Source organism: Nothobranchius furzeri, chromosome 12, assembly GCF_043380555.1.
Source record: "Nothobranchius furzeri strain GRZ-AD chromosome 12, NfurGRZ-RIMD1, whole genome shotgun sequence".
Classification (NCBI taxonomy): domain Eukaryota; kingdom Metazoa; phylum Chordata; class Actinopteri; order Cyprinodontiformes; family Nothobranchiidae; genus Nothobranchius; species Nothobranchius furzeri.
The window spans coordinates 7,258,583-7,546,443 of NC_091752.1; the positions used below are offsets into that span (position 1 = coordinate 7,258,583).

The following is a 287,861-nucleotide window of genomic DNA, read 5'->3' on the forward strand; positions in this document are numbered from 1 at the left end:
GAAACAAACCGTGGTCAAAGCATTTGTATCCCTCAATGCCGTTAGTGATAGTATTAGCAGGACACTGGCCGCAGGTGAACTGGCCAGACTGGGAGTTGCACTGCACCCCTCGAAAACAGGGTTTACCCAGACATGCATCTGCTGAGTTCTCACAAAACCTCCCGCTGTATTTGTTTGAGCACAAACACCCAACAACCTGCGAGTCAGACGCAAAGAGCAAAGCTCAGATGTCGTTCTTCATCGATCGAGAATCCTGAAGGGAACGCTGAAGAATGAGCAGAAATTAAAAAGCACAAGAACCTGAAACTTTCCCTGCAGGTAGCTTCCAGCAGTGCTGTCGTAGAGGCAGGTTCCTCCGTTCAGGCAGCCGCAGACCTGCAGGGTGGGGGTGAACAAGGAGCTCGTGGACGAGCCAGTGGCCTTGATGGTCAGCTGGACCGGCTGAACGCTGTTGGGCGTCCATTTTAAAATTCCACTGACTGAACAAGGAAGCAGGAGGAAGAATACACAACAAGTAGTCAGTGTGTGTGTGTGTGTGTGTGTGTGTGTGTGTGTGTGTGTGTGTGTGTGTGTGTGTGTGTGTGTGTGTGTGTGTGTGTGTGTGTGTGTGTGTGTGTGTGTGTGTGTCTCACCACTCCCAACAGTCGCCCCTGGAGGAGCGGGAGACAGCAGTGAGTAGGTGATGACGTCACCGTTCGGGTCCTGAGCAACGACCTGAACGCTCACGGAGTTGTTGACCTTAATCTGGATGGTTTTGGGCTCCGTAACAACAGGAGGATCGTTGCCTGCAGCGCCACAGAAGGAAACGTCAGAACGAATATTAGTCAGCGGTCGATAATTTTACGCAAAGTTCTGTGAAAATAAAAATAAAAACGTTTACCGTAAATCTGAGCCAGGGTCTGGAACTGTGCCTCAGCATCCAGAGTTTGCTGGCCCAGGTCTGCGATCCCAGATGCTAGAGAGTCATACACACACTGCACACTGTCTTTACAGGCCTTCATCTGCTCCGCCACCACAGCAGGGCTAAACCTCTCCAATGTGGCCTTGGTGGTGGTCAGAGCCTGTGGAGCCTTTGGAGGCGATGACAACAGCAGGCTTTCGGGCACTGGGACTGACCCTGTCAGTCCACACAGATATCAGACACAGGTAGAGACGATACATCAGAAAAAATGGATAATCTACTAAAACAGACAAAAAACAGACAAGTAGCAAATTCAATTGATGAGCCTAAATGTCTGAAGAAAATTCAATCTAACATTTTGCGCTAATGGGGTGATTGGATCCAAAAGAGCTAAGGTAACTCCATCACGGCAAACCGTAGTAAACTACCCAACAGGAGGAGGAGCTAGGACTCTAGGTAGCTCAGATCCACTGTGCTTTTCCATCTAATCTGTATAAAATACCATCTAATGATGCTCTAATTCAAGTTCAGGTGTGTGTTAGCGCCACTCACAGGATAGGCCAAAGTCCTGCAGCTTCTCCTCCGTGGGGGGGTTGAGGTCCTGCGAGGGGAAGACCCTGCCGTCTGACAGGAGGAAATCATCAATGCGGTTGGAGCTCCAGAAGCCCATGAGGCCCACGGTACGATTGTAGAAGTTCTGAGAGACCTCCACCATGGCGCCCATCTGACAGTAGTCCACGTTTAGCCACGTGACCACATGGAGACCGCTGGCATAGACGGCCGCACAGCGACTTACTGAGATGCAGCGTACAACAAAGTTCTTCTCGCTCGTGTACACGACACCTGAATCAGTCACAGAACAGATGATTTTTGTTTATAAAAGATCCTAAACTCCCGTTCTGACCTGAATGTTTCCTCAAGCTCCCATCGTTAAGCAACTTTTGGTATCAAAGTTCAAGACAAAGGATAAAAAGGGTTCGTAAATGTGTGTGATTACCAATTTTCACTGGGACTTCAACATCATCCACAAACATCCGAAGAGCACCGTTTGTGTCAGAAGAACACCTCCATTCAATCTGAAAACGGAACGTGGAAATTAGAGATTAAAGTTTGTGTCATCTGAGATGATTGAATCTGGTGCTGCAGGAACGAAGCTCAGACTCTCCGTCCCCGTCGAGAGTCCTGCACGGTGTGTTAAACACATAAAAATCTTTCAGCGTGATTGGGATCACATTCCTGAAGCGCCACTGTTTGCTCAGCTCACACTCATCCCGACCTTGCCAGTGCCTTGGTGGAAGGCAGCCATGCGCACCACCACCGGGACGTCGATGACCTCTTTTGATGCCGTCAGCAGCTTTCCCAGCAGCCCTTGTAGGGTGAAGATATTCGAGCCGCTGGCAGAGGACAGACGCAACAACACGAACTCTCCCAGAGCCTGAAATGAGTACTTGGTTCCATCGAAGGTGATGAAATGTAAGCTCCCGTACACCATCGCTGCAATCATACCACACAGATCGTGAAGCTGAAGCAATAAGTGGCGTTTTTCTAATTCTTGTTCACAGGGATTCCTCACCAGTTCCCTGAACTCCCTTCCTGGAAAGCAGAGGAGCAACGGTGCTGCTGAAGCCACCTGAACTAGAATCCTGACAGTTATCCTTTGGTCTCTTCTGGTGGTAAAGCCAACACAGAGGAGACTCAACACAGCACCACTGAAATGGAAGAAGGTCCTCGTCTGTAGAGAGAGGTTTGGTGAATTACTGTCACTGTGAAACGCATTTTTATGGTAGGACAAAACGAAGCATGAGCTGTCTTTACCGATGTGTTTCTGTACGCTGATTGCATCAAAGTAGCGCCCGGGGATCCCAGCCAGCAGAGCGCCTTCTGTTTCGTATGCACACGTCTTCCCTGCTCCGTATTTGTTGGACAGGATGGACTTAAAGATGTATACTTTAGCTCCTCCCCACTGTTGATCCCTCAACTTCTGGACTGTTGGACCTGGATCCGTTGTGTCCTGAATGAAGGACAGGTCCTCCACAGCCTGGTTGAGGGTGCATGGGCAGGAAGACACGCCCACCATCCACTCAAGCGGCGAAGGCTCCTTCATCCACCACGCCCGGCACCCACTACCTGGATCTGTGCTGGAATGCCCTTGTCCGGTCAAATTGTACACCAGCTGGCCCAAATTTCCCAGAGTTCCTTTCGCTCCCTGAGGCCTGTACCTGCCACCTGGTCCAAAGAGGTTGTCTGGAGGGACGGGGGTCTCCTTGACTGAGAACGTTCCATCTGTGTACCCGATGAGAGCATCGTGATATTGCCTCAAGCCAGGACCCCAGTTCATCTCCCCATATCTCAGGAGGGCAAAGGAGCGTACCCCGTCGGTCGTCAGGATACACTGGAACGTGTTTGTCTACGGAAGTATCAAATAAAGTTTATAAAGCCAATTGCATACAAAGTTGAACAAAGTGCAAAACAATAAACCACAACAGAATAAAAGAAGTTAAACCAAGAAACACATTTCAGCCATTCTGACGTGTGTTTTTAGGGGAAAATGTGTCGACAACAGCCTGTTTGTAGAAGTAAAGCCGTATGAGACAAGACTGAGGAGCTAACAGCTAGTCTGAATGCAGAAGGGATCTAAGTGGGTTACTTAAAAATAAAAAATAAAACTAAACAATAGAAAATTGGAACCAAACCTCCGACAAGTTAGCTTTCTGGTAGGAGACAGGCATCACGTTTTCCCAGGTGATCTTGAGGATCCAAGATGGAGAAAAAGCTGGTCGTTTCTGCAGACCCTCAAACTTGGTCACTTCTTCTGCTGTACGATTAAAGACTACCTGGGAGTAAACATCTGAAACATTCCGTTTGTGGTATTCCTAAAAGACCAAAGCAATAACTCACGTCAATTCTAATATTTCCTTTTTGAATTTAAAGTTTGTACAGTTATTTGAGCACAAAGACGCATTTTTCCAAAGTTGCTTTGGCGGCACACATCTGGTTCGGGCAAAACAAACCTTGTAGTACAGCTTCCCGTTTCCTTGGGTAAGGTCCGCGTCATCCCAGAACACAGCCAACAACGGAACCTTCAAGTCGTCAGGAAAGCCGCTGGCAGGAGGAGACGGGAGCAGGAGTTGTTGATTCTCAGCCAGAGACTGAAACTGGACGAGGCCGTTGTCTGAAAACTAAGAAAAGAAACAGAAAACCTAATTCATCATGGATTTTATATGAAGGTGAATATTATTAAGCACTTCCCTCCACATACAGGTGAAGCTGGAAAAATGAGAATCTGGTGCAAAAGTTCATTTATGTCAGTAATCCAGCCTAAAATGTGAAACTAATCTGAGACAGACTTGTTCCACTGATGTCTGTGATGATTATGACTTGCAGCTGATGAAAACCCCACATTTTACATTTTAGACAACTGGAATAATGTGAAAAGATTCCTTCTAGACTGTCCGAGTCTAATCAGCTAATGAATCCTAAACACCAGGGGTCTAATTTATCAAACATTGCGTAGAATACTTACTAAAACCGTACTTAAGCTCAGCAAAAAAATGTACTTACGCCAAGCCAAGGTGTGTGATCTATCAAACATGGAGTACGCACAGCTGCACGCAATCTCCACATCATAACTCAGGGACTATCTAGACAGGTTCTCAGTTGCTTTTTATTCACATCCCGCCCTCACCACACCCACTTACTGCCATAAATAGTCAAAGCAAAGTGCCTAATTCATCATGCATATACATAAGCCGGCTGTTGCAGCGCTCCGCCAGTGACATGGCGACCGTAGATCAAGGCAGATCAAGGAGGCGCTATTTCACAAGCAGAAGCTGAGGTACTTGTGGGTGAGGTGGAGAAATGAAAGGAAGTGCTTTTGCAAAACAAATAAGAGAAAATCCACGGAGTGGCACAGCGTTGCTGAAGCCGTCAATGCTGAGTTCTTCAGAGAGATCTGTGGTGGATTTAAAAAAAATGATCCAATCAGGATTCAATCCCCAGACTCCCAGGTGAAAGTCACGCTAACCAGTCAGCCAAACAGATATCTCCCTGTTCATCTAACCAGGGCACATGATCAATCGGATCACAGTGACAGGACACACACACTGTCACAGACGCATGACATTCTGTCTCAATCTGTCCCCCTGCTGATATTCTGCATTCCGTATTCTGCACTTCAGGCTGCATGTGTGTGTGTGTGTGTGTGTGTGTGTGTGTGTGTGTGTGTGTGTGTGCGTGCGTGCGTGGGTGCGTGCGTGTGTGCGTGTGGGGGATCTTGTTCTGTGTGAAAACGAAGCGGTACAAGTGATAATGCTGCAGGATTTCATAATTGTATCTTCTCAGCAGCAGCACTGCAGGTGCTCTCCATGTCCAACATGTGTGTAAGCCAGGTCCTTAGTCAACTTAAAGTTGCTCACATTTTTCCACTAACTTTTCTTTCATAAATCCCAAAGTTTGCGTGGAAAGTTGCTTACGCAGTTTTTCGACCCCGTGTTGTGTGTAAGCAAGCTTGATAAATGAGGCCCCTGAGCCTTTAGATCAGGTGTGCCTGATCCTGGTCCTCATATCTTCTTCCTCTTCTTCTTTAGTTTAAATGGCAGGTGGCATCCAACTTAAGGTGCATTTCTGCCACCTACTGTGTAGGAGTGTGAGTCAGAGTAAGGAATACTAAAAAATAAATAAAATAAACTATATTCTTTTAACTAAACTACTTTTCCTAAGGAATTTCAACACTAAGTTATAAATTCTGTTATCCCCATTCAACAAAGTCATTAAACTCAATCCTCCATATCCTCTAACTTTTAATTTCTTTAAACATTTTTCTATACACCACATGTTTACTACAGTAACATAAAACATGCTCTACCGTTTCCCCATCTTTTCCACATTCACATAAACCTGTAGGATGTTTCCCTATCAAATGAAGAGTTCTATTTAAACCTGTGTGTCCCATCTTTAACCTCGATATTATTGTTTGTTCCCTATTATTAAGTTCCATCATTTTCATCATATCCACCTTTCCCTGTATATTAAATAAATGCCTTTCCTTTTCTCCCCTCACCCACATTTCCTGCCATTCATTCATCATCTGTTTCCTGATCATCGCCTGCACTTCTCTGACACTACATGGAATTTCTACCCATGTGTTTAATTGTGTTGCTTGTTTTGCATAAAAATCAGCCATTTTGATCCTCGTATTTCCTATCCAGCTTGTTTTATATCTCACCTTGTGGATTCAGTGGCTGAATCACCTGTTCAACAGCTCCTCAGAACACTGCTAATCACCACTGATTCAAATCAGGTGAGTTGAAACAGGGAAACTTCGACATGCTGCATAGGGGATCTCGAGGACCAGGGTTGGGCACACCTGCTTTAGATGGTTTCTCAGCATGAGCTGGATTCCTGACACAAATGGATATTTTCCAGTTACACCTGTAGACCAATCAGCCATAACATTATGACCTCTGGTAGGTTGTTTGGCTTGGAGAATCTGCATTTTGCGGTCCACCTTAACATTTTGCAAACCAATCCCAACCTATCAAGGTGTAGGAGTTGGTAAATTAAAAAATGGTAAATGGTCTATTTTTGTATAGCGCCTTCTTGGGGTTCTAAGACCCCCGAAAGCGCTTCACAACACAATCAGTAATCCGCTCAATCACACGCAGGTGGGGACGAGCTACGATGTAGCCACAGCTGCCCTGGGGTTCACTGACAGAGGTGAGGCCTGCAAAAAACTGGCACCACTGGTCCCTCCAACCACCACCAGCAGGCAAACCAGGTTAAGTGTCTTGCCCAAGGACACAACAGCAGCATCATCTGGTTGGAGCCGGGATTGAACCTGGAGCCTTTCGATGACTGGACAACCCGCTCTACCTCCCGAGCTACTGCTGACTACAGTGGACATAATGTTGTGCAGAAAAGGTCTTTTAAAAGCTTTTAAAACTTTTAGAACTGAAGCATTTGTATTCAAATGGGCGACGGTGACACAGAAGTTAAGTGCTTGCCTCATAATTGGAAGGGTGCAGGTTCGAGCCCCGCTCAGTCTGTCGATGTCATTGTGTCCTTGAGCAAGACACTGAAGCCCCCTTACCTGCTGGTGGTGGTCGGAGGGACCGGTGGCACCAGTGCTCGGCAGCCTCGCCTCTGTCAGTGCGCCCCAGGGGCAGCTGTGGCTACATCGCAGCTCATCACCACCAGCATGTGAATGTGTGAATGGGTGAATGACTGATTGTGTCGTAAAGCGCCTTGAGGGGAGGGGGGGGGGGGTTCCAGGACTCTTGAAGGTGCATTTACCATTCAAAAAGCTAACATTCTTCATATTTACGACAATTTCAGTATAATCAGAATCGAGCAGCCATTTGATCCTCGACAGTTCATTATATTTAATTTGTTGTGAAAACTCACAAAGACCCGGTCGTAAGTTTTCCCCATGAAGGGGAACCCCATTGGTGGTTTGATGTAGGGAGAGTTTCCATCTTGCGTGTCTATTTTGACTTCTGAATCTCCGACATCTCCTCCATAAGGATACAGAGTTCCCTCTGCACAGGAAGCAAGAAGTTAGTCAACCATTATCATTCATTTTGGGTGTAGTCCTGTTCTGGTTGGTTGGGGTGGGGTTACCAGTCCATTGCAGAGACACTTGAGACAAACATTTTGGTCAGACAATGATTTTATGATAGTGTGTGATGATGGACGGGTCTGACGAGCCAACACATAACCCAGGAGCACAACCAGAGAAAAGGAAAAGCAGGATGGGTGGACTGATGAGACAAATTTAAATGTGGAGATTTTATCTGAGAAATGAAGCAGAGGAAGGGAAGCATTGCCAGGTAGATTCAAATTGTCCTACCTAGGGATGCACCGATACCGATACTGGTATCGGTTCTGTTGAAAGCAGAGAAGCAAATGAAACCTGTGGTCAAACCTGTTTCTTCTAAATCTTAAGTGTTATGTTTGTTCATGAGCGGCACCGGATGGTAGCTTTAGGATGCTAAAGCAACGGCACGATTCGGCCAAGCACTTAGCAAAATAGCTAAATATAGCATTCATGGTTATAAAAAGGCATCAGCATATCTTTCAGGTAACAAAAATCATTTAAAATGTGAGTGGTTTATGAAATAAAATACACAAAGCTAGTAGGGCTTGTATCAACTAGTCGACTAGTCGACTTCACTGCTCTGTAGTGACTTGTTATGCCTTTCATGGACTAGTCGCTGTCACGTGATAATGACCGACAAGATGCAGTCCTCGGAAAAGACAGCAGGTGACGAGCTCCTGCGTGTTGGGAGGTGACGCGCTGTGCCAGAGCGTTGGTATTTGACGCCCGCCATAAAATGGACATTTAACCAAATTGTGACCTTTTCCCTCTTGCAGTTTAACCTTCCCCTCACCCCCATCCTAACCTTAACCAGCTTGCGCATGCAAAGCTCTGACCGCTGACGCGCTCCAGACATCTGCGTCCTGAGCACGGCCACAGTAACATTATCAAATTAGGTGTCGCCGCCTCAAAAACAAATTTTACACGCGGTCGTTCATGTCGGCTCATTTCCTTTTATGTTTACTGTCTTTTATTTGTGCCTGATGCGTTTCGCTGCTGTGGAGCGGGGCGCATCACCTGTTTTGTCCTCCGGTGACGCACCTCACTGATGCGGTCAGCGCGCACTCTGCTGTTTTAGCGGTCGGTAGATCTTTTAGAACTGCAGTTCAAAGGTAACTCATAAGGTGAATATATATGAACCCAGGTAGCAGTTTTTCTTTAGGATTGAGAGGAGATGCAGGAAGATAATAAACAGAAACAGGACAGAAAAATAGTCAAATAAAAAGAAGTTAGTTTTTGTACCTGCTGGTTGCAACAAACAGACACCACTGAAGGTAATCAGAAGTGAGGAACAGAGGCTGCAGGCGCATCAGTGAGTTTGCGGCCGCTGCGCAGGGGGAGGAGGGAGAGGGCTGAAGCAGGAGGAGGGGGGAGAGGGCTGAAGCGGGGGAGGGGAGAGAGGGCTGAAGCAGGGGGAGGGGAGAGAGGGCTGAAGTGGGGGAGGGGAGAGAGGGCTGAAGCGGGGGAGGGGGAGGGCTGAAGCAGGATGCAGAAACTACGTTGTTAAAAGAGACGTGTTTAACTAAGAAAATGTGGGTGCAATTTTAATTGTCAAAAACTCCAGCGAACCGACCCGCTTCACGTGTATGACATCATCAACGACTAGTCAAAATCGACTCGATTTTCATTACTTGACTGTCGACTTTAAAAAAATTAAGTCATGCAGCCCCTAAAAGGTACAGATGTGTTATTGCCTAAAATGGAGGAATTAATGGATTCATAGCTGACCCTTTTGAGTTAAGATTCTGCAAACGGAGCTTTTTTCTGGACAGGAGCAGGCGTAGCTCCCCGGTAGGTTAGTGCAGATTTCTTGTTTAGGACAGGCTGTGAGTGACAAACACTCATTCAAGTCCACGCATCCTCCACTCCCACGTCCATTATCTTTAGTAGTGTTCCAGCCAAGGTTACAGGAGCATTTGAAACTTCCTACACTGTTTATGCAAGTTGCAGCAGAGTGGCATTGCCCTGGTGCCTGCAGGCATTCATTAACATCCACACACAGTGGCCCGAAACCTATGAAGCCTGGCATACACACACACAGAAATGACCCAGGAGTGTTGTAACACTGAGCGGGCGATGGGCATGGATGCATTAGGGCACACTCATCCACGTCTGTGCACCAGGAGCCATTTCCTGTGAAGCCTATGGGGCAGTGGCATGAGAAAGAACCAGGCGTGTTCCAGCACCGTGCCGAAGAGTGGCATGGTGATTTCTCACATTCATTGTTGTCAACACATGCCTTCTTCTCCTCGTGGTACCCCAGTGGACAAGAGCAATTGTATGCACCTGGAAGGTTTGTGCATACCTGGTCAGAGCGACAGGTGGTGTTATACTTGCATTCGTCAATATCCTGACAGCTGGAGTTAGACGAATCGTATCCAGGAGAGCACAGACAGAAGTAGGACCCCACTGTGTTGTTGCATAATGAGTGTTCTGGGCAGGGGAACCCATTCGACTCATGACACTCATCCACATCCTGGCACTCTGTGCCATTCAGGACAAAGCCTTTATCGCAGGGGCACCAATAAGATCCAGGGATGTTGACACATGTGGAATTAGGCTGGCACACGGAGACGTTGTAGGAGCCTGAGCATTCGTCAACATCCACACACTTGGTGCCATTGCTCCAGAATCCTCGGTCACAGTCACAATAATAAGAACCCGGAGCGTTCATGCACGTCCCATTGGTGCAAATGTCCCCCAGCTCCTTTTGACTGCATTCATCAATGTCTCTACACAAGTTACTGGTGTAGTAAAACCCCACGTCACAAAGACACCTGTAGCTTCCAATGCTGTTCACACATCTGCTATGTTTGGGGCAGGTGGAGTTATCGAGACATTCGTTTATGTCCACACAGTACGTGCTGTTGCCTTTATAGCCTTCCCAGCACTCACAGGTGGCAGATCCAAATGTGTTAAGGCAGCTGGAATGATTTGGACACCAAATAAGGCCGAGGGAGCACTCGTCGATGTCCAGACACTGGGAGTTGTTGCCTGAGAAACCTGGGTTGCAGCTACAATTGTAGCTCCCCTGCAGATTGATGCAGGTGCTGTTGTCAGGGCAGGTGAAATTCCCCGTCTTACATTCATCTATGTCCTGACAGGAAGTCCCGTTGCTTTGAAAACCTGCCCAACAAGAGCAGATGTAAGAGCCGTTGGTGTTTAAGCAGTTGGAAAAGTCGGGGCACGCTTGATCTTCTGATTGATGACATTCATCGACATCCTGGCATTCAGTGCCACTTCCTTTGTAACCCTTTGCACACTGACAGTAGAAAGAGCCTTGGTATGGGTGGCATTTGGCATGCACGTTGCAGCTACTGCTAGCATTTAGGCATGTGCCTTCACTCACGCATGTCCCGTGATTATAAACACGCTCCAAAGTACAAGAACATGAGTAGGAACCAGGGATGTTGCGGCATGTCATGTTGCTGCTACAAGTTGTGGGTACCTTACATTCATCCACATCATCACAAACAAAGCCGTCACCCTGGAAACCATCGTTGCATCGGCAGAGGTAGGAACCGATTGTGTTGAGGCATGCAGCTTGGGTGCTGCAGTTGTGGGGCAGGGTTGAGTTCTGCTCACACTCGTTCACATCCTGACACTGAAATCCGTTACCCTTCATGCCAAGCGGGCAGACACAGGAGAAAGATCCTGGAATGTTTTTGCAAATGGCAACTGGATGGCATCCTCCATTTTGGATCTGGCACTCATCAAAGTCTATAATTTATCCAAAATGGGACAGTGTCAGGGAAGCAGCTCCAATAAGTGCTAAAAGAAAGTTCACAAGAGCATCCACGTATAGAAGAAAAGGCATCTGTTATAATAAATGTAAACTATGAGGAACAAATACTCACCAGAGCAGTTTTTCCCGTCTCCTAAGAAACCACTGAGACAGAAGCAGGAATAGTTGCCTATTGTGTTGTTGCAACGAGCAAAATCGCTGCACTCATCCTGCCCGGTCTCACATTCATTTACATCTGGAAAAATAGAAAATTGGTGGGAGAAGAGAAATGTTAAGGATGATAATGAAGTCAGACAACAGAGGAATAGATCACCATAGCTATGACTATTTCCAATTTGTTCAATGGAAATTTCCAAAATCACCTTTAAGCTGAAAAGTGAGATAAAATAAATGGATTGGCTTTTTGTCCTCGGGCAAAAAATCCTGAACCGGTATGAATTTTAAAGGGGATATATTATGCAAAACTCAGGTTTCAATCAATGTTTGGTATTAGATATTATGGGCCTAAGACAAGCTGTTTTGAAAAGACCAAATTTGTGATGTCACAAATGGGGAAAGTAGAATATAACCTCCTCTTGCGTGCAAGAGAGAGCTGGTCCTGGAAAAACAGCGGCTCTACTACAAGCCCTTCCCAGTTATCAGAGCTACTCAGCTAATTGACCCTTTGCACGTGACGTCACGCCACTCATGAGACCGCCCCCTTCGCCATGATGGACGGCAAAAAGACTGTTTACACCCGTAGAAACTCCAGTGAAGGGAGTCAAAACAAGCCAGTTTGTAGCCTTTTATCGCTTTTATTTAGGTGATTTGACAGTAAAATGGTTTTAGCTTGCTGCGTGGTCGGCTGCACTAACAGACAAGGACGTAAACTCAACTCGTTTTTTCTTTTTAATAACTTTGATGGAGACTGAGGACGGAGATGAACTGCAGCGATCAATCAAGCGGGCTAGCAGGCCTCAGATTTGCAGCGATCATGTTTTTACCGGGTAAGATTAACGTTCATTTATTTCATGAGTAAGACAGGGACAGGGATAAATGTGATGTGTTTATACTAGTTATTGATAATCCTGATGGATGGATGGTATTTCACCACGGAGACTGCCCTCCGTCCACTGTATGTAAAGCGAGATAATTATTTACAATATTAAAGCTCCGATGTGTAATTATGTGTGTTAAAACGACGTTATTTATTTATAAGAGCGTCGGCGTTCAGAGATCTTCTCATTCCGGTGTGAGAGCAGCAGTTGAACCCGGTAACACCACCAGCAACAGAAGCTGGTAGGGATCCAGACTTTTTAAAAATCAGCTTTGGTGTAAAGCGAAACGCTGTTTATAACAATGTTATAAATCCAGAGGGGTGAATTTAGGCAAAGTCAGCAACATGTTTACATCGGTGAACAGCTGCAGAGAGAACGTAAGATAACATTGGTAAGCTAGTTAGCATACCGCTCTCTATGAGCCCCGCTAGATGCGCTACTTCTTCTGATAACTGAACTGGGCATGAACTAGTTGAAGGAATGCTGGAGGAGTTTTGTTTTTGTTTTGATCGCAAAAACAATTTCAGGCTCTACTTTTCCCATTGTCTAGTACTTGTGTCGCTCACTGTTTACATGCTTTTGTCGTCCACCATGGTGGACCCTCGTGATTAGGTGGCATCAGTGCAAAGGGTCAATAGCAGCCTGAGCGGGGGATGGGTGGGCGTGGCCAGCTCCAGCTTGTTTTCTGAAAGTAACCCCCAAATTCCACTACCTCCGCTCCGCTCCGACACAAACGCCGGAGCAAAATCGGTCCCGTTCTAGTCAATCAGAGCAATTCCACTACTGCGGCCGTGCTCCGGCAGTGCGGCGCCGTGCGCCGCCCTCTGTTCCGGCATCCGGCAAAAATAGAATCGATCCTATTTTCGCCGGACGCCGAAGCACCTCCGCAGTGAATGGACAGAAATCACAACTGCCCAACAGGAAAAGGAGCAAGCACAACTTCCGTTTTTCACAATAAATCGATAAACAAAAGGCGTTTTTTGTTTCATATGCACAGGTTTAACAACTTTTAACAACTATCAATGGTGGCTGAAGTTTAAATGCACAAAAGTAAGCCATAAATACAGTTTCCACTATCAAAGTAGTCACACTTTGTTGATCCAAACACTGCTGATCTCTCAACACAAATGATGGGCAGATTAAACAGTTCATGCCGATGCTTCTCCCACACAACGGGTGTTTGGATCTAACTTCCGCGTTTATTGCTCGGACTGTATCGCAAGATCTCGAAAATCCTGCGCATGCTTGTTTGCCCACCTCAGGTCTCTGCACCGGAGCGGAGCCGTTGTAGAGTGGATACCAAGAAAAATTGAGTTCGGAAGCGAGCGGCTGCGGAAGGCAGGGGCGGACCGGAGCGGAGCGGAGGTAGTGGAATTTCGGGGTTACCGAGCCTTGAAACGGCTCATTCTGGAAGGTCCTGAAACTATCAAGAATAAAACTGTTGAAATTGCTTCATGTGAGAGAGATTTAGCGCAGAAAACTTCATAAACTTGTTTTATATCGACCATAGAACTAATATAACTTAAGAAAAAAGTCGTGATATGTCTCCTTTAAGGCAAAATGGTTTCAAAAGCCCAGTTTATCAATAACAACGTCACAGCCTTTAAGGCCTCATGCTGTGTTCTGCCTCTTTTCACATCAGTATTACAGTAAACTAATAAAATTACCTGAACCAGGGGTGTGCAACCTCTACATATGAATTCCATCTTCACTTTTGAATTTAGGACTTTTTAAAAATAAAATGTTTTTATTACTGATTATGTTGCACTGGGACATTTTTTAGGATTTTTATAACTATAGTATTGTTCCTAATGTAGTAATGAACAGAATCCAAACTATTTTTAATATCTTTCTATTGCTTGAATCCCATACAGACTTTCCATGGGAAAACTGCTTTCCTTCTTTGTTTTTGATGGGTTCTTCTTGGTTAAAGTTAAAAAGGAGCCCTCTTCAGATAGGCTGAAGAAGTACATGTGACTCCAGAACCAAAGGTTGTCCAACCCTGCCTGGAGCAACTTCACATTGTTCAAATTTAGTCATTAGAAAATTAATTTTACCGACACACAACGTCCCATTCAGACTGTAGCCTTGTTTGCAGACACAAGAATAGGATCCCGGGACGTTCACACACTTGGTTTCACTCTGAGGACAAATATTTTCTATCTGGCATTCGTCTATGTCTGAACATGTAAGTCCATCACCGACGAAGCCAAAATCACAAACACACTGATATCCAGAGGGTGAAAGGTGACACAGGCCCTTGCTGTCACAGGGAGGATTGCACAGTGAGGCGGGTGGCACACAGGTATCATTGGAGGCTACTGTCCCATTCAAACACGAGCAAACAAAAGATCCAGGTGAGTTGACACACTGCGAGTAGGACGGGCAGGCGGTGTTGGAGAGGGAGCATTCGTCCACATCCTGACACGAGAAGCCGTTACCGCTGAAACCTCGCTGACAAGAGCAGGAGAAACTCCCAACAGAGTTGAAGCAGATGGCCCGTGCGTCGCATATCCTCTCTGCACACTCGTTAACATCCGCACACTGGGAACCGTTTCCTATGAAGCCGCTCTTGCAGGAACAGGTGAATGACCCAATAGTGTTAAGGCAGGTGGCATTGATGTGGCATGGTTTATCTTTGCACTCGTCCATATCAACGCAGGGCATGTTGCTGGCGGGGCGGTAATACCCGCCCAGGCAGGGGCATTCAAAGGACCCATCGATGTTCTTGCACTCTTCGTTTATTCCACATGGATTGCTGAGAGTCACACACTCATTTATGTCTCGACATATTGTCTGGTTAATCAGGTTAAACCCTGACGGGCATTTGCAACTGAAGGAGCCCTGATTGTTGACGCATGTCGCCTTGTTCTTGCAGCCTCCGTTGTCCACCAGGCACTCGTTCACGTCAGAGCACAGAACAAATCCGTTCCCAGAGTAACCCACGTTACAGGTGCAGTTGTAAGAGCCAGGGAGGTTAACGCAACGGGCACTGGAGTGGCATTTCTGAGTCAGAGAGCACTCATCCACGTCCTCACAGGTGAGTCCGTCTCCGCTGTAGCCCGTCCAGCACTTGCAAGAGAAGGAACCGGGTGAATTTGTGCAGTAGGAATTGGGACTGCAGCGGCTCGCAGCACATTCATCGATGTCGCTGCATTTGGAGTTGTTGAAGGTGAAGCCGCTGCCACAGTTGCAGAAATATGACCCTCCAGTGTTGACACAAGTAGAGGGAGGTGGACAAATGTTAGCGTCTGCACACTCATTAATGTCGGTACACTTTTTCCCATCTCCTGAGAAGCCCTCCAGGCAAACACACTCATAGCTGCCCAGCCTATTGATGCAGAGAGCATACGGGCTGCACTTTTTGTCAGTGATGCATTCGTCTATGTCTACACATGTTAACCCGGTTCCTATGAACCCACTTTTACAGGAGCACTGGTATGACCCAATGGTGTTTTTACAGTCTGCATATGGGCTGCATATATTGGTTGCACATTCATCAATGTCTGCACAGCTCTGCCCATTGCTTTGATAGCCGTTGTTGCACGTGCAGTAGTAGGAACCGGGCAGATTTACACAGCCTTTATAACCTAATGAGGAAGAGCACAAGCCAGGATTCTCTGAACATTCGTCTATGTCCAAACACAGGTAGTTTCCATTTCCTTTATAGCCAGTGTTACAAGTACACACGTAAGAGCCGGGTTTGTTGGTGCAGGTGGCATTCCAGTGGCAGATCAGCTGGTTTGTGCACTCATTATTATCAGTGCAGCTGAAACCATTGCCAAGAAACCCCGAGTTACACTGACACGTTCGCCCACCATCCGTGTTGGTGCAGAGGGCGTTGGGGTGGCAGCCACCGTTTGCCGTTAAACACTCATTGATATCCTGGCAGGTTTTGCCATCTCCGGTGTACCCAGTGAGACAATCGCAGGTGTAGCTTCCCTCGGCGTTTGTGCACTTGGCTTTTGAGTTGCAGTCGTTCAGGGGACTCAGACACTCGTCAACGTCGGTGCACAGCAAGCCATCGCCCTGGAAGCCCGACCGGCACGCACAGGTGTACGAGTTTCTGACCTTTATGCAGTCTGCCTGAGCATGGCATTTAAAACCTGCATCCAAGCAGTTCGACTGGTCCACTCCAGCTAAAAACAAAAACAAATAAAAAACAGAGAGATTGAGAAACACCAGTGCTATTCACTGATTTGTTGAGTATTTTAGTGTGAATAAGCTGTGGTCTTATTGGCTGTTAAAAACTAGTTTTACTGGAAGTAAAGTACCTGCACAGCAGAATCCCACCAATGCTGCTGGACAGAAAAACCAGAAGGGGAAAAACCTGCAAGAGCAACGAGAGGAAGACGACATCATCATTTAAGGTGGTTTGGTGTGGAAACCATGTTTTAATGATTATTTCTGGTTCTAACGGGTCACTCTGAGTGTTTCATGCAGGCTGAACATGAAAATAGTCTCCTACACCTATCTCCTGCATTAGCTTCTGATAGAAAACAGACGGTGAAACTCTAGGATTAGAAAACCCTGACAGATCTACGTCACACTGTCACTTAACATCCATGGACTCACCCATCTTGACTCACGACGGGGAAGGCTGTTGCTGGTTTAGCGTCCAGGAAACAGCAGAGAACGTCTCGGCTAGTAGACATTAAATGTTAGCATTAGCAACTCCACCACACAGCAGAACTCCTCCAGGCTTGTGTTATTAGTGGAGATAAAAAATCAACGTTGCAGAGCAGACAGAGTCAGTGATAGAGTCGTGTTGCTGTTAGCCAATCAGAGGAGAAATGTCCACACATCAGGAAGTAAGACTCCAGATCCTGTCGATCTTCTCTCCTCCTGCTTACCTGTACTTCCTGATTCAGGTCAATCTGAGCTTTTTCCTCCCTGATTATGACTTACAAGGCCCTCGTTCCTAGAAGAAACGGCTGCAGATGTATTGATTTAAGTGTTCCACACCATCACAATGGTGTAAAAGCTTCCCCCTTGTGTTGAGAAAAATGCCAACATGTTCTAAAATGTTGTGCAACCAAAAAGTTCAAAATTTTTTACAAAAGCATCACATTTACCAAATCTCCATTTCAAACTTTTGCTTATTTTTCACTATTTCGTGTCACCAACACAGTCGTGGTTTAGTGACATTCTGGCTTTAAAGAGACACGTGCACGTTTCTGAGACACATTTTGTGATTTCTGTTAGCTTAAAGAAACAAGCTGGATAAAAAAAAAGTCACAAGTACACAAATAATCCTGAGTGTGTGTGTATGTGTGGGGGGGGGGGGGGTTGTAGCACCAGGCTTGAAATGTCATTCAGCACTGTTCTGTTTCCACCTAAATGCAGGATCGCACCTTTTGTCTTTAGCCCACTTTGTCTCAACAGTGTTTGGTTCCCTTTTGTTGTTGGTGGCGTGAAAAAGAAAAAGCTGCTGTAGCAAAACTTTCCTGCCTCTGGATTCATTTTAGACGAAGTCGATCCTGAATCACAAACCGGAGATTTATGGCGGTTTGATTTAGGTTCATGTTTTATAATAAATAAGGTCATTTAACTTCTGGATTACAGATTTGGACATTCATTAAAACAGATTTAAATAATAATAATAATAATCATAATAATAATAATAAAAATAGATATTTAAATTAATACACTTGGCCCAATCACAGGATAATAGTAAAATCTCAATATTTTTATTCATATCCTATAAGATATACAACTTTAATATGACACTAAACAGTGTTTAATTAGTTTGTTTACACCATCTAAATGTAATAAGATAAAGGGGCTAAAACATTGTCTCCTGAGCCGTTTAGCTGCCAGTGAAAGGACTGGATAATTTTTGTTTTGTAATTATTGTAATAAGTGATTATTTTTAATCAATTACCTAATTTTATTTTAATGTAAAAATGGGTGAAATCCTTTTTCAAACTGTTTTATCTCATAAAACGTTTGAACAAATGAGTGTTTACTACGTTATGAGTGTAACTGTAGAAGCAGCTCCACATATAAGAGCTAAACTTATGATCCACATGTGAAGGAAAAAACACGTTTTCTGTCTTTGTCTCAAATAAAATGATTTTTTGTTGCAGATGAACGAAACATTAAACCTTTTCAGGGAAACACAAGTTTAATGTATTATTATAATTATAAACTGTATTAATGAACTTCGTAAACATGACAAGAATTTGTCCTCCGATGACTAAAGAAAAAAGAAAAAAAACAACCAATAAAAAAGAGGAACAGAGATTTTGACTCACTTCAAATTTCTCCTGGTTGTAGTCGTGTTTGTTTTTGCCATGTTGGACAGGACCAAGCGTTGGTTTCTCATGATTTCTGTCCGAGCTCTAGGTGTCTTCCTTCATGTATTCTTCTTCTTCTTCAGGATTCCTCCACCCATCCCACCTGAGACAATGCCCCACTCTACTGTACCACGCTCTGCCCTGACATCTTAAACCCCTGGGAAGGGGAACACCCAAATTCCCCGGTTGTGTGTCGCCTCAAACACAATAAATGTTCCAGGCCTTAAGGACATCATCTGTCCTCTTTACTGTATGTCAACAAAAAACAGCCAAACAACTTTCGTTCCTTTGTTTCTCTGTGGAGAGAGGCATTTTCTAATAAGACTGGACCTGTTTCGTTCTTCTGTATCGTTAACAGATGCCGGTAATAATCTGGATTAATAACTGGCATCCCAGAATAAAAGGATATTATGGTCTAAAAAAAACTCTGTGAGGATTGAGGACCAGCTATGAAAAAGATGCTCATTGGATTCTGGAAACACCATCTTTCCTCCACACATAAGGTAACCATGGACTTGTTGCTGAGAGTTCGGGGGGGTTGGGCTGGTGACTATCTCCAGAGGTCAATGGGCAATCAGGCGGGTTACACTCCACGCAATTTGAAACAAAGTTGTAGGTGTATTTTTTTTTCTTGTGTGTGTGTGTGTGGGGGGGGGCACATGGGGATCTCGCACAGGGCGCCATTTAGGCTAGCTCCGCCTCTGGGTACACCCTGGACAGAAAGCCAGTCCATCGCAGGACAACACAGAGACACACAGGACAAAAAAATCATGCATACACACACACTCACAACTAAAGCCTGGTTCATGCTTCTCCGTCAGCTCCACAAGGGACAGACACGCACGGATTGACGGAAGCGTTTTGCTCTCATACTTCTCCGTCTCCTGGAGAGTGTTGCAAAGCAATTGTCCGGCAGGACAACATAGGGCGTAGCGCTGTTCTGTGGTATCCTGTCATGTATCCGGTCCAAGATAGTGTGTTTATATTGTGTTTATAGTGTAAATAAGAGACTTTTTAACACGGACATATTTGTCTCTCCTTCTCCTCCACCTCATCATGCGCTCCCCGCCTCTAAACCCACGTTTCCTGTTATTTCCGTCCACAAATAAAACGCTTGCTGCGCATCTTTTCACTCCTCCAGTCACGGGGAATTAAACGTTCATATTTTAGAGTTTTTTCGTGAGGTATTCTTCAAGCTACTCCGTTTCTGCTGCTAGTTATTCTCGGCTCTCTTTATTTTTTTGAGGGCGCAATGGTGGCGGTGTAGACGACAGCGGTGCCCTGACCAATCACAAGCTTGCGTTGTCCGTCTCGACTGACGGATGTTTAGAAAAGAGAGCTCGACTCCGTCCGTCCTTGCGGAGCTCTCCGGCAGGCACGCAAGGACGTTATGGCGTTGCGTGTCTCCGCACTGACGCAGACGGAGAAGCATGAATCAGACTTAAGGACAATTTAGACAGACTAATGACCCTAACAGTCATGTTTTTGGACTGTGGGAAGGAAGCTGGAGTGCCCGGAGAGAACCCACGCATGCACAGGGAGAACATGCAAACTCCATGCAGAAAGATCCCAGGTCGGGAAGCGAACCCAGGACCTTCTCGTTGCAAGGCAACAGCTCTAACCACTGCACCACTGCGCAGCCCCATACCATACCACACAATATCATACCATACCCTAACATACCATACCACACCACACCACACCACACCCTATCATATCATACCACACCATACCATACCCTATCATACTATACCATACCATACCATACCCTATCATACCATACCCTATCATACCATACCATACCATACCATGCCATACGCTATCATACCATACCCTATCATATCATACCATACCATACCATACCATACCATACCCTATCATACTATACCATACCATACCATACCATACCATACCATACCATACCCTATCATACCATACCCTATCATATCATACCATACCATACCATACCATACCATACCATGCCATACGCTATCATACCATACCCTATCATATCATACCATACCATAACCATACCATACCATACCATACCATACCAAACCATACCATACCATACCCTATCATACTATACCATACCATACCATACCATACCATACCCTATCATACCATACCCTATCATATCATACCATACCATACCATACCATACCCTATCATATCATACCACACCATACCATACCCTATCATACTATACCATACCATACCAAACCATACCATACCATACCATATCATACCATATCAAACCCTATCACAGTGGTTCCCAAACTTATTTAGCCGCGCACCCTCTTCTATGTCCCGACCATGTCGATGCACCCCCCAGCCCCCACATCAGGACATGGGTGTATATATATATATATATATATATATATATATATATATATATATATATATATATATATGAACGATTTTCTTAAAGTAGGAACGTTTAACCAGAGCTCTCTCCTTTCTTCTGCTCTGCGTAAACCTGATCTGGTCACCTACTTGTGCGTAATCAAATGCCTATAGGGGAAAAGATGGAAAAGCTATAGCCATGAGGTTCACTTTTGCCTCAGACCGACTTATTGCTGTTTTATGGTGTGGCTGAATCTGCGATCCGCTGCCACGCAGACTGGAATAACAAATGTTGCAGTAACATGAGTTGCGGTTAGGTTCATGAGGAGTCACTGACTGGAGCGGACTCGAATTTCATACGTTATCCCAAAATAGAAGCTAATATCTTTATTTGACCTTGAATGAAAAATGTTGTTTTAAAACCTCTTAAAAGTTTTTTTATCACGGAGGAGACAGCGCTCATTTCTGCCTTCAGTCTGACGGCACAGCGCAGCGTGCGCTTGTTGAATCAGTATGTGTGTGTGTGTGTCAGTGTCTGTGCGGCACAGCTCCATGAGCCGCTCAAGTCACCACGTCTTGTTATTGGTGCTATTTAAACCCATGTTGTAAAATTACTTCTGCCAAGCCCAGATGTGCTCACATGTGCACCCGTGAGCCGTGGTTCCGCTGGAATGCGTCTGACCTCTGACAGACGCACTCTGAACTTCAGATCTTCAGCGCGCTGTCAATAGCCTGACACGTTTAGAATGCTGTCCCACAGTGAGTGTGCTAATATAATAATATAATAATGCTAAAATGCTCAGATGGGAATCATTTCTTGATTTATTTAGTTACATCCACAATGTTCTGTGTGTGAGGTTTACAATGTCAGAACATCTGCATGATACAGGGTGTTAATTACATTCTGCCAAAATAACTCACCAACTTCAGATTTCTCCAACACCGATAAAAATGATCAAATACTGAACATATCTTGCTATTAACAGCGTGCGCAGGTCAGAGTGCTGAAGCTCGGAGCGCATTATAATTATGAAGCTAGGGCACATGCGGAGGACACACACACACACACAAGCAAAATATACTTGTTTTCAATTGCATTTAATGGGCCCACTTACTTTTTCTTAGGCCCACCCACAAATGAGTTTCTGGCTACGCTAATGGTGACATATGACAGACTTCTCTGAGCTCCACAGCCATGACACTTTTCACCTTGCGCACCCCCTAGTGGCAGTTCGCGCACCCTTAGGGGTGCGCGCAACACACTTAGGGAATCCCTGCCCTAACATATCATACCACACCATACCATACCCTATCATACCATATCATACCCTATCATATCATATCATACCACACCATACCATACCCGATCATACCATACCATACCATACAACACCACACCACACCACACCATACCATACCATACCATACCATACCATACCATACCCTATCATACCATATCATACCCTATCATATCATACCACACCATACCATACCCTAATCATATCATACCACACCATACCATACCCGATCATATCATACCACACCATACCATACCCTATTTATTTATTTATTTATTTATTTATTTATTTATTTATTTATTGAGAACCTCATTAGCTCACACCATAGTGTGGAGCTATTTTTCCTGAGGTCTCTTTCAATTTCATTACAAATATTTTACAAAACACCCCCATCCCCATCCCCACACACACACACACCCAGCAACAACAAACTCCAGGAGCTCATTATAATCATACCACCTCAATTGCTATAATAATATACCAATAAGTTACCACACACTTCAGAGTTCATGAAAAATCTAAATAGGTGAAAACGGAGAGTTTACACAGAGCAATAAATAACTATATTCAAGAATCAAAAATCATATCGCATCACATCCATAACAAACAAAAATTATAGAAGCTGTCATATCAGTCACATTTACAATTCACTGTGAAAAATTTACTGTTGTGTAAACAAAAAAAGCTTTAACATCTTTTGAAAACATCTTCTGTTGTTCTCTAATAACAAAAATCTCGGTATGGCATTCCATGCAACCATGGCTCTGTAATAAACTGCTCTTTGCCTTTGATTAGTTCTGCAGCGCGGTAGTGTGCACCTTATGTCACTTGTCTGTCTCGTCGTGTAATCATGATTGTCTGAAAAAAATGATAATTTGTCATAAATTATTTTAGGTATTTTTGTAGTTGTTATATTTCTTATAAATGTGATCAGTGAATATTTTAATCTACATTTCACTGTTAACCAGGCCAACCTATCGTGCATCATACTTACATTTGTTCTATAGTTACAACCCAGAACAATTTGTGCAGCTTTATTTCATACCATACCATACCATACCATACCACACCACACCACACCACACCACACCATACCATACCTTATCATACCATACCATACCCTATCATACCACACCATACCATATCAAACCACACCACACCACAATACACCATACCATACCATACCATACCCTATCATACCATATCATACCCTATCATATCATACCACACCATACCATGCCCGATCATACCATACCATACCATACCATACCCTATCATACCATACCACACCACACCACGCCATACCCTATCATAACATACCATACCATGCTAACTTAAATAGCACATCTAAAAACTGCATGACAGCTGACCACAGTTCCTCACAAAGGAACAAGGATGCTCCATAGTTACAGGACAGACAATATCTGACAAACTGTATAAACGCGTCTCTATTCATGCAGTATACATGTGTATTCAATAATTTGGCACTTTGGTGCATCATAGTAAAAATGTAAATATTCTGCCTAAAACTGTCAGTGTTGCACCCTCTTCTGGTAAAAACTCTGCACTGCATTTGATTTAAAATCTGCCATTGCTATTGGCTAAGAGATACACTATGACGTTAACTGGTACATTATGATGTCACAATGTTGTTGTGAGCCTGTGTGTGTATCTCTTAGCGGCTCCGCCCTCTCGGTCTACCAGGCAACAGCATTTGTTGCATTTTTCAAACAGGAAGTGGGAGTGGAGTTAGACTCTGGTAGGGGGTGACTTGGGCCATTTCTCAATACTCAAGGACACTAGTACCTTCTTGTGTACTAGACAAGTATATTCTTGGCAACGACACTAGAAAGTCTGTTCTACTGAGTACGGGAGGACGAGGACGGCATTTGGAACAGAACTGTACTCTGTTGTGTTCCTGCCAACAAGCGCTGCTTCTTGTTAGTTAAAAAAAGACCTGACACAAAATAAAAGTCTTGTTTGTTCCTTAAAAAACAAAATAATAACAAAAACGTATTATTTGTATTATGTTTGGTCCACTTTTGATCAAAACTAATAAAATACTACCATTTTTCGCTCTTAAATTAATTTAAAAAAAGTTTATTTTTCATCAGACCAGAGCTACAGTGCTTTTATTTTGATAGTGGGTTAGTTAATTAGCATTTTGAAGGATGTGATGAGTAAAACCCAAACACATACAGCAAAATTTACAGTTTACACACAAGTGTTTACAATAACGGATAACCTAATATTATTTATTTATTTATTAACTTATATTTCAAGAGGATAAACCACTTGAGATGAACCATCTCGTTTCCCAGTGGGTCCTCTATACAAATCAAAACAAATAGTAACCAAGATAGCAAACAGTATTTCAATGCCACACACTGAAACCACAATACTAATAATAATAAAAATAATAAATACATTAAAAAATTATATTAATCGTCGCCGTCATCGTCGCCGTCTTCCTCCGCTTATCCGGGTCCGGGTCGCGGGGGCAGCATCCCAACTAAGGAGCTCCAGACCATCCTCTCCTCGGCCTTCTCCACCAGCTCCTCCAGCAGGACCCCAAGAAGTTCCCGGACCAGATTGGAGACATAACCTCTCCAACGTGTCCTGGGTCGACCCGGGGGCCTCCTGCCGGCAGGACATGCCCGAAACACCTCCCCGGGGAGGCGTCCAGGAGGCATCCTGACCAGATGCCCAAACCACCTCAAATGACTCCTTTCGATCCTGGAGGAGCAGCGGTTCTACTCTGAGTCCCTCACGAATGTCAGAGCTCCTCACCCTATCTCTAAGGCTGAGCCCAGCCACCCTACGGAGGAAACTCATTTCGGCCGCTTGTATCCGCGATCTCGTTCTTTCGGTCATTACCCAAAGCTCATGACCATAGGTGAGGATTGGGACGTAGATCGACCGGTAAATCGAGAGCCTGGCTTTCTGGCTCAGCTCCCTCTTCACCACACCAGATCGCTAGCGTCCGTATCACTGCAAATGCTGAACCAATCCGCCTGTTGATCTCCCGATCCCTCCTACCCTCACTCGTGAACAAGACCCCTAGATACTTAAACTCCTCCACTTGAGGTAGGACCTCTCCCCCGACCCGGAGTTGGCAAGCCACCTTTTTCCGGTCGAGAACCATGGTCTCAGTGTCACGGTTTGCCTCTGCAGTAACCCATTTGCAGGAATAAAGATCTTTATCCAGAGTTCAAAAAAAGATTTAATAAACAAAACTTCCTCCACTGACTGTGGGAACCAAAAACCAAAACCAAACTCAATCCATACAAGTACAACTCAGCAAAGACAACTCCACACTGATGACTGACAGCAGTGGCCTGAAATAGGGTGAGGGCAATCAAGATGATGTGGTTCAGCTGCAGCACTCCAGGAGGTTCACAGGGAAGGGGAGGATTCCTGAGAGGAGCTGCAGCTGACCTGAACAAAAACAACAGAGAAAAAGTTAAACACAAACACAAAAAGGGGCGAATCATAACATAACCCCCCTCACAAAGTCCGGCTCCAAGACGGACGTCTCGGCTGGGTGGGGTGTTCCCGGTGAAACTGATCGATCAGATCACGGCTGAGGATGTGGCGTTCTGGGACCCATTGCCTGTCCGCCGGGCCGTAACCCACCCAGTCCACGAGGTATTGGACGCCCCTGCCCACTCTCCTCGAGGCCAAGAGCTTATTCACGCTGTAGACAGGACCGCCATCCACAATGCGGGGAGCTGGAGGGACCGCAGGTGGCGTCTGCAGGGGACAGAGTTTCTCAGGCTTCAGCTTGCTCACATGGAACACAGGGTGGACTCTCAGTGCCCGAGGGAGCTCCAACCTGACGGCTACTGGGTTGATGACCTTGGTGATGGGGAAGGGTCCGATGAATCGGGGCCGCATCTTCCTGGCACCCCCCTTCAGTGGCAGATCAGCCGAAGAGAACCAAACCCTGTCACCCACCTTGTACTCCGGAGCAGCAGACCTCCGGCGGTTAGCCACGGAGGTGAACCGTTCCTGGTTCCGAACCAGTCGGGAACGGTACTCAGTCCATGTACGACGGCAGCGCCTCACGAATGCTGCAGGACCGGAGGTGGAAGCCGACCTCTCCTGATGGGGGAAGAGAGGCGGTTGGTACCCGTAGGCAGCCTGGAAGGGGGAGAAGCCAGTAGAATTAACCAGGGTGTTGTGCGAATACTCAGCCCAGGGGAGTTTAGAGGACCAAGTCTGGGGGTTCTTCAGGCACATAGCACGCAGGGTGGTCTCCAGATCCTGGTTAAAGCGCTCTACTTGACCATTTGTCTGAGGGTGGAAACCAGAGCTCAGACTGACCGTTATTCCAAGGAGTCTGCAGAACTCCTTCCAAAAAGCTGCAACAAACTGGGGTCCTCGATCCGAGGTGATGTTCTCCGGAAGTCCGTGCAGCCGAAAAACATGCCGCACCACCACCTCCGCCAGTTGCTGAGCCGATGGCAATCTCTGCAGGGGTATAGCATGCACCATCTTTGAGAACCTGTCCACTACAGTCAGGATCACAGTCTTACCCTTAGAGTTGGGTAGTCCAGTGATGAAGTCCATTGCAATGTGGGACCAAGGTCTGGAGGGAACAGGTAGAGGTTGCAGGAGTCCAGCCGGAGGAGTTCTGGGTGACTTGACGCTGGCACACACTGGGCAAGAGGAGACAAAAGCTCGAACGTCAGACGACACCGTAGGCCACCAGAACCGCTGCGCTACCAGGAAGGCAGTCCTGGTTACCCCAGGATGGCAGGCCAGGCGTGATGAATGCCCCCATTTCAACACCGCCGGGCGAAAACCTGGGGGAACAAACAAACAGTGCGGGGGGCATCCAGACGGAATGGTAGTGGGGTCTCGGACTGCAGCATTGATCCTGCGCTCCAAGGACCAACGAGAGACCCCAAGGACCAAGTTGGGCGGCACGATGAACGTGGACACTGACTCCAAAGCCTCACCCTCCTGCTGGTACTGGCGGGACAGGGCATCAGGTTTAATGTTCTTACTGCCCGGACGGAAGGAGAGGTTGAAGTTAAACCTGTCAAAAAACAGAGCCCACCGTGCTTGGCGGGGGTTAAGGCGCTTGGCAGTCCGTACATACTCCAAGTTCTTATGGTCGGTCCACACCAAAAACGGCTGCTCAGCACCCTCCAACCAGTGGCGCCATTCTTCGAGTGCTAGCTTAACAGCTAGCAACTCTCTGTTCCCTATGTCGTAATTTCTCTCTGCAGGAGTGAGCTTGCAGGAGAAATACGCGCAGGGATGTACTTTATTATCAGACGCTCTCTGTGACAGCACAGCACCCACCCCTGACTCAGACGCATCAACCTCCACAATGAATTGCTTGGAGGTGTCAGGCTGGGTCAGGATAGGGGCCGCAGAGAACCGTCTTTTGAGCTCGGCAAAGGCCATGTCGGCAGCAGTGTCCCAGACAAAACGTACCTTAGCCGAGGTGAGTCTGTGGAGGGGTGCAGCCACGCCACTGAAACCTCTGATGAAGCGCCTGTAGAAGTTGGCGAACCCCAGGAAGCATTGAAGCTGCTTCCGACCAGTAGGTGTAGGCCACTCGAGAACCGCTTTGACCTTGTCACAGTCCATCTGTACCTCTCCAGGCGTGATCACATGCCCCAAGAACTTAGTCTTGGTGGTTTGAAACTCACACTTTTCAGCCTTACAGAAGAGCTGGTTCTCAAGTAGGCGCTGCAGAACGGCCCTGACGTGCTGCACATGTGTTTTACGGTCTGGGGAGAAAATTAAAATGTTATCCAGATAGACGTACACAAATCTGTTAATCATGTCCTTCAACACATCATTAATAAAACACTGAAACACAGCTGGTGCGTTTGTCAGTCCAAAAGGCATCACCAGGTATTCAAAATGGCCGCACGGGGTGTTGAAGGCAGTTTTACACTCATCCCCCTCCCGTATGCGCACCAGATGATAAGCGTTCCGTAGATCCAGCTTAGTGAACACCCGAGCCCTTCTAATCTGGTCAAAGGCAGACTGCAAGAGAGGCAGGGGGTAAGTGTTACGAACCGTGACGCTATTCAGACCCCTGTAGTCAATACACGGCCGTAAACCCCCATCCTTCTTGCCCACAAAGAAAAACCCTGCCCCCGCAGGTGATGAGGATGGCCGAATAATGCCTGCCTGTAAGCCCTCCTGAATGTATTCCTCCATGGCTGTTGTCTCAGGGATGGACAGAGGATAGAGACGGCCTTTAGGAGGTTGAGCACCAGGAAGGAGGTCCACAGCACAGTCGTAAGGACGGTGAGGCGGCAGGTTATTAGCATGAACCTTACTGAACACCGCAGCCAAGTCTGTATATTTGGGGGGAACATTACTGATGTCAGGTGGTTCCAAGGGAGGCTGGCTAGAAACAGGGCGAACAGGAGCAGCAGACAAACAGTTCAATAAACAAAAAGGACTCCACGTCAACACGCGGCCAGAAACCCAGTCAATATGGGGACAGTGTTTGCTTAGCCAGGGGTAACCCAGGATCACAGGAGGCACTAAAGAGTCAACCACAAAAAAACACATCCGCTCTGTGTGGTTCCCAGAGACCGTCACAGTGACAGGAACAGTGCGTGCAGTCACCTTGTGGATAAGGGAACCATTTACAGCATGGATGGACAATGCAGGAAACACCTCCTCAACTGGAATCAAAAGTTCGCTTACCACTGCCTGGGACATCAGATCCCCATCAGAGCCAGAGTCAATAAGGGTGTCATATTCACCGTGTCTCGTCCCATATGTCAACCGCACACTGGTGGGCGGTCGTGAGGGCAAAGAAAAGAATGACACCCGACCCGCTAGCTGCATGGGCTCCGAGGGCGGGGCGTCACTGCCCAGGTGAGAAACACTCACAGAAATCGGGTGAGGACGAGGTGAAGAAGTCAGTGGGCGGAGTTCATCATGAAGGCGCTCCATCCTCCGCCGATCGATGCGTACAGCCAGATCGATAAGATCCTCCAGCTCCTCAGGAACCTCCCTCGCGGCTAGCTCATCCTTGAGCTCGCTAGAGAGCACCTGAAGGAAGACGTCGACCAGTGCATCATCAGGCCTGCGGGAGCTTGCCGCCAGCGTCCGGAACTGTACTGCATAGGACGCCACACTGTCATCTCCTTGTTTGAGCCGGAGCAGCTCAGAAGCAGCCGCTCGGTGCGGTGTTGAGGGATCAAACACCACGAGGAGTTGAGTGGAAAAGGCCCGGAAGGAACGAACCACCTCCGCTCCACGATCCCACTCAGCCAGCCTCCACCTCTTGGCTCTGCCCGTCAGGAAACTCAAGGCAAAAGCCACCTTGCTCTGCTCCGAGGGGAATTCGCTTGGATTAAAGTCAAAATGGAGCCGGCAGGAGGTGAGGAATGGTCGACAATCCTCTGCGGTAACCAGAAAAAGTTTCAGGACGACCCAAACGAACCTGTCGAGGGGGAGCAGGCGCTTGCTCCAGTCTGGCTACACGTCCATGCAACTGCTGCAACCCTGACATGCAGCTGCGGAGCTCCTGGGTCAGAACAGGAAGGCTGGCTTCTCCTGCAGCACTCTCACCAGAGGCAGGTAAGGAAGGGTCTTGTCTCTGGGTTCTTCCTGCTGGGTCAGACATCTTGGTGGAGTTGTAATGTCACGGTTTGCCTCTGCAGTAACCCATTTGCAGGAATAAAGATCCTTTATCCAGAGTTCAAAAAAGATTTAATAAACAAAACTTCCTCCACTGACTGTGGGAACCAAAAACCAAAACCAAACTCAATCCATACAAGTACAACTCAGCAAAGACAACTCCACACTGATGACTGGCAGCAGTGGCCTGAAATAGGGTGAGGGCAATCAAGATGATGTGGTTCAGCTGCAGCACTCCAGGAGGTTCACAGGGAAGGGGAGGATTCCTGAGAGGAGCTGCAGCTGACCTGAACAAAAACAACAGAGAAAAAGTTAAACACAAACACAAAAAGGGGCGAATCATAACACTCAGATTTGGAGGTGCTGATCCTCATCCCAGCCGCTTCACACTCGGCCGCGAACCTACCCAGCAAGAGCTGAAGGTCAGAGCTGGATGAAGCTAGGACCACATCATCCGCAAAAAGCAGAGACGAGATTCTTCTGCCACCAAACTCAACACACTCCACACCACGTCTGCGCCTAGAAATTCTGTCCATAAAGGTAATGAACAGAACCAGTGACAAAGGGCAGCCCTGGCGGAGTCCAACCCTCACCGGGAACAGGTCAGACATACTACCGGCTATGCGGACCAAACTCACGTTCCTCTAGTAAAGGGACTGAATGGCCCTTAACAGAAAGCCACCCACCCCATAATCCTGGTGCGTCCCCCACAGGGTGTCCCTGGGGACACGGTCATAAGCCTTCTCCAAATCCACAAAACACATGTGGATTGGTTGGGCAAACTCCCATGCACCCTCCATCACCCTTGCAAGGGTATAGAGCTGGTCCACAGTTCCACGGCCAGGAAGAAAACCACATTGCTCCTCCTCAATCTGAGATTCAACTATGGATTGGACCCTCCTCTCCAGTACCTTGGAGTAGACCTTTCCAGGGAGGCTGAGGAGTGTGATCCCCCTATAGTTGGAACACACCCTCAGGTCACCCTTCTTAAAGATGGGGACCACCACCCCGGTCTGCCACTCCACAGGAACTGCAATGTTGCAGAGACGTGTCAACCATGACACCCCTACAACATCCATAGCCTTGAGATACCCAGGACGAACCTCGTCCACGCCCGGGGCTCCGCCGCTGTGTAGTTGTTTGACTACCTCAGCAACTTCTGCCCCCGAGATTGGAAAGTCCATCTCCAGGTCTCCCGGTTCTGGTTCCTCCTCGGAATGTGCATAGGTGGGATTGAGGAGCTCCTCAAAGTATTCCTTCCACCGTCCGACTATAGCCTCAGTTGACTTCAGCAGCTCCCCATCCCCACTGTAAACAGTGTGAGCGAGTTGCTGCCTTCCTCTCCTGAGGCGCCGGACAGTTTGCCAGAACCTCTTTGGAGCCGATCGATAGTCTTTCTCCATGGCCTCACCAAACTCCTCCCACGCCCGAGATTTTGCCTCGGCAACTGCCACTGCTGCACCCCGCTTGGCTATCCGGTACCTGTCTGCTGCCTCCGGAGACCCACACACCAGCCACGCCCTGTAGGCTTCCTTCTTCAGCCTGACGGCTCCCCGAACCTCTGGTGTCCACCAGCAGGTACGGGGGTTGCCACCACGACTGGCACCGGCCACTTTGCGACCACAGCTAGCAACAGCCACCTAAACAATCGCAGAGTGGAACAAGGCCCACTCGGAGTCAATGTCCCCCACTGCTCTCGGGATGCGGTCAAAACTCTGCTGCAGGTGGGAGTTGAAGACTGTCTTAACAGGTTCTTCTGCCAGGCGTTCCCAACAGACCCTCACTATGCATTTAGGTCTGCCAGATCTACGCGACATCTTCCCCTGCCATCTGATCCAACTCACCACCAGGTGGTGATCAGTTGACAGCTCCGCTCCTCTCTTCACTCGGGTGTCCAAAACATACGGCCGCAGGTCAGATGATACGACTACAAATTCTATCATCTAGCATTTCATTAATCTCCGAGAACAAAGCAAGGAACCTTGGTGTTATCTTTGACCAGGACATGTCATTCAAATCCCAGGTTTCACAAGTTTGTTGGATTTCCTTTTTCCACCTTCGGAATATTGCTAAGATTAGAAGCATACTTTCCAGGAGTGATGCTGAAAAACTAGTTCGTGCATTTATTACATCAAGACTGGATTACTGTAATTCATTACTCTCAGGAAGTCCAGAGAATGTAGTTAAAAGTCTTCAGCTTGTCCAAAATGCTGCAGTTACCCCGGCTTTCCAGGGGAGCCGTCAGCAGCACGTTACTGCAGCAGCATGTCATAGCTGCTCATAGGAACCGCTGTGGTCAACAGAACCTTTTCCACTAGAGCCGTCGGCAGCCATCAGCAGCGCGAGTCGGCCGCGTCTCAGGAGCAGCATGTCGCGGCCTTTACGCGCCGGTTCTATTTTCTACGCGCGACGCCTCTGAAACGGGTCAAGTTCGACATTTTTGGGGAAGGAAAGACAGGAAATCGAACGCGGAAATGGGGAGAAGCTCTCGAGATTTTCAGAATAAAGAACGTACTGCCTTCCGGTTGCTTTACTTTTAAAAACAGTTACTAACTGTGCGTCCCCGTGAGAAGTTATCACACAGCTAGTGGTCTCCTTTGTTTTTCAGGTCCGTATTGGCGATTATAAAACGGACAGAACATAAAACACAAACCATGTTGTAGTTTTCTCCTGCTTGTTGTTGTGTTAACTGACGAAGTCACTCGTGTGACTTCGTGCTCGGTTGGTGACAGCTGCTCCCCTGCTGATTCGCGTCTCGTGGGAAGGGCCAAGCAGCAGCTTACGCGAGCAAGACGTGCTGCTGCAGTAACGTGCTGCTGACGGCTCCCGTGGAAACCCGGGGTTAGAGTTCTGATGAGAATTAAAAAGAGAGATCATATCTCTCCTGTCTTAGCTTCCCTACATTGGCTACCTGTTAAATTCAGAATAGATTTTAAGATCCTTCTTCTCACATATAAAGCTCTTACTAATCAAGGTCCATCATACATCAGTAATCTGATTGTTCCATATGTTCCTAACCGAGCACGTCGCTCTCAGACTGCAGGTCTACTGGTGGTTCCAAGAATATCTAAACTTAGGATGGGAGACAGATCTTTTAGTTATCAGGCTCCTCTCCTGTGGAACCAGCTCCCAGCTTTAGTCCGTGAGGCAGACACTTTGTCTACTTTTAAGAATAGGCTTAAAACATTTTTATTTGATAGGGCCTATGGTTAAAATCTGATGTTAGCCTAAATCTGGACAAGTGGGGGAGTACAGGGAGGTGGAGTGTACAGTCGGTAAAGACGGCTCTCCCTTGCCCTGCCTCCAAAATGCCTACATCTAAATAGGATAGATTATCCAGAGCTATCTCTGTAGTTATGCTGCTATAGGCTTAGACTGCTGGAGGATACACTGACCACTTTTCACACTCTACTGCTTTCTTCTACAGTCTGCTCTTTAACTGTACTATTTTGTGCAATTTCAGCTGTTAACTTTATTTTCTCTGTAAGTGTTTTTCTCCCCAGAAGAAGCTACAATGACGTTCTGCTGAGCTGTGGTGGCCTCATGGAGGGAGCCATCGACTAGCACACTGCTGCTAACCACTAAAACATTCTCCCTCTCCTGATAATAACTTTATGCTTTCCTTGACGTTGGATGTGCTACTACTAGTTTACCCGTTTAATTATAGATCCACTAGGATAAATTCAATAAAGTTTATCTTTCACCAAACACAATATTTACTAAGACATCACAATATAACTATAGACACATTACTTGTCTTTGTGTGTGTGCGTGCGTGCGTGCGTGCGTGCGTGCGTGCGTGCGTGCGTGTGTGTGTGTGTGTGTGTGTGTGTGTGTGTGTGTGTGTGTGTGTGTGTGTGTGTGTGTGTGTGTGTGTGTGTGTGTGTCTGCCTGCCTGCTCTGTCTTCTCGATCCCCAGTGAGTCGTGGAGGATGGCTGCTTATACTGAGCCAGGATTCTCTGGAGGTTTCTTCCTGTTAAAAGGGAGTTTTCCTCTCCACTGTCGCTGCAAGGCTTGCTTAGTATGAGGATTGCTGTATAGCAGGGGTGTCAAACTCAAACTCACAAGGGGCCGAAATGAAACTCTGGGATGGAGTCGAGGGCCAAACTTAATATTTTTTTGAAAAAGTGACGGCAAATTTGCACGTTTTCTTTATCAACATGTATGCAATTTTGAACCTTTAAATTTGGAAACAAACATATTTCTGCATTAACACTGAATGTGGAATAACCAAATTACACACGAGCAAGTCCGTTTTAAATAAAAGGCATCAGTGGTATTCATTACTTGTGGTATAATCAGCATTTTTAAAATCTATTCAGGATTTATGTTTTCTTGTTTATTCGTTTTTCTTATTTTTTATTCTCCTTTTTTCTTCTGTAATACGTGTCATCGCTGCTGTGACAGCTTTCCCCACTGAGGAACAATAAAGGGATTTTCTATTCTATTCATCTATCTGCAGCCTTTCCACTTCCTGTTTACTGTAGGTTAAATCTTTGCTCACGGGCCAACAACAACATAAAATATCATTTTATCTTAAATGAAAATGCAACATCTCACCTGTTAACTTTCATGTTTTGGAGCAGAAAGAGAGCAGAAAACCAACATATTTAAAGCTCAGTTTGCTCCACTGGTTTACTGTGATGCTCACCTGTTCCAGCCAGATACCTGCATCATGGGGTTGATCTGAGCTGAGGAGGAGACTCCTGTTGTTTTGTTCATCTTCATCATAATAATGACAACATTACATGACAACAGGTGCTCACATAGGTTTGTGCTGATGAACATGTCTGAGCAGCTTGACCACGTTGTTGTGTGTCGGGGGGGAAACACGCCAGCAGCCAGAGTCATGCTGGTTTGAGCGTGTCGCTGCTCGCTGGAGTTATATCAGCTCTGTCTGGAAGTTAGTTAGAAAACTTTCTCTTTAAGTCGTGAACACATTACTGAGCGGCTAGAATCTCCGTTTCTGGGCTTCAACGTCAGAAAACAGCTGAGTGAACTCGGCGCTGAGTGAGAGGAGTGTAGTTTGTCCGAGACAGCGGAGCTGCTGACACCCAACTACCCCTGAATGCCTCGGCGCTGAAAAAACACAAAGGAGGGGGCGCGTCTGCTCCGCGCTGGCTCCGCAAAGCATCATGGGAGTTGTAGTCTTTGCGGTAAAATTGGCCAGCGGGCCAGTTTTAATATATTTTTGATATTTATCTCGCGGGCCACATAAAAATGCTCCGCGGGCCGCATCTGGCCCGCGGGCCTTGACTCTGACATATGTGCTGTATAGTCACTGACACTAGTCAGTGACTTGATGCAATTTGCTGGGTTCCTTATATAGGAAACATTATTTCTGATTTGCTTAATGAACTGTGAATTGGAATGTTTATTATGTGAAGTGCCTTGAGACGACTCTTGTCGTGATTTAGCGCTATATAAATAAACTTGAATTGAATTGAATCACAAAGACAACCTGTCACACACTCACACCTATGGACAAATCAGATCTCCAGTCAACCAAACCGGAGCTTCTTCTGTCTGGGAGAAAACCATCGACATATATGCTGGACAATTTGTGTCCATAGGCTCCAATTATATGTTTTTGTGCCAAAATGGGAGGTGGCCACCACCGCCATTTTGACCGTGTCACAGGTTCCGTCAAGCCCAGACAATTCCATAAAAGGGAATGGTGGAGCTGAGGGTGGAGCTGTAAGGCTGGGATCAAATGATGACACCCTTCGAACAGCGATGTAGCTGCAAGCTAACGCAGATGTGGGAGCTAAGCTAATGGAGGTAGCTACCTAGCTACAGCCGGAGTTAACTGTGCACAACACCGGAGCTTCTGAGTCAGAGATACGCCGCGCTGACCCCTGGGGAGAACCGGGTGGAACACAGAGGTCTCCCGAGAGCTCCACAAACCGGCAGCCGCGCAGCAGACAAGCGCCGCTGCGATCTGATGCGCAGAGCTGCCGCTGAGGGGAGGAGACCATACCGATAGTCAGAACCCAGCTCCACCAACATGTTATATTTCAACCCATTTTCAAAAATGCAGCGTTATGTTAAAACAGGTTTTACCCTATTGCATTTAAATTTCATGGTTAAACAGTACATGTTAAAATCTAAGCTCAGCTAGATCTAAAATGCATAAATTAAATTTTACTTACCGAAAAAAAATGAAGTGGAGACTTCTTGGACGCTCTATTAGTGCAATTAATGCCACAACAAGTCATTTTGTCCAACAATTGCACAAATAATATCCAAAAGGAACGCACAAATGCTACAACTAATGGTCTAAGTTGAGAGACTGAAAATGGCGGAACAGTTTTCAGGCGAGGCCGAGGCTCAGGCTGAGGCCTTTCCCTGGAGCTAGCTCTGCGGTCACGTGGGTCTGATGCTCATTAATTATTCAGAATTTTAGGCTTTTAATACACTTAAACAGAAGAGTGAGAAAAAATTCACCCCCCTCAGAGATGTCGTGAGTGTAAACTGGATCTATTAAACCTAAAACATGTTTTTTGGAACCAGGCTGTAAACATGTTTGTTTCTGCTGTGAAATTGGTATTTTTAACATGGGAGTCAATGAGGATTTGCTCGCTACTGACACCAGCCCCTAGTGGATGAGGGTGGAACTGCAATTTTTGTCACTTTGTTGGCTTCATTCCAGACCCGAATTATGGGGGCTTGGAGAAAACCCACACACAAATGGGGGAAGATGCTAACTCCATGCAGAAAGGCTGCAGCTGGGATTTAAACCTGCAACCATCTTGCTAGAAGAAAACAGCACAACCAGCTGGACCACCATGCAGTCCATCTTGCATTTTCAGCTAACTACAAGTTAAAAAAGAGATAAAGAGCAGTAAAGATTCTGTCTGAGTCTGGTTGCACAATAATCTGTTTTACTGGTCTAAACAAGCCACACGGCCTCGTGCAATAGAGTTTATGAATGAAGATAAGACTGAGATCCTCATCTGTGCCCCAGACAAGCTGGTTCACAAAGTCAGAGACTCTCTTGGTCAGCTTGCTTCCCACACCAAACCCTCTGTCAGGAATCTTGGTGTGACCTTTGACCCAGCTCTCACGCTGGATTCTCATGTCAGTTCTCTTGTTCACTCTTCCTTCTTCCATCTCATTCTGTCCCGCTCTGAACTTGAGACAGTTCTCCACACCTTCATCTCCTCACGCTTAGACTACTATAACTCTCTTTTCACGTGTCTGAGCAGAGCCTCCCTGAACCGTCTACAGGTGGTTCAGAACGCCTGTGCTCGGCTTCTGACCAAGTCCTCCAAACACACCCACATCACCCCGCTTCTCCTCCAGCTTCACTGGCTAACAGTCAGCTTCAGGGTTCATTTCTAGATCCTGGTTCTGGTCTATAGGGCCTTACATGGACAAGCACCATCTTACATTGGTGATCTTCTTAGTCCCTACACCCCCAGCAGGTCCCTGAGGTCCAGTGATCAAAGCCTACTGGTTGTGCAGCACCAGGCTAAAGGTCAAAGGTGACAGATCATTTGCTGCTGTGGCCCCCAGACTCTGGAGCTCTCTCCCACTGAGCCTGAGATCAGTGGACTCAGTGGTCTCCTTTATAAAGCAGCTGAAAACTCACCTGTTCAAAGTTGTTTTTGTGTGACCTTCTTCACCACTCTCTCTCTTTGTACTGTTCTCCCCACCTATTCCACCTTCCTCAGGATCCACTGATTTCCCTCTTTCCTACTCACTCTCTCTCTTTCTTAACATTTTTAATCACAATTGTCTGTTTTTTGCTCATTTTAAATATATTTTTAACCATTTTCTAAATTATTTTTTATATTTTTACATTTTTTGTTTTTGTGAAGCGCCTCGTGATTTTTATCTTGAGAGGCGCCATAGAAATGATACTTTCTTCTTCTTCTTCTTCTTCTAAATAACATATGAAACTTTGTTGGGGCTCACAATGGCCCAGGAGCCAAACTCAACCCCTGGATGAAGCCCTACATTGGCAAGGCTGGCTTGCCTAGCCTAGAACGCTGTCTGTGAGAGGTACAGGATCCCCGTGAAGTCTTCCCGAAGAAGAGTTTAATCTGCAGAAATGGTTGGATTTTATCATCAGGAGCTCTCAAAAACTGAGCCAGAACATGATCATGATTTCAATGACTGCTTGGTAAACCCCCACCAGCACCTCCGCCAGTACCTCTTCAAACTGGTTTCATTCTAACGTTAAAACCACTCAATGGAGAGGTCAGAATGGTGAGAACAACCAAAATGCTAACCGCTAACCGAATGGTTATAAAGTCAAGTCAGCGAGTGTCAAGACTAGACGAGGAATTTGTCACCATCCCAGCTGCCTTGTCCGTCTGAGGTGTGTGTGTGTGTGTGTGTGTGTGTGTGTGTGTGTGTGTGTGTGTGTGTGTGTGTGTGTGTGTGTGTGTGTGTGTGTGTGTGTGTGTGTGTGTGTGTGTGTGTGTGTGTGGTGGGTGTCTCACCCATTGCCGCTGAAGTGAGACGTCAGCTCTCTGCTACTCTAAACACACATCTGAACACACATTCCTTTGTTTTGTGGAAAATCTGAACTACAATAATAGCAACTATATAATTATGGGTTACATTGAATTCTGTACTTATGTAACAGTAACAAATAAACTCCACCAGGGGGCAGCAGACATGTACAGGACTGGATAAGGCAGGTTTCTGATGAAGGTACTAATCTTGATGCTCTATCTGGAGGCTTTAAGGTCAGAAGTGGTTTGATGGGAATTTAGTCTCCAAGGAATTTATGGAAAAATAACTAGATATCAGCTAAATCACATTTTAAAATTCCAATTTTAGATTTAACTTGAATCTTTCCTGCCCGCTCTGCTCGCTGGAGTATTTTAACTTCTGCTTTGAATCTGCCGAGTTTCTAACAAAGTTAAAGTAAAATCCCTGATTTGATGAGTCAGCTCTGACTCACAAACTCAGAGACGTTTCTCAGCCTTGAGTTTCTGCCTTGTGTGGAATCTGCTGGCGGTGACGATGGTATTTCATCACCAAGAGTGAAACTAAAGCGGCACAAACAAACACACACGAGGCATCATTTCAGTTTTCCAATAAAAACGGTTTTCTATCTGTTGCTGAAATGTCCAAGAGAAATGCTTCTGATAAGCGGATAATACCAAGTACTGAAAAGGGTTTGAACTTTTACTTACTCTGTGTTATTGTATGTTCACCCAAACCCAGCCGATGAAATTTAAATGTACACGACTAAAATGTAACCTTCTCAGGCTCAAAATAAGTTTTGATAAAAGGACGAACTAAGTCCTTCAGGGGAACTTCTAAGTTAAAAAATGCTCATGAAGTACGTGTGTGGAGTAACCAGGTAGGTAGATTTTAACGTTGCTAATCTGCAACGCCTGCCTCCAGAGGGTTTAAAAAATCTATGAAACATTTATAGCTCATTTGTTTTGTGAAGACATAAACGTGCAAAGGACTTTAGTTTGAAAATTCAGAAAGGTGCATCAAAAGTTTTAAGGGATTTTTGAAGTTCATTTTAATAAAAGGGTCATAATCAAGATCTTACCGGTGTCCCAGGTGTCTCTCATGAAGAATGATCTTTCTACTTCATCCAGTGATACTGAGCTAAACGCTAGCCCCATCGCCACCAGGGCCAAAGTGTCACCTTAAATCAGACCCACATTGTTTTATACATCTTGACATATCTAGCTGTTTCACAGCTGAGGGTTATTGGTAGAAATATAAAGTCATTCCCACTGGATTTGACCGGTTAGCAACCACAGAGCTCCATACAAACAACCAAGTAATGTTAAAGTAGTGTTTGATCTACTTTCATCACAATTATGACTTAGCTTGTTTAATCAATACATTAGCAGCAGTCTCTAGTAGGAACGTTCTTGGAGGGAAAAAATATAGCTGTACACCATTTCTTGGATCTAAACGTTGCCCACATCACAGCTGAGCTTCACACGACAGGTTTTGGAGTCTTATTTCCTGACATGTGGACATCTCTCCTCTGATTGGCTAACAGCAACACGACTCTACCACTGTCTGCTCTACAACACTGAATTATCTCCACAAATAACACAAGCCTAGAGGAGTTCTGCTGTGGTGGAGTTGCTAACGCTAACAGTTAGCTTCTACTAGCAGAGACGTTCTCTGCTGTTTCCTGGACGCTAAACCAACAACAGCCTTCCCCGTCGTGAGTCAAGATGGGTGAGTCCACGAACCTTAAGTGACGGTGTGACATAGATCTGTCAGCTTTTCTAATCCTAGAGTTTCACCGTCTGTTTTCTATCAGAAGCTACTGCAGGAGAGGAGACTATTTTCATGTTCAGCCTGTATGAAACACTCAGAGTGACCCGTTAGAATCATTAAAACATTAAAAGTGGGGTTTCAGTGGATTTATAGATGTAGGTTAATATTTTAGATCAGACTTATGTTATTTAAAAATGCATGCAGGACACGTACATGTGGCCCAGACCTTTTGCTGCAGCTGTAAACCTAATTTTACATAATTAAGAACACGAAAGTAAACAAAATACAGCTATTCACAATACTAGCTACCTTGTTTTACGTGTTGGAGTGGCGTATGCGGAACACCGTTCTTCACTGTCTGAAGGAGAGGATTTGGATTTTCTGTAATGATTTATGACAAAACGGAAGACTGAACCCAGTTCAAATTTACATAGATGGTAAAGTGTAGTTACACTCAATTTCTGGCCAGTACCTTGAAAAAACTGACATAAACATGAGCTGATGAGAAGTTTGGGACATTAGAGCACTTATTCTGATGTAGATGTAAACTCCCTTTCTCCAAACTGAGGCTGTTCAAGAAGCTTTTTAATTTGACTGATATTTTCATTAATTCTATAATAAAACACATGAGAACCGCTCACTAATTTCCCTTTAAGTGACATGAAAGTGAGTTTATTCTTTAGCGTTAGTCTGTTTGTTTACCCAGGATGTTTTGGTCATCAGTTTCTGATTGAGTCAGAAGATCTGAGAGAAAAAGCCTTCAGATGAAATCAGCGCCAGGCCGAAACAGGAAGAATGTCACCAAACACCGGAAGAAAGGTGCGTCTCTCCATATATGTCAACGTTTATGTAAATGAGTGACGTCAGACATCGGTGTTATAAATTAACCTCGGTGAGAGCGGTTTCAGTCACACAACAACCCGCAGGAGGATCACAAGCTGCGTTTTTACTGGAATCAGACGTCCTTTGTTGTTTGTGCGCGTGCTCGTTAAGTTTCTGTCCGAACAGGTTCGCCCGGACACACCTGCGACAGGTAGAAGAAGGAAGTAGCGTCGACGGCGCTCCCCACTCAGCTCGTGACCTTCGTGAACAACAGAAGGACAGAAAAGAGCTTTTAGAAGAGGAACGACTTCTGTTGGAGTTCATTATTTGTGTCTTCATCATGAAACTGTGGATTTTCCTCCTGGTGGCCGGATGTGCCACCCTGGTGACCGCTCAGTGTAAGTTATCACCTTGTTTTAATCAAGAGCTCGGACTCTTGACCTGCTTTAGCAGAGGAAATATGAAGAATTTCCATTTGAAATCTAATTAAATCTTTTAGAATATTCTTTAGTTGAATTTTTGGGTTTTATTTAGTGTAATTTATTTAAAATGTTCCTTTAGAAGCTGCTGGGAGAGAAAAACTTCCGGGTTGTTGGTGTGGGGGTTGGGAGGGTTTGCTTTGCTCTTAGGGACTTGAGGGAAACCAACGCCCAGGTGTTAAATAAACCTCCTCAGCTCTAACCTCTACCTGTTCAGGTGTTTAAATACAGTATTGCTACTCTTTACATGTTTTATGTGGCTTGTTAACTTTAGTTAGAGGGGGGGGGGGGGGGATTCATCATAATCAGATTGCAGATAATTAACTTTTTACATAAAAGCTTTAAATCGAGCTACAAACTAATTTTTTGTCCTTATTGTTTTTGTTCAGGTCCTCTGTGCACCACTATGAAATGGGGCAGATGTGAGCAGAATGACCAATCCCAGTGCGGCTGTTTCCTACTAGTTGATGATGGACGACCACAACCGATCGACTGCTCTACATGTAAGTAGAGTGTTTGATTTAATTCTCCATCTTTTGGTCATGTAGCTGATGAACTTGGCACGTTTTTTATATTTTCCTCCCATCAGTGGTGCCCAAATGCTTCCTGATGAAGGCAGAGATGTACAGAGCCCGGAAAGGCCAGTCCACCCGCAGCATCGGAGGAAAACCCGTTGAGACGGCCTTCTTGGACAATGATGGCATCTACGATCCAGAGTGTGAGGCAGACGGCAGATTCAGAGCAAGGCAGTGCAACAATACCGAAGAGTGTTGGTGCGTCAACAGCGCTGGTGTCCGCCGATCTGACAAGGGGGATAAGAACATGAACTGTAGTCAGCTGGTGGAGACCTAGTGAGTAAATCTACAGTTTGGTCTGAACGTAGGATGAACGCTCGGTGTGTCTGTATGATTATAAAACATCTTTTTCCACAGCTGGATCCGTTTTCAGCTGACCCACAAAGAGGTGTCCGGACAAATAAACGACAAAAGTTTGAAGAAGTAAGTATATTTACTAGAAAACCACCATGTGGTGTCTTTTTTTATTTATTTTGTAAAGTCTCATCTGGTTTTCTTTCCTGCAGCTCTCTTGGTGCAGAGATGAAAAGTCGTTACGGTCTTGACCCAAGTTTGATTGATAATCTCCAGGTGAGTTTTGCCCACGATGGGACGTCTGTGCCTGGATCAGTAAAGGAAACGTTATGAAAGCACACCTTTACGATGCTGATGAGTTTGGTTTTTTGCAGTACGACCCAGACGCACGCATGATTGTGATGGATGTGAAGAAACCCAAGGGGGATCGAGCGATCGACTTGGGTCGTATGGCGTACTACATGGAGAAAGACGTACGCTGCTGTCTTTGTTCCTCCTGGTATGTTATGAATGCAAAGGCTAAATGAGTCTAATGATTTCCTCCTTGCAGGTGAAAATCCTCCCCCTGTTCTATAACGACTCCAAAAAGTTCATCACTAGTGTGGATGGGCAGAGCCTGGGGATGGAGAACATCCTGGTGTACTACGTGGATGAGGTCGCTCCGACCTTTACCATGAAGAACCTTTCGGGTGGGATCATCGCGGTCATCGTGGTCGTGGTGTTGCTTGTGGTTGTGGGTCTGCTGCTCCTGGTGAGTGCTCCTTTTGGATTTGAGTAACATTCCGTCCTAAATAAAATAACCTACTGTTAATTTGTGGTGTTTGTAGTTCTTGTACAGACGACAACAGAAGAAAAAGTACAAGAAGACGCCGGTAAGTTGAACTTCCTCTCCTGTTCTGTCTGGCTGTGAAATAATTTCCACTAATAAATTTATTTTGTTTTCTTTCCAAATCCAGCAAAGGGAGCTGGACAACATGTAAAGCGTTTGGTTTACGGAGTCGTCTACAGAGTGTGCCTCGTTATTTTACAAGCGTGCGGAATGAAGACAGAAATCTGTGGGTTTTTTAGCTAGTCCCCCCCCCCCCCTCCTTTATTTTTTTTTAAATAAACACTGCGTAGCATCTTTATTGAATTACTCTGTATGTCAGGTCTCAGATTCATTGTAAATGCCATGATGAGTTTTAAACATGTTGGTAGGAAATTCTGTGTCATTGTACAGTTTTGTTTGAATTGTTTAAATAAACACTTTTAAAATACTTGCAGTGACTTCCGTGTTGTAATGTTATGTTTGTGACCTAGTTATGGTTCAGTCTGGTCTCTAACGGTCATTTCACGTTTCTGTAGAATAACCGACAGCTGTGAGAAATGACAGAAGCTACTGTTTTTGATGCAGATTTTTACTGAAGGTTTTAGATGTAAACTGGGACTTGGACACATCTAAAAATGTCCTGCTAACAAGTAAATGCTGACAAGAGGCCGTTAATTTGTCACGATAGAAGCTGTTGGGTCTCGGCACACCCTTGTCTTCTCCTTCCAGCTCTCGTCTCCATGGCAACAATAACCGGTTTCTAGCTAGTTCAGGCAGGTCAGGTTTCGTATATCTCCTCCCTTCCCCCTCTCGTGTGAAAAGCCTGCAGGAATGTAGGTGAACACCTCTCTGGTTGCAGGTATGGGCACGTCAGTTTAGTTTGCACCAATCAAGAAGGTTCGTGGCTGAAGTAGGAAGAGAACAGGTGAATTTAGGGTGGATTTTCCTAGAACTGGTTGCGCCATCGTTACTCAGACACAGCTTTATTGTGTTTTATATCAGTAGAGAAAGCGGAAGCTTCTGTGAGAAGAGGCAGAGTGCTTCACTGTCATAAATGATCAAAACACCAGTCGTGTATGGAATCTAATCACATGACTAGTCTTTCACTCTACAGCGAAGGTCTGAAGGATTTGTGTGATTAAAGTTTTACTGTCCTGTTTATTCAGTAACCAGAAGTACACAGAACCCAAACCGACCTGTAGCACAACCAACTCAACAAACCCACCAATGGTCCTATTCATTGCCAATCATCAGATTTTGTTAGCAAACCATGATCTCGTCAACCACTGGGAACATTCTGAAACTTTAAGGAAGTAATTGTTGGATGTTTGATTACATTTTGCAGTTGGCCTGATTAAAGATAGCCGCCACAGCTGACTCATCTTAGAGATCACAAGTATGACTATAAATCAGTTTTAATAAAAATCAGCATATGAGGTGATGGTGGCTGAGATTCTCGATGCTGTGTCCCCCTGTGTCCCCTGAAGAGGACATCAGCTTCTTAGAATGTTTGAACTTAAATCTGCTTATAAAACATTTGGAACTGTTGGAATTAACTTACCTGGTGAGCCATCCTACTGTATAAATGAACACTTGTATACTCTGGCAACAACTCGTAGGAAAGTTCAGTCATGGGGTGGGCTCTAAAGTTGTCTTTCAAACCGTCTCCACATGCTATTGGACAACTTCTTCTTCAAACAACATACTCACTGCTACGGCTGTCGGTCAACAGGGCAGTACTCTAAGAAATTTCTGTCTTCACTCATAGAAAAGCCAAGTCTAAATACTCCAAAGTTGATGCCAACGCCGTTTTTAACGAGCCGTCACCATCTTAGTTTATTTGCTCAAAGTAACATCCCACTCGTCAAACCCAAAGGGCGCTGTGATCGGTAAGACACAAGACTGCTCGGTTTGCTTCCAGTGGAGCATCGCTAGACCAACCTGCAAAGCAAAATCATTTGGCTTCTGCTACGGTCTGTCTAGGCTAGGAAAGTAACCATTTTTCTGTCAGCAAATACAGATGAGACTGAAACTTTGAGAAAGTAATTGTTGGATGTTCATCCTCAACTGATTTCATTAAGACCTGATTCAAGATGGCCGCCACAGCAAGTCAAGGATAGCAAACACAATAGCTGCCAATTTTAAACATTGCATTTATACTCATTTTAGTATTTTATGGTTGAGGAAAGCAGAGGAGTTACAGGTGAAACCTGAAAAACTAGAACATGGTGCAAAAGTTAATTTATGTCAGTAACTCAACTTAAAGGTGGAACTAAAATATGAGACAGACTCATTCCAGGCAAAGCCAGATGTTTCAGCCTTTATTTGTTATAAATGTGATGATTATGGCTTACAGCTCATGAAAGCCCCACATTCTCTCAGAATATTGTGAAAAGGTAGCATTTTCTAGATTCAGAGAGTCTGATGAATCCAGAACACCTGCAGGGGGCTCCTGGGTTTCTCAGTCTGAGTTAGCTTGCTGACATAAATTAACTTTTACACCATATTCCATTTTTTTGAGTGTAATCATTATGTTCTTGCTCTGTACCCGAAGGATCTGTCGTTGTCGTGACCAGGCTTGCCTGCTGTTGGTTTGAAGTGAACCAGCGGCGCCTGGTGTGTTTGGCAGACCCACTTCTTTCAGTACTGTGGCTACTCATTGCCAGTGTGTGTGGATGAATTACATTTATAAAGCGCTTTGGGGGGTCTAGGACTCTAGAAAGTAAGGATGATCTCCCTTATCTGTCCAGAAAACAGAACACGTGTGAGGGTTTTCCTGAAACCACCAGGGACCTAAATATCACATGGGGTGGCTGTTGTTGACATCTTATGACTTTTATTGTTAAAGGTGTAATTCTTAAGAATGACATCTTGTGGTCAAACGTGATTATTGCGGTCTATTTTCATAAACAAAGGGTGACAATATTAAAGTAAAACAAAAAGATGCTGTGGCTTCTTACGAGAAGTAACTTCTGGGTCGCTCCTGTTTACTGGCTTCGGTTCTGTAAACAACTCTGGAGCTTTGTGTCTGCTGGTGTCAAATTACAAATGCTGGTGCTGCTGCATTAGCTCGCTGTAGATTTAGCAACTTCAAAAACTTTGTAAATAACAACTTTGTCCCACTTTCACTTTTTTTTTTCAAAAGAATAAACACAGACACACACCTGGCTGAGAAGGAAGACTGTGTCAGTATAACCTTCCTTCCAGCATGACTGAGACTGTGTTGTGATTATTTCACTGTAAAGTTGTTACAACGAACTCTTACATGATTCCTAGCACTGGTGCTGTTTGTTACCAGTGCTAGGAATCCCTTGCTGGACCACCAGTCCCAGTACCAGTGAGCACCAGGGGCAGTGTTGTAAAACCGTTGTTGAAGGGGAGTTTGTTGCTCCCATGCTTGAATCAAGGACAGGACAACATTGCCACTAGCTCCTACATCTGGCAGACCTGGGGGTTTCACGGCTCTCTGTGGAGATTTACCAACACACCATCTGAACCAGTCATGAGGAGAATCTCGTAAACCCGTTTTCTTTATTTTTTTTTGGTAGGTATGTCCTTAGTCTATGCCTTCCCTTGAATGGGACCATTTGTTCATCAATGGCCAGCTTCTCAGCCTTTGGATAAGAGGTCAGCTTAGAGGATAGCTCAGAAACCAGTGGTTGGACCTTGTTCAGTAGATATTAATTTTCCTCTTCTCTTTCTTGAAGTACAGGCATTTTAGCTTTTTTCCATAGTCTGAACATGCAAATAATAAAAAGTATCAAAATATTTTTTTTTACATTTTCATCCATCCATCCATTGTCTGTACCCGCTTATCCATGCAGGGTCGCTGGGGTCTAGTGCCTACCTCCAGCAGTCTCTGGGCCAACATGCAGGGTACACCTGGGCATATTGCCGGTCCATCGCAGCCTTAACCCTCTCACTGTCTTTAGGGGTGACCCCACGAGGAAAGCTGACCATTGAGCAGGATTGATGGTTTATCCCTTGAGGTCCATGTGGCAGGGGTGAGGTGGTGCTCACTCCTCACCTCTGCCACATGGATCCATGGGATAAACCATCAACCCTGCTCAAGGGTCAGCTTTCCTCGTGGGGTCACCCATAAAGACAGTGGGAGGGTTAAATATCCTGCACATGAATATATTTGGACATGATAAAAGTTGCATTCAGTTTACCAATAGGTGGCAGTGGGAGTCATGCAACTCTGCTTCAAGCAAAGGACTTCTACTTGCCAAGACAAAAGGTCACATGCCCTCTTTTTAATTAAACTAAATTCAAGTTTATTTATATAGCGTCAAATCACGACAAGCGTTGTCTCAAGGCTCTTCACACAGTAAACATTCCAATACAGGTCTGGGGTCTCATTTATCAAGCTCGCTTACGCACAACACGGGGTCGGAAAACTGCGTAGGCAACTTTCCACGCAAACTTTGGGATTTATGAAAGAAAACGTAGCGGAAAAATGTGCACAACTTTAAGTTGACTAAGGACCTGGCTTACACACATGTTGGACATGGAGAGCACCTGCAGCGCTGCTGCTGAGAAGATACAATTATGAAATCCTGCAGTATTATCACTTGTACCGCTTCGTTTTCTCACAGAACAAGACCCCCCACATGCACACACACACGCGCGCCCGCACACACATACACGCACGCGCGCGCGCGCTCACACACACACACACACACACACACACACACACACACACACACACACACACAGCCTGAAGCGCAGAATATCAGCAGGGGGGTCAGATTGAGACGGAATGTCATGCGTCTGTGACAGTGTGTGTATCCTGTCACTGTGACCCGACTGATCATGCACCCGGGCTAGTTGTACAGGGGAGATCTCTGTTTGGGTGACTGGATGGCGTGACTTTCACCTGGGAGTCTGGGGATCGAATCCCGATTGGACCATTTTGTTATATCCGCCACAGATCTCTCTGAAGAATTCACAACATTGACGGCTTCAGCAACGCTGTGCCACTCCGTGGATTTTCTCTTATTTGTTTTGCAAAAGCACTTCCTTTCATTTCTCCACCTCACCCACAAGTACCTCAACTTCTGCTTGTGAAATAGCGCCTCCTTGATCTGCAGTCATGATCGAAATGCTGCAACAGCCGGCTTATGTATATGCATGAGATCCACAAGGCACTTTGCATTGACTATTTATGGCAGTAAGTGGGCGTGGTGAGGGCGAGATGTGACTAAAATGCAGCTGAGAACCTTTCTAGATAGTTTCCGATTTATGAAGCGGAGATTGCGTGCAGCTGTGTGTACTCCATGTTTGATAGATCACAAACCTACTTGGCTTAAGTACATTTTTTTGCTGAGCTTAAGTACGGTTTTAGTAAGGATTCTACCAATGTTTGATAAATGAAACCCCTGGTCATTAAGCCAATCAGTAAAAGTTTCCTGTGTGAGAAACCCAGCAGGTTGCATCGAGTCAATGACTAGTGTCAGAGTCTTTACAGCAATCCTCATACTAAGCAAGCATTCAGCGACAGTGAAGAGGAAAACTCCCTTTTAACAGGAAGAAACCTCCAGAGGATCCTGGCTCAGTATAAGCAGCCATCCTCCACGACTCACTGGGGATGGAGAAGACAGAGCAGACACACACACACACACACACACACACACACACACACACACACACACACACACACACACACACACACACACACACACACACACACACACACACACACACACACACAATTCTAAGTAGTAATTGTATGGTTACATTGTGATGTCTTAGTAAATATTCTATTTGGCGAGAGATAAACTTTATTGTATTTATCCTAGTGAATCTATAATAAAACGGGTAAACTAGTAGTAGCACATTCAATGTCAAGGAAAGTAAAATGTTATTATCAGGAGAGGGAGAATGTTTAAGTGGTTAGCAGCAGTGTGTTAGACGATGGCCCCCTTCATGAGGGCACCACAGCTCAGCAGAACATCATTGTAGCTTCTTCTGGGGAGAAAAACACAGAGGAAAAATAAAGTTAACAGCTGAAATAGCAAGAAATAATACAGTTAAACAGATTGTAGAAGAAAGTAGTAGAGTGTGGAAAGTGGTCAGTTTGTCCTCCAGCAGTCTAAGCCTATAGCAGCATAACTACAGAGATAACTCTGGATAGCCTAGCCTTTTTAGATGGAGGCATGTTGGAGGCAGGGCAAGGGAGAGTCGTCTTTACCGACTGTACACTCCACCTCCCTCTACTCCCCCACTTGTCCAGATCGAGGCTAACATCAGATTTTAAGCATAGGCCCTATCAAATAAAAATGTTTTAAGCCTAGTCTTAAAAGTAGACAAGGTGTCTGCCTCACGGACTAAAGCTGGGAGTTGGTTCCACAAGAGAGGAGCCTGATAACTAAAAGATCTGTCTCCCATCCTATTTTTAGATATTCTGCGAACCACCAGTAAACCTGCAGTCTGAGAGCAAAGTGCTCGGTTAAGAATGTACGAAACAATCAGATCACTGATATATGATAGGGCTTGATTGTTAAGAGCTTTATATGTGAGAAGGAGGATCTTTTTAACTACATTCTGTGGACTTCCCGAGAGTAATGAATTACAGTAATCCAGTCTTGATTTAATAAATGCATGAACTAGTTTTTCAGCATCAGTCCTGGAAAGGATGCTTCTAATCTTAGCAATACTCCAAAGGTGGAAAAAGGAAATCCTACAAACCTGTTTAACGTCGGATTTGAATGACATGTCCTGGTCAAAGATAACACCAAGGCTCCTTCCAGGTGGACCTCAAGGGATAAACCATCAACCCTGCTCAACGGTCAACTTTCCTGGCAGGGTCACCCAATAGGACAGTGGGAGGGATAAATAAAATATTTAGAAATACTTCCACTGACTTAAGTATTTATTTAAGGGGGAAGGTTTGGCTTGGATTTGCTCTTTGTGGCTCAGTTATGTTTCAGTCTCGTCTCAGCTAACCTTTAAATGCTCCTGTAGAGGCTGCACAGACAGCTGTGAGAAACGGCTGAAGCTTTATCATGTGGACATGCTGCTGACTTGAGTCTGATTTCTACAGAACAGATAACAGCTTTAACATCTGACTGTTGTGTTGATGATGTAACCAGGTGCAGACATGAGGAGACAAGGGTTTGGTTGGAAAAACGGTTTAATCAAGAACTTGATTTAGACAGGAAACAATATGATCTGATATCAAACCATTTTTTTACCTCCCTAACCTTCGCTACATCTGGCTGATTCTGGTTCAGCTTCTTTATGCTGCCAGTGATGCCCGAAGCAATTTTCCAATGCAAATGAACAGAGATAAGCAAACTGAACTGAAACCTCACAGCTCCTGTTTCTCTTTCCTCCTAAACACCAAATATGTCACACAAGCGTAACTTCCTGTTGGTTTATTAAGGCGACATGAAGGCAGGCAGAAGTTTCAACACTACTGTATACTGTTAAATATACTTTACAGGGCTCTCACACCATTGCCATAATCCGATTCAAGCACTTCCCATGGGACATATTCCTGCACTGTGTATGATTTACATTATAATGAGGCTAAATCTAAAATTAAATTATTTCACCGATACTTTATTTGTATTTCCTCGTATTTAATTCAAATTTTACATCAGGATTAGCATAAAATGACCATGAAATGATTAGGACTTTTATTCTAGTGCACATAAATGCTACTAACTTTACTTTATTTTCTTGTAAAGGTAACCGTCAGCGACTCGATGCAACCTGCTGGGTTCCTCACACAGGAAACTTTTACTGATGGGCTTAAGGGGGTCTCATTTATCAAACATTGGTAGAATCCTTACTAAAACCGTAGTTAAGCTCAGCAAAAAAAAAAAAAGTATGTACGCCAAGTAGGTTTGTGATCTATCAAACATGGAGTACACACAGCTGCACGCAATCTCCGCTTCATAAATCAGAGACTAACGGGAATGTTTCTCAGCTGCACTTTAGTCACATCCCGCCCTCACCACGCCCACTTACTGCCATAAATAGTCAACGCAAAGTGCCTTGTGGCTCTCATGCATATACATAAGCCAGCTGTTGCAGCGCTCCTTCAATGACATGGCGACAGCAGATCAAGGAAGCGCAATTTCACACAAGCAGAAATTGAGGTACTTGTGGGTGAGGTGGAGAAGTGAAAGGAAGTGCTTTTTGGAGGTCACAGCAGTGGCATAACAAATAAGAGAAAATCATCAGAGTGGCACAGCGTTGCTGAAGCCGTCAATGCTGTGAGTTCATCAGGGAGATCTGTGGCGGATTTAAAAAAAGAAATGTTCCAATTGGATTCGATCCCCAGACTCCCAGGTGAAAGTTATGCATGCTAACCGGTCACCCAAACAGAAATCTCCCCTGTCCAAGTAGCCAGGGTGCATGATCAATCGGGTCACAGTGACAGGACACACACTGTCACAGATGCATGACATTCTGTCTCAGTCTGTCCCCCTGCTGATATTCAGCATTCTGCGCTTCAGGCTGTGTGTGTGTGTGTGTGTGTGTGTGCGTGTGTGTGTGTGTGTGTGCGTGCGTGCGTGTGGGGGGTCTTGTTCTGTGTGAAAACGAAGCAGTACAAGTGATAATGCTGCAGGATTTCATAAATGTTTCTTCTCAGCAGCAGCACTGCAGGTGCTCTCCATGTCCAACATGTGTGTAAGCCAGGTCCTTAGTCAACTTAAAGCTGCGCACATTTTTCCGCTACGTTTTCTTTCATACAGTAAATCCCAAAGTCTGCTTGGACCCCGTTTTGTGCGTAAGCAAGCTTGACAAATGAGGCCCCTGAATGTTTACTGTGAGAAGGTTCTTGAGATGACTCGTCGTGATTTGGTGCTATATAAGTAAACTTGACTGTACTACGGCCGATATAGGTTACAGTAACAAAACCTTGTAAAAATAAATGCATTTTCAATGACGTCAAGCACCTGTAAGAACCCTACTGAAGTGCTCGGCTCCTCGGGAACTTTACGGCTGCTTTAGAAAAAAGGTGAGGAATGTTCAGGTGGAGTCTGTCTTTAGGAACCTGCCGGTAAATCGTTTGTTAATCTAATTAATGGAGACTCATATTTGCGTGTCGTCACAGCCGTGTGGGAGCTTTGCTGGGATGTTCCAGAGGAGGAGATTTGCTCCGCAGGTCTTTGCTTTTCAGGCTGATGGGCTGCGCCACCATCAGAGCCGGGGCGGAGAGATGGTGGGCGATGGCCTTTTGCTGATGAGCGCTGTTGATGTAACTGGAGATGAGGAGGGTGATCTCCCTTATCTGTTCAGAAAACAGAACACACGCATGAGGGTTTTCCTGAAACCGTCAGGGACCTAAATATCACATGGGATGGTTGTTTTACATGGGACATATTATGACTTTTATCCTTAAAGGTGCAATTTGTATAAATGGTCAAATGTGATTACTGCAGTTCATTTTTATAAAACAAAAGATGCTGTGGCTCCTAAGGAGTACAAGCTTCTGGGTCGCTCCTGTTTACTGCTTTTGGTTCTCTAAACAACTCTGGAGCTTTTTGTCTGCGGGTGTCGAATTACAAATGCCGGCGCTGCTGCGTTAGCTCGCTATACACCCGGCAACCTGACTAGCTCGGGTTTTAAGACAAATGCGAGAGAACCACTGTATTAATTTTGTTTTGTTTTTTTCATCTCCATATATGTTTATAGTTATGTTAGAATGTTGTTGAGGCATGAAAAAACATTTAAGCTCATTTGTTTTCCAGATTGTAGCTTTAATCGACACAATATTCGATAGAAACTTCAAATACTAAAATATTTGACAGCTGCAGCCCCACACGCATGCCCGTGCTGATTGTACTTGCACTTTTAATGGAAGCTGGTTTTCCTTGTCTGCATGGACAAATAGAGTATAAATAAGGTCTTTCACACACACACACACACACACACACACACACACACACACACACACACACACACACACACACACACACACACACACACACACACACACACACACACACACGTACGTTAGGTTGTGAAAATGACATGATGGCGAAAAACGTCAGGAGCCTGAATCTTAAATTCTGCCGTCGTCGCACTTTGGACAACAATTTGGTCATGAGCAGACAAAGACATTTCTCCTTTCCTCTGTTTTTAGGTGTTTCGTTATTTTCTACAGACCTTTATGATATGTTTGTAATAACCCATTTAAAGGGATACTAAGCAGTTTTGCTTACTTTTGGCACCCCCTAGTGTCCATTTATAGAAGCGAATCTATCTCCTCCCTGTGCGATCATCTTTCTAACACCTTAATCTAACTACAGAAATGTCTCCCAACATTCCTAAATGTCTAGAGGAGTGACTCATCACTAAATTAAACAAATCAGCTGTTTTCATGATCTAAAACTTGCAGGAAGCGTTCTGAAGCCAGGCAGCAGTGTCAGGCACGTAAATCCCAGCATCCCGGATCAGAAGCTGTGATGACTCAAGTGCGATAGTCTGGCCACAGAGGACGATAGGGGCTGGGTGACAGGGGCTATACTGACACAGTCTTCCTTGGTGGTGTTTTTCTCTGTGATCGCTACGTTTCCTGGAGACCTGAGGATGTCCTAAGTTGACATCACACGCACATCACTCACTTTGGGAGCGTCCATTGCAAACAGAAGCTTCTCTGTGGGTCTGTCCTTGCTGGGGTCTGTGCCGCTGCAGTGACGCACCACCAGCATGAAGTCTTTCTTGCAGCCTCCAAAGGTCATCAGGTTCTTATAGGAGTAGGACAGCAGCAGCTTCTGATAAAGACACACAGCATCCGAGTTACCAGCTGAAATGCTTTAATTTCCACAAGCTGAAGACCCGTTAGAGCAGCGCGGCTTACGATGCTGTTGTGGTCCAGAACGCTGATCCCGTTTTCGTGCACAGCCAGCCACACACTGGCATTCGGCTCTAGGGAAGAAGTGACGCACTAAAGACAAGAATAAAATATACATTATACTAACATGGCTGCTGGAATCCCATCAAACACAAACAACAGGATGTAAAAGTATTAAAACAATAAAGAAAAACTTCTCTTCACTTTTTTAAATGATCTTAAGGAATTTAAGGAAACCAGATATTTAGCTACTGTAAGGATCATTCCTGCTGATGACATCACTCAGAAACAGGAAGTAGTCCTCTAACCAGATGACCCTTTGCACCTACGTCACCTAATCGCGTGGATCCGCCATACTGGACGGCAACAGCATGGAAACAGTGAGCGACACAAGTACAAAGGGAAAAGTAGAGCCTGAAATTGTTTTTGCAATCTTTAGCATTCCCTCTACTAGTTCGAGCTCATGTTCAGTTATCAGAAGTAGCGCACCTAGATGGGGCTCACAGACAGCGGTATTTACAAAAGTTAAGTGTTATTAACACCGGGAAAGGGTGGCTTGCCAACTCCGGGTCGGGAGAGAGGTCCTACCTCAAGTGGAGGAGTTTAAATATCTCGGGGTCTTGTTCACGAGTGAGGGTAGGAAGGATCGGGAGATCGACAGGCGGATTGGTTCGGCATCTGCAGTGATGCGGACGCTGAGCTGATCTGTCGTGGTGAAGAGGGAGCTGAGCTGAGCCAGAAAGCCAGGGTCTCGATTTACCGGTCGATCTACGTCCCAATCCTCACCTATGGTCATGAGCTTTGGGTAATGACCGAAAGAACGAGATCGCGGATACAAGCGGCCGAAATGAGTTTCCTCCGTAGGGTGGCCGGGCTCAGCCTTAGAGATAGGGTGAGGAGCTCGGACATTCGGGAGGGACTCGGAGTAGAACCGCTGCTCCTCCGGATCGAAAGGAGCCAGTTGAGGTGGTCTGGGCATCTGGTCAGGATGCCTCCTGGACGCCTTCCCGGGGAGGTGTTTCGGGCATGCCCTGCCAGCAGGAGGCCCCCAGGTCGACCCAGGACACGTTGGAGAGGTTACATCTCCAATCTGGTCCGGGAACGCCTTGGGGTCCTGCCGGAGGAGCTGGTGGAGGTGGCCGGGGAGAGGACGGTCTGGAGCTCCCTAGTTGGGATGCTGGCCCCGCGAACCGGACCGGATAAGCGGAGGAAGACGACGACAAAGTGTTATTAACTAGCTTACGAACGTTAGCTTAAGTTCTCCCTGCAGCCATTTATCGATGTAAATAAGTTGCAGACTTTGCCTACATTCTCCCAAATGGATTCATAACATTATGTTATGAACAGCGTTTCACTTTACACCGAAGCGGATTTAAAAAATGTCCGGATCCCTACTAGTTTTTGTGGCTGGTGGTGTCACCGCATGTGCAGCTGCTGCTCTCACACTGGGATGAGAAGATCTCAGAACGGCAACGCTCATATGAATAAATAACATAATTTTAATACACGTAATCATACATTGGAGTAGTAATACTGTAAATAATTATCTCGCATTGCACTACAGTGGACGGTACCACTGTCTCCGGTACCGTGCATCCTCAGTGGTGAAATATCCATCCATCCAACAGAACGCATCACATTTGCCCTTTTTCTTCCTCGTGAAATAAATAAACGTTAATCGTACCCGGTAAAATCACGTTCGCTGTAAACCTGAGGGCTGCTAGTCCATTTGATTGATCGCTGCAGTTCATCTCCGTCCTCAGTCTCGATCAACGTTATTTGAAAAAACAAAACGAGGTGACTTTACATCCTTGTCTGTTGGTGCAGCAAGTTGTTACCATTGAAATCAATTAAATAAAAGCGATAAAAGGCTACAGACGGCCTTGCTTTGACTAGCTTCACCGGAGTTTCAACATGTGTAATCGGTCTTTTTGCCATCCATCATGGCGAACGGGGCGGTCCCGTGAGTGGCGTGACGTCACGTGCAAAGGGTCAGTTGTGTTAGGGTTGCATTTCTGGTAACAAATATTGTTGTAACACTAAACTATCTGTTAACTGCTATGGTTCGGCATCAGGGGTCTCATTTATCAAACATTGGTAGAATCCTTACTAAAACCGTACTTAATCTCAGCAAAAAAATGTACTTAAGCCAAGCAGGTTTGTGATCTATCAAACATGGAGTACGCACAGCTGCACGCAATCTCCGCTTCATAAATCAGAGTCTTTATCTAGAATGTTTCTCAGCTGCATTTTAGTCACATCCCGCCCTCACCACGCCCACTTACTGCCATAAATAGTCAATGCAAAGTGCCTTGTGGATCTCATGCATATACATAAGTCGGATGTTGCAGCGCTCCTTCAATGACGATCAAGACAGATCAAGGAAGCGCAATTTCACACAAGCAGAAATTGAGGTACCTGTGGGTGAGGTGGAGAAATGAAAGGAAGTGCTTTTGCAAAACAAATAAGAGAAAATCCACAGCGTTGCTGAAGCCGTCAATGTTGTGTTCTTCAGAGAGATCTGTGGCGGATATAAAAAAAATGGTCCAATCGGGATTCGATCCCCAGACTTTCAGGTGAAAGTCACGCTAACCAGTCAGCCAAACAGAGATCTCCCTTGTCGAAGTAGCCAGGGTGCATGATCAATCGGGTCACAGTGACAGGACACACACCGTCACAGACGCATGACATTCTGTCTCAATCTGCCCCCCTGCTGATATTCTGCATTCCGTATTCTGCACTTCAGGCTGTGTGTGTGTGTGTGTGTGTGTGTGTGTGTGTGTGTGTGTGTGTGTGTGTGTGTGTGTGCGAGTGGGGGGTCTTGTTCTATGTGAACACAAAGCAGTACAAGTGATAATGCTGCAGGATTTCATAATTGTATCTTCTCAGCAGCAGCGCTGCAGGTGCTCTCCATGTCCAACATGTGTGTAAGCCAGGTCCTTAGTCAACTTAAAGTTGCTCACATTTTTCCGCTACGTTTTCTTTCATAAATCCCAAAGTTTGCGTGGAAAGTTGCTTACGCAGTTTTCCGACCCCGTTTTGTGCGTAAGCAAGCTTGATGAATGAGGCCCCAGGTCTTTAGTTTATGCTGCGGGCTGCAAGGTGGAACAGTTGATATCACTACTGCCTTGTAGCTAAGTTGCAGGTTTGAATCCCGGTTTCTGCGAGGAGTTTGCATGTTCTCCTTGTGCATATCTGGGTTCTCTCCGGGTTCTCCGCTTTCTTTCCAGACTGAGATCCAAGGACATCGGAATGGTCGGTAATACCGAAAACAACAGTGTATCGTGTCCAGATTCCAATTTGGGTCCGGATTTGATCAGGAGAGAACCATGGGTACCAGATCTGGTTTTAAAACCATCATAATGGTATAAGTGGACTCGTGCAGGACTCTGCTCTAAAATGTCCCTCGCTGTGAGAGTGTGTCCCTGTCAGAGGAGCCTTTTCGCGGGGCCCAATATTTCCAGGGTGCACCCCTGATCCCTGGGACGGACCGGATACCTGTCCAGAGGCGTGCCCTGCCTCTCGCCCGATGACTGCTGTGGACAGACACCAGCTCCCCGCTGCCTCACTGAGCATAAAGTAGCTTAGAAAATAAATAAGTTATTGAGTTTATGCAGTTTGTCTGATTTACTTTGCTGCTGCACGCATACAGTAGTGTAGTAAATCAACAAGACCCTAAGACAGCCACGATAACTTTAAAACGGATGATTAAATGTGGAAAACAAAAGAAAACTCAGTTTATGCTGAAGGTTTTTCTAAAATCCCAGACCCTGTTTGGTGTTTATCTGGGTGTGAACAGTTGTGACGCACCACTCACCACGGCCTGAAACAGTTTAGCACCAAAGAAGGGCCACTTCCTGGCAACGGTCAGGTAGATCCTGACGCACTCTGATGAACTCCGACCTCTGAGGGAGGACCACCGCGCAGACAGATGCTGCAGCAGCTGTCTGAGAAAGAGAAACAACACATCTGTCACAGTGCTCTCTCACTCACACTCACACACACACACACACACACACACACACACACACACACACACACACACACACACACACACACACACACACACACACACACACACACACCGTGTGTATAACAACAGGAGTTAAGGAGATCACGGAGAAAAGCCGAAGGAGAATATTATAATATTGATATTTTATAATTATTATGTTATACATTATTACAACCCTCATTGTTCTAGATGAATAAAAATATAAACAAAATAATTTCTTATTTCCATTTTTAATTTCCAGACCAAGTAAGAGTTTGTATTACATTAAAAGCCCAAAATTAGATACAGTAACAAAAGCGAAGACACGTGATTGGACCTGCAACAACAACAACAACAACCTTCTGCCGGAGGACGGGACGTAAGGAAGTCAAGGCATTGCAAAACAAACCAAACAGGTTTGCTGGAGCCATTCAGAAAGAGAAAATGTCTGCACAGCGAAGCACAAAGAGTTTGTTTTACCTGAGCTGCTCCTCAGAAACAGTCCGTCTGTAATGTTTAGGGTAGAATCTGTCCAGCACTTGTTTCAGCGTTTGATAGGATTTGCTTTGGCTTGATCCAGAAGCAGAAAAAGGACGACCAAAATCTCCAAACTCCACCTGCAAACAAGAATAAACATTCCTAGAAAAGGGAAAAACACCTTACGTGGCTTTTATTTAAAGCAGGTGTGCTACAAGCTTTAAGGGGTTTATTATTGGAAACTGTTCTTCGATCCTCTTTTTAACATATGAAACATTGTTTGGGCAAAATGGCCCAAGAGTCCTAATAAATGACCAAACACAACCCCAAGATAAAGACCTATAATGGAAAGGAAGGTTTGCCCCGCCCACTCATCTGGGACAAGAATATTAAATGAGCTGCATACTGATTGGCCAGCTTCCTCTGATGGATAAGACTCGTCCTGAAGCTAGAAACTCTGCGTACAGCAGCCCAGAAGGAAGAGCGGGATGTTCAGCTATCAGAAGGTCGCAGGTTCAATCCCGGCTCCAACCAGAGAATGCTGCTGTTGCTGTTGTGTCATTGGGCAAGACACTCAATCTGCCTTGGTGGTCGGAGGGACCGGTGGCGCCACTTTTTGGCAGCCTCGCGTCTATCAGAGCGCCCCCGGGCACCTGTGGCTACATCGTAGCTCATCCCCACCAGCGTGTGAATGGGTGAATGACTGTGTTGTGAAGGGCTTTGGGTGGTTGTAGAACCCTAGGAAGGTGCTATACAAATACAGGCCATTGACCACATACCATTTACAGCTGTGTTCAGTATCCAGATTACTCACTATGGAAGTAATGGATCAATCTGGCATTCATTCATAGTCTGATTATTCCCAGTACACCCTCCAGGGTGTACACCATGTACACATGTAACGTTCCAACGCCACTGGTGTGCTCCCACATTTTTCCTTGTTGTCTTCTTGACCAGCAAAGACGATTGCCGTTGCTCAGGCTAGCAATAGCAGTTGCTCAGGCTAGCGTTAGAAGTAGCTCGGGCTAGCAGTAGCACAGGCTAGTGTTGGCAGTAGCTCAGGCTAGCATTAGAAGTAGCTCGGGCTGGCAGTAGCACAGGCTAGTGTTGGCAGTAGCTCAAGCTAGCATTAGCAGTTGCTGAGGCTAGTGTTAGCAACAGCTTGAGATAGCATTAGAAGTAGCTTGGGCTAGCATAAGCATTAACGTAGGCTGGCTTTAACAGTAGCTTGGGATAGCATTAGCAGTAGCCCAGGCTAATGTTTTTCTTCAGTTTGCATTACCACGACCAACGCTTATATATCGCTGATGTTGATGTGGGTTGAGACATGCAAATGTAAGAAGGCATGTCTACGGCTACGTTCACACTGCAGGCCTTGATGTTCAATTCCATTGTGTGTGTGTGTGTGTGTGTGTGTGTGTGTGTGTGTGTGTGGCTGTTCACATTATGACTGAAGTGAAACTTCAAGCCGTTTTGGGCTGGAAACAGTTTTAAAAACTGTAAAACTATTTTAGTCCTTATTCCCGCCATCTTCCTGAATCATTATTCACTGAAAATGTTTCAGCATTAAATTAATTTACAGGAAACCCCCCCACCCTCACGGAGACCCAGCACCCCCATCCTCATGGAGGCCGAGACGGGTGGGACGCTTCGCTCCAGCAGCTCCTCCCACTCCCGTTCTCATGCTCTTCTGTAATTCCTAAACTTGCAGGATGTCTTGAATCCTTCTGTCAGCACTTCTCAGGAACACCAACACACTCTCCTCCACTGACTTAGTGACATAGAAGGCGGATTTAATGCGACATGAGAGTTCAGACTGCAGTCACATTCAAAAACATCAGATATGTATCAGAATCAGTACCACATATGAAAGTGACATGGGTCGGATTAGGAAAAAATCGGATCTGTGCTGTTCAGACTGTCATAAAAAAAATCAGATATGGGTCACATGTGGGGAAAAACTGGACTTGTTGCGCTGCCTGCAGTGTGAACCTAGCCTAAGCTTATGACATGTTAAAACAGGTTTTCTCAGATCAAACTATTTCCCAACAGCCTTTCCAATATTAGTAATTTAGATAGGAAAGCAAGTCAGAGGTGACACTGATTTTTTTGGTACATTTGATCTCCCAAGCTGCTGACAACAACAACAACAAGGAAAATGTGGTTTTGAGTTCTAGAACCCCTTTAAAGAAAACTCGTGTTATCCAGATGAAAAGGGACCTGTGCCAGCAGGGCGGCCATTTCTACAGCCAGTTCTTTGTTAACAGGAAAGTGTCCGGCGATGATGGCTTCGTTGGTCTGATACGCCAGCAGCAGCCTCTCCCGCTCTGACTCTCCTCTTATTTGATCAGAGAAGTACAGCCTGGAGATGGAAAAGCAAAGTGCAGCGATGATAAAACAGAAACAGGGAATGCAGATCAGCTGCTGCCATCCGAGATTTTTAAACGAGCTTCACATTAGAGTTCAGAAACAGTGGAGTTATGGTTGTGTTCCGGTACAAGCTGTCAGCTACCAACACGTACAACAGAAGAAAATATAAACATTTAATCCTTCTTGTTTCCCTGTTTATACGTATTCTTTCTAAAAAGAAAAACACACTCTCACCTGTTCTTGTAGGTGAGTCGGATGGTTCTGGTGTTTTCAGACTTCCCAGAGTGCAGCTCTTTCGAGGCCTGCTCCCATTTGGAGATGATGTCACAAACCTGCTGACGATACGAGACCGCTCAGCGTCTGCAGCCTTCCAAAAGTCACTCATGGAAATAAAAAACACCTTGATGTTTCCTAGCAAACAGTGCTCCAGGTGTCGCCCCGTGGGGTCGTCGGTGTACAGGCTGAAGCCAGAGAGGCCCGTTTTCCTCATCCCGGAGTCCTGGTTCAGGCGACTCTGGAACTCATCCACTGTTGTTGAAGCATCAAAGCTCACCACCTTCAACAGAAGGTCAAAGGTGAAAAGGTAGGGAGAAACTAAATCAGAGTCTCAGTCTGAAAGCAAACAAGGAAAATAGTTTAGAAGCAAACTAGGAAGTAATAAAACACTTTATTTACACTCACCTAAAGGATTATTAGGAACACCACACTAATACGGTGTTTGACCCCCTTTTGCCTGCAGAACTGCCTTAATTCTACGTGGCGTTGATTCAACAAGGTGCTGAAAGCATTCTTTAGAAATGTCAGCCATATTGATAGGACAGCATCTTGCAGCTGATGGAGATGTGTGGGACGCACATCCAGGGCACGAGGCTCCCGTTCCACCACGTCCCAAAGATGCTCTATCGGGTTGAGATCTGGTGACTGTGGGGGTTGTTGTAGTACAGTGAACTCATCGTCATGTTCAAGAAACCAGTTTGAGATGATTGGAGCTTTATCACATGGTGCTGGAAGTAGCCATCAGAGGATGGGTGCATGGTGGTCGTGAAGGGATGGACATGGTCAGGAACAATGCTCCGGTAGCCCGTGGCATTTAAACCATGCCCAGTTGGCACTAAGGGGCCTAACGTGTGCCAGGAAAACATCCCCCACACCATTACACCACCACCACCACCACCAGCCTGCACAGTGGTAACAAGGCACGATGGATCCATGTTCTCATTCTGTTTACACCAAATTCTGACTCGACCATCTGAATGTCTCAACAGAAATGGAGACTCATCAGACCAGGCTGAATTTCTCCAGTCTTCAACTGTCCAGTTTTGGTGAGCTCATGCAAATTGTAGCCTCTTTTTCCTGTTTGTAGTGGAGAAGAGTGGTACCCGGTGGGGTCTTCTGCTGTTGTAGCCCATCCGCCTCAAGGTTGTGCGTGTTAGCTTCACAAATGCTTTGCTGCGTTCCTCGGTTGTAACGAGTGGGCATTTCAGTCAAAGCTGCTCTTCTATCAGCTTGAATCAGTCGGCCCGTTCTCCTCTGACCTCTAGCATCAACAAGGCATTTTCGCCCACAGGACTGCCGCTACTGGAGGTTTCTCCCTTTTCACACCATTCTTTGTAAACCCTAGAAATGGTTGTGGGTGAAAATCCCAGTAACTGAGCAGATTTTGAATTACTCAGACCGACCCGTCACCAACAACCATGCCACGCTCAGAATGGCTTTCTCTCCCATTCTGAGCTTCAGTTTGGAGTTCAGGAGATGGTCTTGACCAGGACCACAACCCCTAAATGCACTGAAGCAACTACCATGTGATTGGTTGATTAGATAATTGCATTAAGTAGAAGTTGAACAGGTGTTCCTAATAATCCTTTAGGTGAGTGTATGTGGTTGAGAATGAGTATGAGCCACAACTCAAAAACACCCAGACTAACATCAAAAACATTTTGAGATCAATCTTTTAAATGTTTCTTGCTTCAGGTGTTCTGAATTTATTCAGGAAATTCCAGCTTCATATATTTACTCATCTTTGCTCGGGACTGCTTTCCTGACTCCTGGTCCTGAATTTTGACCAACCTGATTAAGTGTGAAAACACGAGCTGTCGGGTTACAAGCTGATGTTTCACGCAAGCCTCAGAACACCAGGAGGAAGTGTGTTGCATTAACTGAATTGAGGTTTTCCTTCTCAAATCTTTTTCTGCTTTTCCTCAAAACTCTCTGTTCTCTTCGCACTCTGAAATGGATTCTTCATAAAACACGTCCACCTCTGGAGGTTTGAGCTCCTTCCCTCTCCTCTCCAGGATTTTTCCCTTTGCTCTTAGATTGAAACCAGTTGATCCTGCCAAAAGTCCCCCAGCCAACAGAAAACCAGATACAATGCTGACTAATGAGCTTGTCACAGTCTTGTTTTGGGTGCGCTTGTTTTATTTACATACTCACCTGGCACGCCCAATGGAAGAAAATACATGGGTGTGTGGCATAGGTGGCTTAACAGAGGAATTAACCCAATAGCATACCTTAAAGGGCGAAGTCCATACGAAAAAGAGCCATGGTTACGAACTGTAACCTCAGATTCTACGAGCATAGGCGCAGCCCTTTAAGGCGGCGGGCCTCACAGGTTCTCCACCAGCCCTTAGAGTCCTCAATCCCTTTTATACCGACTAGAGCCCACCCACTAAGCCGGCATGCACTTAAAGCTCTTCAGTGATTGGTGGATTAACAGAGGAAGTTACCAATATATGATGTCTATGGGGTGTGTGGGGTGCTAAACGTTTGCCAGTGGGAGTCTTAATAAAACGAGCGTACCCAGAGAAGACTGACAAGCTCATTGGTCAGCATCATATCTGGTTTCCTATTGGCTGTGGTGCTTTTGGCAGGGTGAGAATAGGGGTAATTAAATATCTGATAAAGTTTTTTTCCTATTTTCAGGTAGGAGAATCTGTGGATTCATGTTTCCCAATCCTCATTAGAAGAACTTCTCCTTCATGTTTAGTGTTTTGGAGATTTTCTACCACAGAAAAGCCCTGAAGGTGTCTGAAACGTGCCTCTCAGCATCAGAGGAACATGCAGGTTTCTGCAGAAGTCCCTCAGCTCTAGGGTTCATCTTTGTCCTAAGCGCCCCCTTGTGGTCAAACATCAAATAGCTTGAGAGGCCTCTGTCTTTCCAAAATGCATTTAAGGAGTATTAACTTTAATTTTGAGGAAGTTTCTGTAACACTAATCCAAGGATTGGCATTTTCAATCAAATTCTTCATCACTCATCCATTTTGGAATAATTCCGCTTCCCGGGGGCACAAGCGTAGGGTCTGGTGTGTCGTGGTGTTGCACCTCTGACGTGCAGATACCGACAACTCTAGAAACAGCATTTGTATTAGTTCCACAAAAAAGAAGAAGGATTCTTGGTAGAAGGTTAATTTTATTTTTGAGTTTAGAGTTTAATCATTAAATTTGTGTTGGGAAATTTGACCATTTTAGTAAATAAATCCAGAGTGACAGAAAACACCTTCAGCCTTCACCAGAGCCAGAGAGCACCTACACCCCACACACTCCACGTGAGACGTGTCATCACAAGCTTTTATATTATATTTACATTTCATCTGATTCCAATGAGAGTTTTTAAAAACACTTTAATCCTTTCATCTTTATTTCTGGAAACCATGAAAACAGAGAAGTGTGGAGCCGTTACACAAACGCACTTCCCCCATTGGTTCTGTTTTCCATGTTTTCAGTTTGTTTATACAACTCGTCGCTGACGGGAATCTCTGTCTCACCTGGGCGTGACACCAGTGATGACATCATGGGTAAAGCCTCTAGTGAAGGAATAGTTCAGACCTTTTTATCTCCGGCTCTCTTAGGAGCAGTTGGTGTTTCATCACCGTGTCCTTCTAGGTGACAGCTAATAGTAAATGGAATTTTGTTTTTGTTGTTGTTGTTGTATGAAGAACCTGTCCACCTGCATGGTGATGAGACATAAACAAGAGGCGGACCGTCTGAGCGGTTCCCCCAAATGTGTGATTTTAGACTCAAACATGGGAAAGAGACATCTTAGATGTGCTCCACGCAGCTTTCAGGTGTAAAAGCGCTTTGCAACAGGAGTTTGATGCTAAACAGCAGAACTGGACTGGATCGGGTTTTATTCTCGTCACCTGATACGTGTTGTTGAGAAAGTGAACCGGGACGCTGAAGGGCAGAGAGTGGTGGTAGGGATTCCTCAGAAGGATGGACAGGATCTCCATACGGGACGGCCTGGCCTGCCTCTCCCCCTTCTGCTGGGTCCGCTCCAGCGAGCGCCGACAGTAGACCACGTACTTCCCAACCTCGGTCCTGGGAATAACACGGACGAGAGCCCACAGCAGGATTATTGTGGGGAAAAGTCAAATTAGCCAGTTCGGTTTTTATTTCTCTTAAAATAAATGACTAAAAATAACAAAATAAATGAAATAAACATTTTTGAAAAGGATATTTACGTTTGAGCCTCTGTGGTGGAGGTCAAGGTGGAGTGGCTGTGTATCAAAAAATCCTAATTGCATTCTTATTGTCTTCTATATTATTACTTTAACATTAATAAGCTCATAGTTAATAATACCTCAAATAATTTATTATTATTATAACTGTAATACCATTAGCATAAAGAATAATCATACAAAATATTACTATTTATATATTTTATTTATAACATTTTTGACAAAATGTCAAAGCAAATTCCTTATATAATATTATTGTGCTTCTACTTGTTAAAAGTTATTCAATATCATTATTCTTACAGTAGCCTATATTATATTATATTATATTATATTATTTTACAGTAATATGATATTATATCATATTATTATAATATGATATGATATGATATTATAACATATTATACCAGTAATATAGTATAATATCATATCATATATCATATCATATTATAATAATATAATTTAATATGATATGATATATCATATTATATTATATTATAATAATATAATATGATATATCACATCATATTATAATAAAATAATTTCATATGATATCATATGATATCATATCATATTATAATAACGTATATCATATCATATCATGTTATATTATAATAATATAATTTGATCCCACTACACGTTTGTACCTGTATAAAGCAATAATTTATCAGCATATAGTATTATATAGTTGATACAATTCAGATCATCTTCAAAACATCATCCCATGCCCAGGGACATATCTAAGCATTTTGGGGGCCAAGGCAAAGTAGACCCCTGCCAGGTATTTTAGGTTGAAGTGCTATCTGTTCATATATTAGACTTTTTATATTTGCAATAAAGTCCAAAAGTGAAGAATTTATGTTATTTATTTGTTCAAGCTACCTCACAGAAGTGATCTGTTGTTAAAAATTTAAATAAAAAGGTAATTAAATAAAAAATTAGGAACATTCTGGAACCGTTTCTTCCTTTTCTTAATTTTATTTCTTATGTATTGAAAGTATCGGATCAGAACTCGGTATCGGCAGATTCTCAAAATCTAATGGCTCGGACTCAGGGGCAAAACCACCTGATCCAGACATTCCTAATATCATATTATATTATATTATATTATATTATATTATATTATATTATATTATATTATATTATATTATATTATATTATATTATATTATAATATATATCATATCATTTCATAATATATTAGCTTATATCATATATCATATCATATTATATTATCTTATATCATATATCATATTATATTATATTATACTATATCATATCATATTATATTATCTTATATCATATCATATATCATATTATATTATATTATAATATATCATATCATATTATATTTGTCACGATGGTCGACTGGGTACGGGAGTTGAGCTTGGTAAGAATGTTTGATGTCTGGATTATTAGGTAGAGAACTCTGATCATGGGTTTCAATGAAACGATGACTGAGTGAAGAGCTGGTGCGGCGTCTTCCATATATAGGCTTGGGTGTGACTGGGAGAATGCCGGGAGTTCCCGCGAGGAGCATGCTGGGAAATGTGGTCCCAGATGGAGGCCGGTTAGCTGGGAGAGGCCGGTTCGGGGGCTTGGGCTCTGACAGGACCCCCCGGTCCAGGGACGGCTCTAGAAGTCCCAGGGCGACCTCGGCGGTCCCAGAAGTCAGAGACAAGGGCAGGGTCCAAGATGGTTGACAAGATACTGTCAGCCCCGTCCCCTGCGGTGAGCGTCCAGGATGCGCCAGACGGTGTAGATGGGCTCACTGTCGAGGAAGCGGGCAGGCGGAGGCGCCGGAGGCGGAAGGAGGGAAGATTCCACGTAGGGCTTGAGCCGGGAGATATGGAAGGTGGGATGGATGCAGAGACTCGCAGGCAGCCGCAGCCGGTACGTGACCGGGTTGATGACCATTTGCATGGGGTAAGGCCCAAGGAACCGGGGAGCGAGCTTCCTGGACCCGGCACGGACACGGAGGTCTGCCGTGGACACCCAGACTTTATCCCCTGGAGCATAGGAGGGACCAGGATGGTGTCGGCGGAGATGTTGGTGAGAGTAATGGGCGTTAGCTCGGGTTATGGAGGCCCGCGCCTTTATCCAGGCGTTCCTGCAGCGCCTCACCAGGGATTGAGCAGCCGGCACCGCAACTTCGGGTTCCTGGTGGGCAAAGACCGGGGGCTGGTAGCCATAACAGACTTCGAACGGGGACATCAGAGTGGCAGAGGAGGTGTGGAGATTGTGGGATAACTCAGCCCAGAGGAGGTACTTAGGCCACTGCGAGGGTTGGGCCGAGACAAAGCAGCAGAGGTACCGACCCAGTTGTTGGTTTGCCCGCTCCGTTTGGCCGTTGGTCTGCGGGTGATAGCCCGAAGATAGGCTGACTGATGCTCCCAACAGATGACAAAAAGCCCTCCAGAACCGGGCTGTGAACTGGGGACCACGGTCCGAGACCACGTCGACAGGAAACCCATGGAGACGCACCACATTCTCCAGAAACAACTCAGCTGTGCGTCGGGCCGAGGGGAGGCCCGGAAGGGCGATGAAGTGAACAGCCTTAGAAAACCGGTCAGTGACCGTCATGATGGTATTAAGGTCGTTGACCGGTGTGAGTCCTGTGACGAAGTCCAACCCCACATGGGACCAGGGGCGGCTGGGTACCGGAAGAGGTCTGAGGGTACCAACCGAGGCCTGGTTGGATGTCTTGGATCGGGCGCAGACGTCACAGGCGCTCGTATAGTCCTTCACATCCCTCTCCATACATGGCCACCAGAGAGCTCGTTTGAGGAACCTAAGAGTTCGTGAGAAGCCTGCGTGGCCAGACAGGCGGGATGAGTGGGCCCAGGACAATGCCTCACTGCGACAGGCCGTGGGGATGTAGAGCCAACCTGCGGGGGTCTCTGGAGGCGCGGGATCGTCCCGAAGGGCATTTTGGATAGCCTCCTCTAGTGGCCACCTCAGGTGGGCCAAGAAACGGTGCTCGGGGAGGATAGGTGCCGGCTCGGACGTGGGCGTTGGATGTGTGAACTGGCGGGAAAGGGCGTTCGCCTTCTGGTTCTTTGTCCCTGGGCGGTAGGCGAGATGGAATTCATAGGGCTCGAAGAAGAGGGCCCAGCGGGCCTGGCGAGGATTGAGCTGCTTGGCTGATCTGATACAGCAACTCTTTGATGACTTGATTATTATTATTATTCTGAGCTACTACAGCAATCAATTTCCCTCTGGGATTAATAAAGTATTTTTGAATTGAATTGAATTGAATTGAATGTGAGTCAGGTTCTGGTGGTCCGTCCAGATGGTGAATGGCTGAGTGGTGCCCAGAAGCCACTGCCTCCATTCCTCCAATGCCCACTTTATGGCCAGCAGCTCGCGATCCCCTACGCCGTACTTCTGCTGGGTGGTGGAAAACTTCCTGGAGAAGTAGGCGCAGGGATGAAGCCTGTCGTCGGGCCCGGCTTGGGACAAGATGGCACCGGCGCCGACATCCGAGGCGTCGACCTTGACCACAAAGGGGACTGCATGATCCGGATGGCGGAGGATAGGAGCCGACGTGAAACGGGCGACTAGGTATTGGAAGGCCCGAACGGCGTCTGGAGTCAGCCAGAACGGTTGGCCGGGAGGGCTTGGTCGGGTGAGAGAAGTGAGAGGTGCCACAATGGTGCTAAAGTCCTTAATAAAATGGCGGTAAAAGTTGCAGAAACCCAGAAAACTCTGCAGTTGTTTCAGGCTTGTTGGGAGGGGCCAGTCTCTCACCGCCTGGACTTTCTGAGGGTCCATGGTTAGTCCTTTATCCGAAATCATGTAGCCCAGGAATGATACGGACCGCTGGTGGAAGGAGCACTTCTCGCGCTTACAGAACAGGTTATTGTCCAGGAGCCGGGTTAGAACAGCGCGAACATGGTGGAGGTGTTCGGCCTCGGACTTGGAGTAGATCAGGATGTCGTTCAGGTAGGCAAACACCCACTGTCCCAACATGTCGTGGAGGACATCGTTTATGAGGCGTTGAAAAACTGCGGGGCTATTGCACAGCCCGAAGGGCATGACTTGGTACTCCCAATGACTGGTGGGTGTGATGAATGCGGTCTTCCACTCATCTCCAGCTATAATACGGACCAGATTATAGGCGCTCCGGAGGTCCAGTTTGGTGAAGATCCGCGCCTGGGAGATGGCGTCCAGAGCAGACGTGAGGAGCGGCAGAGGATGACGGTCTTTGACTGTGATTTTGTTCAGACCTCAGTAATCGATACAGGGGCGGAGATCACCCTCCTTTTTCCTTACAAAGAAGAAGCCTGCGGCACCCGGGGAGGAGGAAGGTCGGATGAAACCCTGCTGGAGGGCCTGGTCGATATAATCCTCCATGGCTCTGGACTCGGCGGGAGAGAGAGAAAAAACGCGCTCCCGGGGTGGACTGGTTCCTGGTTGCAGCTTGATTTCCATGTCGTACAGGCGGTGAGGCGGCAGCGTGGTGGCGCACCGCTTATCGAACACCGCAGCCAGGTCCCGATAGGGCAGTGGCAGATTGGGCAGTGTTGGGCCGGGGTCACCGTCCGGGCGGTCTGGCATGGATGGAGGAGGAGAGAGGTGGGCCTGGCACTGGGTCCCCCATTCCAAAAGGCGGCCCTGGGACCATGAAATCCGGGGGTTGTGGAGCCAGGGAAATCCCAGGATTAGAGGAGAGGAGGGAGCACATATGATCAGGAACTGGAGGGTCTCTCGGTGGCCTTGGACGATCATCTGGAGTGGCTGGGTTCGGTTTTGGACCGGATAGGGTTGGAGGGGCCTGCCGTCCACCGAGGTCACTGGCACAACTCTCTCCAAGGGGGTCATGGGGATCCGTAGGCGCTTAGCCAGATCCATGTCCATAAAATTGTCAGCGGCCCCCGAGTCCACCAGCGCGTGCATCTGAAGTGAGGTCTCACCATGAAGGAGGGTGACATGAAGAAGGAGTCGATTTAAAGGGGCAGGGGTTGAAGGTGACCCAGGCTGAGCGACCCCGATACTCAGTGGGTTCCTTTGTTTCCCAAGCGTAATGGACAGTTCAGAAGTCTGTGGTGGGAGGAGCCACAATAGGCACAGAGACCCTCGCGCCACCGTCGCTGTCTCTCCTCTGGAGGAAGGTGGCCTAATTGCATGGGCTCATCAGCAGAAGCGGGTCCGGGAGCAGGCATGGGGGAACGAGGAAGAGGTCCAGGTGCCCTGGATGGGCGAGTGAAGGGCTTGGGCCGAACCAGAACCCGCTGATCCATGCGCAACGCCAGATCCACCACTTCATCCAGGGTCTGGGGCAGTTCCTTTCCCTCCATCTCGTCACGGATGTAGGTCGCCAGTCCCTCCAAGAAGAAGGCTCGGAGGGCAGAGTCATCCCACCGCAGCTTGGCGGAGATGGTGCGGAACTCCGACGCATAAGCGCACATCGTGCGCTCCCGCTGGCGGAGCTTTAGGAGTTGTGCTTCTGCTCCCACTTCGCTGCTGGGTGGAACAAAAGTCTTTCGGAGGGCGGACACAAAAGCAGCATAGTCATTGCAAGCCGGTGACTTGGAATTATAAAGCGCAGCGGCCCACTCAGCCGCGCGTCCGGAGAGCAGGGAGGTGAGATGCGCCACCCGAGAGCGCGCAGTGGGGAAGCGTCCTGGCTGGCACTCAAACTGCATGTCGAGGGTGGCGAGCAGACCGTCTGGGCTCCCCGTCTCTCCATTCCACCTCTCCGGGAGACTGAAGTGCGGCCTCTCTGTTGGTGGAGCAAGGGCTTCCTGCTGGAGAGCATGGAGGGCTGTGGATAAGTGCAGGATGAGATCGGTCTGGGAGGTTTATTTGGTGTTGAGCCGATCGATCAGGGTGTGGAGCTGAATGAGTTCAATCTCCATTTGCTCCATCTTTCTTTTTATACGATCAAACTCTGCTGGATCTACGGACTCAGTCATCCTGTCACGATGGTCAACTGGGTACGGGAGTTGAGCTTGGTAAGAATGTTTGATGTCTGGATTATTAGGTAGAGAACTCTGATCATGGGTTTCAATTGTAGGAGCTAAAAGCAGTGTTTTGTGTACGTGCATGTTGACATGTTGCTCATCAATGCCAGCCGGTTATCAGGCAGCCCAGCTGCTGAGTACATGCTCCAAAAACATGTTGATCTGCCCAGCTTATGTAAGTTTCAACTACTTTTGACCATATTAGGATGTGGAAGTAACACCCCATCATTTCTCAGAATCAAAAGGGAGGTGGGGGTTGAATAGTATAACTGATGCTGCGTGGTGTAGGAGAGTGGGCTTTTGCAGAAGGATCTCCAGCCGAGGTGGTTAGATCGAAGCTGGACGCTGTCCCCTGTGAAGTGTTGGTGATGTATGGATGAGTTGTGTAAATAAATGCCCCCCGCTGAGTTTGGACAAAACCTGTCTCTTTCTTGTTTTTGATAAGGAAAAAGAACCACATTTGGCGACCACGAAGCGGGAAGTAGAGGTGTGCTCTTCGGATCGTTTCGCAGCCCACGGAATAAACTTCTGGGCCCTAGGTAAGAACAGTTTTTGTTCAATTTTGGAGTTATTCCGTGGACTGAGAACTGGTCTGAGAGAAAAAACATGCCCTTCTCATAAATTAGAAGTTATAATAACAAGAAGAGGCATTTGTCCAGAGCAGCGGTGAAATTATTCACACATGTGTGAAGTCAGCTGAGTCATTTTGATGACGGACAAAGTTTAAAGTGACAAATTAAAAGCTGGGACAGCGAGAATTGGAATAGAATTTGACAGCTGATAAAAAAAAAAGTCCAGGGAGGACAAGTAATAGGTCGACAATTGAGATCCAGTATGCCCCGGTGAGGCCGGGATAAGATTGGGATCTGAGAAAAAGCGCTGAAGTTGTGACAGATAAGCTTGCCAGTAATTCGGTTGAATCCTCGGGGATTGGTAAATTTCATGAGTTTTTGGCAAAGATATGTTTGACGTCAGAGTTTGCAGCAAAGTGGCTGTAAACAACTCTAGAGCTCAGAAATTGTTTGTTTGTGTGAGTGTGTTTGTGAGAGAAGTTTTGTGGGTGGGACAGGCGTGTGAGATAAGCGTGTGTGTGTGGAGGAGATAAGAGTGTGTGCGAGTTGAGAAGTGGGTGCGTGAGTTGAGAAGGTGTGTCAGGCGCCAGAGAATTAGAGGAAAAAAAGAAAAACAAAGGAGTAATACAGATCAATATTGTTCACTGCAGTGCCAAATTTTGATGTTTAATGTTATACAAATTTCAAAGTCTGTGATCTTGTTCTGATTAGTCTTTAAACAGAAAACCAGAAGTTAAAATAATTAGTTTAGAGTGACATATATATAAATAAAAATATATGCTGAAGTGCACAAGCATGATAACTATTTTTACCAGCTGGGTAATGTGAAATATGAGAAATATAGATTATGATTAATAAATAAATAATAATGTTTATGCGTGTTGAGTGTGTGGCATAAAATGATGCTTCGGTGTCAAATTGCTTTGAAGTGTGTTTTTCTTATCTCTATGCAAGTGTGAAAGCTTTGCTGTGTGTGGTTGTTTTACTCGTGAAAGGTCAAATACTCTGATCTTGTTTGGGCTGTTGCTTGGATGAACTGGAGAGAAGCTGATTCTTCTTCTGCTGATTCGGTCTCTCTTGTGGTTGACTTTTTCCTGTGTTGTGATGTTATAAAGCTGTATGAGAGTTGCTAAAATCTGAAGGCTGAATGCTCTTGGGTGTCGTCAGCGTGTTCGTTTCTCCGTAGACACCCTGAGCTGTCAGACCCAAGTTTAGACTGAGCAGAGGGGCCAGTCCAGAAGCGCAAAGCTCCACCTACAAGCTGTCCTCTCCATACACACGCACAGACACAGAAGTACAGAGGCGATCCCGCCTCTGACTCCACCTCTGTGTGTGGATAGGTTGGTGAGCCAGAGGGCGTAGAGAAACCCCACCCTGTGGGCTGAGTTTTGCTCACACACAAGCTTGAGATTCAGCATAAGGCTATTTTTAGCCTGCCACTGCACAGCTGCTGAGGAAAAAAAAAAAAAAGAAAAAAGGGAAAATAATACATATTGAATCCAGATTTAAAAGGTTCACCTATAAAAACTTTCAGGCATTAAGTTTTTCTTTCAACAATAACTAAAGCTTTTTGAACTAACTTTACTTTAGTGTTACATCAGAAGAGATTTGATTTTAAGGCATTTACAATAAGAAGATAAATTGTTCAACATTTGTGTAAACAGAGCAACAACAGATTACTCAAGACCACAGCATCATATGTCACCAGTATCTGTTTCAACTTTCAATTCTTGTGTTATTTTCAGGAGATTATAAATAAACAAACTAGTCAACTAATCAAAGGAATAATAGTGTCACTGAAACTTCAAAATGTCTGTCACGCCAGCAGGAATTTTGGCAGCGAAGAATCCGGCTTTAGCAAAAGAGATAAAGCACATGTCAGAGAAGTGGTCAAAACGGACGAGAAAACTATGCAATCCGTGGCCATCTGAAGGCACTTTTGACGTAGTGGCGTGTGATAATTTGGAATTGAGAATTCAGGATCATAAAGCAGATGGGTCCAAGAAAAGACAGCAGAAAAGAGAAAAAGAAATTCAGATCCTGGACTTATTCAGGAATGAAGGAAAGATTTACAGACAGAACTTTAAACATGCCATTCTTAAAATGAAAGACAAATTGGACAAACCCCAGAAGGAAGTGAAGGCCCCAGCAGAAGAGGGCCTGTATCCCCTTTTGGGAACCGTTACAATTACGGGAGATTTTGATTTGCGCGACACATTCGACAAAGGTCCTAAGGGTTTAGATGTTGACAATGCAATTTTAAAATTAACAACATCACAGCAATCAGATGAAGCACCTGGCAAAGAAAAGCATGCAAAAGGAAGTGAGGAAAGAGAATTCGAACAAACAACTCCACCTCGTGGAACGCATCCAAAATATTGCAGTACAGAACGTCGAGCGGTAAGGGAAGAAGGACGAAGGGAGATTGATTGTTTTGCAGAACATAAGGATTTTTTGAAAAGGCAACCGAAGGCTAACTCATACTGGATTGACCTTGAGAACAAGGATGAGGATGTACATGATGAGCTAAACGATGTTGACCAAATTATACAGGACATATCTGAAGGCCTGCGGAAATCCTTAAATCACATCACAGGCACACATTCAGATGAGGTTAGTGAGAACACCACTAGCACAAGCAAGGAGAAAAATTTCAAGCCTTTTTACAAACCAGGCATTCACTCACCAGAGCGTGGTGACCCAAATACAGGTCTGACTCAGGAGAAGGAAAAACCAGGTCCTAGCAGTGAAAGCCGTGAGCTGAGACCCAGACATGACTTAAAACCACCTATTCGATACACTAATGATGGTCAGTACCCAATTTTAATTAAGGGCACAAGAGCTAATTATATTCCCTGGCAGAGCCTCGACCTCACTGGTTTGGTTTCGCGGCTGCCCGAGATACAAAATGGCGCTGGAAAGTGGATTGGGGCCTTCGAACAGGAGACAACTGGGCTAATGCTTGCCCTTGGAGATCTCAAAGCTATTTTGGCTCGAGTTGTTGGGACATCAGCTATGGGAACATTGCTAGCATCCAATGGAGTCCAATGGATGCTGGACCCAATGGCTGACGGCACGGAGTTTAACACATACAGAAATGCACTCTGGAACATACTAAGAGCAGCATATCCCAACAGGATTGACCCCAAAGCTTTGAAAGGTGAGCCACTTTCAGAGACTGAGAGTCCTGCGTCATTTGTTGACAGGCAGCTCAGACGGTGGAAGCTGGAGACGGAGGAGGGTCCTGAGGGGACGCCGATAATGACTTCTCTGTTCCGAACATCCCTGATTTCTGCTCTCCCGACTCCTGTGCGAGACAAACTGGAGGATGTTGTGGGACTGGACTCAATGCCACATGTGCAGTTCAGAGACCATGTAGTCCACGCAGTGGACCGCTATCGGAAAGACAGTAACAAAATGATTGAGCAAGAAAAGTGCGCTCAGAGAAAACTCACGCAGTTGCACATAAATGATCTCCAGCACAAGGCGAAGACCCAGGCGGCAGTGGAGAAAAGTGACAGCAAGAGTGACAGTCAAACTCAAGCATTGCAGACAGCTGTGGCCCCGCCTCAAACTCCATCTCAACCGGTTATCAATGTCTACCCAAACCAGTGTGGTAGACAGCAGCCCGGACCACAGAGACGATTTCCAAATCGTTTCCCCAATCGCTACCCAACCCGACAAGGCTGGGTGCAGCAGAACCGACCCCCACTTCCAGGTTCATGTTGGGGGTGTGGCCAGATGGGTCACCTGTATCGAGACTGTCCGAATCCAATTCCAAACCCTGAATGGTCTGGGCGTGGTCGTGGAACACGACCAAACCGGGGAAGAGGAGGTCCAGTTAATCCATGGGCAGCACAACAAGGATTCTAGGGATGCCCGGAGGGCCCTGGGGGGGAGGAGCAACTACCAATTTTAATAGCTAACGCCAATAAAGAACCAGTGATCAATGTTAAAATAGAAGGCAAATCGGTCCCAATGTTAGTAGATACTGGGGCAACCTACTCATGCATAAAATCAAATTATGCAACTCATCTCCCCATGTCTGAGAAAAGCGTAAAGACAACAGGGTTCTCGGGAACAAAACAAATAAACCCCTTAACAGCTCCAGTAAGACTAGCAGTTGATGACAGTGAAATCGTAATTCCAATTCTGATTTCAGACCAAACTCCAGTTAATCTACTAGGAAGAGATGCATTGTGTAAACTAAAAACAAAAATCTGGTGCACACCAGAAGGAATTTATGTAGATAGCTCTGGAATAAACTTTCAAATGACTGCTCAGACAGAATACGCTAAGGTCTACTGGCTTGGTGACATTAACAAGCCAGTCTCAGAGATGTTTCAACAGTGGGAAAAATTTATTGAAGCTCAAATTCCAGAAGCTACTGCACCGTTCAGTGACTATCACTGCACAATGACTTATGATCCATCATGCAGTAGAATCTTTGAAGAAAAATGGGACAAAGAAACAAAAGACTTGCACGTTAGGCTAGTGTCACAATACATCGTGATAGGACAGCAAGGTGCAGCTGTGAATGTGGAAGAAAACCCATTTATTGAAAAATGGCACACTGTGCCAGAATCAGCACCACACATTACCTTAATGGTAAACAAAGGCTTTGGGTCAAGAGATCTTGGACCAATGATGTTAACAGCAACTAAAACAGAGTGGCAGAAAACAGATAACCCGCTAATCTATACTACAAAAAATGCAGAAATGATTAAAATTCTCTGCGGCGGCACCATGATGTCAAAACCACAGGTTGTAACAGTCGCAAACAAAAAACACATGCAAGGTGTAGCAGAATCAGAAACAGTTCAAAACAAGTTGAAAGCCAACATGCTAAAACAAGTTCCAGACCAGCTATGGTCTAAACATGACACGGATGTTGGACTGGTAACATCGGCAACTCCAGTTCAAGTGGAATTGAAGCCAAAGGCAAGACTGCCTTATCGACCCCAATACCCACTAAAGCCAGAAGCAGAAGAGGGTATAAATGCAACTATTGAAGGTCTAATTCAAGCAGGAGTACTAAAAGAAACCTATAGCACATGTAACACTCCAATTCTGCCAGTGCTAAAAGCAGACAAGCTCAAGTACCGACTGGTACATGATTTAAGAGCTGTAAATGAAGTGATCACTGACTTTGACGCAGACGTGCCAAACCCAAGCACATTACTGAGTAACATTGATGAGGAAGCTAAATACTTCACGGTAATTGATCTGTGTTCAGCATTTTTTAGCATCCCATTGGCCAAAGAATCACAATATCTTTTTGCTTTCACGTTTCGTGGGAGACAGCTCACGTACAGAAGGCTACCACAAGGGCTAAAACACAGTCCACACATCTTTAATCAGATTTTGAAACAGAGCCTCGAAGGCATCGAGGTGAACAGCACTGTGATTCAGTATGTTGATGACCTACTGATTTGCGCACGAACAATCGATGATTGTCATCGTGACTCCATTAAAGTCCTACAGAAGTTAGCTCGGGGAGGACACAAAGCCTCTCTAACAAAGCTTCAGTACTGCCAACCACAGGTAGAGTACCTAGGGAGAGTAATCTCCCATGGGACTGTCGCCATCTCACCAGAACACGTGGAAGGTGTGAGCAAAGCTCCACAACCACAAACTGTCGGACAAATGATGACATTTCTGGGAATGACTGGTTTTAACTCCGAGTGGATTGAAAACTATGCTGAAAAAACCGCACCACTTAGGGCACTGATTAAAGATGCTGGAAGTGAGTCTTTAAAATCGACTCTAAAATGGACAAATGAAGTTAAGATAGCTTTTGAAACCATCAAACAAGACATGCAAACTGCGCCAAGTTTAGCAACACCGGACTACACAAAACCATTTTTGCTGTACGTCGCAAACAGACATGACATGTATGCCTCTGCAGTGTTAATGCAGGACACATGCAGTGGACGTCGGAAACAACCTATTGCGTACTACAGTGCAAAACTTGACAATGTGGCACAGGGATGGCCCCCTTGTTATCAAGGATTGGCTGCTTTGCATTATGCTTATGAGAAAGCCTCAGTGATAACAATGGGATGTCCTGTCACCATCTACACACATCACAAAATATCTGAACTAATCAACCGAGGGAAGTTTGTGTTAAACCAAGCAAGATGCCTGCAGTATATGCCACTACTGACATATCCTGACGTTGTCATAAAGCGGTGTACCACGACAAACCCTGCTAACAGTGTTCCCTTTGAGTTCGAAGGAGAACCACATTGCTGCATAGCTGAGGTATCTAGATACACTAAGCTAAGGCCTGATTTGGAATCTACCCCTTTCGACCAATCTGATGTCACCTATTTTGTTGATGGTTCATGTTTTAGAGACTACTTAGGAAACCATGCAGCGTTTGCTGTTGTGGAAAAAGTAGATGACAGATTTGAAACAGTAAAAGCTGAAAAGTGTAACCAACCCTGTTCTGCGCAGCTAGCGGAACTCAAAGCCCTGACCGAAGCTTGCAAGTTGGCAAGTGGCCAGGTAGCAACTATTTACACTGACTCTGCATACGCCCATGGTGTTTGTCACCTGTTTGGAAGTGTGTGGAGACAAAGAGGTTTTAAGAAGACGGATGGTACACCCATCCTTCATGGAAAGTAGATCAACGAGCTGATCTCAGCAATGATGCTTCCATCGAAACTGGCCATTGTAAAGTGCCCTGCGCACCGCAAGGGTAACTGTGATGTCATCAGAGGCAACAATGCAGCAGATGAGGCGGCAAAATCTGCCTCCAGGTGTGAAGAAGCCATTTTGGCACCTGTAATATCATTAGAGCCTGCAATAACACCAGAAGACATCATTCTGATTCAGGAAAAGGCAGAGAAAAGCGAGCAGCAGTGTTGGAGAAGAAGAGGTGCAACAATGGACTCAAGCGGCTTGTGGAGGTCTCATGAGGGCTTGATCGTTGCACCTGTCTCCTTGCTGACGATGCTAATCTCGGAAAGCCACGGTCCTGATCATTGTGGTCGTGCAGAGGTGCTGAAAAGACTTAACAAACAAGGTTACTGGTCACCATACCTAAAAGCCATGGTTGAGGAAGTAATAGATCAGTGTGACATTTGTGCTGAGAACAATGTAAAAAAGGGCATCACAGTCCCAGCGGGACACATTCCAGTGCCCGAAGGTCCTTTCAAACATTTGGTCATTGACTATGTTGACATGATTAAGTCTGTGCATGGGAAACGGTACATGCTGGTGATCATTGACAGATTCAGTCGGTGGATCGAAGCTGTTCCCTCTAAAGATCTAGGTTCAGAAACAGTGGTAAAGTTTCTAGTCAGAGAAGTGATTCCTCGCTTTGGTATCCCGTCGGAAATAAGCTCGGACAATGGTCCTGCTTTTGTTGAAAAAGTCCTTAAAGGTGTGTTGCAACAACTAAGGATAAAGCAACGATTAGGATCAGTTTATCACCCCCAGAGCCAAGGGATGGTCGAGCGAGCGAATCTGACGTTGAAGTCTAAAATCTGCAAAATCTGTGCTTGTACTAACCTTAACTGGGTTGATGCATTGCCGCTTGCCTTAATGAGCTATCGCATGCAAACTAACAGAAGCACGCATCTTTCACCTCATGAGGTCCTAACAGGCAGGCCAATGCCAGCTCCTCAGCTTAGAGGACCCCACAAGGGGCCTTCGCTGGAACAGCTAGAGCTTGAATTCAAAAGCTATATCAAGCAACTAACCAGCATCCATAAAGCCATCTATTTGCAGGAAAAGAGAAAGGAGCTCGTCTCTAGCGCAGGCGCAGACAGGCCGGTAGTTCCTGGAGACCAGGTGTACATCAAAGTTTTCAGGAGGAAGTGGCACGAACCGCGACGAGAGGGTCCCTACAAAGTGGTTCGAGCAACGCCAACAGCAGTCCAGGTCGAAGGAGGATCGACGTGGCATCATCTGACGCACTGCATGAAAGTCAAAGACAAAACTCAGGGCAGTATTGTGCCTAACGTAACAAACCGGCATGATGGCCGGAGGAGAGAAGGGCGTGCTAAGCCTGATGACAGTTCTGTTTTGGATAACACTAGGGGGTCTGATGATGGTGCTGGAGGAGGTGAAGATGGAGACGATGGCCGAGGAGCAACTCGTCGACCCATCACAAGAGCATACGCCAGACGACTTGGCCAACGACGAGGCAGCATACCATGATCAAGTTAAGTACAATTCAGCAGGCCGGATGCAACATAGGTCGGCATCCCTGCCTGCATTCGACGTAGCAATTGTTAAAACTGGTGATATAACCACAGTTCCAAGTAATGTTTTAACTACTAGCGCTACTGCTACTGTGATCCCTGATGTTTTGACTACCACAGAAATTGAAAGATTTAAAGATAGAGCTGAAGGAGAATGCAGGCAGGGAAAGCTGGTCCTTAGACTCCTTAGCCCTCAAATTGGGTCAGTGGGGAGCTATTTTGGTAAAAGCAGGAATTGGTGCAATAGTAGTACTAATTCTGATTTCTCTATTGGCATGTTGCATCCTACCTGTTGTGAGGAGACTGTGGGAGCGAACTCTGGCTGCCCAAATGAACCTTGCTGCGTCGTCTCAATATGTGCAAATGGAAATGGCCGCAATGGACTCAGCACGACACCCAATGTGCCTGAAGAATGGGACGGCTGATGGGACAACGGCGGAGTAATCTTTGCGTCTCATCATAGATGTTGCTGTTGTGGTTACATGCACTCGACTAAGGAATCGGCCTCAAAGCCCTCTTCCAGCAGCAAGACCCCTGCAGCAGTCATCAATAAAACTGAACTTGACTCTTATGTTTTCTTCACTCCATTTCTTTTTCAGTTCTGCAGCTGGGACTCTGACTCCGTTCTCTATTTCAGTTGAGCAGTTGTGTTGTTACGTTGAGTATATTCATTACACCTCCTGTTGTGTTTAACTTTTATAGGTTTAGTCACAGCGACATCATCTAGTCGTTCATTAGTATCCACGTCAATCATTTATTTCACATGAGTTTGTATTTTTGATTGCATATTCACGTACAGTTACTGGTTGCAATATTGCTAAGGGTAATTAATGCTCGATCATGCTTATGATTTTGTTCTCTGTTGGAAGGTTTCATCAGTTTGTTTTCTCTTACGTGCGTTCTTTTGTTAATTCACTGTTACCTAATGTCTGCCATATACTTAGGCTAGGCTTGCATGCTCACTCTGTGCTTTATGTGACCGTCCTGTTTTGGGGCCAGGAGGTCAAGGGGGAATTTTTCCTGTTAAGAACAGCGGACAGGTTTTCGCCCCCTTACAGTTTGCGCATGCATTTTGATGTGACTGAGCTGGTTAAAGACGTCACATTCCATATTGTGTTTTGAAGCTGATACTTACTTTGTGTACTCATCCAAGTGTTGGTTTGCAGTTACTTCGTCGTTACATATATGCCTATATAGTTTGGTTGAAGTTTGTAGTGTATTTGTCATTTTGCCATTCGACACCCATTTACTGGTTTATGTTAACGTTCACTTATGTGTTAAGTTATATGTTATGTAGCCAGCTTATTAATGGGGGTGGACACCCCCATGGGGGGGATCTGTAGGAGCTAAAAGCAGTGTTTTGTGTACGTGCATGTTGACATGTTGCTCATCAATGCCAGCCGGTTATCAGGCAGCCCAGCTGCTGAGTACATGCTCCAAAAACATGTTGATCTGCCCAGCTTATGTAAGTTTCAACTACTTTTGACCATATTAGGATGTGGAAGTAACACCCCATCATTTCTCAGAATCAAAAGGGAGGTGGGGGTTGAATAGTATAACTGATGCTGCGTGGTGTAGGAGAGTGGGCTTTTGCAGAAGGATCTCCAGCCGAGGTGGTTAGATCGAAGCTGGACGCTGTCCCCTGTGAAGTGTTGGTGATGTATGGATGAGTTGTGTAAATAAATGCCCCCCGCTGAGTTTGGACAAAACCTGTCTCTTTCTTGTTTTTGATAAGGAAAAAGAACCACACAATGAAACGATGACTGAGTGAAGAGCCGGTGCGGCGTCTTCCATATATAGGCTTGGGTGTGACTGGGAGAATGCCGGGAGTTCCCGCGAGGAGCATGCTGGGAAATGTGGTCCCAGATGGAGGCCGGTTAGCTGGGAGAGGCCGGTCCGGGGGGCTTGGGAACTTCTGACAATATTATCTTATATCATATCATATCATATCATATTATATTATATTGTATTATATTATATTATCATGTCATATCATATTTTCTTATATCATACCATATATTATATTATATCATATCATATTATATTATTATCTTATATCATATCATATCATATTATATCATATTATATTATATTATATTATATTATGTTATATCATATTATATCATATTATATTATATTATGTTATATCATATTATATTATATTATGTTATATCACATTATATCATATTATATCATATTATATTATATTATGTTATATTATATTATATTATATCATATTATATCATATTATATTATATTATGTTATATCACATCATATCATATTATATCATATTATATTATATTATATTATATTATATTATATTATATTATATTATACTTTTCTATATTATATTATAATCTTTGGTGCCACAAATGAATAAAAATACACCCTAACATCTTTAATCTTGCAGCCTCCATTGTTAGAGCATTTTTATTATCTGAAGCCTTTGTGATTGTTGTGTTTTCACACGCTGTGATGGTGTTTGGGCCTCTGACGTCTTCCCACCTGGAGTCTCCGTGTCGTTTCAGGTGAACCTGAAGCAGCCAGAAGAACAGATGCTGAGGCAGAAACAGGCCAACACACAAGGCCAGAAACTGCCAGCCCTGAAGAACAACGTGCAAAAAAAAAAAAAAAAATCAATTAATAAATTACTGAATTCTTCCCACATTAAGGCTCAAATGAATCCAAGGAAATAACTTTTATATTTTAATAAAAACAGAGCGAGTCCGATCATGAAGGACGATTTGCAATGAACTTTTTGTTTGTGTTTTTGAGGAAAACATGTAGAGCAGCAGGATTACTGACTTGCACCCACTGCTGGTGTTACGAAGAAGTGAAGTGGAAACAAATTTTCTTTATGGATATTTAAAAACTCACTTTTCTGTTTCCAGCCTAAAGATGCAGTCACGTGAACTAAAATAATCTAAAATGTGATTTTTCCTTTCAGTAATGATCAGAATTTAGACGGAAAACTCTGCTGGTCTAATGCAAGTTGTGATGAAAGGCTCTCAAGACTCAAGACTCAAGACAACTTTATTAGTCCCCGAGGGGCAATTCGAGACAGCATTGTGAAGCAACCGGCACTAAAATCTCTAAATTCTAAAAACACATCCAAATTACACATTTGTAAAACCCATACTTTCGCCGTGTGGTGAAAGTACATACCTGCAGGGGTCCGGGCTGAAGGAAGGGGTGCCTCATGCGGGTCTGCTTGATGAGCTGACAGAATAATTCATTCTGAAGCTCGGGGTGGGCCAAACACACCTGCAGGGCGCTCTGAGCCAGAGAGACGTGGTAGTCGATGGCTGGAGCGTCGATCGCCACGTTGATAAACAGCTGACAAGTCTGAGGGCAAAGACACATGATCCAGTGGCTCTGTCACTTTAACATTCTGGTTTTTGAACTAAACGGTGTTAATATGCGAGACCTTGAAGAGTTTTAATGCCTCTGTCTGCAGCGCCGGTGAAGGCAGAGTGGTGAGAGGGGACGACAGAGCCTTCTTACTGAAACACAGCAGAGGATGTCTCCAAATCTGGGAATCTGAAAGACAAACGAGTTTCAAAAATCGCCGTTTAAAATGTTAAACCCCAACTTCAGAACAACACTCGGCCTCCTTTCAGCTGATAAACACATTACAGTCACGTAGCGTTAACTTGGGTTTTCCAAGTAAGAGTCAGACTTCTGATGTAAACAACGTCTAAACGTGTGTAACTTCATATTTAAGTAACTTATGACTAATTAAATGCAGAAGACAAAGGAAAATAGTTAAAAATGCTGACTTGGATCGCCATCCTGTTGGAAGAGTTTTCCCACCAGTTGTTCGAACTCGGTGCCGACGTTTCCCACCGCGGTCCCCGCTGCCACAGACAGATGGTACCGCCACGAGTCCTGAAGAGTCACACGTTCTATTAACATCATCAGTGATGCACAAAGTGATGTTTCAGACTGGGACTGACCATTTCATGGCGAGATTCCAGGAGTAGGTAGACTGGAGTTTGCTCCTGCGGCTGGATGGCGATGATGAATGAAGCTAGGTCTAAGCTCCGCCCACATGCTTTCAGGTCATCATCTAGCTCTCTTGACTTGTCCACCTCCTCCACCTGGGCCTCCCACAGCTTAATCTGACCCAGAGGGAACTGGAAGGAGAGGCAGACACGCTGCTCACAAAAACAACAACCAACCAAAACGGTTCACCTCAGATCTGAAAATGTGCTCACTGTCAGTCAAAACACACCTTTTCCTCTTGGCTGCGGAAGAAGTACAACGTTTTACCAATCAGAGCACACCAAACCCGCTTGGAGTGGCCATGTTTCACCTGCAACACCAATTTCAGCAGAAACACCAGTTCCAATTAAATAGCAGCAGAATATAGAGCCCAATCAGGAAGTGGTGCTGACCTTGACGAGAAGTCCCTTCATGTCAGGACGAATATCGGACTGCGTGAAGAGAGGACAGGCGGCCTTCACCCTCTGGACACTCTGCAGCATGCGCAGCCACTCCTCCAGCAGGTTAGGAGAGTCAGCCTTCAGGTGGTAAACGTGTTTCCCCGTCACGATCTAAAATCAGGGGGTGAAGGAAAAAAACAAACGAAAAGATTAATAAATGTGTTTCTTGGTCAGTCGTTGTTTCAGTAAATCTGCAGAGGTCTCTAGTCGGAATAAACGCTTGTGAGTCGTTTTCTGTGGAAAAAGCTCTGGCGCTCTTGTGGCAGGATGGAAGACTGGATGGAGGGTGGAAAATGACTGGAATTTGAGTCTTACTCATTAATATTCATGATATGAAAACGTTTCGCCTCTGATTGGCTAACAACAACATGACTCTTCCGCTGCCTTCATTCGCTCGTCTGTTGTACGTTTTATCTCCACAAATAACACAAGCCTGAACGTGTTCTGTCATGTTGTGGAGATGCTAATGCTAACGGTTAGCTTCTAATTGCTAAAACATGCTCTGCTCTCCCTTTCCTGTGGGCGGTCCAAAGCCGAGGTGGGCGGGGCCAATAATACGAGGTTCCCCTGTGATGGAGAAGACTCTAGGTGTTTCTCAATGCCAAGGAACCTACCCTTGATGCCTTGGCCCGGCCCGGCCGCCTAGGAAACACGTCATCGGGAGCCGCCAAGGCGTGTTCCAATGTTCATGTTCTACCGAGGCGTGTGTTCTCCGTTTGTTAGCCGTTTAGCTAGCTGAGCGAGGATACACGGCAGGTGTCTTGTAGCCTAGCCTTGGTCAAAAATTACCCACAATGCACCACTGTATTTTCAAAAGGATGGCGGATCAGAAGCCGGCAGCTACTTCGGGGACAATTTTCAAGTTTAAAAGTAAGTCAACTAATTTAAAATGTTTTTTTTTTTTAGATCCAAAGAAGTTATCTGTGGTTGGTTAGTTGCTTAGTAGTTGCAGCTTCGGTGGCTAGCGGGTAGTAACTCGCTAATACATTTAATATAATGAATATATACACAATTTAAAAGTAAAAGGCTCGTTATATATTTATACTTATACGTATAAAATATAACATTATCTCCCGTGTCACGTGACATTACATGACTGCCGTGGAAGCCGCGGTCACGTGATGCAAGTCTGTTCCATTTAACCGTTTTCTTTGATCAAGGAAGGACCGTGTTCTCGTAAGTAAGCCGTCTGGCATTGAAAAACACCGTCTTTCATCTTCTAACTCAATCGTTTTCCTTTCTGAAGCTAAAGCAGGTGACGGGTTGGAGGGTGACTGATCGTATTTCAACAGGAACAAGTATTACACTCAGAAGTAGAAAAAAGTACTACAATGTTCTGCTTAGCTAAAAGTACAAATACTTTCATGAAATTTTGGCAAGCACAATTAAAATGACCTGCCTAAAATGTTACTCTGAGTGTTCGTCAGTCTTTCCCTAGTCCTTCATTGCATCCGCTCTGTCGGAATACCGCCTTGGGTGTTGCTAGGACTAACCTCCTCACCACGCAGCGTGAGTACATCCACGTTTTAGTCATTCTGTATATCGAAGCGCAACATGTTTTTATTTATTAGGCCTATAACTATATTTGTATTCGCTAACAAATATGATGGAACATGCAAGTAAAACACTTTAAAGCATACATTCTTATTAAAAGTAAAATTGCAGACTTTAAAACAACTTTAAAAAGTGTAAATGCATAAAAAACTACTCAGTTACAGTAACACAAGTAAATGTAATTCATTACTTTCCAGCTCTGATTACACGGTGTCTCGGTGAACGACACCTTTAGATTGTGTCAAAGTTTTGGGGAAAGAAACAAAAGCACCTGGAGAAGCTGTTTCCCGTCTCCGCGGGTGATGCTGCTGGTGGCGTTGACTTTGATCTGACCCTGAGGTTTTCTGATGACGTCACTCTGTGAGGAAAAGACAGAGCTTTAGAGCTTCACTCGCCCGTGAGACATCACAAAGTCTTATTAGGAATTCACTTTTCCAGAGCCTCTGTAGTTCGTATTAACTCTTTTTATCTTTGTTTGCTGATCTGAAACTTTCGAATCGGCACAAAAACTTTTTCACATCACTTAACATCAAAACTCTGTAATAAGGAGGCAGCAACAGAGAGCCGTACAGGTGACTTGTAGTAGAGCAGCTCTCCATCTTTGAGGATGAACCAACGTCTCTTCCAGGTTTTGACCATTTTAAGCAGATATCCCGACTTCTCCATCGGCTCCTGGTTAAAACACAGAGTTCAGTTGAAACCAGTTTTATCCACAAAATAAAGTAACGCCTTAAATAAAAACTGGGTTGAACTGACGTGCAGCACTACTTACTGAATCTTTGACCTTATAAAAGGTACGTGCAGAAATGTGACTCACGCTGCTGCTGTTGTTGCTGGCTGAGATGCAGGTTTTAGGCAGCTTCTGCTCAGGCTCAGAGAGCTCTGTATCAGTGGAGTAGGCATCGGGCGGGATGGCATAGTCGCTTTCTGAGGTCATCGAAGCCACGGACACAGCTTCAGGGGAAGGAGAGAGGGTAAGAGATGGGAGGTGGACCCTGGACACACCAGGACCGTGTAAGACAGTCAACTAATGAACAGATGCACTCAGTAAGTAGAACAGAGAAATCCCACACGTGCCCAGGGAGAGCAGGCAGACCTCTATGCAGGAAAGTCCCAGTCAGCAATTCAGACCAAGATCTTCTTGATGCAAGGGAACAATGACATCCACCTGCACCTCCACGTGGCCTTTAATCAGCATTTCTACCCAAAACCTTCTGACTGTACAGTGGAGACCGTCTTCTAACAACATCTCTAAAGCTGATTGGTAAACGCTAGACAGATCAAATCTCCAGGCCGGTCCGCTTTGGGGACTTGCTGGTGGAGGAGGATGCTGGAGAGAGGATAGGTTTCCCTCTTAGACATAGAACGCGCTTAGTCTCATGTGTAGTTGTTGCCATGTGGCCGCACACCACACGCTCTAGGACCAAAACTGGTTTATCTGTGATTTTCTATCACCAGTGTTGGGAGTAACGCGGTACAAAAGTAATTAATTACTGTAATGCATTGTTTTTTGCTGTAATGTGGTAATGTAAGGCATTACAGGGAAAGATAATGGTAATATTTACTCGGTACAATTGTCAGTAACGCGGTAATTACAACGCATTTTTAAACCCAGAATCAAGATGCGGGTTTCCTAAAAATTCTAATTGCGGGAAGCCTGAAAAAAGATCCAGTATCCACATATATGACGTCATTTATGGACTCAGCTTTGCGGGCATTCTATGAGCAGAGAGGACGCAGCGGTAACGGCTCAAATACTCCAGATTCACAAAATCGCTCCACCAAAACAAAGTAATTTGTTTGTGATCATTTATATCAGCCCATATTCTCTGGTGCTTCATGTACTTTTCAGCTGAGTTCATAATCTAGGCCCCGGTGATTTCAACTCATTGCTGGAGCGCAGCACATATTAAGCTATTTTTTGTGTTCGGTAGATCCTTTTGGCTGATTAGTTACAAAGTAGGAAATCTAGGGAACAGTTTTTCTGGAAGACGGAGAAAACATGCGGCATGCAGGAAGGTTAGAGAGAGAAAAGGCCGGAAATTATTCAAATAAAATCAAGAAAAAAAGAAAAAAGTAGGCAGATTTATCCCCAATACACATTTTTACCAGTGAAAAGCAATAATATATAAGCATTTAATATTTATACATGTGATAGAATCAGATCACCCCAGAAATCAGTCCCACATCCAGGGCCGTATCAAGGCATTTGGGGACCAGGGCAAATATGGGCTTGGAGCCCCCACCACCCCACTCCCTGCTCAGATGGCCCTATAAGATGGCAGCGTGCTGAGAGTACAGATTGTTGTTGCTTTTATTTAATAAACAATCATTTTAAAGCACTGTTATTATATCTGACTGTTTTTAACAGCAATCCTAGCTCAGACACCACATCACCTTCCACATATATGTCATGAGCTCACTGAGCGTCACATTACCAGATTCATACTGAAGTTGCTTTGGTGAAAGTAACTTAGAGTAATGCAAAAGTAGTGTAATGCCTTACATTTTAGTAATATTGGTAATGTAATGAATTACTTTTAAATGAGGGTAACAAGTCATGAATAATGCATTACAGTTTTGACGTAACTTGCCCGACACTGTCTATCACCACATAAGGGCCTTCATGTTTAGAACTGATCCTCCGTTACTGGTGACCAAACCTCAGATACGTGGAAGGAATAAATGAATGGAAACTCCCCAGATGAGACCAAACCTGCCATGTCAACCCTCTCTTTGGTGGTCAGCTACCTCTTTTAAGAGACTGCAAGCTGCCTGGGCTGCTGTCCATCTTGGAGCTGGAGGAAGAGGGGGAACTGCAGAGAGAGCCCTCCTCCTCTCCGGAGCTGGAGGACTCGTCGGAGCTGGATGATTCATCTGAGAACGAACTTCTGCTCAACAGAGTTGCTTTCTGTCAACACACACACACAATCACACAGTCACGGTGCGAGCAGGAGGGCTGAACCCAAGATGTAGAATACCCAAAACGACTCGAGGCAGGAGTGGTTTAAGAAAAATAAATTCCTTTTATTAAAGGAGGTTAGGTAAAAATCCAAAGAAGCAAAACCAATCTAATCTCGAAAAACACTGACAAAAAAACAAAACAGAAGCTCACTCATGAGCACGAACCTGGGGAAACTCGAGAGGGACAAAACAACGCTGACACATACAATGGACCGACAAACTCTGAGACACAGACGGGGTTATGACCACGGGGCTGGGTGATTAGGAGACGAGGAGCAGGTGCATGGACAAAATTTGTACTTTAGAAGTGGGGGGGGGACACAGGGGGGATGGGGGGGATCTTTACAGTATGCTCTAATGGGAAACAGGCTTCAACACAAACGGTTGTTTTCCACATGGTCCTAGAGCTCAACCAGTGTCGATTTAATATAGTGCAATATTGTTTTTGGATGGTAGAAAGTGCAGGGGTCAAAACTTGACTTTGGAAAAAGTGGGGGGGGACATGTCGTCCCCCCCCAAAAAAAATTACGTCCATGAGCAGGTGCGTGGGGAATTGGGCACGGGTGAAACTACTGAACAGAGGGAAGAAGCAGAAATAAGCAGGGGGGAAAACCATATCTATATCCTGTAAACCAAAGCTACTAAAATAAACCAAAACTAAACTGAAATGCTGTAGAACAGAGGGAAATCTAAAACTAAGTAAATTAATGATCTAGGTGGGGAAGGGAAACACACACACACACACACACACACTAAATGAGACGAAAGAACTGAACTTATAAACCTATAAACTACAGTGGAGAGGCTAGGAGAACATGAGGGGAACCTGGAGGGAGCTGGGGACAAAAGGGACACAGAACATGACACACACATACCTTTACAGATCAAACGTGTTCAGACGTCCAGACTCAAGCTCCTTGTATAGAGAGAAAAGGTTACTTACCCCCTTCGCTGTGGTGTACACCGGTGTGGTCATGTTTTCGTAGATGAGTGATGTGTACATTACGAAGGCCGGATAGGAGGCCTGCAAAAGGGGGTCTGAAGAAATGATCTAAGTTCATTATTAAATTCAAAAACACAGTCAAACTAATTTCCTGGTTGTGTCGTTACTCTTGTTGGCGGGGTCTGATCCTGACGTGTCCGAGAGTCTGATTCCTGATTTAGCAACAGCATAGATACGACTTTCCTGTTAAGAAAATGATGAGTTTACTCTGGCAGTAAGAGCGGAGGAGAAGAGAAAGAGGAGGTGAATACATCTAAAGGCTCGTGTGAGGAGTCTTGTGGCTAGGAGTTAGATTAACAAACAAATAAATAAATAATGTCTGACCTGATCAAATCTGAACAACATGCTGATCTGTTACCTTGAAGTAACACTAAACCGATTTTAAACCGCCACCTTATCGTGGTGGAGGAGTTTGAGTGCCCTAATGATCCTAGGAGCTATGTTGTCTGGGGCACTTAGTGCCCCTGGTAGGGTCTCCCATGACAAATTGGTCTTAGGTGAAGGGTGAGACAAAGAACGGTTCGAAGGATCTTTCATGGCGGTTAAAACGAAGAGTCGGAGTACCCGGCCCGGAGGGTTACCGGGGTCCCACACTGGAGCCAGGCCTGGGGTTGGGGCCCGTGAGCGAGCGCCTGGTGGCCGGGCTTTCGCCCATGGGGCCCGGCCGGGCCCAGCCCGAACCGGATACATGGGCTCGTCCAACTGTGGACCCACCACCCGCAGGAGGAACATGAAGGGTCCGGTGCAATGCGAATCGGGTGGCAGACCAAGGCGGGAGCCTTGGCGGTCCAATCCCCGGACAAGAAAACTAGTTTTTGGGACATGGAACGTCACCTCGCTGGCGGGGAAGGAGCCGGAGCTTGTGGCAGAGGTTGAGCGGTACCGGCTAGATATAGTCGGACTCACCTCGACACATTGCATTGGCTCTGGAACCCGGGACCTGGAGAGGGGTTGGACACTCTACTTTGCTGGAGTTGCTCCGGGTGAGAGGCGGAGGGCTGGGGTTGGCTTTTTGTTAGCCCCGAGACTCTCTGCCTGTGTGTTGGGGTTTACCCCGGGGGACAAGAGGGTAGCTTCCTTGCGCCTTCGGGTCGGGGAACGGGTCCTGACTGTTGTTTGTGCTTATGGGCCAAATATCAGTTCAGAGTACCCACCCTTTTTGGAGTCCCTGGGACGAGTGCTAGATAGTGCTCCATCAGGGGACTCCATTGTCCTGCTGGGGGACTTCAATGCTCACGTGGGCAATGACAGCTTGACCTGGAGGGGTGTGATTGGGAGGAACGGCCCACCTAATCTGAACTCGAGCGGTGTTTTGTTATTGGACTTCTGTGCAAGCCGCAGTTTGGCCATAACGAACACCATGTTCGAACATAAGGATGCCCACCGGTACACTTGGTACCAGGGCAGCCTAGGTCACAGGTCGATGATAGATTTTGTAGTCGTATCATCTGACCTGCGGCCGTATGTTTTGGACACCCGAGTGAAGAGAGGGGCGGAGCTGTCAACTGATCACCACCTGGTGGTGAGTTGGATCAGATGGCAAGGGAACATGCCGCGTAGACCTGGCAGACCCAAACGCATAGTGAGGGTCTGCTGGGAACGCCTGGCAGAAGAACCTGTCAAGACGGTCTTCAACTCCCACCTCCGGCAGAGCTTTGACCACGTCCCGAGAGCAGTGGGGGACATTGAGTCCGAGTGGGCCTTGTTCCACTCTGCGATTGTCGAGGCGGCTGTTGCTAGCTGTGGTCGTAAGATGGCCGGTGCCAGTCGTGGTGGCAACCCCCGTACCTGCTGGTGGACACCAGAGGTTCGGGGAGCCGTCAGGCTGAAGAAGGAGGCCTACAGGGCGTGGCTGGTCTGTGGGTCTCCGGAGGCAGCAGACAGGTACCGGATAGCCAAGCGGGGTGCAGCAGTGGCAGTTGCCGAGGCAAAATCTCGGGCGTGGGAGGAGTTTGGTGAGGCCATGGAGAAAGACTATCGATCGGCTCCAAAGAGGTTCTGGCAAACTGTCCGGCGCCTCAGGAGAGGAAGGCAGCAACTCGCTCACACTGTTTACAGTGGGGATGGGGAGCTGCTGACGTCAACTGAGGCTATAGTCGGACGGTGGAAGGAATACTTTGAGGAGCTCCTCAATCCCACCAATGCGCAATCCGAGGAGGAACCAGAGCTGGGAGGCCTGGGGATGGACTGTCCGATCTCGGGGGCAGAAGTTGCTGAGGTAGTCAAACAACTACACAGCGGCGGAGCCCCGGGGGCGGATGAGGTTCGTCCTGGGTATCTCAAGGCTATGGATGTTGTAGGGCTGTCATGGTTGACACGTCTCTACAACATTGCGTGGTCATCGGGGGCAGTTCCTAGGGAGTGGCAGACCGGGGTGGTGGTCCCCATCTTTAAGAAGGGTGACCTGAGGGTGTGTTCCAACTATAGGGGGATCACACTCCTCAGCCTCCCTGGAAAGGTCTACGCCAAGGTACTGGAGAGGAGGGTCCGATCGATAGTTGAATCTCAGATAGAGGAGGAGCAATGTGGTTTTCGTCCTGGCCGTGGAACTGTGGACCAGCTCTATACCCTTGCAAGGGTGATGGAGGGGGCATGGGAGTTTGCCCAACCAATCCACATGTGCTTTGTGGATTTGGAGAAGGCTTATGACCGTGTCCCCAGGGGCACCCTGTGGGGGACGCTCCAGGAGTATGGGGTGGGTGGCTTTCTGTTAAGGGCCATTCAGTCCCTTTACCAGAGGAGCGTGAGTTTGGTCCGCATAGCCGGTAGTAAGTCGGACCTGTTCCCAGTGAGGGTTGGACTCCGCCAGGGCTGCCCTTTGTCACCGGTTCTGTTCATCACTTTTATGGACAGAATTTCTAGACGCAGCCGTGGTGTGGAGTGTGTCGAGTTTGGTGGCAGGAGAATCTCGTCTCTGCTTTTTGCGGATGATGTGGTCCTCCTAGCTTCATCCAGCTCTGACCTTCAGCTCTTGCTGGGTAGGTTCGCGGCCGAATGTGAAGCGGCTGGGATGAGGATCAGCACCTCCAAATCTGAGACCATGGTTCTCGACCGGAAAAGGGTGGCTTGCCTCCTCCGGGTCGGGGGAGAGGTCCTACCTCAAGTGGAGGAGTTTAAGTATCTTGGGGTCTTGTTCACGAGTGAGGGTAGGAGGGATCGGGAGATCGACAGGCGGATTGGTTCGGCGTCTGCAGTGATGCGGACGCTGAGCCGATCTGTCGTGGGGAAGAGGGAGCTGAGCCAGAAAGCCAGGCTCTCGATTTACCGGTCGATCTACGTCCCAATCCTCACCTATGGTCATGAGCTTTGGGTAATGACCGAAAGAACGAGATCGCGGATACAAGCGGCCGAAATGAGTTTCCTCCGTAGGGTGGCCGGGCTCAGCCTTAGAGATAGGGTGAGGAGCTCGGACATTCGGGAGGGACTCGGAGTAGAACCGCTGCTCCTCCGGATCGAAAGGAGCCAGTTGAGGTGGTTTGGGCATCTGGTCAGGATGCCTCCTGGACGCCTCCCCGGGGAGGTGTTTCGGGCATGTCCTGCCGGCAGAAGGCCCCCGGGTCGACCCAGGACACGTTGGAGAGGTTACATCTCCAATCTGGTCCGGGAACGCCTTGGGGTCCTGCCGGAGGAGCTGGTGGACAAGGCCGGGGAGAGGACGGCCTGGAGCTCCCTAATTGGGATGCTGCCCCCGCGACCCGGACCCAGATAAGCGGAGGAAGACGAAGACGAAGACGAAGACGATTTTAAACGTTAAGCCATGCTTAAAGAGCAAGTCACCCCCTACCAGAGTATTACTCCACTCCCACTTCCTGGTTGAAAAATGCAACAAATGCGGTTGCCTAGCAGGCTGAGACGGTGGAGCCGCTAACACACACACACACACACACACACACACACACACACACACACACACACACACACACACACACACACACACACACACACACACACACACACACACACACACACACACACACACACACACACACACACACACACACACTCACAACGACATTGTGACATCATATGGTTCCAGCTAACGTTCTAGGGTACCTCTTATGGGCCATTCCCATCTGTACCGGGTCGGCCCGGGCCGGGTAGCGTAGGTTGTTTACAAATCTGGGTGGTCTGGTATTTTTCCGGGCCAACCAAGGCTCATTCTCAGCCCTCTTCTCGAGGGGGTCTGCTTCAGGCCGACCAGGGCCAACACACCCACTGCTGACAGCAAATTCACACCTTCCATTAGAGCAAGCCTCTGATTGGTGGGTAGAATCAGCCCACATGGGCTTAAGACAAGGATGTGTGGAATCAACCGGGCCAGGCTGGGGCCGACTGGGGCTACCCGGCCTGGGCCGACCCGGTGCAGATGGGAATGGCCCATTAGCCAATAGCGATGGCAGATTTAAATTCAAATGCAGTGCGGAGTTTTTACCTGACAACAGCACAACACTGGCAGTTTTAGGCAGAAAATTCTAATTTGAACTAAAATGCACTAAAGTGCAAAACTACTGACTACACGTGTCTGCAGCACGATTAGACACACATTTATACAGTTTATCAGAAAAATAAAGTTGATTTGGGGGTTGACTTGCTCTTTAAACATTGATCTCAGTGATAGTTGAGCTCAACAAATGGCCTGTATTTGTATAGCACCATCTTAGAGTTCTACAACCCCCCAAGGTGCTTTACAACACAATCAGTCATTCACCCACTGGTGGGGATGAGCTACGATGTAGCCACAGCTGCCCTGGGGCGCACTGACAGATGCGAGGCTTGCCAAATACTGGCGCCACCGGTCTTCTGCCCTTCTGTCAGTGTCTTGCCCAAGGACACAACAGCAGAAATCTCTGGTCAGAGCTGGGATTTAACCCGCAACCTTCCGATGACAACCCGCTCCACCTGCTGAGCTACTGCTGTACCCCGTAATTTACATAAAATAATCCCTGACTTTTAGCAGATTATGGTGATGCCTAGTGACAGTAGCCATATGATTTACATGCTTGGATGGGTTTGTGAGGCGAGTCTTACCCAGGAGGGGAGTCTACGCAGAGGGGGAGTCGGAGGCTTGATGCCAGCTGCTGAGGCCTCTGGGTCTGACCTCTCTGAGCTCATTTCTGTCTCGGGTTCAGACGATGTCTCAGCAGATATGGTGAGCGGTGTATGTGAGCTGGAGGGGTTTTGGGTCAGTGTGTCGCTGTTCAGCTCTACGCCTTCCTTCAGCTGCTGATCGAACTCGGTTTCCTGTGTCTGGAGGGGGCGGAGCATGCTGAGGGCGTTACGTGTCTGGCCGTGTGCTGCCTCGCTGCTAACTGATGGCTGGCTCAGGTGTTTCTTGGACATACTCAGTAATCCAAACCCCACTGGTACTCTCAGGCGGGGCTGTTTTGGCGAGGCGGGGTCGTCCCTCGGGTCCTGAGGCGTGTTGGGTCGTTTTGGGGTGAGAGTCAGCGGGAGGACGAAGCTGGAGGAGGTGGGTTCGCTGGTGGAAGATGAGGAGTCTAGTCTTTGAGTCTGGAATCTTTTGTTGAGCTCATCTGAGGTGCAGGTGTCCAGCCCAGCCTTTGGGTCCTCCTCGTCCTCGCTCAGACACTCTGCTGGAGCTCCGTCTGATGAGTCAAGCAGGCTGAAGCCGGGCCGCTCTGCCTGCTGCATGTCATCATCAAACAGAGAGCTGCTGTCATCAGAAGCAGTCAGGAAGGTCTCGCTGCTGAGCCGGCTGAACCTGCATGCTCCCCCTTTGCCCTCACACACACTGTCCGCCTCTGAAGCAGTGCTGAAGGGTAAAGATGACTCAGGTCCACACAAACCCTCAGAACGGTTCTCCCGTGGAGAACACGCTGGTCCACTTGGGTCTGGTCTGTTAATATCACCATTTGTCTCCAAGGGTCCTGTTTGCTTCTCTGTCAGGACAAATATCAACGCGTCACAGAAACACAGGCTCACTCTGGTATTATCCCTCACCAGGACTATGAGGAGACTCACCTGTTGTGTTGCAGGGTGTTTCTGTGTCTTCCTGTGCACTGAGGGTCTTCTGGGATGGTGCAGGCCCCGTAAGGACCTGTGGGTTTATGCCCCTCACCTGGAAGCAGCCGAATGTCAGGCTGCTGAGGCGCTGCCCCTCACCTGGCTTTCCCAGGGCTCCCTGACCTCCGCTCATCGTCTGCTCAAAGGCTGCACACAGACACACGTGTGAGGCGTGTGATTTGATTTTAAAAAGTTCCACCTGATCAGATGTAAAAGGAAAACTTCTCACCCTGCACTTGCTTCTGCAGCTCCAGGACCTGAGCCTTTTGTTGCTGGTTGGCTTCTCTTAAAGCTGCGTTCTCCACCTCAAACTGAAGCAACAATTTAGGATCATCTATAAAGTAAAACCGTATTCCTTCACCTTATCTTCCAGCTTCCACACGTCCTCCATCTCTACCTCTGACAACCTCAGCATCACCCACTCCTTGATCTTTGCGGCTTTCTCCTCCACAAATTTGGCATCTTGAAGTCGACTCTGTTTCTGTAGAAAGGAAAGCAAACTGGTTTCTGATTGTTTATGACCCAAAGCTCAAAAAAGATCATAAAAGGCGAAAAGCAAAGTTGTTCTGTAGGTTGAACAAAACCACATCCACCATACCTGCTCCTCCAGCTGCTGCTCCAGCTGGACCATCATGTCCTCTTTTTTCTGCACTAAGACCTGCAGCTCCTGGCACCGCTTAAACAAATTAATCTCAGAGTCTCCAAGCTGACCGTCTGGTGTTTTGAACTTTTCCTCCATCCACTGCAGCTAAGCACACGAAAACACACACACACACACACACACACACACGTCTGTGCACGCTGATGGCTTGAATGGCAGATCTTTGGTTTCAGGTCTTTACCTGCTCCTGGGTGGCGAAGGCTCGCTTTTCTGCATCAGCCACCTGAGTCTCCAGCAGCTGAATCTGTAAAACATTAAAGCATCAATGAACGTCCGCTACCGTGGCCTTTTTTATAAAATTCTACGAGGTCATGCATAAACACATTTGCAACATTTGACAAAAACTCTACATCTTGGTTAAAAACTCTGGCATGAGCCGTATTGATGAGACGGTTTATATTTATGAAAGCTTACAAAGCAGCTCATCACTCTTAACTCTTAGCTCGTCATAATACAAAAAGAATCCATGCAAAAAATAGATCCCAGTCAAATTTATGCGCTAACCTCATGTAATTTTGCTAAATTCATTTTTATGATATTTGTATTTATTTGCTTCCATGAGCTGTTTGGAAAAGTCCCTGTTTGTGATGTCACGATAAGGAAAAGAATCATAGCACGGCCCCACCCCCACCTGTAGACGCTTAGGAAGGCTTCCACTCTGGACATGGAGGAGCAGCTCTACTCTGAGCCCCTCCCAAATATCCAAGTGCCTCAATTCATAGCAGCCAATCAGGGGTGGGTGGGGGTGGCCAGAAACAGCTTGTCTGGGGACGGATGACTAAAAAGCATTGATTTTCCTCTGTGTGTGAAATGTGCTACAGAAATTAAGCTTCCCTTTATTGACGTCCCCTTTAAAACCAAAACCTGTATTCTCTAAGTTCAGCTGTACGAAAACACAAACATCAACAGGTTTTCATCAATTTTCATGTTTCCTTATTTTTCAACCCAGAAAAATGTCTTTAAACGCATTAAAGACCAAGTTCACTTGTTATTCCTATACATCTGCAGTGATCTCTGGTATAGATGAACACCTTGTTCTTCGATCTCTGTAGGAAAAACGTTCTGGCGCTCCTGTTTCAGGCACTAGAACTGAGCCAGAGGAGAGGGGAGCAGAAGACGGAAGGATTTGGAGTTTTATTTCCTGATATCTGGACATCTCCAGCAGCCTTTTTTTCTACGATGAGAATGGAGAAGGGGGCTCCCACCTGTCCCGAGGGGACATTCGCAGTGGGATATGCACTCGATTCTTGGGAGGTCTGGCGAATCGTGTGCCTTTCTCAGTTGTCCATCGAGGACGTGGAAGATTTGTGGACGTTCGGCCTGATGATCACTGGATTTCTTCTGATTGGAGTGGGAGGATATCTCGTTTTCTGGAAATTTGGGAAGACGGGAGCGATTGGAGTGCGACCCGCGCCCATGGAATGTGCCGCTCGTGCGGTGACCTCACAGACTGGGACGTTACTCGAGGTGAACGGTAAGCTGGATAATGTCCTCGCGGCGTTGCCTGTATTAGTACGCAAGATGGATGTCATCTCGGAGAGGGTCACTGGACGGTGTGGGTATGTTTAGAACGCATAAATTGGCTTCACTGGTGGACATGAATGACCACTTATAGACTCCAAGGCAGAGAGGAAAATTATCTCTGCCTGCCCCAAACAAAGCCATGTTTATCCCTTATCTGACGCCAAGACAGCCTCTCAAGGCTGCTCAACACTCCCCCACGAAAGGAGAAATGCTGACAGATGCTGTGTCCCGACCTCCCCCCCCCCCCCCCGGGCTTCAGATTGTGACTTCTGCTGAGGTCAACGACCTGCGGGAAACTCAATGTGCTCTCTGTTCCTTATCTCTCCCTCCCACCTGTTGGTCTGCAGCTGGTTGATGCGCCGTACCTGCAGCTCCCATTGGAGGATTCAGGATCCCGCCCATTCCCGCCTCCCCATCGGACTCTGATGTTGTATTTGTGCTTCTATGTTGAGGAGTTTTTTTTGTATAATAGAGTTACTCCCCGCTGGGTCTAACTCTGCTATGCCTTTTTTTTTTTACCTTACCCCCAATTATCCTCATGTAACACCCTTTTCATCTATCTATTAAGGTAGCGCGACTCATGTTGCGAATGACCGCAGTCACCAATTCTTGTCATGTGTCTTACCCATGTATGTCTGATCTCTGAATTGTGTGCACTGAAACTCAATTTTGTTTCTCTGTATGTCCTGCACATGTGGTAGAAATGACAATAAAAACGACTTTGACTTTGATCTCTCCTCTGATTGGCTAACAGCAACACGGCTCTACCACTGACTCTGTTTGCTCTACAATGTTGAAGTTTTATCTCCACAAACAACACAAGCCTGGAGGAGTTCTGCAGTGTGGTGGAGTTGCTAATGCTAATGTTTAGCTTTTAGTAGTCGAAACACTCTCTGCTGTTTCCTGGACACAAAATTAACAGCAGAGCCTTTCTCGTTGTGAGTGAGTGAGTCCATGAATGTTAATTTTCAGCGCGACATAGATCTGAGCGGCTTTTCTAGTCCGAGCGTTTCATCGTCTGTTTTCTATCAGCGGCTAAAGCAAGTGTGGAAGACCATTTTCACATTCAGCCTGTATGTTAAACTCAGAGTGACGATCATATTTAAGAAAAACAAATAAAACAGGTTCTCAGTGAACTTGCTCTTTAAAGACAGATTCTCAGAAATACGACACAGCCAGCTTCGCTACATCACACACTCAAGGCCGTCTGTCTGGTCTTTATTTAGATGTCCCTGCTGCACCAAAAACGACAAACCACACGTGCCTCACTTAGCGACGCGTTTAGCATCCAGCACAGAACACCCTGTTAATTACAGGCCGAGTGGCTGCAGCTGGAGCAACCGCTAGCAATCTCTCTGCCGTACCACACATGTATAAAAAGCAGCTATACAAAGCGAATGCTGTGTGTGTGTGTGTGTGTGTGTGTGTGTGTGTGTGTGTGTGTGTGTGTGTGTGTGTGTGTGTGTGTGTGTGTGTGTGTGTGTGTGTGTGTGTGTGTGTGTGTGTGTGCGCGTTCCTCTTCTCACACTCATATGATCAGTCTGGATTGTCGGTGAGGGCTGAATGCTGACTGGGATGTACCTGCCCTCTGTGTTCACACACAGCAGATGTCTCAGCACCTCTCGGACAAAACATCTCTGTCCTCTTTACCTCTGCAGCTCTGAAGTCAATTCCCTGTTTAAAATCCAGCTCGGCTTCCATTTCTGGAATTCCATAACCGTGGCCAACCTCTTCCTGAACTCCTTTCCCTCCCTCCCCATCATCCCATCCACAGGCTGAGCAGCCGGCTCACAAAGGCCGTCTCTGTAGGCAGCTCAAACACACAGGTACCCCCCCCCCCACACACACACACACACACACGTCTGTGAAAAACATCACAACCACATAACCATCATATTAATGTGTTCATTCTGATCTAGAGAGACAAACACTTATTTCAAAAGAAGACCAACGTAGCATCAGACGTTTCCTTTTCCCTCCCCTGGCCATTTCGGTTTTTGAACAAAGTTGCTTTGTTTTTGTTCTCTAATGGGCGCCGCCTCTTCCTCTACCCTAAAACCACATTTCTAAGAGTGTCAGTATTGAAGCAATTTGCTGAATTTACCAAAAATGTGCTGCTACTTTGTTTACTTTGAGTTTTGCCTTGGTTTCAGCCCACAGCCTGAAATAAGTTAGCTTAGCTAGTAGAAGTGGTTCAGGTGAGAGTTCAGAGAAGAACGGTCAGACTGGTTCCTGCCCAGGTCAGCAGAACCTCACCAGCTACACCACATGGACTCCAGCAGCTAAAGACCACACCAGGTGTTTCTCCGGTCAGCTAAGAACATCAAACTGAGGCTACGATTCACACAGGACCACCAGAACAGTCTGGAAAACCTTTCCAGGTCTGATGAGTCTGGATTTCAGTCGGGTCAGAATTGGGTGTCACCAACATGAAAGCATGGATCCATCCTGCTGCTGGTGGTGTTCTGGTCCCACTCTGGACCCCTCAGCACCACCTGAGCCCGGATTAAACACCACAGCCTTCCTGAGTCTTGTTGCTGGCCATGTCCATCTCTTCATGACCACATGGACCCATCTTCTGATGCTACTTCTAGCAGGACAAAGCTCCAAGTCACAACACTCAGATCATCTCTAACTGGTTTCTAAGCATCCGTTACCATAGTGACAGACAGAAAAGAAGTGAGCCAGCTTTTTTGAAACATCCTGAAGTTACATCACTAAGATACTAATCCTTCAGGCTTCTGGTTCTGATCCCAGATCGCTGCGACCATGAGTTTAAAATACGGTTTCAGTGAGTCGAGATTATGAATATTCTTTCATTTTGACTATTTTTATCCCAATTTGGTGTTACCACCCTACGTAATGTACATCTAGTAGAATCTTTACCTGTACTAAATACACAAAATAAATGAGAAAACAATATTTTGTGTCTTATTCATTTGATCATGTAAATAAAATAAACACTTTGACCCATGAGCCACAAAACCCCACCAGAGCCAGATGTTCCTCCAAATCTCAGAAAGGGCTTCTCCACATGAGACTATTATTATTTTGCCTCGCCTGGAGCTGGGTCAATCCCATCATGCACTGCGTGGTGGAGCCCTGTGGTCAGACTGCTGTTTACATTAGAGCTCTAATCAGCATCCCTGGAGAGCAGCTTCAGATCTGGGCCATGAGCGGGCCCAGCTGCTAGAGAAGGGACGCTCTGTAGCCACCGGTCACAGAACCGCTCTATCTCTGGATCTGGTTACTTCCTGCAACTATCCTTAGTCTGCTGACCTGGAACAAGAACTACTTTGTTTTTTACAGTGACACCTCAAAGCTAAATCATCGTAGAGACTCATGATCAGCTCATATCCCTATCGCGTGAATTCCTCAGATCGATGATAAGAGGAGACCCAAACGGCAACATGAACACGGATCCTGGACACTTTTCAAAGAGAGCTGAAGGATTTTTCCACCACTGCATCTGATTATGCATCAGCAGCATGTGTCAAAAAGCATGAATATTGGGCTAAACGTACTAGAAAAATATGTCTCACAGCTGTTTTGCTTCTACTCTTTATTAACTAAAAATGTTCAGAAGAAGAAACAGAATTTTTTTTTTAATTATTAGCAGTTTTTTTTAAACAGACATTTTTAAGACCGTGTAGGTTTATCTCAAAACATCCATCCATCATCCTCTTCCGCTTATCCGGAGTCGGGTCGTGGGGCAGCAGCCTAACCAGAGAGGCCCAGGCTTCCCTACTCCCCAGCCACTTGGGCCAGCTCCTCCAGGGAGTCCGTGTTCCCCGAATCTCCCTTTAGGTCTCCTCCTGGTTGGACGTGCCCAGAAAACCTCACCAGGGAGGCGTCCAGAAGGCATCCTAATCAGATGTCCCAGCCACCTCAACCGGCTCCTCTCGGTGTTGAGGAGCAGCGGGTCTACTCCGAGCCCCTCCCGAATGACCGAGCTTCTCACCCTATCTCTAAGGGAGAGCCCAGAAGCTGCGGAGAAATCTTATTTCAGATGCTTGTATTCGCGGTCTCGTTCTTTTCATAAAAGTTATGAACAGAATCGGTGACAAAGTGTCATGATCCGCCCCGGCCTCCCTGACTGTGTCTCTCCTGCCCTGATTAGCCTTATTGTTCTCACCTGTCCCTGATTACTCTGCCCATGTGTTCCTGATTCCCTTGTGTATTTATACCTCCCTCCTTGTTGTTGTCTTTGTCGGTTCATTGTCGCTTGTGCATGTTCGTTCGTCCTGTTGCTCCCGTCCTACCAATTAAACATCTTTTTATTTTTTACATCCGTCTGCCTGCTCTTCTGCCTCCTGGAACCCACCACCACACATGGTCTGCCACCTCCACCCGCAGAACATGACACAAAGGGCAGCTTGGCGGAGTCCAACTCTCACCGGAAACGAGTGCTACTCAAAACAATTATAGCTCAAATATTTTCTTGTGCTTCAGTTTGAAACACAACCTTGAGAAAAAACACTCAAGAACTCGAGCTGTTTTCAAGGACTTCAAGCACCTGCACAACTCTGAACTTCAGTTAATAAACAAGAACACTTCCATATTGAGAAACACCAACTGCAGTGGTCAGAACAAGAGAAAACGAAGCTTACTTTCAAACAGTGAAGACTTGTGACGTGCATGCTTGTGTAATCTTCACTGTGTGTTGGGTTAAAACAGGATAGTGCGGCCCATACGGCTGGTGTTATTTTCGAGTTTGCTCAGTATAAACTCAACCATAAACCTCAGCTTCAGCTGCTATGTGTTCCTCAAAGAGCATCATAATGAACAACATCTGTGCGCCAACAGAACGCCTCTAAAAGAACCAACATCAAAAAAGGGCAAAGACAAGGAAATCAGGCCAGCGGCAGCAGACACAACATATAAACCAAAGCCCGGATTCAACCATGTACTCAACGGGAGTCCCTACTGGTTGGTTCCAGGGCGTGAAAAATCGGAAATGTCAAGCAGTAACACTAAAACGCTTGTTTTTAAAACTAATTATTGTTAAATGTTAGTGTAGCAAATATATAAAAATCAAAATGTATTTTATTATGCAATTGTATAACAAAAGCAGCAATAAAGCTATGAAACATGTATAGATCCCCACCAGGGGGCAGTAGACATACATCAGACTGGATATGGCAGGTTTCTGATGAAGGTACTCATCCTGATGCTCCATTAGATGCTTTAAGGCAGACTGAAAAAAAACAACCTCTTTTTGGAATATCAGTGTTTGCGAAAACACGCCAGACATTATCGACGTGTTTTAATGATGTCCGATGAAAAAAAACTTTTGAAAATCATCTGACAAAATGACCAACGTGCATCTTCTGTTCACTTGCCAAAATAAAACTAACTTCACACACAAAGTTTCCCATGCATAATAAACCAGGGTATCTGCAGGTTTAGGGGAGCCAAATTTAAGACTTTTTAAGACCTTTTTTAAGGCCACTTTGACCAAATTTAAGCTATTTCTAAAATTTAATTTAAGCTATAATTTCCAGCTATTGCCTGGAACCAGTGCTAACCACGTTACGAACGTGGGATTAGCCATCCAGTTACCATTAAACTTGCACTTCCCCATGGCGCAAGCTCCCACTAGCTTGACCAGCTAATGTGCTCATCTAAAGACAGCCCCCTTTCACAACCAACCAACTGAATGTGTACGGTTCCGCTTACGCCAACATCATACACAAAAAAACGCTGAACACCAACTAGGAATTCATGAAAATTTTATAGAAATAAAAGAATCTTGTTTAGTGGGCCCTTGGAAATTTAAGACCTTTGGAAACTGTATTTAAGGATTATTTGTCATTTTTAAGGATTTTTAAGGCCTTAAATTTGGAAACGCCAATTTAAGACTTTTTAAGACTTTTTAAGGACCAGCGGATACCCTGTAAACGTAAACATTCTAATACCTCTATTTTCTGCATTAGCCACCAAAAGAAACCCGACATCGAATCAGTCAGATTAAAATGCCACTCGGATCTACGTCACACTGTAAATTAGCATTTATGGACTCACCCATCTTGGCTTGTGACGGTGTAAGCTGTTGTTGGTTTAGCATCCAGGAGAAAGCAGAGCACTTCAGCTAACCATTAGCGTTAGCATCTCCACCACAAGGAGAAATTCATTCAGGCTTGTGTTATATGTGGGATAAAACAACAACGTTGCTTTTTTCAACCAAAGAAAGAAGAGCAAACTGAGGCAGTGGTCAAAAATTTCCCAGAACACAGTGCTGTATTTTCAAAAGGATGGCAGATCAGGAGCCAGCAGCTACTTTGGGGGCAAATTCCTAGTTTAAATTTAAGTCAACTAATTGCAGCTATCAGGCTGATATAGAAAAAAGCAGTTAGCTATGGTTGGTTAGTTGCTTAGTGGTTGCAGCTTTGGTGGCTAGCAGGTAGTAACTTGCTTACATGTTTAATTTAACCATTTTATACACAATTTAAAAATATTGAAACTTATACGTATGAAATATAACATTGCCTCACGGGGGTCACATGATGTCATGCGACACTTACTAGCATCACCTCCATTGGGTTGGAAGTGTTCTCTTTTAGGTAGCCTTGATTTTCCCGCGAGCAACCAGATGTCTTTTCAGCTCTCTTCCCGAGGCCATCTGCCTGGAGCCGAACAGGGCCGACACACCCACTGCCGGCTGATTGGCCGGCTCAAAATCCCACGTATCATTAGGGGGAGCCTCATACTGGCGAATAGAATCAGCCCGCGGGGGCTTTCAGCATGCACGTTCCATTATCATTCTGGATGCTGTGGAGTTAATGAGCCTGGGACAGAAGCCGTTTTTCTCTGTCCGTCACTGCTGTGAGGAGGCACACACACACACACACACACAGCGTACACCACGTTGTACTGCACTGACAACGGGGCAGCAGTAGCTCAACAGGTAGAGCGGGACACCTAACCCACCTGCTGGTGGTGGTCAGAGGGACCGGTGGCGCCAGTGCTCGGCAGCTTCGCCTCTGTCAGTGCGCCCCAGGGCAGCTGTGGCTACATCGTAGCTCATCACCATCAGTGTGCGAATGTGTGTGTGAATGGATGAAAGATACACTGTAGTGTAAAGTGCTTTGGAGTCCTTAGTCTGAGAGGCGCTATACAAGTGCGGGTCATTTATCATTTACGTCACCCTGCAGCTCTACAGAAATCAGCTGTGGCTGATTCTAAATAAATGTGGAGCATATTTGTTACCTGAAGACGGAGACAGAGTTACGGTTTTGGGCTGAAATATTAAATTTAGAGTAAGTTGCTCTAAACTGGAGAGGGCGCTCGCTGCAGAACTACAAAGATGGAGCTGCACCAGAGTCAGCCCCGCCCATTCACGCAAACTCAGCCTAGCCTACTGACTCCTTCTGTTTTTGTTTTTTAACTTTATCGCAAATTAACCTGACCCACATGAATTACGGCTGTTACTAGTTTACGATTGTTAATGCTATGTTCTATGCTCCAATTAAACAAGATAAATATAACCTGCTACATGACAAAGCCTGAATATGTCCCGAAATGAAAAGGTTTCTTTTAGCAAATGTCTGCCCACAGCCGCTCCAACAAAACCTGCGTACAACAACAGCATTTAAGGTTTATTGTTATGTGGGTTCTGGTAGCCCAGTGGCAAGCTTGTCCAATTTAGATTTTGCTTTCCCCTCAGCTGATGCTGGTTCGACTCTCAGTGGGGTCGGCAGCAATCTATTTAGCCAGCTGAAACATTTCATTTGTTTACATTTTAGTTGTAATGTTTATTTTCAGCAAAATATTTATGTCTCTAAAAGTTCTTTGAATTTGGTCGTTCCTAAACAGCATTTTAGTTGAAACTCTGCTCACAAATGGACTCACACTGGCTAAATAAACAAATAAATAAATAAAAAAAAACACACACATTAGTCATTATATTGCAAACGGTATACCAATAAATTGTTGTAAACATCGTACTGGCAAGTGTAGCTAGAAAAGAAGAAAAAGGGTTATAAACTACCTTTTAACTGCCTCTACTGAGAGGCAAACCTGCGCAAAACTGCATGTCAACCTGACTCCACAACCACTTCACCACTACATCTGATAAGAAGATAGTGGCGTTAGATGTAATTGTGCCATCCAGTGTGTTTTTGTAGATGGGATGTATGGTTTTTCCGGCGGTGTCTCACTAGAAGTCATTTCAGAAATAATTTGTCAGAAAATTCACAGAATATCCAGATTTGAGAACCAAGACCAGACCCGCTTCGGGGGAGGAGACTAAATGGAAGCCGAGATGGGAGGAAAATGCATGAATGAGGCCAAAAATGGCTTTGGCGTGTTTCTTAGGAGGAAATGATAATATAACATGATTAAAAGTTTCAAAAGTTAGATTTTTAATTGTATGGAACCTTTACAAAAACTGTTCAATTAACTTCTCAACTCCGTCCTCAATCTTGCATTTTAGATGATATTAGATAGAACACCCTCTTTGGTTCCAGAATGCTATCAAGTCTGACACCTGGAAGGAAGTGGACTGACTCTGATGGAATGGGCGGGGCTGACTCTGGTGCAGCTCCGCCTTTGTGGTTCTGCAGCGAGCACCACTTGCTAAACTGCCACACTGATGATTACAGCCAGGCTGGGGAGCCAATGCTAGTGTGTAAGTGGCTTTAGTTTAGCTCAGTCGCAGTAACATCCCACCCACCTGGCTCATACAGCGCTGTCATTGGCCCACCAAACAGATAGACCTCTGTGATTGGACCGGTACCAAACTAGGTTCCAGTGGAGCATGGCTAGTCCGATCATTTTGCTTCGGCAAATTGACGGTCTAGATTGTAGGCTAGCCTGGTCGATCTCAGATTTGTGCTCATAGATCACATGACGTAAATGTGACGTGAAGTGTGACGGCCATTGCACTGACCTTTGTCGGAACGTTGCTGCTTTGGTCTGTTCAAATTTAAGATCTCTGACGTTATTTTGATTTGAGGTGTTATTAATTAGGGCGGCAAAAATCGTGCTTTTATTTTTCTCAGTCGGCCCTGGACACATGTACAGACATCAGCCAACCTTGTCTGCGGTGAGTTCTCTTATCTTGACGATCTGGACTCTGAACTTCATGAGCAGTGACTCCAGAACCAAACACTTCTCCCTCCAGTCCTCCTGGCCCATCATGTCCTCCTGTCCTGCCATGATGCCTGAAACAATAAAAACACACAAACAGCCGTGGATGAAGGAGAGCGAGACAATATAGACACAGCCATCGGCTGTTTGCTTCATCTTTATTTGCAGCTTCACAAGAAAATTTAACTTCACTTCTAACTGACCAAGAATGTCGCCTTTTCTCAGACTCATTATACAAATTTATTAAATACTTATTAAAGTATTTCATCTTTTGCTTGTTTTGACCTGGTTTGTTGAATATCTTTTGACATTCTAAAGTTTATTTCTGTGTAAAAACTATTTACCCATCAGCTCCCTGGATGACCTCGGGTGACGTCCGAAGGACTGATAAGCTAAAGGCTAGTCTTGACCCTTTAATGCCTGAAACATTAGTCAGACAATTTTCAAAGGTTTGATTATATATTTGATTGCATATTATGTGTATGTATGTGTGTGTGTGTGTGGGGGGGGGGGGGGGTTAAGAACCCCTGTATTAATAGAAACAAATGGTGGTTTTCGAACTTTTTCCACAGCCGTTTCTCTTTTTTCTCTCCAACAAATGAGGATCTAAATAAGTTTTAGTTTTGGGACTGAGAGGAAAAACTTCATGATGTGTAAAAATTAACTAATTCCATAAACGGCAAAAGGATTATGGAAATTAGACCGACTGACCTAGCAGTTAGCTCATCAGTCCTATAGGACAAAGCTCTATTTCGCCAAACTGAGGCCCTCCAGGGATTGTTCTAGGACAGGTAAGTTACTTACTATTTGTGACTTTTACTCAAACTCATTTCAAATCCCTCCCTAACTTTGACTGGAATCACTAATGTTTAATAATTTAAAGCCGACCAAGGTTCAAGATGCAGATCAGATCTTCTGGCTTTTTATAAAAAAAGAACATTTCTTGAATTCATGAAGCCTGATTGTGTTTAGTGATGATCAAATTAAAACAAAAACACAAAGTCTAAAAACAGTTTGTTTTCGTCCAGAGAGCACCTGACATTTTCCAGGTTTGGGTCTATCCGAGTAGAGGGCGTATCCATCGCTTGGCCTTACAGAAAGCCCGTCTATTGGCCCAAAACATGCCGACGCCCTCCTTCGGACACGCTTTCGTCATATTTTCCAGAGTGACTTTAGAAAACAGGCGAATGAGGGTCTGTGATGGAGGAAAAGCAGAACAGGAAAGTCTGCCCTTCTCTCCTCTAACCTCATTACCATCCTCACTGGGAGCATGTATGGAAGGAAGCCTAAGCTGCTCTTCAGAGGCAATAACAGTGATTTTTCCTAAAACTAACTCATAACAGGACACAGGCAGGCGGAAAAGGCACAAAAACACTTCCTACCACAACAGTCAAGCACGAATGAAGTCCTTTTAATAATATGATTAATTAGTAATTAGCTAATTTATGATTTTTTTTAGTCTCCTGAAACAGTTTATTTAATAGCGGAAGAGGTTGATGTATGTGCATGGTATGTAAGAGTTGTGTCATTAAAACTGATAATTTCTGATCATATATTTTTATGCTAATATCGGCCGATAATATCAGACATCCCTACTTCATATATGTAGGCAGCATGTAAGAATTCTACAGTAAAATAATCATAAAACAGTCGAATGGTTTTATCCTGTTGAAAGGAGGGTTTAGTTGAGGCAGATTTCCTTCTCAGCTGGCTGCAGGGTTGTCAGTTTTTCTCTTTCCAAAAAACTAAAGAGGGATGTAGTTATTGTTTACAATCAGTGGGCCCAGGAGGTTGCCGAATCCACAGCAAGCTAACGCCGGGGACACACCGGCCGCCGAATCACCGTGAAGCGCCGGGAGGCGAAGCGCTCACGAAATTCGACCGCTGCTCGCTGCGCCTCAGTTCAGACCAGACGCTTGTTTCTCCGCTCCGGTTGAGGCGCACCTCGTAGTTTTTCTTTTAACCACTTGGTGTCCTCCATTTCCTCTCTGCCTTTTCTCTACTCTTTTCATCTACACCCCCCTCCCCCTTGCTGTTTGTGTGTGTGTTTGTACGTGTGTGTATGAACCTATGGTGTGAACCAGCTGTTAATAGCTGGCCTATGACTTTCTGCCTTTCTGTCCTGTTTGCGCCGGTTGAAAGACACCCAAAACCACACCCCCTTCACGTGGTCACACACACACACAAGATCGCTCTGTGTGTGTGTGTGTGTGTGTGTGTGTGTGTGTGTGTGTGTGTGTGTGTGTGTGTGTGTGTGTGTGTGTGTGTGTGTGTGTGTGTGTGTGTGGTTTTTATGCAGTGTCTGTTTATGAACACATTTGACTATCGCGGAATTGTATTTTGAAATGCTTTATTTTGTTAAATTTACCGGCCTGCCTCTTATGTCTAGGTTTGACTTCCTGCCAGAATTGACGCGGTTCACCCGCGGCTTGCGAAAAAAATAGAGCAGACGCCGAAACGATCGCTGCACGGCGCGGGCTGGAGCGCCGGCGCACGGCACTTTGCGGCACTTCGGCGGCCCATATGGTCTATAGAATAGGATTACAAGGGCGCTGAATGAAGGCAGTCCCCATTTTGCGGTGCTTCGGCGGCCGGTGTGTCCCCCGGGTAACGCTGCAGATGTGACATTTGTAATTCGACACCAGCAGGCAAAAAGCTCCAGAGTTGTTTAAAGAATTAAAGCCAGCAAACAGGAGCGACCCAGAAGTTATTTCTTGTACCCCTAAGAAGCCACGGAATCTTTTTGTTTTACTCTAACATCGGGTGATATCGGCTAGAGGCTAACGTTGAGCTAACAATGCTAACGGTGAATTATAATAGTTGACTCAAAAAATATCTTAAGCTACTTTTTCAATATTACAGTGAAATGTGGTGTTTTACTGCCTTTGATGAGGTGTGACCAAGTCACTACTTTGTAAGTCACAAGTCTTTCCAGTCAAGTCTCGAGTTATGTCATAGTCAAAGACAACCAAGTCCAAGTCCAGTCCAAAATCAATTATCTGGAAATCCAAGGTAAGTCCTTAACTTTGAAATTTCAAGTCATAATCAAGTCATCTGTCCAACTTCAATTTAATGATAATGAATAAATTCAAGAAATAAAGCTTCTTAAAGCTTCATTTATTTGCTCCAACAAGCAAAAAGTGCAACTGAAACTGATTATATATATATATATATATATATATATATATATATAAGAGCTGCTGCAGTTAGCAGAACAAGATCCAACCCAGAACAAAGAAAGATTTATGATTTTTCTCCATGTCGTGTCACTTGTGCTAAAATATCAAATATGCTCAAGTCATCATCAAGTCAACAGATGCAAGTCGATTCAGGTCGCAAGTCATTGGTGTTCACGTCCGAGCCAAGTCGTGAGTCTTTACAGATTTGATCAAGTCAGAAGTCATTAATGACTTGAGTCCAAGTCACGTGACCCGAGTCCACACCTCTGTTGATGAGGTGTACAGCTAAAAGAGGGAAATCTTCCAGTCAAAACTTGTGATTACTGCCAGACTATCTGAGTGGTGAGAAAGTTATCAAGGATTTAAATACTATACAAAAAGCAAAACATTATGGGCTCATTAGAGGTATTTATGGATGATGTAATTGGTGCATCTGTGGTCATCAATGCAGTTTATCTTCTGTTTCTCCAAACTTAGGTTGTTCATAGAGCTTTTTACAACAGAATAGTTAACTTTTCCTAAACCTTCCGAAGCCTTCAGCTTCAGAGAACAGTGGGTATTTCAAAAGATCTGAACTGATATTAAAAAGGTTTTTTAATGTTTTATGTGTATAAAAGATCATTTTAAACCAACATCCTCAGCAGTAAAATTCATTATTGCTGAAAAAGACACGGGTCTGAATGTTTCTGTTGTTTTCTGTAAAACTGCTGGTTTTCAATTCACAAAATCAGATTTATTTATTGAGCTCTTTCCTGGTGTCTAAAATTAACAATTAAAACACACTAGAAACAACATAAAAACAAATACCCAGCAGCACACTGATAACTTCTCATTTGACCCAAATTTGTAAAACTTTCCCAGCTCTCTTGGCTAAATGGAAAACATCCCCCAAATACCCACTTACCTCCTTTATTACTGATGTAAAAGTATTTTCAGTGTCCTCACGCCATGTTTGGTCCCGCGTTAGTGTTTCTGTTTTCATTTATGGGTAGAATTTCAGAATTCATCATCTAAACATCGGTTCTTGATCCCTGAGGCAAAAGTTGGATGAGACGGTTGGATTTTAGCGGAAACGCGTCTTTTTGCAGCTTTCTGTGGGCGTTGCTCTCGCTTCGGCAAGCCTAGGATCACCACTGCTTAACCAATACAACACCGAGCCGGAGTTCACGCTTTATCCTGGTGTTGTGTCGACGTTAGAACACCCGTTAGAATCTGTGCCCGCAGCGTCGGGAGCGCGCACGGGAAGGGGGGTCGGGGCTCATTGAACTTTAGCGTTTACTTTCAGCTCACAGAGCAAAAACATGTAATAGTGGCCTGTGACAAACCTGAGAAAATGTGTTAGCAAACTATTCATCACAGTTTAGTCATTTAGTGTAATTTAGCAAAGGTCTGTTTGAGACAGACAGACAGACAGACAGACAGACAGACAGACAGACAGATAGATAGATAGATAGATAGATAGATAGATAGATAGACAGACAGACAGACAGACAGACAGACAGACAGACAGATAGATAGATAGATAGATAGATAGATAGACAGACAGACAGACAGACAGACAGACAGACAGACAGACAGACAGACAGATAGATAGATAGATAGATAGATAGATAGATAGATAGATAGATAGGAAATTGTCCTATAAAACAGTCTACAGCACCCTCTGCTGGGTGGAAGTGGTGTCATCTGGGTCTTCACATTTGTTCCTTCGAAATCAAAATGAACATGCCAAAAATTACAATTTTACTTGCAAATAAAGAGTCATCTACACTTTGATAAACGATAAAAAACTATTTAAGTAAGGTAACCTGCTTGAGTTTGTTTTCAGGTAAAGTGCAAAGGAAATAAAGCAGTAGTAGTAACGGAAACGTCTTAATGTGAAAACATACCGGAAGTGAATCTATTTTCTTCCTCGTGTTTTGCTTTTGCTCGCGAGCCGCTGCAAACCAGGAGCACAAGAGCTAAACGGCACCTCATGCCGAACTAAAGTAACTACATTAAATTGTTTTTCGTGATGTAGAACATTTATCACTCTTTAGGGGTTTGTTCTTTTCGTTGCGTCGTTTTGTTATGCTAGTTCCTTCATGTCCTCTTTTCATTTTATTTTAGACGCGGAATAGTTTTGAAACTGCTTTTTAGCTAACGTGTACGACTTTAATTTGAGTCAGATTATCGCAACAAAATATGCTCGAATGTTTTCGTTTGTTTCTGATTTTTTTATGCGCGATATTCTCAGTTAAAACCTCTAGGTGTGTCTGGCCGCATGCTCTTCGAAGAAAGTGATTCAGTTATTTAAACTAGTCAGAATACAGATGAAAAGTCCATATTTACCAGACTTTTTCTGTTATTACAGAATGCTGTTTATGTGTCTGTCCGCAGATCTGGGCCATCATGGTGGTGAAGAAGAAGACTGTTAAAGTGGAAGCTGTATCTCTTAATAAGGAGAAACTAGACAAGCTTTTAGGTTAGGGATTTTAACCAACAACCGTGTTAAGTCTTGCTGCCTGTGCCGTTCCTCATTCTGACATGTGTTTAATCATCCCAGCATCCCTCACGCTCTGTGAATCAGAAGATGGGGTTGGTCTGCTTGCCCAGACCCTGCAGTCTTGTCTGGAGCAGACCGACTCAGTGCAGCAGATCCAGCTGATTAAAAAGGTTTGGATTACCTGTGCAGCCAGGAGCCCTCACTGCTTGTATTTTAGGCATCCGTGTTCACGGTATGTGTTCTGATTGTGTTCACCAGGCTGCATCCCAGTTGGAGAAGTTAAATGAAGGTAAACCTGGTGGTGTTTTAGATGCTTGTCTGAACACGCTGGTTCTGATGTTCTCCTCGCCTCAAGCCAAGAACCCCCTACGACGAGCCATCACAAGGTACAATCACATCCAAAACAACATTTACTGCAGTTTCTTTGTGAGATAACATTCTTGTGTGTTTCTGACGTCAGCGCCTTGGGTTCTGTACCTGGCTGGCTTCGTGAGCGAACTGTGAACGAGTTCTCCACTTGTTTGTCTGACTGCTTTAGCAGCTCATCTTCAGATCAGTTTCCACATGTCGTGGACACGATCGCCGCCTGCCTGGATGGCTTTCCACTTGGTAAATGTTTTCCATTTTAGCCTTCAGCTTCAGAGGGCAGATATGTCTTTATTTGTTTATTAAATCAGGCAAATGTCTGTTTTTTCCTCCAGGCGAAAGATGCATTAACAATCTACTTCCTGAAGGTTAGTGACCTTCTCTAACTCGCTTTAGGGGATGACTCATTTTATCTGAGTTTTTTTGTTTTCCCTCAGCTTCATCAAAAACCTCCTCTCCCTGTTATAGTGTTGCAGTTCTTCTCCAGGGTACTGAATGAGTACCTCAACCAGAACAGGTATGTTGTCATGTTTCTTCAGAGATATTTGAATTTGGTGGGAGAAGAACGGGATGTGATTAAACTGAAATCCTTTAGGCCACCACACAGCACACTGTATGTAACCTCCTCTGGCTGCTAAAATGTAAAAGGTGTTTTTGGGTGTCAGCTGCAGCTCACACTTTTTGAAGTTCACACCTTTTCTCGCCCCCTGCTGGGCTTCTAGTGCTCTTGCAGGCCGACACATTGCCCAGGCGCAGTTGATGCAGGCTTGCCTGGCTGCTGTGAAGACCTCCATGCTGGTGCTTCAGAGATCTCAGGACAGGCTGAGTGGAGCTCAGCAAAGTCACGACCAGCTGGAGGACACTCTGGGCAGCCTTCTGAGCTGCTACGTCCACATCCTCACTGATGGTAGGAGGATTATCCATCCTGACTGCTTAACGAAAATCAGCAATTTAAAGAGCAAGTCAACCCCTACCAGAGTCTAACTCCACTCTCACTTCCTGTTTGAAAAATGCAACAAATGCTGTTGCCTGGCAGACCGAGAGGGTGGAGCTGCTAACAAATACACACACACACAGGCTCACAACAGCATTGTGACATCATAATGTACCAGTTTACATCATAGCATACCTCTTAGCCAATAGCGGTGGCAGATTTAAATTAAAATGCAGTGCAGAGTTTTTACCTGACAACGGCACAGCACTGCCAGTTTTAGGCAGAATATTTAAATTTTAACTAAGATGCACTGAAGTGCCAAATTATTGACTACACGTGTCTGCAGCACGATTAGACACTCGTTTATATAGTTTATCAGCAACAAAAAGTTTATTTGGGGGTGACTTGCTCTTTAAACAACCTGGTTCTGTGTGAAAAACAGATTTTCCTGAACTTTAGCGAGCTCCATAAATGCTGTCCACCGCGTTCTCTCTTCCGCTCATTTCTCACCGTCTCTCCTCGCCTTTTACAGTTCTTAAACATCGATGTTGAAACACAATAACGCTTCATTTTGCACATAAACAACAATGTGTTTTGTTTGTTTGTTTGTTTTAGAAAATGGTGAGTCAGAACATTTAAAGATTCTTCAAAAGCACTTTGTGTTGTGCAGAACTGCAGCATTCTTGTTAAATTTGTGAAAGTTAAATGTGCAATATGTAAGGATGAAGTAAGAGTGACATCTTGTGGTCAAATGGGGGTGCTGCAGCACATTTCTATTAACGAAAAATTACTTTCTCACTCTCATCCTGTGAGTTTCATGGCTGTTGCCAGTTATGGATCAGCACCAGAAGATTCTAGATGATGAGTCTAGATGAGTCATACACAGCTGATAAGTAGATAAATACATTAGGCTTGTTCGAGTTGAGCAGCTCCTCGCCTGGAAACCAGACGACAGCAGGGGGAGTGGCTGAAAGCTGGCGTTTAACGGATTTCCCTACATGTGTAGCTCGCGGGTAACGACGGATGAAGATACCGCGTTAGCGTTCATACTTGTTTAATCATTTATTTTAATTCTGGTGCCTGTTAGCAACCGAAATACATCCTCACGTGCTTGTGGATATCATACATTGTATATGGAGATATGACTAAAATAACAAGTAAAGGTTATCAGCTACAGGTTTAGTGTCCTTTAAAGGAAACGTGACAAAAGAACACAAATCACATTTCTCTTCATGGCCTATATAGTTGTCATCATCAACGTAACATGATTTACAGAATACATACGACCAACTAACATTTCGCATTCTACCACCGGATGTTTGGCTCAGAATGTGAACCAATCAGATCTTAGATCAGGTGAGAGCCAGGCGTTTCCGTCATCCCCTAGGTTTTGCAGCCGGTGGAGAGCAACTGAAGCGCCTTGCTCTTAAATCTGCAGCTGCCTTGATCTCACAAGGTTATCGTTGCCTACGTATGCATGACGTCAGAGCAAGTCGGCGTGAAGTCGGACACAAATCTAACCGGCATGCACTGCGCGTCGACAACGGTGATCTAATCTGCGCAGAACTGGCTCATCTTGAACATGGCCATTGTCATATCTGGTGTTAGCTGCATTTGGGCGTTTTATGGTTGGAAGCATTTACTACATTTATGGTAGTATGCCTCTGGCATTGGAGGAAGTGTGGTTGGTTGTTCGCTTGCTGTTATGGTTTGTTTATTTGGCCGTGCGTACGTTTGTTAACGACAGATATTTTACACGTTACACACACAGAACATCGCAGAGGTAAAAGAAACAAGAAAAGATCTTTATCAGCGCATCTGAACATTATCTCTCACTTTCTCCGCCTCTCGCTGCTGACAGTGTCTTGAGTAAGCGGCGCTCTGAGAAGCAGCTGGGAGAACATCTGTGACGCACTCAACATCATGCACAAGATCGCAATACAGAGTGTGAAGCAGCTGGGATGAGAATCAGCTCCTCTAAATCTGAGACCATGGACTTGAGTCAGAAAAGGGTAGAACGCCTTCTCTGGGTCAGGGATGAGATCCTGCCCCAAGTGGAGGAGTTTAAGTATCTCGGGGTCTTGTTCACCAGTGGGGGAAAACTGGAGCGTGAGATCGGCAGGCGGATTGGTGCTGCATCTGCAGTGATGCAGGCGTTGTACCAATCTGTCGTGGTGAAGAGAGAGCTGAGTCAGAAGGCAAAGCTCTCGATTTACCGGTCGATCTACGTTCCTACCCTCACCTATGGTCATGAGCTTTGGGCAGTGACCGAAAGAACGAGATCGCGGATACAAGCGGCCAAAATGAGTTTTCTCCGAAGAGTGTATAGGCTCTCCCTTAGAGATAGGGTGAGAAGCTCGGTCATCCAGGAGGGTCTCAGAGTAGACCCGCTGCTCCTCCATATCGAGAGGAGCCAGTTGAGGTGGCTCGGGCATCTGGTCAGGATGCCTCCTGGACGCCTCCCTGGTGAGGTTTTCCGGGCACGTCCAACCAGTAGGAGACCTAAAGGTAGACCCAGGACACGGTGAAGGGACTATGTCTCTCACCTGGCCAGGGAACGCCTTGGGATTCCCCCGGAAGAGCTGGCCCAAGTGGCTGGGGAGAGGGAAGTCTGGGCCTCTTGGGCTTAGGCTTCTCCCCCTGCTACCCGACTCTGAATAAGCGGTTGAACATGGATGGATGGTAGACGTCTGGGTATTTCATTTGGAGAATTGTTTCCTGATTTTAAAACTTTGGCTTGAGTAGCGCTCGTTATTCAGCTCCTGCTTCGAGTGTGTCAGCGGAGCGCGGATTCCTCCAGAACATTTTAACATCTACGAGTCTGTCTGAGACAAAAGTCCAGAACCTCATGACCTCTTCAGCAAACTCCAGAGAGACATTTTATTGCGCACAAGCTGCAGGTGACAAGCTCAGGTTTACGCAGAGCAGAAGGAACGCACGTTCAGGCTGCAGCAGGTGAAGCGCTTCTAACTGAAGTGACATTGTTTCATTGCATTGTTTACGTGGGGTCACTCTGTTCAGCTTGTTTAGACTAAATGTTGATTAAGAGTGAATGTAAATTTAATGATTATTGTTTTAACAGTGGAAGTGACTAGGGATGTAAGAAAATATCGATATGGCAATATATCGTGATGTTTTTTCCAGCAATATTATATCGATATTCAAAAGCCGTGTATCGGAAATATCGATATGGCAATATATCGTGATATTTTTTCCTGCGATTATTACATCGATATTCAATAGCCTTGTATCTAATCTTTGAAAGAATATACATGCAAACATTTGTGTATTTTCTTTTCGTTTTGTGCAATTCAATCGCCACCCGCTAGTTGGCAGCAGTGTGCAATGGGTTTTGTTTCCACCATTGAAATGTAAATCCCTCCATTATGGTTCAGATACCTCATGTTAAACATGTTACGTATCAGTTTGGACTGTTCATTGAACATTCTTACAATAAATTCAGTAAAAAAATTGCTTGTAACGTCTGACTGAATGTATTGCAATATATCGTGATATATATCATATCGCCAGAATTTCAACAATGCACATCCCTGGAAGTGACAGTGATAAATGGATCATGTGACCTCTGGCTGCGAGCAAATGCACTGTTCTCAGATCGAGTCCAAATGCTGCCTTTGTTCAGAAAACATTCTGCTTAAATGAAATACCGCAGCAGTGGGCACCGCAGGGAAACGGAGACGATGCTTCTTTTTACAGTTTAACCGTGTTTAATACGAGCCGTTTATACGTCACTCTACCAAACCACAGCTACTAAATTAAACAAGAAAAATCAAACGTAGGCCCTGCACTTCTGTAAAATAAATCCGTGTTTGTACCGTGTTCACAAATCAGACCGTGCATCATCAAAGAGTCACGCGCACAAATACATCGCCCACCGTCATTTATTGGACTGACGATGGGAATCCTGCAAGTCACCCGACCCTAATTCACCCCCGGTGCTGCCGGCGCGTTAGCTCCATCAGCTAAATCATCATTTGGAGACTATATTCTGTTTTTATTTAAGTCGTCTTTGATGTTAAAATGTTTTTGAACAGAAACATTTAAGCAATTTCAAAAAACTAAAGTAGAGCAAATAAAAAACTTTGTCACAACAAGCAGCAACAAACCAAATCCTCTGTTGGTCTCTCCACTCGTAGAGGAGTTCATCCAGTCCGTTCAGAGCACAACAGGCATGGCGGTGGTGTTGCTGGCCAGGTCCGTCATGGACCCTGGTGACCAGGTGGCTTCTGTGGTGAGTTCTGGGTCAAGATTCCAGTCTTACTGTCTTTAAGGTTGAAGGTAATAAAACCGTTGTGTTAGCCAGTCGCCTGCTGTCAGTAACAACTTTAGTTTTGTTGCTCCAACGTGTTTTTGACTGTTTGCGCTGTTCCCTGGTGTCTCGTGTGTTTCTAGGTGTCCAGTTTGCTGCGCAGCTCCATGCTGGGTTTGGATTCAGCTCCTCTGTGGCTCCAGCAGAAATGTCAGGTTCTGTGTTCCAGAGGCCGCTCTCCGTGTGTCTCTCTGTACTTGTGTCACGGCGCTCTGGCTATGCTGAGTTGGAAGGGTGCCCTCCCAGGGCCGCAGTGGGAACGGCTGCTATTGCTGGTCCCAGAGACGCTGCTGGACTTGGATGTCAGGTAGGTTTGGCTTTGTTGTCTCTTAACATGTTAAAACATCCATCTTTAATCCTTCCTGAAGATGTTTTCGTGTCTTCTGTAGTGTGAAGGAGTCCAGTACAGCGATGGTGGTGGCTCGAGTTTTGACCCTGTGGAGTGGTGCTGCTCTGGACTGTCTCAAGGGAGACACTCGTCTTCTTCCCCCCAGCCTCCAGACGTCCCTCAGCCTGGGCTCTGAGCTGCAGCGACGCCTGCTGGAGCACATTTACTCCCACTGGGAACATCCCCTAGACGGTGTTCGCCATCAGACTCGCTTCCTGTTCCGCAACCTCCTCCTCCTCCATCAGCGCAGCAACCCTAGCGTTCCCGACCCGGCCAAGGATCCTCACATCATAGAGCTTACCGCCAGTCTGCTGGGACTAGAGTGGCACATGAGGGGCAAGTACGGCTCTTTGGGCTGCCTGGTGGAGCTCTACGGGGCGGAGCACCTGCTCCACATGCAGCCCCAGCTGCCTTTGAGTCTCCTGAGCTTGATGGACGACCAGACCCTGGCTCCTTACGCCAGCGACCTGCTGGAGAAGCTGTTCATCAGCCACAAGGCGCAGCTTGAGAGCTCCTCGGTAAAGACGGAGGACTGGATGGAGCGTTGGCACCAAACATGGGTATCCCCGCTGCTGCACACGCTTTGCCTCACAAGACCAGACCAGACGACTTACATACTGGACTACTTCCTGCCCAAGCTGCTTCGCTGCAACCCCTCAAGTCTGGCACAGATGGTGGAGGCCCTCCAGAGTGCACCACCCTGCAGAGCAGGTTAACTACGTGCCGTTAACTCGGTCTATAAAGTCTAGAACGATGTGAAACTGCTTTTTCCAACCCTACCAGGTCCTTCAGGCAGCCGAGGGGCCGAGGGAGCCTTGATGACGTGCCTACGAGCAGCGAGATCCCAAGGAGTTCTAGCATCCTCAGATCTGTGGGGCGGACTGGTGCCGATCTCCCTCATACAGCGAGCTCTTCTCCACAAGCACGATCAGGTGGTTTTCCCAGTTTCTTTTACTTTGGATGTTTTTTCTCTGTGCCTTCACGTCTCTGCGTCGTCTCCAGGTCAGGATTGATGGCCTGGGTTTAGTGTGTGAGAACCATCGCAGCACGGAGGTTGTGACCTCACTGGAAATGGACCTAATCCATCACTTTCTCCCACCAAACCTGAGCAGTCAGTCCCCGGGAATCAGAGAGCAGACAGTCAGCCTGTTGAAGAAGGTGATTTCTGCTCAGCGAGTCAGCAGATCTGACAGGAAGCACAGCGGTAATGACTTCTATTGCTCTGCTTCAGTTACTCTGCAGAGTGAGAGACAGCACTCAGCTGCTGCAGAAGAGGGGCCTTCAAGAGCGAGACCTCGAGCAGAAGGAGAAGGACCAACAGGTTCTGCGTCAGTACAAGGTACAGCACACAAATGGAGAACCTCCATGTTGGATCAGCTGATCCGGAAACTTCTTCTGAGTGTTTTGTTTCTGCAGGAGTTCCTGCGTCGGCTCTGTGCGAGTCTGCTGGAGGTGCTGCTTCCTGGAGCTTCTTTCTCAAAGTGCCTCATGTCCCTGAAGCTGCTGGGTCTGCTGGGTCAGCTCTTTACCTTCACCTCTGGTACCTCAGCTGCTCTCTAACGCTGAACGTAGAAGACCAACGGCCCGGTTTACTCTCAACCTGCCGCAGCGTTCACTCTGGTCTCTTGTGTTCCCAGGACCTGATGTGTTTGCTCTTGGTGAGATCGTGACCCCGGCACATGCTCAGAACGTCCTCTACTGCGTGGCCAGCAACTTTCTGGAGGTCAAACAACTGGCCACATCCTTACTGCAGCAGCTTCCTCCATCAGCCGTTGGACTCCAGGTCAGTGGGACGATGATCTGACATCAGCACTCTCGTTACAAGCGTCCAACCTTAAATCAGATCAAATTGTAATGATAAACTAAGATGAAGCTGTGTCCACTTTCATGGATTTTGTTTCCAGAGCTGCTGATCCTCAGTGCGGCGTGTTTTGCTGGTCTGGAGTCCTGTATGTTTTGTGCATCCGGACTTTCAGTGTAAATATTTTGTTTTGTGTTTGCAGGTTCCAGAGAGGATGCAGAGCGTCCTCCAGGCTGCTCTGGATCTCAGCACCAGCACTAAACCCTTCGACAGCGTTACAGCCGCTCACCTCCTCAACCTGCTGCTCCGCCAGCCAGCGCTGAACCAGGCTCTGCTGCTGTGCGCTCAGAACCAGAGACTGGACCTTCAGATCTCCTCCCCACCGGCCCAAGCGTCAGAGTCGCTCCTCTTAGAGCTCAACACTCTGGATGGTAGAGTCCACTCGTTTCCTACCCTCAGCGCCGGTGTGTGAGTGCAGTTTAACGGTTCCGTGTTTCTGTCCTCAGTGGTTCGGTTCTTGCTGCTCTGTCTGCAGTCAGAAGTGTCCCGAGCAGAGTCGTCTCTTTTGCAGGCAGCTGCTTCCTTTCCTCTCTATGGCAGAGCGTACTGCATCACCGCTGTGCTGCAGCATCTGGACACCCAGTGAGATGGGTCTTTGCTTTAATGGTCACCTGCTGCTGCTGTTTGTGTTACATGCAGGATCTGAGCAGTTCATCTCTGTGCTTTTAGGAGCTTGAGTCAGACTGAGCGCTGGAGAGGCCTGGTGTCAGAACTGATCGCCGTGTGCTACAGAATGTCTAACGTGGTGTCTCCTGTGGTCCAGAGCTCTTCTCCAGAGGGTCTCATCCCCATGGATACCGACTCAGGTATTTTCGTTCTCCTTCACTGTCCTGAGAGGAAGATGCTTCAGTACACAGTGGAGCTGGAAAACTAGTAAATCATTTATGGGGATTATTTTTTTTATGAATGCGCGTCACACACGGCTTGAAACTACGTTTTTGTATCGTGTTGAGAATTGGTCAGATCTTGGAAGTAACTAAGTTTGTTTACATTTAGATACAATTAAAGGCCAAGTTCACCGAGAAATTATTTTTTTTTTAATTGATTAGAGTATTTCATGCAGGCTGAACATGAAAATAGTCTCCTACACCTTTCTCCTACGTTAGCCACCGATAAAAAAATAGACGATGAAACTCTGGGATTAGAAGAAGGCCCTCAGATCTACGTCACACTGTCACTTCACATTCATGGACTCGCCCATCTTGGTGCGTGGCAGGAAAAGCTGTTGAGCCCATCTTAGCTAGTAGATGCTAACCGTTAGTATTAGCAACTCCACCTCACAGCAGAATTCCTCCTGTTACATTAAGGCCTGTCAGCAAAACCTCAAACATGGGTGACCTTAAATAAATCAACCAGCGTTGCTGGTTTAAGGTGTTATTTGTGTTTTGAACAGAGACTTCTGCAAGTCTGAAGAAGATCCTGCAGGAGATTCAGCCCAGAGACACCAATGAGTTCTTCACCAGTTCTAGAGAGTTGGACACACACCGAGGAGATGACCCGACCACACACACACCGTCTGTCAACACTGGTAAGTACAACGCTGCTGCCGTCTGTTTAACACATCTTCATGTATCCTCTCAGTTATTGCGATGTGTGTGGGTGGGTGTGTGCACGCGTGTGTGCGTGCGTGTGTGTGTGTGCAGGCAGAGAAGACTACAGAGTGACGGCTCAGATGGTGCTGGTGTGCTGCTGGCGGAGCATGAAGGAAGTGGCCATGCTGCTTGCTCACCTGTGCCAGAGCCTGCCGGTTGTCTACGCCGATGAAGACGCACGTCCTGGACTCATCACAGAGGAACAGGTGAGATGCCGGCATAGGTACACACTCCTCCCATCGCAGCTTTACGGTGGTGTCCCTGTCTCTAAGGCAGTGGTTCCCAACCTTTTTTTGACTCGTGGAGCCGTTTTCTCGTACCACCAGTACCCCCTTAGTCAAACGTTTTGACGAGTCCCCAAAAGTAGAACGTACAACCATTATTAAACGTAAATAATTTCATTAAATCTCCTTAACGCTGAACCAGGTCTCACATCCCTGGTGAATTCTTTAACTTTAACAATCACCATGCAGGGTCCAGAAAAATTAAGCTCCATGTGGAAACTTTCTGGAGCTCTGCATCCGCACCACAGCAGGTGTAAATGCTCAGATTGAACTCCATGATTTCTGATCCATGTGAAACTGAACTACATCCATTCATTTGGTGTGAACGAGGCTTTATTTTCTCTCTCAGTAGCAGCTGGAGCCCTGCGCTGGTTTTTCCTTCATAATGCTTCTTAGCCCTGGTCCTCAGCATCCCCGTCCTACAAGTTTAGGTGTTCCCCTGCTGCCACACACCTGATCTAAATGAATGAGTGATTAACAGGTTTCTGCAGCACTTGATGTCATCCTGAGAATGTAAATCAGGTGGGCTGAAGCAGAGACATGGAAAACATGCAGGACTTGATAAAAGCTGGCTTATTATTCATTTGGGTAGGAAAGGGCCACATGACTTAAAAACTATATATCACAATATATTCTTTTTGTCTGTTCATTTATGTCAACATTCTCACATACCAGGTGAATTATAGCAGAACAAACACTCCTAAAATGATTAAAGAACACTTAATATTCAAAACGTATTATTAAAATAATAATTTCTGTTAGTTTTATGTTGTTATGATTCATTCTCCAAACAATGCAACACAAAAATCCTCAAAATGAATAAAGGTATTTAAATAAAATACAAGCTAAATGCGATGAAAAGACTAAATTATAGTTTGAAATAAAGTGAAAGATGTAAAAACAGAAATAACGTTTCTTCCTGCTTTCCTGACTCTCTGATCAGACAGTCTGGGGTCATTAGAGGTCAGACCCACGGTGCCGCATGGAGAGAGAGACGGGGAGAGAGGAGCTGCACAGCCTGTTGTTAATGAGAGAAACCGCTGCGGATGGACATTTGTTCCAACTAACTCACTGGAGATGTCCGAATGTTTGGAAGTGTGTCTGTTTATCGTGTGTTTAAAAAAGCAGCATTTAAGATGATTAGTGTTGACAAGCAATTAACGCAGATACGAGTTTACTGTCGCCAGAATTATTTTCTGATGAGGCCTTTCCGTCACACATCACACTCCAGAAACTCCAATTAGGTCCATATAACCAACATTACCGGCTTCAATTCAAGTTTATTTATAAAGCGCCAAATCACGACAAGAGTCGTCTCAAGGACCTTTACATAGTAAACATTCCAACACAGGTCAGTTCATTAAGCCAATCAGAAAAAAGTTTCTTACATAAGGAACCCAGCAGGCAGCATCGAGTCACTGACTAGTGTCAGAGTCTTTACAGCAGTCCTCATACTAAGCAAGCATGCATCTGAGTCCACGCGCTCCGTGCTGCAGCGGCCTCTGGTCCAACACTGATGCAGCTTGAAAAAAAATCATGCACAGTTGCGATTGGCCTAAACTGATTACTCGTAATATAATATCAACCATATATTACTGTGCATTACTTTATTAGAATATTCATTAAGCATAACACATCCCAGCCCAATGTGTTTTTGTCTTTGTCTTCTAAAAGCTCTGCATTGGTTCTTCTGTAAAAGCAAACGCCTCTTGTTTTTTCGGTCTCACTTACTGAGCGTCTGCGTTAAGAATCAAAAGGGTCCGGATACAGATGAGCAGAGCTCACTAAGGAGCAGACTGTCAAAGCCCGACTAAAGATAGTTGTTATGGACTGTTAGATGTGCGCCCTTTAGGTCAAATTACTAAGTTAAACCACGGGGGGGGGGGGGGGGGGAGGAGAGAGAGAGAGAGAGAGAGAGAGAGACTTCACAATTAGCATCCCCTCTTGTTAGCGCCGCTCTCATTCGGGCCGCTGCCCTGCTGCTTTAACAGACGACACACCTCATTTTCCTCCTTTTTCACTGCATTCTTTCTGAATCCCTCCTAACATGGAAACTGCGCTGCAGACAACTGGATACACAAGCACACACACAAAAACCACACGAGCACACGTCTGAGTGGTTCAACATGTCTGTAATAACAACTACCAGACACATCTTGTGTGTGTGTGTGTGTGGAGGGTCGGGTTTGTGCTCACTGGTCATCCACCCACCCTCTGTTTCCTCTCCAGGGAAACCAGTTAAGCGACCCGTTACCTCCTCAACTAGTACGTCATTTCTGACTATTGGCTCATTTAGACTTTGGTCAGCTCGGCCTGGGTCGAAGGGGGACAGCCCGCACCCGCGCGGCCATGTTGGAATGTGGATGTGGGCAGCACATAGGCAGGCTCTGCTAAAGTGGCGTGGAGAAGCCCGTGGTGTTCTTCCTAAGCACCAAAAGTTAGTTAGCAAAAGCGGACGTGAGCAGCGTTACTTTTGGAGAGACCCTGGCATGAAACACACGGCTTCCTAACTCTCTTACTAAGCCGTCTTTGCCGACCAGAGCTGCAGTCAGAGAAGACGTTTACCCCACCTCATCCAGACTGTCTGTGAATCACGCGTGCAGGAAGCTGCCGCTGGCTGATTCTACAGTAGTAGGCACACGTAAGAGTGACATAACTTGAGCCGGCCATTCGGTCCGTAGGTGGGTGTGTATGGTCTGCTCAGCACGAAACGTACCGCAGGGAAGCGGGGCCGATAAAGAAGTCTGCTCCCCATGAGCTGCGTATGGATAACACCGATGTAAAGGTGTTGATCCCACCCAGCCCAGACCGAGCTGATCGTTGTGTAAAAAGAATGATGATGGCGGCAGAGGAGTTAAGTGCACGCCCTGTAACCAGAGGGTTGCAGGTTCGATAACTTTCTGTCAGAGTTGTTGTGTCCTTGGGCAAGACACTTAACTCGCCTTGCCTGCTGGTGGCGGTTGGAGAGACTGTGTTCGGCAGCCTCGAGTCTGTCATTGGCCCCAGGGCACCCGTGGCTACGTTAGCTCATCACCAGCGTGTGTGTGTTTTAATTCATGCTTTATGTTGTTTTGCTTCAGGGCCGTGCCACCCCTCCCCGTGCCCTCTGTGCCACCCCTAACAAAGTTGGGGCCTGACTGCGTCTCTGGTGGTGGTGATCCCACAGTCTTAATGACAGGGAGCCGGAGTTCTGCGCTCGCCTCGCCCTGCCAACCTCACCTGCAATGCAGTCATTAGTGTACGCTCTGCCACAGTGTGTGTGTGTATGTGTGTGTGTACTCAGAATACTTTTGCTAGCACTGCATGGTTTTACCGATGGTGACTATTTTGCGGATGTTTCCTCCTTATTTGAGCGCGCCTGTCATGGTACCAACATCCTGCCATCACTCCGAACCGAGTCTGTTCTGGAGCCCAGGTTCTTTTTTTTATGTTGTTTTTGATTTCTGATTTTTTTTACCGACAGACAAAATATCTAGAGTTAAAATAAAGAAACAGACTGATGCTGCGACGCGTTCGTTAGGATCCCCGGGAGGTCACTGCCTCATGCACCTGCTGGTAATAACGGCGACACACATCCAGGGCGTGTGGTGACTTTTTAAAGTAACTCTGACTTTAGTTCTCATTAGGACACATCCCACTCCTCTACAGGGCTTTATGTGGGTAGTTTACTGCTGGGATCACGTGTAATGACTCTTTCCTTTCTGCTCTGTGACCTTTTAGGCATGCTACATATTCTGTTTTAGGTTTCAAGCTCACATCCTCTCCTGTTGTAATCAACTTTAATAGATAAGCCAAAAACCAAATGACTAACTAGCTTTGGAGTCGTTGGATAAGTGATATTATCCAGAATGTTCTACTTTTAAAGGACCTCTCCTGCAGGCGTTTGTGATCCTCTGTCTGTTACAGGTGGAGGGGGTCGGCCTGTACTTGCGCCAGAATCTCCTGCAGTCCCGGCACCGCGGCGCCTTTGAACTGGCCTATGTGGGCTTTGTTTGTCTCACGGACATGCTGTGCAGGTGTGTGTGTGTTTGAAAGGTAACACTGCTGCTCAGCTTTGGGTGTTCGAGCCTCTGTCACAGCGTTGAGTGTTGGCCTGCCTTCTAATTAGGAAGTGGGAAAGTTCCTGCGGTGTCGTGTCTCAGATGGGCTGTAATTACACCGCCAGTGGAGCGTTGCAGATCTTCGTCGTGTGGTGCTGTCAGGATGCCCAACTGAGATCCGGGAGCAGCTCTCACTGTTGTTCCTACAAAAGAACAAAGATTTTAGAGATTTTCTAACTGGTTTGAACCTTTTCCAGGGGAGCTTTGAAGACCTGAGATTAATGTTAATTCGTAAAATAATACAAGTTTAATTTAAAACTCTTGAATTAGATTAGATGAATTAGTCTAACTTGATTCCTAAATCAGGAAATTGTTTCTGTGGCGTCCTATAAACACTAAATGGTAAATGGTCTGTATACAATCCCCCAAGGCGCTTCACAACACAGTCACATCCTGGTGGTGATGAGCTACGATGTAGCCACAGCTGCCCTGGGGCGATGCCTGCCCAACACAGGCACCTCCAGTCCCTCCGAACACCACCAGCAGGCAAGGCGAGTTAAGTGTCTTGCCCAAGAACACAACAGCAGCATTCTCTGGTCAGAGCTGGGATCGAACCTGCAACCTTCCGATTACTGGACAACCCGCTCTCCCTCCTGAGCTACTGCTGTACAAATGTGAATAAAAACCATCCATCTGTTTTCTGTAGGTGTGTTTAGGTCAGAAATCATTTGATTCTGTTAGTCGTCTCAGAAAGTCCCCATTTGTGATGTCATAATAAGGGAAATTGGCATAGAACGCCCCCACCACCACCTGTTGACGCCAGAGGAACAGCGGCTCTACTCCGAGCCCCTCACTTCATAGCAGCCAATCGGGATGAGTGGGTGTGTCCAGAAGCTGGTTTTCCTAAAGTGACAGAGCCCTGAAACTGCTCATTCTGGAAGGTCCTAAAACCATCAAGAGTAAAACTGCTGAAAGCTGCTGGGATCTATTAGCTTATAAAATTTTAACTCCTACTTTTTCGTCATGTGCCTTTTTTTTTTAAATGTTTTTTAAGGAGTGGAAGCCGGGCCCTGCAGCAGCTTCCTGCCCAGTGGTTGTCCCAGGTTCTGGAAGAGGTGAAGTCCAGCGACCCGTCGTCGACGCTGTGTGCTACACGACGCAGCGCCGGAATACCTTTCTACATCCAGGTGTGGTACCATGTTATATAAACCTAACCATGCAGTGTAATGGCACACGGAGTAAGGGCCCATAGTGTCCCATTTAATAATTAAATATCTCAATTAGGGCTGCAACAACGAATCGATAAATTTGATGAAAATCGATTACTAAAAGCGTTGGCAACGAATTGCATCATCGATTCATTGTGTCGCACAACTCTCCCAAAAGCGCCCTTCCCGCCCGCCGTTGCGCGCAGAGCAAGTCAGATCAGCGCGAGGGAGAGCCGGCAGATCAGCGCAAGGTTCGCGCTGCTGCGAACCGGTTCCGCCCAAGGCCGGATTAACTGGGTAATTGCCCAGGGCCCACAAACTCTAAAGGGCCCAGGGCACGAGCACAATACTGTATCTATAATTTCCCGCTTTATGAGGACTATGGTGACCGTATGTTCCGTTTTCCCCGGACATGTCCACTTTTCACTCTCTGTCCGGGCGTCCGGACTGGGGGTTCTTGTATTGATGAAAATGTCCGGCTTTTCATCCAGGAGCAGGGATCGAATTATGGGGGAGCTGTATATCCTACACATCCAGGGGAACCGGAAAAAAGTTTTCTATATTATATCATTTTTGGACTCTTTTGAGCAGAGAGCGGCACAGCGCATTGTTGCGCAGCGATCCAGGCAGCTGCTTCCAGCGCACGGTCCATTCTCCAAGTGGCGCAACCAAAAAACTATAATTAACACACGATCGTTCATGTCTGCACATGTTCTCTATTTTCTGTCTTATTTGTGCCTGAAGCGCGCTACTGCGGAGCTCATCACCTGTGCTGTGGTGATGTCACCTCACGCAGCATCGAAAACGCGCTCTGCGCTTTGTGGTCAGGAGATCCCTTTGATCTGCTCAAAAGTAACTGATGAGGTGAAAAAGTAAGAATCCAGGCAACAGAATTTCTGGAGAATTAAGAGGAGATGCAGGAAGATGAGAGACAGACAGGACAGGAAAATAGTTAAATAAAAACAAGAAAACAAAACAAAGTGTTGAAAAGTAAAATGTAGGTAGATTTATCTCCACTACACGTTTTTACCAGTAAAAAACAATAAGTTATACACATGTCATATTTATACATCTGATACAATTCAGATCACCTTCAAAACTCAGTCACACACCCAGGGCCGTTTCAAGACATTTTGGGGGCCAAGGCAAAATGCCCCCCCCCCCCCCCCCCCCCCCAAAAATAACTGGGCTCCCCAGAAGCCTCTGTGTAATTCATACCCTCTCCAGGAGTATTAGTTATACAGTGTTTATAAAAGCCCCTCAGACATTACTGACATGTTCTATTATTATCAGATGAAAAACTAAATTATCAGACATGCTGTCTCATCTGCTGCTTTTCTAAACTTGCAAAAAGTAACAAAATTTGAAAGCCACTATTTGTGGATTCTCTGAAAGTTTCCATGGAGTGTGGGACAACTTATTTTTTCATTGATCCTATCGTCTAATTTCACATCTGAAACAAGCATTCTTAATAATCTGTGCACAGGAAACGTACCAATGCTGTAGTAAAACAAAAGGTATAATTTATTATTAATAAAACCTTGTTGCAGCACTAAAGCAGAAAAATGAGATTTTACATTAAATATGCAAAATATTTACAAATGAATTGTTTTAGAGCCCTTTAATTGGCAGAATCTGATATTAATTTAGTTCTTACAAAAAATGGGTCCCAACGTGGTTTGTGTGGCGTTGCCATAGTGTGACGTCATAGGCACAGATCCCCTGTCCTCTTGTTTGGAAATGGAAATATGATCACCCTATATTAAATATGATCACCCTACATTAAACAAACTGTCCACCCGGGCTTTTGCGCTGCACAGAGACGCTTCGCTGCCTATGACTGAACGTCAGTTGAGAGTCAGTCTCATGCAGACTGACCAATGAAGAGAGGGCCTCAAGTTAAGACCCTCTCCTCATTGGTCAGTCCACACGAGGTGGGTCAAAGGTTACTCTGGGCGGGTTACATGTTGTCAGGCATTCAAGTATTGAGTATATTTACTGCATATTACAGTAAAATATTCTGAATGGGACCACATTATGGTGATCCTCGGGTCGTGATGATGGAGCCCTTGAATATTGTTGCCCAGGGTACAACAAAGTGTTAATCTGGCCCTGGTTCCGCCGTCACATTCCCGCCGAAACTGGTTGATCACACCGGGGCCAGACTACTAGCATGTGGTTTTACAACCACAATGTCCTCGGAAGCAAAAACGCTTTTAAAAGGGAGGGAGGAGTCCTAACTGTTGCTGCAGGCGTGTTGTGTGAGAGTGCAGTTATATACTGGTTAATATATTTTTGGGTTCAGTTGCTTTCATGTGGCCTAATGTGAGTCTATTTGGGATCATTGGAATGATCAGCAGCATTTCTTGATGTGACTTTATGGCAGTTGCCCAGGGCATCATCGCAAGGAGGATGGCATTTATTTACTTTTATTTGGTATTTTTTCAGTCATTTTTGGAAATAGTGATCAATTTTGATTAATTCACAGCCAATGTTTAATTACATTTAAAAATTAGTTGTTTGACATCCCCAGTTATAATAAATGTCAACAGATGAGATCAAACAAAACAGATGAGAATTGCCCTTAAGCTGTTTAACTTGGACCAAGCATTTTAGGTCCCAGATAGATGTAGTTTAGGGTCTCTGTCTATGCACCTTATAAGACAATTTAGTTGATGGCATGTTGTTTTTCTGCTATTGAACTGTTTTCTAATAATGTTGTGTTAAATAAAGTGAAGGAAGGAGAGAAATAACGTTTCCCTAGCAGTTTTAAAAAATTTCCCCATGTAATCCGATTAATCGATTAATCGTGTCGAGACCCCATCCGATTCATCGATTATCCAAATAATCGTTTGTTGCAGCCCTAGTCTCAATTCAATTTAAACTCTGTAGATCAACATCTTCAGAGAGCTGCAGAAGACTTGGATCATAACAAAGATCTGACTTCACTGCCTCTCCAAACCACCTTAGTCCTTCCATACAGATGCTTTAGACCTGGCTTTAAAGTATTTTACTAAAACGATTTTGGTGTGAGATGAGAATACCGCTTTGTACTTGGTTTGTCGTCTGGACTCAAACCCGGACCCCAGATTCCTCAGTGGTTACTTCTCAGCAGCTGTTCCAACATAAACGACATGCCTCTACTGCTCTCCAGATGCAGCAAGAAGCTGTGTTTGCTTAGTGCTCTAGAGAATCAGCGGTTTTGGTAAGGACGACGTGTGCTGTGTCAGCACTCTTCTGGTTCACCAACTGCCGCCGAAAGGAGCGTCAGATGTGATGCTTTTGTTCTGCCTCTGTCTCCTCCATCCCAGATGCTAACGTGCAACAAGACTGACGAGGTCAAAGGCTCTTCCTGTTCTTAGAGAACTCTCACCAGTTCTCCTGTCCCACAGGCTCTGCTCTCCTCTGAGCCCAAGTCATCCAGTTGCAGTCTGTTGAAGATGACCATGAGTCAGCTGATTGCTCTGGCCACGCCCTCTGCTGACAGGACCACTGACAGCTCCACCGTTCATCAGGTTAGACCTCTTCATGCGTGCCTTAAGCGTACATGTGATGCCCGCTACACACGAGCAGAGGATACTTTCTCCTTGGTGTCTGACTATGATCGCTCGATCTGCACCAATAGGTCCACGCCCTGAACATCCTGAGGGCTCTGTACAGGGACACACGTCTGGGAGAGAACGTCATTCCGTTTGTTGCAGATGGGATGCAGGCGGCTGTACTGGGTTTCACTTCTCCTGTCTGGGCGGTGGGTCTCAATCTGCTGTTTTCCACCTCATAAATAAGTCCTTCAACATTACTGTTGTCATAACAGTATGATTTAGTAAAGGGATGTTTCTGTAATATTTCAGAGATCAGCATTAGCTAAACAAACAGTCTCACGCCAAACTGTGGAGGTTTAAAAAACAAGTCACATGTTAGTTTAATGCGAGCGAAACCAGAAGTTAGCCACTAATTTGTAATCATCTAGATAAGTTTGCTCTTACAGGTGTTTGCCTCATGCTTCGACCTCGTCTCTTTTCCAGGTGAGGAACTCCTCCACTCTTCTCTTCAGCACGTTGATCACAAGGATCTTTGGTGTGAAGAGAGGCAAGGATGAGCAATCGAAGAAGAACAGGTCTGCTGCTTTAACATGTTTTTACAATGCTCATAAGATCCACTAAGTCACATTTTATCCATGTAGAGACAGGAACAGTGAACTAATTCATAAAGGAAGCAGTTTAAAATAAATGTTTAGGATGTTTTAAAGAAGGCCACTGGGGGGCGCTGTTGTAACGCATCCGAACTGACCTGAAAACTGGTGCTGGATTTTTCAGATTCAGGTTCAAGGTTTCTTCCATCCACAGTCGGGAAGTTTGACCTAAAATGACAAAATGGTGCAAAACATGAATGTTTATGATATTATCAGATTATTGTGAATAATCTGCAGCTGGTATGAAACGTTTAGAAAATTTTAATATCACCGCTACTGCGTGCAAATCATCAGATCATTCATTCAGTTAAGGAAAAGATTTTTGCATTGATGTATTAATATCAAGAACACTTAGTTCCCATTCATGTAACATTTAACACAGTTTGACACTCATACATTTGTCTTTAGAACCAGTATTATGGATCCTAGAGTCGGTGGCGGAGACCTTAGATGATCAGCTGTAGGGTGATGCGTCTCTTGGGTCAAGTGTCAGTTGGACCTTAGACAAACCTAAAGAACACGTCAACTTTTGGAAGATTACAAGAATGTCTGGCTCCTTGGCAGTAAAACATTAAGAAAAAAAGGTGAAGGTTTGAACATTTTGTGCAGAACTGTTTATCTAAAAGCTGCAGGGATTTCTCAGTCTTTAACATAATGTCACATTTAACTATATATATATATATATATATATATATATATATATATATATACATATATATCAGGGATTAAAGTTCTCCGTCGTGGCGACAGAAATCTGTCAGCTGGAATAATCAGAAAAAAGTTCCGTCAAAATATCTTTCGCTCGCTCTCTCCAGTTGCTAATTGAAACGTGCACCGGTGTTGTTGAAACACGTTTCTCCGCTTTTCAATTCAATTCAATTCAAAAATACTTTATTAATCCCAGAGGGAAATTGATTGCTGTAGTAGCTCAGAATAATAATAATAATCAAGTCATCAAAGAGTTGTTGTATATTACAATGGCTGTTGGCAGGAAGGATCTCCAGTAGCGGTCAGTGTTGCAGCCAAACTGAAGAAGCCTCTGACTGAAGACACTCTTCCGTTGTCGGACAGTCTTGTGAAGAGAATGCTCAGGGTTGTCCATCATTTTCTTGATTCTCTGGAGAATCCTTCTTTGCATTATCTCCTCCAGCGGTTCCGAAACTGCCGAAACTCTGGCTGAGTCCTTGAAAGGGCTTGGAGTTCCTCCATCTTGTTGGCCAGTGATCTCACATTGCCCATTATGATCGATGGAAGAGATGGTTTGAATTTCCTCTTTCTCTGTCTCCGTTTTGCTCCCGCTCTGCACCCACGCTTCTTGCATTTTAGCTCATTTGGGATTTGTGGCTTCAGTTGAGGTATTATTTCAGCCTTTCCCATGTTAATCAGCTGCTCCCGATTGTAAACCAGCTTGTTGCCATGGTTACGCATCATAACATATGCTCAAAAAGTGAAAAAAGCTAAAAAAAATAGCAGTAAAAATCCTCCAAGCTTCACAGCACCAGAAACAGAAAAGTAAAGTGTCCAAAAAAATACAGTTTTTCTTGAGAAACTAGAAGAAAAAATGTCCAAGAAAAGGCAAAACTTACATATAGTCAACAGAGCTACTCCAACATGCAGCCACCCAGAGCAGCGCAGTTCCGGAGGAATATTTTTTCGGCGTTTTAAGTTTAAAGACGGCGATTAAGACGCCGTTAAATAACCAAACGTGCTCAAAAGTGGGCGAATTGTGATCCCTAAGGCTTGCGATATTCTGCACCGCCTAAAATGCAAGAACGCGTGTGCTCATTGCTCGTTCCCACGGTGCACACAAACACAAGGACCCCCTACCCCCACCCCAGAGTACCTCAATACTTATCATCTTAGCATCTTTTTTACCACAGAGAAATCTCAATACCCACACTTTTAAACACTGTGTGTGTGTGTGTGTGTGTGTGTGTGTGTGTGTGTGTGTGTGTGTGTGTGTGTGTGTGTGTGTGTGTGTGTGTGTGAGTGAACGGGATGTTCCAAATTTTTCAGAAACAAGAATCCTGACCTTAAAATGAACCAAAACCCGAATAGTGGCTGCATGTAAACAATGTGAGCCGTATATATAAGTGAATCTTGTATTTACATTTAAGTGAACAAGTAGAACTGCTTCTTTGGTTTGTGACAGGGTCGTTGTACGTTTGGTTCCTTCCTCTCCCTCCTCCTCTCTGACCTGTATCCCACTCCCCCATCTAGCTGCTTCAAACCAGCCTCTGAGCTTCATCCTCCCACAGACTAGACCAAGAAGAGCCTCTCATTAGGGGAAGCATGCACATACTTTCATAGCATTCCACGTTGTGTATTTGCACATTTCATTAGTGTTTTCTGTGCTCATTTCTCATATTTAATCATCCTCACACACTTGCATCCTTCACTTCATTGAGACGAAGGTTTTCCTTCCCCAACAGCACCTCAGACCGGCTTCGGGGAGCATGCGTGTGGTTTTCCTGTTGTCCAAATTCTGTGCCAGTTGTGAATAAAACTAGCATGTGTCAGTCTTGTGATCAAACGTTTTGGCAGACCAAACCTCTTTCCTTTAGGGTTGACTTGATTTAGACGGAGATATATAAAAACTTTATTGAGCCTCATGCTGAATGGCGGTTTTAGCAGCAAGACTGCCAGGGTTAAATATAAAGTTTGCCTTTTTTTTTACATTTTTGTACGGTCATGGGAAAATAGATTGCACCCCCCTTTTTTTTTTTTTTTACTAGGTTTGTAATTCAAATCTAACCTTAAAGGTGAATTTCCCTGAGAAACGTATAGTACTTGTTTTTTTTATATGAATGGTCATGCTAAGTTTCTTCTGCACGCCGAGCCTTAAAATAGTCGTCTATCAATTTTCCTGCATCAGCCGCCAATAGAAAATAGACAATGAAACGCTCGGGTTAGAAAAAAACACACGGATCTACATCACACTGTATATTAGCATTCACTGACTCACTCACTTTTGCTCACGACGGAGAAGGCTGTTATTGGTTTAGCACCCAGGAGAGAGCAGAGCTTATCTCAAGTAGTAGAAGCTAACCGTTAGCATTAGCAACTCCACAGCATGGCAGAACTCCTTCATGCTGAGTTATTATTGGAAATTAAACATCAACGTTATAGAGCAAACAGAGGCAGCGGAAGAGTCACGTTGCTGTTAGCCAATCAGATTCAAGATGTCTGAATATCATGAAGATTAATGGGCAAGTCTCCAAATTTGTCATTTTCTGCTCCCAGCTCTTCTGAACAACTAACCCTAACCTTAACCCTACTAGAGACCACATCAAATGAGTCTGTTCTGATTTTAAATGTTGTAGAAAAATGCACAACAGATTCAAGTGCGTTGTTGTTCAAGAATAGGAAGCCAAAATGGAAAAGCTGTGCATTAAAAACCAAGTCCACCCTTCATTCTTCTACCACTTTCATGCTCTGGAGCATATAGGTGCGTGTTAACGGAATGTGAAAATTCCTTTCTCTGCTACGTTTGTCTGCAGGATGACTGGTCGAGAGTTTTTCACTCGTTTTCCGGCTCTCTATCCATTCCTCCTGAACCAACTGGAGCAGGCTGCTGCCACGGTGGAAAGGTGAGGTGGTTTTCATACCGACTCATTTCCTCAAGCAATGTTTTTCCCTTTAAAAAGAAAACTAGAACATCCCTTGAGGAAATGAGTCGGTTTAGTTTATTTACCAATACAGCTTGTGTTGAGTTTCCATATGTGCCTCCTCTTTATCGCTTGTTTGGCTGATGGATTGTTTGCCCAAACCTCAGGACTTTACGGCCCAATAAAGTAAACGTCTTGTTAAGATTTACTTTTGTTTTCCTGCAGCAGACGGTTGAGTCCGCCGAGGTTCATTGGCCTTATCTCTGTCAGCGCAGCCCAAAGCTCTCGTTTTAAAAGCTTTAGTGCTCCAGCTGCTCCCCCGACAGCCTTATCTTGTTATGGATCCAATTAATTAAAATCTCTTGCAGACCAAGTCTTTCGCAATTCCCCTCGCTCCCTTCGACCCTTGTTAAAACATTTGAAAATTTCCCACGGAACCAGACCTCGGATGTCTGCTTGGCGTGTTGCTTCATCACACAGCTGGACTTGCCCCACCATTCTGTAGGTACAGGGCTGCTGTTTGTGCATTTAAACATGAAACTAGGTCGAGATGTAGCATGAGTTAAAGGAGTTAGATTTGGAAATGTGTGATGATGCACACACAAACTAATGTACACTTACTGACCACTTTATTAGGTACACATTGCATCTTATACCTCCAGAAATATCTCAACAGTATTCAGGTAGGCTGTAGTGTTTAAAGCAGGCTCAGGTGGTACTAAAAGGTCCAAAGTGGGCCAAGAACGCCCACCACCATCTACAGCAGCAGCCTGAGGGCAGGATGGATCAAAGTTTTCATGATGCCAGGTTCTGACCCAGCAGTTGAAATCCAGGCTCATCAGACCAGGAAAGGCTTTCCCGTTTCTTCTGGTCCAGTTCTGTGTGACTTGTAGCCTCAGGTTCCTGTTCGTAGCTGACAGGAGAAAGACCTGGTGTGGTCTTCTGCTGCTGGAGTCCATCTGGAGCAGCTGGTGTGGTTCTCTAAACCTTGATAGGAACCATTCTGACCATTTTCTGTAAACCCAAGATAGTTGTGGGTTCAGATCCCAGCAGATCAGACCAAAATGACTGGTACCAACAACCATGTCACGTTCAGCCTCCCTCCACTCACTCTTCTTTTACCTTTGATGCTCTGTGTGAACTTCAGTGAGTCGTCTACACCACATCGAGGTGTCTGAATCCTTTGGCTTTGACTATCCGAATGGCTGATTATACTTGTGTTAAAAATATTAAAGTTTTCAGAAATCTATTGGGAGAAACACCTTATTCCTCCGACAAAATCCCACACCAGTCAAAGTTGGTGTTGAGTCTGTTACCTGGAGCAGCTGTGTGTTGATGCCGTGGGCTTTCAGTAGGCTTACCTCCAAAACCAACATAGACAAGTTTGAGTTTTGATTCTTTCTGTTTGGATGTTTACCTAAGCTAAGCTAAATGGCTGCTATCATTTATTCTTCCTTTGTAACTTTTACCAAGTCAGAGAAACACACCGTCCCTAAAGTTGTATTGGTCACACTTGAATGGTTGTTTGTCCTTAGTGACAGCGGTCGGGTCAAGCTCCACCCCAGCCTGTTCCTGCTGCTGCTGGTGCTCAGTCGCCTCTACCCTTCTCCCATGGACGGGTCCTCGTCTCCTCTGGGGCTCGCTCCTTTCATACCTTTTATCATGAGGTATGTATGGGTGCCCTAACTCTCACACAATCAGTGGTTGATCAAACTAGATGGATCTGGATTTTTGTTCTTTTGTGGAACGCAATAATCTGTCTTGGTCTCTGCGTAGAGAAAAGTTGAACCGTTGTCTCATGTTCTTCACGGTTAACACAACCTGAAATGCAGGAAACGTGTCTGGGACTGTCACAGACTTGCAAATCACATTCACGAGAAACGTGGGTTTAGAGGTGCCGATCACACGAAGAGGTGGAGGAGGATGAGGGACAAATTCGCCCATGTTATAAAGTCTCTGAAATACATTAAAATGGTGTAAACACAACAGTAAATACGCCATCGAGGACTGGATACGTGACTGTAATGGTGGCAGGATTGCCCAGAATAGCGCTACGCCCTCTGTTGTCCTGGCGAGGAATCGATTTGCAACACTCCCCAGATGACGGTGAGGTCCGAGAGTAAAATGTCTCTGCCAGTGCGTGTGCGTCTCTCCCTCGCGGAGCTGATGGAGAGAGGAGTTTTCCTCTCTACTGTCGCTACATGCTTGTTTATAAGGGTTGCTGTAAAGTCTCCGCCAGTGACTCAATGCAGTCTGCAGGGTTTCCTTACAGAGGGAACCTTTTCCTAATCGGCATAATGAATTGAACTCAGTGCACCGATAGGTTCGGTTGTAATGTTTACTTAGTGAATATTTGAGTAACGTAATTATTGTCTTATTCCTAACTTTATTTGAACAGTGGACAGGATCGCCCCCTCCCCAACACAAAAACGACTTTGCTCAGATTTTGATTGTGTCATTTAATTTAAAGTTTTGAGCGATATTTTCTAAATAAATGTTTAAAACAAGTTGGTGATAGTAAAGCTGGAGTTGCTAAAGTCATGATAGAGCAGCTTCACCAGCATTTATCAGCGTGAGCTTGCTGGTTATGTTGCTAACACCTGCTGACAGGTGAAGGGACAGAGTCCAGGTGTAATATCTTGTCCCGGGCTCCGGCTAGCCTGTTGGCTCTCACGTGGGGCTTGAACAGGGTCATGACTGCCTGGTAAAGCTCACCTATGGGGTTCCAAATGCATAAAAACCACCTCTTCAGTGACCCTGAGTTACAGAAAACGGACTGTTTAACAGTAAAGTCATTATGCGAACTCCCGTGTAAGTATAGTTGTAGTTTTGGCTGCACGAGTTCCTGTCAGAGAAAGAATGCAGCTTGCATATGAAGCCCCGTCCTAGCTTCTTTGGTTTCAGTCTTTGTCTTTTAACAACCTCCTCACCCCCAGTGACAACAGGGTTCATCAAACTTCTCCGATGAGGTCATTGCCTTTCAAAGCTGGACCTCCCTCATCCTCCTTCCTCCTCTCTTTGTGGTTTGAGTTAGAACCTCCTGCATGCTTTTCTTTTATTAGGATTATACTTAAATGTTTCCTCCTCCATCACAGTGCATTTATTTTCTTGTTTTTTTTTTATTTACATATAAAATTTAGATTCTGAGAAGTGTGTTTGTAGGTGTTCTCTCACATATCCTTTTTAGCGAAGGCCCAGAAACTTTCAAAAAGACACTACTATTACAACCGGGTGTGCATGTCATACCTATCAGGGTATCTGCAGGTCCTTAAAAAGTCTTAAATTTGCTTTTCCAAATATAAGGCCTTAAAAATCCTTAAAAATGACAAATAATCCTTAAATAGTTTCCAAAGGTCTTAAATTACCAAAGACCCAATAAACAAGATTCTTTTATTTCTATAAAATTTTCGTGAATTTCTTGTTAGTCTTCAGCATTTTTTGTGTGCGATGTTGGCGTAAGCGGAACCGTACGCATTCGGTTGGTTGTGAAAGGGGGCTATTTTTAGATGAGCATGCTAGTGGGAGTTTGCGCCATGGGGAAGTGCAACATTAATGGTAACTGGATGGCTAATCCCACGTTCACGACGTGGTTAGCACCGGTTCCAGGCAATAGCTGGAAATTATAACTTAAATTTAATTTAAATAAATAGCTTAAATTTGGTCAAAGCAGCCTTAAGAAAGGTCTTAAAAAGTCTTAAATTAGGCTCCGATAAACCTGCAGATACCCTGCCTATGAAGGGTTGTTAACACAAGGATGGAAAATAAATGGCCTCACATGCTTTCGTTCTTTTTAAACACAGAAACAGTTTTGTTTACCTGTTTTGTAGCTACAAAACAGGTAAACAAAACTGTTTCTGTGTTTAAAAAGAACGAAAGCATGGAATTAGAAAGACACAGCAAGAACACACCTAAGATGTTCAAAATGGCCTCACAGTGACCCTAGAAACGTTCAAAAGTCACCTCTTCCTACATCTAATATCCATAAGTTGCTATCAGAGGTCACTACAGGTGCTGTCTTCTGCAGAAATCAGCTGACTGCACTTACTACCTCGATATGTTGTTTTTAAACCTATTCTGTAGAACTTCAATTCAAAATTAGTCTGATTTTTGTTCAGTTTATTCAAAATATTATCGTGAACATTGAGTTTTTCTGTCTTTAGAAGAAAGACACCAGTGATTTTATCCACGTCTGCTCGGTAACAGAAACCGTGACTCTCACTGTATCGTAACAGTGCAGACGTTCGTGTTCCACAGATGCAGCCGCTCCGCCGTCTGTCGGACCAGAGAAATGGCAGCTCGGGCTTTAGTCCCCTTTGTGCTGGTCACCCAGGTCGCCTCGGTCGTCCTTTCCTTGCTGCAGGAACTCCCTGCAGAACCAGGACCCCAAGTCCAGCATAACCAGGTCCACGGTACTTTACTGCAGGTCAGTGTCATGCTGTTGTGTTTCCAGTGCACAAAAATAAACACGATGAATGTTATTTTGCTATTTTTGAATGTGTTCTCCTTTTCTAATGTGTTAATCAGCCCCGTGTCATTTTAAAGACTTAAGTGAACAGCAAAGTCTGTGTCAGAGTTTGCCCAGACACGGCGGTTTTAGCAGAGTCGGTGTTTAGTTCTGACAAACAGATCTAAAGAGTTTGCTCGTAACATCAACATGTGCAGTGAAAAAATGACCGGGGGAGTTTTCCTGCTTTTTATTGAACACAAGTGACGGGTTGGAGAGGAATACGGTGGGCGTGGTGGAAATCTGTACTGGAGGGTCAGCACGTGTTCTTGTTGGGATGAGACGAAGCGCCGGTGGTTAGATAGCAGTCTCCAGGGAGGTCTGTTGCTGGATGGAGGGGTGAATAGTGGACAGGATGTGGGCTTCCTAACAATTTGGATGAAATTTCAAGATTAAGATGTTATTTCAGTTTCCTCGTGGCTCCACAGATCTTCTTCCTTCCACCCTCTTCACCATCTGTTTTCCGTCTTTTTCAACATGTGGAAATCCTACTTTTTATATATTTCAAAAGTCAATAAAACATCAAGTTATGTTGTGGCCAGTGATGTCTATGATGGTAATCAGGCATTGTTTTAGTTGGCACGCTGTGGTGTGTCCAGACGTAGGGCTAGCATCCTTGTAAGGACCCTTCCTGGCCCACATGGACCGAGTCCTTCCTTGACTGCTAAGACTGGAGCAGGTGTGAATTTGGACGGTCTAGCCTTCAGATTTATCCCCACCTTTGCCTCGTGTATGTATGTTCCGTGTGTCTTGTCATCGAGCAACGGTGACGTTACTAAACTAACGTTGAAACCAAACCTAACAGCAACACACGAAGATCTACCGGCCCGCCATGCAAGATTGTTTTCCTTATTATTTTAGAAAAAATTAATATTTAAAAAAACAAACATGCAAATGAAGAGGCTACTTTTTTTCAGCTTTTATTTTTGTACCGCCATATATTTAATATCTTGTTAAACTTTAATCCTCTCCTGCCTCGTCCATCGTTGTTTCAAGAACAAACGTCTCTCATTTGGCTCTCAGTGAATCCTGGGATAGGGTGGACCAGTAAGGAAACACCAGTCACTCGTTGAAATTCAGGGAAGATGAGAAGATTCTTCAGATTTGGACAGGCTTTGTCACTTCACTCTGATGTAATCAGCCCTAAAAGGTTTGGACACAGCAAATATTAATGAATTTAGCTTAAATTTCTGAAGCATCCATAATGAAATAACAGTTATTCTTCTTCACTCAACCACAGAAATGACAATGCAACCCAAAGTTGCTTTAATAAGATGCTAAGGGCACTCTGAAGATAGACTGGTTCTCTATCTGCTACATGTGTTTGCATTAGCCATCTATGATTTGAAAATCCTGACAGATCTACGTCACACTGTCACTTAACATTCATGGACTCACCCATCTTGATTCACGACGGGGAACGCTGTTGTTGGTTTTTGCGTCCAGGAAACAGCAGAGAATGTTTCGGCTAGTAGAAGCTAACCATTAGCATTAGCAACTCCACCACTCAGCATAACTCCTCCAGGCTTGTGTTATTTGTGGAGATAAAACATCAACGTTGCAGAGCCGAGTCAGTGGTAGAGTCGTGTTGCTGTTAGCCAATCAGAAGAGAGATGTCAGAATATCAGGAAGTAAGACTCCAAATCCGTCGGTCTGCTGCTCCCCTCTCCTCGGCTAACTTCCTGAAACAGGAACATCACAGCATTTTCCCCCCAGAGATCGACTGACTGGACATTCATCTATTCTAGAGACCACTGCTGATGGGTAGAAAAACTAGTGGACTGAAGGTCATTTGCTTCAGGCGTACTGAAGCAAAGTAACAGGTAAAGTTGGTCAGCCTAAACGCTGGAGCTGATGTGTTGGTTACTGCATTTGTGACTTATCGTCACTTGTTTTGGAGCTCAGATTGTTTTTGTTTGTGCTGTAAAGAGAAAGAGAATGTTGTCTGATTTTTTTATTGGGATCAGTTTTTCTTACCTGGGCACATCTACAATTACTTAGCCCGTGAATTATGATTGATGTGTTTTACTGGATGGTGTGGTGGACAGCAGGGCAATCATTTGCACTTGCACTGACTGTGTGTGTGTGTGCGTGTGTGTGTACATGCTTGCTGTAGTGTGTGGTCAGGCTGTGGCTGTGGGAGGAACGGCAGGGCAGCCTGATAACAGAGTTTGACGGGAGCTAACATCCACCACCACTATTTTTACTGGTTCCAAAAGCGGAGTGCAACACGCACGAAGAAATCACACGAACAAGTACTTCGTTGCCTCGCTAGACGGAGAACGTGTTTGATATTTGCCACATTTAGTGCAGTTTTTAGAACGACACAAGGTTTGGTTTTCATAGTTAGCCTCGGTGTTTCAGTGGTTACTGACGTATAACTACAAGCATTTTCAAAGCTTCAGTGGTTTTTCGTGGAGTTTTTCATTAAATTCATGGTGAGAGGTCATTTCTTCAGTGTTGGTCTTTCCCCTTCCTCTTCAGGTTATGACCAGTGAAGCACATTTTTATTAGCAATGTTTGGAATCTGGGTTTTTTTTATTGCTTAAAGGCACGGCAGAGGATGTTTCTGAATTTCAGGAAAGAGCCGCCCTCCCCACGTTTTGAAAAAATGTGCATGAGAGAGAACGCCCAGTTATCCTCGTGTACGCTCTGTTTACAAGTAGCTGCCGGCTATGCAGCACACGCTCACTCGAGAAGAGATTTGGGGTTTTTTCCTGGTACTGTATTCTAAATATTGGGAATACTTCCCCTTAAAATCAGCATTTAAGTTAAAAATCACAATGTGCGTTGATGGCTACTCCTGCAGGAAAACAGAGGGCATGTTTATGCTAAACGATATGAACTGACTGGGAAAATAAAACACTTTAATGACTTTTGTTACTTTATTTATCAAAGTGCCAACAGATTCTGCAAATCCTTCATGTTACTTCTTACTTTTCATTTGCAGTTGGCATGATAATTTTTTATTATTCACCAGGAATAATCGGTGTCATTATTGAGTCATTTGCAACCAAAGTGCTGCTAGTTCCCATTCACTCCATTTTTGATGGCAGGCAAAAGCAAACGGACTGCTGCCGGATCAGGAGAATTACTGCACTGGTTACAAAAGCTTTTTGCTCGCTTATCTAACTGTGGGAAATACGGTAATAGACAAATTTTCACTTTGAGGTAGAATATTCCTTTAATGTGTTTCTTCAGGTTAGATGTTGAGTCTTTGGGCGCAGCTAGCAAGTTGTTTTGGGGGGGGGGGGGGGGGGGGGCTGCTGTTTGGATTGCTGGCTGTAATGCACATAATACACAAGCTTGCAATATAAAGCAGGACAACACCTGTCCCCCTCCAGCTCGGCTGTGTGACTGCACTAACCTGTCCTGTGGGACCCTCATGTCCATGCTGTCTCTGGAGGAGCAGATAGGAGACAAGATCTCCTGTAACTTAAAATGAACCAAAGCTTCCTCCCAGTTCCTCTTTAAGCTGAATTTAACATCAGTTTATCATCATGAAACAAAATAATAAAGTGGAACAAGAACTTCTATCTTCTATTTCTCTCTCCTTTTAACTTCTCTGTGTCCCTAAATTAAAGAGACAGATGATTACGCTGCAGCTGCCGTCAATCTCCCCCGCTCCCTCCCCAAGACCGGATCTCCCGGCATCACAACACTCGGTCTGACTGAGCGCTTCCAGTAGAAATAATAATTAAATTATGAAATTAATAATGCGTGTTTGGAGCATCGGTTTGGAGGAGCGTCCTCTCTCTCTCTCTCTCTCTCTCTCTCTCTCTCTCTCTCAGTCGCTGATTGAGCGAGTGGAGCGCGCAGCGCGACAACCCGCTCAATTAACATGATTCACGGCCCAAATCCAACAGAACCGATCGGGATGATTCGGTTCGGTCTCGGGTTACAACTCCAGCGCTCAGCCCTGCAGAACCACATAAAGGACCAAAGTTTCCTACCCGGTAAATGTGGAGAACACCGCTCTGACAGGTCTGGATGCTACGCTGGTGCCGCCGTTTAAATAACACAACCACATTCCACTATAACTGATTATGGTGCTCTTCTATGATGCAGAATCGTTTATGCCCGCATCTCATGCATCGATTATTTGATTATTTTCCTCAGCTCTGTCTATCCTACACCTCCCGGTCGGCCGTCGGGGGTGGGGGGTGCAAGCAGGGTTTGGGGTCCACAAAGAGAGTGTGTAGTGCCGCCAATTGAGTATTACTGGTATTATGAAAGTAACTGTATTCTAAATACCATGTTGAAAAATAGTAACTGTAACTGAATACAGTTGCTCATCTTTAGTATTCTAAATACTGTATTCATGTATTTAGTTACTCCCAACATTGTTAACCACTATAGGTTTATTCTCTGATCAGAATCCAACAGTTCTTCCCTGGAAAGTTAGAATATAGTCGTAGATAACTTCTTCTAGCAGTAATCTGAGACAAATTTCTTCAAAAATCTTGCTGAGCTTTAGCTCACCTGTCCAGCACAAAATCGGCAACAGCGAGGTAGAATGAATGGATGAAGGCGTAACGCTCTACACGTAAACAGAATGTGCAGGAAGTGAAAACTAACCCAGGAGTGAGCACGTATGACGTCGGCCTTGTGTGAAACCTTCACCAGGATAGTTGACTGTTATGTAGACCAGTGGCTCAGATGATCCACCTGGAAGAGCAAGATCCTCAGCTACACCTTTAACGTTAGAGGGATGTTGTGCAAAGAACTTTATGACAGTTTTGTGTCGACCATAGAATTATAATAACTTGTTTAGAATAAAGTAAATTTTTGTTTTTCTAATTAAACTTTATTCAGCCTGATAAAAACTAATCTGAAATCAAGACCTCTTTCAGAAGGCTGATGACCCCTTTGATTTGACGGGGTGGGGTGTCCCAGTACTTTGGGCAAAATTGTTTATTATAAGTTTTCTTCTAACCCATTTAATTCCGTTCAGTTGCAGGAGCTTATCTTTGGTCTCATTAGGTGCGAGGCAGGGTCACCTGTTCATCTGAGGACCCCTACAGACACACCAGGCACACGACCACACGTTTTACACCAAATTAGCTGGAGAAACCCCCTAAAGGAACTGGAAGAGACATGCTATATGCAGAACTGCTCCGGCTGAATTGAAACTAGGGGCTGTTGTCCTGTGCTGTGTTCTTGCAGCAGGACTAACCAAAGCAAAGATCTGATAGAAGCCCAATCAAATCCGTAAAATAGAGCAGAACGCCCACTATTAAAGAAGCTAAGCTAAATAAAGCCAAGCTGAATCCATTTGCTTCCATCTTAATGTTTCCCATTTATTCAAGCATGGTCCATCCCAGTGTCTCCTCCTGCATGGGATGTCCTTCTGCAATCAGCTTTTGGGAGGAAGAACAGGGAGGGCAGCCTAGTGAACGAGACCAAATTCTTAAATAGCATATTTTTTTTAGTCTTGCTTGCCAGGCTACAGGGAGGGAGCATTTCATATAAATATTTTGGTTTTCACCATGCTGAGGGTGGACTGAGTGTTCACCTACAGGGATTTTCAGCCCAGTGATGAGGTGTGTGGAGTGCTGTTAGAGAGTGAGTGAGCTCCAGAGCTAGCGCTGGTCATGGTCACAGTTCAGCTATATCCTGGAAACTGTGGCCCTGAACACAAAGCCTGCTAACAGGCTTTCCAGTATGGCGTTAAATTTTGACCTTTATATCCTGCCGACTGATTCAGACCACAGGAACCAAGCTACAGGTGTGAAAACACAACAAATGAGTGGATTTTGCAGATGTTGGGCTGCAGCCCCGACACATCAGCTACACGTTGCTCCTTGTTGCAGTCAAAACTGTTAGCAAAATATCTCATGAGCTACTCAAATAATTTTAATAAAGCTTTCAGCAAATAATTATTACACATTCCTCTATAAATGTTTAACCTTGGAAACACCTTAATTCAAGATGGCCGCCGCAAAGCCTATCAATATTTGCAAACGCTAAAATGGCTACAAGTGTTGTGCAGGAGGCTAGCGAGGCTTTTCTGGTGCGGTCTAATCATATTCACTCAAAGATGACATCAAAACGTCAAAGACAAAATACTTCCCGGATGTGTTTTTCATCTATGGTTTAGGAACGCCAAGACTGTTTCAAGTGTGACGGGAATCGCATGTAAATATTCAGTATTTAGTTTGGGAAGCGGCTCCACCTCCTGCTTCTTGTTGCTGGAAAAGTCATCAGTGAATGATAGTGAGAGGAAAAAAAGACCTGCGGGGTGTGAAGGCTGTTTGTGCGAGCCAGTGGGTGTTGTCTAGATGCTGAGACTACTAGAGAGTAGCTGGGGAGGGCTGGGACTCCGTGGCCAGGCTTAATGTTACACAGTTGATATGGTTTTTCCCCATGTTGCCTTCTTTGCATAGTGTAATGAATGGCTTCCTACTGGTCTGTGGCTGTGGCCCCAGCTTAAAGAGTATACTTACCAAGGCCCAGAATACACACTTCAGCCAGACAGCCGGGTTAAAGTCCTCGCCTCAGAATGCTCCCAACCACCAGTCCACCTGCTGCGGGCCGACTCGGTCCTTGTCACATCCACTACTCTGGGCTTCAGTAGGAAATATTTCTTTTCAAGCACAGGTGTTTCTTTGTTTTTTTTAGAAAATACAAATATAAATTCTTGGCTGTACAGATAAATCCAATGGTGTTTGTGGATAAACTCATAGAACATGTGAGAGTGAATAAATACGTGTTTGTTATGTAGGTTAGTACGAGCTCTGCAAGTGATTCATCCTTTCACTCACAACACGTCATGTTTCTACCGGGTTTTAGAATTTTTTTTATTTAATTTGCCTAATTTAAGACCTTTAAGGTCTGAAAAGCATCCAAGTTGCTTCTTAAATGTGTTTTTTTATCATGTTTCTGTTTTGGGAACGTTTTTATTTAATGAGGTTTGGCTTGAAAACGGGAACTTTACCTTCTGAAGGTTACTTTTGCCAACGCTAGAAGATGTGATGTGTGTGTGTTTAACTTTAGCTTATGATGGCTGAATTTCATTTGTGGCATAATCAAGCAAAAAACAATATTTAAGATAAAACTAAATATATTTTTAAAACTGCATTCATGAGTAGTTTTTTGTTGCCCAGCGTGCATTAAATAAAGCCGTGAAAGAAAAAAAAGACTTCAAAGTAAAAATTACTGAGTATTAGTGATACTTGTGTATATTATATATGTTTGTATTCATGTTACATACGCATTAGATCACCGTCACAAATCCACATACAGGAAAGCCCCTTCGTCTTAAAGCATCCAAATGGAGCATCAGGATTAGTACTTTCACCAGAAACCTGCCGTATTCAGCCCTGTACGTGTCTACTGCCCTCTGGTGGAGGATCTACAGGTTGCATGGGCAACAACATGCAAGGCATCGTGCGACTGAGTGTTCTAGAGGTTATGTAAATGGGTTGTTGATAAATGTGATGTTCTCTCTAGCACAGGAGTCACAGCTCAGATCATTTGGAACAGCAGATGGGTTAAAGTATCTTGGGGGTCTTGTTCATGAGTCATTGATGGTAGGGGTTGTATGAACTAGTCGACTTCACGGCTCTGTAGTGACTTTTTATGCCTGTCATTGACTAGTCGCTGTCGCGTGATAGTGACTGACAAGATGCAGTCCTCGGAAAAGACAGCAGGTGATGAGCCCCTGCGTCGGGAGGCGGAGGCGACGCGCTGTGCCAGAGCGTCGGTACTGACACCGGTGGTAAAACGGACATTTAACCAAACTGTGACCTTTTCCCTCTTGCAATTTTACCTTCCCCTCACCCCCATCCTAATCTTAACCAGTTTGCGCATGCAAAGCTCTGGTCGTTGACGCGCTCCAGACATCTGTGTCCTGAGCACCGCCAAATCAGGTGTCACCACCTCAAAAACAAATTAAACACGCGATCGTTCATGTCGGCTCATTTCCTTTAATGTTTTCTGTCTGTTATTTGTGCCTGATGCGTTTCGCTGCTGCGGAGCGAGGCTCTTCACCTGTTTTGTCCTCCGGTGACGCACCCCCAAAATTCCACCATCTCCGCTCCGCTGCGGCACGAACTCCGCAGCAAAAACGGTCCCGTTGTAGTCGGCCGGCGAGCAGCGGCAGTGCACTCCGCTGTTTTTGCGGTCGGTAGATCTTTCAGAACTGCAGTTCAAAGGTAACTCATAAGGTGAATATATATGAACCCAGGTAGCAGTTTTTCTTTAGGGATTGAGAGGAGATGCAGGAAGATAATAAACAGGCAGGACAGAAAAATAGTCAAATAAAAACAAGTTAGTTTTTGTACCTGCTGGTTGCAACAAACAGACACCATTGAAGGTAATCACAAGTGAGGAACAGAAAATGAAATAATTATTTTAATGTTTAGAGCAGCAGGAACTCCGAGAGGCTGCAGGCGCATCAGTGAGTTTGCGGCCGCTGCACAGGGGGAGGGGGGGGGAGGGCTGAAGCAGAAACTACCGTTGTTAAAAGAAATGTGTTAACTTAGAAAATGTGGGCGCAATATTAATTGTCAAAAACTCCAGCGAACCTACCGACCTGTCGACTTAAAGAAAAATTAAGTCATGCAACCCCTAATTGATGGTCAGTCGCTACATTGAATCTAGAGATTGTTCGCTCACTGATTGGCCGAGGTCCCAACCATCATCTATTCCTAATGAAGACCGGAAAAAGGACCAAGTTGCTAAAATAAGCGTCCTCGGTTGCTGCACTCACCCTCTTCTGTTGGGGGATTATGTCCTTAGGGTGGGTGTCCTCTGTACGTCTTCCTTATCCCAGCTGGCCTGGGAACTCCTGTTGAAAGTCCTCTTGGATGCGCTGGAGAGAGGGAGGTCTAGGGAGCAGTTTAAATCTTTATGCACTAGTTTCTGTGATTTGCGTGAAGAACAGCACCTCTTGTAAGAAAAAAGAAATTGTAGTTTAGTGTCTATACGTTCAAGGGTGTTTGTATTTTTGGGTATTTTTTTGCAGGTGCTGTTTCTCCTACAGTCCTTCCAGACTGAGTCCCACAGACCCCTGCCAACAGGAAGTGGCATTGCTGAAGCTCTTCATCAGCGCATGTGGCTCGCTTCTCGGTAGCCCTAGACACACACACACACACACACACACACACACACACACACACACACACACACACACACACACACACTAGTGTACAAGCATATATTCCTCCAGCTTCTGCTGAAGAAGAGTGTACTCTTTATTGTTGAGCGTTTGCTGATCTGACTCAGGACTTTTTCATCCAGATCCAGTGGTTCTGATTGGCTGGGGTCAGTTCCGGTCAATAAGGGAAGGTGTTGGCTTGGCACCGTTAGCGCTGCTAGTTTTGTGTGGTCACCCCAGTAACCTTTTAGCAACTGTAAGGTGGTGAATTCTCGCTCCCTAGGATGCACCAGTGGGTCTTGTTCGATCTTGCAGCAGCACAGAACCTTTTGGTCTGACCTAAGGACATCACAGGTCAGAGCATCTCTGTTTTTGGAAAACGAAAACCTCATCCAGAACACCACTAATTTGTTGTGGCTGCCTTCCAAAAAGGCCAGAATGCATTTCTCATCTGGACTGAGTCAGTTCTGGGTTTTGGCCTCACACGGTTTCTCTCCCTTGTGCCATTTAGAACCTTTTTCCTGGCTCCAGAAAGACGTAGAACAATGACAGTGTTTTCCTTTAGTCCAGTGGCTCCCAAACTTATTTAGCCGCGCACCCCCTTCTATGTCCCGGCCATGTCGACCCAGCCCCCACATTGGGGCATGGCTCGCTCTCTCTCTCTCTCTCTCTCTCTCTCTCTCTCTCTCTCTCTCTCTCTCTCTCTCTCTCTCTCTCTCTCTCTCTCTCTCTCTCTCTCTCTCTCTCTCTCTCTCTCTCTCTCTCTCTCTCTCTCTCTCTCTCTCTCTCTCTCTCTCTCTCTCTCTCTCTCTCTCTCTCTCTCTCTCTCTCTCTCTCTCTCTCTCTCTCTCTCTCTCTCTCTCTCTCTCTATATATATATATATATATATATATCAGATGTCAAGCTAAACAGACAGGGTTAAAAAAAATCCCCATCACTTTCATTTTTTAAATAGTAATTAATAAGCATTCGATACCATTACAATTTCCTTTGATTTCATTTTAAATAAATATTTAGAGTGCCCAGGTAGCACATAAACAATGCAATTTAATGGTTTTCTTAAAGTAGGAACGTTTAACCTGTGCGGCCAGAGCGCTCTCCTTCCTTCTGCTCTGCGTAAACCTGAACTGATCACCTACTTGTGCGTAATCAAATGTCTATAGGGGACAAGATATAGCCATGATGTTCACTTTTACCTCAGACCGACTTATTGCTGTTTTATGGTGTGGCTGAATCTGCGATTCGCTGTCATGCGGACCGGAACAACAAATGCTGCAGTAACAGGAGTTGTGGTCAGGTTCATGAGGAGTCACTGGCTGTAGCGGACCCGACTCATCCCAGAAGCTAATATCTTAATTTGACCTTGAATGAAAAATAACCTCTTAAAAGTTGTTATCACGGTGGAGGCAGCGTTCATTTTTGCCTTCAGTCTGACGGCGCGCCGGAGTTAAAGCAGCATGTGCGCTTATTGAATCTGTGTGTGTGTGTGTATGCACGCGCGCGCGGCACAGCCGCTCAAGTCACCGCGTCTCGCACTATTTAAACCAATGTTGTAAAATTCCTTCTGCCCAGCCCAGATGTGCTCACTTGTGCACCCGTGAGCCGTGGTTCCGCTGGAACACGTCTGACCTCTGACAGACGCACTCTGAACTTCAGATCTTCAGCGCGCTGTTAATAGCCTGAATGGGAATCATTTCTTGTTATTTAGTTACATCCACAATGTTCTGTGTGTGAGGTTTACAACGTCAGAACACGTGCATGAGACAGGTGTTAATTACAATCTGCCAAAATGACTCGCCACCTTCAGATTCCTCCAACACCGTTAAAAATGATCAAATACGGAACATATCGGCGTGCGCAGGCCAGAGTGCTGAAGCACGACGCATTGTTATTATGAAGTTAGGGCACATGTGGAGGACACGCACGCACAAAATTATACTTGTTTTCAATTACATTTATTGTGCCCACTTACTTTTTCTTTGGCCCGCCCACAAATGAGTTTCTGGCTACGCTAATGGTGACATATGGCAGACTTCTCTGAGCTCCGCAGCCATTACACTTTTCACCTTGCGCACCCCCTAGCGGCAGCTCGCACACCCCCAGGGGTGCGCGCACCACACTTTTGGAATCCCTGCTTTAGTCTGTCAGCAGGTGACCTAAACGCTATGGTGGAATCCCACCTTCATAGCTTGAAGGTAGGCTTTGGGAAAATGCTTTTATTTTGTTATGTTCTTAACTTCACACAAACCGAAGGTGTGTCAAACATTTTCAAACCAACTTTTCTAGGAATGAAAATATGAAACTTATGGAAAATCAATCAGCTTCCTAATGAATCTGTTACTTCACCATCTTATGAACGCATGAACCCAGGGCATGGCTTCAGCGCTGTTCATCAAATCCTGACTCAGCTGGGGATGTTTCATAAGGCGTTTTGAGATGGAGTGGCATGTCAGGCCTCACCTAGTGTGAGTTAAATAATAACGGGTCACACCTTCAAGATCATAGGGGACTTTTGGGTGAAAGCCAAAGTTCATCCCTGTCCCTCACTGATCCTTAGATCCATTTGGAAGATGTGTTGCCACCAACTAAGATTCAAACCTGTGACCTGTGGCCAAACTGGTAATAAAAACATCAGAAACCTCAGGGATAAATTTACCTTAGTTCACCTTCAAAAACAAACAAGAAACTCTGGTTAGTATGGGTGTAACAGTACAGGTCTAAATATTCTGATTTATTTGGAATGGGGCAGAGTTGTATCGGGTTCCCACATGGAGGTGTAACTTTGGTGCACTTTATCCAAACGATATGAGGCTGCGTCCAAATTTCAGGCTCTGCTTCCTTCAAAAAGACCAGAAGTGAACGGCTGTGAAATTGGACGTTCTAGCCTTCAAATTTACTCTTGCAGATATCTCTGTGTATGCCTGGTCGCCTGGCAACATGATGATGCTAAACAGAAGTTTGAACTTTGGAAGAAGACAATCTTTTATATAGCGCCTCTCAAGATAAAAATCAGAAGACGCTTTACAAAAATAAAACAGATTTAAGTATAAAAGATTACAGAAATGATTAAATATATGTTTAAAAGGAGAAAAGAAAAATAATGTAAGGAAAGGGAGAGAGAAAATGAATAGGGGAGAGGGAAATCAATGGATCCCGGCAAAGGCGGAATAAGAACAGAAAAGTAGAGGGTGGTGATGAAGGTCACAACAAAGCCTGAACAGGTGAGTCTTCAGCTGCTTTTTAAAGGAGTCCACTGATCTCAGGCTCAGGGGGAGAGAGCTCCAGAGTCTGGGGGCCACAGCAGATGATCTGTCACCTTTGGTCTTTAGCCTGGTGCTGCACAACCAGTAGGCTTTGATCACTGGACCTCAGGGACCTGCTGGGGGTGTAAGGACTGAGAAGATCACCAATGTAAGATGGTGCTTGTCCATGTAAGGCCCTATAGACCAGAACCAGGATCTTGAAATGAACCCTGAAGCTGACTGGCAGCCAGTGAAGCTGGAGGAGAAGCGGGGTGATGTGGGTGTGTTTGGAGGACTTGGTCAGAAGCCGAGCACAGGCGTTCTGAACCACCTGTAGACGGTTCAGGGAGGTTCTGCTCAGACACGTGAAAAGAGAGTTACAGTAGTCTGAGCGTGAAGAGATGAAGGTGTGGAGAACTGTCTCAAGTTCAGAGCGGGTCAGAATGGGACTCAGCTTAGCAATGTTCCTGAGATGGAAGAAGGAAGAGCCAACAAGAGAACTGACATGAGAATCCAGGGTGAGAGCTGGGTCAAAGGTCACACCAAGATTCCTGACGGAAGGTTTGGTGTGAGAAGCAAGCTGACCAAGAGTCTCTGACTTTGGGAACCAGCTTGTCTGGGGCACAGATGAGGATCTCAGTCTTATCTTCACTCAGCTGTAGAAAGCTCCCACCATCCAGGTTTTGATAGAGTCTAAGCAGGTGTGTAACAGCTGCAGCTTAGACATCTCATGGGGCTTAAAGGAGATGTACAGTTAGTTGTCATCTGTGTAAAGATGTTAGGAGATTCCTTTAAAGGAGCTCAGGATGTGCTGATTATTGTTAACTAGGGCCATACATGCATTGGCGTGTCCAGATCTTTTAAAATGGGGTGGCCCAGGTGAGGCACTACTTTGTGCATGGGTGACACCAGTGGTTATGCTTTTTTGTTTTACCCCAAGCCTTTTGTGGACAATGAAAAGACTATTTAAAAGGGATTCAGTGTGGTGACACATGGGGTGGCCAATCAGATTCCAAGGGTGGCATGTGCTACCCCTGGACACGCCCCTGCATACATGGACAAGCACCATCATACATTGGTGATCTTCTCAGTTCCTACACCCCCAGCAGGTCCCTGAGGTCCAGTGATCAAAGCCTACTGGTTGTGCAGCACCAGGCTAAAGACCAAAGGTGACAGATCATTTGCTGCTGTGGCCCCCAGACTCTGGAACTCTCTCCCCCCGAGCCTGAGATCAGTGGACTCAGTGGTCTCCTTTAAAAAGCAGCTGAAGACTCACTTGTTCAGGCTTTGTTGTGACCTTCATCACCACTCTCTACTTTTCTGTTCTTATTAGGGCCCGACCGATATATCAGGGTCATTAACACTATCGGCTATCAGCCAAAAAGACGGCCGATATAGCCGATATTGCGCTACCGATCCAGCAGATGACGCCAGCTTTAAATGAACTCGTGTTGTGTGGCTCCTCTCCTCCTCCTCCGTCACAGCACACATGCAGCAGAGCAGCAGAAGCAATTCAGTTTAGCAGAAACGACAGTGATGAGGAAGTAGGAGGTAAGTCTTCAGTTTTAAGCATATTTGTTGTGTCAGTGGTAAGTTGAACGGTAAAATAAGCTATTGCAAAAGTATGTTTCCCCTCAACATGCTTCCTAAGTTTATTGTGTGCCTCGTGGCCTTGTATTGAAAAGTTAACCGGAGGGGGAAAAAAAAGCTGCCGCAGCATTATGCTCTATGCAGAGCTCACGCTGCTTCCCCTTTAGTCATGCAGGGCAGTAAGTAAGTAACAATGGCCCTTTTCTGGTAGACATTCTGGAATATTCTCAGACAATTTCATCCGCTCTTCTTCAGCAGTCTTTTCAAACTCACACGACCGCTGTTGCTGCCGGGGGGGGGGGGGTTGACAACAAGGCAATGAAACGCTATGATAGCAGACCTAGCTGGGAGAGGAGGAAGGGCAGTAATACGAGAAAATAAACATTCCTCTCTACAATAGAATAAATCTATTGTATTTTTTCAGCCTTATATTTTATAAAAGGCTTATACTAGTCATTTAACGTATCTTAGTTTTTGTTTTCCTAATACTGTCGGCTTTGGAAAGAATCCAAAACACAAAAGTGTAAAACTCAAAAGTATTTTAATGCCAAAAATCAGGTAGCTAGGACGCTGAAACCAGCAGAGTATGACTGAAACTCAGGGGTCGGAAACCCGCACCTCTTCCATCCATCTGATGCGGCTCTCTGTGCTTGTAAAATAATGAATGGATATTTAAATAAAATGCTTTATATTTTACTGCATTAATTTTACATCTGTATGCCAATTCTAAATGTAAAGATTGTCTGCGTAAACCTGAACAGGTCCAACCCGGTCTACTGTGAGACCGGGTAGACGCGTCACGCTTATGTGTAATCATAGGCGCTTTCTGAGCTGAAGAAGATGTGAGATTCTGGGATTCTCCTCAGACGGCTCCTGGATGTGTCGCCACATTGGAGACAGGAACAAGCGCTATTCAGCCAAAGTTTCATAATCAGGGAACATTTTCTAAGTGACAAGTCTCTCTGAGAGACAGGGTTTGGAAAACACTCGCTTCAGTCGGAGGAATCTTCCTGCATGCGCTCTGGTTCTGCGACGCGCTCCAAGCCCCTCTCCACATCTTCAGCTGGCTGTGCACCGTACGTACGCGCTGACAGCGAGCTGCGCTGAGCAGTGTCCAGCTCAGATGTTCAGATGGGAATCTTTTCTTGGGTGATTTAGCTACATCTGCGATGTGCGAAACGAATAAAATGTCAGTTCATCTGCATGCGTCGGGTAATTCTTTCTATTCTTTCTCCGTCAAAATAAACGGTCAAATACGGGAACTATCCGGTCAACACAAGCCCTGCTTCTAACTGTTTTGTTTTCTTGTGAAAATTGTTGCAAAGAGATATAATTAAACTTGATTAACACCAGAGCCAGGCGCACTGCGCCGTTATCTCCGTCGCTGTAAATGATGGAAAAACAAAATGATCAGATCCTTTTCTGACCTTCCCCACCTACAAAGTTTAATTAAAACAATCAAACGTGACAGAGGCTGGATTTGTATTCTGAACAGTCTAAACATGTTTTAAAAAGAAACGAATGACAAAAGTGGCATCTGCTCAGTAAAACCACCAACAGGGTGAAAAATATCAAAATGTTGTAGGCAGAGACGGGCTACAACTTCTGGATCCACTTTATATAAATCGTTTTATTGATTATCGTCGTATGAAAGATAACTTGCACGTACACGAGCGACTAGTACCGGCTGCTGTCACCTGTTGTGATTGGTTAAAGCAGCTCTCTGCTGTCTGAGGGTAGGCCCCGCCCACAACGCCGCGGCTGTTGTGGCTCCCAGTGTTTACTGTGGGAAACGGGTAATAATGGCTCTTTGATGGGAACAGGTTGCCGACCCCTGCTGAAACGGAACTGTATGCACTGAGGAGTGAGAGATGACAGGGGACTAGTTATGAGGAAGAGCTGTGAGTGGGAGCAGAGTACAGCAGAGGAACTATAAATGAAAATAATTTAAAAGAAGAAGAAAGAAACCTAAAAGGGAAAGAAGAATAACTAGAAAAAACCTGACAACAAAAGTAGAAAATTCAGTGGAAGGAAAAAAAAATTAAAAAGACTTGAATAGTAAATGAGAAAGCCTTAAAAGCTGGGGAACCAAACAAAAACAGAGCCATTGGTTTTGTGCCACAATGTCTGACATCATTTATTTACATGATAATTTTTAAATTTACGTATAAAAATGCCACATTTAATGTATTTTACTTTGTCTTAGTATCAACAGATATATAACTACTTTTATGCTGATTATTTTGTTACAGATGGAAAAAGAGGGTCGTAGTAAGGTGTGGGCCTACTTCACTTAAGATCCATCTGGTGATTTATGTTTGTGCTATTATTTCGTGTCCAGGGTGAATAAGTTCACCAAGTTAAGTTAACTTCCACAGACTCAGAAAACAAAAAACTTGAACATTGGATGTGACTGATTTTGTGTGTTCTGTTGTTTGAGATCTGCAAAATAAATCTTATTTGCATTACTTCGAAACCCTAGTGAGTTATTGAGACAGTTCTTTGGTGTGTAATAGAGAAATAAGTTTGCACCAAAAAGGCAGAGAATGAAGGGTTTAATCTTAAGAACATTTTTATTTGTATTTCTTTTTTTGTGAGGGAGATGTATCAGCCATTATATCGGCTGTCGGCCTTTGTTAAAAGTTTTATATCGGTATCGGTCCCAAAAAAAGCATATCGGTCGGGCCCTAGTTCTTATTCCGCCTTTCCCGGGATCCATTGATTTTCCTCTTTCCTATTCATTTTCTCTCTCCCTTTCCTCACATTTTTATTCACATTTCTTTTTTCTCACTTTAACCATTTATTTTTTCTTTTTTTATATTTTAAACTTTTTGTTGTTATGAAGCGCCTCGTGATTTTTACCTTGAGAGGTATATAAAAAGGTCATTTTCTTTCTGTCAAACAAGCTGGAACTCTTACCCCTGGATTACATCAAACGTTCACATCAGACGCGGAACCGCCGATGATGCGCCTCAAAGCGCCGTGGAACAAAGAGCGCTTCTATTCGACGCCCTTGTTAACCTATGGTCTCGACCACATCAGCTGCGAAGCGTGACGAAGGCTCGCGCCGTGCAGCGATCATTTTGGCGTGTTTGGAAAACGGTAGGCATGAGCAGACGCGCTCGTTGAAAAATCTTGCCTTATGTGAACAGAGGAGCAGCGGACCAATTTCGTGAGTGATCCACTTCGCGGCACTTCGCAGCTCGTGTGATCCTGGTGTCTATGTTGCACTTAAAGGGTGGAGTCTTGCTTCACTCACACTTCCTGTTAGAAAAATGTGCCTAAAAGAGGCGTCGCCTGGCAAACCAAGAGGGCGGCACTGAAGCAGTGATTGACAGGACCTCTTCAGTCCCCCTGTGCGCTCTTGGTGCTTCTCAGTTGGAAAAACATGTTGACAAGTGCGCGCGCACACTTGCGCTTGAACACACACACACACGGCAGACTCACATGTCTGAACCACTAAACATAGAAAATGCTGCAGGCTGGAGGATTTTCTTTCCACTGCGATCACTAGAAGAAAGGGCGGAGAAGGAAGTTTTGTTAAGGACGGGAGTAGCTGGTTGAGCCAGGTGCAGCCGAAACTCAACTTGAGTCCTCTGCAGTGCAGCCATGTAGTCCGGTACAGACAACGTCCCCCTGAACCTCTACAGCCATCAGCTGTGGCTGATTCTGAATAAGCGTGGAGTAGAGATTTAACCCGAGGATGGAGATATAATTACAGTTTTGGGCTGAAATATACAATTTTGCATAAGTTGATGACTACACATGTCTATTAGACACTCATCTCACCATTTAAGGAAATACTGAATGAATGTTTTTCAGTAGTCCCGTCATTTATCTGAGATTATTTTTACTGTAAGTAAAGATTTTCCTTAAAAGGTCATTAAAGCGAGAGAAGAGAAAAACAATTTTTTATCACTTTGTTCCGCAAATTAACCAAACTTGGATTACCACTAAGGTACGTCCCGAACCAACGTACCTCTACAGGTTGGTGTACTTAAAGGTAAACAGGCTTAAAGTGTGGGCAAAACACCATTTGTTAGTGTACTTTGAGTCTTAAAGCTTGCAAAAATGATCAAATGTTATCCTATGAAGGGTTAAAGGAAACCAGGGGGCTGTGAATGCTAACTGCGTTATTATTAGTACAGACCCAATTAGAACGTTTTGGGACTATCAAACATGAAATATACCTTTGAACATTTTCTGTCTGGGTGAATGTTGATTTTCATCAAACTGAAGATCTAATATCTGGTTATGTTTTGTCTTCTCAGGCTGAATAAATGTGTGGTTACCAGAGGGGCCTTTTTAGATGTGATGATGTGCCTTTGTGGGTCAAAAGCCAGCATTTTGGAGGGTAAGTTATGGCTGTTGGAGTTCTAGGCTAGAGCTGTGGATCCACAATAAACAAAATTATAAGCTCAAATAATCGCACGAGTTCCATAGTTATCTTGCGATTAATTACAGATTACAAAAGTACTGTTAAGTGGTATTTTTCATGTTTGTAATAAGCTATAGGAGCTGACCAATATACTTACTTTATTCAAATGTGGGTTGGTTGTATTAACAAATAAAAACAATAACAAACGCTGACTAGAATGCTCCACATCTCTTTTGTTGCCCCCCTACCACCACCACCATCTGAGCCAGCAAGCAACAGATTTTCAAATAAATCTAATTTATTTCACCGATTATTAATTAAATTGTTGACTTTTTAGCCCTATTATAAACATTAGACCAAAACATGGAAGCTGAGATTTCATACTAAGGCTGGTTTGGCTAACATCGAGTTTTATGTGGCTGTCAGATGCCGAGGTCAGCGCTCTACGTCTGAAGGTCGTTCCAGTCCTGATGGCTTCTGAACTGGTCACCCCTGACTCTCCTGCCGTCCCTGGGCCTGGGACTGTCCAGTATCTGCTCAGCCTGACTCAACTGGCCCTCAGCGCCAGCGTGGAGCTTCCAGATCTGTGGCAGAGCGCTCAGCAGGTGAACGGGCTTCTGGAGCGTCTGCTGCTGAGTCCACATTACGAGGTGAGGGAGGCGGCGGCTGAGAGCTTCCTGAGGAGCCTTAAAGAGGAGAAAGATGACGTGAAGCAGAAGCCTCAGTGGCTGGAGAAGATCAACGTGTCTAACCTGACCAGCATGGCTCTTCATGAGAAACACCCTCAGTGTTTAGCTAAGGTGAGACCACATGGGTTCATTTATTTCCTGTCTTAGATATGGCCTAAGGGGGGTGTCCCTGCCACGCAAAGGTGGACAATAATGTTTTTACATGTTTGTGTCTGTTTGTGGTTCTTGATAAATATTTCATACTTCACTGGGTGGAGCCTGGTCCCTGAGCCTCTCTCAGTCTCAGCAGAATTGCTGAAATATTTGGACGTTTGCACCACATTCTCATTTTTCCAGTTTCACCCGTACATCTACTACTGATTAATTATTGGAGTCAAATATATTCAATATGGCCGCCATGGTGAAAGACTCAAACTCCATCAGCCTTTCAGATATTGGTACCAAAGTAGCTGAGAGTCATTCACAAGACATTCTCCGGGCTCTATACACAGTGTGACATCTTTCCTTAAAATTCAACTTTTGGAGTCGACTCAGTTTAAGATGGCTAAGCTAATGGACTTTAGCAAACATAAAAGGGGCTGTAGCTAAATTTATTTTACTGATGAATACATGAAAATGTATTGAATGCGTCATAAAAAGGTCTCATTCATAGAAATCTTAAATGGTCCTATCTGCTGTAAATATCAGCTTCAGTCAGTGGGCGGGGCTAACGCTGATGACGCTGATTGCTCTGGTCTGAATGGAGTCATTTCAAACATGGCGGCTCCCTTTATGGAGAATGCCTAACCAGCTGATCAGAGATATTTTAAACCTGAAAGATGAAACTGAATCAGGAGTTTCTGACCCAGAATCGGTGGTAAAACAAGAATTTATCCAGGAATTCCCACAAAGTCTGATTCTTCAGATCAGAAGGGTCGAGATAAAGATCGCTTAACCAGTTCAAGCATCCATGTCTGGTGGAAACCTGATATGGAGTCTTTGCTTTAGGTGTCAGACATGTTTCCATTAATGTACTTTCAGTTTACCCACTCACTCATGCTACATGTACTTATTTGGGTCAGGATCTGTGCATCCTGTATGTATAACCTGCCCATGCAGGTATAAGGTGGCTGCACAGCGTCACAATGCTGCGGGGTGGACATGAACGCCTGTCTGCACGCCTGAGTTTGCATGTTTGTCTGTGACGGTGTACGCTTGAGGATGTGGGCAGCCGAGTGTGCCGCAAGACTGGAGCTCATTAATGCCGCTCATAAAAGCCAGAAGCAGCAGGAGGTGGTTGGAGCAGCTGGGTCAGAGCTGCTTGCTTTCCAAACAAATGTGCTAATGAGCTCACAGACAAAGTTCTCAGTTGTCCCAGAAGAACAGAAGATGGGATGGGCTGATCCATTCCGGTGGAATAACAGAGGAGACAAGCTGGGAGTTTATGTGGGTGTTTTTCAGTTGTTGCTCTCTGGTCCTGGAGTGGCAGAATCTGGACATTCATTTGTTTTATTGGCACATTAACCCTCTGGAGGCAGCAACGTTAAAACCTACCTACCTGGTTACTCCACGTACGTATTTCATGAGCTTTTTTTTACTCAGAAGTTCCCCTGAAGGACTTAGTTGTTCGTCCTTTTATCAAAACTTATTTTGAGCCTGAGAGGGTTAAAGAACATCTATTCAAACATCAGCAGACCATAGCAGGAAGGAAAATCAACATTCGTATTTCCTTGGCAGGTCACACAAAACATAATGGGACATTATTGTTGTTTTGAGCGTCCGATTCTTAATGATTGGATCCATCAAACTGCCGTCGGACCACCACTGTCACCTCCTTTGTGCATAAGTCACGCCTTCTCAGCGTGAAGAAGCTGAGCAGGAAGTGAAGCCAGAATCAGGATAGCTACATTAGCTAGCATACTAAATTAGTATACGGTTACGTAGCAGAAGTAGCAGAGGGGGGTTTCCAGTTGGGCTGAACGATTTTTGGACAAGATTGAATTTGACACCAAGACCCTGAAAAGGGTACAATGCCTACTCCAGGTCCAGGATGAGGTCCTGCCTCACGTGGAGGAGTAAGTATCTCAGGGTCTTGTTCATCAGTGAGTTTTGATAGAGCAGGAGATCAACAGGTGGATTGGTGATGCAGGCGTTGTACCGGTCTGTTGAGGTGAACAGAGAGCTGAGCCAGAAGGCTCTATTCATTTATTTAGTTTTATCGGGGCCTCTTTAACACATGGCCACTATCTTGTGCCAGTGGGCCCTTTTTAAAATGTCTTAAGGAAATTTTCTAGTTATATTTTATTATTTTCCATGCATCTATTTTAATAGACTAACTTATTTTATAACATCAGTACAAACCAAAATGTGAGGAAAGGGAGAGAAAATTTATAGGAAAGAGGGAAGTCAGTGGATCCCGGGAAAGGCGGAATGGGTAGAAAAAGCAGAACAAGGAGAGGGTGGTGATGAGGGTCACACCAAAGCATGAACAGGTGAGTTTAATGGAGACCACTGATCTCAGGCTCAGGGGGAGAGAGGTCCCGAGTCTGGGTTAGTCAAGTGAAAAGCGAGTTGCAGTTAGGGTGCCTGCTGGACGCCTCGCTGGTGAAGTTTTCTGGGCATGTCCACCTGGGAGGAGACCTAAAGGAAGACCCAGGACACGCTGGAGGGACTATTATCTCTCAGCTGGCCAGGGAACGCCTTGGGATCCCCCAGAGGAGCTGGCCCAAGTGGCTGGAGAGAGGGAAATCTGGGCTTCTCCACTTAGGCTGCTGCTCCAGTGACCCGACTTTGGATAAGCGTAGGAGATGGATGGACGGACAAAGTACCGTAATTTCCGGACTATAAGTCGCACTTTTTTTCATAGTCTGGCTAGTCCTGCGATTTATATACCAAATTATGTATACCGCGCTGCTGCGGGCAGGCTCGAGTCCAGGTTTCAGCTCCTCTGCCCGCCTGTGGCGGGGCGCTGCGGGCACTCTCCCCGCCCGTAGGGAGGGTTTGAAACACCGCCATCCTCTGCTGGAGACCGTGGCGCGCTGCTGCGCCCTGATTGTTTATTCTGTTATTGTTACCGGTACTTGTCTTGCAATGTGAAACGCTTGGTTTCAGATTTTGTAAGAAAAACCATAAAATTTCCCCCCAAAATCCGACTTATATATGTTTTTTTTCTTCTTCGTTATACATTTTATGGCTGGTGCGACTTATACTCCGGAGCGACTTGTACTCCGGAAAATACAGTACTGTATTATGACATGACTGGAAATGACGTCATACCATCAAAGCTATTACTCTTATAATGCAAGGATGAAAACTAAAGATAAAATTGTTTTTTTATGTATTTTTTAACAAGAAACTTGTGGAGTGGAGACTGACCAGCGCCTGGACTGTTTTTCTCTCAAAAATGTTGCTATACCACTAAAAGCCGATGCATTTTACATGCTTACTTTAAATTACCGTAACTCTGCAAAGTTTGTACCATCAGAAAAAGTTTAATGTTTTATTCAAAGAACAGAAGTTGTGTTTTCAAGCCCATATAATTTTATTACAATACGTTCCTTTCTGCTGTAGCAGGAAGCTGGCGAGCCAGCCTCACCCTCTCACACTCACCAACCGTGCCGAGTGACGGACAGAAAATGAATTGTGTTTTTTCAGAACGTAGCCTGCTGGAACGGCTTTTTCCAGGAACACCTGTTCTACCTTTAATGGACTCAAATACAACATCTGCAAGTGCATCAGCCTAAAATCTCCAGCTGACTCCTTCCTTCCTTTCAACGAGCCACAGCTATAGACACACAGAGACCGAAAAGGCTCAGGAGCATCAGTGTGTGTGTGTTATAAAACACATTCCCCTTTTTTCTTCCTCCCCCTCACTCCCATCCTCTCAGGTCCTGCAGGTGTTGTGTGTGTTGAGCTCCAGCGGCGAGCTCCAGTGGACGAATGGAGGAAAGATTTTGTCCCAACAGGAGGTCCTGCTGCACCTCCTTACTGTTGCTCAGAACTCTGTTCACAGGTCAGTAAAGCGACACTGAGGTACCCGTTTAATTTTCACGTCAACCTAAAGACAGCCTTGCGTGGTCCTATTTTCTGGTCACATGAAGGTATTTCCACTCCCGCCCTTTAAAATGTGCACTCTTTGTCCTCTGTATGTGCTGTTTGTGCTCAGACTTAAATGGCTGCAGCGTTGTGGCCACCATATAGCCTCAGAGGTGGTGGTTTGAATAGAAATCAAAGACATGGAGGTGTTCCAGTGGATGTATACTGATATTCATGCTCTCAAAGGCTTTAATTTGTACCATTATTCCTCCATTGGCCTATTCACACCTGCCAGGGCCGAAGCAGTCAGTCACTAAAGAGTTTATGAGTCATTTGGTACACGATGTTCCAGTTCTGCTTTTGCTCAGAGCCCATTGATGTGCGTTGGCACACACACCTTACCTTTATAATCCAGCCCTGTACTTCTCAGTAAGTGAGGAGAATACAGGTTTGAGTAAAGGTTGAATTACAAAGGCTTTGTGTCTTTTAAGGGCCTGAGGATCAGCTTCTCTTTTGGTGGGTTTCAGGTGATCTGATTAGGACCCGGGAGGGTGAACTTCAGTTGCTGCTGTGTGATTGAGGGGCATCTGAGCTACCAACAGGCTGCACAATTAAACAAATTTGTATTAACGTTTTGATTTCAGCTCAAAGGCATCAGGAAAGCTTATTTTATTAAGGTTTGTATTCTGTGAAGGGTGAAATTTTACTTACTGAACAGTAATTTAAAATGTTCACATCCCAACATGCAAGTTGTCACACTTTTTAAACAAGACCCAGTGCTGCTCCTCCGGTGCACCTTTTCCAGAAACTAGAAGTGAGCAACACCACAGCTGAGCTTCAGACGGCAGGTTTTGGGGTCTTATTTCCTGATATGTGGACATCTCTCCTCTGATTGGCTAACAGCAAAACGACTCTACCACTGACTCTGTTTGCTCTGCAACGTTGATGTTTTATCTCCACAAATAACACAAGCCTGGAGGAGTTCTGCTGTGTGGTGGAGTTGCTAATGCTAACAGGTAGCTTCTGCTAGCTGAGACGTTCTCTGCTGTTTCCTGGACGCTGAACCAACAACAGCCTTCCCCGTTGTGAGTCCAGATGGGTGAGTCCATGAATGTTGGTGACAGTCAGTGCGTTTACATGCAGCCAGTAACCCTTTTAAAACCCGAATATTCACAATAACCCGGTTCCACAGGTCCATGTAAACACCGCCAGAAACCCAGATATGCTCATAGCCGGGTTTTTAAAAACCCGGTTACTACACCTGGGGTAACCCTTTTCTAACCCGAATGTTTGGTCGTGTAAACGCATATCGGGATATCCCCATCAAAGCGTGTGTTCTGCGCATGCTCTGTTCGCAAGGAATCTTGGTCTTCTGAGAAGCGAGACGTCTTGTATGCGCCAGAACTCCGGAAGTAAACAACAAGTTGGGAGCAACATGGCGAGTCGCGGCACAGCACCACACTTTTGGAGTGACGAGGAAACTAAAGCACAAACAAACGCGGTCGCTACCTCTTCCGAACTGGGAAAAATGTTGTTGTTTTCACGGATACCGGAACAAGAAGAACCGGAAATGAGGCATATTGCGTCTGGACGTAGTCCACACGTCCTGACGCTACCCCAATGTCCGCATTTACATCGGGTTATGCAAGTTAGGGGTAACTCTTTCTATTTGTGCTTGTAAACGGGTTATTCTGATCAACTCAGAAACCCGAATGCCGACCTTAACCCGATCATAACCCGGATATTGGCTGCATGTAAACGTAGTCAGTGTGACGTAGATCTGTCAGGATTTTCTAATCCTAGAGTTTCACCGTCTGTTTTCTATCAGAAGCTAATGCTGGAGATATGTGTAGGAGACTATTTTCATGTTCAGCCTGCATGAAACACTCAGAATGACCCGTTTAGAATCAGAAATAATCATTAAGAATAATTAAGTTTTCTGGTTTTCTTTAAATATGATCAGTCACTCAGAGTATACCATGCAGGCTAAATGTGAAGATGGTCTTCCATTTGTTTCCTGCATTTCCCGCCACTAGAAAATAGATGAGGAAACACTTGAATTAGAAGTCCTGACAGATCTACGTCACACTGTCACTAAGCATTCATGGACTCACCCATCTTGACTCACGACGGGGAAGGCTGTTGTTGATTTAGCGTCCAGGAAACAGCAGAGAACGTCTCTGCTAGTAGAAGCTAACTGTTAGCATTAGCAACTCCACCACACAGCAGAACTCCTCCAGGCTTGTTTTGTTTGTGGAGATAAATCATCAACGTTTCAGAGCAAACCGAGTCAGTGGTAGAGTCGTGTTGCTGTTAGCCAATCAGAGGTGAGATGCCTTCTGCTCACCTCTGCTCTGGCTCACTTCTAGATCCTATAACAGGAGTGCCAGAGCTTTTTTCCCCAGAACAACTCACAAGTCTTTCATTTATATTAGAGACCACTGCAGAACGAGTGAACTTGGTCTTTAACACGTGAAGTCCATATTGTGGGTGGGATTTGTAACGTTTTCTAGTTTAATCAGTGTTTCATAATAGAGATCATCTCAAGTGGACAATATGGAATCCATCGGATTTTATGTATTTTTATTATGTTGATGAAAGAAATGTGAGGGCAGTTATTGCTTCACTTGTGAGGAGACACTAGAATGAGAGTGGAGTAACTGGAGCTTGATCTCAGGTGTTTGGTGTTGTGTTTTAGCGTGGAGCTTCTCGCTGCCGCCCTGACTCTGGTCTCTCAGCTGCTGGTGGAGATGGTGAACTCCGATCCCCAGGTAAAGGTCTTCATATGTTTGAGTAAATATCTGAAGGCATTATATTCCAAAGAAGTCTACTTTTTTTTTTTTTACCGTGTCCTGAAGCAAATAGAATTGATGTCTGAATGCTGGTGACAAGCCTTACAGATTTACTCTCAGGTGGAGCATCAAAGCGTCTGCTTTTAATGTCACGCCTGATACTTAAAACTTTATTGTTGTTTTTGAATGCTTTGTAATTCCAACCAGACACGGAGACAGAGGTGAAAGAGAAAGGAAAAGACAAAAGGTGGGGAGAGGGGGGGGGGTCCACACAAATAAACAATAATGAACAAGAGTCTGCTTCTAGACCTGCAGAAAGAGAAAGAACAGAAAAAAAGGGGCACACAACAATACATCAGGAGCAAGCTATCACCATGTCAACCTGATGGTGAAATATAAAATCAACATTGTTTAACTAAACAATCACACGATAATAAATCACAGTGCATTTAGTGGCAACGACAGCCTTAAGACCTGTGTTGAACGTGCCCAAGCCCATACTTTTGAGAGCACCATGTGAGCACCTGTGTGTGTACACGCGCTTGTTTATGTAAGGTTTCTCTAGAGGAGCGTCCAATAGAGTGTGTGAGGGACCACAGACCTGCCTCCCAAAGATGCGCAGGAGACGGGGGGAGCTCCAAGTCCCAGAGATCCAGGCGCTGCCCCAGAACACAGGAACCCCAAGGAGACTGCAACCAGAAAGGCCCCCGCCCCCCTCGAGAGGCACAGAGGGTCGCCCCGGGGGGCCACAACCAGCATCCGGCAGAGTCCCGGGAGATATCAGCGGCAAGCCCACGGGCCCGCCCGCAGCCTCCCACCCCCTAGCCGGCCGAGCCCGGGACCCAGCGACCCGGGACCCAGGGGCGACCACCCCCGCTGGGACCCAGCAGAGCCCAGGGGCCCAGACCCCACCAGGCAGCCACCGGGATTGATCAGGCAGACGCCAATAATCTTAAACCCCCTGACCCGGGAGCCACGAACACTCATGCAGACCAAGGCACCACACCCCACACCAGGTGTGGCAGGGGGAGGGGAGACGAAGATCTATATCATCAAAAGAAGTCCCAGCAGAGGGGAGGAGTCAAAAGCCCCACCTGACATATACAGTCATACACAAACACAGTCACACACTCCCTCCCTCACGCTCACACATGCACATACAACAAAGACTTACAAAAATGCACGCCGGACACCCACTCATGCTCCCCATACACACCCTATTCACTCTGGTCCCGGTACTGCTGCACAAGGGGTACAACCATCACCGGTAACCAGTGTTTGACCCTTTCTACTTTTCTGACAAATAGAATAGTTAAAGGGGCTCTAGAATATTTTTTACAACTGGAAACATTTCTTTTAGCCAAATTTAAAACATTTAAAACTTTGTCGGGGCTTAAAATGGCCCAGGAGCCAATGGGATGACTTTGCCCTGCAGCTAGGCCAGGATATGCATATTAAACTAGCTGTGTGGTGATTGGCCAGTTTACCGCGGTGGCTGTCCGACTGTGTATGTGTATTGCCACTCATACACTAGCATCGGCTCCACTCCGCACCGCCCCTCTCAGCCTGGCACTGTTTGTTGCACACCGCCTTAGGAATGCAGACGTGATTGAGCACATGGGCGGTCTCCAACATTGGTGCGAAAAATAAATATCAGTGATGTCATGAGCGCATCTCCGGCCACGAGGGAGCAGCAAAAGAGCATGGAAAAGTCCAATGAGAACACTCCAAACCCGGTCCAGCGGAGTAGAGCCGATGCTAGTGTGTAAGTGCCATGAGTTATCCAGATAACTTAAAAGCTTTGGATTTATTTGGCATCCATTCAAATTCTGAATATTCCCAGTTCATTCTGGAGTGTTACACATGTGCTCCGACATTCTTGTTTGTTGTTTTTCTCTCGTCCATGTTTCTTCTCCTGAAAGCACCTTTCTAATCGTTCCAGGCTGCGACGGCCTGTGTAACTCCATGGGGGAAGCTGCTGTGCTTGTGCTGTGGTGAGGAGCAACCTGCACAGGTGAAGATAATTGTTGCCAAGGTGCTGGTCACCTGTGCATCCGCTCTGATGATGAGTCCTTGCCTTCCACTCGGTAAGTTGAACAATCAGTGAGCGGTGTCCAGTTCTGGTCCTGGAGGACTCCTATCCAGCATGTTTTAGTTGTTCTCCTGATTTAGCCATTGAATCAGGTGTGTTGGAGCAGACAAACCTTTCGACCCCATTCTGGAAATGCTACGTGTGTGTGCGTGTCTTTTCAGGCCTGCCAGCTACAGTTTCACTGTGGAGGAGTCTCTTCGCTCTTCTGCAGGATGAAGATCAGGAAGTTCGAGATGCTGCTTCTGACTTCACCTGTGCTGTGCCAGCTCACCTGATTAGTACAGGTATCTTCTAATTATGCACAGATATTTCCCAGCACACCAGTGGACACATCACACCTGCACAGCTCTAATGTAAACACAACTTCCATCGTGACGATACTAAATCCGGTCAAAACCAGAGCAATGAACTAAAGTGGGCTCTCAAAAGGCTCCTCAGTTAGCTGGTGAAGAGTCAGGGTTAGGGTTCGGAGCTCTGGTACGACTGCTGAAGGATTACTGAGTGATCAACAACAAATGTTTTTATCGTCAGAAAACTCTGATATTAGCTTTGGCCATATGGTCCACCCTAATCCTCACCTGGATACTTAAAGGTAGAAACAATATTCATATCTCTCCACAGAAGACATCAAGTTTGTGTGACTTTAACCATCAGTCAAGATTAGCATCAAATTCAGATTTGGCTCTTTTTTTGACCAAATCCATAACCAATCATGTCCATGTTTATGTGTGATTGTGAGAGGTTCTCTGAGGGACTGTATGATGGTCCTGGCCCTCCCTGGTGTAGTCTGCGGACATGACACCTCCCCTTAATGCTCCAGGAAGTAGCACGAGGGGCTCACTTCCTGTATTTTTCACCCTTGTTGTGTCTTCGCCGTCAGCCGTATCTAAAACCACATCACAAGATAAGAAAAGCTGGTGGGGTAAGCGCCGTGGCTCCGATGAAAACACGAGTCATAATTACAAACTGGGTGGCTGCTGCTGCTGACTGTAGGGTTATTAGTGCATGGATGAGCAGAGAGTGTTTTGTTTAAGTTTTATCTAGAAACATTTCCTTTGAATGTCCTGCAGGCATGTTAGGTAGGAAAAGTGATTTTGAACTAATTGTAATGTTTTTGTGGACATTCTCGTCCTCAGAGGGGAGAGGGATGTCCATTTGTCCTCCGGCAGCCTTGGACTTTGGTGTGGCGCTCCTGTGTCAGCTGTTTGAGCTGTGGGGGCAACTAGGAGCAGGACTGGTTGTCCTCACACAGTGGCTGCTGGGAGAGGAGGACGGCAGAAGTGATGAAGAGGAGGACGAGGCGTCCAGTCTGGTGAGGACCACTTTCTGTCTTTTGTGACTTAATTAAAGCGGCATCATGAGGCATGTCTGCAAAACTTGTGTTCATCAACTTAGATCCTCTTTAAAGGGAAACAAATCTGCTTTAAACACCTCCTCTCGCTGTGACCAGGATGAAGAGGACTTCTTGTTTGAGAAAGGCGATCTGAACCTCTGGGCCGAGCTGCGTCTGTGGGTGAATTTGCTCCACACACACCTCGGCTGCCTCATTGTTAAATTAAAACAGAGCAAAGACACTGGAGCCGTGGGGCCCGACCAAATCCACCACATTCGGACCCGGGCCCAGGCCAAAGCCGTGAGCTCCCAGCAGGCCCTGGACCGGCTCCCGGCACTGCCTCAGTTTTCCTGCACCATGGAGCACGCCCGGCTGACGCTGCAGAGCCACAGAGCTGCGTTGGCTCTGGAGGTGCTGGAGAGCCTGAGCTGCAGCCGTTAAAGACGAGGACCGGCAATGGTTTTATTTTAAACGGAAGCAGTAGGGCTCTAGATGGTTCAGTGAACTGCAACCAGGAGCTGTTTTAATTATTACAGAGGGGAAAGGGAACGTTAGTTTTATACCTCGTTCTTGCTTTTAACTGTAAAATGTGCCTCTCAAAGATCACGTGCTTGTTTTTTAATAACATATTTTGTTTTTCCCCAAATTAAAAAGACATTGAATGAAAAGATTCACCTTCTTTAATGGTGAAACGTTTGCTGATGATTAGTTGGTTCATCAACCTGTTCTCCAAAACAATCTGAAACATTCAGGTGACAAAGGCAGAAGAAATATACTTTCAATCATGAGACCGCACACATGACGACTGAAAGGTCCCAGGTGTGCCAGCAATGGAGCTGCGTGTTCATCCGCGTGACTGAACCAACAACCTACACACCGACATTTCACAGTCAGACAGGAAGTCCTGCAGAACCTCTCAAGATCAAACGTGACTTTGGAGTGAACAAAGATGGTGGAGCGTGCATCGGACCAGGACAATCCAACGTGTTTAATTATTAAGATTTATGATCGGAGCGGAAAAACCAGAGCGCTGCTAGTTCACCACACGACAGGAACATCTAGTCACAGTAATCGGGCGCACCGTTAACGTTGTCCAAAGGGTCAAACCCTGCCATGTGGACCTTAACAGCAAACACACACATGGTCCTTATAGATGTGTGTGTCTCAGCGAGACGGGGAGAGAGTGTTAGCGTTGACACGTCACATGACTGGTGCTTCACTGTGTGTTAGACTTCTACTGTATGTTTATATGAGGTGTTATTTTCCTGGTGAGTTTCATTTACAGCAGGATTCTTCCCATTAGACTCGGTCTTAAGGCTTCCCTCCAGTGTGTGCGTGTGTGTGTGTGTGTTGTGCTCCCTGCCCCCCCCCCCCCCCCCCCCCCCGCACGCACACACACACACACACCAAATGAACACTGAGCCATGGGAGAAGAGTTTCTGTCCAGGATGTGTTTGGGATTTCTCCGGAGCCTCGTTGTGTCTGTTCCCTACATTAAACTGTTGTCCACAACTTTCCAAAGCGCAAATAATCCCGGGGCAGCCCTCAGCCCAGCTTTAGGGTTGGTAGTAGTAGATTCCAAGCTCTTATGTCATCTGTTTTTCCCCCTTGTTGCCTTTTCTCTTGCTTTTTCAAGCTGTCCCCTTTTAATCTCGTCCAAAACGATTCAGCAGCGAAGCGTCTAAAAACAATCTCTACGTAACCACCAGAGCTGCACAAACCTCTGCGATCCTTCCCGCTTCTTCAGTTTGACATGTTCTCGTGTAAAAGTTACAAATAGTTTTCCTCTTTGCCCATGGCTTATAGAACAGCCTCTGCTTGGAGAAATAGCATTTAAGTCCTCCTCCAGTACTGATGAGTCAACAAATGGTTCATCTGAAAATGGCATCAGTTTCTTAAGTTTCACAGCAGTTCCCATTACATAATTTTAAACCTTATCCCCCTGGCATTTACGTAGGATTCAGTGGTGTTTTATAAGTGTAATGATCACTACAGCAAAAAAAAAGGGCACTTCCAGTGGAATTTATTTAGTTTTCTGTGGAAATTACTGGATAATGATAAAATACCAGCTGTGTTGGAGCTAATTTACACTTTTTTTCATCCTTTAATGTGACTACCATACCATTTTATTCATGCCGCTCATTTAAATTCAGCATGAGAGCTGAACGAAGTGCCTTACAGATGGTTGGAAACAAGCAGAAAAAAACATTTCAATAAAATGAGATAAAATCAAACAATAAAATTCAGCAACAGACCATTTCAAAACTATTGAATAAGATAAATCAACTATAAGAATAATAAAAACACTACGATAAAAAACAATAGCACAAAACCAGAAAAACCAAGCATAAACGAAATCATTGTCCAAAATCATAAAAGTGAGTCTTCAGTCTAGACTTGAAAACCGAGACCATTGGAGACTCGTATGGTGAGAGGGAGTGCATTCCAAAGGTGAGGAGCTACGTACAAAAGCTTGCTCCCTTCTAGCCTTATCGATGTAGAGCAGTAGGCGGTCAGTTGATCTTAGGGAACGCACCGGCACATATGATGTAAGGAGTTCTGACAGAGACGGGTGCTAGGCCATTTAAGGCCTTGAAGACTCATCCATCCATCCATTTTCATCCGCTTATCCAGAGTTGGGTTGCGGGGGCAGTAGCCTAAGTCGAGAGGCCCAGACTTCCCTCTCCCCAGCCACTTGGGCCAGCTCTTCCAGGGGAATCCCAAGGCGTTCCCTGGCCAGGTGAGAGACATAGTCCCTCCAACGTGTCCTGGGTCTACCTTTAGGTCTCCTCCCAGTTGGACGTGCCCAGAAAACCTCACAAGGGAGGCATCCTGACCAGATGCCCGAGCCACCTCAACTGGCTTCTCTCGACAAATAGCTTGAAGACAAATAGTAAAATCCTAAAACGAACCCTAAAAGTCACAGGCAGCCAGTGTAAATGTGCCAAAACTGGGGTAATGTGACAGCATCTATTTGTGTTGGTTAGAAACCTAGCTGCAGCATTTTGCACAGTCTGCAGCCGGTTCAATGCTGAAACAGGAGCACCAATGAGTAGTGGGTTCCCATAGTTCAGGCGAGAAGTTATAAAAGGGTGAATGACAAACTCTAAATGAGGACGTTTCAGTACTGGTTAGAGGCGTATGAGGCAGCACAGTTGGAAGACAATGTGTATTTTTACCTTTAATCTCTTGAAATATCCATCGAAACGTTGTTGAAAATTTATTAAATGATGTCCAGTTGCTGAAAAACATTGGCGGCTTCGTAACATAACTAGGGATGTACCGATACTAGTATCTGTATCGATACCAGGAACCGATACTAATGCAGTTGCTTGAAAGTGGCTTCACTGTAACTTCTCATTTCTGTTCTTCTACACTTTTAGTTTTGTGATCATTTCTGTTCATATATTTTACTACCTCACAGTCTTTTCCTGTTGAAAGCAGAGAAGAGAATAAAACCTGTATTCCAATTCATAGCATTTTTGTGTGCGATAGAAGTATCGGTAGTCGTATCACGAGTACTCCGATCCAAGTATCGGTATCGTATCGGTTTGTGAAAAAGTGGTATCATTGCATTCCTACATATAACCATGAAAATTGGTTTAAAGTGCATAAGGTGCGGGTCTAGTTTCTTTCCCTCTGGCCGGCTTGGCGTCCTGCGCCTGTTGATGATGTCACACTAGATGATTGGCTGGATATACGACTTTACCACTTAACCATGTTCGAAAATATTTGGGTAGTAAGAAACATAAATTTAATAAAACTGCTAAATTCTTTCCAAATCCTATGTGCAAGAACAGAATCGAAAGAGAGATGCGATATATTTTGGCCGTGTGGTGTTGCCGTAGTAAGATGACATCATTGGCAGGTGCAGGACCCTGAGCAGATCCAGAAACTACAGCGCCAGAAAACTACAATCGGCATTGCATTCCCTCATGTAATTAATGGAAGGACCATCAAAGTCTGTGGAGCTGCGCCGAGGTTGCATGCTTTCTGCTCCACAGTAACATTTATTTAAACTAGCGACAGTCGTGGCGATGTGGTGTAAAATTACCCTGAGATGAATTATTTAGAAAGCAGTTCATCCAAATGCTTCTACCCAAACATTTAGACCACATTGAAAAAAATCTCCTAAAATGTTAAAGAGCAACTTGTAGGTAAAATTCATATAAATGCTGTACAGAAATACTATTTGAAATGCTTATTGTGGATATTTAATTTAAAAATACATAACAGCAGAGTTCTCTAGTAAAAAGTTCATTTCTCTTGTTTCTAAATGTGAACCTCTGACGTAACCAAAGGGAGTTAGAAGCTAGGCTGCCTCAGCTCAGTGTGGAGAGTGGCTGGCTTTAGGGTAGAGGTCATGTGATCCAGTCAGTGTGTGTGTTTACTAGTGTTGGGTTGTGTTCATGTTGATAAACTAGAGTGTGTGAAGGCTGTACCAACTCCAGCCTGTCTGGACATCGAGTCCACGGGTTTCTAGATCAGAGGAACAACGCCTCTATCTCCGTGCCTGAGGGCGTTTTGTGCAGCTGAAAGATGGACTTCTGTAGCCCACATCGGTTGGTACCGGAACAGGGAGGTCCACGCTGGGCTCCAGATACCTGTGGAGGGGTTTTTAAAATAAATGCGGATTTCTGGAGCTCAGATCGCCGACAGAACCAGGTCAGAACTGACCATCAGAAGAGACTCATGGGGCCAGTGGAGCTGGTGTCTGGGTTGGAACCAGCTCAGAACCGCTGCAGACCTCCAGGGAACGATCATGTGCAGCTTTTAAAAATACCAGCTGGACTGGCTCGCTGGTTTCTGGGTCGGGTCCAGCTCACAGACGCCCGCATGAGCTCCAGAACCAGATGACAGGCGTCTCTCTAAGCTAAACTACGTTAGGTGAACGGATATTAACGAGTATGAGACCGCTGACAGACGCTCATTAGTATTAATACAGGGAGTGCAAATTATTAGGCAAATGAGTATTTTGTCCACATCATCCTCTTCATGCATGTTGTCTTACTCCAAGCTGTATAGGCTCGAAAGCCTACTACCAATTAAGCATATTAGGTGATGTGCAGCTCTGTAAAGAGAAGGGGTGTGGTCTAATGACGTCAACACCCTATATCAGGTGTGCATAATTATTAGGCAACTTCCTTTCCTTTGGCAAAATGGGTCAAAAGAAGGACTTGACAGGCTCAGAAAGGTCAAAAATAGTGAGATATTTTGCAGAGGGATGCAGCAGTCTTAAAATTGCAAAGCTTCTGAAGCGTGATCATCGAACAATCAAGCGTTTCATTCAAAATAGTCAACAGGGTCGCAAGAAGCGTGTAGACAAACCAAGGCGCAAAATAACTGCCCATGAACTGAGAAAAGTCAAGCGTGCAGCTGCCAAGATGCCACTTGCCACCAGTTTGGCCATATTTCAGAGCTGCAATGTCACTGGAGTGCCCAAAAGCACAAGGTGTGCAATACTCAGAGACATGGCCAAGGTAAGAAAGGCTGAAAGACGACCACCACTGAACAAGACACACAAGCTGAAACGTCAAGACTGGGCCAAGAAATATCTCAAGACTGATTTTTCTAAGGTTTTATGGACTGATGAAATGAGAGTGAGTCTTGATGGGCCAGATGGATGGGCCCGTGGCTGGATTGGTAAAGGGCAGAGAGCTCCAGTCCCACTCAGACGCCAGCAAGGTGGAGGTGGAGTACTGGTTTGGGCTGGTATCATCAAAGATGAGCTTGTGGGGCCTTTTCGGGTTGAGGATGGAGTCAAGCTCAACTCCCAGTCCTACTGCCGTTTCTGGAAGACACCTTCTTCAAGCAGTGGTACAGGAAGAAGTCTGCATCCTTAAAGAAAAACATGATTTTCATGCAGGACAATGCTCCATCACACGTGTCCAAGTACTCCACAGCGTGGCTGGCAAGAAAGGGTCTAAAAGAAGAAAAACTAGTGACATGGCCTCCTTGTTCACCTGATCTGAACCCCATTGAGAACCTGTGGTCCATCATCAAATGTGAGATTTACAAGGAGGGAAAACAGTACACCTCTCTGAACAGTGTCTGGGAGGCTGTGGTCGCTGCTGCACGCAATGTTGATGGTGAACAGATCAAAACACTGACAGAATCCATGGATGGCAGGCTTTTGAGTGTCCTTGCAAAGAAAGGTGGCTACATTGGTCGCTGATTTGTTTTTGTATTGTTTTTGAATGTCAGAAATGTATATTTGGGAATGTGGAGATGTTATATTGGCTTCACTGGTAAAAATAAATAACTGAAATGGGTATATATTTGTTTTTTGTTAAGTTGCCTAATAATTATGACAGTAATAGTCACCTGCACACACAGATATCCCCCTAAAATAGCTAAAAGTACAAACAAACTAAAAACTGCTTCCAAAAACATTCAGCTTTGATATTAATGAGTTGTTTGGGTTCATTGAGAACATGGTTGTTGTCCAATAATAAAATTATTCCTCAAAAATACAACTTGCCTAATAATTCTGCACTCCCTGTATTATATTAACTGACCGATGCTATTTTAACTGTCTGGTACGTGATAGTAATCTGTACTATATTGTGATGTTAGCACACGAGTTTAAGCTAGCATCGTTAACTCACCTGCTGCCAGCCCCCCTCCCCATCTCTCTGGTTTGTCTCTGCCCTCTGGGGTGAGCAGCAAACTCATAACTTTATGGTTTTGGTCCATCATGAGTATAATTATAAACATTTACAGGTTCCTCTGTGTCAGCGCTGGCATTACAATCCATATTTGTCTCTGGATTAAGCTAACAGGACTCCCTCAGATGGCGTCACTTGGTTTGGCCAAAAAAAAAACTATCACAAAAATGTCCCTAAAAGCTTAAATAATTCATGTTTGTGTAAAAAAGGTTTAAAATGAGTTTCTATTATGTTTCTCTAAACATTGGTTCATGGGGGCCTCTAACCTGCTATTTGCTCTTTAAGAAGTTTCATGATGTTCATATCAGTAAATAACCACAGATTTCCATGTAAATAATCAGCGTACAGGTTTGCATAAAACTATTAAATTCTGGAGTTGCTTTAGGATTATGGTAAATTCTGGTTTTCAGCCTAACCGTTAGCTCACCAACCCTGTAGATTGTAAACTATCCAAACGGAGGCTGTTCAGGAGTGTATTTATTTGATCGTGTGCAGTAAGTCGTGATTTGCAGCCTAAAGCAGACATTTTTAATGATAAGAAAAGGTTTTAAGGAAATGTTTTAAAACACAAAAGAACTAAAACTAGAAAATAAAAAAGTAAAAACACCCAACCACTCAAGGAGTTTTCAGAATGTTTACCTTTCATTCTAAAATAATCGCCTTCATGCCTAAACCGCTGATGAGCTCTGAGCATCCTGCAGAAACTGTCCATAAACGCTGCTAACGCGGTTTGGTTGAGATGACGCAAGTATTTTGCTGCTTAGTTTTTATTTTGTGCTTTTCTCCTCCACCAGATTCAGGGTGTTGTTTCGTCTCTGCCCAGCAGGTGGCGCTCCAGTCTGATTCTGGTCACTTCAGAAACACTTGGCTTTGCTGTTCCACATGGTCAGTGCACGTAACACATTCCTGCAGTGTGAGACCGTGAAAAACAAGTTGCTTACTTACACTTCTACTTTAAATCAAAATCTGCTTTTGACAAAAGTAGGTCAAAGTTTCTAAGCAGGGGTCCTTTTCTCTGTGTTTAGACTGAAGCGGCCTTCTGTTGCAGGGTGGAAGCTGATTATGCAATCAGTGGGTTCTAAAAATTGTCCAGCACTCTGCCTAGACTCCTCACCACTCATATTTGAGGTCTCACCCCGTCCACAGAGAGCAGAGGGGGAGGCACGGGTTCCTTCCACTACAGAAACATGTCAGCTTTTAAACGGACCCTTGGGGAGGCTGAAAAGTTCACGTCACCAGACAGAGCTGGGCGCTGCTGTTTGACGTTTTAACACCTGCTCTTTAGGGGTTGCCGTGTTTTGCGTGTTTCCATTGAACGCAGCGCGTTGTTTCAAACTGAAAAGCGTCGCGCTGTTTACCGATTTGGAGAAAAGGAGTCAAATCAGTGCGCGTGGAGGGTTAAGATGGCTGGTGGGAGGGGGTTAGCTTCAAGGCGTGGTGTGGAGGAACTGGCGACCAACCGGTGAGTGGAGCAGCGGCGACTCCAGCTCGCCCCGCCCTTCCCCCCGACGTTTGTTTTATAGGCATGCGGAAAAGCTGAAAGCCCCGCAGTGGAGCTCAGTCTCTGGTTAAAGAGCTTTTCCATGGGAGGTGAAACAGCCAGGCTACAAGTCAGACCTCTCCTCTGGGCTTCTTTCTCCTTCTACCGAATTAAACTTATATTTTTAAGGCATTAAACATTTTTTAAACTCTCAAAAACCAGCGTGGCACAAACTACCACCTGTTGCGTTCAAGGACCCTCGGGCATCAATGAAAGAAGCAGCGTGTGAGATTTGGGGAAAAGTTATGTCAGCGACCGTCTTGTCCGCTTTCTACGACATGGACATGCTGTTCAAGGTAAAACTGCGCTGCTTTTTGAGTTAAACTCTGAGTTGCATGACTTAAAACGGCTTTTCTGTGTGTTGGAAGCAGGATACGAGCATGAACATGAACGCCCTGCACATCAACAGCATGTTGGAGAGGAAAGCTGTGGGAGCTCCGGTCCCCGCCGCGGGCTCCGGTGGCTCCTTCACGCCGGGGTTTTACCGCAGAAACTCCACCAGCAACTTGGAGGTAATGAACAGTGGAGACAGGTACTCGCTGTGCTGCTACAGCGGGGAGACGGAAGACGCGCCGAGCACCACCTCCATCATGAACAAGGGGAACCGATTCCGGGACCGCGCCTACAGCGAGAGCGGAGAGCGGGGCGTGCTGCAGCAGAAGCCCGGCGCCCAGATCAACTCCACCCGCTACAAGACCGAGCTGTGCCGGCCCTTTGAGGAGAACGGATCCTGTAAATACGGGGAGAAATGCCAGTTCGCTCACGGCTTCCACGAGTTGCGGAGCTTGTCCCGGCACCCCAAGTACAAAACGGAGCCTTGTCGCACCTTCCACACCATCGGGTTTTGTCCCTATGGTCCCCGGTGTCACTTCATCCACAACGCCGACGAGCGGCGCCCAGCCCCTGCTGCGAACGCCAACGTGCGGGCGGCTGAACCCAGGTCGGCTCGGGAAGGCAGCGGCTACGACCAGCAGCTGTCCAACGCCCACCGGGACAGACCCAAGCTCCACCACAGCCTCAGCTTCTCCGGCTTCTCCACGCACCTCGGACTCGACTCTCCCCTGCTTCACAGCCCCACGTCCCGGACTCCGCCACCTCCCATGACCGCCTCAACCCCCAGCTTCTACGACGACGTCCTGTCCCCCAGCTCGGGGTCCTGCATCGGCAGCGCCTTCCCCTTCCCGGGACAGGACTTGAGAGCCATGCTTGCCCCCCTCGCTGCACACACTCCAGGCGGCTACAACGACCACTCAACCGGAGCCTTGTACCGGGTCACGCGGACCGGCCCTCCCTCCCCTCCGACTTACAACCATCTGCAGACGCTGCGGCGCCTCAGCGAGTCCCCGGTGTTCGAGCCTCCTCCCTGCTCGCCCGACTCGCTCTCCGACCGGGAGAGCTACGCCAGTGGGTCGAACAGCTCCTCCGGGAGCCTCAGCGGCTCGGAGTCCCCGGGTCCGGACGCGGGAAGGCGGTTGCCAATCTTCAGCAGGCTGTCGATTTCTGATGACTAACCGATGAGATTCTGTTTGGATTATAGACTGGTCGGGAGGGGGGCTGGCCGCAGGAATCACACCCCGAACACCCCCGCTTGACCCGCAGGTTCATATCAGCAACCTCCCGATGTGCCTTCGAGCAAGACGTTAAAGTCCTGAGCAGTGTGCTGACTCCAACCCACAAGGATATGGTTTCATTCGTGTACATTTTGGATGTAACATAGCTGCAATAAAACGTTTCTAGCTAAAAGACGGCATTCCATTAGTGCCTTGCCCAAGGGCTCCTACCGCTCTGTCAGGCAGGCAACCTTTTCCAGGCATCAGATGTGTCTAACATGACTCGACAAGAAGAGACGACTTCATGTTTCTTCCCGTCCTGCCGAGAAAACGCCTAAACTAAAAACATGCTTTTTCTCTTCTTCGACGCCTTTTCCTCCTGTAGTGCCTCCGTTCTGCGCCACCTAGTGGCCTGTACGGGTCGTCTCTTGGTTAAAACCGCTTTGAGTTGGGTTTGTTTGGGAAAATCACTTTTAGCTGTTGTTTTGGACTATTTATCTTATTTATTATCTTGTCAAAAGTATAGGCGACATTCGTGTATTTATCAGCTACGATGAAGCAATAGATCTATATTCTTTTATGTTTAAATTATGAGCGTCATTAATCTGTTAAATGGAGTGTTCTTTTTCAGTAATATATATTTCCTATTTTGAACTTTGAGTAAGAAATGTAATTTAAGAGAATGTATGTGATATTTATTGCATTAATTTTGTTTACGGTTATTAAAACAAATGTGTGATTTTCTGTAGGTCTGTTTTTGTTTCCAAAAAGGGTGTATTTCTCATTTAGTTGTTCCTGTAGAATGTAAACAGGGTAGAAACCGTCCAAACCGTGCTTCTTGTTGATCTAGAGTGGATTTTAGTGGGAAAAGAACCCTACCGTCGACAAATTAACCAAAAAGTATTTGTTTCGTCTCCTGTTGGCACGAGGTCACACTGTGATTCCAGCTGTGCGCTAAAGAATGTAGCAACCTCTTGTGCCCCAGTATTATTGTTTGCGTTCAGTCTTTTACATGCCTTGAAATTAACCAAATAAAGTATTTTTCCTACATAGCATATTTTTATACAAGTTGAATGAATGTAGTGTTGGGTTCTGAAACATTTTCTGGGTCATTTCCACTCTGATCCTCTGACGGAAGCAACTGTAAACTATTATGGTTTAAATCTATTTTCCTCGTTGTTTTTTACACATTTGGTTTGTACATAGTAGGTACCAGGGAATGCACACTATGTACTTTTGACTACTGTTATCAGAAGTAAAGCCTTTTGAATGTAACAGATGGATGGGGATAGGACGGTTGTTATGTTTGTTTGGGACTCGGTTCACTACAAATCCAGGTGTGATGCCGTTAATGTACTGTACTTTATTTTGTAGTTCTCCCAATAAAGTCATTTTGGTAAAAATGTCTGATTTTTCTTTGAATTTGTGTAAAATGCAGCATTTTAATTAGATAAATTAACGGGTTGCCTCAAATTAACTGCATGGGTTTTTAATTTTGTAGATAAAACTTGGTGTTTTACTTAAGAGGAAAAGGGAAAAAGTTAAATTCTAGTCAAAACCAGAGGAGCGTGAGTTTGGTCCGCATAGCCGGTAGTAAGTCGGACCTGTTCCCGGTGAGGGTTGGACTCCGCCAGGGCTGCCCTTTGTCACCGGTTCTGTTCATTACCTTTATGGACAGAATTTCTAGGCGCAGCCGTGGTGTGGAGTGTGTTGAGTTTGGTGGCAGGAGAATCTCGTCTCTGCTTTTTGCGGATGATGTGGTCCTCCTAGCTTCATCCAGCTCTGACCTTCAGCTCTTGCTGGGTAGGTTCGCGGCCGAGTGTGAAGCGGCTGGGATGAGGATCAGCACCTCCAAATCTGAGACCATGGTTCTCGACCGGAAAAGGGTGGCTTGCCACCTCCGGGTTGGGGGAGAAGTCCTACCTCAAGTGGAGGAGTTTAAGTATCTCGGGGTCTTGTTCACGAGTGAGGGTAGGAGGGATCGGGAGATCGACAGGCGGATTGGTTCGGCGTCTTCAGTGATGCGGACGCTGAGCCGATCTGTCGTGGGGAAGAGGGAGCTGAGCCAGAAAGCCAGGCTCTCGATTTACCGGTCGATCTACGTCCCAATCCTCACCTATGGTCATGAGCTTTGGGTAATGACCGAAAGAACGAGATCGCGGATACAAGCGGCCGAAATGAGTTTCCTCCGTAGGGTGGCCGGGCTCAGCCTTAGAGATAGGGTGAGAAGCTTGGACATGCGGGAGGGACTCGGAGTAGAACCGCTGCTCCTCCGGATCGAATGGAGCCAGTTGAGGTGGTTTGGGCATGTGGTCAGAATGCCTCCTGGACGCCTCCCCGGGGAGGTGTTTCGGGCATGTCCTGCTGGCAGGAGGCTCCCAGGTCAACCCAGGACACGTTGGAGAGGTTAAATCTCCAATCTGGTCCGGGAACGCCTTGGGGTCCTGCCGGAGGAGCTGGTGGAGAAGGCCGGGGAGAGGACGGTCTGGAGGTCCTTAGTTGGGATGCTGCCCCCGCGACCCGGACCCGGATAAGCAGAGGAAGATGAGGACGACGCATTTATCTTTAAAGAGTAAGTCACCCCCAATTCCACTTTTTTTCTGATAAACTATATAAATGTGTGTCTAATCGTGCTGCAGACACGTGTAGTCAATAGTTTTACACTTTAGTGCATTTTAATTCTAATTGAAATTTTCTGCCTAAAGTTGTCAGTGTTGTGCCGTTGTCAGGTAAAAACTCTGCACTGCATTTGAATTTAAATCTGCCATCGCTATTGGCTAAGAGGTATCTTAGAACATTAGCTGGTAACATATGATGTCACAATGTCGTTGTGAGCATGTGTGTGTTTGTTAGCGGCTCCGCCCTCTCGGTCTGCTAGGCAACAGCGTTTGTTGCATTTTTCAAACAGGAAGTGGGAGTTGAGTAATACTCTGGTAAGGGGTAACTTGCACTGTAATAATAAATGAAACTGAAACTTATTATTACTTAGATTAGCCATTTTTATATTTTGCTTGTTTTTACGTTACTGTATTTTTGCACAACTCTGTTGCAGTGAAGCTTGCACACAAGAATTTCACTCGCATGTACTGTACCAGTGTACCTGCACATGTGACGTGACAATAAGTGATTGATTTGATTTGATTTTGATTTGAAATAAAATGGACCCGTTCCAATTGCAGTACTCAGATAATCCACCAGATGACAGAAAATGTATGCTGCTCTGTGAGGAATCTACCAATCCTGTTACTGAGGTAGAGCTCTTATGAATATAGAAAAGCGTAGAACATTTTAAGGTATGGTTCAAAATGACGTTTTCATTAAAAGTCTCTCAACAGTTTAACAGTGGGTTTAGGAGGAAAGTGAGTTTTCAATATTCTGGAGCACAAACATCAATTTTCTTTTCATAATTTGGAGTTCCTATTTGCATGCCAAATGTCAGCATAGAAAGGAAATTATTTTTAAGTGGGGCATATGAAAAACTCACCTTTTGCATCTTTTTTTGCTGCCATGTGGAATTCTGCTGCCGCAATAGTCACTGAACATGGATAACAACAGTCTATTCGTATTGTGTTGGTGCTTGGTTTTGGAAATGATGTGCCTAAAATGAGCCATTTCAAAATGCCCCTTATTGTGATGTCACAAAAAGGTAAATTAGCAACGAATCCCTCACCGGTTGACGCTGTATGATCGGATATCCAAGCTCCTCACCTCATAGCAGCCAATCGGGGACTGGGTGGGCGTGGCCAGCAACAGCTTGTCTGTGTTAAAGTGACATATCCCTGAAACAGCTCATTCTGGAAGCTTCTGAAACTGGTGAACATGTTTTGTATAAACCATAGAACTGCTCTAACTTGAAAACACTAATGTTTCCCCTTTAAATATGGTTTAAGGTAAGCACTAAAAGTATTATTGACCAAATTTGCTAATTTTTTAACACATTTGCATTTGTCTCTAGTGTAAATAAATGCTTTGTGAGTCGATAGGTGAAGGGAATAAAAGCTCTGGTGCTCCTGTTTCAGGAACTAGAAGTGAGCCAGAGCAGAGGATGACACCTCTCCTCTGACTGGCTAACAGCAACACGACTCTACCAGTGCAGAGACGCGCTCCGCTCCTCCCCTGGACGCTAAACCAGCAGCAGCTGGTTTCTCAGTGAACTTAGATTTTTTTTTAAGGGACAAGTGGACCCAGGGGAACACCATGTTTAGGTGAAAAGCCACCCAGTACCATGCTGACCCAACTTTTGTGCCTGAATAAGCAGAAATTGACCCACGGGGTCCACATCTGGGGTTCCTAAGACTACAGATTCTCCTGAATTCCTAAACAACAAGAAACCCGGAAGAGATAAATCTGCAAAAAGGAAAGATCATTCCTAACCCTAACCCACTCCTATCCACGAATGAGAGACATCTTTGTGCTCTGAGCTTAGACATTAATATACACCAGCTCCAATCAATCAGCTGGATTAACCCTGCAGCTGCAAACTTGTCTCTGCTTTTTGTCACCTGAGCAGGTCTCATCTGGACTACGTTTCACCGTGGCGTTTGCAGTTGCACTAGCATTTCCAGGAGCTTTACAAAACAACAATTTTCCAGTTATTGTCTGCAGCGAAGGAATTAGAAAAATAAAAGGCCTGGGAGTCATGTGGTGCCTGGAGTTCACGCCAAGATAAGGCAGCCTGATAAAGTGCCTTGACAAATATTTATTGTGTCCTCAGGATTTTCAGAATGAAGTGTTTATCAGAGCCGAGCTGCAGGGCTGCACGTTGTGCCGGGACTGTGCCAGGAAGGATATGAGCACCTATGACTCAGAGTGTGTAGGAACACGACTGTGGAACTCAATTTTTCAATCAACAAACTTGCTGCTGATGTTTAGAAGTGTTAAACTCACTTGAGTTACATCTGTAAAGCATTACTTTTCTGTGGAGGATGTGCACGTAGCTGTGTATGTGCATGCATGAGTATCTGGTGGATGACGGGGTCTGGAGCTCCTACAATGAAAGGAAACACTCTTTGACTTGTGTTTAGGGGAGGATAAGTTCAGCTTCCTGGCCGACACCCATTTCCACCTCTTATTCGGTCCTGATGTTTTTCCTCCTCTTTTGGCTTCCTCTCTCCTCTGTAGTGGCAGCTGACGACTCCTAGAAGGTTGCTATTTGTGTTTTCCACTGCAGCTTTGGGAAGTGCAGCACTTGTGCTGGTATCGTGTTGGTCCCCTGGGTAAAGCGGCATTACCACCAACCCTTTCAGACTTTGTGAACATATGGATGCCAGATAGATGGAAGTCGGCCCAACAGAAAGAAAACAGGAGGAGTACATCAATAACTTTAATTTTTGTGTCTAAAACTCACTATCAGACTCTAATGAGGTCTTAACCTTCCATTTGAGCAGATATTCCCTGCAGGATTCTTGTCTGATGGTTTAATTTCCAAAGTAGAAGCTGTGAACCAACACTTCCTGTCTTTAATGACCTATAATTGCTGCCATTAACAAAAGTAAAAGTTTGATTTTCCTTCTCTTTCAAGGGGGAAATCCCCCTAAGTTACTCTGGTGTTGTAAATCATACTTTTCTGAAAAGACTGTAAGCTAATGAAGCTAATGAGAGCTAAACACACAAAATGACTTGATTAGAGCTAAAAAGCTGGAGCGTTTAGTTGCATCAGTGCTAAGTGAAAAGGCAGATGGCTTGTGTGTCCCCAGGAAAGCTTCAGTCTTCACTCAAAGCACGTGGAGGTATGAGTCCTGTGGGGCTGGGAAGCACAATAAATAACACATTCCTCTCCTCACACAATCCGTGGAAACTAAATCCTCAGCCCAGAGCTCCCAGAGGTTTGAACCTGAAGCCGGTTAAAAGGGAGGGTTCCATTTAGCGTAAAGTTGCTGGTAAATCAAACATCAGGGCTTGGGCTCACGACAGCCACGTTTGCTGTCCAGCAGGGTGGAGACTGCTGGAGGAAACCGTGCTTCTGCTGACCAGAGACAAAGGAGGGGGGACAAAAAGCAGGAAGTGAGATTAGAGACTTTAACCCCTTACCCGACAGGTCAACATGCTTGGAGGAGAATATTTCAGTCCCTACAGCAGAGAGATTCGTTTGCAGGCCTGGAGGGCCGGTATCCAGCATGTTTTAGTTGTAACGCCTGATTTCAATCAGCAGGTGATTAACAGGCTTCTGCAGAGCCTGATGAGATGCTGCAGGTGATTCAACCACTGAATCGAGTGTGTTGGAGCAGAGAAACCAGTAAAACGTGCCGGATACCGGCCTGCCAGGACCAGAATTATGGGCCATTCCCATCTGTACCGGGTCGGCCCGGGCCGGGTAGCGTAGGTTGTTTACATATCTGGGTGGCCTGGTATTTTTCCGGGCCAACCAAGGCTCATTCTCAGCCCTCTTCTCGAGGGGGTCTGCTTCAGGTCGACCAGGGCCAACACACCCACTGCTGACAGCAAATTCACACCTTCCATTAGAGCAAGCCTCTGATTGGTGGGTAGAATCAGCCCACATAGGCTTAAGACAAGGATGTGTGGAATCAACCGGGCCAGGCTGGGGCCGACTGGGGCTACCCGGCCCGGGCTGACCCGGTACAGATGGGAATGGCCCATTAAACTCTCCTGCCCTACAGCCTAGTGAGGAAGATTCAGACAGTTTTTACCCTCCGTATGTCTCAATTTGACCACCTGAAAAGTTTTGTCTGATTGACACAAGACTCCATGTCAGACTAAATTAATTTGGGTTATTTCAGGTTTAATTCCAGTTTGTACACCTCTGGGAACATGACAGATGATCAGAGATGAACGTGTGAGGGGCATGACTTCAGTAGAGGCATATAACTCCTCACCCACACCACCAGACACACTGCCCCCCCCCCCCCCCCCAGTGGCTGGCTGCAGTATGATTTTAAGCTCCACCCCCTTCACTAAACCAGCAGTACATTGCCCTGAATAAAAAAAATAAATACACCTGAGTCAGAATATGTTTTCCAGATGTTGACGTTTGTTGATTCATGTTGTTCTTACCTAAAAGTGTCATGATCCTGCCATGCCCTGACCTCCATGCTCCATCATTCACCTCAGCAGCCTTCATGCATCACACCTGGTCCCCTCATGCCACCGCTCCAGCCAAGCCCAGTTTCCCCAGCAACCACAGTCAACTCACTATCAACATCATCCAAACCACCTGTCTCTCATTAACTTCTCATCAGCTCCACCTGCAATGCTCTCGACACACGGGAGACGACGTCGCCTCTCCTCTATTCATTTTCAATGAGACATGCGCGACAAAACGATAATCGCGGGTCTCCCTCCTACTAAGCGAAACGCGAAAAACGTGCGTGTGAAATTTTGCGCTCTTGCACGTGTCGTGCACAGGCGAAAATGAATGGAGGAGAGGCGATGTCGGCTCCCGTGTGCAGAGCCCCTGGTCCAACACCAAGCCAGGGCCAGGTTATTGAACACTTTTGCCAGTAAATCTTCCAGCCTTCCTTCCTGCCTGATCACAGTCCCTTGACCTCATTTCCACACCTGACCATGACCAAAACCTCTGCCTGCCACCCATCGGCATATAAATATTGGACAATGGGTTTCCATAGGCTCCAATAACACGTTTTTGAAGATAAATGGGAGGTGGCCGCCACCGCCATTTTGACCGTGTCGCAGGTTCCGTCAAGCCCAGACAATTCCATAAAAGGGAAGAGAGGTGGAGCTGAGGGTGGGGCTGTAAGGCTGGGATCAACTGACGACACCCGGTCGAACTAGCTACAAGCTAACCTGAAGCTAACCCAAAGCTAACGCAGAGGCGGGAGCTAAGCTAACGGAGGTAGCAACCTAGCTACAGCCGGAGTTAACTGTGCACAACACCGGAGCTTCCGAGTCAGAGATACGCCGGGCTGACCACTGGGTAAAACCGGGTGGAACACAGAGGTCTCCCGAGACCTCCACAAGCCGGCAGCTGCACAGCAGACAAGCGCCACTGCGATATTGGATGCGCAGAGCTGCCGCTGGGGAGAACCGGGTGAAAAGGTTTCCATCTCAGAGCTCCACAAGCCGGCAGCCCGCGCAGCAGACAGAAGCCACGATCAGACAGAGAGGCGCCGAGCTGCGGGGAGGGGAGAACCGGGTGGAAAACATCGGTCTCCCGAGAGCTCCACAAGCCGATAGTCGGAACCCAGCTCCACCAACATGTAATATTTCAACCCATTTTCTAAAGTGCAGCATTATGTTAAATGCACTGGGTTTTACCCTATTACATTTAAATTTCATGGTTAAACAGTACATGTTAAAATCTAAGCTCAGCTCGGCAGTGACCTAAAATACATAAATATAATTTTACTTACCGAAAAAAATGAAGTGGAGACTCCTTGGACGCTCTATTAGTGCAATTAATACCACAGCAAGTCATTTTGTCCAACAATTACACAAATAATATCCAAAAAGAATACACAAACGCTACAACTAATGGTCTAAGTTGAGAGACTGAAAATGACCGAACAGTTTTCAGGCGAGGCCGAGGCTCAGGCTGAGGCCTTTCCACGGAGCTAGCTCTGCGGTCACGTGGGTCGGATGCTCATTAATTATACAGAATTTTAGGCTTTTAATACACTTAAACAGAAGAGTGACAAAAAATTCACCCCCCTCAGAGTTGTCATGACTGTAAACTAGATCATTTAAATCAAAAACATGTTTTGGTACCAGGCTGTAAACATGTTTATTTCTGCTGTGAAATTGGTATTTTTAACCTGGGAGTCAATGAGGATTTGCTCGCTTCTGATACCAGCCCCTAGTGAATGAGGGTGGAACTGCAATTTATTTCATTTCCGTGTTTGCTTCAATTTTTCACCCGCATTGTGGGGGCTTGCTGCCACCATGACCCTAGCCTGTCTACGACTCTGCCCTTACCCGAGTTTTCTCCGGTAACGCCTCCTATTAGCTTCTGGCTAATAAAGACTGTTAAAGACGTCTGTGTTTGGTGTCATCACGGGTCCTCCAAGTTCTGTTCATTACAATACGTCAAACTTTTTCAATAAATGTACTTAGCACTTATTTAATGTTTCAAAAACACCATGATTGTGTGTGAGAAAGTAAAGGCGGGTTGGGTTGATGGCATCTTTTAGACAAATCTGAAGCACTGACTTCACTTTTGGACAAAGAAAATATGTAAAGCAGCTGGTTTGTGTTCATTTGTATAATAAACATTCAGCTTGCATTAACAGAAGGTGGAGGGAGGGAGGTGAACCTTTGGGCCCAGCATCTTTTCAGTCTGGAAACAACGTGGTGACGATTCGTTAGTCGGCACAAATTACCCGAATGAGCAGAAAATGACACAAAAATCATTTTTTATATATTTGTTTTTAAGTGTAACGTCTCACCAAATAAGAAACATGTTTATTGTCTCCACTATGAGTGAATATCAGACCTAACGAGAAACTAATTCCTCTGACCATTTAAAGAGTCGAATCATTGACTTCGTGGCACAGCGTCCCTTTTAATTCTGTTTACTTTGACCTCTCAAGTTGTCAGAAGTATAATTTTCATCTTATTTTCAGGAAGTAGCCGTGGCCCCACCCTCGGATGAGGCTACCTCCCGTGCTGCAGCATGGTGAGCCAGTGATGATGAATACAGTAATGTTGTTTAGCGTGGTGGAGGCCGGGGCTAGCCACATTCGTCCGTTAACCCCCCCGCGTCGGCCATGTTTCTCTCCCTTTAACCAACGCTGAATCCAAATATTTACAGAGCCTCCAATGAGAGACCTTAGTGTTTACTCTTTATGCTTTTGGCTCCACTTTAACAGCGTGCATGTTTATGAGCAACGCAGAAGAGATGCTTCTCTGGGTCCTCACACAGAGCGCACAGAAGCACGTGAGTGAGTTGGATGAGGTACTTTTCATGGTGTTTCCGTGTTTACAAGGCCCCACATGAGGCCACTTGGGTCCAGTTCAGACCTGTGGCTTCGGATGAGGAGACTCAGAGTCCAGAGAAGTGGCTGCTCCTCCTTCTTAAATGTCTTCAGATGGACCCAGACAGAAGGATGAAGTTTATGTTACCCTGTTTCTGACTGTGGTGATGAAGTCAGAAAATTGTCAATAAAACATTATCTAAAGTTTTCTGCCATTGCACCAAATCCCAGCTCTGGTGAGGCTGTTGGAGGACGGAGCCACGCTTTCATGTTGGTGACAACTAATTCTGACCCGACCCACCAGAAAATGTTTTTCCAGTCTCTGTTCTGGTGATCCTGTGTGAATTGTAGCCTCATTTTCCTGTTCTTAGCTGGCAGGAGTGACATCATCATGGCGTGAGGAATGGCATGCATGAAAAGCAGCGTGTTTCAATTCCTCTGAGTATGAAACGATCCTGGTTAGATCATGTTTTACTGAGAAGGTGTCCAGGGTATATTAAAGGTGCTTCTTGAAGAAGGTCAACAGTCTCTGATGTGGTTCTCGTGAGGCCACGTGCATCACATTGTTTGTGTGTGTGTGTGTGCTTCTTGTTCTAGTTACCAAGTTCTTACTCACGTCCATAATTCATATCCGCAGCTTTCAAACAAAAGCTGTGTGTTGATACGATCTGCTAGAAGAAACCTGTTTGTTCTGATTGTGTTCCTGTTTGGCTCTTCCATCGTGGCCATACATGTTTTTTAGTTTGCTGAGAAGTTTTCATTGTACTCACATAATGACGGTGAAGCAGAAGCTATTCACTACAAGCCCCACGAAGAGTTAAGACTGTTAATGTAAGAAATAATTAACTGGATTTATTTATCAGTATCTTCACGTCTACACTGTAAAAAAAAACATGCTTTACATTTGTGCTCCACTTTTATCAGCATGAGCTGAATATAAGCAACGTTCATTGTACCTATGGAATCAGATGAAGTCATTTGACCCACAAAACTCAAATAAATATCACTGAACATATTTAAAAGGATATTTAAGGAACGCGTACGAATTTTGTTAATCAACACGAGTTAAAACCAGAAAAAAAATTAATATCTGAGGAGTTTTTTTTTCAGTCTGGAAAAAGTCTCATTAATTACATAGAAGGGCGGGGCTTAACATGAGAACCGCAGCTGGCCACTAGGGGGCGTTTGGGTCACTTCCCCATCAGTTTTAATAACTTAAGTTAATAACTTAATAATTTAAGTTTTAGGGCAGGGGTCACCAACATAGGGCCCCCAGGAACCATAAGGTGCCCCCAGGTCTTTTCTCTAAATACCACAAGTCTAAAATCAAACCAAAACGTTTTAATGTTAGTTCTTAAGTTTAGTTTTTATGTTGTGTATTGTTTTTAATGTTTTTAAATTGTCTGACGTACTTTGTGTCACACCCTGTCCTGTCTCCCCTTATGGTTTAGTCTTCTCTCTGTTAATTGCTCCCACCTGCCTCTCGTTTTCCAATCACCCAAGTTCCCAACCCTCTTGTATTTAAACCCCTTCAGTTCTTTGTCTCGTGTTGGATCATTGTTTCTGTGTCAGCGTGTGTAACATTAAAGCCTTTAACTGTTCCTGTCTGCCTGCCCTCTTCACCCGTGTTTGGATCCTTACCTCCCCCTCGCGCTCCAGCACACCTGACACTTTGGTCGGTTGCTAAAAGCCTAAAAAAAATTAGCTGCCAACTTTTTAAATCACAAATGCAATAATAATGATTTTAAAACTACAATTTTCTTCAAAAAACATTAAAATATGGGTGACACTGAGGGTCCCTTTTTTAACATTACTTAGTGCATTATTAAGCATTAATAAACTACTAAACGAATTATTCACAATTGCTTAATATTATTATTACTAAGCAGACCCCCCCCCCCCCCGGCCCTTTGCATATGGTTCAGGGGCCACAAAGAGGCCCCCCGAATGGCTGCTATAGAGCCTAGTGGGTAATAAGGTACTTTAAGCATCAGTCTATCTGTGACCATAAAAGCATTTAATTTTTGATTATATTTTGCTAAGTAAAGACAATAACTACCCACTCCTTTGGTCCGGGGTCTTTTCACGTTGCGTTTGTGGGCGACGTGAATGGAGTGACTGAGTTCACAGGTGGTTGTGTGAGGTAGAGGATCGACAGGGAGACTGATGGGACAGTCGGAATCAGCTGACCTCAGAGGAACTCCCCCTGCAGCCCACTGGGCCAACAGCTGATCCCTGCACAAGGTAGTTCATAAAACTCAGTAACTAACACACACGCACGCACGCACACACACACACACACACACACACACACACACACACACACACACACACACACACATACACACACACAGAAACACACACACACACACACACAGAAACACACACACACACACACACACGCATGCACACACACGCACACACACACACACACACATACACGCACATACAGTTTGCACTTTAGGTTCTTCTGGAACATCTCTGAGGATCTCCAGTGAGGAACACTGGTTGGTCAAAGGCCACAACGCTTTGTAAACATTATCTGATGTTGGCTCCCAGACGTCCCTCTCCCCAGAACACGCTTCGGTTCCTCTGGGGGACTCCTAGACCAGAGAGGACACACAATCCCTCCTGTGTTCTGGCTCTGCCTTAAGGAGGAAAGATCACTAATCTGATTCCATTAGGGAACACTTTAAAAGATTGAGACAACAAGACTCAAGATGAATGCATCTAAACAATCCCAAACCTGTTGTAATGAAAGATTTTGTAACTGCTGTTTCCATTCTTTGTCTCTGGGCTTTTGTTGTAACGTGTGATTATGTGTAATTCCCTGGATTGTCCTCATGCTGCCTTCCTGGATGAGTTCATGCTCGCAAATAACATTTGACGTATCAATGAGTCTTCCAACTGGTAAAAGAAAACACACACACACACACACGCGCGCACACACACACACACACACACACACACACACACACACACACACACACACACACACACACACACACACACACACACACACACACAGGTTGAATGGCAAACGTCACCTGCTGTACATCACACCCTCCATATGTTCACCTGCTGTTCATGATGTCATTGTAACATTAAATTCCTTCTGTTTTACCTGCTGCACCCTGAGTTTGGTGTTTAATAAACATAATAATCTGTTCACTTCTGTTTTTAATACGTGTGTCTATAGAGATCAAAAACAACTATGCAAAAGCATAAAAAATATAGTTTTGTTTTGGGGGGAGTTCTGATCCACCGCAGAGGAAAGAGAAAAGGATTATTAAGTCAATGTCAAGTTTATTTACATAGCACATTTCCAACAATCAGAGACTGCACACAGTGCTGTTCACAGACAAGCAGTAAAAATAAAATGATAAAACACTGAGAACCATCCGGTAGACCCTAAAATTAATTAACAATCAGTTAAAAGCAAGGGTAAAAAACAACGTTTAAGCTGATATTGATTTTTAAATTTCTACAGTTTTGCATATGTTTGCCTAAAATCCATGAAAGGACAATTAAGAACAAATATTTTGGTTCAGACACATAACAAAAGAAAACTCGTGATGTTTTAAGCCTACTGTCTTGTTTTGTTTTGTTTTTGTGCAACACAAGAGGCACAGCCATGTCAGCCCTTTATTTTGAAACAGTGGAATAAACTATCTCTGTTTGATAGACTACCTAATACCCATAATGCATTGTGGGGAACATCTATGGCCTGGGGGTAAAAGGTTATGGAGACGATATTACAGCTCATGTTATTTAATATTGTGTCCAGATGTGTATCTGGACATCTACCTGCCCATCTGGCAGCTTCTATCTAATATTACATCTTTTTTGTTGTTGTTTTTTTTAATCTGCTGCAGCATACCTGATCCCAGACTTGTTTATGGAAACTTTATTCTCCCCTTTGTGATTGTTTCCTCGTCCCCAAAACCTTGCAGTCATGCCTGTTTCTCTGTAAGAGTCGTCTCTCATGAACAAACAGGTTTTTTTGCCACTGTAGTGCTTTGAATGTGCACGTTGGGAAAGCTTAACTCACTGTTAATTGTTTGTGAATGTACACCCGGCCTCATCATGCACTTAATGAAAAAGATTAGGGAAAGTGTCTTATTGAGAAATCCGACGTGCACAAAGAAGAAAGTCAACAAAGAAACACAAGAATGTTTCTTTTATTATTACCTAAACTGAATAATAATCTTTAATCATTAACTCTCAGAGCTACATGAGGGGGTTTCACCCTGTCGGACTCCCAGCATGTGTTCAACGCTACTGGCTGCAACAGGAGAAAACTTTTGTCTTTTATGACGCTGAAAATATCATATTTCATGGGAATTGTGTATAAGTTTCACCAGCTGTAACCCTCACTTTGGTTTCCAGGACCAACTCTGCAACTGTCCAATCATGGTAAATGGCCTTCACAGAACCCCCCAAGGTGCTTTACAACACAGTAATTATAACCCTACTGATGCCCAGCCATCAAGAAAAAAAGCCCATCAATCACTTTTAAGTTTTTTACAGTTTCATAATATATTATGTGTGATAATATAGGTAATAATATACTAACATAATTACATTCTCCTGTTGGACCTCCAGCAGTGAGTGGAGAGCTTCTATCGTTAAGCTCCGCCCATTAAGCGCGCCATTTCTTATGTCCTTGGAATGCTGACTTGGAGACATTTTTCCAACACAGGCTGACAGGAAAACCTTCTCACCCGGAATTCTGATGACACTAATTAAAAAGTAAGAAGACTTCTCGCTGCGAGGAACCACCGTGGTTCCAAGTTAAAGTACAGCAGCTTTGTCATGTAGCGTTAGCTGTATTAGCTCTGTTAGAAGTGCTAAGTGTGTTAGCATTGTTAGCTGTTAGCAGGTGATGGTGGGTTTATTAAATATCTGTATTGTTGGTTGGGATCTTAAAACAAAGTTTTAATAGTTTAGAGTTTGTGTTACAATGAGCCATTGTGCTGTTGGTTAGCTATACGGTTTAGCTGCTAACTTATTTTGGCTAGCACAATAACATGTAGCATCATAAGCTTACCACCCAGTGTCAGTAAGCTGACAGAACCTGGCTTAGTAAACACTCAAAATTTATACTTAACATCGAAAAAGAAAGAAAATTTTAAGCTGCTAACTCAGTCTGGTCAAGTCAAAGTCAGCTGATTATGTGGAAGATTTTTTAGTATGAAGTTCTTATGAAATTCATGTTGGTGAAGAAAGTTAAAGTCCCACAAGTTGTCACACACACACACACACACACACACACACACACACACACACACACACACACACACACACACACACGGTGTAAAAGTCTATTTCAGTAATTTAGCTTATACTGAGGCCCTGTCCACACAAAGCCGGGGATCTGCCAAAACGTAGATATTTTTCTACGTTTTGGCCTGTCATCCACACGAAAACGGAGTTTTTTCACACGAAAACGGATCTTTTTAAAAACTCCGGCCAAAGTGAAGATCTGCGTTTTCTCCGTTTTGGGTGTCTGTGTGTGGACGGACATAACCGGAGTTTTAAGGTCCGCAACGTCACTTTCCGCGACAAAAAATGCTGACATCACGTGTGCGACCTGTGTTTACATTAGCCGGCATCATGGAAGCCTTCGGAGCTGCGCTCTGTCACTACCCGATCCATCAATTGTCCAAGCGCTTTCTGCTTGTTTGTTTTTGCAAGCGGAATTACTGCTCCTTGCGGAAGACCACAGACGAAGGACGAGGTTAAGAACGGGGGAAGTACTGCCGCCTACAGGTCTGGCATGTCCTTAACAACGTATTTATCCGGGTACGTGTGGACAGAGTTTGTTTTTAAAACGCGGTGGTGTGGATGCAAGTTTTTGGAGGGGCGGATATTCGTTTTTGAAAAACCCCGGCTACGTGTGGACTAGGCCTGAGAGACCAGGTTCAGGTTGTGGGCTCATTAGCTGATGAGAGTGTGGGTCTAGAATATTGAACCTTTTAATATTTGAATTGTCTGAGATTTTAAAGTTGGTATTTTCATCAGCTGTAAGCCATAATCACAGTTATAACAAAAGACTTGAAGTATCTAGCTTTGCATGTAATGAGTCTCACCTTCTAAGCCGAGTTACTGATATCAATGAACTTTAACACCATTCAAAATTGTCAAATTACACCTGTCGTTGACGAACATAATCATCTAAATCGATGAACATATGTGTGATGCAGGGCATAAGGCAAAGTAGACCAGAGATGTAAAGATGCAACAAAGCTTCCATCACACAAATATAGGTTAATGATATGACACTCATGCAGTATTGGCCCAATACCTAATGCTAGTACTTGCATCAGTGTATTCCCATCTAGCATCTTATTCTGAGGATGTTGGAGATTTTGATAAGCATCTATAATTTTTACTCTTCACAGTGGATTCTTTTGTGAGTCACTCCTTCATCTCAAAGCAGTCACCTCCTGACGCAGGTATTGTCAGAGCAGGAGACGTTAACCCCTCTTCTTCCAGAATGCAACAGAATCAAGCATGAGTGAGTACAGTTAGTCCGGATACATCATAAAACTACATACACATGCTCAAATACACAAGATGTTACTTAGCAACTATCTGGCAACCGTGAGAAAAACCTTTCCTTTTAAAAATGTTACATGCAGATGCCTGATGTTATTATTTATGAAATGGGTATAACCCGAAGACCCGGAAATTCAGCCAGAACACAGCAGTAAAAGATTTTTTTATTTAAAATGTGGGAGAATCAGGGAATCGTAGAAGATTCTGCTGGTAGGAAAACTGGAGACGGAGCAGCATATGTTGCAATGACAGGGAGAGGGGGGCGGGACTGTCTCGGTGCCAGCAATGGGAGCTCCTCTTCAGTCTGTGGATTCAACTCCTCTCCTCAAAACGACATAGACAGTAAAGTCCACAGAAGTTCAAGTATCCAAAAATCCAATGTCCGAGTGAGGTACAGGCAAGGTCAAACACAACCAGGCAGAAGTCAGCAATACTTATCAGGGGGTTGAGCAGGGATCAGTAAGTAAGTAAGTAAAAGTTCATTTGTAGAGCGCCTTTCACAGATATAAATCACAAAGCGCTGTACAACATGATAAAGATCAGGGCAAATACCTCTAACCAATAAAAACATCCAAAAAACAATAGCAGTGATAAAGTAGAAAATTAAATCATGAGTATAAACAAAGTGAAGGTGTGAACCCGAACAAAGCCATCTTTTAGAACATTTAGGGAGGGAACGCCTGGATGAAAAGGTGAGTTTTTAGATGATTTTTAAAGACCTCTACAGTGTTAGAGAGACGGAGATTTGAAGGTAGACTGTTCCAAAGTCTGGGTGCAATAGTCTGAAAGGCCCTGTCCCCTTTGGTTTTCAGTCTGGTTCGAGGAACAGCCAGGAGGTTTTCAGATGTGGATCTGAGGCTCTGTGAGGTGGTGTGTGGGGATAAAAGCTCAGATAGGTAGCTTGGAGCCTGGTTGTTAAGAGCTCTATAGGTCAGGACGAAAACTTTAAACTGTATTCTATATTCTACCGGGAGCCAGTGGAGGGACTGTAAAACTGGAGTGATGTGAGCTCGTCTGCTGGATTTGGTTAGGAGTCTGGCTGCTGCATTTTGGATGGCTTGAAGGCGTGAGAGGGAGGTTTTGCTGAGACCAGTAAAAAAGAGCATTACAGTAGTCTAAGCGTGATGACACAAAGGCATGGATTATTTTTTCCAGATCTGCAGTAGAAACCAGTTTACGGACTTTTGAAATGTTTCTCAGTTGAAAGAAACAAGAGCGGGAGATGGTTTTGACGTGTGAGTCTAAACTTAAGGCTGGATCAAAAATAACTCCTAGGTTTCTACTGTTGGCCTTGGCTGATGGGCAAAAAGAGGCAATTTCTTGCTCGATTTTTGGCTGAAGTTCTGGGGGTGCAGCGATCAGGGTCTCTGTCTTGTTAGCATTGAGGACAAGAAAGTTGCTGGACAGCCAGTTACTGATCTGGGTCAGGCAGAGTACAAGTGTGGCCAGCCTGTCCAACTGGTGTGGCATAAAGGACATATAGAGCTGAATATCATCAGCGTAGATGTGGTAGGAGATGTCTGGGAAAGACTGAATGATGCCAGCTAGGGGAAGAATATAGAATGCGAATAGTAGAGGCCCTAGAACTGAACCTTGTGGGACCCCGCATGTTAGAGAGGCAGTGTCTGAAGAGAAGGTTTCGGATTTCACTGTGAATGTTCTGTTGGTGAGATAAGAAGAGAGCCAGTCTAGAGCAGAACCTGAAATCCCAGCCAGGGCATTTAACCTGTTTAGTAGAACGTTGTGGTCTACAGTGTCAAAAGCTGCACTGAGGTCAAGCAGCACCATGACAGAGCATTTCCCTGCATCAGCAGCCATCAGGAGGTCATTATGCACCCTTATTAGAGCAGTCTCAGTTGAGTGCTGCTTCAAAGCAGTAGTCAAAGTTCTGAGCCAAGGTCGGGGTCCAGATGACGGATGGGCGAGAGAATCCATGAGGGGCAAGGCAGGCAGAATCCGTGGACAGAAAACGTGGTCAAAAGTCAAAAGGCTTGGTTGAGAATATCGCTGGAGTCTACTGGCACAAGGCTAGCGATAATCTGGCAGGGAGACAGAGCCTGAGCTTTGCTTGAAAGGAGCACACAAGTGAAGCAAGGAGACAGTCAGGCAGGGCTCAGGTGAACTGGGTGAAGCTGATTAACAGGAGGACTGGCAGAAAGGAAAAAACAAACATGACAGGCATGGCATGGCAGAACAAAGTGGAATCATTATAATTTATACCTAACGTAGGCGTTGCTGTTACCACTTTGATGATATTTGCAGTAAAGCCCGTCTCAGTTCTTTAATGTTTTGTACTCAGGGTTTAATTCCTTGATTTTATTTATTATTTTATGTGTTTTAGTATGATTTTGTCTTTATTCTCTTACAGCACTTTATAAATATGCTATGCTATGGTCAAAGATGTGAAACAATTAGCTTTGATGTTAATGCTCAAGAACTTATGGCCGTGTATTTGGGAATCATTCTGGTCAGTTTGAAGCAGAATGTAAATGATAATTTAGAAATAGCTTTAAAAGTCAACTTCACTGGAAAACGTCATTGTCGTCGTCTTCCTCCGCTTATCTGGGTCCGGGTCGCGGGGGCAGCATCCCTACTAGGGAGCTCCAGACCGTCCTCTCCCCGGCCTTCTCCACCAGCTCCTCCGGCAGGACCCCAAGGCGTTCCCGGACCAGACTGGAGATGTAACCTCTCCAACGTGTCCTGGGTCGACCCGGGGGCCTCCTGCTGGCAGGACATGCCCGAAACACCTCCCCAGGGAGGCGTCCAGGAGGCGTCCTGACCAGATGCACAAACCACCTCAACTGGCTCCTTTCGATCTGGAGGAGTAGCGGTTCTACTCCGAGTCCCTCCCGAATTTCCAAGCTCCTCATCCTATCTCTAAGGCTGAGCCCGGCCACCCTACGGAGGAAACTCATTTCGGCCGCTTGTATCCGCAATCTCGTTCTTTCAGTCATTTCCCAAAGCTCATGACCATAGGTGAGGATTGGGACGTAGATCGACCGGTAAATCGAGAGCCTGGCTTTCTGGCTCAGCTCCCTCTTCACCACGACAGATCGGCTCAGCGTCCGCATCACTGCAGATGCTGAACCAATCCGCCTGTCAATCTCCCGATCCCTCCTACCCTCACTCGTGAACAAGACCCCGAGATACTTAAACTCTCCCCCGACCCGGAGTTGGCAAGCCACCCTTTTCCGGTCGAGAACCTTGGTCTCAGATTTGGAGGTGCTGATCTAGGGCTGTAGCGAAGCCTCGACGAAGTCGACGGCTCGATTCTAAAAATTTGTCGACGTCAGATCCGGAAGTCGACGCACCGCGCCCACTTGTTGCATCCCCAGGAGTTTGTAAATAAAGGAGGAATCTGCCTGTTTTTCCTCTAGTTCGCCCTCTTCTCCGCCTTCACTAACATCTCCGCCAAATACCGAAGACCCGGAACAATGTCCGTCCACTACTAGATTCCTTTCCTGTTTTGCCCGCCTTCGTCTCCCGGCAACGGACAACAACTTCCGGGGTCAGATGCGCAGCTCCGTCTCTACCGCAGATGTAGAACATCACCGGGAGCGCTTCTCCCTTCATAAAGGAGCTTCTTTCAGACATGAGGAGAGCTGTTTTGGTAGTAGCAGTCTCTCCTCTGTGCTGGTCTGTTTGCTGCTGGGTGTTTTTGGTTTAGTTAAACTTGGTAACTTGAACTTAACATTGGTAAAGCTACTGTTAGCATCTTTGCTAACAGCTTCTTGCGTTGGGATAAGCTGTTACGTTTTGGTTTAGAGTTCATCTTTTTTGTGGTGTAGATCTCCCTTTTATTACATTTAGAGTGTTGTGGGTTTTCGGTTTAGTGTAAAATATCACCTGAGTTTCGTTTAACCCGTAACACCACTCGCCTCACGCACATAAGTGACCAAAACAAAGCAGCATGGAGACACTCCATCGTCTACCACCTCTCAGGCAGCAGCCTGCACTCCCAAGTTCTACACGTCACCAGAACATAACCAACCAACACAATAAAAGCAGTGTTATACAAAATGGAAGGCCTGTAGTGTTTATTCTCTTACAGTAAGAATTTATCAATTTTTTTGAGGAATTTATTTGAGATTTTCTGGTTTTTGTTAATTGTGCAATAGAAAAATAATCGTTAGATTAATTTTCTAAATAGTCATTAGAATAGTCGACTATTCGATAAAATAATCGTCAGAATAATCGTTTTAAAAATAATCGTTTACCCCCAGCCCTATGCTGATCCTCATCCCAGCTGCTTCACACTCGGCCGCGAACCTACCCAGCAAGAGCTGAAGGTCAGAGCTGGATGAAGCTAGGAGGACTACATCATCCGCAAAAAGCAGAGACGAGATTCTCCTGCCACCAAACTCGACACACTCCACACCACGGCTGTGCCTAGAAATTCTGTCCATAAAGGTAATGAACAGAACCGGTGACAAAGGGCAGCCCTGGTGGAGTCCAACCCTCACTGGGAACAGGCTATGCGGACCAAACTCACGCTCCTCTGGAAAACCATTTCTTAAATCTTATTTCTGATTCTAATGCGTCATTCTGAGGGTTTCATGCAGGCTGAACATGAAAATAGTCTCCTACACCTGTCTCCTGCAGTAGCTTCTGATAGAAAACAGACGGTGAAACTCTAGGATTAGAAAATCCTGACAGATCTATGTCACACTGTCACTTAATGTTCATGGACTCACCCATCTTGACTCACGACGGGGAAGGCTGTTGTTGGTTTAGCGTCCAGGAAGCAGCTGAGAACGTCTCTGCTAGTAGAAGCTAACTGTTAGCATTAGCAGCTCCACCACACAGCATAATTCTTCCAGGCTTGTGTTATTTGTGGAGATAAAACATCAACGTTGCAGAGCAAATAGAGTCAGTGGTAGTTCCATCGTTGTTAGCCAATCAGAGGCGAGATATCTGAATATCAGGAAATAAAACTCCAAATCCTGCTGTCTGAAGGTCAGCTGTGATGTGGGTCATTGTTAGTACCTGGAAATGATGCACCAATATATATTTTTTATTTTTCGTCCTCAAACTGGCACACTGGAGCTTTTTTCCTCAGAGTACGAATTACAAGGCATTCAGTCCTGCTAGAGACCACTGCAAATGTATCATAAAATATGAGTAAAGTTGACCTTTAAACTTGCCAGAGATCTAAAATGATCATTTAGAAGTTTTTTTGGACGATCACATAAATGGATGCCATAGATCACCATTTAAAGACCATTTACCATATATTTACCATAGAAACATATCCTAAAGCAGCATTTTAGAGTCAAATGACAAGGGATTTTCATGGTGGTCCAGGGCTAACTGCTAAATGACCGCAAGCTCTTTAATGTTAGCATTGATGTCATTAAGTTTTATTTAAATGGTAATTGCTTGGCCTAAATCTAAATGAAACAGCTGCATAAGTCAGAAACACATTTTTTACAAATACTTTCACAGCAATTTTTTACTGTTCTAGCCAGTAATTCAATGTCGACAACAGATAAATATGACATATGCGCTTTCCTGGACTTTTGCTGTGACATCACTGCAAACTAGCTATTTTGGTCCTGTAGCAAACACATTTTAGTCCTGGACTGGAATCAATATGGAGATTACAGGTGAGATCACATAAATATGAGGACATACAGTCAAAAAATGGTACAATTGATTTTTAAAAATCAGGCATTATCAGATGTGCTGCTGAATGGGGTCACAGACAGCAAACCTAACCTCAACTCACCCTTTCTAGTCTGCCTCCATGATGCAGCCCCACCACCGCATTCAGTATTCATCACCATCTGTAGTCTGATGTTACATCAGGACCTGGCTGCAGGCAGGGCACACAACTATTATTATGTAGGTACTATTCATGAAAGACGAGTGGATGACGCAGGAGGAGCAGAAAAGATCAGGATGGAACAATCTGAGTAGGAAGATGTGGGTTAGTCATGTTTATTGTCGAAAACGGGTTTACGCTGCTGCGTCGTGGGTCTGGTCAACTCAACAATAAGTAACGTATCGTGCAGGTCAAACTTCTCTATCCAACATCTTCTTTACGGTGTCTTTAGCTTTTATGCTTTCTGACATGGAACCCAAACTGTCCTTTTTTTTATCGTCTCTCATTTTTTGCACAAACATGGACACGGTGAAGAAACAAACACCTTACCTACTTATGTGCAGTAACACACCCAGCATAAAATACACAATACATCAATTAACTGCAAGAATTGTTTTTTTATAGCTGAAACGCAGTTTGAATGCTGAACGCTAAAAAAACGTGAGCTGAAGTTGAGCTGAACTGGACATATTAGCTGAATTGTACTGAGAATTTGAGGTTTGTGCAGAAACCTCCCAAAACAAAGTTTCTGTAGGCTCTACCTGTGTGTGTGTGTGTGTGTGTGTGTGTGTGTGCGTGCGTGCGTGTTTGTCTTGAAGCATGCTATTTTAAAAGTATGCAAATCTTTTTTACAACATGCAATTATGTCGGGGACTTCCCAAGTGCACTAAATAGGAAGCTGAGTTGAAAAGAGGATTGTGGGTAATGAGCTGAGTCCTGCATGTGTGTGTTGGTTCCTCCTCAGGTGTGATTTTAGAACATCTTGTAGATTTTTACAGGTCTGTGCAGCTGCCTCTGAACATAAACTTAGCAGCATAATGTTGGTGGGTGTTGTTAAGTTGATCGTTCAGTTTCAAGGACGGGTTAAAACTTCAGGCTTTTTATAGTGCAGCTTTGTGTGTGTGTGTGTGTGTGTGTGTGTGCGTGTGTGTGTGTGTATGTGTGTGTGTGTTTGTGTGTGTGTGTGTGTGTGTGTGTGTGTTTGTGTGTGTGTGTGTGTGTGTGTGTGTGTGTGTGTGTGTGTGTGTGTGTGTGTGTGTGTGTGTGTATGTGTTTGTGTGTGTCTGAGAAATCAAAGCAAGTTGAGTCAGCCATTTTTGAGGATAGAGCCTAAGGACATGCAGGAAGACGTGCAGGACATGTACATGCTCACTCACACACACACACACACACACACACACACACACACACACACACACACACACACACACACACACACACACACACACACACACACACACACACACACACACACACACACACACACACCAAAGCAGCTCAATTTATTCACATGGAACTTTTCAAATGAAAACATGACTTTTCATTAGAAAAGTTCTCTCATGTCTCACTTTACAAAATCAGAAATGACTGGTAGAACCTAAAACAACCATGAAAACAATTAAGAACAAAAAGGACAAAAACCAAGAGATAAAACTTGAGTAAAAATGATTTAACACAAGACATAAATAGTAACAAACACACTAATAGGTAAATAGTTGCAGTCTAAGCAAAAACAGTTAAATTACAACATGCTTTTTGAAATAAATAGATGTTTAGCATCGATTTAGAGTTTGTGTCTCGTATCTAAAAAGGGAGTGTATTCCAAAGAAGAGAGGCTCTGCCATCTATTCAAGACCTAAAAACATCTAGGGACACATAGCGGGCCTGCATACTTGGAGTGAAGTGCTCTCGTTGGGTTGTAAGGGACATTGTCCTGCTTTAAATGAGACTGGGCTAGGCCATTCAGGGCTTTGTAGCTGTTGAGAGGACTGAATTCTGCAGTTCAGCAATACAGAAAGAATACAAAACAGGAGAGATGGGGTATCTATCAAGACTCTAGTGGTGGCATTTTCAATTAACTGCTGGGTTTATAGTAATTATTAGGGATGTGTATAGGTAAAAATCTGACGATACGATACGTATCACGATACAGGGGAGACAATACGATATATTGCGATACTTAAAGCCAGACGCTATTGCCGATTTTTAAGACTGAATTTATTGTAAGAAAATTCCATTAACAGTCCAATACTTAGCATGCTTAACATGAGGTATTTGAAGCAAAACTGAGGGATCTGCATTGAAAATGGAGGAAACAACTAATGAATAGAGAAATTAATCTCTGCCTTATCCAAAGAGGTCGTATCAAAAATAAATTAAAAAGGTATTCCCTCAAACACATTTCAGTGAAATGTCAAGTATTTGTAACATGAAAAAATATGTAAACAATTTCACATTCAGTATTTTTGATTCTAATATCCAATTTTGCAACATCCAAAACAGCACTTTTTTATGTCACCTGAAAATGCACTAAACAAAAAATAAAGTGCTTGAAAATGTCTTACAGTAAACTGATGACATAAAGTGCCATTAAAATAAATTACAGCACTGCAATTTTGCCAACTGTGGACCCACCACCCGCAGGAGGAACATGAAGGGTCCGGTGCAATGCGAATCGGGTGGCAGACCAAGGCGGGAGCCTTGGCGGTCCAATCCCCGGACAAGAAAACTAGTTTTTGGGACATGGAACGTCACCTCGCTGGCGGGGAAGGAGCCGGAGCTTGTGGCAGAGGTTGAGCGGTACCGGCTAGATATAGTCGGACTCACCTCGACACATTGTATTGGCTCTGGAACCCGGGACCTGGAGAGGGGTTGGACACTCTACTTTGCTGGAGTTGCTCCGGGTGAGAGGCGGAGGGCTGGGGTTGGCTTTTTGTTAGCCCCGAGACTCTCTGCCTGTGTGTTGGGGTTTACCCTGGGGGACAAGAGGGTAGCTTCCTTGCGCCTTCGGGTCGGGGAACGGGTCCTGACTGTTGTTTGTGCTTATGGGCCAAATATCAGTTCAGAGTACCCACCCTTTTTGGAGTCCCTGGGACGAGTGCTAGATAGTGCTCCATCAGGGGACTCCATTGTCCTGCTGGGGGACTTCAATGCTCACGTGGGCAATGACAGCTTGACCTGGAGGGGTGTGATTGGGAGGAACGGCCCACCTAATCTGAACTCGAGCGGTGTTTTGTTATTGGACTTCTGCATTATATGTGTAAATATTTTTTCTAAGTAAATTCAATAATAGGGCTGCAACAACGAATCGATAAATTCGATGAAAATCGATTACTAAAAGCATTGGCAACGAATTGCGTCATCGATTCGTTGTGTCGCACAACTCTTCCAAAAGCGCCCCCCCTTCCCGCCCGCCGTTGCGCGCAGACAGATCAGCGCGAGGGAGAGCCGGCAGATCAGCGCGAGGGAGAGCCGGCAGTTGTTTGGAAGAGGAACATGGCAGAAGCAGCGAGAGTCAAAAAAGTAAAAGCTTTTTAAGTTTGGGAGCATTTTCAGTTAAATCAGGCGAAGACATGCGTTACCTGCAACGTTTAGGTCAGACTTAGCATGGCACGGGGTGATGCAGCGTCTTAAACACAAGCATGTCGGGATCATCAGCGAGGAAGGAGAGAACTCTGTGTCCGGGTAAATTAAAAACTTTTCAAAAGTGATTCATCCAAGTCCCGGATTATTACACAGGCTAGACATGCCCTAAGCTCGTAAAAAAAAGAGTCTAAAGTCGTGAGCGCGACGCTTATTAGATGAGCGGGGGGACTCGCGCTGCTGCGAACCGGTTCCGCCCAAGGCCGGATTAACTGGGCAATTGCCCAGGGCCCACGAACTCTAAAGGGCCCAGGACACGAGCAAAATACTGTATCTATAATTTCCCACTTTATGAGGACTATGGTGACCGTACGTTCCGTTTTCCCCGGACGTGTCCACTTTTCACTCTCTGTCCGGGCGTCCGGACTGGGGGTTCTTGTATTGATGAAAATGTCCGGCTTTTCATCCAGGAGCAGGGATCGAATTATGGGGGAGCTGTATATCCTACACATCCAGGGGAACCGGAAAAAAGTTTTCTTTATTATATCATTTTTGGACTCTTTTGAGCAGAGAGCGGCACAGCGCATTGTTGCGCAGCGATCCAGGCAGCTGCTTCCAGCGCACGGTCCATTCTCCAAGTGGCGCAACCAAAAAAACTATAATTAGCACACGATCGTTCATGTAGTCCGCACATGTTCTCTATTTTCTGTCTTATTTGTGCCTGCAGCGCTCTGCTACTGCGGAGCTCATCACCTGTGCTGCGGTGTTTTCACCTCACGCAGCATCGAAAACGCGCTCTGCGCTTTGCGGTCAGGAGATCCCTTTGATCTGCTCAAAAGTAACTGATGAGGTGAAAAAGTAAGAATCCAGGCAACAGTTTTTCTGGAGAATTAAGAGGAGATGCAGGAAGATGAGAGACAGACAGGACAGGAAAATAGTTAAATAAAAACAACAAAACAAAACAAAGTGTTGAAAAGTAAAAGGTAGATAGATTTATCTCCACTACGCGTTTTTACCTATAAAACAATAAGTTACACACATGTAATATTTATAAATTTGATACTATTCAGGTCACCTTCAACACTCAGTCACACACCCAGGACCGTTTCAAGACATTTTGGGGGCCAAGGCAAAATGCCGCCCCCCCCCATAACTGGGCTCCCCAGAAGCCTCTGTGTAATTCATACCCTCTCCAGTAGTGTTAGTTATACAGTGTTTATAAAAGCCCCTCAGGCATTACTGACATGTTCTAATATTAGCAGATGAAAAACTAAATTATCAGACATGCCGTCTCATCTGCTGCTTTTCTAAACTTGCAGAAAGTAACAAAACCATTTGAAAGCCACTATTTGTGGATTCTCTGAAAGTTTCCATAGAGTGTGTGACAACTTATTTTTTCAGTCATTTTTGGAAATAGTGATCAATTTTGATTAATTCACAGCCTATGTTTAATTACATTTAAAAATTAGTTGTTTGACATCCCCAGTTATAATAAATGTCTACAGATGAGATCAAACAAAACAGATGAGAATTGCCCTTAAGCTGTTTAATTGGACCAAGCATTTTAGGTCACAGATAGATGTAGCTTAGGGTCTCTGTCTATACACCTTATAAGACAATTTAGGTGATGGCATGTTGTTTTTCTGCTATTGAACTGTTTTCTAATAATGTTGTGTTAAATAAAGTGAAGGAAGGAGAGAAATAACGTTTCCCTAGCAGTTTTTAAAAATTTCCCCATGTAATCCGATTAATCGATTAATCGTGTCGAGACCCCATCCGATTCATCGATTATCCAAATAATCGTTTGTTGCAGCCCTATTCAATAAGTTATTTACTTACATTTTTTTGTTTTTTTATCATGCCAACCACTGCCTCCAACAGTCTGGATTAGATGTCCCTGGTCTCTGCTTCGGACAGGAAGGGCAGGCTCTTAAACCGAGGATCAACAGCTGAGGCCATGTGTAATGTCTCCTTTTCACTGGCATATCTTTTCCCCAGATCTTCTGCAACGGCAGCCTTTATGTCCCTAACTGTTGGTGTATCATCATGGCTTTCTTGTGCACCCATCATGAGCTTGGCATGAAGAGGAGCAATGACAGACAGTGTTGGCACACTCTCTTCTGACATCACCAAGGTGGCGTCCGTCATCGGTTTGAGTGCCCTGACAACTTCTTCTGCACACATGATGTCAGACTCATTTAATGTGAAGACTTCTTTTGCACTCTTCCTGACGTCTGGAGAAAGCAAAGCTGCACAGATGGCTGGTTGCTGTTCTAAAAAGTGTTCTATGATGTCATAAGAGCTGTTCCATCTGGTTATTATGTCCGTGGTCAGTCTGTGAGCTGGTAACTGAAGGAGGCGCTGTTTCTGCTTCAACTGATCGCTGGCTGTGGTGCTGCGTCTGAAAAAGCCTGTTACACGTCTGACTCTACCCAGAAGTCGAATCACAGATTGTGTTTTTAGTGCTTTCTGGGAGGCAAGATTCAGACTGTGCGCAAAACATTGTATGTGCGTCATGCCTGCGAGTCAGGCCGCGACAGCCATGTTTGGTGCGTTATCTGTTACAATAATGACTTTCTTTGTGTTCAACCCCCATTCAGTCACGGTCTCCTTAAGTAATGCTGCAATGTGTTCACCTGTGTGAGTTTCATGCATGGCTCGGGTTTGTAATACATGAGACTGAAGGATCCACTCGTCATTTATGTGATGTGCTGTAACAGTAACGTACGATTCAGTAGCTCTAGACGTCCAAGTATCGCACGTTAAAGCGACCGTCTCTGCTGAGCCGAGAGAGTCCAGAACTGTTGCTTTGACTTCGTTGTACAAGTTTGGAAGAGCGATGTCCATGATGTGTTGTCGTGAAGGAACGGCGTAACGCGGCTCCAATGTTTTAATCATATCACGAAATCCTTTATTCTCCACAACACTCAGGGGACGCATGTCTTTATAAATAAAAACAAGTACTGATTTCGTTATCTTGACTGCACGAGTTGAAGTCGCTGGTAGCTTCGAAGCGTTAACTTCCTCTATAGTCCGTTGAGTAGGATCACCGAGCTTCGTTTTAAGTGTAGCATTTGATGCTACATCGCTATGGTGTCTGGTCATGTGTGCTCGCAGATTTGTCGTATTACCACAGTATTTGACCCCGGCGCTGCAGAGTTTGCAGATTGCATGGCTCTTGTCAAAGTCTTTAGTGCCTTCTTTTGTCTTGAATCCAAAATAACTCCACACATCAGCTTTGAAAGCTGAAGGCGCTGGATGAATCTTCTCTTCAGTCATTGGTGAGCTAACGTGAGTTGGTTGTGGAACATACAGAGTGGTAGCTTCTTCTTCTGTCAGGGGCGGAATGGAGTGACACCACTGCCAACTAGTGGTCGGAGTTTGAATTGCACCAAAATAAAAATTAAAAATGATACACGGCTTTTGAATATCGATTTTAAATCGGGAGGCAAAATATCGCGATATTTTAGTGAATCGATTTTTTCTGACACCCCTAGTAATTATTTATGTAATTATTAGAGAATATGTGGACCAGTCTTTTTGTAGTGTTGGTAGAACAAATGCTTTTAAATATACTGGGATTACATAGACACTGTTTCAAATGAAAGGTCGTGGTCAAGAACTACACCAAGGTATTACAGATGTACACAGAGCTGGAGTAATTCCATCAAGGGTAATTTGCCAAACGGACCATGCATCTCTACAGTTTTCATTAGGTCAAACATTCAAAATCCAAAAATGTATCTAACTAATTTCACGCACTAAAGGATTGGATTTGTGGGGTCCCATTGCTAAACAAAGCTGGGTGTCATCAGTAAGGCAGTGATAATATACGTTACATTAAAACACATAAGAGAAGCTTTTATAATGGAAGAAAAGTTTTGGGCCTAGAGCAGAAGCCTGGGGAACACCATGCTGTTGTGTGGTGGGGACACAGACAAATATGACTTAAAACAGGCTAATGGTATGCCCTTGCATACCATTAGCATACCACTTCAGCAGATGATACGGTGGCTGGTAAGGGTCACCACGCCTACACCACAGCCACAGTAATCCACCGAGATAAAAATTTTTTTAAAAACAAGACGTTTATTATTATTGTCAACTTTTTACTGGGGTTTACCGCTACACAGGTTACCGTGACAACCCTAGTATCGAATCACCTGTATTGCTGGAGGACGTACTGACCACTTTCCACACTCGACTACTTTCTTCAACAATTTGCTCTTTAACTTTATTATTTCCTGCTATTTCAGCTGTTAACTTTATTTTCTCTCTAAGTGTTTTTCTCCCCAGAAGAAGCTACAATGATGTTCTGCTGAGCTGTGGTGGCCTCATGGAGGGGGCCATCAACTAGCACACTGCTGCTAACCACTTAAACATTCTCCCTCTCCTGATAATAACTTTTTACTCTCTTTGACATTGAATGTGCTACTACTAGTTTACCCGTTTAATTATAGATTCACTAGGATAAATACAATAAAGTTTATCTCTCGCCAAATAGAATATTTACTAATAAATCACAATGTAACCATAGAAACATTACTTGGTATATATGCTGTGTGTGTGTGTGTGTGTGTGTGTGTGTGTGTGTGTGTGTGTGTGTGTGTGTGTGTGTGTGTGTGTGTGTGTGTGTGTGTGTGTGTGTGTGTCTGCTCTGTCTTCTCCATTCCCAGTGAGTCGTGGAGGATGGCTGCTTATACTGAGCCAGGATCCTCTGGAGGTTTCTTCCTGTTAAAAGCGAGTTTTCCTCTCCACTGTCGCTATATGCTTGCTTAGTATGAGGATTGCTGTAAAGACTCTGACACTAGTCAGTGACTCGATGCAACCTGCTGGGTTTCTTATATTGGAAACTTTTTACTGATTGGCTTAATGAACTGACCTGTACTGGAATGTTTACTGTGTGAAGGTCCTTGAGACGACTCTTGTCGGGATTTGGCGCTATATAAATAAACTTGAATTGAATTGCCAGAATTTCACCAATATACATCCCTAGTACCAACTCTTTATTAGCCTAACTTAGCACAGTGTTGAAGCAACACATTTTTTCTTTGTATTTTGATACCTAGTGGTGTGATGGGATATTTCATCATTTCTGTTTCTGCCTAATGTGGACAGATATTTTCATAAACAGAGCAAATGTAAAAAAATAAATTATGTCGTGCTAGCAGGCGTTACAAGTCAACACAAGTTGTTATCTCTAACAAGTCTCAGCTGGCAGCTTTAGCTGGTACATAACGAGCTGTTAGCGCTCAGTCATGTAGGTTTTAGCACCAGGTTTTTTCCATTTGATAAACCTGTGGTACGAGTTTATTTTGCAGTAGCTTGGGGGAACTGGTCCAGTCAAACACCTCTCCTTTCACTACACAAGTTTTTGCCTTTCTACTGATGCCCTAAAGCAAAATAAAAACTCTGACGCTCATAGGAACTTCTTTTCTAATCTTAGTTTTCAAGGTAATTAGGTATAACAACCGTAAAACAATGCTTCTCTGCCCTGGCAGTCTCTCTCAGTGTTTGTCTGATTGGCCTCCAATTAGCTCTCGCATAACCGTTGGTATGAAACACGCTTGTTGTTCAAACAGGATTAGAAACGTGGCCGGCACACAGAGACACTTCCCTTTGAGTTTAAGTTGTAGAGCTTCACTTCTCCCCTCTTCTGAAACGTACCCTCGTAGGTGGCTGTGGCTTTAGCAGATTTTAGCAAGTTCTGAAGCTGTTGGTTTCATACCAGCTTACCCGTGTTTTATGTCAAAGTGTTCCAAAGCAGGGCATTGAACCCCGTGTTATCCAGTCAGTGTTGACTTGCATTTTTCTGCAAGACTAGAAGGATAATTTACAGAGATTTATCTGTCTCACATTTAATGATCAGGCAGAGATAATAAATGACTTCCTACTGGTAAAACAGGTGAGTGCAGTGATTCAAGTCTTACTGAGAACCCTGGCTTGAGGCCTTGGATAAACTTCAATGTTCTAGCTCATTGTTTACTGACACGACTCATTTCTGAGATCTGACTCATTCTGACTGTGCACAAATGCCTTGCAGCTTGGTTTCTGTTTATAATGTTTATAAGAAAATCCCATAATCTGTGTTTGGTGCACGTTTTAGTGTGTGTGTGTTTTTCAGGTACTCAGGTGGTTTGTGGAAAGTAGAGGCAGTTTTTTTCTGGCTCTTTGCTAGATTAACCCCCCACCCCATGTTCCTGCTCCCTACATGATGTTGTGAAAGTTCCTGAAATGGAGAAGTGATACTGTTTTTAATTCAAGACATTAGAGGGGTTTCAGCAACTTTGTCCTATTGCCTAGAAAATGGGCAACTTTTTGTAAAGAATACTTTAATACTTTAAAGAATGCTAATTATTGTCAATAAAAGCAGAGTGGAAGATCTCATTAGTAGAAAAAGTGGGTGTCAGTACTGCCTGGCCCGATGTTTGGGATCACTAGTTGATGGTTTGGCTGAGTTGTAAAACATTTACTGAAAATGTGTCAGGTTCGGTGGGCTGAGCTGGAGTGTGGTTATGAGACCCAGGCGCGGAGAGACTGGTGTTGGATGGTGACTGTTATGTGGCAGCGTGGGAAGTTCTCTTCCCGTATGGTTCTCAGAGTTCGTAGAGTTCGTGTCTTAGTTCTTAGAATGGGTTGGCGTCTATCGTTAGATGATGACTGAGTGCCGGCTCAGCTGTGACAGGTCCTTAAATAGGTTCAGCGGGATGACGTCACCGGGAAGCGTCGGTGACAGGGATGCTGGGAATTGGAGTGCAGCACCAGCCAGGCCCGCAGAGGAGGATAAGAGGAGGAGTTCATGACAGGACCCCCCCCCCGCGAGGGACGGCTCCAGAAGGCCCAGGGCGACGAGACCAGAAAGCAGCCAACAGGGACGGATCCAGAAACGAGTGGGCAGGCTCCCAGCTACGCTCCTCCGGACCGTAACCCTACCAGTCCACCAAATACTGCCATCCACGGCCCCGGCGGCGGGCGTCCAGAATCTTGCGGACGGTGTAAACGGGGTCCCCATCGACATCTCGGGGCGTCGGCACCCGGGCCGGAGGCGGATGGAGGGGAGACGACACCACCTGCTTGAGCTGTGAGACGTGGAATACTGGGTGCACCTTAAGAGTGGAAGGGAGGCGCAGCCGGTAAGCGACCGAACCGAGGACATTTCGGACTTGGAACGGCCCCAAAAAGCGGGGCGACAGCTTCCTGGAACCAGCCGGCAACCGGAGGTTAGCGGTAGAGAGCCAAACCCGGTCACCTGGCTGGAACACAGGGCCGGGCCGGTGGCGGCGACGATGTTGTCGGGAGTATTCCGTATTAGCCCAGATGATGGCGGCGCGAGCCCTGATCCAAGCGAGACGGCAGCGGCGGACCATATCCTGAGCCGCCGGAACCTCCACCTCCGGCACCTGATGGTCGAAAAGAGGGGGCTGGTATCCATAGCAGGTCTGGAAGGGTGATAGACCCATGGCGGAGGACGTCTGGAGGTTGTGAGAGAGCTCTGCCCACAGGAGGTAACGAGGCCAGGTGGACGGTTGAGACGAGGCGAAGCAGCGTAAGTAACGCCCGAGCTGCTGGTTTGCTCTCTCCGTCTGACCATTAGTCTGGGGATGATAGCCTGACGACAGACTGGCGGAAGCGCCCACCAACCGACAGAAAGCCTTCCAGAAACGTGAGATGAACTGGGGTCCTCTGTCAGACACCACGTCCTGGGGAAATCCGTGGAGCCTCACCACATGATCGAGGAGGAGCTCCGCTGTCTTCTTAGCCGTGGGAAGCCCTGCCATAGCCACTAGTGCACAGCTTTCGAAAAGCGGTCGGTGATGGTGAGGATGGTGTCCAGGTGGTCGGCAGCGGGGAGCCCCGTGACAAAGTCCACACCTATGTGCGACCACGGCCTTTTGGGCACAGGGAGCGGTTGCAATTCCCCGGCTCCAGGTTGGGTGGAGGACTTAGACCGGGCGCAAGTGTCACATGCAGCGGTGTATTCACGCACGTCCTTTCTCATAGAGGGCCACCACAGGGCCCGGCGGAGGAACTGGAGGGTACGAGCCTGGCCTTGGTGTCCCTCGAGCCGTGAACTATGCCCCCACCTCAAGGCCTCCTGTCGACACACGGCCGGAACGTAAAGGCGGTTAGGAGGCGTCTCTGGGGGCGCCGGGTCAGCCGGGAGAGCCGCCCGGATGGAGACTTCCAGGGGCCATTGCAGGGCGGCCAAGAACCGTTCGGTCGGGAGGATGGACCTCGGTTCAGGAGGCCTTGGATCCTGGGTGTGTTGACGGGAAAGGGCGTCCGCCTTGAGGTTCTTTGAGCCGGGGCGGTAGGCAATGTGAAAGTTATAAGGTTCGAAAAAGAGGGCCTACCGGGCCTGACGAGCGTTGAGTTGGCGAGCGGTCTGAATATGGATGAGGTTCTGATGATCAGTCCAGATTAGAAAAGGAGTGGGGGTACCCAGGAGCCACTGTCGCCACTCCTCCAGGGCCCTCTTTATCGCCAACAATTCCCGGTCCCCGACCCCATAGTTCTGCTGAGTAGGAGAGAACTTCCGGGAAACGAATGCGCAGGGATGGAGTTTGGAGTCCTGGCCACGTTGTGACAGTACGGCTCCCGCGCCCGTCTCAGAGGCGTCCACCTCCACAGCGAAAGGCCGCGTTAGGTCCGGGTGGAGGAGGATGGGCTCGCTTACAAAGCAGCGGACCAGCTCATGGAAGGCAGCAACGGCCTCCGGGGAGAGGCGGAAAGGGCGAGGCTGATTGGTTGTTTTAGTCAGGGAAGTTAATGGTGACGCCAGGGCGCTGAAATTGCGGATAAACCGGCGGTAGAAGTTGCAGAAGCCCAGGAAACTCTGCAGCTGCTTCAGGGTCTTGGGTAGTGGCAACTGCGCGACCGCCTGAACCTTCTGTGGGTCCATGCGCAGGCCCTGGGAGGAGCTGATGAATCCCAGAAACGAGGTGGACTCCTGGTGAAAGGCACACTTCTCCAGTTTACAGAATAAGTCGTGCTCCAGGAGGCGTGACAGAACGGCTCGAACATGCTGGGTGTGTTCCTCGGCCGTGCGGGAGTAGATGAGGATGTCGTCTAAATAAACAAAAACCCAACGACCCAGCATGTCACGAAGGACATCAGTGATGAAACGCTGAAAAACGGCAGGGCTGTTGCAGAGGCCGAAGGGCATGACCAGGTACTCATAATGTCCAGTGGGTGTAATAAAAGCGGTTTTCCACTCCTCTCCCTCCTTTATGCGGATGAGGTTGTATGCACTGCGGAGGTCCAGCTTGGTAAACAGTGTGGCTTGGGCGGTGGCGTCCAAAGCCGTGCTCATTAAAGGAAGAGGATGGCGGTCCCTGATGGTGATTTTATTCAACCCACGATAGTCTATACAGGGCCGGAGGTCACCCTCCTTCTTCTTCACAAAGAAGAACCCTGCCGCCCCAGGAGACGTGGAATGTCGGATAAACCCCTTCTGGAGAGCCTCGTTGATATAAGCGTCCATCGCCTGGGTCTCTGCCGGGGAGAGCGAGAACAGCCGACCCCGAGGCGGGGTGGTTCCGGGCTGAAGCCTGATCTCCAGATCGTAGGGGCGATGAGGAGGCAGCTTGGTGGTAGGCTCCTTTGCAAAGACCCGAACCAGATCGTGGTATTGGGGTGGAAGGAGTGTTAAATCCACATCCCTGGGTGGTGTCTCCCTAGGCTGTGATCCTGGAGACGGATGATGAAGGCGACAGTTAACACCCCACGCCATGACTTTACTGGTGGACCAGGAGATGTGAGGGTCGTGGAGGCGGAACCAGGAATGAGAGGAGTCGTGGGGGCGTGAATGACCAAGAAATGAAGGGTCTCTACGTGTTCTCCAATGGTCATCCGGAGGTTCTGGGTTCGGTGCGTGATCGGATATGGCATGAGAGGGTGACCGTCCTCTGAGGTGACGGGAACGGGGTGATCGAGGAGGGTGAGTGGAATTTTGAGCCGGTTGACCAACCCCTGGTCGATAAAGCTTTCTGCAGCTCCGGTGTCGAGGAGGGCCACCAGGGGGACCGGTCCTTGGCTCAGCTGGAAGGAGACCGGGAGGGTGGTGTGATGAGGAGCTGCATGAGTGGAAACTCCGAGTGAGGCAGCTCCTACACCGACCCGGAGGGACCATTTCCCGGGCGTATGGGGCATGTTGCACGGGGATGACCCAGAGTCCCACAATAGGCGCATCGTCCCTCCTGAAAACGGCGCGCTCGTTCCTCGGGGGGCAAATGACCCAGTTGCATGGGTTCCTCCATGGGTTGGTTCTCCTGACAGCGGGGGAAAGTTCGGAATTGTACGGGAAACGTCCTCACTCCTGGTCTGGTGAGGAGGCAGCGGTCCAGCTGGAGAGCCAGGTCCACCGCCTGGTCCAGGGTGGTTGGAGCCTCGTGTCCAATCATGCCCTCACAGATGCGGGGTGACAATCCCTCCAAGTACACAGCCTTCACCGCGGCATCACCCCAGGTTAGATGGGCAGCGGTGGTCCGGAAGCGTGAGGTGAACTCAGCCACGGTCTGAGAGCCTTGTCGAAGCTGGAGCAGGCGTGTCTCGTCTGCGACCTCGCTGCTGGGATGAACGAATGCCTTCTTCAGTTCTTTCACGAAGGCTTCATAGTCGTTGCAGACTGGGGACTTCTGATGGTACAGAGCAGCCACCCATTCACCGGCTCGCCCGGTCAGCAGGGAGGTTAACAGAGCCACGCGAGAGCAGGAAGTCGGGTAGCGTGCCGGCTGACACTCAAAAGTCATTGACAGAACGGCCAACATGCTCTCCGGGGATCCTTTAATCCCATCCCATTTCTCTGGGAGACTTAGATACGGCTCCACAACGTTAGGAGTGGCAGATGACTGTCGTTGGAGGGCTGAGGAGAGTTGGACTACCAGTTCGGTGACGGAATCGAGTTTGGATGTGAGGCGGTCAGTAACAGTACGCAGCTGATTGTTCTCCAAACGGAGTTGGGCGTTGTCCGCCTCCTGGCGTTCTACTCGGCTGAGCAGCTGTGCAACCTCAGCTCGCAGCTGTGCGATCTCCGCTGGGTCTACTCGGGACTCAGTCATCCTGTCAGTTTCGGTGGGCTGAGCTGGAGTGTGGTTATGAGACCCAGGCGCGGAGAGACTGGTGTTGGATGGTGACTGTTATGTGGCAGCGTGGGAAGTTCTCTTCCCGTGTGGTTCTCAGAGTTCGTAGAGTTCGTGTCTTAGTTCTTAGAATGGGTTGGCGTCTATCGTTAGATGATGACTGAGTGCCGGCTCAGCTGTGACAGGTCCTTAAATAGGCTCAGCGGGATGACGTCACCGGGAAGCGTCGGTGACAGGGATGCTGGGAATTGGAGTGCAGCACCAGCCAGGCCCGCAGAGGAGGTTAAGAGGAGGAGTTCATGACAAAATGCTGGTTGTGGGTTTCGTTGTTTGAGTTGGTAAAGCTTTGTTAGGAATCAAAAGTTGCTGGACTTATTTTGGTATGAAATGCAGGTTACCAGCTTAGCCGTTTAGGACCCTAAAAACCACTGCCGTCGGTTCAGCTCTTGCAGATCCAGTTTCCTCACGACTGAGCTTATTGTACAAGTCAAATTTATTGTCAAACGTATCATGTAAACTAACAAAATCACGGGTGATCATACATCTCTGTGATTTTGTGTTCTTACAGTAGCGCATTCGCAGCTGCTAAAAGGGATGTGTTGCCTGAGGTCGCTGTGAAAAGATGTCTGTTTTGTTTTGTGCCGCTTATCCCTGCTTTCCATCAGACGTTTAACCAGCTGCGTGTAACGTAATAGAGTTTTACCTGCAGGCTCCCTTCCAACCAGGAGCCTTTCAGACACAGAACGGGAGCTAAAGCGTTCCACATCACTAGTCCCGCAAAGTTTGGAAGCATAGTGCGTAAAATAATACTCAAAACGTAATGATGGCATCCCTTTGGTTCTGGGGCGAGTACAAAACCTTACCCTGGTTTCACAATGGAAGCATGAAGCGGTGCTAAACGGCAGTGGAACAATTTACTCGCGAACGTCAAAGCGGTCCATTTCACATTGGGAGAGTCTTGCTCTCTGTGCTCCTCACTTGACTCGCGAGATCACAAGATCCCTTGAGACTTCAAAGGCCACGGTTTGTTTAAGCAATCCGCCATTAAACCAAAAGAAGAAAACCACGTTTGATGTCATATATGATGCTGTTCCTCTCTACTGCCCGGATTAAAGCCATGAAAAACACAGCGCTGCACATCTGGAACAATACTGGGAGTAAAGAAGACGTGTGATCACACATAAGCTACATACATATGAAATAGCATTGCTGCAGTTCTTTATTTTGAAAATAGCCAGGGATTTTCCACTGAAACCATGTGTTTAGACTGAAACCTGTCTAGCCCTTTGTTAACTGCAGAAATGACCTTCCACAGAAGCAGCTTGCTGCAAAAAAAGAAACAATTCTATCTTTAGCGGTGCGGCGTGCCGCTTCTGGGACGCGCCTGAAAATTGCCGCATCGCGGCTGGTTTGAAACACTCCATAGACCAATGGATTCTATTTGAATCAGCGGCGTTCCGCTGCCGTTCTGCGCTGCTGATGCTTTCAGTGTGAAACCGGCGTTACACTTTGCTGCTGGTGAAAGGAAACTGTTCAATATAACGGTGGCTAAATGCCACGAAGTACGGTTCGCGGGCATTTTGCAAAGCTTTCACATTCGGTGGAAAGTAGGGGTGGCGCTACATGCAGCTTAAGTCTCAGCCAGCAGAAGTGTTGATTTGCAATTTTATGGGCTCGACACACGGGAGGCGACAAACGACCGCGATCAGCGAAATTTGTCGCTGTCGCTTTTATTACCTGTCACACGGGAGGCGATCTGCGGTAGCGGCCAGCGGCAAAGCCGTCTACGCGTTCTGTTCCATGGCGAAATCGAAACTTCCGTTGTTTTGTTTGGCTGTGTCAGGTTGGAGGGAATTAAGGTTATTTAAGCGGTTCAGAGTTAATAAAGTGGTAGATGTGATGTTTCACAAGGTGCTGCTAGAGTTATGTGAAATCTTACTTCTGATTTTACTATAAAACATAATAATAATCAACTTCTCCTCCATGTTTGCTCAGAGATGTACGGAGCATCCTGTCCGCTCATTGGTCAGTGAATGAAACCTCCGTTGATTGGTCCTCGCCCGAGCGACAGCGATGAAAAGTTGAAAATGTTTCAACTTTCTGGGATCGCGTCGCTGGGTCGTCTGTGCACGACACGTGCACGAGTGCAAACTTTCACACGCACGTTTTTCGCGTTTCGCTTGGTAGGAGAGAGACCCGCGATTATCGCTTTGTCGCGCATGTCTCATTGAAAATGAATGGAGGAGCGGCGATGTCGCCTCCCGTGTGTCGAGCCCATAAATCCTCAACATTTTTTGAAAAGTCTAAAGAAATGTAAACAAACAACCAAAACACACTCATGTAAAAGTTCATAAAAATATAAAAGTATTTACAACAAGAAAGTTAAACTACAGTTTAAAAAAAGTATATAGTAATACACTTTTTGATATTTGATAAGTCCAAAGAGTATTCACTGGTCATTTTCAGTCCTTTCAGTGACAGTGAAGGATAAAATGTTAAACATACACATTTTAGACCTTATAAAATTACCATCTTTAAATAGTATGTAACAACATACTTTATCATCACGTGCAACTCTGATTCAAAAGCTTTTCTAAAGTAAATTAAAACCGATAATCAGTGACTTTATTTGATTTATTCTTGCAGAATTCCTTTGAAACCATTTTTCATGCAGATACCTCTCAGATGATCATCTGTGTGAAACACAGGTGATCTTTTTTGGTGATGTGTGTGTGTGTGTGTGTGTGTGTGTGTGTGACAGAGATACACTCGCATTAGAGAACATTACACCTCCTGACTCCTGGGTTCCTTCTATTGTTAGGTAGGAAGCTCGCTCTGACGTTAGATTAAAGAAAACAAGAAGTAAAATAGCGAGGCAGCCGCACAGCGGGGGAGAAAGGGGGAGTTTACGGTATACTCACTCACCCCAGGCAGAAAGTAGCTCAAAGTTGAGGGTCACTGAGCCACAGTCTGAACAGAAACAAGAAAAAGCTGCAGCACGTTAATTCAGGCCTGTGGTTTTCCGAGGCTGTGCTCGGATGCTTTAGCAAATCGCTGAGGAGAAAAACCTCACCATGACAAACAGGCCTGTGCATTCTCATGCCTGTAAACCAGAACCATAAAAAATAAAAACTCTTTTCACATCACTGAAAGCTACGGAAAAACGGGTTTGTGTGGTGGCAAATCTACTAAAACCATCCGTTCAGCCAGAGCTACGTAGTCTGGTTCCAAAACACAAAACAAGCTCTTTTTTGTTGTTTTAACCACATTTTATCTGACTGCATTTTCACCAGTTTAAGGCCTGTTTACATTACTTTAATATAAGTGGAACATTTTTACCCTCTTAGATGTTTCACATCAGCAAAGGTAACTTGAGTAAAATATAAAGTCAAGGATGATAATCATTGAATTTCTATTGTAGATGAAATAGTAAACATCCAGCTGGATTTAAGTAAAAAAAATCCATCCAGGATGACTGATAATCTGCATTTCAAATAAATAAAGATTCCAGCAGGGAGAGGGAAAAGCTCATAACTGGCCTTAAACTGGAAAACAGCTGGAGTTAGCTCAGAGTGCAGCGATCTGCTGAGATGATTGACAGGTGGTCTAACAGGCTCTGATTGGCTCTGAGCTTACCTGAGATGCAGCAGCTGCTGACTGGTAACAGGATGTGGCGCACACACACACACACACACACACACACACACACACACACACACACACACACACACACACACACACACAATAATACCCGCCCCACACTCAGTCCATCACACTATGTTCCAATAATATTCCATTCAAAATTCACTTGAAATTAAGACGTTGTGTTTGATCCGCACAGGAATTTCCCTCTCTCCCATTTCCAGGACAGTGGGAGAGAGGGATTTGCACAATGTACCAGTTTAAAGGACGTGGTCACCATTGAAACTGGGCCCTCTAAAGTCCCCGTAGAGCCCCCAGTGCCCCCATTACAGCTCTGGCCTGAATAAAAGGAGTGGCAGAGCTGAACACTGGGCCTCCTTGTATTCTCCGGGTGTCCCAGCCGAGAGCCATTGACAAGCCCCACAATGTCCCAGGCTGTCCTTTTCTGCTCCTGCCTCTAAAGGGTGTCTCTGGACTCTGAGAGGAGGACCTAGTTTTTCACAAGTAGCTCTGAGCGCCATCAACAATCTGTTGCTCAGCCCCGTCTCTTCTCCACTCCGGGAACAAATCATGATCATGAATTCCTGAGCAGTCTGGCCACTGAAGCTTTCCTCTTGTACCCTCCCTCCCTTCTGGCGGTCTTTGTTTCTTTAAAATCCGAAGTCTTCTCTTAACAAAAATGTTTTATTTTCTAGACCATATTTCTACTTTCCTCACTTGAATCTTTTAACTCCTTCCTAAACGTTTTGATCTCTTCCTGGAACACCTGAAGTTAGACGGTTTCGTGCAGCGCTGGGAATGGGAATGCTGCAGCATTGGGGACACCGTCTCTCTTTCACGAGATTAATAACTGAAGGCTGAACAGATATCTGACTGGAAGCCCTCAATTCTGTTTTTCAGTTTTGCATTGTTACACTAAATGTCACCTAAAGAAGAAACAGAGGCACACATATGAGGTGTAAACATTAGAGGTTCAGGCAAGCTGAAGAAAATTGAATTTTCATTTGTGTCACTTTTATTTATTATTGTTTTGTGCAAAAGTTTCAGGCCAACGCTGTTTTCCTTGTACCCTTTTAAAGGTGTGGGAAACTCATTTAATCAATACATCTGCAGCGGTCTCTAGTAGGAATGAATGCCTTGTAAGTCGTACTCGGTGGGGGTGTATACCAGTGCACCAGCCGAGCTTCAGACTGCAGGTTCTGGAGTCTTATTTCCTGACATCTTGCCTCCGAGTGCCTCTCTGTGAGCCTGATCTTTAAATTTAAGTATTAATAGTTGAAACTAGTATGAGACTTGAGATTTTGGCTCTAAAGCTCAAACATGAGTCATGCCTGCAGTGATGTTAAACTCCGGGGAAATAAAGTCGTTTTGTTAATAAAAATGAGTTTCCAGGAAACAGACGATTTAATGAAACTAGCATGATGTCCACTTGATCACACAAACCTTGTGTCAAGGCCACTCTCATCATCTTTCCACCTCCATCCCTTCTGTAAAGCCCAGGGGATCAAATCCAAGGCCGCTGCTCTCTGCACATCTGTTGTGCTGGACAACCGAACCAGCAGTCGAGGCGAGGGGCCGGTTTGGGGCCCGACGGTCAGAATACTTGGCTGATGGTTGAATGGAAGGGGATTTGAGGGAATGAGATGCCTCAGAGCAGTGCACAGGGTTCCATGGAGATAATGTCTTACAGTGTTTACAACCTCCCAATGGTGTGTCTGACCTCTCCTCTCTGCTCCTCTGTTCTCCTGCAGGCCTACTGTGTCCCTCCTCTTCTAATGGAAATGTTGAAGGCTGACACTGTGAGGACTGAGCTTGTGTGTAGGTGAGAGTGGCGAACTTGTTTTAGGGATTTTCTGCCTTCCGTCTGTTTTCCTTCACAATGTCCGCCTTTTACTTTATTGCTCCATCGCCTTTATTTCTCACCGCTTTTATGAGGCATTCTGTCCAGCTCCACTACCTGCCAGAAGCTGGTGTTGGTGCCATCGGGCTTTCATTGTCCACCAAACGTCTGGTTCTAGAGCAGGGAGCACCTGGTGGTGTTAACGTGCCAGCTTGTCTACCAGTGACTTTACCAGCGTGTTAGGGTTCCAGGCCTGAGGATGGAGATGCTAACCCTAACCCCCCATCTGTCCTTTCAGCAGACGACGTGGACAAATTAATACTTCTAGCAAAACTACGAAGGTTGAATGAACTTGAATAAGGCTGCAAGCAGGAACTCTTAATGTTGCACAGAAACACAGAAAGTGAGTTTCCTAAAGACAGAAAATATAGTTCATTTTGGTTTTAGCTGAAAAAGGTATAGAAACAGGAAATACTCTCATATATTATACATTTGGTCATTTATTTTTATTTTATCGTACAATTTTCGCTGTTATCTGAGAATATTTTGTAGCGGGATTTGGTGCGAATAAAGTTTTATTTTAAATTTCAATAAACACTTTTTTTCCCTCACCGTAGCAAAAATGAACGTAATAATAAGAAAACGAACGTACTGAACCAGAACTTTGTTACACCACTAAAAATGTAAAAAATCAATAAAACTGGTTATTTTAGAATTGGTATTTAGTGAAGTGTCAAAGATGGACAAATTAAAGCAGCTGTGAACAATGAGAGGATGACACAGGTAAAAACTAAACCAAACTAATGGAAAATGAAACGATCAAAAGCATGAAGTGAGAATAAACTACAGCAGCAACAGATCTTTGAACTTATTTAAACATGTTCCTTCATTGTACATCAGTAAATATCTTTAAACTAACTTTAAACATTTAAAGAGACAATGTGTAGTTTTTACCATTACTGTCTGGGAATATCCATCAACATGTTGTTGAAAATGAATGAAATGAAGCTCAGTTGTTGAAAAATATTGGCGGCTTCTTAACATATAACCATAAAAATCAGGTCTAAAATACATGGGAGCGGGTCTAAGTCTCCGGGTGACGCCATATTAGACGCCATGTTTCTTTCTATGGGAACCCGTGAGGGCAAAAATGCATTTACTGATTTGCAACAAACGGTTACAAAACTTGTCATATTTAAATGTTGTTGTTTTACACATTTGCCTCCACTTGTTGCCACTGATGAAAGGGAGTCTGATGTTCTTGTTATTTTGCTAAAATTTGCACTCCCCAGGGCTTTTTGACCCTAATGGCCATCCGTTAGTAAGGTCTCCAACACAAAAATACTGCTTGCTTGAAACGATTTAAGTATCTACTGCCCCCTGTCACCAGGACAAATACACACTCACTTTAACATTGTTTTTTGCATTTGATAGTTTTGTTTCTGTAGTTTACTATTTAGCTATTTTATTGTGTTTTAGTTGTTCTTCACACTATGTTCAGCACCTTGGCCCCCCTTATTTGGGGGTAGGAAGGGGCTTTGTAAACAAACTTTGAACTTTTCACCTCAGTTTCAATTTTAACAGACATCAAATAGATCATTGCAGAAAATAACTTTTTTTACACCAGCAAAATATAAATTCTCCATAAATATATAGAAATGTATTGGGATCTGCACTGGCGTCCTTCAAAGTTTCCTTCAAATTCTCCCTGTTTGAACTTTTAGATCTTTTATTTCATAGGACACCCAAAACCTGGTTGGTGACCCATCTCTGATACTAGCAGTGTTATAGCACAGAAAATAATTATGGTATGGAACTAGGGCTGAAACGATTCCTCGAGTTCCTCGAATAATTCGAGTTCAAAAAAGCCTCGAGTCAAATTCTCTGCCTCGAGCCTTTGTTTAATTCATGTTCAATTAATTCATGGCTTTGCAATGCCCGGGGTCATGTTTCACCCGGACCGAAATAAGTGACGCACATACACACTCAGTGTTGCCAGATGTACGATAATTATCGTATTTGTACCATAATTTTGGGCTCTGTACGATGTACGATCAATAGTTTCAAAAATCCTCAAATGTACGATAATTTCACATTGCATCTAGTAACACCGTCTTTTGCTGTAGCTTTCCCAAGTCAGTTACATAATTTTAAACTGTTCTGAAGTCAGATTTCGCCTCAGTGCTTACAGTTTTATGCTATTGTGTCTATTACAAATACTGACTCTGGGTCTGTACTATAAATAGCCCAATCACATCGATAGGGCCTACTCTCGCGAGAAACTGTTAAGGTTATATAATGTGGCAGTGTCCCGCCAGTTTTTGCTGTTGGCCCGCGAGCGCGCCGAGTTAAGTCTAATCTAGGATGACAGAGCGACGAGACAATGGCTTCTAATCGTAAAAGAAAGACCTATGTAGAAATGAAATAAATAGGACTGCACAAATGTAAATATTGTGTCAATGCGTGGAGGTCGGAGTGGTGCCGACACACTCTGCACGTTTATAAGCATTATATTACTGGTTTTAAAGATGTTTATTTAAACAGGGCAATATAAAACACCTTCTTTGTTATATTATATTAGAGTGAGAAGTCGTTTATAGAACGTTATTATCAAATTTATAATGTATGATAATTTGTACTGAAAAACGATAATTTAAGCCTCTCTGTACGATATTGTGGGATTTTGGATCTGGCAACACTGTACACACTGCACTGAACGCACACGCGAGTAGCGAATGTGACTTAACTTTCTCTTAAGCCATGGCGGACAACGTAGTCCAGTGTAAATACTGTAAAATGGATCTAGCCTACAACAACACCACACCCTCGACGCTGCAGCACCTGACCAGGAAACATCCATGTGTAAATGTCACTTCTGCAAGCGGACTCAGAGCCTCTACAAGATACATTTTAGCCTGTATTTCTATATATTCTGCGGACACTGTGCGACTTTTTCATTTGTAGCACTCAGTTTCAGCTCACACCGTGCGTCTGGTAGCAACACGTCAGACTTAAAATGTGCTAAAAATAGCCGTTTTTACAACACGTCGGACTTTTTACTGTGTTGTTATCGATGTCTGTTGTCCCTCGGGGTTGCTGCAGGAGGACGCGGGTGTTTATGAGGAAAACAAAAGAAAGTAAATAAATGTTGTGTGATCAGTATAATTTGACATAACCACGGCAAACATGCTTTCTCGACAATCCTTGTTAGTGTGTGAGAAAAAAAGTGTAGAAATTAAAACGGACGTGTGTTAATAAGGAAACAGCTGGCGAGCCATGTTTGCGCCGTGAGCGGTTCTGGTTCTGTTTGGGCCGCAGCCGCTCGCATTGTTTACTGTGAAGTAAAACTGAAGTGCTGAAGTTTTGAAAACTAATTTTGAATGAAACTTGAAGAATAACTGGCAATTGCTCGTTCATTTTAAGAGGTCTTTCATATTTTATAACATGCTATGTGATATAATGGTTTACAAACACAAAAGGGTCATTTATTAGAGTACTGGATTAATCAATAAAAGATTCGATAGAGTACACTATTACAAAAATATTCAATAGCTACAGCCTTATATGGAACTAACTCATCAGGAAGTCTGCTTCCAGAGTCAAATGTATTTTATTGACCCCTGCACGTGGACCTACATGTGAGTTTTTGCTTCTCAGTGATCTGCTCATCTCCGTGTCTTTATGACATTTTTACTTTCTCCGAATCCGTAAAGAATGAATGGCTTTTCATCTTTAATTTCAGTGGTTGCTTCATCTTTACCAAGAAAGACATAAACAAAGTCACATTATGGGTTTGAAGCTAATCTGCTTGTGGCTATCTGACTCAAAATTATTTGAATCTGTGAGGAATGATGAGCCGATTGAGAATCGCTTTATCTGTAATGAGTCATTTTGAACCATGGTGGATCTGACAGCCGAGAGAAGGCCTGAAGGCTTCAACTCGCGTCCAGTTTCATAATCGAAGGAACAAAAACGCACAAGAACATGAAAGTTGGTGTGGTTGTGTGTTCTTGAGCATTTACATTCATGTGTGTGTGTGTGTGATAGGATGTTTGAGAGATAAGGAGATCTTCAGAATCAGAACAATTTCATTGTTGTGTAGTTTTACAACTTGGTTACACTACAAGGAATGCAAAGATGACAGTTTGGTTGCCTATGGCAAGGTGTGTGTGTGGGTGTGTGTGTGTGTGTGTGTGTGTGCCTGTCCGCATGCATGTGTGTGCGTGTGTGTGTGTGTGTGTGCTTGTGTGTGTGTGCATGCATGCACGCACACACGTGCTTGTGTGTGTGCCTCTGTATGCGTCTCTCTCTGTGTGTGTGTGTGCGTGCGCACGTACGTGTGTGGGTGTGCGTGTAGATCCTAGGTAAATGTACAATGTCCCACCATCTTGTTCCCTATAATGAAAAAAGGCTGAACGATTTTAGAAAATTATTTAATTGTGATTCTTTTATTTATTTATTTTTTTGCAGAAATTGTGATTTCAATTCACACTTTTCTTCAAATCAAGCTTCAGTACAATATTTACAAAGTACAGTAACATTTGCAAACAACAGGAAATGACATCACACTATGAACACATTAAAAACGATTACTCTGATGCAAAACGACCTGGAAGCCGGACCTGGCCCGTGGGCCGCCCATTGAATACCGCTGGCCTAGTGTGTAGTCTTTTGTCTGCAAGTGATGGAGACTGCAATCCTGTAATTGGTTAGCACATCACCTCCTCTAAATCTGCAAAAGCACCGCTTTTCAAAAAACAAGGCAAGTGATCTGAATTCACTGAAGTCTGCCTGCTGAGCACATTAGAACCACATCACACAGACAGACACGTACACGCACAGACAGACGGATACATTTACATCTCAGTGATGTGGCAAAGCGGAGAGCACATGATGTTTTTACAGCATTTGTAAACATACTTCCTATGTGCGTACCTGCGAAACCTAATGTTGCAAATGTACTAAACTAGAAATATGAACAACATGTACAAGCATGGTTAGACACACACACACACACACACACACACACACACACACACACACACACACACACACACACACACACACACACACACACAGACTAGTATATGCACCTATGCAGCTGATAAGACTTAGAAAACCCACATTGTTTGCACAAAGTACCACAAATACAGGCACAATTGGTTTGTCTGCTTTGATGTATGTGGTGCAGAGAGATCAGTTGATATACGCATCAGGTGTTTTCTTATTTTGTGTTTTTGAGTTTCTGTGTGTGTTTGTCTGAGAGAGATTTGTCTGCGTCACTGTGGTTTTGCATGTATGATCCTAAGACTGAATGGACAACTGAACTGAAAAGACAGATGTGGGCTGGCCGGTGGTTGCAGCAGAGATTACTGTAGCCGCGGCAAGGATGTACAAAGTGAGGAAGGAAGTTTTGCCGCTTGAGTTGACCGATGCTTGACAGCTTGTGCAAAGAGCGAGATAACGTGAAAAGCGGCAGTGCAGCTCAAGTTCACTGTCTAGTCTAAATGTACTACATGCATGGTTGTGATATGCAGTAGATTTATAAGGTTTTTGAACGCACATTTCTAGATATGACACTGGATGAATGCAACGTCCTCTGGTGTGAACAAATGTTTCTTAGTTTTTGTTTCTGAGGAAAGTTTGGGTGTGAATGTGTGGCTGTTTGTATAAACCAGCTGGTGTGCTATCAAAGCTTCGCATCTCCTTCACATCAGCACACGAGCCATTGTACCTGTACCCTATCTTACGCTCATTGCGGTTTCTCAACTTGCTCTGTTGCACGCTTGCATGAAAACTGTTTCTCACCAATTGGACTTCCTTTCAGGCATAGACGCCCTTCATCCGTACCTCTCTAAAACTCTGTTTCACTTTTCTCTGTAATCTGAATTGTTTTAAGCTCTTGGGTCCTCGTGCCAATCCATTCCTGTCTGAGCACAGCGTAAGACAGCAGCCAACGGAAATGCTATCAGCAGAGTGCGCCCTGCAGGTATTCACACACTGACTGAGGCTGAATTCATGCACGGACAAGCTTCAGGGATCAAAACACAAACAAGAAAAGAGCTGCCTGTCAGAAATCCTGTTTTGCGTTTAACCAGCATCTGACAGAGGAAACTCGATGGCAGGGACCTTTAATTTGGTAAAATCAGCTTGAAAATATTCTCAAGCAAAGATCCAGAATTAATATATTGTGTTAAATGCATGTGACAGTGTCCGTTCATGATAACGCTATGTTTAAATCAGAGGTGTTCAGTACATCCGTGGTGATGGTACTGCCAGACGATTGCAAGACCAGCCACTAAGAGGATGGATGTTACACAGTGCTTCTCCTGAATCCGAGGTTCGACTATCCGACTCACCCTCCTCTCCAGAACCCTTAAATAGACTTTACCAGGGAGGCTCAGGAGTGTGATCCCCCCGCAGTTGGAGCTTTGCACATCTAAGTTGAACAATATTTGCTCACTCTTCTTTACAGAACTGTTCAAGTTGGGTTCATTTGGATGGTGGGCGTTGGTGGATTGCAATCTTAAAATCTCTCCACAGATTTTCAGTGGCATTTAGGTCTGGGCCCTGACTGGGTCACATGAGGATGTTCACTTTAGTCTCCTTCAGCCACTGGGTGGTGGATTTACCTGTCATGGCTCGAGGTAAGTGTCTAACCCAAGACATGCAGAATCAACACACGTAGTCCAAAGCAGTAAAGTAAAATGTCTTTATTATAAAAACGGGAACTGAAACCGCACAGGGAAGTCCTGTGGGATGAGCAATACGGCTCGAGTCTCTGAAGTGCTCAGGTTGATGAGATGATGAGAGGAAGCCAGGAAGGACGTTGGGCAGAGGGTGAGAAGTCCAGGAGAGGCGAGGTAGCAGAGGGAAGCCAAATAGGAGCAGCGGAGGAGGATGGGACGTGATGTGTGTTATCCAGGGAATGAAGACAGCGAGGGTGAGGAGATGAGGAGAGGATCCTGAGTGGAACAAAAACCAGGCGTGAGAGATAATCCAAATCGTAATCCAAAAACACAATCCGAGGTCATAAATCCAATGGTCAAACACGAGTCAAAAACACGAACAAACTAGATCAAGGTCAAAGGCTGGTGCTACCTAAACTGGTGCAATCATCCGGCAAAGTGATGTGTCTCCATCCTCCTTTTGAACCCGCGTCCCTGATTGGGAAATCTCCTGCAGCTGCCGCTCCCCCTGCTCCTCACCTGTGGAGAATTAGCTTAGAGTCTGGTGAGAGGAGATGGTGTGACTCACCTCTGCCCAGGAACATGACATTACCTGTGTGCTTTGGATCGTTGTCATGGTGAGAGGTGAATCTTTCTCACAGAGGGTAGCAGGTTTTCTTCAAGAATTAGAAAAACTTTCTGCCTTATCCTTGTTCCCTTTTACTGTAATGACAGCCCCAGTCCCTGAGGCAGAGAAACACCCCAGGTGCTGCCACCTCCATGCTTTACTGTAGGTATGGTGTGCTGTGGGAGGGTGAGCTGGGTTGGATTTATGCCAGGTGTACCATTTGGTGTCTAGGCCAAATAGTTCAATTCTGGTCTCCTCTCGGTTACAACCGCCCAAGGTGCTTTACAACAACTCGTTCACCCATCTTTTGCACGTTCGTTCTGTGTGATCCATCACATTCCATTCCACTCGACAACCCATGGTGATAGACACCATCTCCCCATGACCCTACTGAGGACTGAGCTGTTTGGATGTGAGGAGTTTAACGTTATCAGTCAAATGCATTTAGCCTCTGAATCAATCCAGAATATCTGTAGAGCTACTTTTGTTTGAGATGAGTTAATAGCATACCCATTTTTAGCCTAGAGCGTAGACCGTCAGTTGCTCTGCATGTCAGTCTAGCCACACTCCACTGGAACGTCCGAAGCCCCGGACAGTCTGGTTCTAGTCCAGTCTGTTTGGTGTGCGGGATGTCGCATCTTCTTCGACAGACTGCCCTGTTGACTAATATTCTTAGCAGTCCAATCACAGCACTCTATCTGTTTGGTGCACCAATCACGGCGCTCTGTTTGGTTACTGTGACTGAGCAAAACTAAGATGGAGACGGCTCATTTGAAACTGCATTGGCATTAAAGGTGCAGTATGGAAGAATATAGTGAGAATTTCAGAGTGAGAAAATCCCAAAAGAGTCTAAAGTTTCAGTCATTTTGGAAGGAAGGTGTTACTGAAACATGTTTCATATCCAGCTGGCTAAACAACTCTGGAGCCTTTTCCCGGCCGTCGTCAAACTACAATTGTTGGCGCTGCAGCATTAGCTCGCAGGAGACACGGCAACCCCACACTCGCTGATGTTACATCCCTCCTTCCTTTGTTCTGAAAGGAGGAAAACTAATAATACCCACATTCAGCTGGATATGAAATATATTTTGGTATAACGCCACGTTCACATCAGCCGCAAAGTGGATCGCTCACGAAAGTCGCATGCTGCCCGCTGCTCCTATGTTCACATCAGGCGCGGACTTTCGACGAGCGCTTCTGCTCACGCCTGCTGTTTTCCAACTTCACTTTGGACTATTTAGATTAGGACTTTTCTTTGAGTCAAGAGCAGACAGAGCTGCTTAGGTTTATTTAGAAAAAGGATGGATGTGCTTCTTCTTAAACGATCTACGGTGGACTTCCCCGTTGACTGACATCTCTAACGTTGAGTCTGTCACATTGTTAGTTGTCCAACTGCATGCGGAGACATTTTGAAAGACAACTGTGGATCCCGCCCCACGACTGAGAGCCATCAATGGGTTGTGGCCAGACGATATATTCACATATATAGGATGGCTTTCCAGGCTAGCCAATTCTGGTTTGTGGCCCAAACAATACGTTGGTCGTCCAGGACTGGAACCAGGATGGCGATTGCAAAATGCAAATCTCAACACGTCAGATCATTCAGTTACAGTCATGCTTGCAGCAAGAACAAATATTATCTGTAATAAACAGGATGAAAACATTTAAATATTTTTCCTTGATTTCATTGAAAACTGCACTGATATACTCACTTTTCTCTTGCCTTTTTTGGTAAAACCCCTCTTTACGTTTTCATTTCACATTATTGCCCAAAACTCTCTGAAAATACCCGAGTCTTGGTTCACTTTGACTCACATACATCTTTTATGTCTTTTTGTCAGAAAAAGTTCTAAAGTTTCCTCGAGATTATTATCCTTTTAATTCTCATTTGGATTTAGTTTAGAATGCCAAACTGGAGCACAAAGCTCCACACCTGTGGTTTAATCAAGAGGTAGCCTGATTCGGATAAAGGTAGATTTAAGGTTAATTCTGTTTTGATCTGCTGCAAGTTCAGTTTATCAGTGCAAGCTGCATAATAATGATATTGTCTCGTTTTAGTTTCAAATGCATATAAGTAAAATGACACAAAAACAACCAGAGCTCAAGCAAATGTAATCAGTCACATGTGACAAAAGCTGTTTTTCTTCTATTGTACTTCTTTTTGGTTTTGAATGAACTCGATTTAAGCTTGAGAAAAGTTGGGTCCACCATTACTGCATCATGTAGCGCCGAGAGGCGAAAAGCGTAGTGTTTGGGAGGGGTGGGGGCAAATGATAAGGAAATAAAAGGACAATGAGCTGCTAATAGTGAGAGAAGAGTGGAGAGAGAGTTGGGGGGATAATAGGAAACTGGGAGCACTGGTGTGAGAGAGCACCTGTCCCTCTGGAACTGGGTCTGCTCGTACTTAACCAGAGTTGGCAGCACCTCAGCTTGACCTTGTCCCCTTATGCCTCTGATCCTATTAGGAGCCAGGCACCATGGCAAGACCCCTGCACACACGCACGCACACACACACACACACACACACTCTCTCTCTTTTGTTGGCCCTCCCTCCCATATTTGAGTCTTGAGCAGAGCTCCCCTCTTGGGGGCCCAGGACAAACATCAAGCATGCGGAACAATCTGCTAATGTGGTTGGACGGGTCAGACAATTAGAATCGGGCTTGTGGTGCATGTGAGTGTGCACAAGTTTGAGAGAGCACACGAACAGAAGTTCTAAAAGTGAGCCCTTACACAGAGGTGGACGTGCGGACATCTATAGACTATGTCAGCATTTTAAAAAAATAACGTTAAGGCTTGGTCAGGAGGGATTTTAACCCTCTCAGGCTCAAAATAAGTTTTGATAAAAGGACGAACAACTAAGTCCTTCTGGGGTACTTCTGAGTTTAAAAAAATGCTCATGAAATACGTGTGTGGAGTAACCAAGTAGGTAGATTTTAACGTTGCTAATCTGCAACGCCTGCCTCCAGAGGGTTAAGCATCGGTAACCTGGAGATTAGATTGTTCATCATCAGGCCTTGATATGAAAAGAACGATACTATAATGATCCATGATGTCTTAGGCCACTTTCCAACCCTACAGATTGTGAAAAGGACCCTGAAGTGTGAGCAAAAAGTTGCAAAGCTGGTCAAATTCAAATGGTTTTATAAATAAAATGAACTGAAGTAGGTCAGACTTACTGAGGAATGCAGGGAGGAAGAGAAGCAGGCTTTAGCAACAGGTTAGGGTTTGAAAATTGCAAATTAATTTGATTACAGTAACGAGACTGGTCTGGATTGCTAAAACTGTCCTTGGGAATTTTTTATGGCATTTTAATGGTTTTATGTATGCCTGTTTTTATTGCTGTGTTTTTATTGGCGTACTTAAAGGTGCATTATGTAGAAATGAAGTAAAAATGTGGTAGAATTTGGTTCCTGCAACCACTTTAAACAACTCTGGAGCTTTTGCCGGCTGCTGTCAAATTACAATTGTTGGCGCTGCAGCATTAGCTCGCAGGAGACAAGGCAACCCCACACTCGCTGATGGTAAACAGTAGTTATGTCCTTCCTTCCTTTGTTTTGAAAGGAGAAAAACTGACAGTCCAACAGCCAGCTGGATATGAAATAAGTTTCAGTATACTTCCAAAATGACTGATTAATGATTTTCCAACTGTAAAATTCTCATTATATTCTTTAGGGATGTCAGAATATATCAATATCGCAATATATCATGATTTTTTTCCCTGCAGTATCGATATTCAAACATTTGTGTATTTTCTTTTCTTTTGCTGCAATTCAAACGCTGACCACTAGTTGGCAGCAGTGTTCAGTGGGTTTTGTTTCCACCATTGAAATGTAAATCCCTCCATTATGGTTCAGAAACCTCATGTTAAACATGTCAAGTATCAGTTTGGACTGTTTATTGAATTTTCCTACAACAAATTCAGTCTAAAAAATTGCTAATATCGTCTGACTGAATACCTAACCCTAACCACAGCCAAAGTCTGGAAGAAGCCTCTGAGCTGACAGGCAACATATCCAGAAACATCCAGCTGAAGGGGAGGGGGGGCTTGGTGCTGCACACAGACAGCTGGTGTGATCAGCTCTGAATAGCATTGATCACAATTTGCAGATCACGTGTATTTTTCACAGAGATCAGCCGCAGATTCCTCTTCCGGTTTATTAGTCTTTAAAGTACGTATTGTCTAACATTTATGTAAAAGCTATACAATCTGCTTTATTTAATTATGTATTTCTATAACAATATAACAGTTAAGTAGAAATAAAACTGGCTCTTGCTACCTGTAGCTCCTCCACCAGGGGGTAGTAGACATGTACAGGGCTGGATATGGCAGCATTCTGATGAAGGTACTGATCCTGATGCTCCTTCTGGATGCTTTAAGGCAGGGATGTCCAAACTTGTCAAAACAAGGGCCAAAACTGTCAAGTTAAATCCAGTGTGGGTCACAAAGTTAGATTTATTTTTCTCTTAATTTATTGCAAATGATTTTATTGTGAGTTTTAATTTGTACTGTTCATAAATTGACCCGAAATAGTAATAATGGTAAGAATCTGATCATAAAAATGATAATACGTTTTGATCTGCAGCCTGCTGGTGGTGGTTGGAAGGACATTTTCTCCTACTGGTATTTTATTATGAAGAGTTAGCTGAGTGTCAGGCTAATGCTAGCTCTGTTTTTCTGTCCTGATGAGCTGTGATTGTTCTAATTGTTGCCAACAAAACGTACTCCCAAATCAAAGCTGTCGGTTAGATATTGTTCTGATATAAACTTTGTGCTTAGTCTCAATCAAAACCATGGGTAACAACATGTAAGGATGTGACCATGAAGTGAGAAACTGGGGACTAGATACACTGGGACAGATGATTACATATAAAGAAGCAGGTGAGAGTAGAGGTCGAGTTCAGAATAAAATCTACAAACAGAGAACAGTGTCGAAAAACAAATATACCTGAAAGTATAAAGCATCTGAGAACTAAACCCATGACAGAAACACTACAGGAACTCCACCCAGGTGACACATCATGTGAGCGTTCTACAAATAAACCTCATGAAGATGTTCAAATATTTGTGATGCATCAGAAATCTCCTCCAGGTAGATAAAACAGGATTCAGCATTTCCCACAGCTCGTATCTGTTAACATGTTGGAGGCATAAAAAAATAAAGACTCCGGCAAGTAAAACTGAGTGTATGACCATCTGGTGCGCAGGCTGATGGGATATTCCGTGTCTCCTAATGTGCACGTTTGCTTGCATTGACTGAAACAAATGAGCATCAGCCCGTGCACATGTGGTTGCAAACGCAAGTGGTACGTGAACACACACTAAGCTAAAGTTAGAGCCCAACAAAGCCAGACTCTGTAACCCAACACTCAGATGCATTTAGCCACAAACATTTGTGCAAAAGCAGAGCGAAATACCAACGCTCAGCTGGTGGTGGAGGCTGAGCGAGACGGCAAACACGAGGCTGTTAGTTAGTAGTAAAGATGAAATGATAGGAGTTATGGCTGCTTTATTCTCCACACACTCTTCTTAACCCTCTGGAGGCAGGCGTTGCAGATGAGCAACGTTAAAACCCACCTACCTGGTTACTCCACGTACGTACTTCATGAGCATTTCTTAACTCAGAAAGTTCCCCTGAAGGACTTAGTTGTTCGTCCTTTTATCAAAACTTATTTTGAGTCTGAGAGGGTTTAACATCTGAACTGCCTCAGACCTTTGGTTACACACACACACACACACACACACACACACACACACACACACACACACACACACACACGTCTCTGTATCCCTTCATTGACTTCCATTCATTTTAGTGACTCCACTGTGCATAAACCATACCCTAACCAATGCTTTTCTACTCCTAACCTAAACCAAAAGTTACTTCACACCAAACCTCTAAAACCATGTTTAAGGGCATTTTGTCCTTGTGTGGACCAGCCAGATGTCCCCACAATGTGGCAATGACCACACACTACAGGTAAAAAGTTGAAATTTGTCCACTTAAGCATAGAAAGACAAGTACACACACAAACACACACAGATGGGTTGAAACTCGTCACCCATGGAACCGTCTGCCTTCTCCGTTGACAGTTCAGCCAGCGTTTCTTCACAAAGCATACTTGTGTTCTGGCTCAGTCTCTTAGTGAGGATATACCAGACGACAGGCATGTAGCCTGTCAGGGCATGTAGCCTTGTCGAACCAAAGAATGCCTCTTGGTGCTTTCGTTCTTGGGTTGTACTTAAATTCATTCATCCATTCATTCATTCTACGGCCTAATCAGCAGATCAAGGTGCTGAACACAACCATAAAACTCACAATAAGAACAAAAATAATGCTGTGTATCATTAAAAGAAAGATAAAAACTAAGAACCATAAAAACAATAAAAGAATGTTGAATAAAAACAGGTAGTGACCGAAAGAACGAGATCACGGGTACAAGTGGCCATAATGAGTTTTCTTTGCAGGGTGGCTGGGCTCTCCCTTAGAGATAGGGTGAGAAGCTCAGCCATCCGGGAGGGGCTCGGAGTAGACCCGCTGTTCCTCCACATCGAGAGGAGCCAGTTGAGGTGGCTCGGGCATCTGGTCAGGATGCCTCCTGAACGCCTCCCTGGTGAGGTTTTCCAGGCACGTTCAACTGGGAGAAGTCCTAAAGGAAGACTGAGGACATGCTGGGGGGACAATGTCTCACGTCTGGCCTGGGAACACCTTGGGATTCCTCGGGAGGAACTGGTCCAAGTGGCTGGGGAGAGGGAAGTCTGGGCTCCCTGCTTAGCCTGCTGCCCCCACGACCCAACCCCGGTTAAGCGGACGAAAATGGATGGATGAATAAAAACAGGAAACTAACATAAAAACCAGCTAAAAAACAATAAAGCAAATAAAAACAACAAATTGACCTAAAAGAGTTAAGGGTCTGGTTCTAAAATGATTTTACATCTAACCTCAATCACAAAGTATTCCATCAAGTCATCTAAAACACTAATCCATGATCCAACAGCCAGTAGAACCTCCTGCAACAACAACAACGCTAATTTTTTACTGTCTTATTTTATCAGTCACTCTTGAGGTTCTGCCTTAGTTCAGCTTTGCAGGCAGTAGCCTAAGGTCCTACTTACAGGTTCTGGTCTGGACTGTTGACCATTACAGAACCTGGTTATTCTGTTAATCTGCTGCTGTGTTTGGGATCAATGGGTGCGTTTCCATTACCAGAACTTCAGGGTAGATTTACAGGAACCTCCCGACATGCGGGTGTCTCCACTTGACCGGGCCATTTTCATTATCTGATCAGGGGTAGGTACTTGGTGTGGCGCGGTAAACGGCCCGGTGCAGTTGGTGGGCGGGAAATCTACCGATTGTTTGTAACTCAGTCGCAAATGATGCTCCGATCACTGCTTTTGGCGCGTTCTGCAATTTTTTTGTGCCAAATGATGACATAACTCACAATGCAGAGCTTGCAATTTGCTGTTGTTTTAGCAAATTCCCTACAGGGCCAGTCTGTAAGAGGACCGGACCTTTGGATCTCCTGGTCAATTTCCCCCTCCCTGAAGTACCCTGAAGGAAACGCGCCTATAGAGCTCCGGGAGTTGACGTCACTTCTCCCGGCATACAACAGTTCAAATCGAAACGGCGCCATATTGGCATGCAGAAGCCCGCAACTGGACTATTTGTTATTGTCAGAAAACTCAATCAAACGGGAAATATGGTAGATTCCTGTTGTGCCCCAGGATGCAGAACAGACGCGGACGACATAAGGAATGAGCCATCTACAGGATTCCCCAAGATCCGGAACGCCGCAAACGTTGGATCATTGTAATAAAACATGCTAGTGACCGGGCTAAAATGAAACTGTGGGACCCCGAGAGTAAAGGTTTTCACTTATGCAGCGACCACTTCATATCAGGTACTTAAACCAACGTTTCCTCAACTGTGTATGGTATTTATTTTAAATGCTTTTATTGCGATTCTTAGTGGGCTTCCTAAACTTGTTTTGGCGTGGCGTTTTCTGTCTTATTACTCATAGCAACAAGTAAACGTCACGTAAAATGTTGCCTCGTGAGTTCTGCGTGCTGCCGTTTACGTGTTTTATGATCACAGCAATTAACCGGCTAAGCTGTATTTCATTTTAAGCAATGGTTGATCAATTGTCAGATTACACATAAAAAGCACTTTGGATTGCTATTATCTGTCTCACAGAGACAGATCTCAGACAGATCCTGAGACGCTCCTGCCTGACATGTTTATTTTATTCACGGAAAAAAATCAGACTATTGATTTCTCTTGGCGTTCAGTTTATACATTCAAGCAGCACAGCACTCTATTTAAACTACTTACATGTAAATCTGTTATTTGTCCATCCATTTTCATCCGCTTATCCGGAGTCGGGTTGCGGGGGCAGTAGCGTCGAGAGGCCCAGACTTCCCTCTCCCCAGCCACTTGGACCAGCTCCTCCGGGGGAATCCCAAGGCGTTCCCCGGCCAGGTCCGGTAAGAAGTCCGCTCCGACAGCTTCTGGCGTTTTAAAAAGTATCCCAGGGGCACGGTAAGGGTCGGAGATGTTTAGTCTATTCAATTTCTGACTATATAAAACGATATCTTCGGTTTTAAAGTGTGAAGTAAACTCTGACGAAGTAAAATCCAAGCCGATCCCGTTCATGTTCATGTTTACGATACGTGTTTGTTTACCTTTTTTTCCTGCGAATATGGCGTCTACTAACTGAGAGTCACGTGGGGTCCGGAGCTCTATTGTCCTGTTTTCCAACACCCGTTGGTGCATTCAGCTGTCTTACAGATAGCTTTATATTGGGTTCATAGAGGAGTTCATGGTGTACTCTGACTGGAAGGAGCCCATACCATCAGCCCTCCACCACCATGCTGACAACTGGTATGAGCTGTTTTGTTTCACCAAACATGGAGCCATGCATTATGAGTAAACATTTTATTCTGGTCCCATGCGTGTAGAAAACATTCTGGTTCAGTTGGATAAAACTTTCCAAACCATAGTCATGTTTGTCTTTTTGTAACTGTCCTGCCATGAACTTTAACCTTTAACCCGAGGCCTGTGGAGTCTGAGATAAAGCTTTTGTTTCTTTTAGTTTCTTTGTGCATTGACCTTTGACCTCATGACAAACCTCCTGGGACTTTAAATCCTGGGAAGATCATCCGCTGTCTTCCCTGTTGTGAATAATTTTGCTCTCTGGAGAATGATGGACTTCAAAACATTCACAAATGAGTTCTGACCTTTGACTCCTTTCTTAGATTGATGGAAGAGTCTACAGTTGTTGCTTTTTCTTCTTTGTGGTGTGTTTACCCACACAGCTGTATGCTCCAGACCAGCAAAAGTCTTGCTTCAAAAGAGGAAGTCACACTGATGATGGTCAGTTGTTTCCTCTGATCAGCAGCTCAGTTTACTTATTTGGCTTTAGAAAGCTTTGAATGACCTTCATTTGTTTTTGACAATAAACACATCACCAAATACACCCCAGGTATAGCTGAATAATCTGTCTAGTGCTACTATCCTGTGTGTTTTAGATTTCTGCTCCAATACAGGTGCTGTTGGGCTTGGCGTGTTAGGTAAGGACAATGGTCCTGGAGGACCAGGATTGGATGCCACTGGTGAATGTTCTCAGTTACCCACAACATGGTGATCTCAGTAAGGTCAGGAAAAAAAGCAAATGGTCCAAACTTTTTCTTGATGCTTCTGGATTGAGCTAATGTCTTCCCCTCCTCCCTCCTGAGGGCCACTAGGACCTTTGTTGTCCTGATCCACAGGAGAGGATTTGATCTTGTTCATGAAGGTTGCTCTGAAACCATCTGAGGTTTGAAAAATCACATTTTGATGAATTTTCACTCGTCTCCCAGACTACCAGTTGTCTCTGTCTAAAATATGATCATTCTTGTTCCCCTAATGATCTTCCCATATGCTTGAGAGTTGTCTGTCATGTTGTTGTCTGGGTATCACCTACATAACGGTCTGAACCTCTCCACTGTGCTGAACCATACACTCAGCTTCTGTTTGGGTGTTCGGTCCTTTGAAGCAACAAGATTTTCCAGATACTCTTGGGATGTTTTCGTTTGATGCCGTGGAGTTTTTTGTTCCTGGTTTATTTGTTGGTTTAACAGCAGTCTAGTTTTATTTTCCACATATTTTGACTTTAGAGACAATTAAAAACAATATCAAACATATTCATGGATATTTAAAAGCATTCATGTAAGATGTGTGAAAACGATCTGAAACTGTGATGAGATTATTTGCACACAATAGACCTTAGAGTTCTAGAATACACATTAAAAGCATGTTACTTCAGTCACGGGGACTGTTTGTCTACAAATACTCTTCAGCAGACTGACTTCTAACCTTGAGGCAAACACGAAGTCTGCTTTCCCATAACTAGTGTGTTTTTACTTGTTTTGGCTTTGTCTCGTATCATACGCTCTCAGATTAAACTCTGTCACACCTGCGCTGTTCAGGGACACTTGTGGATTCTGTTGTTTTAAACGGCCAAAGACAGTCAACACTTAAATGCAGCAAAGCAAGTAGGCAAATTCCAAGATAACAATGCTGTGATTATTTAGCTCAAATTGTCAAACATTAGTGATCGACACCATGGATTGGTCCTTAACCCCACTGAGTATCTTTGGGATGTGCTGGAGAAGAGTTTCCCATCATTTCCAAAAGAGCTTAGAGAAAAATGAATGCAACTAATGCAGCTCTAGTGAAATAAATGTGACCGGAATGCAGAAGTCCATCAGAATTGATGCCACAGTGAATGACTGCTGTAAACAAAACCAAAAGTGGGCCAATAAAATATAAAAGTATGCAACCTTTTATTTATTTAGTTATTTATTTATTTAGATAAACAGTTTAGAGCAGGCGGTTATAGCTGATTGTGTCTGTGGGGAAATAATGTTTAATTCAGAAACACATGGATCAATTTCCTTTTTTTTTTTTTTTACTTCCAAAGATGTAGCCTTCTTGATCTTTTTATCATATTTTTTCCTTGTTTTTTTTTTCTCTCTTCCTCCATGACACAGGAAGTAGAGTTGACAGTAATAACTATCCCTTTGAAACAAGTGATTACCGAGCAATCAAGTCATGAAAACAACAAATTGAATAATTTTGTCATGGAGATCTTTGTGATGAAATAATTAAAGTCACTTAAAGAATTGTTTTAGCCCGACCCAATTTGGTTCTGGTCCCTTTGCATCATCTGCATTCTTGGACAAAGCCGTTCAGACATTCAGAAGAGCAGGTTGATGGATGGGTTATGAGCCACATAGGTAGTGGGCTAGCGCTGGATTAGATGAGGTTTTTCAGAGACTATAAAAAATGTTCTCTTTTTTTTTTGGACTAAACATTTTATTTATTGGTTGCTGATGGCATGTGAAGAGCATCTCAGTCAATCAGGTAAAAATAGTTCCAGAAAGAAATCACTGACTGTACCTTAAAATATTTAAAAGCCTCCTTTCCAAGATGACTATTATCGTACCTAGGACTTTGTAAAGGAGATTATGAGTCTCACATTAAATATTCCTGGAAAAATAAATCATTGTTTTAGAACATTGATTGTTGTAGCACACAATGAGTTAAAGAACCTTGCAACCTTGGTAAATGACATGTATCAATATAGCACCTTCTACGGCAGGGGTGCCCAATCCTGGTCCTGGAGGGCCGGTTTCCAGCAGGTTTTGTGGTTTCTCTGCTCCAACAGATTTGATTCAGTGGTTGAATCACCTGTGCAGCAGCTCATCAGGCTCTACAGAAGCCTGTTAATCACCTGCTGATTGAATTCAGGTGTGTTGAAGAAGAGTTAAAACTGAGGCCTAGTCCACACGTAGCCGGGGTTTTTTAAAAACGAATATCCGCCCCTCCAAAAACTTGCATCCACACCACCTCGTTTAAAACAAAACTCTGTCCACACGTACCCAGATAAATACGTTGTTAAGGACATGCCAGACCTGTAGGCGGCAGTACTTCCCCCGTTCTTAACCTCGTCCTTCGTCTGTGGTCTTCCACAAGGAGAAGTAATTCCGCTTGCAAAAACAAACAAGCAAAAAGTGCTTGGACAACTGATAAAGCGAGCGCAGCTCTGAGGGCATCCATGCTGTCGGCTAGTGTAAACACAGGTCGCACACGTGATGTCAGCATTTTTTGTCGTGGAAAGTGACGTTGCGGACCTTAAAACTCCGGTTTTGTCCGTCCACACGCAGACACCCAAAACTGAGAAAACGCAGATCTTCACTTTGGCCGGAGTTTTTAAAAAGATCCGTTTTCGTGTGAAAAAACTCCGTTTTCGTGTGGATGACAGGCCAAAACGTAGAAAAATATCTACGTTTTGGCAGATCCCCGGCTACGTGTGGACAGGGCCTAAATCCTACTGGATACCGGCCCTCCAGGACCAGGAATGGGCATCCCTGTTCTAGGGTTTTACAACCACCCAAGGCACTTTACAAAACATGGTAAATGGCCTGTATTTGATATAGCGCCTTCTAGAGTCCTGGAACCCCACAAGGCGCACTACAACACAATCAGTCATTCACCCATTCACACACACATTCACACGCTGGTGATGATGAGCTACTATGTAGCCACAGCTGCCCTGGGGCGCACTGACAGAGGCGAGGCTGCCGAGCACTGTCACCACCGGTCCCTCCGACCACCACCAGCAGGCAACGTGGGCTAAGTGTCTTGCCCAAGGACACAGCGACAGACTGAGCGGGGCTTGAACCTGCAACCTTCCGATTACGGAGCCAGCACTTAACTCCTGTGCCACCGTCGCCCACAACAACCAGTCATTCACCCACAAGCACACACATTCACACAGCGGTGGTGATGAGCCCATTCTGCCCTGAAGTGCACTAACAGAGGCGAGGCTGACGAACACTGGCACCACCGTTTCCTCCGACCATCATTAGGATCAAGTGTCTTGAATTGACTGCGACAAACTGAGAAGGGCTCAAACCTGCAACCCTTGGGTTACGGGGCAGGCAATTAACTCCTCACTCTGCCACCGTCGCCCTGTCCTTGACATGAGACGGGGCAGCAGGCGGTGTGAGATTAGGCTGGTATGGATATCATAAGTTGGTCAGTCTAAATATAGTGAGGCCATAGAGGTTGTGGTTAGTAACGCACACAAAAAGACAAGCACAGACTTGCTTAGGCAGTAGAAAATATACACTTGTGTCCAAACATATGCTCACAGACAAACACACGTGTGCTTTGTGCACATCAACAATGCAATTACAGAAACTTTAGCATGAAAAATGCAACCAGTTTAGGCAGGCACCATTGTTTTTATCCATGCATTTCAGGGAAATATGGACACAAACATAATAATTTAAGTAAAGGAAAAATAAAAATGTAAAGCCATAAAAGTGAGTTGAGTTATGTAATTGGACATTATGAGACAAGCTACTACAGGCAACCCAGAGGCAGCAGCCTTGTTGCCAAACCATGATTGCTGGTTTGGTTATAACAAGCAGAGCAGAGAGACAGTCTGACTCATAGGTGGCAGACGGGGAGTGGTTGAGCCACACTTTTTACTCAGAGAAACACTGACCCCCAGTGTTGTAACCAGTAGGGAAAACAGGATGAAGTAACATAAGAGGTCATTTAAATAAATGGGAATTAAATGCAAATCCTGGTTTGTTATTTGAAATTTCCTGGTAACAGTTAAAATTAACTATTTTTTTATTAAAGAAATTTCAATATGCTGCTGGTACATTTTAGGTTCATTATTTTTCAACTTCTAATCTTATTTTGTTCAATTTCAGTTTTTTTTTAATTCACGACAAAAATCATCAAAGGGCACCAAAGAAAAAAGCAAACAAATCATATTTTTTCCAAATAAATGCAAACACAATGAGATTAAAATCCATTTACTCATTGTCCAATTCAATGTAGTTTGGTTTACTATCTGTCATGTTGTGGGGCAAGAGTCTAACCCAGGACATGCAGAATCAGAGTCAGATTGTATATAAAAAAAATAATATTTATTGACAAAAAGGTGAACTAAGGGCGCACTGGAAAATCCAGCGGGTGCAGAAACGGGAAGCAGCGTCTAGAGGGAAAAGTAGCAGAGGTGAGTATGGGAGTTGTAGAATGGCAGGGGAATTGCTGGCTGAGGGCCTTACGGCTTAGATAGACGAGAAGCGTGTGGGAGGGGTGAGCCGGGGTAAGTCCAGGTAATGATTGTAGCATGGTAGAGGTGAATGAGGAATGGGATCCGGACCGGTGTGGTTCTGGAGAGGGAGCGAGAGGTGGAGGAGATCGGGTCGGCACTTGGAGGAGGGTGGACCAGGAAACTAACCAGATAAAAATCCAAAACGGCGTCGGGGAAAACTCTGATGATTATCCAGACCTGAGGTGGGGTAAAATCCAAAAATAGAATTAATCCAAGTCATGAGAGAAAAACACGAGAGAACAAGAGCAGAGATAAGCGAGGGCTAGAGATTACCTGTCAGTAGTTAATCATCCGGCGTTGAGTCATGTCCACCTTCCTCCTTATAAACCGGCCCGCTGATCAGCTGGTTGGAAACAGCTGTTGCTCCCTCTCCAGAAACCAAAACACTCAGAGATAGTGCGATGATGAGACGAGTACTCACCCCGGCTCATGACAGTACCCCTCCCTCAACGGACGTCCCCTGGCATCCTAGCTGAGGCAGCCTCGAACTCCCGGATGAGGGACGGGTCTTCAATGAACGAACGCGGCACCCAAGACCGCTCTTCGGGACCGTAGCCCTCCCAGTCAACGAGGTAATGGATTCCTCTGCCCCGACAACGAGAGTCTAGGATCTTGTTGACCGTGTAGACCACACCTCCCTTACAGAGCCGAGCAGGAGGAGAAGGAGCCGAAGCAGGACAGAGAGGACTGGAGACCACAGGCTTGACCAATGACACATGAAAAACCGGGTGCACACGCAGGGAGAGGGGAAGGTCCAAACGAACCGTAGTGGGAGAAGGCACATCCAGAACCTTGAAGGGGCCAATGAAGCAAGGAGATAACTTGCGGGATGAAGCCTTTAAAGGGATGTCCTTTGAAGAAAGCCAGACCCTCTGTCCAGGTATGTAAACCAGAGCCGGACGCCGCCGGCGGTCTGCCAACTGTTTATTCCTGAGAGCTGTTTGGTCCAGTGCTGCCCTGGTGGAGGCCCAGGCGCATCTGGCACCGCGGAGGAATTGAGGTACGGAGGAAATAGAGGTTTGCTGGGGAAAAAGCGAAGGTTGGTATCCGAGAGACGACTCAAAAGGTGACTGACCTGTGGCGGAGGATATTTGGCTATTGTGCGCATGTTCAACCCAAGGAAGGTGAGTACTCCAGGAGGATGGATGAGACGAGCAGACACAGCGCAGCATGGCACCCAGTTCCTGGTTCATCCGCTCACACTGTCCATTGGTCTGAGGGTGATTTCCCGAGGTGAGCGCCACCTTAGCTCCTAGGGCCTCCGCAAAATCCTTCCACACCCTGGAGACAAATTGCGGTCCACGGTTGGACCGGATTTCCTCTGGAATGCCATGGAGACGGAGGACATGCTTTACCAGGAGCTGCGCTGTGTCTGCGGAGGAGGGAAGAGATTTAAGTGGGATCAGATGACAAGCCTTAGAAAATCGGTCGACAATGGTGAGAATAGTGGTGAAACCGTTTGAACTAGGCAGACCACATACGAAGTCCAAGGCTATGTGAGACCAGGGGCGAGATGGAGTGGGTAGTGGATGGAGAAGACCGGCTGGGAGGCGATGGTCCCCCTTTTGTTGTGAGCATGTATGGCAGCCTGAGATATAGCTCTTGGTGTCATTGAAGATGGAGGGCCACCAGAAGGTCCGTCTTATGAGTGCCACGGTTCGACCTACTCCTGGATGTAAGGAAAATTTGCCTGTGTGTGCCCAGTGTATTACCTTACTCCGCATGGACTGAGGTACGAACAGCTTCCCCGGAGGACCGTGGTTGGGACCAGGGTCCCTCTTTTGGGCCTCCAAAACCTGGTCTCTGATCTCCCACGTAACACTTCCGAGGATACAGTCAGGAGGTAGGATGGTAGCAGGCTCTGCTTCCTGATCAGGAGCGTATTGTCTGGATAGGGCGTCTGGCTTGGTGTTCTTGGAACCGGGGTGATAAGAGATCTGGAAGTTAAATCGTGAGAAAAAAAGAGACCAGCGATACTGGCAGGCATTTAATTGCTTGGCTTCTTTGAGGTAAACCAGGTTTTTGTGGTCAGTCCAGATGATGAATGGATTTTCCTCCATTCCTCTATTGCCAGCTTTACCGCCAACAATTCACGATCACCCACGTCGTAGCGACTCTTTGCTGGGGTGAGGCGCCGCGAGAAGAAGACGCATGGGTGGAGGCGTTGGTCCTTGGCAGACACTTGAGAAAACACAGCACCCACTCCTGTGTCTGAAGCATCTACTTCCAGCGTGAACTGTCGCTGAGGATCCGGACGGTGCAGGATGGGGGCGTTGGAAAACTTCTCCTTCAGACTTTGGAAGGCAGATTTGGCTTTTGAGGACCATACAAAAGGCTTATTTACTGAGGTGAGACTGGTAAGTGGAGCTGCTGTCTGACTCTAATTTCTTATAAATCTACGATAGAAATTAGCAAAGCCCAAAAACCTCTGAAGTTGTTTTCTGGTCGATGGAGTGGGCCATTCCTTTACTGCTTTGACCTTCTCTGGATCTGCCTTCAAACGCCCGCTCTCAATCACGTAACCTAAAAACTGAACTGTGGTGACATGAAACTCGCACTTCTCAGCTTTAACATAAAGTCTGTTTCCGTGTTAGGTGTGCTGTTCCATGGTCTTTGAGAAAATCAAAATGTCATCGAGATAAACTGTAACAAACTTGTTAATAAAATCACCCAGAACCGAGTTCACTAGAGATTGAAAAACAGCGGGAGCGTTTGTTAATCCGATTGGCATTACCAGGTACTCGAAATGTCCCAATGGAGTCTTGAATGCAGTCTTCCACTCGTCCCCCTCCCTCACCCTCACCAGGTGGTAGGCGTTCCTGAGATCGAATTGGCTGAAAATGGCTGTGTCCTGGATAGGTTCAAAAGTGGAGGAGAGTAGAGGCAGTGGATACTTATTGCGAATGGTGATCTGGTTCTGTTAGCAGAATCATCAATCTCATCTCACTGACGGAGGAAATAACACAGCCACATCACTGCTTCGCGTTCTCAATCAGGGAACACCTGGTTTATTTTGTCACGTGCCTTTTATGCGTCACTGACAGTGATCTCATTAGTGAAATTACACATGACATTAGTTAACAAAAGATAAAGATATACATACAGAGATAAAAACAAATGAGAACACAAGCATATGTAATATAAATCAATATTAAATCATGACCTTTTGTAGATCTCAGTTCTTAACACCCCCACTTGTTCTCACTTTGTCTTTTATTCCTGACTTTTTTTTATTTTCCAAACATTATGTTTTCATATTTCTTCAATGCAGTTTTTGTTGCTGGTTTTGTCATTCCGTCTGCTACCATCTGATCAGTTTGGCAATATTGTAACATCACTTTCCCATCGTTCACACATGATCTTATAAAATGGTATTTTATATCTATGTGTTTGCATCTCTGCCTGCTGACGGGGTTCTTTGCTAAAGCAATGGTACCCTGGTTGTCCTCTAGGATTAAGGATGTCATCATGTCCTGTGCATACATACTTGGCAACAAATATGAAAGGTACAAACATTCCTGTATAGTTGTTGCTAATGCAATGTATTCTGCTTCACAACTTGATAAAGCTACAGTTGGTTGTTTCTTTGTTTTCCATGATATCAATGCACTTTCATCATTAAGTTTAATGCAGTAACCTGATGTGCTTCGTCTATCCATTACATCACCAGCCCAGTCTGCATCACTGTAAGCCTGTACTCTTAGTTTTGTCTCGTTTGGTCTGTAAGTCAGAGTTTTTCCTGTTGTACCTTTAAGATACCTTAGTACATGAGTCACAGTAATCCAATGTTCTTCAGTCGGGTCTTTGATATACTGTGATAACTGGCTTAAAATAAAGCTGAGGTCTGGTCTTGTACATGATGTCAAATAAAGAAGACTACCTGCTGCTTCTCTATACAGTCGTACATCTATGAGTTTCTTTGCACCATCGTTATAGTTTCTCTTCTGTTCACATGGTGTTGCTCTTGTTCTACAGTCATGCATATTGAACCTTCCTAATATCTGTTCAGCATACTTCTGTTGAGTCATCTGAATACAGTTCTCTTTCTGTTCAAACTCTATACCGATAAAATGTTTTAGTGATCCCATGTCCTTCATTCTGAATCTCTTTGCCAGCATTGACTTTACTGTTTGCAGAACACGTGCATCACTGGCGGCTAAAATGATGTCATCAACCCAAATGAGTATTATGGCTTTGTCGCTCTCTGTTGTCCTGGTATATACACAATGGTCTGCAGGATTTTGACTGAATCCTTTAGTTATCAAGTAGTCATGTAAAGTTTTATTCCAGTTCCTGCCAGGTTGTTTTAATCCGTACAGAGACTTCTTCAGTTTAAACACTAAATGTTCATCCGGGTTGCTTTTAACTTCATATCCTTTTGGTTGTTCGATATATATGTCGCAATCTATTGGTGAATGAAGATAAGCTGTCTTGACATCCATCTGGTGTAAAATGAGGTTCTCCTGTACAGCACACTGCATCAGTACCCTCACGCTTGTTAGACTAGCTGTTGGGGAAAATGTTTCATCATAATCTAGTCCAGCTCTTTGACCGTAACCTTTTGCTACATACCTAGCCTTGTATCTTTCTGATCCGTCATCATTTTTCTTCAGAACATATACCCACCTACCCCCCACTGCTTTCTTGCCCTTTGGTAAGTCCGTCAGGGTATAGGTGTCATTCTCTAATAAAGAATGCATCTCTTCATCCATTGCTGCCTTCCATTTATCAGAATTTGGGGACTCTATAGCATCGTTGTATGTAATGGGCATACCACATGTTGCTCTGTAACAGTAGTCGATATATGATCCTTGATCATCATTATCCTCCCCTTTTGATACATAGTCTTTTAAATATTCTGGTTTCTTTCTCGTCCTTTCTGGATACCTTCTGTTTGTTCCTGCTGCCTGGTTTGTGTCTGGATTTTGTTTCCATTTTTCCTCAGAAGTTTCACCATCAGATTCATCCTTGTGAGAGGATGATGTTTTCACCACTCGAGGTCGTGAGACAGTTGGTATGTCATCCTCCTCATGGATAAGAACTGTTTGCGTCTGCCTCTCTTCAACATTTTTGCTTACAAACTTTACCAGTCTAACCTTCTGCACACTCTTGTTCAAAGGAAAGTAAATGAGATATGCAGGACTGTATTTGTCATAGCCAATGAATATTCCTTCAGTACATCTTGAGTCCAATTTTGTTTTGTTTTGCCTGTAAGCAAAACATGCACAACCAAACTTTTGCATAGTAGAAATGTTGGGTTTGCATCCTGTTAGTAAGAAGTAGGGTGTTTGTTCAGTACGACGACTGAAACATCTGTTCCTGATCACAGCTGCGGTCTGGACTGCATATGTCCATAAGTACTTGGGTAAACCGCTCTCAATGAGCATACACCTCCCCATATCAAAAAGGGTGCGCCAATTCCGCTCTACAGTACCATTTTGATGGGGGGAATATGGCGCTGAAGTTTCATGTCTGATCTTATGTTTACTCAGTAAATCTTGGTACCTTCTGCACATAAACTCTGTCCCATTATCAGACCTAATGCATTTAACATCACCATATGAGGCTGTGTCCGCTAGGAACTTCTCGGTTGCTTGCACCGTATCACTTTTGTTTCTCAGAAAATACACAAAAATAGCACTTGAGTAATCATCCACGAATGATAGTGCATATTTATGACCATCCTTAGATTCTGGACTTATTGGACCGGCCAGATCTGTGTGCACTAGTTCAAGAGGTTTCTTAGCCCTTCTGTCTGGTTTTCTATTTCTGTATTGAACAAATTTACCTTGGATACATACTTCACACTTTACTTCTTTTCCCAGTTTGCCTTTGATTTTCATGCCATCAACTACATTCTCCAGCTTTTGTAAATCATCATGATTGCAGTGACCTAGAATTTCATGCCACGTTTGTATGTCCAAGCACTTAGCACATTTATCAGTGTATTCAGTAACAGTTTCAATGTAATACAGTCTGTTGTGCTCATATATGTTAAACTCAGTACCGTCTTTGTGTTTTATTCTGTTTCTACCTGTTTTGAAGACGATGGTTGCTCCATTTTCTGTTGCAGCTCTCACAGAAAAGATGTTCTGCGGGAAAGATGGGATGTACAATGCCTCTTTCAATGTTACTTGACATTGTTGCCCTCTGCTGTCGATCAGGTACACCACAGCGTCTCCTCTACCTTCAGCAACTCCTTTACATCTGCTGCCATCAGCCAGCTCCACACAGTGTGTCCCACCATGGAAATTGTTGTCAAACTTCTTAAAAGCACTGATGTCTGTGATGATGTGTGACGTAGCACCAGTATCCACCATCAAACCTTTAATCTCAATCTCCTTCCCAATTCCAGGATTCGCGTTGTCTGTCTTTAGCTTGAAAGCATAAGTGTTGTCTTGGGTCCCGTCGTCATCATCCTCACGAGCTATGCGTACCTCATCACCTCGTTGATTCCTCCGGCACGTCGCGTCTCGGTGAGTGTTGCTCCTGCATCGGCTGCACCACTGCTTCTGACGACACGTTCTGGCCTTATGTCCTTGTCGGCCACACTTAAAACAGGTCACTCCGGTCACTGTGTCTCCTCTTCGATTTGCAACAGCTGCTGCCGTGTGTCGAGACTCATTGTAATTTGGTCTCGCCTTCATGACGTTGTCATGTTCTTCCTTGCGCATTTTCTCTGTATCCTCAAAACTACGTAGCTTGCTCTTGAAGTCAGCAAACTTAACATCTGAGTCACTTTGCATTATATGCACAGAGAATGGCTTATATGTCTCTGGTAATCCTTTTAAAATCATAGCTACCAGCAGCCCATCACTTAGTGTCTCTCCTGCGTTTCTTAAAGCAGTAATTGTAGTCTCCGCTCGTAGGATATATTCCGTTACACTTTCATCATGCGTCTTCTGAAGGGAAGTTAAGTCAGTATAAAGACCGATGATCCTGGGTTTACCTTTGCCAGCGTAGTGGTCCCTCAATATCCGTAGTGCTGCGCGGCCATCGTCAGCTGCGTCTCTCATCACGAGAGACAGGCTCTTGTCGTCCAGGAATTGGATCAATTCTGCGTACGCTTCCGCGTTCTTATTCTCATCATCGGAATCAGCTTCATCTTCATCGGTGCTCAATATAGTGTCTTTTAGTCCTTGCAATCGTAAGTGGCCTAGGAATTTGGTTTCCCACAACTCGTATTTCTGCTCATCTCCGTCAAATGCCAATCTAGCCCACCTGCTTCCGGATTCCATCACTCGCCGGCTCATGGTGTAGGCTGACAGCGGCTCACCAAAGGTGATCGTTCCTCTTAATGTGTCTGGGGTAAGCCTTCGGTTAGGCTCCTTTTACCGAGTAGTCTGGGCCCATAACCTGTTAGCAGAATCATTAATCTCATCTCACTGACGGAGGAAATAACACAGCCACATCACTGCTTCGCGTTCTCAATCAGGGAACACCTGGTTTATTTTGTCACGTGCCTTTTATGCGTCACTGACAGCGATCTCATTAGTGAAATCACACATGACATTAGTTAACAAAAGATAAAGATATACATACAGAGATAAAAACAAATGAGAACACAAGCATATGTAATATAAATCAATATTAAATCATGACCTTTTGTAGATCTCAGTTCTTAACAGGTTCAAACCTCTATAGTCTATGCAGGGTCTCACTGTTCCTTCCTTCTTAGGCACAAAAAAGAACCCAGCACCCGGGGGGAAGAGGAAGGTCAAATGGTACCTGTGGCAAGACAGTCCTGGATATACTTCTCCATGCTCTCCCTCTCAGGCTTGGAGAGATTATAGAGACGGCTAGATGGCAGTGGGGCCCCAGGTAGCAAGTTGATGGCGCAATCGAAAGGCCTGTGTGGAGGCAGAGAAGATGCGCGATCCTTGCTAAAACCAGCTTGAGGTCGTGGTAGATCTGAGGGGCAGAAGATAGATCAGGGGTGGGCAATTATTTTTTTCCATGGGGCCACATGAGAAACAGAAAATATTGCGGAGGGCCAGGCCAAAAGGCTGAAGTCAATTATGCATAATATTAATGGTATTTCTTTATAAAAAGCAGTAAATACCATTGATTTTTCAAGCTGGTAAGAGTAGACTATGTTATAAATGAGCAAAAAGGAAAAAGTGAGGTTGGCTTACAAAAATGTGATTTATTCAAATTTCCCAAGGCAATGGTAAACAAAGTGTGCGCATTTGGATTTTGTTAAACATTTGTGACTTATATTAGTTAACAGTTTCAGTCACATTCACTCCAAAACACATTTTGAGTTTCAAATATTGCTGGAAAGAGGTTCTTAGCATTCTACAGACACACAGTATTGTCTGTAAAATAAAATCACTGAACTGTGATCTTGAGAAAGAGGTTTAAAAAGAAAGTGTCCCAGTTCACTGCTAGTTGCCTACATTTTGGTCCAAACACCTTATTTTGTGTTTTTAAGCAATTATTTTCTTATTCAGTGAGAGAAATCTAGTCTCTGCTGGGCTTTAACGAGTGCATCAAAGTCAGGTTGAATGTCTGAGGTGGAGATGCGAAGCACAGCTGACAAATGATCATCAGTGAGAGAGGATCTATACCTGGATTTTGTAAACTTCATCATTGAAAATGTTTGTTCACAAATGTAGGTAGAGCCGAAGAGAACCAACATCTTCTGAGCATGTCTCCTCAGGTTTGGAAAGTTCTCCTCCTTAAGAGAAGAGTAGAAATCCATCAGAGATCCTGACTTAAAGTGCTCTGCCAGTAGTTCCAGCTGCACATCACTGGGTGCATTATCCACACTGCAGGTAAAGGGAGAGGAACTCATGTGCATTTCATCCTCGATTGTTCTGAGATCTTCAAAACGCCTTGAAAACTCACCATGTAATGCTCCTAACATGGATGAGTACCTGCTGAGGTGATCAGCTGATGGTGTGACTTCGTTCAGGGTTTGCATGTGAGTGAGAGTGCTGCTCTCCAGTTGACTTGAAAGAAACTGCAGCTTTCTCATGAAGGCCTTCACGAGGCTGTGCATTTCATGAACAAAAAGGCCCTTGCCTTGCAGTTTGGTGTTCAGTTCATTCATCAGTGCAGTCACATCAACAGCAAATGCAAAATCTGCCATCCAATCCTCATCTGAGAGCTCTGGAATGTCTTTGCCTTTCCTCTCGTAAAACTCTCGAATCTCTGCTTTCAAGTCCCAAACCCTCTTCAGCACTTTTCCCAGGCTGAGCCATCTGACAGCTGTGTGGAGTCCTCCAAAAGAGCCACAAACTCAAGACTCAAGACTCAAGACAACTTTATTAGTCCCCGAGGGGCAATTCGAGACAGCATTGTGAAGCAGCCGGCACTAAAATCTCTAAATTCTAAAAACACATCCAAATTACACATAACTGTCTGTGATTCATTGCCCGCGCCCTGATGAAGTTTGTTATTTTAGTAACAACATCAGTAACATGGTGTCATGGTCTGCGTCAGCTCCCTTCCTTTATGTGCCTCCTGGTGTCCTCCATCCCTCTCTAGATTCCCTCTTGTGTCCCTTTGTTCCCCAGCTCCTCTTGTGGTCCACTCCAGGTTCCCCCCTTGTGCTCTCTTAGCGCCCTCGTGTGTCCTTGTCTGCATCCCTGTTATGTGTCTTATGTTGTAGCCCTTTGGCGCCCTCTTGTGTCCTTTTTCTGTGTGTCAGTTTAGTGTCTGATATCTTTTTCACTATTTCCTCCCAGGTCAGCTCCAGCCTCATTGTCCCCAGCTCAGTGTGTGTATGTACTATGTCCTCCTCCAGCTAGTTTGTGTGAGTCCTTCCCTCTGTCTTTAGGAAATTGTTGTTTAGTTTTGTGTTAAGGTATTTGCCATCCTCTGTTTCTGTTTTCCCCATTGAGTTGATTAGTGTCACCTGCCTTCCCTCCAGCAGCTCACCCCACACACCTGCTTCCTGTTTCCCTGATTGCTCCTCCCAGTGTATTTAAGCCCTGTCTGGCTCTGTGTTCTTGTCGGTCCATTAATGTTTGCTTGTTGTTCTTGTCAGTCTCGTTCCTGTTCCTAGCAGCCAGTGTTCCAGTGTCTCTAGTGTTTTTATTGCTCAGTTAAGATTATTAGATTTTTGGGTTTTGGCTCCCTGCCTGTGGACTACTCCTAAATAAAGGATTTATTTTTCATCATCTACCTCCTGCTTGGTTCATCTGGTTTTTCTGCATTTTGGGTCCTACACATCCTACCACATCAAATCCCGACACATGGTTGATTTTTAGCACTGACTTGCACAACACATGTTGGTGTATAATACAAAGCAAAAACACCAATTTTTGATCTGCATCGATTTCTGTCACTTTATCTTGCATGCGTTTCAAAAGTCTGACATTTTTCCCTGTAAGATTTGGACAACCATCTGTTGTGACACCTGACAGTCTCTCCCATTTCAATCCCAGAGTGTCCGTGCACGCATTTACCTCTGTAAAAAGATCACTCCCTGCCGTTGTCCCTCTCATCGACCGCATTGCTGCCAGCTCCTCCGTGAGCTTGAAGTCCGTTATCCCCCGGACAAATACGAGCAGCTGGGCTGTGTCGCGGACATCACAGCTCTCGTCTAAGGCCAATGAGAAAAGGTCAAAACTTGCCACTTCACGTTGCAGCTGAAGCTCCAGGTTCCCCGCAATGTCCTCGATCCTCCTGGTCACGGTTCGCCTGGACAGCGGGATTTACTCAAATGCGCCTTTTTTTCAGGGCATATTAGTGCGGCAGAGTCCTCCATGCACTCTGACAAACTCTCCCTCCGAAAACGGCTTGCTGTTTTAGCTATTTTGTGGGATATCACAAAGCTGGTCCTGGTTGCTGCATCCCTGGATGTGTGAAGCTTAGTAAAAAAGCCTTGCTGCTTTTGCAACTTTGCTAGCAAAGCTTCGGATGTCCGTGCCCTCTCAGCATCAGACAAGTTCTTGTATTTTTCCGAGTGTTTCTTGTCGTAATGCCGACTCAAATTGTAGTCCTTAAACACGGCAATCTCCTCCCCGCAAACCAAACACACGGCTTTACCTCCGACTTCAGTAAAAAAATACGTAGCAGTCCAATTTTTGTTGAAAATCCTGCATTCAGCATCTTTCTTTTTTTCTTTTTTTTTTCTTTTTTGCATGAGCGGACGTTTCTGGGGGCTACAATCACCATGTCAACCGCGGGCACTTGTTGCTATACGTATTGCGTCATTGTGCACGTAAAAAACAACTTCAAAATAAAAGCAATGCAGCCTTAGTCCATGCATGAGGTAAAATGAGAAAATACATTTATTTTGTAATTTCCAATTAACCTTACGCGGGCCGGTCAAAGTCAACCAAAGGGCCGTATGTGGCCCGCGGGCCGTAAAATGCCCAGGTTTGAGATAGATCAATATCCTCCATAGGAGGGGCAGGAGGACTGCGAGTGAGCGAGAAGACAGATTTTAAACATGTTTGGGAACATTCAGGGTTCCATCCTAAAATCGTATTTTCTCTCCAGTCCAGGATGGGATTGTGGCAAGCCAACCACAAATGTCCCAAAACTAGTGGCGACTGAGGTGAGGGAAACACATAAAAGCTCAAAGTCTCTAAGTGATTACCTGACACCAACAGGCGGATGGGTACGGTCTGGTGGGTGATTGTGGACAGACCTCGGTTATCCAGTGAGGACACAGATAGAAGTTTAGACAACCTGGTAGTGGGAATCCTCCATTTTGTCACCAGCTGAGGGTTTAAAAGAGACTGCTCACATCCAGAGTCCAGGAGAGCCTCGAGAGATATCTGTCTAGAATCAATTTTCAAATTACAGGGAAAAGAACTCCGAGAGCTAGCAGAGTCTGAAAACCCACCCACCAGTAGTCCCGGTTTTACTGGTGGTCTCCCCCTTTTGACAGAGCAGGGCAAGTGCTTCGAAAATGTCCAGCCATCCCACAGTACAAACACAGTCTTGACCTGATCCGATGCTCTCTCTCTTCCTGAGAGAGACGAGTTCTCCCCATCTGCATAGGCTCCTCTGCAGAGGGGGAGTCCATTTGTACACGTTCTTTAGCTCCATACACTCTCTCATGCGAGGAGGAGACCATGGGCTCCAACTCATGTCTTCTCAGCTCACGGTGCCGTTTGTCGATGGAAATAGCCAGCCGTATAAGCTCCTCCAGAGAAGTGGGTTCCTGGCATAAAGCCAGCTGGTTTCGAACTCGATCACTTAGGGCCTCAGTGAATGCTCCGATGAGGGCGTCCTCATTCCAAGAGGTCCGAGCTGCAAGAATCCTGAATTCCACAGCCAAGTCTGCCACCGATCTCCTGCCTTAAGATAGATTCCATAATTTCTTTCGAATGTCAGAAACAGACTCAAAGCTCCCAAAAGTCAATTTAAAATCAGACAAAAAATCACAGAAAAGACCATTCAAAAAAAGAGTCATTATGGCTTTTGGCCTCTGCCCAACGTAGGGCTCTTCCTCTCAACAGCCCCACGATGTAGGAGATCTTAGCCGAGTCTGAGGAAAAGGCTGTAGGGCAACGTTGGAACGCTAGTTGGCACTGTAGTAAAAAACTGTGGCATTCCTCAAACTCACCATCGAAGGTGACTGATGGAGGGGATGGAGCAGCACGGAAGTGGGTCTCGTTCCAGGACCTTGCTGTTTCCAGTCCAGGACTTCCGGCGGCAACCTGACCTACTGCTGAAGGTTCCGCTGAAGGGGGTGGCTGGTGTGTGTGGGACAGGGCTTCTTGAATTTGATGAACCATATTTTCCAATTGCTGATAATGTTGGTTAGCTGCTGTAAGTTGTTCCATAAGTAAAGGGAGAGTTTGTTCCTGCTGAGATAAGCGATGAGAGATGTTAGAGAGAACTGATTCTGCGGGGTTAGCGTTTTGGCCGGATGATTCTGTCATGTTGTGGGGCAAGAGTCTAACCCAGGACATGCAGAATCAGAGTCAGAGTCAGATTGTATAAAAAAATAATAATATTTACTGACGAAAAGGTGAACTAAGGGTGCACTGGAAAATCCAGTGAGTGCAGAAACGGGAAGCAGCGTCTAGAGGGAAAAGTAGCAGAGGTGAGTATGGGAGTTGTAGAATGGCAGGGGAATTGCTGGCTGAGGGACTTACGGCTTAGATAGACGAGAAGCATGTGGGAGGGGTGAGCCGGGGTAAGTCCCGGTAATGATTGTAGACAGGGTATCCGCGGGTCCTTAAAAAGTCTTAAATTTGCTTTTTGAAAATTTGCCTTGAAAATCCTTAAAAATGACAAATAATCCTTAAATCCAGTTTCCAAAGGTCTTAAATGACCAAAGATCCAATAAACAAGATTATTTTATTTCTATAAAAATTTTCGTGAATTTCTAGTTGGTGTTCAGCAGTTTTTGTGTACGATGTTGGCGTAAGCGGAACCGTACACATTCAGCTGGTTGTGAAAGGGGGCTGTTTTTAGATGAGCACATTAGCTGGTTTAGCTGGTGGGAGCTTGCGCCATGGGGAAGTGCAAGTTTAATGGTAACTGGATGGCTAATCCCACGTTCACGACGTGGTTAGCACCGGTTCCAGGCAATAGCTGGAAATTATAGCTTAAATTTAATTTTAAAAATAGCTTAAATTTGGTCAAAGTGGCCTTGAAAAAGGTCTTAAAAAGTCTTAAATTTGGCTCCCTTAAACCTGCAGATACCCTGTGTAGAGGTGATTGAGGAATGGGATCCGGACCGGTGTGGTTCTGGAGAGGGAGCGAGAGGTGGAGGAGATCGGGTCGGCACATGGAGGAGGGTGAACCAGGAAACGAACCAGATAAAAATCCAAAACGGCGTCGGGGAAAACTGATGATTATCCAGACCTGAGGTGGGGTAAAATCCAAAAATAGAATTAATCCAAGTCACGAGAGAAAAACACGAGAGAACAAGAGCAGAGATAAGCGAGGGCTAGAGACTACCAGTCAGCAGTGTTGGGAGTAATGCGGTACAAAAGTAATTAATTACTGTAATGCATTGCATTTTGCTGTAATGTGGTAATGTAAGGCATTACAGGGAAAGAAAATGGTAACATTTACTCGGTACAATTGTCAGTAACGCGGTAATTACAATGCATTTTTAAACCCAGAATCAAGATGTGTTCCTTAAAAATTCAAATTGCGGGAAACCCGAAGAAAGATCCAATATCTGCATATATTACGTCATTTATGGACTCAGCTTTGCGGGCAGAGAGGACGCAGCGGTAACGGCTCAACTACTCCAGCTGTGTCCTGCACGCGGCCGCTGTAACATTCACAAAATCGCTCCACTAAAACAAAATAATTCACTTGCGATCGTTCATATCAGCGCATGTTCTCTGGTATTTTGTGCTTTTCTGACGTACTGTACTTTGCCTCAGCTGAGTTCATAATCTGTGCCCCGGTGATTTCAACTCATTACTGCTGGAGCGCCGCGCATGTGAAGATCCCTCTGGCTGATCGTTAGAAAGTAGGAATTCTAGGAAACAGTTTTTTTCTGGAAGATGGAGAAAACATGCGGCATGCAGGAAGGTTAGAGAGAGAAAGGGCAGGACATAATTCAAATAAAATCAAGAAAAAAAGAAAAAGTAGGTAGATTTATGCCCAATACACATTTTTACCAGTGAAAAGCAATAATATATACGCATTTAATATTTATACATGTGATAGAATCAGATCACCCCAGAAGTCAGTCCCACATCCAGGGCCGTATCAAGGCATTTGGGGACCAAGGCAAATATAGGCTTGGAGCCCCCACCACCTCACTCCCTGCTCAGTTAATAGAAGATGGCAGCGTGTTGAGAGTACAGATTGTTGTTGCTTTTATTTAATAAACAATCATTTTAAAGCACTGTTATTATATCTGACTGTTTTTAACAGCAATCCTAGCTCAGACACCACATCACCTTCCACATATATGTCATGAGCTCACTGAGCGTCACATTACCAGATTCATACTGAAGTTGTATTGGTGAAAGTAACTTAAAGTAATGCAAAAGTAGTGTAATGCCTTACAATTTAAAATCAGTAATATTGTAATGTAATGAATTACTTTAAAATGAGGGTAACAAGTAATAAATAATGCATTACAGTTTTGAAGTAACTTGCCCAACACTGCCAGTCAGTAGTTAATCATCCAGTGTCGAGTCATGTCCACCTTCATCCTTATAAACCGGCCCGCTGATCAGCTGATTGGAAACAGCTGTTGTTCCCTCTCCTGAAACCAAAACACTCAGAGTGGATAGTGAGATGATGAGACGAGTACTCACCCCGGCTCATGACACTATCAAATGTGCATTATGTAAGAATGAAGTAACAATGACACCCTGTGGCCAAATTTCAGCCTCTAGCCTGCCTCATCTGGTATTAGAATAAAACAAAAAGATGCTGTGGCTTCTTCAGGGTCACTCCTTTATACTGGTTTAGGATCTTAACAAAACATTGCTGTGTTTTGCCAGAAATTGAAATACAAATGATGGCACAGCCACAGCTGCATTAGCTGGCATAAATGGGCTCGACACACGGGAGGCGACAAACGACCGCGATCAGCGAAATTTGTCGCTGTCGCTTTTATTACCTGTCACACGGGAGGCGATCCGCGGCAGCAGCCAGCGGCAAACCCGTCTACGCGTTCTGTTCTGTGGCGAAATCGAAACTTCCGTTGTTTTGTTTGGTTGTGTCAGGTTGGAGGGAATTAAGGTTATTTAAGCGGTTCAGAGTTAATAAAGTGGTAGATATGATGTTTCACAAGTTGTTGCTAGAGTTATGTGAAATCTTACTTCTGATTTTACTACATAAAACATAATAATAATCAACTTCTCCTCCATGTTTGCTTGGAGATGTGCGGAGCATCCTGTCCGCTCATTGGTCAGTGAATGAAACCTCCGTTGATTGGTCCTCGCCCGAGCGACAGCGATGAAAAGTTGAAAATGTTTCAACTTTCTGGGATCGCGTCGCTGGGTCGTACGTGCACGACACGTGCACGAGTGCAAACTTTCACACGCACGTTTTTCGCGTTTCGCTTAGTAGGAGAGAGACCCGAGATTATCGCTTTGCCGCGCATGTCTCATTGAAAATGAATGGAGGAGAGGCGATGTCGCCTCCCGTGTGTCGAGCCCAAAACTCAGCAACCTCCATGAGTTCACAGACCAAGACTATGGCCCAATCCCAATACTCGCACTGCGCCCTACGCCTATCTGAGAAATGCACTTGGAAGAGGTGCGCAGTTAAGCCAGCCTAGTACACTAGTGCACCAAAGTGGAACAGGCAGCATTGCGTCATCGACCATGACGCATGTCGGGATGCTAGTTGCTGTTTGTGCTACTTTTGCTTAAATCTTTACTAACAACTTCAAACAAACAATTATTTAACTAAATTTAAATTCATTGCTGTCCATTATATTCTAAAACAGTGGTCCTCAATAGGCGGCCCGCGGGCCCCCTCTTTGTGGCCCCCAAACCCTAATCCAGTGCAACATTCCTTCCACTATGATTGAGACATTAGCTAGCAACAGCCTTGTGAAAGAGAGAAAAACCAGCACTCACCACTCAGGTTCCTAGCCTGGCCTGTCAGACTCCTCCTGTGTTTAATTCTGCACAGAGAAAGAGTCTGGGAACTCTCCTGTTCACATAACCCCACCCTGTGAGAATTCTAACCGAGCCAATCAGCACTGAGTAGCGTACGCCACACACCACGACACCGAGTTTGTCATAAACATGGCGATTCAAGCGGAGTTCGCTGCGGCTCTGTCCTCTGTTCTAAATGACTTGAATGTCTTTAAAGTCACAACAAGTAAAAGCGCTAGAAGCCTTTCTTCTAAAGAAAAAAGTTTGCGCCGTCGCCAGACGCCTTTTTTTTTTTTTTTTTACTACAGCTAAAAAACTACAGCGTCGCACTGTACAGTCGGCATTTCCACCTTTTTTCTGATTGGTTATTTTTGAGCTGCCTAGTCCCGCCCCTCATGTGCCTCTCTGCCTGTGAGTTACCAGACTTTTTCTCTGTGCAGAATTACACAGAGGACGAGTCTGGCATGCCAGGCTATCAGGTTCCAGGATTTACTGGTAAAATCCAGACCATAAATTAATGTCATAGATCCACAGCTTGTGGTCCGGTCCGGTACTTTTCTTCATTCTTCATTGACTACGTTTACATGCAGCCAACATCCGGGTTATGATCGGGTTAAGGTCGGTATTCGGGTTTCTGAGTTGATCAGAATAACCCGTTTACAAGCATAAATAGAAAGAGTTACCCCTAACTTGCATAACCCGATTTAAATACGGACGTTGGGGTAGCGTCAAGACGTGTGGACTACGTCCAGACGCAATATGCCTCATTTCCGGTTCTTGTTCTGGTATCCGTGAAAACAACAACATGTTTCCCAGTTTGGAAGAGATAGCGACCGCGTTTGTTTGCGCTTTAGTTTCTTCGTCACTCCAAAAGTGTGGTGCTGTGCCGCGACTCGCCATTTTGCTCCCAACTTGTTGTTTACTTCCGGTGTTCTGGCGCATACAAGACGTCTCGCTACTCAAAAGACCAAGATTCCTTGCGAACAGAGCATGCGCAGAACACACGCTTTGATGGGGATATCCCGATATGCGTTTACACGACCAAACATTCGGGTTAGAAAAGGGTTACCCCAGGTGTAGTAACCGGGTTTTTAAAAACCTGGTTATGAGCATATCCGGGTTTTTGACGGTGTTTACATGGACCTGCGGAACCGGGTTATTGTGAATATTCGGGTTTTTAAAGGGTTACTGGCTGCATGTAAACGCACTGAGTCAGTCTGCAACCCTTTTACAACCCTTATACAAGCAGCCCGTCTTTGTCACACACTCATTCTTGACTCACTGCTTTATTGGGGACTTTTTTTTTCTTTTCAGAACTTTCTTGAACAAACAGCATCGGGAGCCTAAGTCATGCCCATCTACTTCTGGACCACGGGTTCCCGAAAGAACGAAAAAATGAATGCAAGTCAACGGGACTAAAAACGCTATTTTCTAATTACGCTTGTTTCGTGGCATGGATTTCACATATGATGTCTGTGAATTTTAAAGACACATTTTGATACCAAGAACGCTCTTGTTTTCAAACGGGGGGGAAATGCTATTTTGGGTTTTCTGTGAAAATAAGTCCAGGACTACAAATGTGTGTCACGAAAGTGACGTCATCGAATCAGACACGGAGAAAACTGAGCGGAAAATGGCTGTAAGTTCAGAGAACTTCAAATCCTTCCTTCAGGAGGAAAGAACCACCGTAAATCTGGTCATGTGGTAAGTAGCAGCTATGCTATGGGAGAGGAGATTATGTGGTGACGTCTGGGACGTAATTTTGGGGGGGGGGGACGGGTGGGACATGTCCCCCCCACTTTTTCAAAAGGCAGTTTTGGTCCCCTGCACTTTTTTCCGTCCAAAAACAATATTACGCTCCATTAAATGGATTTGGTTGAGCACTAGGACCAAAACGGAAACCGATTTACTATTAGACCCGCCCAAAAGCTAATCTATTGGCTCTGCTGATACTTGCTAACGTATTATTGGCTGTTGCTGCTGTCACTCAAGTTGTAAACAGTCAGAACGTGCTCACGTTGTTTTGCTAGTTTGGAGCCGCTAGGGAACACCGGTACTGAGTCACATCGTCAACTAGACGCTGTGTAATATCAGAGCTCAGCTCAGCTTCCATTACATAACATTTGAATAAGTGTTCATTTGTGAGTCTTTGGTAGTTAGGCACAGCCAGGAGGCAGCATGTCAAGAAAATGAAAAGTGGATATAAGAGACTTCTTTCAAAGTCAAAACGTAAGTTGGAACATGTGACAGACCTGCATTAAGCTCAGACTCACCTCCTCCTTCACAAACATACTCAAAACTAACTTTTACAAACTCATCTCCTCCACATAACTGACTCCTCAGACACAATTTATTCGTATTATTATAATTATTATTTTTTTTATTATTACTATTATCATCATAATTATTATTACTACTAGTAGTAGTAGTAGAAGTGTAACTTCAAAACTTTTATCATTTAACTTTATTGTAAACTTATCTATTGCAATGTATATGTTCACATTAAAAAGCTCTGAAAAATGAACAGTATCATCATCGTCAACAGATTTTTTAAGCTTAATGTCAAAGATGTACACTTTTCATTAGATTTATCTTATTTTTTCCATTTATTTTTTGTGTGTTGAAATGCAACAACTGTTTAAACACTTTTAAGGGAAAAAAACATATGTAATATGTTTTTATACACTCAAATGTTAGGGTGATGATCATGTGTAAAACATTAGTTCAGCATGTCCTCTAACACAGCAAATGAACAAACGGCCAGATCTCAGGAGGGACCGTTTATGTATAAATAATTTTTATACTTTTGACTAGGCCTGGGAAAGTAACACATTTTGCTGGACGATATTTTGTCCAACAAATTGTTGATGATAAACGATATCATTGTCAACATTATCTAGACCAAAATAACCACTAATATAATGTTAATATATCATAATAATGCAAGTACACCCTTTAAAATTCAACAAATAAACCTTCATTTAACATTGAAATGTCCAGAACCAGAACTTCTAAATGAATAAAAATAACAAACAAAAATTAAATAAAAAAGGAATCTCACTCCCTGTTAGAAAATGTTGCACCAAAAACAATTAAAAAAAGACCCAAAACAATAAATACAATGACCTATCCATTGTCAACAGCCAAAACTGCACTTCAATAATGATAATAAATAAAAATAATAATAGAGTTGTACATTTTTTAACTTTGATATATATATATATATATATATATAGAGGATGGAAAAATTATTGAGATGGGCACATGACGTGTCAAGGGGTCTTTACATAACACCCCCCACCCCAAATCCGCACAAGCCTGCTGTGTCCCCCCCCCACTTCTGAAATCAAAATTTCGTCCCTGGGTGACGTCATATATGCGATGTGCCAATGTCTGATTTGTAGTCATGCTAATTACGAACTTTTACAAGCTGATAAATCTCAAAGTACGTGACTGGTGTTGTCGAAACATCCATCGTTACTTTTGATTTAAATTGCAGTACAACACGTGTGATCCAGGGCGTACAGCTAAGCCAGTGAGAAAATAGCTCTTTTAGCTGAGGGCTTGCATTCATGTTTTTGTTCTTCCAGGGACCCATGAGCCAACCGGAAAGGGAGGACACTAATGGCGCTTACACATAAGCGTTGACACAGGCCCATATGGTTCTGAACAGCACCAGAATTTGGCTTCACACACAGGTCCGATATGCATTTTTGGTGCCGAGGCGACTCTTTTTCTCAGACCTTCTTCCCAGCGGTCAGACTGGGACCGAGGCGACACTACGGACTGATTGGCCGGCTGAAATTATGCCTACCGCCTCCGATCTGCGAGAAGAAAGGGGGGGTCCCGCATGCGCAATTCATTTTCATGGTGGATGCTGTTGAGTAAACTTCTGTCTGTAGCACTGAGCTGCCGATCCGGAGCTGCCGTTAAATGTGTGTGTGTGTGTGTGTGTGTGTGTGTGTGTGTGTGTGTGTGTGTGTGTGTGTGTGTGTGTGTGTGTGTGTGTGTGTGTGTGTGTGTGTGTGTGCATACTCCTATTCTCCGCACTGGAGCTGTTGCCCTGGCGAGCAGACAGCTGCTCAGGGGAGAAATCAGTGGGTGTGTGTCTGTGTGTGGCACAATATTATGAGGACACACACAGAAAATTAATAAAATAATGTGGTTCAGAGTCTCCAAAAGCAACACAGCTCATGTCCGCCTTTTGTTTACCTTATGGAGCGGACTTTCCCGCGCTTATTAAGCGCCGCCCATGGGATCGGGGATTTCCGCATTTTTGAGAAGTCCCTCGGATTTCTATGTGAACACTACACCGCTGTACCAGCCTAAACTCACGCCATCCAGCCCGACCAAACGCCAGCTGTGCCGACGCTAATGTGTAAGCGCCATTAGGCTCCATATACAAAATCACAAAATTTATATCAAACTGAACACAGAACATGTGTAGGGGTGCAAAGAAAATCTAATTATATGTAATGCAAATATTAATTGTTTTTAAAGCCTTTTTGTTAAAAGAGCCGTTAATCAATGTTATACAAGGCTTGAGTCAGAACTTACTGAGGAGTCCTGACTTAGTTTCTGCTTTCACTTGTCTCTCTTCAAATGCCCCAACACACACACACACACACACTGGTGAAGTGGGCAGGGAAAACAGGTATTTTATAATGAGCCTTATTATGCATGTTTTAGTTGGTCATTTCTCAGGGCTCCGGTGACATTTTAAATGCCTTATAAAGGCTCAAAGATCAGTTTTAGATTGCTGTTGAGGAAGGCTTTCTTGGTCTCCTCAACATAATAGCTAAAGCTGAAAATTAATGTGTTTCAGAAGATTTTTATTTTGTGATGAGTTTTGACCAATATTAATCAAAGGAGTAGAAAATCTATGTTATATTAAATTATTTTATAAATGAACAAACTGTAGTTGGAAGGAGGCTAAATTTGCTACTTTGTGAAGTCATCGGCCATTTATTAATTTTATTTAACCAGAAAGAGCCACTGAGAGGAAAAATCATTTGCAAGAGTGACCTGGACAAGACAAGTCGGCACTTGCAACATTCAGGAAAAGTCCAAATGTTTGTTCAAAATCAGTCTGTGGGACGATTCCCTTCAAACTCAGGTTTCCTCAGAAAATGTCCTCAGTCCAAGAGAAAATTTAAGGTTTCCTGTTTTTGAAAGGGGACATAAATGCCCCAGAGTTAATAACAATCATGTTTTCAGCAGTTAATCTAAAGAAGGTGTGTGTGTGTGTGTGTGTGTGTGTGTGTGTGTGTGTGTGTGTGTGTGTGTGTGTGTGTGTGTGTCAGGAATATCTTGGAGTGATAGTCAGGTACAGTAACTGTAACTACAGGACAAAAGATAAAGTCACACCTTCTACTAATTTATGTTTAGGTTTAATTCTACCCTTTACCGACCTACATCTTCCCACAGTCACCAGAACCCATTCTTATAATTTCACTTGCTGGTTTGCCATCATGACCTCCTGCCATCTCCTGTCCATTCTCACTCCAGCTGTTACCAATGCCCATCGACTTCATCACCTTCTGGTTCTCCAGCCTCTTACTGGCTGATGAGGAGATGAGGAACAGGTGTGATGGCTAAAGTTTGAGATAAAGAAACTTTCCTAGGCTGAGAAAATAAAAGCAAAATGGAAGAAGAAGGAGAGAAAATGAAGAGATATTTTAGGCCATGTGTCAGACACAAGGCCCGCGGAGAATTTTTATGTGGCCCGCGAGATAAATATCAAAAATATATTAAAACTGACCCACGGTCCGATATGACTGAAAAGACTACAACTCCCATGATGCTTTGCGGCGTTAGCGCGGAGCCGAAGCACCCCCTCCTTTGTGTTTTTTGCAGCGTCTGATGTCGGTGTCTGCAGCTCCACTCACTCAGACAAACTAAACACTCCTCTCTCTCAGCGTCAAGTTTACTCAGCTATTTACTGATGTTGAAGCCCAGATACGGAGATTTTAACCGCTCAGTAATGTGTTCATAACTGAAAGAGAAAGTTTTCGAACTAACTTCCAGACAGAGCTGATATAACTCCAGCGAGCAGCGACACGCTCATATCAGCATGACTGTGGTTGCTGTGGTTGTGTTTCCTCCCCGACACACAACAACGTGGTCAAGCTGCTCAGACATGTTCAGCAGCACAAACCTATGTGAGCACCTGCTGTCATCTAATGTCATTATTATGATGAAGATGAACAAAACAACAGGAGTCTCCTCCTCACCTCAGATCAGCCCCATGATGCAAAAGAAGAAGAAGAAAATATCATTTCTATAGCGCCTCTCAAGATAAAAATCACGAGGCGCTTCACAAAAACAAAAACAAAAAATATAAAAATTGTAAAAATAGAAAAAAAGCATTTTGAAAATGTTTAAAAATATATATAAAATGAGCAAGAATAAGCAATTGCGGTTTAAAAGAAAAAATGTTAAGAAAGAGAGAGAGTGAATAGGAAAGAGGGAAATCAGTGGATCCTGAGGAAGGTGGAATAGGTGGGGAGAGTAGAATAAAGAGAGAGTGGTGAAGAAGGTCATCCAAAAGCCAGCTTGAACAAGTGAGTCTTCAGCTGCTTTTTAAAGGAGACCACTGAGTCCACTGATCTCAGACTCAGGGGGAGAGAGGTCCAGAGTCTGGGGGCCACAGCAGCAAATGATCTGTCACCTTTGGTCTTTAGCCTGGTGCTGCACAACCAGTAGGCTTTGATCACTGGACCTCAGGGACCTGCTGGGGGTGTAGGGACTGAGAAGATCACCAATGTAAGATGGTGCTTGTCCATGTAAGGCCCTATAGACCAGAACCAGGATCTTGAAATGAACCCTGAAGTTGACTGGCAGCCAGTGAAGCTGGAGGAGAAGCGGGGTGATGTGGATGTGTTTGGAGGACTTGGTCAGAAGCCGAGCACAGGCGTTCTGAACCACCTGTAGATGGTTCAGGGAGGTTCTGCTCAGACACGTGAAAAGAGAGTTACAGTAGTCAAGCAGGTATCTGGCTGGAACAGGTGAGCATCACAGTAAACCAGTGGAGCAAACTGAGCTTTAAATATGTTGGTTTTATGCTCTTTTTCTGCTCCAAAACATGAAAGTTAACAGGTGAGATGTTGCATTTTCATTTAAGATAAAATGATATTTTATGTTGTTGTTGGCCCGTGAGAAAAGATTTAACCTACAGTAAACAGGAAGTGGAAAGGCTGCAGATAGATGAATAGAATAGAAAATCCCTTTATTGTTCCTCAGTGGGGAAAGCTAGATGTCACAGCAGCGATGACACGTATTACAGGAGAAAAAAGGAGAATAAAAAATGAGAAAAATTAATAAACAAGAAAACACAAATCCTGAATAGATTTTAAAAATGCTGATTATACCACAAGTAATGAATACCACTGATGCCTTTTATTTAAAACTGACTTGCTCGTGTGTAATTTGGTTATTTCACATTCAGAGTTAATGCAAAAATAAGTTTGTTTCCAAATTAAAAGGTTCAAAATTGCATTTATGTTGAAAAAGAAAATGTGCAAATTTGCCGTCACTTTTTCAAAAAATATCATGTTTGGCCCGCGACTTCGTCCCAGATTTTTATTTTGGCCCAGTGTGAATTTGAGTTTGGCACCCCTGTTTTAGGCCACTCTGCCCGTGTTTATTCTCCCTCTTCTCAATCCATGTGGCAGAAGTTATTCGGTAAGAAATGTGTCTGTAGAACAGGCCTGAATGGTTTATTAATAAGAACCTCACAGTTCTGCTGAAAGACTCCTATTGTCCAACCCCACCTCTATCAGGATTTACAGGCTCCAGGGTGCAGATCTGAGACAGATGAAGTCCAACTTCCAAACTCCTGGAACAAACAAATAACTTAACTCCCACACAAATATGCTTCCACTACCCCCACCTCTAGCCCCTTATCAAAGCAAAAACAAATGGAGTTGATGAGAATCTGCTCCTCCCTTTCACATCCTTCTCATCTGTTGTGAAGCTGTAGAGCCAGGCAGAGTTCTGACAAAGACAGGAAAGTGGGCTCTGTTGGTTGGTTGGTTGGTTGGTTGGTAGGTATGTAGGTAGGTAGGTAGTCAGTCACACATGTACTGCTGTGTCTGAATTTGAGGCAAAACATCAAAAATAAGGGCATCAAACTCAAAGAATTCATGTCATGAGAACAACATGACATCATCTGTTAAGTTCTTACTGAACACAGATTTTTCACGTTTAGTACACAAGATGTTAAATTACACATCTCTGAATAATGTCACTCCACCAAAGACTTTAGTAAATACAAAACTATGTTTTATTATCGGGAAAGTCTGTGGTCCAGCTGTTGCCAACAGTTGGTTCACATTTCAATGACTGGAGTTTTATTTAAACTTTTATAAAATAAGTAGTGACTTACATTTTCTGATCACTTTACCTGGGCTACCAACCCACTTTTGCCTTTAGAGCTGTTCGAATTCTTAATGCCATAAATCCAATAAGATGAATAAGTTACCATAGATGAATAAGTGAATTGAGAACTTTGCCACAACACAACAGATGGGAGGAAAAACTCATACTGTTAAAGAGGAAGCTCCAGTACCTTAGCATGGCAACACTCCATTGACGGTTCTCAGTCGCACGGCAAGTTCTAACATTCAACGTACTGGACAATGAACAACTTGACATACTCACAGCAAGGGATGTCGGTAAACGAGGCAGTCTGCTGTTGAAGAAGGCAAAAATACATATTTTTCCAAATAAAGGTCCTAAATACATTTATCTGCTCCTGATTCTAATAAAGCCCAAGTCCAAATAGTCCAAAATTGATGTAAAAGCCATTTCAAACAAGCTGTTGCCATCTTGTTCCACTCCGTCTCATCATCCCGCCGACCAGAATAGAGGACTCTGATTGGCCCACAAAGCGGATAGAGCTTCCACCATTGTGGACCAATCACAGCGCTTTATCAGTTTGAAACCCCTATAGAGGGCTGTGATTGGCCCACCGGAAAGCTGCTAGGGGCTGCGGAGGTTCCAATGGAGCGTTTCTAGACCAAACTTTGCAAAGCAAAACTTTGGTCTAGTTCACTAGGCTACCAATACCTCAATCACTACTGCAGTTCTCCTTCTTAAAGAGCAAGTCACCCCCTACAAGAAACTTACTTCACTCCCACTTCATGTTTGAAAAATGCAACAAATGCTGTTGCTTGGCAGACCGAGAGGGCGGAGCCGCTAACAAATACACACACACACAGGCTCACAATGGAATTATGACATCATAATATACCAGATGACATCATAGCATACCTCTTAGCCACTAGCGGTGGCAGATTAAAATTCAAATACAGTGCAGAATTTTTCCCTGACGACGGCGCAACACTGACAGTTTTAGGCAGAATATTTGAATTTTAACCAAGATGCACTGAACTGCCAAATTATTGACTACACGTGTCTGTAGCATGATTAGACACTCCTTTATATAGTTTATCAGCAAAAAAAATGTGATATGGGGGTGACTTGCTCTTTAACCACAGGTGTCTGTAGTGAGAAAACAATGCCATCAAAGAGGAATGGCAGCAGAGGAAGTGTTGTAGATTAGAAAAGAGCTACATAAACTCTGGCTACACATTTCAAGTATTTTGCCATGGAGTAAATTCCCAAAATAAAATAAAATAAAATCACTAGTTGATTTTTTAGCAAATATTTAAATAGATCACATTTTACTGGAGTAAAGGTGTAATAGGGCTTGTGATCGTGACATCGTCACCAATGCAGCTGCCCGATGGAGGCGTGTGAGTCTCATCAGTCTCATTTTTGCTGCTTAAATTAATCTATTATTTATTTGATCGCTTAAATTACACAACTATGGTAAATCGTTGCTGTGTTGTGGGGTGACACGTGGTTGCCAGGGTAATAAAGGTGGAAAACGAGCTAACTTTTCACTGTTATCTTGGCATAACCAAGGAGACCAAGTATCTAGTATAACAAAGTCTCATCGGCTCGCTTGGATCGCAGCTATAAGGCGATCAAACATCACCTTCCGTATTTTCATTCTGGTAAGTTACTGATGGTGGATGTTTTTTTATTTAAACTTTGTTTCTTTCCTTCAACTGTGACATGCACATGCAACACACACACAGGCTACACACACATACCAGTAAGCTAATGCAGGTGCACTGGCACACAACACAACTTCTCCTGCTACACTTCTTCTGTGGGATGACATTTTTGATAGTTTTACTAGAAAAACCAGCAAATGAAATGTTTGCCTCTCATCTGGATGTTTACATCTGCTCAAACCACAAACACGATAGCCAAAAGTGTCCGTTATGTAGAACTGAGGCGTTAACAAGTTGTCATCAGTGCTCCGGTCTTGGGTCTTCAATATGGATCCAAACCATTTATAACGCTGATTTTGTCAACATTCCGGTCTCCGACGTCTTTATTTAACATATCCCTGTATATTCCGCATCCTTTTTGGGATTTTAACATGTTTCTTCTCTGCGACGTACTGTTTGTTTACAGTTTTGTTTACACTTGTCACGCCGCCAATATGTCCACGCACATCCCAGAATGCTTTGGGTAGACACGTGTGATTAAAAGCCCTATAAGTTAACGTTTAAGGATTTAATTCCATTACTGCATCATACATGTCTAACATACTGATAAAATTTATATCAGTAGTGTGTGTGTGTGTGTGTGTGTGTGTGTGTGTGTGTGTGTGTGTGTGCGTGTGCGTGTGCGTGTGTGTGTGTGTGTGTACACCATATGTATATTTGTAGTGACCAGTTTGAGTTTAAAAGCATCTATTTAGCTTAGTTAAATTAAACTTTTCATTTTTTTCAGAGGGAAAATCTTATCCCAAAATTGGAAAATGTTCCACAAAGACTAATATATAGAGGTGCTGAAAAAAACTGATTCAAGTCTGAATCGGGATTCTTATTTATAAAGATTCAGAATCGATTCACAAAGGTTCAGAATCGATTCCAGGAACTGAAATATTTGGCATGTTACAGGTTTGAGATGCACAGTTTTGATCTTTGTTAGGAGAGTCAGTACTCCGTTTACTTTTGTGGTCCTATAAATTGAGATGATTTATGTTTGAATTTGCTGATAAGAGGGCACTTGCATGTCATTTTTTCCATACTCAGAAATTTGAGATATTCTCATATTTATTTTCTAAGTTGATAAATGAGTACTCAGGATGACTCATGTAACTTGTTTCTACACATACTTGAAAAGTATTTGACCGTATTACTTTCAAAGCTACTGTTAGGTAACTACAGATTTGTTATATTTTAAAAGGTAAGCACAAATAAATGTTGCCTTTTGGTCAAAAGATTGCTTCTGTTTACAGTTTTAGAATCACTTTATTTTACCTTGTAAATTTGCATTTTTGGAGCATGACCAGTTTAAAGTCAAATAAAAATGTCCCATAGCTTTAACTAACTTGTACAAAAAAGTAGTTCATCCTGGAGCTGACATGCTTTGTTAATACTGATTGTGAATCGATTTAAATTGAGAATCGAGAATCGATTCTGAATCGAATCGGCACCCCAAGAATCGGAATCGAATCAAATCGTGAGTCGCTCTAAGATTCACATCCCTACTAATTTACAATGCAGGGTAGTTCACTGTGCCCTTGTAAATACCCTTTAAAGACCACTCTGTGACTGGTTTACTTACTACATCATCATCATCATCATCATGTCATCCTGTTGAATTTTGGCCTTAGAGGTGTCTAGAAAGAGGTAATGAGAAAAAAAGCATCTGCATAGTGAGAAAAGAAAATCAAGGGCAGACTTCACCAGACCTTGGTTTATATGCAGTAGCTGTGAGAGTGGGGGTAGGGAGTTATGTGAAAACAGCTAAATTTAAGCCCTTCCCAGGAGCCACACAAAACAAAGCCTCAAGCAAGACCTTTACTCTGGTGGAATAAGGTGGTGCAGCACTGCTAGTCTGAAAAATAACAGGAAACACATGTGGAGTGCTTGATAGAACAGGGCTCACTGAGCAGCCAGGATGGAAGCCCAGCCTGACCTGGCCATTTCCCACTGACACTTCCTCATCAATTAGATTAGAGCAGAGGTCAGGACAGTGGAACAGGATGAGCCATCAATTTTGCTGAGCTCAGCAACAAGATTTAGGTACATAGTGAGGAATGGAAGGAGTGAGGGATGTTTTTTGCTATATTTGTGGTAAATTGTGTTGTCAGGCTTACATAATGGAAAAAAGCTACTTCAGAGCTCAATGCCTTTCCAGATGTATTCCTGCACTATAAAGAAGAAGAGCACATTAGCATTAGTCTGTGCTTATGTACAAAGATAGTAGAAACTGGGATGTCAGCTGGAAAGACATGTGGGAGAGTTTAACTGAGTTACATTTTGGGGACAAAAGCCTGTTTACATAAATAAAATCAGTCTGATTTTTTTGTTTTCACTCATTCTCCTTGATTTGACTACCTCTTTTATCACCATCTGTCATAAAATCCTCCTCAACAAACCTGTTGTTATTGGTGTCGCCAATAAAACTGCTGTTTCACATCAGACCTTGCTATTCACACAGTCTGGTCAACTCAATATTTGTAACCTTCATTTACCCTTGGCACTCCCCAGGGTTTAGTCCTGGGGCCCTTTCCTTTTTAAAATTATCTGCTTGTACCTTTCTAAGTTAATCAGTTTTACTGATGACACGCAGCTCTACATTTCTGCTAAACCCACTTGTGTTTCTTCCCCCTCTGATTTGCATGACTGCATAATGGGGACCAGGAGTTCAACGGTTCAAAATTTCATTCTTTGTCCCAGACCTATCTTCTCTAAATCTCCCTGTTTCTTAGTCACTATGAGGCGTGTGTCCACTATCTGAACTTCAGGATAATTTTACCTGAACTTCCCAGCATGCGCATGTCTCCACTTCACCGGGCCAGCAGAACAGACCATTTTATGGGTCATTTTCAGGATCCAGCGGAGTACCTGAACAGAGGTAGGTACTCAGAATGGCCCACCAGAGTAGCTGAGTGAATATTTTGGTTCAGTCATGCTGATTGGTTGTAACTTAGTAGGAAATGACATCAGTAGACATTGCCCAAAACAATCGGCGTTAGTAAAATTAGAAGAGGGGCTGATGAAGCAGAATGGAAGCAAAAGCAAATAAGCACATTTCACTCTGCTTTAAAATTGCCGTTGCTTATCTCCCAACACTGAAATATGCATTAATTCCCCCCATGACAATTCCATTGTTGGGGCTTTGTTTTCTCACAGAGCACCCCATTAAACAGCGCTTCTTCTGGTCAATTAGTGCCACATTTTACATCACACAGCCACTCTCCTGGTCCCTCAAATGGATTAAATTATGCTGTCAGAGTAGACCGAATAAAACTTTTAAAGGTGTGGAAGACTGAAACCCCGTTTTTTTTATGGTTATTTCTGATTCTAATCATGCAGGCTGAACATGAAAATAGTCTCCTACACCTACCTCCTGCAGTAGCTTCTGATAGAAAACAGACGGTGAAACTCTAGGATTAGAACATCCTGACAGATCTACATCACACTGTCACTAACATTCATGGACTCACTCATCTTAATGGGCTCGACACACGGGAGGTGACAAACGACCGCGATCAGCGAAATTTGTTGCCATCGCTTTTATTACCTGACACACGGGAGGCGATCTGCGGCAGCGGCCAGTGGCAAAGCCGTCTACGCTTTCTGTTCCATGGCGAAATCGAAACTTCCGTTGTTTTGTTTGGCTGTGTCAGGTTGGAGGGAATTAAGGTTATTTAAGCGGTTCAGAGTTAAAAAAAGTGGTAGATATGATCATCTTAGGTGTGTTCTTGCTGTGTCTTTCTAATTCCATGCTTTCATTCTTTTTAAACACAGAAACAGTTTTGTTTACCTGTTTTGTAGAGGAGAAGGAAGTGACGCCACCATCAGCGTCAGCCTGAAGAAGCCGGCAGCCGTCGGCGAAACTGTAGCTACAAAACAGGTAAACAAAACTGTTTCTGTGTTTAAAAAGAACGAAAGCATGGTAGATATGATGTTTCACAAGGTGCTGCTAGAGTTATGTGAAATCTTACTTCTGATTTTACTATAAAACATAATAATAATCAACTTCTCCACCATGTTTGCTCGGAGATGTACGGAGTATCCTGTCCGCTCATTGGTCAGTGAATGAAACCTCCGTTGATTGGTCCTCGTCCGAGCGACAGCGATGAAAAGTTGAAAATGTTTCAACTTTCTGGGATCACATCACTGGGTCGCCTGTGCACGACACGTGCACGAGCGCAAAATTTCACACTCACGTTTTTCGCGTTTCGCTTGGTAGGAGGGAGACCCGCGATTATCGCTTTGTCGCGCATGTCTCATTGAAAATGAATGGAGGAGCGGCGATGTCGCCTCCCGTGTGTCGAGCCCATAACTCATGAAGGGGAAGGCTGTTGTTGGCTTAGCGTCCAAGAAACATCAGAGAATGTCTCGGCTAGAAGTTAGCATTATCAACTCCGCCACACAGCAGAACTCCTCCAGGCTTGTGTTATTTGTGGAGATAAAACACCAGCGTTGAGGAGCAAACAGAGTCAGTGGTAGAGTCATGTTGCTGTTGGCCATAGGAGAGATGTCCAAATATCAGGAAGTAAGACTCCAAATCCTTCTGTCCAAAGCTACTTTCTCCTCCAGCTCAAACAGATGCATCTTCTTCACTTTGAAAGCTCTCCATCATGTCTGAAATTCTCCAGCCCTGCATTCCATCCTGAAACTCTAGATCTTCTGCTTTTTACTAGTTCTTTGCTCCGTCCGCCAGTTTTTCTACTATGTGTTTGGAAGCACCCACATAATTTGTAAAAGCCCTGGTCACCTGATACACACTTGTTGTGCACAAGACAGAACCCTATGGCATTGACAGGAGCCATCTGGACATAGCACTGGGCTCTTTATAACGGTGTCATCCCACACCGTGCCTCAATGACTGGCTTCAGTTGAATTACGAGTTGACCTTCCCATAAACTGGCGGCCATTAAAACTATTGGTGGTTCCCAAAATTAGGGACAGGCCTCTTGTTTGTGGACCTCTGCACTGCCCCTGCACTTGTTATTTAGAGGCATAGACTCATAACAAAAGGCATTTAGGGTTGAATTGTGGTTGTACGTTTCCATGGATGACCACTGTGTGCCCCTGCGGCAGTGCAGAGGTGAGAAGACAAATCCTATCCACGTTGTGGAGAAACACTATCATCACACCACAGGATATGATTTCAGGAGATCCTAACAGAACAACACTTGGTGAGTGCTGTTTCACCCTGGTGCAGTCTTTCAGCTAGATGACATCTGTCCAAAAAGCACGTATCTATGAACTGCCTGTGCCATGTTCTCCTTTGTCCATCAAGGTTTGATTTTTCCTTTGTCAGAAAACGAGAATGAGGTTGTTATACTCATGAGGAATTTGTTTTGGTGCTAGGCAATCAGTCAACACAATATGCAAAAAATATAACAAAACAAGTATTTGAACAAATGTCAGGATCTGTTTCAGTCACGGATCAGCTCATCTCATCACTGACCTGCCTAATCATGGTGGCTATCTATTAGAGGTGCTGAAATAAATCGATTCAAGTCTGAATCGGGATTTTTATTTATAAAGGTTCAGAATCGATTCTGAGAACTCAAATATTTGGTATGTTACAGGTTTGAGATGCACTTTGTTGATCTTTGTTAGGGGAGTCAGTACTCCGTTTACTTTTGTTGTCCCATAAATTGAGATGATTTATGTTTGAATCTGCTGATAAGAGGGCACTTGAATGTCATTTTTTCATCCTCAGAAATTTGAGATGTTCTCATATTTATTTTCTAAGTTGATAAATGAGTACTCAGGATTACTCATGTAACTTGTTTCTACACACACTTGAAGTATTTGACTTATTACTTTCAAAGCTACTGTTAATAACTACAGATTTGTTATATTTTACAAGGTAAGCAAAAATAAATGTTGCCTTTTGGTCAAAAGATTGCTTCTGTTTACAGTTTTAGAATCACTTTATTTTACCTTGTAAATTAGCTTTTTTGGAGCATGACCAGTTTAAAGTCAAATAAAAATGTCCCATAGCTTTAACTAACTTGTACAACAAAGTAGTTCATCCTGGAGCTGACACGCTTTAATACTGATTGTGAATCGATTTAAATTGAGAATCGAGAATCGATTCTGAATCGAATCGGCACCCCGAGAATCGGAATCGAATTAAATCGTGAGTCGCTCTAAGATTCACATCCCTACAATCTATAACAGCTGTGAGCCACAGGAAAGAGCACAACAGCTGTAAGACTCCATCCCACATCTAATTGCTGCTTGCATCCAGGCTTCAGGGGGTTCAACCCCCTCCCGACACGTTCCCATACTGCCAGCTTCGTAAAACCGTCACATGACCTTTTAACTCGTGCAATTTTATTTTCACCTCTGTCTGGGTACTTAGCTTTTTTTGTCGCAGTACCCTCCAGTTAAAGGCCTTTAAATCTTGAGTGGTGACCTGCTGCTTGTTCTGACATGGAGCTTTTTTTTTTTTTTTTTACTTAACCCTCTGCCGGAGGTCGGCCTGCAGATGCAGATCCTGTCTGGGCTTGCACACAGGAATGGACTATTGAGAAACCACCACATCCCCAACCCTCTCAGTGATTTGTACCCATAATCAGATCCAGCCTATCAACCCCCATCCTGCCTCTAATCTCCCTCTCTCTCCTTTTCTGTTATCAGTTCGTCTTTCCTCGGGGTCAGAGATACCGCAACAAGCTAAAGATATGTGGTTTAGCCAAAACTGCAACAGCCATGCTAACTCTCCCCCACCTTGGTGTCATTTTCAGCATAGTCTGGTATTATTTACTCCGTATAGTTTGTGATAAACATTTGTGGCATTTAATTTAGTTTTCTATTTGCCGTAGCCAAATCCCACGTCCTTCCATTTGACAGCGTGACTTTCTTTAACACCTCAGTTACTGCAGGCCTCTGGGATCTACCGAATCTCATTTCTCTGTTTTCTTTCAGGAAACTCTGACTGTGGGTTCTCTGGAAAAAACACAGCTTTGAAAGCACTAAATGAAGCACCCTGGTCAACAAAAAGGTGTTTTCCGCAGTAATTTATGCTCTTGGCAAATTAGAGGCATCTGTGGTTAATTTGACTCCTGCTCCAAAAGCAGGAGTGACACACAGCGTCTCTCGCATAAACACACCAGAGGATTACACTGAGCTATTTTCAGCGTGGCTCTATTTACGGTCTGTTTTGTTTAGCTGGCCGTGGTGCGGAAATGACTATCAAATGTGTTTCGGCTCCCATAAATCAAAACCGTTCGCCTTGTTCTGACTTTCCTTCCCCTGTTTAAAGACAATTCACTGAAGCAGTAAGTAACACGCTTACGTTTTGAGGTCCGTTCTCCAAAAGAGCCTCAAAGAGGTCCTCAGGAACTGGCCCTTGCATGCAAAGTAACACAAAGTGGCAAAAATTCATAATTGTGAAGCTAAATATGTATATTTTAATTGCCTTGTGCAAACAAAGATACATTTAAAACTGGATGAAGTGCTAAACGTGTCAGAGGTCCTCCAACTCTTAGATCTACCTCTGCTTTTTCTGGGATTAGAGGAGATTTGATTTGTCCAAATCTTATCCTGACCTTCTGTCCAGGTCAAACCACCACACACACACACACACACACACACACACACACACACACACACACACCAGATCAAGCAGCTAAACAATAGACCTAGCTTTCTGTTGGTTTAAAAGGTCTGAATGGTGGCTAAAGATGACTGGGGAGGCCTGCTCTGATGGCCACAGGCCTGGGAGGGAGAAGGGAGTGAAGCAATGCCAAATGGGAATGTGTGTGTGATTGTGTATGCATGTGTGTTTGAGTAAGGCAGGACTGAGCGAGAGGTCACACAAGGCTACATATGTGAGTGCGTATGTTTGAGACAGTGGAATGTGGTGGTGGTGGTGGGGGGGGGGGGGGGGACACAGCATCTACATCCCATTAAAACCAGCCCTAATCTTCAGCCAGAGGCACGCGCACACACACACACACAGATAACAGAGATGAGGGAGGAGAGAAGGAAAGGAAGACATTTTGCTTTCATTCCATTAAAATCAGCTAACCCCACAGACTCCTTAATCAGCACGAATCCATCTTTTAGGTCCTTCTACCAGCAGCAGACTATTACTCACACTAAATCACTGAGGTGTCCTTAAACCACTCAAGCAACTGCCCTACACCTTTATCAGGGCAGTCGCCTCAAAGCACGAAGGTTCACTTCATGCTTGTGGCCTTTCTGTGGTAAGTTAGCATCTTCTCCCCATGCATGTGTGGCTTTTCTCCCAAAGACCAAAAACATGCTTGTTAGAGTAAAACTGTAGGTGGTTTTGGATTAAGGCAGGGGTGTCAAACTCAAACTCACACGGGGCCGAAATGAAACTCTGGGACGGAGTCGAGGGCCAAACTTAATATTTTTTGAAAAAGTGACGGCAAATTTGCACATTTTCTTTATCAACATATATGCAATTTTGAACCTTTAAATATGGAAACAAACTTATTTCTGCATTAACACTGAATGTGGAATAACCAAATTACACACGAGCAAGTCCGTTTTAAATAAAAGGCATCAGTGGTATTCATTACTTGTGGTAAAATCAGCATTTTTAAAATCTATTCAGGATTTGTGTTTTCTTGTTTATTCGTTTTTCTTATTTTTTATTCTCCTTTTTTTCTCCTGTAATACGTGTCATCGCTGTTGTGACGTCTAGCTTTCCCCACTGAGGAACAATAAAGGGATTTTCTATTCTATTCATCTATCTGCAGCCTTTCCACTTCCTGTTTACTGTAGGTTAAATCTTTTCTCACGGGCCAACAACAAAATAAAAATATCATTTTATCTTAAATGAAAATGCAACATCTCACCTGTTAACTTTCATGTTTTGGAGCAGAAAAATAGCATAAAACCAACATATTTAAAGCTCAGTTTGCTCCACTGGTTTACTGTGATGCTCACCTGTTCCAGCCAGATACCTGCATCATGGGGTTGATCTGAGCTGAGGAGGAGACTCCTGTTGTTTTCTTCATCTTCATCATAATAATGACAACATTAGATGACAACAGGTGCTCACATAGGTTTGTGCTGATGAACATGTCTGAGCAGCTCGACCACGTTGTTGTGTGTCGGGGAGGAAACACAACCACAGAGCCGTGCTGGTTTGACCGTGTCGCTGTTCGCTGGAGTTACATCAGCTCTGTCTGGACGTTAGTTGGAAAACTTTCTCTTTCAGTCGTGAACACATTACTGAGCAGCTAGAATCTCCGTTTCTGGGCTTCAACGTCAGAAAACAGCTGAGTGAACTCGGCGCTGAGTGAGAGGAGTGTAGTTTGTCCGAGACAGCGGAGCTGCAGACACCCAACTACCCCTGACTGCCTCGGGCTGGAAAAAACACAAAGGAGGGGGCGCGTCGCCTCCGTGCTGGCGCCGCAAAGCATCATGGGAGTTGAAGTCTTTGCGGTAAAATCGGCCAGCGGACCAGTTTTAATATATTTTTGATATTTATCTCGCGGGCCACATAAAAATGCTCCGCGGGCCGCATCTGGCCCACGGGCCTTGACTCTGACATATGTGGATTAAGGTGTCTGCAAAATGCATGAAAACTTAATCACACTTCTCAGTATTATTTTTAATAGCAACAGCTTGTTGTGAAAACTCAAGTACAAGTTCAGGCCTTCATGTTTCAGCCTTATCTATTTTATCATCAGGCTGTTCTACACCTTCCAGGGCATGGGTAGGCTGAATACAGTATATGCCACTGCCTGAATGGGGAGGAGTGGGTCATGATGATGCAGCAACAACCCCAGCCAGGCTTCTGCAGCCGCTGGGCAGACAGACAATTTGCAGCTAAGACAGGAAAATGCTAATGTGAAGCCAAATAACCACTTTGGGGGTGTTTTTTATGAACAAACAACAATGCATCATGCTCAAAAGCTCCAGAAAGTGGATTGTGTATCATATAGGACCTTCAAAGCATCCAGATAGAGCATCAGGATTAGTACCTTCATCAAAAACCTGCCATATGCAGTCTTAAAAATGTCTTAGAGCAATCTAATTCCTACTTTGGGGTTTACACTTTAAATTAATGAGCAATGAGACTGTCTTTGGATTTTAAAAGGATTAGATCTCATTGTCATATTTGCACTAAAAAGTAATGACAGTCTTTAAGACAGAAAGAAAACAATCTTTTAGATAACGCCTCTCAAGATAAAAATCACGAGACGCTTCACAAAAACAAAGAAAAAGTAAGCATAAAAAATATTTCTAAAAATGAATAAGAATATGTTTAAAATGAGAAAAATGTGACAATTGTGATTCAAAAATGTAAGGAAAGGGAGAGAGAAAATGAACAGGGAAGAGGGAAATCAGTGGATCCCGGGAAAGAAATCCGAACGAAGCTCAGAATGACATCTGTGTGGAATCCAAAGGAAAAGCGAAATGCTGAATTTCTTTTTTAAATGTTTTCATGGCTTGCTTGTGGTATTTTCACAGAGCACGCCTAGCGCAGTCATTCAGCACTTAGCCCTCATTAAGGTACATGTGATAGTCAGCAGTTTTTCTACAGATCACAGATTTTGGCAGATAACGGAGCCTGGGCAGTGCTATACAACACCTGTAAGTTCACTTGCTTCCCCTGTCCATAACCACAAGCGAACACAGGGAGTGTGGGGTGGGTGGGGGGACTGCACCGTTTTCCCAGGCTCTGCTAAGATGGATATAAAGGCTGCTGTGTTCCCCTTCTCACTACATCCACTGCTCCGGCTCTTTGAACTGGGTCGTTATGTCAACGGTTTTCAGCCGCCAGCCATCGAAGCGCCCTTCGTGTGCCCATGGGGAGTGAAATGCTAGGTGGCAACAGATCCAGAAAGCATGCACACTGAGGCTTGTCTGCCCTTTAGAAAAAGCTCATATTGGCATGTGTGGAGTCTCTTGTATGAAGAGAAGCAAAAAGTGAGTCAGTGAAATGTTTTGCATGTAGTCTTTAGCAAAGAGCACAACATAAATTAGTAGATCTCACTAGCCTGGCCTGCCAGACTCCTCTGTTTAATTCTGCACAGAGAATCAATCAATCAATCAATCAATCAAAGCTTTATTTATAAAGCGCCTTCCGCAACCCTGTCAGGAAGCCCAAAGCGCTAAACATGGTACAGTTGTAAGTAATTATACTGAATAAATCAACAATAAAAGAAATTCAAATTACAAAATACAAAATGGAAATTACAAGATAGATGAAACATTCCGGTAAAATACAAATGTGTGAAACACAATTGGATTGAGTGGATGGATTGAGAGTACCAATGAAAACTGTGGAATGGATTCAACATAATAGAGGGCCATAATCAAGCATGTTCTGGAAACGAGAAAGGGTCTGGGAACTCTCCAATTCAAATAACCCCACCCCCTGAGAATTCTAACCGAGCCAATCAGCGCTGAGTAGCGTACGTCACACACCACGACGCTGAGTTTGTCATAAACATGGCGACTGAAGCAGAGTTCACTGCGGCTCTTTCCTCTGTTCTAAATGACTTTAACATGTCTTTAAAACCACAAGAAGTAGAAGCGCTAGAAGCCTTTCTTCTAAAGAAAGATGTTTGCGCCGTCGCCAGACGCCATTTTTGACTACAGCTAAAAAAACTACAGCGTCGCGCGGTACAGTCGGCATTTACGTCTTTTTTCTGGTTGGTTATTTTTGAGCTGGCTAGTCCCGCCCCTCAAGTGCCTCTCTGCCTGAGTCACCAGACTCTCTCTGTGCAGAATTACACAGAGGACGAGTCTGGCAGGCCAGGCTAGGATATCACAAACACAAACTGGGTTATACACATTAGTTCTAACATTTAAATACTGTAATGTCAATAGTATTTTTCTGAATAAAACATGTCAGAGGCAATTCAAATTATTCCCTTTTAGGCAAAATATTTAATTTGTTGGTTACCTTCAGTATGGGAAGAGTATTTCAAGTAATAATTCAAAAAGTGTCATTTAACTGTCAACACAAGTAACTAATCAGCCAATCACATGGCATGGCCCATTGCATTCAGGAATGTAGACACGGTGAAGACGACTTGCTCAAGTTCAATCTGAGCATCAGCATTGAGAAGAAAAGAAGTTTTAAAGGGATATTACACAACTTTTTCAAATTATAAATCATTTTCTTGAGCCAGTATGTGTCATGTTCTGCGGGTGGAGGTGGCAGACCATGTGTGGTGGTGGGTTCCGGAGGCAGATGAGCAGGCAGACGGATGTAAAAAATAAAAAGCTGTTTATTGAAGGACGGGAGCACAGGACGAACGAACATGCACAACGACAATGAACCGACAAAGACAACAACCAGGAGGGAGGTATAAATACACAAGGGAATCAGGAACACATGGGCAGAGTAATCAGGGGCAGGAGAGAACAATTAGGCTAATCAGGGCAGGAGAGACACATTCAGGGAGGCTGGGGCAGATCATGACAGTACCCCCCCCCCCCCTCAAGGGGCGGATACCAGACGCCCACAAGCCACAAAACACAGGAGACACGAACGAAGACCAGACCAGGGCACACATGACAAGGGAACACAGAAGACGAGACCAGGGAACAAGGAACACCATCCAGGCTGCGGAGCAGAGGCCTCTTGGTTCAGGCGGCACTCCGTCTTACGACCTCTCAGACGTGTCCAAGAACTCAGTCCAGGGAAACTCGGACTCGTAGACTTGGGCACAGGGGACTCGTAGACTTGGGCACAGGGGACTCGTAGACTTGGGCACAGGGGACTCGTAGACTTGGGCACAGGGGACTCGTAGACTTGGGCACAGGGGACTCGTAGACTTGGGCACAGGGGACACGTAGACTTGGGCACAGGGGACACGATGGCTTGACTAGACTGGACACGATGGCTTGACTAGACTGGACACGATGGCTTGACTAGACTGGACACGATGGCTTGACTAGACTGGACACGATGGCTTGACTAGACTTGACACGATGGCTTGACTAGACTTGACACGATGACTTGACTTGACACGATGACTTGACTTGACACGATGACTTGACTTGACACGATGACTTGACTTGACACGATGACTTGACTGAAACACGATGACTTGACTTGACACGATGACTTGACTGGAACACGATGACTTGACTGGAACACGATGACTTGACTGGAACACGATGACTTGACTGGAACACGATGACTTGACTGGAACACTTGACTGGAACACTTGACTCCAGGAACACAGGACACCAGGAACACAGGACACCAGGAACACAGGACACCAGGAACACAGAGACGAACTGCAGCAGCAGGCATGGGACCCAGCAGGAACTGCTGCGTGGAGAACCTGCAGGCACAGAACCTGCAGGCGTGGACCAGGAAGTGGTTGAGTAGCGGGAGCGACGCGTGGAAGCCCAGCTCGGCGGCAGGTACTCGACATCCCAATCAGAGTAGGTGCACATCCGATCTGCTGGGTCCATCAGCGGAGGCTCGGGTGAAGGGAAGCCGGAGAAGAGCGGGGAGACCAGCCCTACCACACCGGAGAATAATGGCGTGCGTAGGCGGTGTAGCTCCCTTGAGGCTCCAGGATCCGCGGCTTCAGGAGACGAACGGGACGGGGCTAAAACAGCTGGAGGAGAACGACCCTGGCCACCCCGAAGATAAATAGGATGCGCCAGGATCTCCCAGAGGAACTTCGACCACCCCGAGAACAGGTAGGATGCGCCGAACACAAACTCCAGGCCAGAAATCTCCCACAACTGAAAGGGACAAAAAGAAAAAATAATCCTCCAGGAACAGGTGTGTTAGCTCACCACAGGTCCAGGTTTGGTCGGTTCATTCTGTCATGTTCTGCGGGTGGAGGTGGCAGACCATGTGTGGTGGTGGGTTCCGGAGGCAGATGAGCAGGCAGACGGATGTAAAAAATAAAAAGCTGTTTATTGAAGGACGGGAGCACAGGACGAACGAACATGCACAACGACAATGAACCGACAAAGACAACAACCAGGAGGGAGGTATAAATACACAAGGGAATCAGGAACACATGGGCAGAGTAATCAGGGGCAGGAGAGAACAATTAGGCTAATCAGGGCAGGAGAGACACATTCAGGGAGGCTGGGGCAGATCATGACAGTATGTGCTAAAATGACCCTTTACAGGGTTAATGAAATGTTGCTGGGGCTCCCATCATCCTCTGTGGCCAGAATATCGCATTTGCAACTTAAGAGTGCCGGTCCGGTCTGTTGGACTTAGAAAAAAAATGGAGCTGACATACCTGGTGCTGCAGTCTGCTTCCAGCATGTTTCCTGCATGTTTTAGATCATGGACACAGCTCATTTGTATGATTTAATGATGCATCACTCCTATGGACCCTACTGAAGGCTGGGGAGATATTTCAGCTGTTAGATTAAGATGTTAAAAAGAGGAACGCTCAGCGAAGAGATAAGTTTAGATTTTGGTTCTACTAAACGGACACTATGGGGTGCTAAAAGCAACCAAAACTGCCAAGTGTGCCTTTAAGTCAGTGGTACTCACTCCTGGTCCTGGAGAGACGGTATCCTGCATGTTTTTGTTTTACCTGAGCTTCAACACACCTGATTTCAACCGGCAGGTGCTTAGCAGGCTTCTGAAGAGCTTGGTGAGCTGCTGAACAGGTGAATCAACCACTGAATTAGGTGTGATGAAGTAAAGAAACAAGGAAAACATGCTGGATACCGGCTTTCCTAGGACCAGGAGTGAGTACCGCAGCTTTAAGTGAAGGGTCGTTGGTACCACATGGGCTGGTATTTCAGAAATTGCAGATCTACTGGGTTTTTACCTCACCATCTCAAGGATTTATAGAGAATGTTCTGAAACAGAGAAATTATCCAGTGAGCAGCTGTTGTGTGTACGTGTGACGAGGATGGGGTTAGGGTTAGTGGAAAGGCTGTACCCCAGAGAGGAGTGCTCAGGAACCTCTCCATGCAGCAGGTTCTTCTTCAAGTCTGAAAATGTGTCCTGAGTTTGACACGCTGTGCTGCCAGGTTTCCCGTCTCCAAATGTGCATACGCCAGCTCCAAATTTAGCTAAAAGTGGCCACATTTTTCCATCAAGTCATTCCTTATAAATCACAAAGTCACTTATGCAGTTTTTAGACCCAGCACGTTTTTAAATGAGGCCCCAGATCCCTGTGATGTGTTGGAACGAGAGACTCTCATCATGGATGTAGCTTTATGGTCTGTATGGATCACAGCCTCTGAGGACCAGAACCTCAGCTTGATGAGGCAGTTCTGAAGGCAAAGGCTAGTCCAGCATTGTTCTAGCATGATTCAGTAAAATCATTATTTTCACTTTTCCTACAACGATAACCTGAACCTGCAGCACAAGTGAAGTTCCCTGTTTTATTCTGGTTTGATCCGACGACCTGCTTGAATCAAAGGTCATCTGACTTAGTTTGACAGTGGCAGTAGAAACAGACATAAATGGATGCTTCTAAATAATTTAATTGGAATTTAGACATTTGATGAAACACACCTACGTCGGACCAAAATACAAGATTTTGTGTTTGTTGTGACAACAAATGCTCGTAAACAGATGCTTGTTTACTGATTATTATGTTGGAACCAGAAGCAGTCAGAGGAACAGCTGTGTGATGGTTAAGTTCAGACGGTCCAGAGCTCAGACAAGACTTGTTAAGGATCCGAGCCCTCCTTCACGCCACACACTCGTCTCTCTGCTACCATGGGTTTCTGTGCAAACATAAATCACATTCCCACTGCTCTCCCTCATCTTTGTTTTTGACATTTATCGGGATTGGAAAGCCATGTTGTAGAATATGCAGTCTCTCATTGGGTTCCAACGGACCAAGTCAAGAGGCTATAAGGCTGAAAACTGATGCGATTAAGCTCGTTGGCCAGGAAAACGATACTCCTCATTTCCTTTTTCCCTTCTTTTTTTGGAAAATGAAAACCTGAGAGGACAAAGCAAGTTGCAGCACTTAAGGAGTTTGAAGTTTCCTCAAAGCTAAGGGATGTTGGAAAACTTTCCTGGATGTGAATGCATTCAAGTGCAACGGTGACACTGATTCATATAGCACGTTTCACATCTGACCAAGAAACCAAATGTGAAAAGTGTTGCAAAACCTTTGAAATCCTTTGTAATTATGCCTCGTTTATGTGGACCATACTCTATAAAGGTTCTACTCTTTAACAGATTTATTGTATTCATTGCAAGGTATTTTATGTGTGTAGCTGAAGTTAGTAAAGAACCAGGTTGTTTAATAAGTTTAGGAATGTGTTAGGGTTTCAAATCCAATTCAAATTAAAAGATACTTTATTAATCCCAGAGGGAAATTAGAGGCGATGCTGATGCCAGCATCGGAAATAATTGCCGATTCTGGCAAAAATGAGGGTATTTGAATCGGCAAGTACTTATTTCTACACATGAACCGATACCACGTAAACAAAATCTTCCCCTGCCCAACTCCACAACACACAGACAAAGGAAGTGATGCAATCTTGCTAGGCAGAGCAGGACCTGCTGCGAGTCATTGTTTTGCTAGCGCTTAGCATTAGCAGTATGTCAGCAATTTGGCTTTTCTTTTCTTTGGAAAACCCTACTAGCAGGATGGCTACTTGCCTAATATGCAGGGCAGAAGTTTCCAGGGGAGGTGTGAATGCTGCCAAATTCAACACGAGCAGCCTAAAGCTTGGTTTATGCTTGACGCATTCACTTTCTGCTTGGTGATGCGGCTCGCGGATGGAACACGCTTCACAACTCGCAGCGTTTATGGTTCATGCGGTTTGTCTCTGCGGTGAGCCAATATTCTCCCAAGCTGTAGGGGGCAGCATGGAGCTCTATGGCATGCATCCAACACTACACCATAGTAGAAGTAAAAATTACTGTTGTTTACAACATGGCATTCCAGCATTTTTAACAGCGTCCTCGTCTTTTCCGACAGTGCGGGCTATTTCTCTCCAAGAATTATTAACAACATGTTGATCACGGTGATCTCTGAGAGCTGAATCATACAAATGTCTGTATTTACGAACATCTGCCATACTAGTTCTTGCCAGTCCACCATGTTTTTCTGCATCTGACCGTCCGCATGGTTAGAAAATTTCCAAGGTGCGCGGTGCGGAAATTTTGGGCCGTGCGGAGGTGCGGTGGAGGGGTGTGGTTGTTAAGATGACGCCATTTCGCCGTGCGGACCTCGCGGACAGCATAAACCAACCTTTATTAAGCACTTGGGCTGTCGGCACGTAAAAGAGCATGGAGAATTTATTGCCTTAAAGGAGAAGCGAAGTGAACCACAGCAACAGCAAACACTGTTAAACGCCTTTAAGAGCCGCGAGAAATATACCGAAGACAGCAAGAAGCCACTGCAATAACAGCCAAAGTTTTAGAATTTATTGTCCTGGATGACCAGCCACTGTCCGCTGTAGAAAAAGTTGGCTTTCGCCGCCTCATTAAACATTTGGAACCACGTTACTCTTTGTCAGGACGGAAGCTCATCGCTGAGATGCTGCTCCCCAAACTAAGTTTAGTAAGTTGCACTTTTATTTTACTAGTAGCATCAACAACTAAAATTCCTAAATTTTATAAATAATTATTTGATTCAAGTTTCACCTATTCAATAATTAAAATATTTTGTGACTATCCTTTTTTCATGTGTTATTTTATGTTTATATAACGAATGGTAGGCCATTCAAAGATCGAAACAAAAATATACACCCAAATCTATAATGAAACCATAACCTTTAAATTATAAATTCAACAGACCTCTTTATAAAACAATACTGGTATCAGATTAGTACTTGGTATCTGCAAATACCTATACCCCAGGTATCAAAATCTCTATCAGACAGAAAAAACTGGTATCGGAACATCCGTAGAATGTGTAACACCAAAGAAAGCCAGCTAGCTTTGTGTTTTAGCAAACATATCTGTGGACGTTATTTTGTAACAGCATCTCTGACTCAGCAGGGTCCTGTCCAGGGGAAACGTTGACACCTCTGAAAATATTCTAACTCCAATCTGCTGCTACGGTGTCTGTTATTGCTCCTAATCATTCGTAATGCGTGACAAACATTCAGGGTTAATCCTTACCAAGCAGAGGTTAGAAATTTCAATGCCGGGTATAAAAACGTATGGGAATCTGTTCAGGATTACTTTTCTCATCCATTTCTCTTTTCCTAAGACAAATTTAAAATCAAAAATATTCCCGGACCAGATGTTCTTCCTTCTTTTTGCCAAGTTTACTGATACTCCTTTAGTGAAGTTGCTCAAGCTTTTACAGAGAAGTGATTGAAAGAAAAAGACAAAAATGATATACGATACTATATACGGTACGCAGCAGTGTCCACAGGGTGCAATAAATGTGCATGGACCGAAAAGCTGTCAGACTACATCATAGGTGAGAAATGAGTCATTTGATATTGTTGGATGATAGATGTTGGCTGAAGAATGAAGTTGTTACACGTTAAACTTCATCACCGTTCAAATAGCCGAAGATGCCCCTTACCACCCAGCCCGCTGCACTGGATCAAACCCGAACAAGAAAATAGACAAAAAACAGCCTCCAAAGGTGCACT

The 287,861-nt window shown here is 44.9% G+C and overlaps 5 protein-coding genes across 5 annotated transcripts; 3 read left to right on the forward strand and 2 right to left on the reverse strand.

The window, feature by feature from the left end:
- Nucleotides 1-9,213: 9,213 nt before the first annotated feature.
- On the reverse strand, nucleotides 9,214-11,121 carry LOC139062240 (latent-transforming growth factor beta-binding protein 4-like). Its single transcript, XM_070543101.1, has one exon. It carries the CDS (start codon nucleotides 11,119-11,121, stop codon nucleotides 9,214-9,216), a length of 1,908 nt encoding a protein of 635 aa, XP_070399202.1.
- Nucleotides 11,122-40,901: 29,780 nt separating this feature from the next.
- epcam (epithelial cell adhesion molecule) lies at nucleotides 40,902-43,489 on the forward strand. The gene is made up of 9 exons (XM_015940887.3): nucleotides 40,902-41,283; nucleotides 41,754-41,867; nucleotides 41,954-42,215; nucleotides 42,297-42,362; nucleotides 42,446-42,509; nucleotides 42,608-42,706; nucleotides 42,784-42,984; nucleotides 43,061-43,105; nucleotides 43,190-43,489. The coding sequence occupies exons 1-9, from the start codon at nucleotides 40,917-40,919 to the stop codon at nucleotides 43,211-43,213; spliced, it is 1,242 nt and encodes a 413-aa protein (XP_015796373.3). The 5' UTR covers nucleotides 40,902-40,916; the 3' UTR covers nucleotides 43,214-43,489.
- A 6,669-nt stretch (nucleotides 43,490-50,158) lies between these two features.
- Nucleotides 50,159-111,533, reverse strand: plekhh2 (pleckstrin homology domain containing, family H (with MyTH4 domain) member 2). The gene is made up of 30 exons (XM_054749925.2): nucleotides 111,243-111,533; nucleotides 107,106-107,233; nucleotides 96,727-96,789; nucleotides 96,483-96,632; nucleotides 96,282-96,365; nucleotides 96,114-96,195; nucleotides 95,843-96,031; nucleotides 94,889-95,760; nucleotides 89,968-90,043; nucleotides 89,801-89,895; nucleotides 88,645-88,804; nucleotides 86,711-86,847; nucleotides 86,464-86,565; nucleotides 86,165-86,251; nucleotides 84,292-84,450; nucleotides 84,129-84,209; nucleotides 83,851-84,030; nucleotides 83,674-83,782; nucleotides 83,322-83,434; nucleotides 83,060-83,239; nucleotides 82,400-82,497; nucleotides 64,829-65,006; nucleotides 61,093-61,248; nucleotides 60,927-61,024; nucleotides 60,543-60,684; nucleotides 58,326-58,462; nucleotides 57,672-57,801; nucleotides 53,861-53,947; nucleotides 53,625-53,774; nucleotides 50,159-52,288 (listed from the first exon to the last, which is right to left on the reverse strand). The coding sequence occupies exons 2-30, from the start codon at nucleotides 107,226-107,228 to the stop codon at nucleotides 52,106-52,108; spliced, it is 4,401 nt and encodes a 1,466-aa protein (XP_054605900.2). The 5' UTR covers nucleotides 107,229-107,233; nucleotides 111,243-111,533; the 3' UTR covers nucleotides 50,159-52,105.
- A 690-nt stretch (nucleotides 111,534-112,223) lies between these two features.
- Nucleotides 112,224-170,029, forward strand: thada (THADA armadillo repeat containing). The gene is made up of 38 exons (XM_015944102.3): nucleotides 112,224-112,326; nucleotides 112,718-112,802; nucleotides 112,884-112,993; nucleotides 113,082-113,209; nucleotides 113,284-113,432; nucleotides 113,525-113,557; nucleotides 113,658-113,706; nucleotides 113,912-114,096; nucleotides 118,281-118,375; nucleotides 118,537-118,760; nucleotides 118,843-119,552; nucleotides 119,625-119,773; nucleotides 119,844-119,999; nucleotides 120,073-120,180; nucleotides 120,258-120,381; nucleotides 120,479-120,624; nucleotides 120,845-121,073; nucleotides 121,149-121,284; nucleotides 121,372-121,508; nucleotides 122,096-122,230; nucleotides 122,346-122,500; nucleotides 126,485-126,594; nucleotides 127,673-127,805; nucleotides 131,219-131,341; nucleotides 131,452-131,574; nucleotides 131,852-131,943; nucleotides 135,519-135,608; nucleotides 137,162-137,293; nucleotides 139,881-140,049; nucleotides 149,099-149,202; nucleotides 158,335-158,417; nucleotides 158,868-159,241; nucleotides 162,997-163,121; nucleotides 165,843-165,915; nucleotides 167,879-168,023; nucleotides 168,190-168,312; nucleotides 169,165-169,340; nucleotides 169,479-170,029. Exons 2-38 carry the CDS (start codon nucleotides 112,730-112,732, stop codon nucleotides 169,800-169,802), a joined length of 5,730 nt encoding a protein of 1,909 aa, XP_015799588.3. The 5' UTR covers nucleotides 112,224-112,326; nucleotides 112,718-112,729; the 3' UTR covers nucleotides 169,803-170,029.
- Nucleotides 170,030-177,572: 7,543 nt separating this feature from the next.
- zfp36l2 (zinc finger protein 36, C3H type-like 2) lies at nucleotides 177,573-179,262 on the forward strand. The gene is made up of 2 exons (XM_015944101.3): nucleotides 177,573-177,865; nucleotides 177,941-179,262. Exons 1-2 carry the CDS (start codon nucleotides 177,779-177,781, stop codon nucleotides 179,078-179,080), a joined length of 1,227 nt encoding a protein of 408 aa, XP_015799587.3. The 5' UTR covers nucleotides 177,573-177,778; the 3' UTR covers nucleotides 179,081-179,262.
- Nucleotides 179,263-287,861: the final 108,599 nt, after the last annotated feature.

Excerpts from the sequence above, each read along its gene's own strand:
- LOC139062240 (XM_070543101.1), bottom strand. The coding sequence starts at position 11,121 with ATGAAGGGTAACGGATTTCAGTGTCAGGATGTGAACGAGTGTGAGCAG.
- epcam (XM_015940887.3), top strand. The coding sequence starts at position 40,917 with ATGAGTGACGTCAGACATCGGTGTTATAAATTAACCTCGGTGAGAGCG. Across the intron at positions 42,216-42,296 it reads AGTCAGCTGGTGGAGACCTA|CTGGATCCGTTTTCAGCTGA; the intron begins GTGAGTAAATCT and ends CTTTTTCCACAG. Across the intron at positions 42,707-42,783 it reads CGTACTACATGGAGAAAGAC|GTGAAAATCCTCCCCCTGTT; the intron begins GTACGCTGCTGT and ends TCCTCCTTGCAG.
- plekhh2 (XM_054749925.2), bottom strand. The coding sequence starts at position 107,228 with ATGGCAGGACAGGAGGACATGATGGGCCAGGAGGACTGGAGGGAGAAG. Across the intron at positions 96,032-96,113 it reads GCTGCAGAAGCAAGTGCAGG|CCTTTGAGCAGACGATGAGC; the intron begins GTGAGAAGTTTT and ends GTCTGTGTGCAG. Across the intron at positions 95,761-95,842 it reads AACACCCTGCAACACAACAG|AGAAGCAAACAGGACCCTTG; the intron begins GTGAGTCTCCTC and ends TTGTCCTGACAG.
- thada (XM_015944102.3), top strand. The coding sequence starts at position 112,730 with ATGGTGGTGAAGAAGAAGACTGTTAAAGTGGAAGCTGTATCTCTTAAT. Across the intron at positions 120,382-120,478 it reads GCTCTTTACCTTCACCTCTG|GACCTGATGTGTTTGCTCTT; the intron begins GTACCTCAGCTG and ends TTGTGTTCCCAG. Across the intron at positions 131,575-131,851 it reads TCACTTCTCCTGTCTGGGCG|GTGAGGAACTCCTCCACTCT; the intron begins GTGGGTCTCAAT and ends TCTCTTTTCCAG.
- zfp36l2 (XM_015944101.3), top strand. The coding sequence starts at position 177,779 with ATGAAAGAAGCAGCGTGTGAGATTTGGGGAAAAGTTATGTCAGCGACC. Across the intron at positions 177,866-177,940 it reads ACATGGACATGCTGTTCAAG|GATACGAGCATGAACATGAA; the intron begins GTAAAACTGCGC and ends TGTTGGAAGCAG.